General features: G+C 45.2%; 1 protein-coding gene across 1 annotated transcript; it reads right to left on the bottom strand.

The window, feature by feature from the left end:
- Positions 1–366: 366 nt before the first annotated feature.
- On the bottom strand, positions 367–174,965 carry PAPPA (pappalysin 1). Its single transcript, XM_066563008.1, has 22 exons — positions 174,569–174,965; positions 147,369–148,437; positions 123,523–123,668; positions 118,572–118,865; positions 114,076–114,268; positions 107,937–108,058; positions 101,956–102,463; positions 83,835–83,963; positions 82,164–82,255; positions 69,695–69,891; positions 52,351–52,464; positions 51,813–51,948; positions 48,092–48,305; positions 38,787–38,958; positions 32,141–32,324; positions 29,259–29,469; positions 28,507–28,678; positions 24,954–25,101; positions 22,297–22,406; positions 15,653–15,724; positions 11,351–11,449; positions 367–474 (listed from the first exon to the last, which is right to left on the bottom strand). Exons 1-22 carry the CDS (start codon positions 174,963–174,965, stop codon positions 367–369), a joined length of 4,887 nt encoding a protein of 1,628 aa, XP_066419105.1.
- Between the last annotated feature and the right edge of the window lie 68,828 nt (positions 174,966–243,793).

Genomic DNA, 243,793 nt, shown 5'->3' with positions numbered 1-243,793 from the left:
CTCTTTCTCTACTTATTTCTATAAATATGTGTACATAAATAGTTTGTTTCTCGCCTTGAATCTAGATATGAACTGTTCAAATTAGGTGGGCATAACATGCTGTTTTGATACATGAAAGTCATCTTGACTTGATTCTTGGTTGTTTTTTTTCATGATCACTATTTAAGATATAATTAATACATAAACCCCTACTTTGAGTTCTCCTTGGACAAAAATTAAAGGCAGACTGGTTGAATTCTAAGGGTCCCTGGTGCAGAAATGCCATCCAGTTGAGCAGCTAAATGTTAAAAACGATACCAAAAGGGATGTGGTGTCTCTCCTAGCCTGCCTTGAGCAGTGTGGTCCTCCTTTCCATGTCACTTGGCTTTACCCAAGACTGAAGCCACGCAGGTCTTTCTGGTTGTGCTCTTGGGCGTTGGGGTCCCGGCAAGCACACTCTCCTTGTAGGTCACAGGACATAGGAAACGGTGTCACCTGGGAAAGAAGCCAAAAACACAAAGGCATGAAGGAAGGAACACGCCTACAGCAACCTGGAGAACAAAAAATATCTCTGGGGTGAAATCTTCAGAGATCAGCTGCAATCTTCACTATGTTATTTTTTACAGTGATTTCTGTTAGTGCTGAGCTGGTGCTGCACGGAGGTTCCTAAGGGCCTATGGTTTGGGTGCTGCTGCTTTATTTGAGTCCATTTGTGCACTTAACTATGAATGTTCTTGGGTTCAGTTCCTCAGGAGCAGAACCAAGCACTGTCTCACAGATCAGTGCAGCTGGAGTCCAGCAGAGACTTCTCGGAGCACCTCTCGTGTCTGAGGTCAGGAGATGCAGCTAACAGGCACTGAGGCACAGCAGAGGAATGCAGTGGGAGACTGCTGCGTTCACCATCTGTCATCTCTCTGTGACCCCTCTGGAGAAGAGTGGGAAGGAGCTGAAACAATAGCCTGCAATGCTTACCCACGGAAAGCTGATTTGGGCCTCTTGCATCACAGTATCTACCTGCAGAAAAGGCAGTGGGACAAGTGTCTCACTTGCCCTGAAGTGAATTCCCAAGAATTTCTCCCATCTGCACAGACTGAACAGATGACCTCATTCCCCTCCTTTACACTGCTTCCAAGGCAGTGCCACAACCTGTTCCAATGTTCCCAGCGAGGGCTGCACAGGCTCTGTCTGCTCCCCCTGGCTCTGCTGCCACACGTTCACTCTCCCTTTCACAAACACTTTTCTCCAGGCTACAATGCCTGAGTCTGCCTGTTCCCTATGCGTCACCCGCAGCCCATCTAGGAATGTGGACCCGGCGTTGTGCTGTCATCTCCAGCTAGACCTTCCTCACGAGTCCCTGCCTGTGCCTCTCCAGGATGCCTTTCTCCTGACACACACAACTTGGGAAGGAGGGGTGTGGAGCTTAATTTCACAACTGGGTAGCCTAAGGCAGGGACATGCTGACAGAGACACTAAATAGCCAACGTTCATCACCAAATCAGGGCTTAGAGAGCCTCCTCCCCTTGCTTTTGATTCCATTCACAGCAGACCCGACCCTCCAGGTGGAGTGGAATAGGGTGATGACTCTTCATCAAGCCATGGCCTTGGTGACTTATGAACTAAATAACCAGTGAATAATCTGAATCTACAATTGCACAAATGTGGAGAATGCAAAGAGAAGAAAGAGTCCAAAAAGTTAGAAGCTAATGAATCCAAATAACTGGCAACTGAATAAGTTTATAAACTGCAGAAAACAATAGGAGCTTAAGGGTCACTTGATCCAACAGAAGCCAGCCCGAGCAGGACTGTCTCATATCACAGTGTTATGAATATTCTTAGATAGGAAAACAGAGAAGTCTGTAAACAATGGGGTTTGGGGAGGAGGCTGAGGAGGGATTGTTTTATGACTGAGTTAAAATACTGGAAAGGAAAAAGAAAAGATACATGCAAAATAAAAATTTAGTTTTTTCTGTTCAGTGTAGAAGGAAACATTTTGGTTTAGATTATCTGCTACATTTCAGGTTTGACCTTTCCCTTCAAGACAAACAAATAAAAAAGACTATTTCACAGCAAAAGTTATGTCTTGAAACAAAAACTTGTTTCACTTAGAAAATGCTCAAACAAAACATTTAAGTACGCCTGGAGTTTTCCTCTATTTTCATTTTTTTTATCCTGAATCATTCAGTTCAATCTGGATTTGGCAATGATTTTGACTTAAAAAATCCTCCCTGATGTACAATGAAGCTACTAGTTGGAGGCAAGACCTAGGAACCTGATTCTTTCATTTGTCTTGATCAAGCTTTTTTCCTCTCCCTGGCCTGGATTCCCTGTGTTTGCCTGTAACAACCTGACAAAGGAGATTAAGTAGCCCCTTCATTCAGAGGAGAGACAGGGAAGATGGATCCACACTCTGCACTGAACACAGGTCAGCCACACACCCAATTCAGGCATTTCAGTAAAGTGTCTGAAATTAGTGGTGACAGCCCACTGCACTTTGTCTCTGCTGCTGTCCAGGCTTAAGCAGGATGTGCTGCAGACACAGAGATCCCAAACATGCTCCCATTTCACCTGCAGGAACATCAGAGCCAGGAGAGAAAGCCCTGCATGGCTCTGTCTCCAAACCACCAGCTCACATTCCCCTCACCTACTTTCTGCTGAAACAGCAGCTTCAGACACCCAAACTGGCATGAGTTTGATGTTGCCTGAAGTGCTCTACCTCCTTCATTTCTCTCCTCCCATTTCTCCTCGTGAATCCCTTGTTTTCCTCTTTGCTTTCTCACAGGATGTGCTCAGCCCTGGAGCGACCTGAAGAGGTGCACGTACGAGTGTGGATTGTTGCTGCATTACAGCCAATTTCTGGGGAGATGGAGCAACCAGAGAAAAAATGTCTGGCTGTTTATTGTCTCCCAATAGTGGTCATGGCTAGAAGAGCAGAAGCTTTCTCTGAGGCAGAGCTGTGGCCCCCAGAGCAGACAGCTTTGTCGCTCAGCAGCAGTTCCCAGCAGTGGGTAGCCTGATGGAGAAAGGTTTCTTCCTGATCAGATCAGTCTTATTCACTTTATGTCCCTTATGAAGGCTTTTTATGCAATTTGATTTTTACAGTGCTATTGTCCAGATAGATGAATTGTTTTGTCTTATGGCAGTGAGCTCCAGAGATCAGTTTTCTATTATGTGAAAAGGCAGAGATTTCTATGGGTAATAAGCACAGTCACAGTCACATTAGACATGACAAAATTCTCCAAAAACTTAGCAGTAATATAGGGTTTTCCACTTTAAACAACATTTACAACAAATACACATTTGAGTTCCCCAAGGACCTGATTTCCATCGGTATTTAGGGAATTTAATCCACACACAGAATCTGCTGGGACTGTCTGAAGTACCCAGCTCAGGGAAACTGTGAAAACCCTTAAAAGAAGAACTGTCTGTTGCCTTGGGCTCACACAGTGACAGCCTCTGGAGTACACAGCCATGAAATAGAGCTGCTGGATGTGCTAGAAATAATAAATGCTGATCCTTTCACTGAATGATAGCCCATTTAGGTGTGGAGCCCAGATATACATACTCCAAGATTAACTACCTCTTTTCTTTTTAAATAGGTCTGTGAAAGCCCAACTCATTACCAGAATACACGACCTGCATTGAAATTTCCAGATAGACCCATTGTAGAGCCAGGAGTAAGGAGTCAGCTCCTCTTCCTTCAAAACACCAAGCCCTGCATTTCACCTATGACCATCTCCCCATGTAGAAAACCCAGAAAATGTCTAGGAGGGTAGGAAGAAAAAGCTAAAATTAAACTTAGGGCCTGTCTTGGACATTTGATAAAGTAATGTAAAATACTGTATTCTCAGACCAGCTAAAGTAGATTGAAAAAGACATAAGTGAAGAACACAGCTCCACACACCTACACACACAGCTCTTGGAGATGATCCAGAACAGTCATGGCACTGGATCAACAATGCTCCAGGGAATGTGAGTCACACCACAAGCACACTGGACCACAGACTATCCATCATCAAGAGAAAAGAGACACAATCCATCACTCCTGTCACCTGGAGTGTGCAGGACATGACACATCCTGCTCTGAACCTGGAGGAGCAAGGGCAGCAGGTGTGGGCTCACAGGTTGGGCAGGAGGCTGGCACAGACACCCAGGTGTAACTCATGGGGCATCCAAAACACCTCGACCAACTCACCACCATTGCTGCACAGTGCATGACCTCAGACTTCCTTCTCCAGCAAGGCATGGGAGCCCTGAGCATCCTCTCCCACACTGAGTGAAGAGACTTTGGATAAACTCAAGCTGCCTCTAGAAACAGCTGCTGGATGCTGCGCTCCCAACTGTGGGAACAAGGGCAACAATGCGACAGAGCCATGCAGAACTGGGATGTAGGTCATGGAATGAGTGAGAGGTCATAACTCCTCGCTACATGCACCTATCTGAAGAGGCTGGTGACATCCCAAGGCTGATCCCTGCTGAGAAAGGCCAGTCTGTAGGGAACTGGTGGGAATGTTGACAGCAGAAATCCCAGACAGGTAGAGGGAGGGATGGAAAACAGCTCTGCAAAGGCTGCAAGCTTGTCCCTCGCAGAGTCTGGTATCAGGCTGACCTGGCTGTGCCTTCTGCCCGAGCCTGGGGTTGGCTCACAGCAGCACCAGGGCAGGCAGGATTGGGCCCAGGGAGGGGGAAGCAGGGGAGGAAGGCTGCAAAGTGTTGGGAAACAGGCTGTTGTGAGATTTCAGCCCTGAAGTGTTTGCGAAATCTCCCAGACAGGCTCACTGGGGCTGAGGAGGCCCTGCTGCAGGCAGAGCCTTGGCGGGCAGTGTGGCCTGGGAGATAAGTGTGGCAGCCTGTGCTGAGTGTCACAGCCCTGTGCCTCCCCAGAGCCTCCCAGCTCAAACACCAGCAACTATTCTGTTCCCTGACAAGGCCCTTGTGGGATAAAAATGCATCCTGGAAGGGTCTTCCCAGTGTTTTTCAGCATTGAGGTCACCAGTTTGAGATAATGGAGCAAGAGCGAGCCCCCTTTTAGCTCTGAGCGCTGGTATGTGGGTTCACACCTAGGGCACTGCTCCAGAGGGCCTGGGAAGACAAAGCTGGCAGGAAACCTCCTCTCCATGCAGCACATGCACTTCTAAAATTTTCGTTAACTACTTCTTACTTTCATTAACACTTCTGAATTTTCGTTAACTACCCCACCATAAAGTGAGCTTTCCCCCGGTGAAACCAGCAGCCGTGGTGCATCCAGTCGTAGCTCAGCTGAACCCAACAGATGCTCTGCTCTCTCCATCGTGTGCAAACTGGGAGCTGCCTCACCAGAAGCCGTGGGAGCAGGATGGCCCAAAGCCAGCAGGGATTCCCGGGGAAGCCCAGCCCGCATGGATCCCGCATCCATCCCCGCCTGCCCGCGGAGCAGAGCGAGGGAGCCCTGCTTGCCAAACCACACGGAGCTCAGTCGCTCAGCAATCAGCTGTGCTTCCTACTCTCGTGCTACTGATTGTGCAAACATGAATGTAATTAGTCTAAATAATCACCAAAGATTTAATAGGAGCCAGACCACCCAGAGGCCAAATAGCTGGCGGTGGAGCAGGGAAGGTTTGTTCGCTGTTTTTTGTAACACTTGCTAATGAAGTGAGGTCGGATAGCAAAGCAAACACCCTCCACCAGCACATCCCCTGGGAACGCCGTATGTTGTGGGAAGCCCCACGTCCCTTGAAGCCAAGAACAGTTCTCTCAGGATAGGCAACATGTGCTGCTACCATCACTGCTTTTAATTTATTGACGCCTGGAAAGCCTCCCTGAAGGATTATGAAACCAAGCTCTGAGCCCCAAAATAAGCTCCCATCCCAACCAACCCTGACTGGAAACGCTCCTCTCACATGGCAAACAGCTACAGCCACTGAGCCTGTGACTGAGGGCTGGTGGGGAAGTGAGTTCACCCGCGCTTTGGGGAGAACCCGCGTGCTTGGAGCGCTCAGCCGCTTCCAGAAGCATGAAGCAACACTCAGAATTGGATCCTGCCTTCCTCCCTACTCACCCACCATTCATTCTATCTCTCTGGCTAATTATAGAGCTACAAACACACCCAGCTGGGGACAGGCCAGTAGTTAGGAGCAGTATCATGGCAGGAGCATCAGTTCTTCTGGATAAACAGGATTTCCTCAACTGGGGTGGTCACTTAAGCTTCTAATGGCACCAAACTGCCTCAGAAACATGTTGTGGCAATGGAGAAGGATCTGAGATTGCCTAAGACAGGTCTGTGTTGCAGTCAGAGAGCTGGGAGAAGGTGCTTATTTCTCCAAAATACCAAGAAGTGGTTATTTCTGTTGGCTTAGGGGTAGGAGTGCAGACTCATTCCCCTCCCTTCCCAGGGCGACAGGGACAGCCTTTGGAAATCCCTACTGGAGCCTGCAGCAGCCCCTCAGTTCAAAGCTCCTTTCTTTAGGCCTTGAATTCTCAGCCATAAAGTCTCTGAAGAGGTTTTGATAACTGGCCTATCTTTTAGATAAGCAAAGCTTTGGATGAATCCCACACAGCCCTCTATCTACCACAAGTCCTCATTTGTTTTCCGCCAGGGCACTTGCTGGTTTTCCTCTCCAAGGTGTTGGACAGAAATGTCAAGAGGCTGAAGGGACAGGACAATTTTTCTCTTTTTTTACCAAGTGCTATGGGGCAAAGCAGTTGAAGGAAAACCTGAGTGATAATTGAGCGAGGCAGGTTTTTCTCATGGGAGCTGTAGGTTTATCCCTTGTGCGACAAAAAGGAAAGGCAGAGAGGAAAGACAGATGAAAGTTCATCCTTACAAATGGTTGAAGTAGAGGGAATTTTAAAACAGCAAATTCAGTGTATTTAAATCTACAGGGATCAGACTGCAGGACCTTCAACCAGGCAAATCTGCGATCCCAGTCTGGAACAAAGTAGGTAAGCAGAGCCTAAAGAAAGAATTTCTGATTTCTGCGAGGCCTTTCTAGACAGTCTTGTCTAGGGAAAACTTATAAAAGGGAAAGGGAAGAAAAGAAGTGGAGGAGACAGTTACTGGAGAGAAGATTTCCTGAAATGAATCAGAGGAAACAGCCAGAGCCTCTCCCAGCAATGCTACGCACCCCACAAGCTCCTCACCAGTGGCCAAGAGCCCAGAGACAGCCAGTTATGCCCAGGTTATTTATTTCCCTCACTCTGGCAGTGTCACGTAGGTAATGTTTTAGAAAATAGTGTCTTCTTTTATCTGCAGCAGGATACAAAGCAAGAAGCAGCTTCCTAGAGCAGCCAGGCAGAAGGGAGCTGGCAACCTGTGCTGGGTCAGGAGGGGAGGAAGATTAAAAGGAGATGGGATTTTGCTTTGTCCTTCACGGAAGACTTTATCCCCTCCAGATACACAACAGAAGCTTTCTCTCCCTTGGAGGTTGGCCAGCAATGGCCTTCCTGTCTCTCAGAGCTGCTCCTGGGTCACAAACAGGGCAAGCTGTGAGCAGCAGGGCCCTGTCCCCTGCCCCAGCAACAGATCTGCCATCAGCCCCCTGCTCCCAGACTGCCTGCCCGTGTCCCTGCTTCCTTGGGTGGCACTCGTCCCCGTGCCAGCCCTGGCTTCTCGCCCACTGCAGGGCGACGCTCATCAATTAGCGCACAACAAATAATTAAGCTGATGAATGTCTCTTTTTTTCTCCTGCTTTCTGACTGCACTTGCCTCGAATTTATGCCCAGATTATGACTGAATTTATTCGTTGCCACTTGCAGCATTCAAAAGAGGCCGTTAATGATTTCTTTTAAGCTCTCCAGCCTGATTGTGAGCAGTGCAGGGCAAATACTCATTATTTCCTATCTAAGCAGCAGTGCTGATTAGTTGGTGCTCGGTCAGATAAGTCACACTGCTCCATTCCCCACTCGCTGACGGAATCCACAAGGTCATTCCCTGCTAATGCTCAAATGCAAAGGGAAAACATGGGATAAGCATGGAAGTCCCTTGTGCATTTTCAGGGCAACAAAACAGGAGTGTGCAAAGTCTCACATTAAGTAAGAGGGCTTGGTTTTAAAGTGAACTTGGCTTGAAGTATTTTGCTTTCAGGCAGCCTGTTCACAGCACTGAGTGCAGCCCAAAGTGTGTTTGGGAGGGCAGTGGGACTGCAGTGAAACTTAAGTCTTGACAGTTTGCGGACACTAAAGATCTGAAGCCAGCTCTTACTCGACTGTTAACTCCTGAATCTTCACATGGTGCAATGTTAATCTTCAGCCCTTTCCCAAAATAATGTGTGGAGTTGCTATGTTCTCTTAAATGTGAACCATGTGTCACCTCAGCAATGGCTGCTGTGGGGAAAAGATGATAAATCTAAAGCTTTTAAAATGTCCTGTGACATTTTGGGAGAAAAACAGGTGTTGCATAAATGTTGGACATTTATGGGCAAACTTGCTGGGGCTTTAAAAGACTGACACATCTGCCACATAGTATGTAACCCTGAAAGAAAAGGAGCAAAGCAGTCTCTTTCATGTGTCTCACTCTCTCTACAACCGTATGAAAATACATCCTCATCTGGTATTGGAATTAACAGAGCTGGACTCGCCCCTCCCTATGTCTCCTCCAGGTTTTTGGCTTTTACACCCAATGTGTATTTTAAAACTGTGCCTTTTTAAGTAGGTGGCAAACTGTGCTGGAAGGATTTGGTATGCGGAGTATTTTTATTCAGCTCCTTTTTCTCTCACCTTTCATTGTTTTTCCCTTTGGAATATCTCCTGTAATGCTCCACTCATAAACCTCTTCAAAGGGAGGGCTGTATTTGAACAGCCTGGCTTGAAATCTGGTCTCAGTCAAAGGCCTTAGATGGGAAAATAACTGGGAGAGCCAAGCCCCACGGCCCCATGGCTGCTGCTGCAGGTGTCGGCAGCCGCTTTGCAGGAGCGAGGTTCTCCTGCTGCCTCCTTGACTCTGACCCCACAGCCCCCCTGGCTGGGTTATTATTCCCCCTTTTACCCAATAAATGTAATAAACTGGGACTTAGCATCTTGCTTTTAGTGTGGAAGGAGAAGGTGGTTTTCCTCACTTCTCCCAGGCGTCTCATTCGGCTCCTGGGATGTTGTTGGCGTTCTGGGAGACTTTGGATGCTGAATGCATGCCATGGGCTCCATGGCTCAGCCCTCCACCTGTGTGATCTTGAGGATGGGGGATTATAAACTGCCAGCTAGGGCAAGTCTAATTCCCCAGTCACAACGATCCAGCTCCCAGGGAAGTCTGTGAAAGCGGACTTATCTCCAAAAAGCTACAAAACCTCCCCCTCCATGGAGAAAATCCATCAGACGTGTGACCAGCTGCCTGTCTCTGACCATTTGCCCTCTGCATCAGGCACTTTTAGCACAGAGAACAGCAACCCACTGGGCTACAAAGTGCTTCCCCTCCTTGGGAGGCCACTTGGTTTCTGGGTGGCAGGGAAGCAGCAGATATTTTGAGCGTGAGTCGCCTGGCTGGTTAAGTGTTCACAACTCTGTGCAGATCCCACTTCGTCTCAACTCCCTGCCCAGCAATAAATTCTGCTCCCAAACTTTAATCCTGTCCCTCCCCACCCCCCCTCATCTCAGCTCTCACATCCCCCTTGTTTCAGTTGTGCCCTCAGCTCCTGTCTTGATGAGGCTGGTTTGGGTCGGTCCCCTCCCAGGCACCTCGCTTTTGTTCTTCTGACACTGTTTGGGGTTTTTCGTCGCCTGCTCTCCAGCCTGCAGGCAGTGAGATAAAGTTTCCCAGGCAGGCTGTTTTGGGAGGAGAAGACCTGCACCATGCTGAGCTACCGGGCACTTCCAGCTCTGCCCTCCCGGCTGGTGGGAGGTCAGCGAGCAAGCTGTGCTGCTGCGGGGCTGCTCCTCCCAAGGAGGTGGAAAATCAGCCAGAGATAGGAATCTCTTCTTGGAGACGACTGATGAGCCACTGTCTGTCATCCTGCTCATCTCTTCAGAGGTTGTTTCACCAGGGAGCCCCTTTTGGGGTCTCCATGCCCTACTCCACCCGTGGGGAACTGAGGAGCTGCCCTGCCTGGGCTTCCCTGCATGTGGCTCCCAGGAATTTTTTCAAAAGGAACACCACAATAGAGGGGAATATTTGTCCAAAAAGAGCACAGCTAGGGAAACGACCTCTTCCCCTGCATTTTCCTCAGAGGAGAAATTAACTCCTTACACTTGCCAGGGCATGCCCATCTCCCTTCCCCTTCCTCTTTGGTCCCCCCAGATGGACCAGAGACAGCCCACAATGCTGAACCAAGGAAAAGAAGTCTCCAGCCAAAGCTGGAGAGAGGACCTCCTTCCTCAGCTGGGTGACATGGATGGTGTCATATGCTGAGCCCAAGCACCCTCAGGTTTTGTTATTTATTAATATGTATCAGATACTCAATGCAGTTGGATTTTTCATTCTGTTCTATACACAAATCCGGAAGATAAGGTAAAATATTCACCTGGCAGAGTCTAAAATTTGCATTATTTTTTTGAGAGGAACCTAGTTCCAAATCCCTGCTGGTTAGAAACCTATAAAATGTTCTACTGCTCCAAGCCACAAGCTCTATCACCCCAGTCACTGACTCTGACAGTGCTCAGAAATTTGTGTTAAAGAAGCAGAAAAAGACGGGGTGTGTGTGGAGGGACTCTTCCCCAGGCTCAAACAGCCAAGGGTTCAAATATTCCTCAGCCAGAAGCTGCATCCAGATCACAGTGTCTAATAGCCACTGAAGGAGGAAAGCTCCACCAATGGGCCTGTTCTTTTTTTGACTTCGAATATATTTTTGTTCTTAATAATGCTCTGTGGCAGCTCATCCTATTACTCAAACACACACTGTGCCAATAAGGATGTTCTTTCGTCTGTTTGGATCCTGCTTCAAGGAAATTACCACTTCACCCCCTCATTCCTGAGTGATAAAAAACAGTGGATTTTACTTTCCTAAGCATCATTCCTACCTTAAGTAATGATTTTATAGATCTGTGTCACTAGATTTCTCCTTATGCAAGGCTCTGGTCTATGTGGTCTCTGTGCAAAAAATATTTGACATGTCCACCCAGCCCTGCTGCCCTGCTCCACATTCTTCTCTGTCCCACTCTTGGATGGGACAGTCAGCAGCAAGCCAAGCACATGTGGGTACATATGGATCAAAGAATAGATCCACAATGATGCTTTCTTTTTACTCTCTCCCGTTTTCCTAATGACTTCTACATTTTAGTTTCCCTTTGGAGCCTTGAGGATGGATGATAAATGAACCAGCAAGAACTCAGTGCCTATGGTGAGCTGAAGCTTGGGCTGAAGATCCTTCTGAGACCTTGGACCTTCCTTTTTTGAGCAAAAATAATTTTTCCAGGCACAAAGCAGCACTCAGCAAGGAATTCCCATGGGAAGAGAAAGAGGCATCCCTACCTTTTTGGTCTTGACTGTTGAGGCGCAGCAGTCCCCACCATCATAGTTGCAGAAGGCTCTGTTGTTGATGGAGTCACAGTAGTTGTCCCCCATGAAAGGCTGAAAAAGAAAAAAGCAGGAAAAGGCTGAGAGTGTGAATATGGATAAAATTAGCTCGTTCCTTATGGACACAGAGTGAGAAAGTCGTGGCTGGAGAAGAGACGGTTGTGTGGAGACCTCACAGCACCTTCCAGTGCCTGCAAGGGGCTACAGGGACTATGTACAGACACTGTTCATCAGGAACTGTGGGGCAGGACCAGGGGAAATGGCTTCACATTGAAAGAATGGAAATTTAGGTTAGATGTCCAGAAGAAATCCTTCCCTGTGAGGGCAGTGGGACCCTGGCACAGAGAAGCTGTGGCTGCCCCTGGCTCCCTGGAAGTGTCCAAGGCCAGCTTGGACACTGGTGCTTGGAGCACCCTGGGACAGTGGAAGGTGTCCCTGCCCATGGCAGGGATTTGAAAGTGGATGACCTCAAGGCCCCTTCCAACCCAAACCAGTCTATGATTCTATAATCCTGAAACCTGTAACAGTATTTCAGAAGAAAACCACAAAAATTTGAAGGAGTCATATAGTTTGTAACACACCAGCTGCCCTGAAAAGCAAGAGATAATTATTCCCCTTTCCCTTCTAAACAGACAGGAAAAAAAGGACAGTAGATGGAAGGGAAATAAGCCCTTGTTGCCTCTTCACATCCCACATAAGAGGATGCTTCAGGAATATTAATTTGACTAGGCCTACAGACAGCATCCAGGCATCTAAAATTGTGGCACCTTTGATAATTTTAAGCTAACCTCCCTAAACTGTGTGGGATAAGAAGAAGGTTATGTATTGCAGCAAAATGGGCTTGCTTTTAATAGCTGAACTTTTCACCAGAGTTCTCCTGACTCCGCAACACGTGTCAGCAACGAGGGCACAAAACAAATCACCAGGAGGAATGGAAGGGTCTGAGCTCAGCACAGGGACCATGTTCTCTCTGAACAGCAGTGGCTGCGTGGGACCCTGGCCATGGCATGTGATCTTCCTCCACTCCACAGCTCAGAGCTGGGATAATGGCAATTATTCAGAGGGACATTGTGGAGAGCTGTTAAGGGAAATTCATAAATCACCTTGAAAAAGAAAATGTGCTCATTAGGCTGGGCAATGTGATCACCAGTCCATGTGCTGCACAGGGCCTGAATAATAACCATGATTCTGAAGGAAAGGCCTGAATTCTTTCATTGAACATTGGAGCCCTTTTGGTCTGCAAGTACAGAAGTCTTCCTTGGAAGTCTAAGCTGTGTCTAACATTAAAAAAGGTCCATACCACATGTGAGAATCCCAGGCAGCAATGAAAGCTCAGAAAAATGGATGATCAGCAGAGAGCACAGTCATATCTCTGTAACTCTCCACACACAGGCTCATGAGGCCATTCCCATTTTATCCGCTCATTGAAAAATTCACTTATTTTGCACTGAGAAAAACACACCAGGGACTCTCCTGCAAGAAGACATCATTGCAGAGCAGGCAGGATGTCTTGGGGAGGTTTCCTGGGAGGATTTTTCATCAGTTGCAGGCCCAGAGTGTCCCAGATGATGGATACCTGAAGAAGCAGCCATGAGAGCTCACCGTGCTCTCCCCAGAGCTCACCATGGCCACACTCATCAGAATTTGAATGAACTCAATGGAGCGGGGCAAATGCACACTTTTACTGCTGATGTGCTGCAAATTTAAATATTTCTATCAGGTAGAGGAAACTCAGGCAATGATGGGAATATCAGACCACAGCAGGACTACCAGGAGGGAACAGACTCCCTTAGTGTCACTTGTTTAATTACGTGCAGATACTGCAAATTTTGACAAGGAAATCAGAGTTACAGCGTGAGGCTCCTGTCTCTCTAAACTGTCTTAACTCCACTGATTTCCACAGATATTGATTTATTTATACAGGCTAAGGCTTTGACTTGAAAGCCCCCTTCCAATTTAATTAATATTCCAAGAGTTAAAAGGGAATGATTTATAAATACATGAACAGATATTTTGAGGCCAAGCTGGTCATATTTAAAACTGTGAACTTTGCTCAACCTCACAGGAAATTCTGCAGGCTTCTCCATGTTTCTCTTGCGTTGCCTGGCTGTGCCTGCTTGATGGGAAATCTTGACTTTAAATTTCCATCCCTATGCCTGTAGCCTACACCTATGAATGCTGGAAAATCCATAAAGAAACTCGTGGAAGAATTTGCTCTGGCACAGAGTAGACAAGCCAGTCCTTTGGAGGAGGAGAAGAATGGGACAAAAAGCATCTATTCTGATTTGGGAGCAAAATCCTTGCTTGGGAGACCCTGGAGGGTGACGTCTCTGTTGCTCTTCATGCAAGTTGTAGTGCTCAGACATTTTTGGAGGACGATACATGAAGTCCAGAGGGACTCGTTTGCTACTGAAACACCCAAAGTTAGGTGCAGACAAGTACGAGGCTGACTCATAAGCCTCTGTTCCTGCCACTAGGGAGCGACAAAAAATCACATTGCAGCAGCTGCAGGGCTTCCCACTGCGGTCACCAAGAGCCAAATAATGCCCCACTTACAGCCTCCTGTTCGGGGAAGCCTCCCTAATGCTAAGGATGCTCATACATTAGGGGTTCTATCAGCTTAATGGCCCAGCATTATTGGCTTATTAGTCTCTGTTTCCATAGTCATGGGAAAAAAAAAAAAAAAAAAAAAGGCTTGGTGAAGATGGCATTTCTTCTGAAATCTTAATGCCAAGCTCTGGCCCATCCGTGAATCCTGTTCTGAAAATGATGCTAGAGGCCATTATCAATTGTCTAGGCAAAGCCTTCCCAGATGATGGATTAGGATGCAGTGACACTGCTGAATGAATGTTGAAAAGAAGAAAGTTCCTGTTGATGCAGAGGGCTCTGGCAATTAGCAGTGATGGAGAGGAAGAAAATGCTGAAGAGAAGCATGTCAGTAATAATGGCTTCTGGTAAATTATTACATCATTGCAAAGTTTGTCTCAGTAACAACTATCCTTAAACAGCAGGAGGATGGACACCCAGTGGTGCATCAGCACCTGAATGGCATTTTTTAATGGTGGCTGGATGTTATTTCAGCTCTCTTTGGAGAATGGGGGCACCCAGCCAGCCTGCATGAATGCGATGCGTGAGACAGCTTATGACATTCAGAGCACTGACAGCAGAATGCTTTTCATTTAGGGAACAGCTAGACAGAAACTATTACATTGTTGGAGAGTTATTACCCTCCTGGGCCCGACATTCGTATGCGAAGGAAACCTGTCTTTCACTTCAAGAAAAATCACATCCCACAGCAGTGTGGTCTGGAGCTTTGTGTCATATTCAGGAATTCAGTCCCATGTTCTGACAGTTTGGGCAAATAACTTCAGAGTGCTTGGGTTACGAAGGTGCTGAGAGCCTGGTCAGCATGGCAGAAAGTCAGGGCACGTGGAGGGAAGACACAGCTCTGCCTCTGCCCTGAGCCAGCTCATTTCCAAAATGGGCATGGAGCTTCCCAACCTTCCAGAGGTGCCACAGGGATTGTCTTCTTGCTATGGGTGAGATACTCAAGGGCAGGCATGATGGAAACCCCATGAGTGCCATGTCACAGACTGAGGTGCTCCAGCCCTGTTTAACCATCAGAAGCATCTTCAGTCTTCTCAGACATTTCAAAAATTGCTGCTGGCAGAAGCAACATCCTTCAAAATAATGACTTTTTTCTCAAGTAACTTGCAAGACTCTCAAAGTCTATCACAGCTGAATTGTAACTGCATTTTTCTGATTATTTCTTTTCTGGTTTAGACAGAGGTGGCCAGTGGAGGGAGGTGTGATTTGCTCCATGTCCAGCTGTGCTGTCCACCCAGTGGTATCATCTCTGGCTTTCCTAAACTTTCTCTGCCCACACCAATGCCCAAAGCTTAGCTGGCCTTGGAAAGAATTGTCCCTCAAATAAGTCAAGATCAAGGAAAAACAAGAGAAGGCTTTTGCAACTTCCCAGAAACTCCCAGATTCTGGGAAATTCTTTTGGTCAACCAATGTTTTTGAGCTGTTTGATCATCTAACTCCTGTGAGATTCACCAACCATCATCTCTGGGAAAACCACCAATTTCCCTACCGAGTGCCAGAACCAATGCAGGAAATCAGCCTGTGTGATAGGGTGGTCAGGGCAAAATCCTACTTGCCCCACTTGACAACCAGAATTTACAGCCTGCAGTGATTGTTTCTGTAAGATTTAGGAGAGTCACCATGGACCACCTGAGCTAAAGCCAAACTCACCTCACAGCCTTTAACACAATGAATCAGGGAAGGGTGAGGGTACCACTTGAGTCCTGCTGTGCAGACAACACTCTGGAGGGAAGAAATAAAAAAAAAAAAGCAACAGGTTAAGACAAAGAAATCAGTGTACAGAAAGTCAGTGTGCTGGCTCCTGTGGCTCTCCAGTACTTAACCAATGAAGTTCAGTTCCTAACACCTCTTGTGTTCTCAGGACCTGGCTGTCCTCCAGGTATTTACAAGAAGTGTTGGACTTGACACTTGCAATAACAGAGCATTTGAGATTAAAATAATATTTGAGGTTCTCCTAAAATGTCATGCCCAATATTTCACTCATGGTGGGGGAACGTGGCAGGGAAAGGCAAAGGCACAGGTCCACTTTTGCTCTTGGGTAGGGGGGAGGCATTCTAGGAATTAATTTAGGGATTTCTTTGGTGCTGCCAAGAATTGCTTTCTTTCACTGCCCATCATACCTTTGATTCCTGAAGATGGAAGCAGCTAAAGGTGGATTTTCAGACACATTTTAGCACCATCTTAAATAAAAGCACCTCCCACCACACACCTTCAGAATAACCCCCAGACCAGACAGCATCATTGGCTACATTTTATGAACTGTATAATCATTTCTATTCCAACCTTGTCTATAGAAGAAAGGTTGCACATTCAGTTTTGGGCAAAAATGATGACCAGCCTCCTAGATAATGACACAGAGAGGGACACCTAGATTTAAAGAGTGGATGAAAACTTTGCCTGGTCAGTGGAGATGGTGGTTCCACACCACGGGCATCCTGGAGATAGGGCTCCCAACAGGAGTCCATCCAGCAGGACATCAGGCACAATGTTCCTTTGGGGTTGTTGCCCATGGATGAAGCCCTACAGTGTCCAGTTGAGCAAGATGAACACACAGGGACTCACCTACAGTGTGGGGTTGGGGTTGGATGGAGGCCTGGGGAAGGAAGGGATTAACGTTTGGGAAGACCCAACGCACAAGCCATCCCTTCCCCTGTTCATCTGAGGGCTAATTTATTCCATCTGCAGGGGGAACCTCAGCTTGTTTTTACAGTTCCTGTCATTGGAGGCTTACCTGGCGTGTGCTAGAAAAAAGGACTTTTATACTATCTGACTCGGGCTGTTTATCTTTCCGATGCTCTTGGATTTTCCACTATTAGTCAAGCCCAGCTTGCCCCACCTGCCTCTCAACAGGGCCTGTCTGTGTGAGCAGAGAAGTGGCAGGGCAGGGGAGGATGTTGTTTATCCCCGGGAGGGAAGGAGGGAGGGAGGCTGCAAGGTGCGGGGGCCCTGCGGTGTCACACATTCCCCTGGCCCTCTCTTGACAGACAGCTGGAGATTTCCAGGCTGCTGCCTGCCACAAATGGTGAGGGCTTTTCTCTCCCCCCACCCCCTTCTGTTTGTTGCACTTCAGAGGGGAAAGAGAGGAAACTTTTCTAGGTTTGAAAATAAACAAGGCCAATCAACAGAGAGGGAGTGGGGAGAGTAAAGGAAGAGGTTCAAGAGCATTTGAACCCAAGAATTAGAACAAAGTGGAAAAAATTCAGGGGTCTGTCTCCTGTATCCAAGGCCAGCAGACAATAAGTGGAAGAAGTGCACTTCCAAAGAGCACCTCACATTCCCCTGGTAAGGAGCATCAATATTTACAAAACCTCACACTCTGTGAGTGTGTGAGCACGCAGAATGAACAAAAGAAAACAAATAGCCCTGAACCAGGCTCTTCAGAGAGGAGCTTTCCACATGAGAGCAGTCCCTCACAGAGGATGCACTGACTGTTTTCCTGACCCTTCGAGTATTAAAATATCAGCACCTCCCTTAAAGGAATGGATGGGAGGTGGAGTTTCTGAGACAGTTCTCTCTGAGTGTTCACTCAAGGTCATCTTCAATCCCAAACACAGCCTTGGGCTGAGCATCCTCAGGGGATGGGAATGAGCCCCATGTTCTCCACAGCACAGGAAAGCCAGGAGCCAGGTGAATCACTGGGTCCTTTGGACATTCCCATTCCTCTGGAGTGGCACCGACCAACAGCTTCATACCAGTCACATTGCCCTCCCCTTGGACCATCCTTTGCTAGCAGAGACCACTAGAGCTGAATTCAATCCTGCTAACATTCCTGGAACTGGAAGCAGAGGGAAAAACCCCAGGCCATAGTCCTGACTCCTTTTTCTGGTTTTCCAAGCCCTCAGTTCCTACCACCCAGCCTGTCTGTACCCTCAGGCTGCTGCTGTGCTGTGCACAGTGCACTGGGAGAGAGGATGTGAGTAGAGGGAGAGAGACTGGGCTAGAAAACCAAGAAATTGGGAATGATTTGGACTGCTGGGCATTGTTTCTGCCTCCTGCAATTCAAACAGGCATACAGGTGCCACAGGGTGCTGCATGGGGCACCTAAAATGAACAAATGTATGGAAAGCAAGCAAGGATGGGTGAAGGTGGTACATGAGGACAATCTGATGGAGTTGGTGTGCACAGACAAGTAGACTCAGAATGCCAGCAAAGGATGGCATGGTGGATGGAAGCACCATATCCACCACATGCCAGGTGGTGCCTGGGGAATAAAACCCATCTGGCCACTGTCCCCTGGGAGCCCTGTCCCTTCCTCGTGCTGCCCTGTGCTCCAGGCCCCCATGGTCATGGTGACATCAGCTCCCCTCGTGCAGCACCGCTGTGCAGCCAGGTGGGGTGACTGGGGTCCTGTCCCCAGCCCAGGAACAACACCCTGCCACGTCAGAGTGGGGGCCTGGGACTCATCTGCTGTGAAGGGAGAGGGAGCCGGGCTGTGCTCCCACAGTAGGTGACAAAGAGCCAAGGAAGCAAATCAAGCTGTCATTTTCTCCTTGTGAAGGAAGACCCAGTGCCTCTGGTGCCGGCTTCCCTCCCATGGTGGGACTAACACAATGATGTCAACCCTTTGTGGGCTGCAAGGGGATCAGGTTTCCCCCAGAGAGGCTGGTGGAGAGCTTTCCTCCACCTTAGATGGGTCAAGTGTCCCCCCAGGCTGGAGCCCAGGGACTGGCATCTCCTGCTCTCAGCTAACTCACTCCTCAGGCACTAAAGGAACAGGACAATTAACTGTGGGCTTTATGAGTGAGGGGACCAGCCACTGCTGCCAGGAAAGGGGACTCCTCCTATAGCTACAGATGGAATGGGATCTCCTGCCTTCCCAGCAGTGGAGCTGCTGCACCACAGTTGCTCACATCATTGTTCTGTGACTCAGTTTCCCTGACACATAATGAGCATGAAATTCTCAAAAAACCAAAAAAAAACCCCAAAAAATCAAAAAAACCCCAAAAAACAAACCAACCAACCAACCAACCAAGCAATAACCTACCAACCAAACAAACAAAAAAACCCAAAAAAACCCAAACCCATAAAGCCCCCACAAACAAACAAAACCAAACACAAAATACTGGGAGGGGAAGGAAGAAGGAAAAGTGCAAAGCTTTAGTGATTATGGGAATATTTAAGGAGCACTCCCACTAATGAGTTCTGGACATTTTTAATCGCAGGGCTTGCAGTCTGCATGGGAAGAGGGCCCATGGTCACGCTCAGCCCAGCAGAGCTGGGACATGCAGACCCTTTGAAGGCTCCCCCAGGCATGCACATGCCTGCACACTATTTAGCCTGCCCCTACTCAGCACTAAGGCAGGAACCCAAGTTCAGACAACCTAAGAAACGAGGTGTCTGCTCTGTTTCTCTGCAGTCAATGGGAAAGAGCTGTCAAGCTGTCTCTTGGAGATATTTCCCTTTTTTCTCCTCACTGCCTGCACAGTCAGTCTTGGCAGCTCTATCCATCGGTGTCTTCAGCAGCTCCTTGTGCCACATACAGTGAAGGGAAAATTGTGGGGACAGCATTGGCTGCTCTGAACACATCCCACATCAGAACAGAGGCACAGAACATTTCAGGTGATTTTTTTTTTTTCTTGCTGAAAATACTGATTTGGAAGACACTGCCAGCTTGTACTGATTTCAGCAAACTGTTTCAGACCCAATAAAGCAAATCAACCTAAATGAATTCTGAAAAATACAAAAATATTTAGACATTTTGTGAAATGAAATATCTGTTGTTGTTTATTGTTTGAAAGGACATTTAATTTCTAAGTCTTTGCTGTGTTTTTGTTTTTTTCTTTCGTTTTCACTAAACAAAAAGTTTACAAAATCTCCTTGGAAATGAAATGCTACGTTATGTTCAAACCAACATGTTTTTTCTTCCAATTTTTTGGTTCACCAAAAATCACAATAACAAAAGGGTCCCTTTGATTAGGGATTTTTTTTTTTTTTTTCAATTCAGGAGAACTTTGAGTGAACCGAAAAATCAAGTGATTTGCACAGCTCTGCTCTAAACAACGCTCAGAGAAGGGATAGTTCCTTCTTTCCATTTTGCTTCCATAACAGATGTTGCTTGAGCTGCTACAGACAAATTATTTATTTTTCCTTGTCAGCTCTCCCTGTGTTTTCTCTGTCCCCATCCCCTCAAAGGTAAGCACCACAGATCAGTCCTGCCTTTATCTTCTTCCCATCCTGCCCTCATTTGTACTTTACTTGTGCCTGAAATTAAAGCAACAAAAAAGTGTTTCCTTTGCGTCATTCAAGTGCTCTGAGGTGCACAAAGACTCGTCGTGTAAATGCAACCAGCTGCTCCCTGTGCTCATATGGCACAACAGCAGAGCTGTCACTGGCCATAAACAGAGACACGGCTTATTAATGATATATAACACATTGCCATGGGGATCTTCCCCCAAGGCATCCCAGCCCCATCTCTCCAGGATGTCCCCACTCCCACCAGAGGCAGCGTTTCTCTTGGTGGTGCCCCAAGAGGTGTCGCTCCCCATGGGTGACATCCCATTATCTGCAGAGTTGGAGAAGATGGATGTTTTACAGCTACCATTTTTTTCATTAAGGATTTTTTTAATCCCTTTCAGCATGTCTTCCCTCCCAACACGAGTTCTCCAGCCCAAATCTCACTCTCTAGTCACAAAGCATTTGTGGAACTTGTATCTGCTCAGGACCTAAAGCTCTTGCAAGATCTTCACTATCAGGGGGGAAAAAAAGGGCTTATTTACTGCTGTGCTCTTGGAAACCATGATTTCTCCTCCATCCCTCACTCCCCTTGTCTCCCCCTTTACTACTCTATGTTTTCCCTGCTGCCTAATGAGCCCTCCAGAGACCTGCAGGTATAAAACTCGTTACAGCTCCCTCCACGTACCCGCATCAATAAGTGAAGGAGTGCAGAGAGAACAGGAGGGAAGCTGTCACTTTATTTCCCCATGAATTACAAACCACTTTAAAGTCTGGCACTCAGGAAAGGGCCAGTGAGAAATTGCCCCTCATACAGAGATAGGGGTTTTCTTTATGTTTCATGCCAGAAACTTGGCAAAGCCTTGGCTTAAGGCAGTCACAGAACATCAGCGTCTGGAGCGAATGGGAAGCTGGGAAGGACATTATGAGCTTGTCATATTATCTGGACTTAGGTTTCCCACTCCTTTCCCAGATTTATTCTCTTGCTCTGCATGAAACAGTGAAGTTCAAAGTGGTGGAGAGTTCTGGAGCCACTTGCTACCCACAGCCAAGGCCAGATTTCAAAAATCCCAAACCCTAGGTGTACATTTAGGCATGTAGAGAAGCAAATAGACTGTCAAAGCTGCTCAAGACATGCTGGGGCTGTGTTGGCTGCTTGTTCTCCTTCTTAATGAAGTTCAGGTGTGTAAAACAGACTCCTGCAAAGCCAGGACCAAGTATGTAAAAGCCAGAGGTGTTTGCTCAAGCACCATCAGTAACTTGCACCCTGGTGACACCTGATGTGCCACCGTCTTCCACCACATGCTCGAGCGTGTCCAGTTAGACTTCCACACCTGCAGAAATGCCATAAAGCCACAAACACCTGGTTTGTTTGTAGGAACATGAGGGTTTCCAGGAAGAGTTAGGTGACTGTGCCTCCCACTGACACCAAAGGGTGGGCATGACACCCAGCAGCTGTTTGCTGCCAGCAGGGCTGAGTGTGTGTGTGCGTGCAAGGCACTGCACGTGGTGTGCACGTCCCCATCGGGGCACGCTGCCACTGCTGTGTGCTGGAGGACACTCAGGACTGTGAGCAGCTAATGCTGGCTCTGCGTTTGCAGCAGGCAGGAGGGAGAAGTGGTGACCTCTGGAAGGGGCTGTGCTGAGCAGGCAGCTCTCGCATGCGGGCGGAGGGGCGGGGGGAGCACTCAGCCAGCTCCGCGGGGTCGGGAAATGAAAAACCCTCTGTATCAGCTTCTTTTGTCATCCAGAAGCGGCACAGAAAAATCCAGCCCTGCCACCCAAAGAATGCAAAATACGGAACAGGAGGAAGGAAATAAAGCCTGGCCAGTGCCCTTTCTCTGGCTGTCCATCACATCTTCCTGTTGGATTTCCAGATCCAACCCCACTGATGTGAGGCCTCTACCTTGAACTGACTTTCACTTGGCAAACACAGGGAGAAAGCAACTTGGAGAGAAAGCCACTTGCAGAGAAAGCCACTATGTTACTGGAACAGACACGAGAAAAATCAGGAATTCTTTCCTAAAGGTCCAAATTCCCCATTTTCCACAGGTAACACTGATCACTCACTGCTCATAAACATGCAACAAAGGATGTGGTTCGTGCAGTCGCCAGGCACTGACCTTCACTCTCTGAGGGTTCATCCAGTGCTGGATGTCTTGCACGGTCTCATTCACGCGCAGGAGGATGGGCTCGTGACTGTGATCCAGACAGGAGGTGGTACACTCTGTGCCTGCTCAAAACACAAAGGGGATAAAGCTAAAGGATAAAACAGGCAGCTTCTGACCCTTCCAGCATCCTTCCAGCTGAAGGACAGGATTACAGCTCGTTTTTCCTAAATTGCAATTAGCAGTCAACCATAACTATCACATATCTCCTAGCCACACGTGAAGTGCTGAGTACAACCCTGTACCGAGCAGGGGAGCGTGGGGGTGGCAGGTCTTCCAGGGCCTTTTTGAACAAGCTGCAAATCTAAGTGTATGTCTGACAATTAACTCCAAGAAGGGGGTCAGGTTTTGCGCTTTCAGATCATCAAGACAATGTGAAGGTTTTTCCATTTCAACTGCTCTTTCAAGCAGTGGGGCTGATTAGGGAGAGGCTGTCGAACTCATCTCACCTGTGACATGGCAGAAACCTATTGTTTGATGGGTCAGATTTACAAACATCCAATAATAATCTTCCAAAGGGTGACCAGACCTAATGGTATTGGAGACCAGCTATCACCCAAGTCCCACAGTCAATAAGAAGTATGCAGAAAGGTAATGATGGCTTTGTTCACACATAAACCTGCTTTTTCTCTGATTAACTGTCATGCCCAGTGGGAATCCTGTCCTTTCTTTATTAAAACATGCTGTGATACTCTGCAGCAATATCCCAGAGCCCTGTGGTGACACAACCATAAGCCCTTGTGTGTTGGACCATTACCATTTCCCCCCTGGAAAATCACTCTTGAATGGCACAGCTGCTGCAAACATGTCATTAGGATTTCTGCACTCCAATCAGCGCTGGGGGAGGAATTAATCTCTGCACTGGTTTGGAGAGCTGAACCTTTGGCTCAACACACGCCTCAGCCTGGAAGGGCAGATTAGGTGTCTGAGGAATTACTGAAGGTGTGTGGGATTCATAGTGACCACGACTGGTTGATATTATTTTTCCCACCTGCTTCTGCCTTCTCACATTCTCCACTTGGAGGAGTCAGTGGGAGCAGCCAGATCTAGACTGGAAAGATGGGGAGCACTTTAGGTTTGTTTTGCTTTCCCAGGACACCTGGAAGTGGCTCCAAGGACCTACTGGATGAGGCCTATTGACACTACCCCCAGAGTGAATGACTGGCTCCTCTCCATGAGCGTGGTGAATGCTTTTTCAAAAGGACATTGATCAGGCTTTCAAAAATGCAAAGAGAGGAAAACCCCAACATCTGATCCCAAAAGTTGGTGCTGGGTGAGCCTACAAAGTGTGTGGTATGTCTCCATCTGCTGAGAATGAGAGCCAGCGGCCACTGTGCCCTCTCTGAGCTCTAAATCCCTCTCCAGAGAGAGCCACACTCCTGTGGGGGGTCTGCCCCATGCATCTCTCACCTCCATGATGCTGTGTGGTCCCATCCTAGGGTCAGACCCACCAGTCCCTGGGATTGGCACCTGCTGACAGTCACTGTGACAGGAGCCAGAGCTGGCAGGCACCCAGCACTGAGATGCTGCCCTCCAAACCAGGAACTGGGGTTTCTCTCCTTGCAAAAGCCTGTCTGGCCCTGGAGGCAACCTCGTCTCAAGGGTAAAACGCCTCTCCACATTAAGAGTCGCCGCAGCCGCTCGCTCTCCGGGGCTCCACCACGCTGGTGGAGAGCGGGTCGGAATTGTTTTGATATATGATCTGTAATTGGCATCATTACAGAGCGGTGATCTCATCCAGGTCGTGTTCTCCTCCCCGGGGAGGGAACACAAGGAGGCTCGTAGTCCTGCGCATGGCTGCGATATAATGAGGGAGCCGCGCAAGGAGGAAATTTCTCCAAGTTCAAAGGGACAGGCGGAGGCAGGAGGGGGATGGCTGGGAGGGGGGCTGCAGGAAGGGGCCTCGCAAACCTGTGTGGGCTGCAGGCAGTGCAGCTCCTGTTGCAGCCCTTACAGCAGGGAGACCCCCAAAATGGGGGCTGAAAGTACAACATAGTGTGTACAGCTCAGAGTGCCTGTCCCTCCCTGTGCCTGGGTGACACAAAGCCATGCTGAGCACAGCAGTCATCACCCTTTGCACGGGGAACAGGTATCCCAGAAAGAAGGAGGAAAACAGACCCTAAAACCAGCTCCTACACAACTGTCATACCAAAGGGAATGCTCAGCTGGTCTCATTATGTTTCTGGGGAGACCTGAATTATCTAGTGCTGCATTCTCCTGTCAACTCTCTGTCTTTCAGCTTCTGGAGTGCGGGTTTGTGCATGTGGCTGGAGGAGTGGGGCATTACAAAACTGTAAGACCAAAAGCAGGTACAACCCCTCCCTGGCACAGTCTGGCATGCTGCTGCCCCTGAAAACCAGCTGGCCAAAAAGGGACACCATGAAACTGGAAGGCCTGCAAGGAGCCTGCAGTCAGAGCATGTTACATGATGCCTGGCCTCTCAGAGCTTCACATTTCCTAAAAGCATTTCCCTGAAAAGCCTCCCACAGCAGGCTCTCACTCGGGCAAACAGGTTACTTGAAGGACTCCTTCCTCCCTCCCTGCCATCCCCATCCTCTCCCTGGTCTCTTGCTGCCTGCTCCCACCTGGGGGCAGGTGTGGGTGTCACCCACCTATGCCGTAGCCGCCGGCGCACTGCAGCTTCAGGTGGCTGTTGAGCTGGGTGGGCAGAGCACACTGCCCCTGCATCTCCCTGCACAGGTGGAAGGACCCGCTCCAGGTGCCATCCTTACGGCAGTGGATCACGTTGCTCCCACGGCCCTGGGAACGAGGGAAGGAGATAATGAGGATTGACACAAAACATAGCAAGGAGAGGCTGAGAGGTGAGGAGCGAGCAGAGATGTGGTGTTTGGAGCAAAGTTCTGTTGGAGCTGGAAAAGCCCCTGGTTGGGACTGCCAATCCTAGGAGGGGCAATGAGTTTTCTTCCAAAAAATAAAGAAAAGGAAACCTACGGTGTTGACACACAAATACAAACACACAGAAACACACACATCTCTTCTCTTCTGTACAATTCTTCTGTACAATTCTGTACAAGGTCTTTACAAGCCCCTTGCAAGGTCTACACCTTAGAACAGCCCCACTCCTGCTGCAATAAAAGTGCCTTCACCCCGTTTGCCTTCCTCCTTGTTACAGAGAGGTTGGTGTCGAATGCAGACATCTTTTTTCCTCTTCTCATTTTCAAACCAGTTACATCATCTCTCTTGAAAAAGAAAGAATCCCCAATGGCCATCTGAAGGAGGAAGGGAGAGTGGGACATGAGCTTAGCAGGGCAGAACGTGCTCTTTAGAGCTTGGCTGCCTTGAGTGACAGCAGGCGAAGGGGCTGAGACAGACACGCACAGAGGCAGGTGGGAAGGACGAAAAGATCCTCTGGTGTGGGAATGGGCAAGGAATAGAATATGGCATTTCTCTTACAGAAGAGATTCTTCATAAGATACTGAAGAATGAATACCAAAGTCCGAGGGGAAATATCATGCCCTTTAAAGACAACAAAGGAGTGCACAGGCAATCTTTTGTCAGATCTATACACACGGCGTTGGGGATTTCTGTGCAAACAAGCTGTTCTGTGGGATCTTCAGGCCCAGCTGCCATGGGGCAATGTGGGACATTCAACAGGAGGATGTCTGGAGTGGTTGGGCTCCAAAACTCCTGTGGGGGCCTTACTGGGTGGGAGAATCATGCAGGATCTCTGCTTCTCCTCACTCATTTTTTGTGCCAGACACGTTGCCTGCAATCTACTCACCCTGTTCTTGGACACTGTGCTGGATATCTTTGGGGATTCTTTAATGTGCTGTCCATGCTGGGATCCCTGCAGGACTGCTGAACTTTTTGGAGGAGCTCTGCCCCACAACTCACAGCCATTGCTGCACAGGGACCTGCACAAGCCCCCAGTACTGGCATGGAAGAGGGCTCAGCCTTCAGTGGTAGTCTTGTCCTTAATATACTTATGTTTCCCTTTTTTTTGCTCAGCTTTGTTAATGAACACAGTGTTTAGTGAGATGCAAAGTGGTATTAGCAGCAGACTACGGTGTGGGACCTGCTTCCCCTTCTCTAGACATCTGGCCATTGCCAGAAGTAATAAGGAAATCATATGAAAGGAATAATGGAGCAGATGGACTCAGGGTGAGATCCTGCTTGGTGATTCTCACCTAAGGGCCAGTTTGGCAGAGATTGATTAATTTAGATCTGACTGTTTATATGATTTGTGTACAATATGCAGAAATGGAAAACCCTTGCTCTGGTGCCAGGGGAGGTACCTGCTTAAATGACCATTACATTCCTGGTGATTAAGAGATGCTGTATGTGCAGCCAAGTAATGGTCTTCCAGCATGGTGACAAAGTCAGGGATAAATTGCTAAATTATAATTGAGCACAATTTGCTGTTTTAGCAAGTGTGGTGCACTTCCCTTGCAATTTCCGTGCCAGGGTTCAAATGTGATTCTCAAAGATGAGCCATGAAACCTGATTTATGTTCCTGGAGCTGGCTGTTCTTGCGGGTACTCTTGTATAGTTTCAGCAACATACTCAGAGATCCCTGGATATCCATTGCTATAGTAACATCCTGTCCATCATTCCCTGACCTGCAAAATCTCTTGTGAAAACCCCTGCTGGGTTTCTTGCTTGGATGCAACGTGTATTATCACCTTATATAGCTGAGAGAGTCTTAGTGGGGTTTAATCCTTAAATAATTAACACCTCTCAAGTGGTTCTGGTTTGTGCCAGGAGCTCTTGCTCTTCTTCTGTAGCCTATTTTCTGAGATATCTGAAAATACTTTTCACTGTAAATACCTTTCTCAAGATTTTATCTGCTCCTTTGCCCAAGGTGCTTTTGCAGCTGAGCAGTCACTCCTCTCCCTCCCAGTGAATAGACAGAGTTATATCTCTCCCTTTCCAGAGCTTACTTCATTACTGCTATAATCCTGACTCCACTGCTTGCTCCTCTTCATGTTCACCTCGTTTAAAAGCAAACACAAGCCCGTTCCACCAGCTGTCATTGCCCTGGATGTCCCAGTTTCCCCACACTGGCAGTGCTGGAACACAGCACAGACCATGCTGCCCCTCTGAGCAAGTGGTGGATGCACAAAGACACAGCTGCTGTGTCCCAGAGCTCCCACCTCCTCTGCACCCATGCCTGCAAGTTCTCATTTCACACTGCTCAAAACCTCACTCCAAGTCTTAAACAAAGAAAACTTTCCCAGGTGCCCTGATGTGAAACGCTGGGGCTCTGTCTGTTGTCACCATGCAGAAGGCAGGCCAGAGGACAAGGAACAGGGGCTTTTAACATGTGGAGCAGGTACCAGAGGTGTCTCTCACATAGCTGCTCCTAGAGCAGGGTTGGTACCTTTTTAAGCATTCTCAGATGCTGATCTGATGGTCTGATGATCTGAATTCTGATGATATGAAACAGCCCTTGTCAAAGCATACTCTGCTCCAAGCAGTGCCTGCAGTTGCTGCAGCTTCCACATCCCCACTTTCTCTTCCCAAGCAGAGGGAGCAGCAGCAGCAGCACTTCTGGGAGAACTTACTTATCTCACAAACTATAATTACCTCTGGTGAGGAAAACTAGGCATTTCAAATAAGATAGTAGAGGCCAGACCTTCTCATATCAGTGAACACAGCTCCCAGGAACCCAAAGGCAACACACTGATTTGTGCCAGATGGGGATCTGACCTCTGATGCCAAATGACACCTTCACAGCCAGAAAAACATGGAAGTTTAGAGAGAATTCACCTGAATAGTGGTAATCCCTATGGTGCTAAATTATCACACGACACACAGACATAAAATGGTAAGAACTGGAGAGAAAAGTGAGGTAAAACAGAATGAATACATGGGATAAGTGTAGATAACTCACATTCTACTTACTTTGATTTGTTGCTCCTGATTTTCTAGCCAGATAAAGACACTGTGACAGATTTTTCTGCCATTTACTGTCTAGAAACAGTAAGTCAGCCACTTCTAAACCTCTACAGGTAATAGTTAATACTGCTACTCCTGTCACAAAAATAATATTTTCAGGCTCTCCCTCAACTTTAAATATGATTTTCCCTTCTGCATTTCCCTGGTTTTGGAAGAGCTCAATGTTCCTCAGCCTCCCCAAGACAGGGAAGATATGAAAAAGCCAGACATGTGTGGGCTGGGGTGGTTTGGGTAAGGCAGACTCACCGACTGGCTGTCATCATCCTCGCACTTGATTCGGCACTCGCTGTTGAACTGGAAGCCGTTGGAGCACTGGTAGAGCCCGTGGAACTTGGAAGGTGGAGGGTCACAGGTGACAGGCACGCAGGCGCCTGGCAGCCACGTGCCATCTTGTGTGCACTGGATCTTAAAGGCTCGCCTTTTTGTGCAGAAAAAAGCAACATTTAGTGAGTGGCTGAGTCAGCTGGGAGCCTCTAAAGCCCCCGAGCTCTGCTAGCAGGTTGCAGGAGATGGGTGTGCTCGAGCTTTTAACACTCGGGGAACAAGTTGTGAATCTGCGTCATGAGGTCTCTGAGCAAAAATAACAATTATTTGGAAAACCAACCTAAACTCCTCTTTTGGCCTTGGACACATCTCCCAAGAACTCAGTTTCCCAGGCTTGTGGGCTGTGGTTGGTTTGAAGTGGGTTTGTGCAGAGTCAGAAGTATATGACAGCACTAACCCTTTTCTGCAGGGTTTCAAAGGGGACTCCCCAGGCTGCATATCAAAGGGGCATTTCTAAGGTAAAGTCTGTTTTTTGAGCTCTGGTCAGGATTTTTAAAGAAGCCTAAGTGAGCTGGGTGCCTAAACTGGCCCTCCACAGCTATCTGCATGAAGGAATTGCTCCATGCTATTCCCTATGGCACACGGAGTCTGCGACAAACAACCCCTTCCCAAAATCATTGTAACTCATGGCTTTCTGAACCAGGCTGATGGCATAGCTTTAGTCTTTCACGTACTTTCTTGATTTTCTGGAGGATCCAGGGACATGGTAACCTGGTTTGCATTTGTACTTGCAGAACGAGCCCACTTTGTGCTTGTCTTCTCGGCAGCGCGAGGTCTGGAGATCCGCGTTGGGGACGATGGAGGGTGCTCGACACATCAGCTCACACAGGGCCTCAGGAAAGGACCACAGCCCATCCTCCATGCAGGTCAAGTTGCTGTTGTTTCCTGAGAAGAACAGTGAGCAAAGTTAACGATGTTCAGCAGGACTATTTTCTTTTGAAATGTTGCTACACCCATAAGATATCAAAAGCCCCCTCAGCCGATTTGACGAATTCAGCTGCATTGAACATTCATATGTCCTGTGTGTTCTCTCGCTCTAGATGATGTCATTAAATCATTTAGGACTCTGCTTTCAGGTGACAGGCAGGCAGTGCTTATTTCAGGAAATGCTATAGCATAGGGGAAGCCACACGGGCTTTGTCATCTTTTGTATTTCTCTTCCTTATTTTGTTCCTCTCTGAAAGGAAGCTTGCTTCATACACCAACCCCCTCCTCTCCAAAGCCATGGCTTTAACAGAGGGTTTGGTGCCATCACATTCTTCATTCTGCTTCTGTGTTATATCTTTTCCCTGAATCTGTCCCTTTTATTTCAATTTGGAACCTTTTGGAGCAGCATCTGTTAGTATTAGAGTCACTACTCCAACACAATGAGGAGCCATTCTCAGCTGGGGACTCTCAGTCCTTGGGGACTACTGTGATAAATATGATTCATAATACTCATTAGAGACTCATTTTCCTCAGGAAGCTTTCTTGGCCAACACCTCAAAGGTAAAAGGTACAATAGATCTATTTGCCTCTGCTATGACCTACTTGACTTCAGAAGGTTAAGCTAAAAGTAGCCCAGTCTCAGTGTATTTTACATTCTTTGTTATTTTATACCATATGTTGAAAAGGAATAAGCTTTTCCTAAGAAACAAAGCACAGCTATGAGCCACTAACCCTTCAAAAATCCCTAATATTCCATTGAAATCCCTGAGCATTGCTGCAGGAACTCTTCTCAACCCACAAGGCATATTTTCAACAGTGAGCCAACTTCGGAGTTATCCGAAATAATACTGACAAACTGCTTACCCCGGAGCAATGCCATCTCTCTGCAAGGGGAGGAAGAGAGCTGGGGCATGAGGCTGGAATTCAAAGAAGAAGAAAACAAAAGGCTTTGGAGGGCTCAGGAAGGTATGTGGAGGAGCCCTCCTGCCCTGGCCTCAAAGATAAGAGAAGCCACATTAAATCAGCCCCGGATTTCTCTCTCCCCTCCCCAACTGCAGATGATTGCAGAGGTATTTTGTGCAGAAGGGAGCTCTTTTCTGGAGCACCAGCATGTTCCTCTGCTCTGACTCATGCAGCAGCTCCCAGCCCAGCCATGGTGATATCATACTTGCCACTGCAAAGCGATAAGCTGTGACATTACCAACAGTGGCTGTCATGACGTCAGTGATTGAATTAGGCATGAGTCATTCCAATGCTGTTCTCCAGAAGCTTAGTGACAACATTTATTAGTCATCAGTGATGGCTCTACACCAAACGGAGCCTTTACCTCACAGCTCAGTGTTCCTGGACAAAAGTGAAGTGATGCTACACACCAGAGCTGCAGCCCCTGATCTGGGGTTGGTTGTCATCCCTCCAGCTAACCCCTGCCTGAGTCATCAGCTCTTGTTGGTCATGATGACTAGAATTATTTTCACCGCCCGCTCAAAAATATTTAAAGCACTTAAAATGAAATAACACCTTTTGTTGAAGATAGCCTTGTGAGTGTATAAATGTATAAACAGAAAAAGGGAGGTTTTTGCTAAAAAGTAGTCTTAATTTTCTCTTAACCATCCTTTGAGTAGTCATAGTTTTGACTGTGAATTTTCTCTTAACTATCCTTTGAGTAGTCATAACTTTGACTATGTGTTGGCTGGTTTTGGTTATCTCCCATCAGAATTAAAAACAATTAAGTAATTTGCTTATATATGAAGAAATCAACATAGCCTTTCCCTGAAATGAAGAATACTTCCCATGCCTTCCTTTTTGGGGTTTGCAATGAATCCAGCAGAGTAGGAGATATCATGAGTACAAAAATATTTTATACAGTGTTTGTACCTGAGTTGACAACAGCAGTTAAGTTTATTTACAAGATGGACAAGTTCCTTCAAATTAACAATTTTCTTGTTTCCTGAGGACCAGGTCAAAAAGGGAAATGTGCCAGTGAGCAGAAGAGTTGATGGTGATGAGAAGAGGATGGGGATGTTAGCAGAAAAGTAGCAGGGAAGAAGATCGAGGAGGAGAGGACAGAGAGTGGCAAGCTGTGTAATTTCTAGGGGAAAAAAATAAAAGAAAAAAGGAAAATGTAATGAGTGCCAAACAAGAAGAGGACAAGAAGGTCAGAGTAGAGCAAAATGAGTGTGGAAAAGGAGAAGGGTGATGTTGAATTAGGAAAAACAGTGATGGGGTCTGTATCGTTTGGACATGGGGCTTTTCAGTCTTCTCTTGGCTTTCCAAATACATGGAGGAGGCATAGAAGGGAGACAGACATTGGAAATTGACAAAGCATGGGAAAGAAGATGAGAGAGTTCAATCTGATTTATCCCCATGACTTTTCCATGTTTTGGTTGTATGGAAGCAATATTCCCTGTCATTACTGCCTGGCCAGCCACGATCAAGGAAAGGTCAAAGCAAGGTAATAGAAAGATGCAAAGGAACTTAACTTCTAATATAAATAAACCTTCCATAGAGTCCCATAATTCTTCCTACTTAAAATATCATGAATAACTCTAAACCAACAGCAAGAATTACATGTATTCTTGGGAGCAGTCTGTGTTAGCTGTGTCTCTCAGGTCACTGCACCCCCCAATACCTTTCAGAAGCGCAGGAGGCCGGCAAGTGAAGGAGCATTTCTTGCCAAAGGTGGTCCCCTCGCTGCAGTTGAAGGTGGCTGGGTAGACATGGTACTGGTCTGGGACACCACAGTCCACGGGCTCACATGTCACCTGCTTGTTCCACTTCCCATCCATGCACGTCATGGTGACGCTGGGCTCAGTCTGGAAAAAGACACACAGCTACAGCCACCACAGGCAGCAAGGGAGACACCAAAACCATTTCAAGCCTAACAGCCATAATTTTGGCTCACAGGTTAAGTACAGCCATGTCTGGTCCCTACCATCATCATTTAGACAGCAGCTACCAAACCCACCAAGGCTCATAAGGAACAGTGTCAGAGAAAGGATTTTCTGCCACCTCTGGGGTGAGACACCAAAGCACTTCCATAGAAAGAGTGCAGCTCTACAAATAATCCAAACTCTTGTCTGGCCTCCTGAGTCAAGGGGGGAACCTGCTGCTCTGCCCTGCCATCAGAAAGGAGCACAAGCCGGAGCTGTTAGGAGCTGACAGCTGTCCCCCATCCCTGTCACCTCTGCGGTGACAAAGCCACTCCAAGAGGATCCCCCTGTGCTTCTGAGTAGTCAAACTTGTTTTTGGGTTTGATGTAAAAGCCAAGCTGACATGAAGCCATTTGGGACTCTCATCCAGGCTCTCCCGAGAGGTGTCAGTCACCCTTGGATGGGGATCTCGGGGGAAGTGCCTGGGGCCACAACAGCATTGTGTGCAGACACTGACAGCTGCTGCTGTGGCTTCTCTGGCAGAGTGCCCCAAGGCTCCACACAGAACCAGGGCCCTGCTGTCCTGACACCATGGACATGAATGCCTGAGGGAGAGAACTCTTCCAGGAGGAATTTACCATGAGTGTCCAGAGTGTCCTGGCCATAACTGGCACTTGAGAGGTTGTACACAGAGTCAGGGCCTGTGCTCTGACTTCCTCAAAGTCACTCTACAATCACAGCTACACAGAAATTAAACTTCTGTGGATCTGAGGAATAATCCAAACTGCACAGCACGCTGGAATCCTGGAGTGCTAGGAGGCAAAGAAGAAAAATAGGGGGGGGAGTAAAGAAGCCACACATCTAAAGCTAAGATGAATTTACTGAGTGACTGAAGGACAAACAGATGTTGGCAGAGAGAACTGAGTAAACAACATATCCACTTTCTAATTAAAAATGGAAAAATATTAAAAGCTAGAAGAATCTAACTCTTCCCTTCACACCAGAATAAAGAGAGGGACAGAGGTTAAGAAATGTGAGAAACCCAAACATGAGAAGGGGAAGATGCTGGCGAGGAATCTGACCAAGCCATACAGCAGCACTCCTCTGCCTCCAGGGAATATTTTATTCAGGGCTGGTATGCTCACAGGAGATTTGCACCGCCGGCCATTGATCTGGGTTTATAAAAGGAAAGGGAATTTTTCTAGCACACATCAAAGGGACCTGGATTCCCTTTTTGCAAAAACACCCTAATGGTTTCAACAGAAGTTCAGACCTGTCTCCCTTTGATATATGGTTGCATTCAGAATGGAAAAAGCAGTCCCTGAGCTGGGAAACTGGACACTTCCCAAGTGGGCACAAAACCCCTTTTCTAGACCGTGGAGTTTATTTAAACAGGGAGCACTGCTGATGGAAAAAAATGTCTTTTCTACAAACTCAGAGTAGCACATTCTGGGATACTCAGAGCCATCAGGTGAAGTGATACTGTGTGTTCACATTCCCAATAATTTCACTCCCCAGTGGCTGTTAATTCTGCCTTTGTTGTTTATCAGAATATCTGTACCATTAAAAACTGTATATAAACTGTAGGCAGTTGATGTCCTGAAGATTCCAGGGTGTTGTAGTGTGATGGCCACAGGAGAAGGGATAATACAGCATATTCCCATGTCTTGCAAACCACCAGCATTCCAGGATGAGCTGCTCCAGCATCCACCAAAGCCATCCATCCATTTCCCATTAACAGATGCCATTATCAAATAACACAGCAGCAACGTGGCTGCTGGAACTTAAAACATAAACCCAAGCTATTGATGTCAATAAACTCGAGCTAATGATGTCAGGGGCTATCCAAATGTTATGGAAAAGACATGGGTCTTGCATAGTTTCATGTTGGACACTGGATCCATGATGATCAGAGGGAAGCTGTATCAATGATAAGAGATTCAGCTCCAGGAATTAAGTTATTGGTGTTGCTGTTATCTAGTTTAGGAATAAATGAGTGTTCCCACTAGAACTGCTGAAACAAAGTGTGGTGCATGAGGAAGTTTCTCTAAGGACAGGGTTGCAAATCAGATGTACATCTGCAGAGCACCAAAGAAACAGAAACCAGAATATAACACAAACATTTAAACAGAAGCAATATCTGTGCATGACAGTCACACCTTACAAGAGGATTGCTTTGCCCAAGCTACCACTTGTGAGAGTATTTCAGCTGCAGCCCATGTCCTTTATTAGCAGAGAGCAGCATGACACCAGAGCCTGCTGGAAGTGCCACAGACCTGGGATCCCCTCTCTTTGGGAGGGATCCCTCTCCAGAGCCACACTCTCACTGTCCTTTGTCTGTGTCCCTGTTCTAGACCCTGATATCAAAATGTTAATAATTAGAGTCTCCACATTTTCATCTCTGGGTTTTTGCCCATGGTACTTTCCCCACAAAGCCCCTAGCCTAATCTGTAAGAGTCCTCTCAGACCCCTATGGATTTTCCTCTTCCTGGCACACTGGAAAGGCCATTCACCGGCAGAGAAGCTGTGCCCTTGGAGGCAAGACCCTGGCCACTCAGCTTTTCCCAGTAATTTGTTCCATGTTTGGTATGATGGAAGCTGAGGTTTTCAAGGTCAGACATAATAATGGCATATTTTAGAGCATGTCTATCATGTCATCACTTGAAGCACATGTAATTCTGCAGCAGGACACAGCAGAGAGCATTCCCTGCAATGGACACAAAGACCAGTGGCTCTGATTGGAAGCACAGAGGACAAACCCACCACAGAAATTATTGCTGATGGAACCCACCAGCTTTTGATTTTCCCCTCTTTCAGCATCACACCTGAGGGTGGGATCCCTGCAGCACCCAGGGACAGCACCCCTGGCTGCTGAGCAGGATCCTGTCTGTCCCTCCCCAGCTCCATGCCACACCCAGAAGGTATTTCTGATAGACTCAGCCTTGGATCTGGTGCTGGGTCCTAGTGGCAGCATCTGCCTGTGCCTGTGCAGCTCTCCCACCCGGAGCAGAGCAGGCACGTGCCTGTTTCGCCTGTCTGATCTGACAAGGTCACCCAGCTCACAGCAGCCCACATGAAGCACTTGGCTTTCTCAGCTGGTTTATTAGCTGTCACTTTGGGCACTTTGTGCTGCTTTGACTGGCATCACAGCAACTGCTTCCCTTCATGTCCTGCCTTCCAAAAGAGCACGGAGGGAGGGTGGGCAAGGAGGAAAGAGGGGGGAGAGAAAAGGGGCCTCCAAAGATACAGTGAAGAGGATGCAAACTTAAACAAATCTGGTGCCAGAAAGATTTGTTTCTCGGGACTTTTAACAGCCTGGGAGAATTCATGTCTCCTTCCTGCTGCCCAAGATCCTAGCCAGCCCCTTCTTCAAGCGATGCTTCACGTGTGAAGTTTCCTCTCCTTAAAAATGAACAGCTGTGCCCTCCCCTCTAAGTATTCTTCCACTTCTGCCCACTACTGTGCCTCTAATTGAACCCACATGAGCCGTGCTTTCTTTTCCTGGCATGATTGATGATGCCTTTGCACAACATTAGGGAGCTGCTGGGTTTTAAATAACACCTCTTGACCAGAGCAGCAGTGGTGGTAGCTTCAAGGAGAGATGACAACAAGTCACTGAATGAGCAGGGCTTTCAGTGAAGGACAAGGGGGAGGGAAGCAGTGAAAGACAAAGGGGGGAAGGAGGAAGAAGACAAGAAAGAGCGATGGAGTTGTCAAGGGGGGAGGTGGGAAGAAATCAGGGAGGGAGAATGAAAACATCCCCAAGATCTTCTTTGTGAGAAAGATACATGAAGGATTTTGCTCCATCACTATGCAAACCCCTTTGTTGTTGTTGTTGAAGTCCCTAAATGAGGATGAGAGAGAGCCCAAGAGTCTGTAAACAGCTCAGCTTTCTTTTTCTTTTCAAGCAGCAAAGAGTTTCTGCTGCATAGAGTGCTGATGAGTTTTAGGGTTTGGTGATTTTACAGGGTTTTAACAGAATTTGGAATGGGAGTTTCTCAGAGAGGGAATGAATGAATGTTTTGCACTAAAACTGATTAAAATGGTGGCTTAGAAGACACAGAGTCTAGAAAGTGCAGAAACTGTTAAGAAGATTTTTCAAAGACCCTTTAGATGTAAAAGATTGATTTGAAATGTGACTTGTGCCCCTACATCACCGAGGTGCTTTTGAAAATGTCACTTTTTGTTGCTCTCTTTGCCCTTTTTTTCTGTCTTTCAATGAAATAGGGAAGACAAACACGGTTCAGATGCCAAATGAAGGTGTTTCCACTTGTCTGTGGATCACCTTCACCAGATTGCAGCGGTCATGGGCCACTGATGGTCAGTTTGCTCTTTGAGACATTGCACCTCAGCCCAGCCTCCTTCCTACCCATGAGTGTGAAACATCAACGTGTGCAAAGCTGCTTCCTTCCTCCTCTTCCTCAGGCAGCCCCACACACTGACAGTTAAATGAGAAAAAGTGCATCTCTAAACCCTCCAATTAGTCAAACAAGTGAAATAACCAATTAAGTAACAAAACTGAAGCAAGGAACAGCTTCATGCAAGCCATGACAGAAAGTCCCTCTGGCCATGGACAACCATGTGCCCTTTCTCACCCCCAAATGCTTGTGACTGGAAGAGGAATTGAAGCTGGGAAGCAAATATGGAAGAAGTAAAATGCCTTTTGATATGAGAAATCCAGACCATGGATCCTGGACTTTCTCAGATAATTCATTTCTTGCCTACACGTTCCACAAGTTCTGGTTAGAAGCACCTGACACAAAGAAATAAAACAGGATGATAGAGAAAGAAACTGTCTGTTCCTTTCCAGAGGATCTCTGAAGCATACTAAGAAAACTTTAAAAGCACGTGTTTAATGTGCTTAGCTGGTCATGGGTATCTTTAAGATGCTCCACCCCTTCCCTGATTTGAACAGTGAATGCACAGCACTGAGGAAAACAAAGCCACTGGCCTCAGGGGGTTTTATTAGTGGAAAAGACAACGAAGTGCAATAGCAGAGCAGGGTGAGAGGAAGCATGTTGTAATAGGCAGTGAATCACATTAGTGAGGGGTGCTAAAATCCTCTGCTCCTGTCATATGAGTCTGATCAAGGCTCTGAAACCAAACTTCTCCCAGCAAAACCATGCCCAGCTGGCTGAGCCTCCCAAAAAGGTAATGCTTGCATTTAAATAACACAGGGCTGGTGAAGCATGCTCAGGCTGTTTTGTTTGGTTTGTGATCCTTCATGTACAGATCCCTTCCAACAATTTCCTGGTTCAGCCACTCAGGCTCGTTTTGAGAACTGGTTTTCTGTTCTGTAAAAATGCTCAGCTGGAGCTGGGGTTCTGGTGCTGATGCCAATTAGGATGGAAGAGGCCCCAGCTCGTGGGGTCCTGTATTTGTTTTGTAATTGAGTTGAAAGGGTTGACTCATTCCCCTCCACTCTGTCTCCCCCCTCTGTGAGCTTATGAAGAACACAGTATTTCACAAGTACAGACAGGCTGCTAAGTGTGGCTGCCCCAGCCCTTGGCCCAGATGTGAGGCTGCCCCAGATGTGAGTGCTGCCCCCACCACCAGGGAGAGGAGGTGCTGATGGGGGAAACCACCCCCCTGTCTCACTCAGAGGATGTGGCAGTGGTAGAGATGGGAGCACAAAGTGGGGTGTCAGCCCTACATCCCCCTGTCCCCAGCATCCTGTTCCCAGGGCCATGCTGCACATGCACCTCATCCACCTCCCCAGCACAAAGCACTTGCATTTTTTCTTTTTAATGTTTAAACAAATTGCTAGTTTTCCTCAATACCCCCCTCACTGCATGAAGATGTGCTGCTTTTGTAGGACTGGATTATTAATGCATGGATTAGAGAGGATGGGGAGCATTTCCTGCTCCACTGGGGGAGGGTTTTGGTGATTTGTCTGGAAGCAAAAACGTTTGGGTGCTTCTTCTGTGCCCTCCAGGCTGTACATGTCAGGGTGTGGCTGGGAGCAGATGGACTGAAATGCCGCAAAGGAGTTAATATGTTGTTAGCCTCAATCCAGGGACTCAAAATTAGGTATTTTACCCAGAAATTGGTTGTGAAAAAACACAAGCACCCTATTCCCAAAACACCAACCCCTCTACTCCCTCTACTCAACCAAACCAAATGGTTTGGCTGAGTAGAGCCAGTGAGATCAAACAAGGACTGAACACAAACCTTTTGATTTGAAAATTTCTAAATTCAGGGAACATCTGAGCTTTGCTCATTGCCAGTAACTCTTCCAACAGAGTCAAAGGGCTCCTGTTCTCATGACAAGCATTTGGACAAGACCTTATCCCAAGGCCGGGCTGAGATTTTAGCACCTACCCTGAGTTATCCCTCAATTTCTCCGCAGCTGTTTGCTCATCCTGGCCTTGTGCATCACAAAAAAGCCACCGTGGCAGGACAAACCTGGCTCTTGACGAGATCATCGTCCCTGTGGGTGTGCAGGATGTAGCCAGCCCTGCAGCTGACGTTGCACTGGGCGCCGCTGTCCCAGCCGCTGCCGCCGGTGCAGTTCAGCAGCGCGTTCTCGATCTCCAGCCGCTGGCAGTCGGTGGCTTCACAGGAGTGGTGGACACAGCTGGGAGGGAGACAAGGAGTGGTGGTGCTGTTATTTGATTATTTCAACCCATTCCACAAGAGCAGTGACTGACTCTCAGGTCAGAGGGTTCTGAGCCCAGCTCAGGAAAGGGTCCTGAAGGACAGAGGCAGTGGGCACAGTGGTGACAAAGACAGCAAATTAAAGGTTTTGTAGCAAAAGGGAAGAGTCTGCCAATTCTGCAGAAGTACCTTCTGTTCTGCAATATTCAACTGCACTATGACCTCCCTACTCCTGTATGAATGTCCATTTCTCCATCCATCCATCCATCCATCCGTCCGTCCGTCCGTCCATCCATCCATCCATCCCTCCTGTGAAAACACTCCCTCCAAGAGCAGTCCTCATGCCCCATCCAATTTTAAATCTGCTCAATCCATGAGTGCTGATATTGGCAGTGATAAGTGGGCATGTGAGGGGGGGTTTCTGTGATAGACACTCTTATCTTTGAGAAGCTCGATTGAAATCATCATATTCATTTTATTCCACTTCACGAGGAACACCAAACATCAACTGTGTAGCTGTGTTGATAAGCTCTTATCAAGCTCAGCAGCATGCTGTCATTTCAGATCTCTCCAGTTGCTTTCCTGCCATCCATAAAATCTTTCCCCCATGGAAACTGTCCGTTCTCCCTCTGGAAAATTATTGTAACATTTAGCACTACTTGCAAAAAAGAGATTTTTGTTTAATTTTTATATACACAGAGATGTCTGATTGACACAAAATCTTTCCCCATCTCTGATCACCTGAGTCATTATAGCACATCTTCAAATGTGAGTATGGGGTAGTCCCTCAACAAAACAGCAATGAAAATGTTGAGGATCATAAAGCATGAGGGAAGATTTAGCCTAGAGAGATGGAAGAAATATTTTTACAATGAGGCTGGTAAAACACTGACACAGGTTGCCCAGAGATGCACCATCTCTGGAAAAATTCATGGCCAGGTTGGACAGGGCTCTGAGCAATCAGATCTAAAGACATCTCTGTTTACTGCAGATGACTTTTAAAGTTCCCTTCAACACAAACCATTCCATTATTCTATGTGCAAAGCGTTTCTGGAATAGAGATGAAATTTCTGGGATAAGGACCCCTACAAGGTGATATTTCTCTGATGAAATTAGTAATTAATTTAATTTTAATATAGTTAAATTAGTTCTGGGGAGGGAAAACGTTAACTTATTTCACCATCTGGTTGTTTAGGGAAGAACCTGAAAGAGAAAATTATAGAAAGAAGGGAAAGCAATGTATCAATATATATATTTTGAAATAGATGACAAGCAGTCATTTCTGTCTACTAGAAAAAAGGGTTAACAGCCACTAAAGCCGTGCTCAGCTTAGTAAGCCCTGACTTATCATGTACGTGGTGTTTTGCTGTGTTCAAAGCACCATGCAGACATTATCTAATTAATTTTTGTGACACCCCTGCGAGACACCTGGGCTGGTATTGTTATCTCCATGTTACTGATAGAGAAGCACATCTGCACATGTGTCTACTGAGCTCTAGATCAGATTAAATGACAGTATTTATGTACCTGTACAACTCATTTCTCTGTCCTCCACTAGTGCTATATGGGAAATGCCCACTGCTTGTAATTTAAGGTTGCTTGTTCAGTGTTGGCCCTTCCCTGGAGTGTGATGAGCCATAAACAATTTCCACATTCAGAAATATTTTATTTCCTCGTGGTGCACAGAGCACTCCTGCTGACAGAGTTGAGGAAGGAGAATTCCACCTCTGTGTTGGCCAACTCCATACCCTTGCATGCAACAAACCCCTGGCTATCAGCACAGCTGTGATGCTCATCACCTCTGCAGGATGGATGATCCTGTGCCAGAGCTGACCTATCCAGGGTGATCCTGCTGTCAGGAGGATCCCCACCCACTAACCAAGGACTTCACACGTTTTCCAGTCACTGCATCTCACAGCCTGAGGTACAGATTTAAACTGCCATGGATTTCAGTCTGTAAGGATTGACAGGGCTGTGGATGGAGCAGCAGCAGAACAAGTGAGCAGCACATCCTTGTGCCCAGGTGCCATCACCTGAGAAACAAGGTGAGGAGAACAGCCAGGTGCTATTGCTTTCCAAATGCTCAACATGAATGATGCAGAGGTGTGAACTACACGCTTTACACACTCCTTACACACCATGAGCCTCACACCCTGCAGGTCCCCAAGCAGAGCAGGACCTTACCAACCTCTTCCTAACCCTACCAACCTCATGTCCTGCTGTTTGAGTAAGTCCTCAGCTGACATCAGTGATAGCATCTGATGCTGGATGTTGAGTGAGTGTAAATGATGCTTTGTGGAACCCTCCATGTTACACATCCCAGTTAAACTGGCCCTTGAGAGCCAACTCTCGCTTTGCTCCCCTCCATTTCTCAGATGGTGAGGCAGCAGCACGAGTGTCTCCTGTGCCAGGGCTGCAGTGCTGAGGAAGTTGACTCACTGGGGGAAAAAAAAAGAGCACTACTGCCAAGCCACTCTCAGAAGCACATACTGCAAACCTCGACTGCCCATTGCAAAACTGCCTTAGAATCTGAAAGCCTTCTTCAAAGTTGGAAAAATAATAAAAAAAAAAAAAAAAGCAGACTTATTTAATCTAATACTTATGTGAATTAGTGGAGCACTGAATTCAGACTTGAATGGCTTCAGAGGGAAGGATGAGCCCAAGAAAACCCTTGTAATTTGCACAGAGGGAAATCTGAAGCAACGTCACCGCAGCCAGTGGCATCGCTTTTCATTTCCATCAATGTAAAGGAGAAAAATAATCTGGTTTCTGGAGTTCAGATCAGGACACCAGATGAGCAAGCCTGGGCTTAGAAGTCCTACAGAACTGAAACACCACAGACAAAAGCATTAAGAAACACTTATTGTGATGTTCTTCTTTCTGTTTACAAGTCCCCTTGTGGTCTTCTGAAATGGCCAGGGAACATTTTTAGCCACCCCCTCCAGGCTCCAGATTATGCCTTGGTTAGCAGATCATCTGGGCAGCTCTCTCTGTCTGTAACTCTATATGAATGACTTCAGTGACAAACAATACAACCATTCACTTTTTGTAAGAAAACAACCACTGCCACCAAATGTTTCTAATTTAAATATTTCTGGTTCTCTAGCTACTGGTTCCAATTTGGTATCAGCTACTGTCAGCCATAAATCCCAATGAATTTTGAAGTCATGATCCTGAGTTGAGTTCTGCAAATGCAGAATTAGGAAGGAGAAATTAATATCTCCAAGTAGGAAGTTTAGACAAAGAACCCATCACATCCATTTGTGGATTACAGAAGCTCTTGCATGGGTACTGCCATTTAGCAGTGGTCAATCATCAATGTTCCAGAAAATGTGCATTCCTCAGGAAAGAAACAATATAATGGCATCTGAGAATAAAATTGCTTCAGCTTTAACTCCTGTTGACTCCTGGTATAGGACAGTTTATCCCATTTTCTTCCAGTCAAAATCATGTGACTTCATCAAAACTGCCAATTTCAAATCATCCCTGGTCTATCCTAACTCCCAAAAATCCTTACCAAAGCACAAAGTAGTCTGGAGCAAAGCTACACAGAGCACCCAAGGACCATGCTGAGGATTTACTTGCACAAGTGTTGGTGCTTGGGACATTCCCTGACAAGTGTTTATTTTACCAGGTCCCCTTCAGGATTCATGTGGTCCTCTTCTTGCCCTGGCAGTGTACAATTTCCTAAAACAACATCTTCACACTGAGGTGAGTGCAAGGAGCAGAGGATTTCTTGCACACATTCCATTGCATGTTCAAAACAGATCAAGGAAGGCTGTTTCAATGATGCAAAAAGCCCTGGACTGAGTTAGCTTCCACAAGTTAGCTGAAGTTCTGAGCCAGTTCTTACTTGATTCAAATCCATTCTGCCCATCCCAAATCTAAACGAGCTCAGTCATTAGGCTCTAAATCTGTATTTCTCTGTGCCAATATTGGCCCCAGTTCAGCAAGGCACTTAAATATGTGCTTAACTTCAAAAGCACAGTTAAGTCCCACTGATAGATTTGACTACAGGGGGATGTAAGCAAATAGCTTAGGGCTTTGCTAAATTGGAGCTTTAGTGACACAATCCTCGAAACATTTGTATTTTAACATGTTTATAGAAAATTATAACAATTAAGTGGGGCTTCCTTCCTCACATAAAAACAATCCAGGACTTCCTCTTCTGAAAAGCTTGCAGCAGCCAAACTTTCTTTTCCTAACCCCGAGGTCAAGCACTTTTCCAAGAACTCATCTTATCATGGTGCCTTAATTATTTGTTTCCCTCGTGATGGTTCTGACATGGATCTAAGCTCAGGTGAGCCTAAAAGCTCCTGGTGGGCACATTTTAGGAGAAGGGCTACAACATTATCTCTTGGACAGAGCAAATAACTCCCCTTTCCACACTTTGGACCAGCCTGGGCTGCAGATCTGAAGTGCAATTTGGTTTTGTCCTATGCCACCATACACACAGCTTGAACACATGTAGCCTTCTGAGGGCTTTTCTAACATATTTATCCTTACAATGGGTTTGTGTTCTCCTCTCTAGAGGTTACTCTAAAGGCAAGAGCAGGTTCTTTCTCTCTACATATATGCAGAAGCTGCTAGCCATATTTCTTGTTACAGAAATTAAAAAAAAAAAAAAGAAAATTGAAAAGGTGACAATGACTTTGTCTTCTTCAGTCTTCAGCTAAATCACATTGTCTTCTTGTATTAACACAAAATCTTTAATATCTGCCCAAATCCATGGGGCTGGATGGGGACTGGTGAACCTGTGCTGACTGGAAGAAGGATCAAGCTGTTTCTTAAGAAGGTGTTTGCCTTCAAACCTGATCCATGAGAGCAACAACAGGAGTGGTGTCACCCATGTTCCCTTCAGTGATATCTCCTCGGTACTGCTGGGTTTGACTCTGACAGCAATCCCAGCAAGCCCCTTTTTCAGACTAAAAGGGTCAAAATGAAGCTAAACCAAGAGGTTTGCAGAAAACCCTTGCTCCAGCCTAAGGTAAGCCCAAGAGAAAGGAGAGGCATGAGCCAGCACGTCCCCCCTCACTGTCTCCATCACTGGCAGGGCAAATTCTCCTTGGGCTGGGCTCTGCCTCCAGCCTGCCTGCACCCCGTGGTGTGAGCTGCTCCTGCCAGGGGGGTCCATATTGAACTGATAAAGCTCTCAAAGCCCCATCACCCTGCCAGCTTGGAAGTGGGACCGTGTCCCTGGGCGTCAGCAGCCCCACAGGTCTCCCTGCCAGAGTCTGTCCAGGCAAACAAAGAAAATGCATTGCCTTCCACTTTAATAAAAGCCAAATGATGCCGTTTGCCAATTACCAAAACGGGGCGAAGGTTAAAAACCCATTGAATTATAACACATGTCACGGACCAAAGCTTCTATGATTAACAGTTCTGTGAGAAATTCATTAATTTCACCCAAAGCAAGCTGACAGAGATTGTGCTTAATGACAGAATGCAGGGCAGGGGAAAGGCAGCCGAACCGGGAAAGAGAAAGCTGCATTAATTCACAACAAAAAGAGACGAGGAAACCCTTTTTTCCCCCTTATGAAAAGGGGAAAAAAAAATAAAAATAACCAGAGTTGTAAGGAGCGGTTGCATTTGTTCTGCTGCTGAAGATTTATCTTCATCATTTCTTGTTGGGGAAGCTGACAGCAGGCGAGAACAAGACAAAGAGAAGAGCTGGAGTGGGCTACAAATCCCTGGGGCTTGTTTGGGGCAGCAAAGGGTGCAGCTCCAAGGGAACCTCTCCAAGGAGGCCAGAGCAGGTGATGGTGTGGTGGCCAGGGTTGGATCTTGGTCTACAGTGTCAAACACCCAGATATGCACACTTTCAGAGGGAGGAAAACCCAAAATCTCCCCTGCAGAAGTAATTTTGAAGCCATAGCAGTGAGGCTGTGCCAAGGTTTAACCAGAGAAAGCAAAGGAAAATCTTTTTGCTACACGCATTAGAAAGCACAAGGTGGTGGCAATGTGAGGCAAGAAGACTGGAGAGCTGTGGGCAGCCAGGGGGGGCCTGTATGCAGTATGAACACAGAGGTAATGGTGGATTAGAACTATGGAAACTCCAGAAATGCACAGTTCTGACAGCATTCCCCCAGTTCTGGATTGGGTGAATTGGGCTTTCCTGCCTGCAGTTTGTAGGAGGAGTGGTGGAAGGGACAGGTCTGGTGACCACGGCAGGGAAGTGCCACCAAGGAAAAGCAGCACTTCCCACAAACTGCTTTGTCAGGGATGGGTGACCCACAGCTGATGTTTCCTACCCAGTGACAAAGACAAAAACCTGATTTTTGAGGAACCACTGCCAAAGGCAGCCACAGCACATCAGGCCTTCTTGCTGCTCAAGTGACTGCAGGGTGGGAAATTACACCTCTGCTTCTGCACACCCAATTTCACCGTCCACTGCATGAGGCTACACAGGAAATAGTAAAAGTATAATAATTCCAGCTATAAAGCACAAGAGAAGAACTAACCAGGCCATTATATCTGCTCTAAGGATGCAATGTGGAAATAAAGAGTGTCATTTTTACAGCACATCTCCAGCAGTGAGGTAAACTTCTGCTGAAAACAAAAAAAGAGTCTGTAGTCACTGGCAGCAGAAAAAACAACAACTGGAAGAATTAAACTGGAAAGGACAGAGTAGGAATTTTCAAACTATAAATGTCTTCAGGAGGATGGAATGGATTTTCAAAACAACTAATGATGACTGAGGACAAGTACCTATAAAGTTCAATTGGACTTTTAGATTTAAGCCCATTTTTCTTTAAAATATTAACTATAATACATATTTTAAGAAAGAGGACTAAGTGAATGTTTTACTTTCAGTCGTAAAGTTGCTGCTAACCCATGGGAGGGATCCATTTACCCTCAAAATAAAAACTGTGTTAATTTTTAAGGGACAATATATTTCTTTTCCCTCGCAATTTTAAAATCTGCACCTTTGCCTAGAAATATCTGTATCTGGCTATAAATCCTCTCCAAGCAAAATAATTCTCCTTGAAAGAGAGAAATAATTCCTCTTATAGAGAGAAGCCAAAAAGCAGGCAAAAATATCTATGTTGACCTAAGGAAAATGAAAGGGGGAAAATTGATGATCACACATAGAAAGGCAAGTTCCTTTAAAAATTCAATAAATACCTTAAAAATCATATTAGGCAAATGCAACCAGTGGGGAAAGGGAGAAGGGAAAGATGGGCAGTGTGGAACTGGCACCTCAAGGGAATCTGATGGGCAGACTGTGAGCAGGGGGGGCAGAAAACCCATGTCCAGCCTCTGAGCTGGTTAAGAAATAATTTTTAAAATCTAACTTTCTCTGTTCTTCCTGGATTGGGTAAAATAACCAAAGAAAAAGACAGCAGTGACAGTTAAGGTGTCACTTATTTCCTGGCTGCACAGCTTAAAGCACAACTTTTTCTACACCTTGGGTACCTGAACTGCTTGGAGTTTTTTGTACAGAAGAAAACAGATCTGGCCAGCCCAAATGGTCCCAGCACAAGGGAAATAATTGGAAATAATTCCACTGATTTCAATTGCCTTTGGACCAGGGCTTTGCTTTGGAAAGTTTCTGGTTCCCTGTCAGACATGGGAAGCTCTATGATCAATCCAGTGCTGGAACCTGCAAGACCTAAAACATTACTTTGAAAGAGTGAGGCTCAGATGGGAGAGCAGGGGGCTGGGAGGGTTCAGTGCATCCCCAAAACAAAATGAGGCCAAAAAATCAAGAAGAAACATAAGAGGCAAAAGGCAGGTGATTCTTCCTCAAGGGATTTCTAAAGGTTGGGCTGCTGGGCTGCAGAGGCTCACTGAAGCTTTGCCTAAGGGGGATGCATTTTTTATTAAGGAAATAACTTTCTAAACACAGAGCACTCCTAGTTCAATAAGTGAACAAATGGTTCAATTCCTACTGAAAACTTGAGAGGGCAGTGGAATGTGGCCCTGTGTCTCAGTCCCCCTGAGCTCCCTGTTGCTTCTCACCATCTCCTTCCAGTGGGGCTTTCTTGCCCTTTTTCTGTCCTGCTTCAGCGCTGGGATTTGGCCACACTTTCACCACCAGACTTCTCATCTGAAACTTGATCCTGCTGTCTTTGGGCCTCTGAATTTATACAACCTATTGCACACAACGATCAGACGCTTTGAATCTAGGTCAGAACACACTGACTGGATTTATTTAGCTATAGATATACTCCTTTTTTTTAATTTTATTTTCCCTTCTCTCTCCCCCTTCTCACTCTCCTGCCTTTCCTGGAATAAAAGCAGGTCTTAAAAACAAGCCAGAACATTATCAAAAAACCTGACAGCTTGCTTAGGAGGCTGAGCAGACGTTTGCTGGGATATGCAACTTGTTTTACTATTGCTGCTGCTATGGTATGACAACTGCTCACAACTTTGAATTCACAAAGGAAGAGAAAAAAAAATTCTTTCAGGGGTTTTGCTAAATTCTCTCCTCTTCTTTTCAGTGCCTCGCTGAAAGGATCCATGAAGCTGCTGCACCAGAGGCCATGAAAGGTCACAATCTCTGTGGGATGCTGTAAAGCAGAGACTGAGAGGGGTTGGTGGTGATCTATTGATGTGTCTGTAATAACAACAAGAATAAAACGGTAGCCATAAACCTTTCATCCTGGGGGGTCCCACAGAGCTTTTCAGAATGGGGGCCGGATCCAGAGAGGTGCTGAGGGCTTCACCCAGCCATAAAAGCACAGCAGATGCTGATGGCCAGGGCTGAGCACCCGGCAGGATCCGGCCCCTCCAGGGCACAGGCGTCACTCTGCGTCCTCGTGGTGCCTTCCCTGGGAGGTCCCTGGCACTGGGGCAGCACAAGGGGGTTCAGATTGAACTGCTGAACACAACACCAGGCTGGGGAACGTGTGCAGAGTGGACTGGCCCCAATTCCAGGCTTGGCATAAAGGAGGGAGGAGAAAGGAAGAGGAAATAATTCACTAACAGCATCCCATGCGGGTTAAATGTCCCATCCATCCTGATCAATGAGAACACTGCTGGTTTTTTACCCGTGACACAAAGGGGTCAGCAGGGTTCAGCTGCTGTGCCCCTCCTGCCTCCTCCCCGGGCCTGGCCCACGCTGGGGGTGGTGGGTGTGAGGCAGGGGGAAGCAGGGCTGACAGGCTCACCTCTGCTCCGCAGGGCTGTAGGTCTGTCCTTGCTGGCAGCTGCTGATGGTGATGGGGTCGAAGTTGTGGAAGGAACGCAGGGCCACCCCGGAGATGGCCACAAACTGGGAGCTGAAGCTAATGAGGACAGCCTGGGTGTGATAAAAAGGGTGACTGAGGTCATGGATGACGGGGATAATCAGGGGATTGTTCCTGCAGCTCAGGACGTGGACACCTGCCAGAGGAGAGACAAGATCAGAGGAAGGGTCAGGCTTAACACAATTGCTTCCCGAAGCCGTGGGCACTTCAGAGGCATTTCACCCAGAGGAATGGCCCTATAGAGCTGAAAAGTTATGGTAAGCTGCCTGGAGGGGCTTCCCAAATGGCTGCAGAGAGCTTAGCAGAGAAGCAGATCCCTCCAGAGAGCTGAAGAAAGGCTGCCATTCTCTGTGCTCCTTTAGACCACAGCTACGTTCCTATTGTGCTCTGGTAAATCAGGAGCAACCAGCACAGGGGAAGCAGAGTCACACCATTGTAAAATGGGTCCTGGAGGACACTTGGAGCCTTTATATGCAGGATCAAACGGTGCCGGCAGGCTGGGGGGCTTTGTGACCAGCAGCTTGTTTGGAGCTGTGCATGTCATTCGCACTCAGGGTAAAACTTTCTTTTTTTTTTGCATGAGTTTTCCACTAAATTTGCCCAGATTTGATTTTTTCTTCGATAGTTTTGAGCCTCAGGGTATCTTGTTCTTTGCAAGAAAAGGCAGATTTGGTCCTGGAGATAGAAATGAGGGTGATGGAGCCACTGAGGATTTTACAGGTGATGTCACTCAAGAAGAGAAGAAAAGAATTGTGTTCTGGGGAAATAAAAACATCTCGAGGTAGTGGTGCACTGAGACACCAGAGAGGTGGCAAGGAGACTCCTGAGTCCCTTTTGTCCAGTGGATAAGGCACTCACTGACAGCTGGGAAGAAATTCCCGCCTTCAGGTAGAAGCAACCTGAATTCAAATGGGCCAAACCCGTCTCAGGGGGAAGGCAGAGGACAGACAGCTGTTGGCTGCCCTCAAAATTCATTAATTGAGATTCATGGCCTGCTGGCTGCCTGCAAGGCTCTGCCTCCATAGCTCCATGGCATCACTCTGAGGATCAGCTTGGCTCCAGATCCATTTGCTTCACTGGAGCTCCCCCAGCAATGGCTTTGGCCCAGGCCCTTTGGCTACCCTGATACACTTACAAATTTGAAAATAAAATAAATTCTATTTGCATGTTTAACTGGCTCAGGGATTTCTGTTATTATTTTTTTTCCCCAGTTCAGATTTCTTGACTCAAAAGGGAAGGAATAAAAAGGCTTTCATTTTTCTCCTTAGAAAGTGATTTCCTGTGAATTAAGACATGCTTTTTAAACATCTATCTCCCACCCTCTACTTAAAAAAAAAATCTTCCTGTAATAAAAAAAATAATATAAAAAAGCAAACCTCTTTTTGTTTTGGTCTTCACCTGACCCTGAAATAACCTCCCTGTCTACTTGCCTCCCAGAAGTTTTTTGATATCAGCTCCTTGTGGAACGGTGCACGTTTCTCACTTACAAACAGGTGCAGTTAATACTCAAAATCCCGGGTTCCCAAATTCCTTGGAAGTTTCTGCCTTCTCTGATGGAAAGCCAAGACCTTATGGTATGAGGCTGTTTATTCACTTCTATTTCATTCCTTGCACTCAGGTGGTGTCCACAACAGAGCAGACCCTCAGAGCTGTGCTGCACTGCTGGTCACTTCTGACCTGACCAGGAAAACAGTGGCTGGACAGGTGAAGGTTTCTTAATTCCCCTGAAATACCCAAGACGATGGTACAGGTGCCTATGGGGGCAGTCAGAGCTGTCTCAGGGTCCCCCCTGTTTCTGTGTTTCTGCCCCCATCTCTTCTGAACCCTGGTGTCTCTGATGGCTCTGAACCAACAGCACTGAGCTGTTTGGCATCCCAACCTCTCCATCTCCTACCAGCACTTAGAAGAAGCTTCACGTTAATTTCTGGGAGTCCACTTGCTCTGATCAAGGCAGGAAACTGCATGTCTGGATAGGCAATTCCTTGCTCGTGGCATTGTCTTCAGCACACTGGGGACTGATAGAGATTTAAATTATTGCTACTTCCCTTTGGCTGTACTTTCAGTTTGCCACGAGCTTCTGCTTAAGGCTCATTGAGTGTCTCAGTCAGTCCTGCCCTCAGTGCATGCCAACTTTTGCATCTCAGCTGCAGTTTCCAGCTTGCCATGGTGATAATTCAAACACATGAAACACAATATCCAGGAAAAGGACTTCATGTCCCTGTCAGAAGTCAGACAGAACAGCAATGGGGAGCTCTGCTTGAGTGAGAGCTGCTGGGTAGCCCACCTACACCTCTCCTCTGCTCCAGGCAGCCTCTTCTGAAAGGTCAAAGGGGCTTTTCCATGATGAAAGCAGCATTTCAGCTGGGAGGACATCCAGACATCAGGCTGAGCCATGCCAAACTCATGTTGCAACTTCATTGAAGATTTCAAAACCTAACCCTCAGTTTCCTCTTTGCTCCTCTTTCTTGTTCTCTTTCTCTCCCAGCCTGCCTGTCTGTCCCTATAAAATGTCACATTAAGTACTGCTGGCATGCTCGTGTCTCTATCATTTATTTCTCAGAGGGACAGAGCTATGTGCCACTGTTTTGCAAAAGGAGGGTAAGATTAATCCAAGGGCTCTGGCAAACTGGGAGCCATCCTGACTCAACCTGCGCAACTTGCTGCAAATTTCAGTTTGTTCTTGGACAACAGACACCACACGTATTTCCTTTGTTCTCCTCCACACTCCACCAAATTCTGTATTATCCTGGATGCTCATCCAACACCTGTCACTCTGTGCCCCTTCTTCTCATCACTAGTGGGAAGCTCATTTGAGTTTCAGCTTGTTAAAACTTAAATGCTATGGTAAAACAGAAATCTGAGGGATGGGAGCTTTGTTTCCTTAAAAATTGCTCTCAAGGTGACCTGGCCAGCTTTCTCCTCAGTGAAAAAAAAAATAAAGGCAGAGAACATCTGGAAAGGGATTATGCAAGTCCTACCCTGACACAGGGTTGGGAGCTAGGGAGAGCTCCTGGGTTCTGGAGCTTAAATGCAGCCTGGATCAATTCCCCAGACACAGCTTCCCCAGTTTAGGGCCCTGTGCCAAGGGCAGAGGCAAAACCTGTCTATGGCAGCACTTCAGAGCTGGCAGGTCCTGCCTCTGTCAGGCACAGCTGCTGGAGGCCACGCCAGGAGCCTGGCAGGGCCCTGGGGCTGGACCTTCACCGCCTGAAACACTTCACCTGGGGAATGTTGGCCATTCAATGGCTCTGGAGACCTCCCTGCAGGCAGGACTGGAGATCACCCAGCACTCCCTGAGAAACCTTTGGTGCAGGGCCCTCACTCCCTGCTCCCAGGGGCTCACCTGTAGCACCATCAGTGTCTCTCCAGGGCAGTGCTGGTGTGAAGCATTGAGATAGTGCTGATTTTAGTGACTGAAGATGAGCTAATCACCTCTGAATGGATAGTGAACAGCTACGGAGTAATGTCTGTATAAAATAACACATCATTTTCAACAAACTCCAGTGAGACTCAGGGCTTAGAGCGTTGAGCAGGCACCTTTTTTGTCTAATTCTGAAAAAAAACTGAGCAGGAGTACTGGTGAATGGGGCATCACCAGATTAAACAGGCAGTAAAGAGGGAGTTTAACACAACAGAGTCTTACCAAGGTCATGGCTTTGCTCCTTGGTGTCAAACAGCTGCACACCAATGGTCTCCTGCTTCTGGTCCAGGTAGTAGGTGCCATCTGTGACCAAGTGAACAAGGACTGCTGCAGCCACCATAGGCTGGGAAAAATAAGCCTGGGAAAACACAAACCCCACAAAGCCTGAGGTGGAGAACTGTGGTGGGCTTTTAAAAATCCCCAGGAGCCAGTCCAGGACTTTTAAAAGAAGAATTCCCATCTCAGGTCACACAGAAATCTTCTCTTCCAATCTCTCCTACACAAACTACATAAACTCAAGTCAAAGAGCCCTGAAGCTGAACCCTCTCAGAAATTCAATAGCCTTGTCACACACAAGGGGACTTCACTACTGACTCTCTAGGCAGTGCTCAAAAACATTGTTTTGCTCTTTTGCTCTAAACATGCTTCAGAAAGGAGCAGCTTGGCCCTGGGAAAGCTGGCCCACGATATTTTGCCTGCTGGGGAATCTTTGTAGAGGCAGGCAAAGAGGAAACTTCTGAGTGGTGTGTGCACTTCCTACCTTGAGCCAGAAAATGGTCTGTGTCATGTGGGAGTACTGGAAGTTGGCTGTGCAGGGATACCAGGCATACTGGGACACACCATCGTTCAAGTCGATCACCTTGGTACGACACATCTGCAGCAGGAAAAAAAGAAACACCAAAACTGACCTAGAGGACAGCAAGGAAGGGTTCTGACTGCTTTAAGTGGGGAAACAAAGCCCAGGTGCACTCCTAGGATAAAGTAATGCACAATAACTGTGCTTCTAAATAGCATGAGATATTCAAAATTAAGTTTCCAGGTCTTCCACCCCAGTAAGAAAAACTGAACCATGAACAGGAGCTAAAGACTCACAGCAGCAGGATGGCAGCCAACAATCTCCTCTGAATTTGGTGCCAGGTCTTTGACAGCATTTAGAACAACTTTGCTCCCACCCAAATGGACCAGGGCTCTTCCCACTGGAGTCCAGGTGAGGATCACTTCTGAGCACCCCAACTCCCAGCACAGGCAGTGTGGAGGTGCCTCCACTGTGGCTCAGCACTGCCCTATTTAAACCTGATATTACTGTAACCCCAGAGGAGCCACACATGGCCCTGTAAACTTGAAACCAGGTGTAGCCTGGAAAGTCCGGCCTCTAGAACCCCATTTAAGCAAATTGATTTCCTCTTTCTCCAATCAGTTCTGCAAGTGGAATCACCTTTTTCCTACACCTGCAGCCTTTCCATGGCAGGCAGCAGTGAGACTGGAGGCAAACTGCTCTTTCCAATAAAGTACACGATTCCCAAGTCCTGCTACGGATGAAAAGCTAAAAAAAAAATGCCAGACTCTGTACACCAGAGAGCCTTGCAGTGCCACCAGTATGTCAGATGTGAAAATGAAGCTGCAAGAAATGGTCAGAATTACCCTGAAAGCACACTGCTCAGTGAAGCTGCTTCAAAAATGAAGCATGAATGACCATAGTCTTCACCTCCACAGCAAGCAGAAAAAAGGGAATGTCCACTATGGAAAAGTTTACTATTGCATTAGAAGGATACTTACAGCTGAGGCTCCCGGAGCACCTGAAAGGTACCTGTTGGATTCACAACCCTTTGGTGAACTCACTAACTCTCATTACCATAGGAATAGATGGAATTCCTTGTGCTGATGTGCTGTCAGTAAAGCTGTTTCTGTCAGCAATTTAATTATTAAATCAAAAAGAGAACCCTGAAGGGAAAAAAGAAAGTTAGCAGCCATCCAAAGTCCTATGCCCACTCAATAATTCTGCATAGAAATGCCCTCTTGGTCCCGGCAGGCAAAGTCTGGGCACTGTAAAGAGAGCCTGGGATGCCTGGGAATGAGAAACCAGATTGGCTACAAGTGAGGTAATCCCCTTTAAAATCTGAGTCCTTCAAGATCCAGCACAGAGGAATCTTACAGGCAAAACATAAATCAGCTTTAATGGGCTGGAAGAAGATTTTTAGTTTATTTATTTTTTGAAACAACTGGGACCAAGCTTCATTGAGGCTAGCCAGTGGATAGTGTTACATTTAACAGCAGAGCAAAGCTTTACATAAACTATCTTTGGCATTTGAAATCCAGGCCAGCAATTCGACATGTAGTGTTTCGCAACTCTCCCTCCTTGCGTTTTCAGCAGCCTGTCTCGTGTTGGGAGCATGGTTTTTATTTTAATACCTCTCCAGCCAGGGAATTTATCTTACCCACATCTGCAGTATATATGGTCAGAGAGCTCTTTGACATGAACAAAGGTCTCATTACTTTTATATGATTTTGTTCTTATTCTTACTTCTCCTCCTGCTCTGTTGGTCCAAAAAGGTGGCTGAGAGAAACACAGCACTGACTTTAGGTGCTTTTAAAGTGCCACTTAATGGATAAGTGAAAACTTGTATTAAGAAATCACCCAGACCTCCACTAAAAGTTTGATTCTAACCCAAAATAAACCCCTGCTGAGGTGGGCTGGAAATCTCTGATAACTTTTAAATGCCTTGTTTGATTTGTGTGCGTGTGTGAACCATAGCACTTTCTGCTTCTGCTGGAGAATATTAGCAAAAATCTGAGCATTGCATAAAGAGCCTGTGTTCAGGCCACGTGGGCTGTCAGACTGGCCTGGTTTGAGCAGGTTAGATAAGCTTCCCCCTGCTGAGGCTGATCCATCGCTACCCAGACAAGTGTTTCAAAGTGCTCCTGGGGTAAAAGCCTCCTTTGGAACAGTCTAATTGAGAAGTGTGGGAAAAGGCTGAGAGAGATGAATGGCTACAAGGGCCTCTTCTCCACTCGCTGCTGGCCAGTAAACTTAGCTAATGGCAAAAAAAAGTTCTTTAGGTTACTCTGGAAGCAATTGGGTTGGATAAACAGTTCCTGTCATCTACAGACTCCACCATCTCACCAGGCTCCAACACACGTGGTAAATCCATCCCTGTTTCAGTTCTGCCCAGGCACTGAATGTCACATCACACCTGCCAAGCCTGAGAATCATCTGCTGGAAGAGTCTTTCACACCTCTGCTTTTAAGGCATCCCTAGACTGTGGCAGCAGCCAGAAGGCCCCTATTAATTAGTTAGGTTAATGGTTGGACTCAAATGACCTTAGAGATCTTTTCTAAATGTGATTACTTCAGAACCAACACTTCTAGAACTACAAGTTCCAATGGCCTGGACGACAGAATAGCATCTCTCATCATTGCTATTCACAGGAATTCACACTTATGAGAAACAGACTATACCCTAACGTCCTCCAGTTTGCTACAGTGATGCAAAGCAGCAGCTAAAGCACCTGACAGCTGCAGAGGGAAGAACACATCGATAGCCTTTCTCATTTCAGGGTGTTACCAAACGCTGAAGTATTTGCTTTGAAGAATGACAGCATCGCACAGTGCTCCAAACTTTACTCACTGGGGCTTATCCAGATTCTCAGCCCCACACAGCAAGCAGGATATCCACAGGAGCTTAGTGTGTGCTCCAAAGTATGCGGCGACTATTTGTGTCTAGTTACTGGAAGCCCATGTCATCCCCCTCCCGAGGAAGCTGCTTTCAATTAGAAGAGCTGATGTCTGTTCCTCTCAGAGGTTCAGATCCAGCTCGTCTCCCACCCACACATTTTGTACACAAACATCGGCAGACAGAACGATCAAGGCCAGGGAGCACTGTGGGATCTTCCCACAAGAGGGAATGCCTGGAGGATTCCCTTTGACTGATTTATACAACCTCTTGTCAATCAAAGGCACAACATGTTCTTCAAACCGCCTCTCCTGTTTTCCTTCCCTTACTCAGGGGGACCGAGGAATGTGTCAGCAGAAAGGGAAAAGTGATATATTGGGAGCACTTAGCTTTTTGCCACATCAAAAACACATTTACTATTGCAATCAACTCCATTTCCTTCAAAGTAATATGGGAAAATTTGCTGAAGAGCAAATTTTGGAAGGCGCCCTCGTGAATGGTTCCCAGCCATCCCGTGATTGCAGGCAATGTGAATTTGTGTTGATGGGTTCCTGTTGCAGCTGAACTACATGTTAAAGATCAAAAATCCCCTGGACTGGGCACTGGACTAAATCCCAGCCCAACTGTGGCAGTGCATGGCCCCACTACAACCTTCTGGGCATCACTTGGCTTCTCCAGGCCTGGGCTCCCTGTCTGGAAGATGAGGATGATGTTCCCCCACACCACACAGGTGTGCTGAGGATGAAAGCTATGAGCTATGAGCCACACAAAGATGTCAGATATCACTGAGAGTACACACAGGTGTGAGGATACAGCTCCCCACAGGAGTGGGCTAAACACAACTCCCATCCCACTCTGACTTTCCCACCAAGCAAGCACAGTCAGACACCACAGGCTTTGCACACACTGCTGGTTCTCAGCACTGTAACATCAAAAAAATTCTCAATGCAGACAGAAAAGCTGCTATTTAAGCTCAGATGCTGCCCTACTCAGCCCTGGCACCGTGGTTGGAGCGGACGCGCCTGTCTGCATGCCCAGGGGCGGCTGGAAACAGAGCAAACCTCCAGAGCACAGATCTGTCTGCTCCCAAAATCCCATCTGGTGAACCATGGCAGGGCCTCCTCCAGACCGTGTCCTCGAGCTCTGTCTGGCTGTGAGGGGCATCGTGGGCACTTGGTCAGGCAGTGGAAAGCATCCTCCTTCTGGAGAGGAGGGTGGAAGGGGACATTGGGCTCCAAAAGCTTCCTCTCCCCACTCCTTTCTACAGGGGGCTGGGCTGCTGACACTTCTGCACCCTGACGGACAACTCAGAGTGTTTCTGGGGTGAAACGGGCTGTACCCTGTCCTGTTGGCAAAACTGCAACCATGGAACAGGCAGGAACAAGATCTCTGGGTAAAACCCACAGTACCAGCTATTTACTGAGCACAAAACATCCTCTGTGAGGCTGCAGAGATGCACAGAAAAACTCACAGACTGATACAAAACCCATGGAGGCACAAACAGAACATATTCTCTTGTTTGAAGGTCCAGCTAAAGAACAGATTTCAGCTGTAATACTGAGATCTACAGTATTCTACAGTAATCTACAATATTTATCTGTTTGCTCTGCAGAATGTTATTTGTATTTAACTCAACACATGCCAGAGGATCCCAACCATGACATAAGCAGCAGTTTAACACATCCCTTACAGCTGAAAACTTTCTCCCTCCCTTGCCAGACCAGGGTGCTGGCAGTCACCCAGCCCTTTTATTCTTAAATATGTTATTGTTCTTGCTGAGCTAAGGTTAATCTCACCCAAGGATGAGAAACTATGGAGCAGTTGCTAAATATCAGAAAGGTTCCTGCTTGTTTATTGCCCAATATTGTAAGGCAGCTTGACTGCCACATGGACACCACCCAGTTTGCCGACTGCAGCACAGACCTCCAATCTGTTCTCAAAGCTGTTGCACTGCTTTTCTCATTTAGGCTGGGAATTGGGTTGGAATTAGGGAAAAATGAAGTTGCCCACAAGTGAGCACCAAACCATTAAAAGGCCTCCAACAAACACCTCAAACCCCAGCCAATTTCTCTGACCATTCCAAACCTCAGGAGCCCACAGAGCTCAAATGGAAATTGTACACACAGCAGCACAAGGAATTTTGCTCTGGGTTTTCTTCTAGATTCTGGTCAGAAGTGCTTTCAGACAAGTGCCATTATCAGATGTCTTTGTCAGTGGACTTATTTCATCAGAAATCTGAGTCCAAAGTTGCCTGCCCAGCCATGAATGTCATCCTTAGGTCATTCCAGGTTGGCCTATAAAACTTAAGGAAAACATTCAAAGATACTTTTCCCAAACCGGTACACATATTCAATTTTATGTGCACTACCAATGGGTTTCTGTTGCAGAAAATAAAATAAAAAACTAAAACCAAATCTGAGATCCAGCAGCAGAAAGTCTAAACATAAAATGAGGGAAGAAACCTGAGTCTCTCTCTTTCAGCAGCCACCTGACCTTACTGTCTACTGCTACTTCCACAGCAGCAACTTCCCCTCATGTCTGATGCTCATCACTGCATCTTCTCCCCCAAAACTCTCCTTGTCCTCTGTGTCAGATAACACAATTTTTCTGTTTCCTGTTCTTTGTCTACTTTTACTAGTTTTCATTGGGGTCCCTAAAGGTCTGGTGGCAAAAGATGAAAAACTGCAGCGTGTCCTGCCCCAGGACAAAGGCCTGTGGGCAGTTGATCCACAGCAAAGCTTTATCAGCTGGAAGCTGATGAAACTCCTGGGGTAATACACTGATGCTGTATTACTCCCAGATTCAGTTGGCTCAGAAGTCAGAGGAAACCTCATCTGTCAATTTTCCCTGTGTAATGAAGAACAGGGTTTGGCTGTGGGATTGGGAAGCAGCTTACATCTCCTGCAGGATGAAATAAAGCCCTGCTGCCCGTCCCTGTGTCCAGTCTCAGCACAGCCACGTCCACTTTGAACCTGGAGCAGCTGATGTGTCTGGACCTTGCAGACTCAGTATCCCATTAGCATGATATTACAGCTTCCTCAGCACAGAGCCACGATTTTCAGCTGAAGATTTGGCTGGATTTTTCAGTAATTGGAAAGTGACCTTTCTGTGAAAACACCACGGACAGGGCACCAATAGTTTGCCTGCAATGTGACATGATGATAAATTCCTCTACTTTACAACAATAGTGTTCATCTCCAAAGGGAAATTTCCTCAGAGTTTTGGATGTAACACAGGGCTGTGATTCAGAAATGAGTGGGAGATGCAAGGGCTATTTCATTTTGTCATATAAGTTGGTTTAGTTTGAGGCAAGGGAAAAGGAGCTACAGGGATTTCCATTAGATGATGGCCCAGATTGCATGTGTATTCAAGGTGTGTTATTAACTTTAGCTTTCTCAAAAATGCAGTTATTTCACTTCCAAAGAGCTGGTATGAACAATATATTTCCATTTTTAAATCATGCAGACCTGCATTCTTTGAGCTTCCCTTTGAATTTCTGTTATCTCCAGATTCAAAGCAAACTTCATTTAAAACCATTGAGTTCAAATCAAAATCACATCAAACCATAAACTTCACATGGCATACCTGAAAAAACTGTAAATCAGTTCTGACTGGCCCTATCCCAAACTCACATGGGCTTTGACAGCCAGCCAGGTGTAATCAAATATCTAGGATGCTTGCTGGACTCATGGAAAAAAAAACAAGATGGAGTTTTGATTTTCCAACAAAACCTTAACCAGATGATTTTTGCATGGTTCAAAGGATCACCATGAGGATGTTGGTTAAGCCAAGGCCAGACACTACAGAAAAACAGTTCAAGAAAAAGAAGAAATAATTGCACTAATGGGATTTAAAAATCAACTCATCTTTCATGGCAGCTCACAAGCAAACCCCAGCATCTGGAGCTCCTGGGTGCAATTTGCACATGCCCCTGCTTCTCTTGCCATTCAGAGATGCAAACTGAAGGGATGCAGAATCAAGAGGTAGTTCTGAGTGCACAACACAGTCTCCTGTGCAGCACATGAAAGAGCAATCCAGCGATTTGACATGTGCTCCTGCTTATTCCTGTCAATCTTCTGCTATTTCTTCAGCTTGGCAGTGGGACATAAAGATGCTGCTCTCAAAAAACAGCATCTTCCACGCCAGCACTGCTGGGATCCCACCTCAGGATCAAGCAGCAACACATCCAAACAAGTACTTATGCCTCCAGTTCTGCAAGTATCAGCCTCATTAAAACTAAAAGACATTTTCAAGCTGCAGCACAAGCTCCTGTCTACAACTTCCACATTACTGCTCACAGAAGTGTGAAGGCATTATAGACTGATAAGTGCTTTAGCAGACTGTATATCCATCCACTGGAGAGCAAGGTTAAGCAAATACAGGAGCCAGAACATTATTGTTGGCTGAGCGCTCGGGTTCCCGAGCTGCCCGTCTCTGACTCCAGCGGGCCAGGTCCACTGCAGCACAGCTTCGTGGAGCTGCAGGCCAAGGCTGGCCGTGGGGTGCTGCAGCAAAGCAAAACAATCCCATCCCATCAGCTTTCATCACTGAGGAGCAGAGCAGAAGTGAATTTTTTTGGTTTTGTTTTTCCTTCGGCTGGAGCGTTTCATTCGGGAGCAGCTGGCACCAGAAAATCAAACTGTCAAAGGCAGAATGTGTGCCACACTTTAGGAGGATCTTAAATATCTTTTTGTTATTATATTCATAGTTCTGGCTCACTGGATTCATTGTACTTTTGCAGCTACTGCAAGGCAAAGTAGTGATACAATCCACTGGGTAACATCCCCTTATTCCTTCCCAGAGCTGGTGCCATCCATTTGTTTGGATGAAGAAAACACAAAAGCAGAGAAAGAATTCTCTACCTAGAGAAAGTTTTCTCTAGGTAGAGAAAACACAAAAGCAACAATAACAAATCCCTTAAGAGCTTGAGTTCTCCATCACATAATACACTGCCTAGGTGGACAGAGATGCTCAGAAGCACATGGACAATGACACTAATAAAAACAGATACATAAGAAAGAATTCAAGCCACAAATTTTTCAGCTCTCAAGTAGGAAAAAAAAAAACAAACCACTGCTTTTGTTTCCAGTGTAGTAGGAGCAAACCCTAAATAACCTGGCCCCAGTTTCCTGCACCACCCTGAGTGCTCAGGGGGCACAGGAGCCACTTCCCAGAGATGTGAGCCAAGGCAGGTGTCACTCTGAGCCCTGCAGACCCCTCCCTAAGCTTCGCCTGTGCCTGAGGCAAACAGCCGTGCAGTGGTTAATGTCAGCCCCGACCACATGATCACACTCAGAAAAGGTCAAAAGAGTGATTTTTCATTTAAAAACATCTGTGTGTTTAAAGAACAAAACTTTCTCATGTGCAGAAAACCAGGGTTTTCCAGTACTTTTATTTCCAGAGTTAAAGCTGTGCTTTTCAGCTTTGTTTAGGGTTATGGCCCATGTAAACAGGCTGTGTAAACCACACACTACACTCAGCACACTGCGTTTCCACAGGCAGGGATAATTGGGGGTGCAAATCTAGCAAATCTCCCTCTCCCTGGCTCCTGTTCCCTCTCCAGGCTGCTCAGCTTTCCCCACTGTGCTCCCAGGGAGCCAGACAGACACCCTGTTGTCGTCCTTCCCTATATGAAGACATACACATGCCTCTAATCCTAAGGGTGTAAGTCTGCTCTGGGCTGTCAACAGGCCTTAATTGGATACATCCAGGGAGATGATGCATTGGGAAGAGGCCCTGAATTTAATAGGAAAAGGGAAGCTGCAGAGAGGCACCAGGGGAATGTGGAGGGGGGCTCAGAGGAGCTGCCCTGTGCTCCAGAGAGCAGTCACACCTCAGCTGGCAAAACCTTTCAGTTCCCACCCAGCTATCAGCCCTACATCAGTGGGTATTAATCGAGATTTAAATCCTCTGGCTTGTTTTTCAGTACCTGAAGACATGGCTTGCAGTATGCAAATCAGAAGGTTCCCCCTTGCTTCACTGGGCTTTTCCCACTGAAACTGCAGAGTAATGAAACCACCATGCTGCAAATAAATTCCTCTGAATGAGCTGGACCATCCAGGCAGATCCACAGAGCAGCAGCTGCCTCCAAACCATGCATATCTCCACCCAAAAAAAAGGTTTGTCTGGGGAAGCCTGTCACTCTCCTCTCACCTTGGAGCAATGCTGGTTGCTCTGATAAAGCCCCAACTCCAACAAATTAAGACAAAATACTTGGAGCATTTAGTCCTTGATGTCCCAGGTTTGTAGAGGAATTCAGAGGAACTCCCACCTGCTCCCAGAAGTTGTTACTGGAGGAATTAAAGTGTTGTGTGAAAGAGGAAGCTCAGCTTCTTCAGCCTCACTGCCTTCCAGGAGCAGGCTCTGAGAAGATGGACTGGCAGCAGAGGGGGTGGAGGAACACCCAGCTGCCAAGGCTCAGCCTTTCTCACCAGGAACAACCTCTGGGAAACAGGTAAATTTCCACAGAGTGAGGCTTTCCCTCTCCAGCTGCTCCAGCTCACTGGGTATGCACAGTGACAGAGCAGCTCTGCTGGAAGGCCAAATGTTTCGAAGGGATTTGGATCGAGAAAGGTGTGAGGAAGGTCATCATATCTACCCTGTGCTTCACCTTCCCCTCTCTGAAGAGTGGCTTGTCTCCTCTGAGAGTGATGATGCAAGGGCTAATCACCAAAAAAATGGAAAAATGACATTCACAGCCAGCAGTGCTAAGTGTAGGGGTTTTGGCCCAGTTACCAAAATGGCTGAGCCAAACTTGATGTTCTCCCGAGCTGAGGGCTTCTCACAGAGAGGAGGTACATGTGGGGACAGATAATAGCACTGATCCTGCAAATAACCATTTCCTGGCACATGTGAGAGCTTGGAGCCAGACCCTGAGACGACAGTGGAAACCCGGTCCCCAGGAGACTCCTGCTGATAGCACAGGGGGAGCTGGGCCACTTACCAGATGTGAATTTGAATTACCAGGGTGAATCATGTCTTCTTATCAGATTCCCCACTGAAATGACCTCAGAGGAAAGAGTAGTCCTCCAGCTTTGCAGGCAGCACTTCCAAAAGTGAGCACAGATGTGGGGTTCCTCTAGAGCTACAGCTGCAACTAAGGCAGCACAGCTCAGGAGAGAACTTGGAGCAGCTCAACAGGGCGTCCAAATGGTCCCCACTTTGTTGTTTGCTGGTTTGATTTTTTTCCCTCACATGTTTTATTATTATTATTATTATTATTATTGCTGATTTTTATTTTCAGGGTTAGGTAGGGACAGAGTGAATGAATTAAGACACTTTCAGGACAAACACCATCCTCTAAAACCATGCCTTTTAGAGCCATCTTAAGATGAACACCCTGAAATTCATTGGCATTCAAAGTACGAGGTGTCTTATGACAATGTGGGCTAAAATGCCCACGGTACTCCAAACAAGTGGTGCAGACAATCCTTCATTTTCAAGAAAAAAAGAAATTCTTTGCTCCTGGCATGAGAAAGTTTACTTTCAGCTTAAAGAAATGACCGTGTGGTTTTGGGGATGGCATTCCATTCTGCTGGAGAGCAGCACCCTGCCTGCCTGTACATCCGTGGTTTTGTAGCTACATTACAACCCTGGAGAGCTCTGTTTACATATTTGACATGTTTCCTTGTGCAGAACATGAAACCAAATTACAGTGTAAAAGCCATTATGGCTTTGCTCTTGCACCCTTTTCCATCTCCCCTTCTCCCATTGCTTGGTTTAGATCTATCTGGGCGTTTTTAACTGTGCCGGGTCTCCTGGCACTGCTTCAGACAGGTTTATTTGCTGTAGCACAGGGAAATCAAGGAAAAGCTGGTGAAGCCACATGCCAGGGAGTAGGGAGAAGATGGGGGGTGGGATGAGAAATGCCGAGAACCCTTCATGCATGAACAAAGCAGACGTGTCGATGCATTTATGCAAAATCATTCTGCTCTGAATGGAGAGGGACCCAAGACAAACAACCCGGATGGGATGCAGGGGAGCTATCCCACGCTCACGGCTGGACATGCTCTGCATCCCAAGGCTTGTGAGCAGCAGCAGCAGACGGGGAGAGTGGCAGGTTGAGGGGCAAGGGCCGAGCAGGGGGGGTCTCCTTTCAGAGCAGTGCATGTTAATGAGCAGTGCCTCTGTCGGGGGGTCCGGCTGCCCGGCTCGCCAGTGCCAGGGGGGTCCAAGCTGTTCTCTATTGATGCCTCTAATCTGGGTGGGTGGCTGGGTGTACAGCAGATATGATCATAAAATGGTAATTTACTTCCTAAAGGAGCACATAATCCCTATTGCTGCCCAGGACAATATTCCTTTCTTGCCTTTCTTCTTGCTTCTAGAAACAACAAATGGCATGGAATTCTGCTCTCGTTTCATTAGTGGTAAATCTCTCTTGGTTCTAGGAAGACGGGACCAATTTCCGGCACCTGAGGATTTTTGGTTTGACCTTCATCTCTGAAAAAGTCGGATTGAACCTCTCTGAGAGTACGGTTGGCTGCTTTGCTCTCTGCATCATTCTTTGTTTCTTTTATCTATTTTCTCTACAGTACACAAAGGGAACACAGTGTACCAGCCCCTGGTACTCACTGTTCTGTTTCCTTTAGATGACTTGCATATGTGCTCTTGAAAAATTATTCTAAAAACCAAGGGGGGGAAGGGAGTGGAAAGAAAAAAAAAATATCCCTTGAGTGTTTGTCAAAATTGCTTGGAATCTCCTCTGACATCTCATTGTGTTCTCTCCGTCCTCCCCTTACACAAATCAGCCAGAGGCTACAACATCAGCCATGGGGTCTGAGCTTTACTCCAGCCAGGAGCAGAGGAGCACTGGAAGCCATGGGGGTGGAGGGGATCCCTGTCTGTTCTGGCTGGGAGCAGGCAGCCAGGTGAGGGGCAGCATCCTCCAGCCAGCTCTGAACTGACTTTCAGGGTAACGCTCTTCCTCAGCCAACTCTCTGCAAATGAGCCTTTTCCAAGCCAGCCAACCTAGAAATCCTATTTCTCATTTCATTTAGCTCCCCAGAATGCTGAGATCATTCCTGAGTCATGGCACTGATGGCATATGACACATCCTTGTAGCATCCCTCACCTTGGACCCTTGGCATGGACCACCTCCTCCAGCGAAGCACAGCAGCAAAGCAAACGTGCAAATAAGGAGCAGTGGAGTTCCTTTGGCAGAGAAGTTGCAGAATCCAGCTTTCCCAGCAAGTCAGGTGGGAAGCAACGTTTCCAGCCATTAAAGCAAGGAGATGGTGGGACAGTTTTCCAGTCCTTTTGTGCTGGGAAAGAACAGCCAAACTGTGCTAGGATCAAGACTGATTAATTCCCAAACAGGATGATGTGAGGGGGCTGACAGTGCTAAAATGCAGATTTAATGACTTCAAACCCCTCCAGGGCTCTGCTCCCAGGCAGAAACTCTCAGCAAGACCTGAACAGTTTTCTTTCCATCCAAGATAGGAACATTTCCCTTTCAAGACATCCTGAACTTCCTAGTCCTTGGGAGGTTTAGGCTCAGTAATGCCCAGTGCCTGCAATGTTTCTGAAGGATTTTGAGGTCTAATCCTCAAACAGTAGCTTCACCTTTCCATGCTCCCATTTCCACCTCTATTAAACAGAACAGAAACCAAGCAATGTGGCTGTGATAAGGCTTAATTAATCACTGCACATGGAAAAAAAGGAAAAATATGAAAAGTATCATTACTTCATCCAAGGAAGGAGCATTCCAGCCTGATTTTGCCTGACAGTCAGGGCCAGGCTCATGACGCAGCTCTCCAGCCTCAGGCAAAAGACCAAATTGGCTGGTCTGTAGTTTCCAGGGGAAATGAAGACAAAATTTCGGACCCCTGGAACTAACTTTAGACTGGGAGACTGTGTAACCTAAGCTGAAGCCCTTTAGTGGATCAGCCAGTACTGGAAATGAGCTCAGCCATGCACAGCAAACCTACATTCCTCCTGTGACAGCCTGTGCACAGTGTCCAGTTCAGCTTTTTCCAGAACTGGTCTCTGATCACTCATGGTTCCTCCATTAATGGTTTTGCTTAGTGGGATTCTGCCCTCATCCTCCAGAGCTTAGTGGTTCAAAGTCTGGCTCGGCTATAAATAACAAAGACATTTGCAAAGCAAATCATCTTATTAAAAATGGGGATTTTTTATCCCTCCAACCACAACAAAACTCTTACCGTTGAAGAGCAACAGGACTTGGCTGTGAATTGGGAAGTTCAAAAAGGGCCACTTGCAGAGCCGACAGACAGACACCCTCCCTCTTCTCAGCAAGATCACCCCAAAGGAAAGGAATGGCTTCTCCATTAAAAGTTGCAGGTTTCCTCTTTTTCCACTCCTGTTCAAGATTACTCTATTTGCTGGCTCTGCTGGATCTTTGGGGAATTATCTTCAGCATTATATTTATTAGACAGAATAAAACTGCATGGCAGAGAACTTCATCATATTTCTTTTTAATTTTCTTATGGTATTTTCTTACCACTCTTGGAGCCCTTGCTCTACCATGTTATTTCTTTTAGTAGTCAGGATATTTTTGTGCTCCTGTCTTCTCCTTTTGTGGGCTATTCCAGACACAGTGCAATTCTAGACATCTTTGCTGCTGGTGGAAGGTTTGCTGCAGCAAGTCTGGATGAGTGCAATTGTGGGAATGGTAATGGGGCAGGAGGGGGCCTCTGTTTGTGGGAAAGATGTAATAGGAATCCTCTTCCACAACTTCTTACTCCATAGAAGCCCCTGTGGGGTACCCAGAGGAGAACAGGGTGTGTTCTTTAGTCCGGGAATGAAAACGAATCCCAGGATCTGTCTGTGCCCAGCAGCCTTGGGAAAGAGTCCCCGTTCTGTTAACTGTGCCTGAGCTGTGTGGCTTTTTCCATCATACACTGGAAAACCAAGCTCAAACAATGGCATAGGGCAAAAAAAGTTATATATATATATATGTATACATGTATGGATACTTGGTCTAAACAATTTCTGCACAGCTGGGAGGAAATGCAACAAAATGCAGTTCCTGGGGGATTGTCCCTCTAAATCACCAACAACAGCCAAGTCTTGAGCACACATGGCTGTGACAGGAGTAACAGGGTCAGGGATCAGCCACCTAAAGACCCTTCCTGTAATTCTCTGTTGTAAAGGCACAAAGGGAAGCTTCAGGTCAATCAGTTCTCCAAAAGCAGGAGTGCCACCAGCAAGAGGAAAGGAGAAATGGCACCTCCAGTGTCCTGTGATCAGCCTGCACTCATCTGCCTGTGCTCTGCTCACCCCAGCTGCAGCATCCCTCCTGGAATAGGCCTGTCAGAGGCTTCCTCCTGAGGCCTTAGCAAAATATCCAAATCCTCCCTGCTCTGATTGACTCCAGCAAGAGAGACTAACAGGAGCTAATGCACTCACCCTGTGCATAAACCTGGCAAAAGAAAACTGATGTGCATGGAGAGAGGCTGTTTGCAAACTCACAGCAGAAGAAAGAGGGGGAAAAAAGCCAGCTCAAGAGTGAGGAAAGCCATTATTGCTGAATTCCTCCTGCAGCTGACAACAGGTACTGAGCAGCATCTGCTTCTAGGTCTGTGTAAGACACGAGATCAGAAATCAAACTGCAAAACTACCCTGCACTGGTGCTTGCATTTCTGTGCTGGTGCAATGTTGCTGACTGGCCCTCTTTGGCTCTGAATATGATGCTGTCAGTACTGAGAATATTTCTTAATCAGCACTGAAGGGCGGCTGCCAGGAAAGTAGAAGTGGCTGTCTCTCAGTCCTGCTTCTGCAGAAAGGGCGATTGTTTAAAGGGGGGGCTGTTTGACCTTTCCATTTTTCAAATCTGTATCTCTTCGCCAAGACTGTGTCATTCTTTGTAAGCGTTTTATTGTTCAAAACAAATCTTATACTGAGAACTTTCTTTTTTATCTCCCTTACTATGTTGCCAGTCGGCAGCCTCACACTAACAAGTGATGTAAGAGCCATCTCAAACTAATAACTAAGTATCTAAGGCAAAGCCAGCTGCAGACATGGGCAATGTCTGCAGTGAACTGAGCAAAGGGGTCACAGAAACAGCCCTGCAATAACAAGAAAGTGCTCTCCAGCTTGTGCTTATCAGCAATCCCCCAGCAGGTAAACAAGGCACATGGGCAGATATTGCTGAGAGATACCACCACAACCAACCAACTTGGGATGCAAACTCCTCAGAAAAAGCCTTGACAGAACTATGACAGTCATGCAGAGAACCTGGCGTTGAGATATCTAAGGATGAGAAACATTTTAAGTCAGGACGTGCTTAAAATGTTTTAAAGCGCCTTGAGAACGCTGGGGCAGGGATGAGAGGCGGGGATGGCTGACAAACAGGCAGCTTATGTATTCTGTATATTGCTGGGCACTGCACTCAAACATATCTTTCATGGCATTCCTGATGGGAAGCCAACAGAAATACCACTCTGATTAATCAGGAAGCTACCCAGCAACAACACGAAAAGTTTGCACAAGACCAGCGAGCACACAACCTACTCTGAAAGGTATCTGGGTGAGGAAAGGTGCTCTTTTCATCAATACAGAAAACCCCTAAGGCTCAGTGATTGTGCAGATAATGAAGCCAAACATGTTTACACACCAGTGATGATTACATGCAGCGATTAGAGGAGATCTTAGGTTAATTTTCATCTCCACAAGCTAACAGACTGGTGACCTGCTGCCCCACCTAACCTCTCCGGAGTGACAAGTCAGGTGCTTTCCCAAGACAACTGTCTTGTTCCTGGGGGGAAACAAAAACTTTCCCATCATCCATATGATTAAAAAGGTCAATGAACCCCATGCACTCAAACTGGTGTAATAGGACCAGCTGAGCTAAAGCAAAAATTCTTTTTGCTGGAAGTAAATAGCACACTGTTATCTCCCCAGGGGCCAGGCAATAACAGGAGGCATGTTCCCATTCACTCTGCCAGTGTGTGATATGCCACTGCTCTGCCTATAAATACAACAGCTTTTTTTGCCTTTTTTTTTTTTTTTTTGGCTTAAACAAGGCTGTGACAACTTCATCTCATCTGGGTACAACAAACACGCCTGAGTTGTGGCTACACAGCAGGGCTTTGTGTTGTGTGAGTGTGTGGTGGTGGTTTTTCCACCACAGGACCATATGTTACCTACTCTGTGGTGTGGCTGAGCTCCTACCAGTGCTTCAGAGAAAACCAGGGCAGCTCTGGAGCAGCTGCAGGGGGACAGAATGCCTGGGGACAGACCCAAAAAGCAGCACCTGAGCTGGAGACACTGGCCTTTGGTCTGCACAGGGAGCTTGAATGAGAAAGAAGTTGTGAAGGCACAAGCAAGGGTCCAGAGGAAAGTTCCTTTTACAGTGTGGAAATAATAAATGAGACAATGACAAAAAGTCAATACTGGGCTCAGGATTCTGTCTTGATTCTCTGCCAGCTAACCACGCTTTGTGCATTTAGAACTGACCTGGTCATTAATTTGTTACAGACTTGTGCAATGTGAGCAAGGCCAAGTCTCTTGCATAAAGATGTTTTCTCTTGCAAGCCAACTGGAAATGCTTAACATTTACTATTCACAGAGAGATCTGTTTGTCATATCTGTGACACGGCACTCCTCTCTGCACTGCCCACTCAAGACACCTCTTGGATAATTAGATTCTTAGAAAAACTTTTCTGCATCCAACCAGAAGTCAGCCAAAGTTGATTAGTGTGATAAGTTCTCTGTCTCTAGTAAGGGATAAAAGTGGGAGCTGAAGGAGGAATATACAAAGCAGCTCTTATGTATGAAGAGCCTTTCCCTCTAAAAATCATCAGCAAGCAATGTGGGCTTTCCCAAATCAGGTTGCATCTGAACTGCTGCATCTGTATCATGTACAGCTCTGTTTTCCAGACATCTATCTAAAGTTTTTTTTGAACTCATTTGGATCTAATTCACTCAAAAAGACAAAAGGTAAAGTTATGGTAACCAGAGCTATTTATGTTACAAAGGAGACATAGGAGAAGGGGGTTAAAGCTAATGAATGTCTTTGGGAATGGACAGGACCTTTCTCAGAATAGAACAATAGGGTGCTTTTATGGAACTGGGAGGCAGAAAACACAAAACTATTAAAAAAGAAAGAACACTCTTTTGTATTATTCGGCATTAGCCTTCAGAACTCATTGCCACAAGCTCGTTCCCTGTGCTTGCTGTGAAGAGCCCGTCTATCTCTGAGGTGATGATGGTTGGCAGAGGTGACTCCTGCACAGCTCATTCAATCAACCCAGCCACAACTTCAGCCAGTTCCAGTTGGGTGATTGGCACTGAATTTCAACTCATCACTACAAATCAGGCTCAGAAAGAGAGAAGCTGCTGCAAGGGGCCATCCTTGGTGAAGAAACAAGTGAGCAGGCAGGGGTAACAGCACCCCTGAACGCTGACCACTGAGCTCCACCTGAGAGCTCCTTGCTGGACTTCCAGGAGAGGAAGAGGAACATGCTGTCCTTACCTGGGTTGCTGCTGGCTGGCCAATGACCACCCACCCTGGGCACTGCTGGTCACTGTGGTGTGAGACAGAGACGTTGGAAGCCCACTGATCCAGGAAGCCTTTGGGAGTGTACACGCCGCAGTCTTTGATGCTGGTCATTTGCTCAAATTCCTCACAGACTCCATCGCCATCGTGGAAATAGCACCTGCTGGGTTCATCTGCCAGGGGAAACAGAGAAAACAAACTACACGTGTCTGCAGGGTAGTTCCTAGGTCCTGATACCATCAGTGGTCTTGTATCTGCTAGGTCAGGTCACCTTGAGTGGAAGCATTGGTCACTTCTAGGTCATACCAAGGTGATTTAAATAAAGCCAAGCAACAATAGCCAACTTTTTTATTGGGCAATTCCCTGAAGATATTTCCTAATGTTAGGGGGGTTCTGCTTATTTTCATCTATCTCCTTTTAAAAGAGATAGAAAAAAGCAGAGACAGAAAATACATAGAGAGGCAAATGTGGGTGTTGGCATAATTCCACCAGCTGGGGTGGAAAAATGCCAGTGGAGGGTTTGGTCTAAAATGTTTCCCTTTTTTTGTTTTTAAAAGATATCTGCAAATCAACAACAACAACAGCAACTGTGGCTGTAGAGATGGTGAAAACTGCCAAGTTCACAGTTGTAGTGACCAAAGGGCCAAACAGATCTGTTTATCCAAGGCAGATACAGTACACACAGTGTGAGGGTGAGTTTGCCACATAAACACACGGCTTCAACCAACATGACTCAGATTTGACCTGAAAGGATCAAAAGCAGCAGGAGACTTTATTATCCTTGCCCATTTATTCTGTGGCTTCTCTAATGAGACTGCCAACAAAGATGCCAAATTTTTGAGGTTGTTTCTGTAACACTGGCCCATTAAAAACTGAACTGAGATCCATCTACTCTTTTCAAACTGACTGCATAGCAATAATGACTTTCAGTCATTAGAGTACTCTGTGAAATGGAAACCTTTGACCTGTTGGTATCCTATTTTGTATTGTATTATCATTGCCAGTCCCCAGAGGTATCCAGTTCTGACAGCCTGTTGTATTTTTGTCTGGCAAATAAGCCTGTTGAAAAAAAGGTAGGAAATTAGCCAGAGCTGCTTGCTGGACTGATGGAAAGCATCCCTAAGGAGAATCCTGTCGGTAGCACTGGACTATCATGAGCTAGGTGTCAGAAAATCCAAGGGCTGCTCAATTTTGAGCTACTTCCAATCTACTAAATCCCCTGTTTATTTTTTCTCCTGGTTTACACAGTGAAATACCATCATGAGCCAGAAAACATCAGTTTATTGCTAGTCAATTATTTAATGACTTTCACTCCTTTTCCTCCTGTGCAAGATTCCAGGTCTTTAAGAGAGGGTGGCTTTGAAAGAATAAAGAAGTCTATCAGGGAAAAATGTCATTATGGTTTGATTTCATCACAGCCTCTGTGGACAACTTGTGTACATGGATAAACGTAGGGAACTGTGTATTTGACAGGCCAGAGCTCAGAGCTGGTGAAAAGGAGCACAAGTCTGGAAGTGTTTCAGCTGTATGAATGCAGTCCTGAATGAATTTTCCCAGGGTGGCCAAACTTCTTGCCCTTGCATGTCACATCTTAACATCTTAATTTGTCTGGGAGACACCAAACATATATCCCACCCCCCCAAAGAGCTCAGAGGAGAGCCTGGGGGAGTTTTCCCAGACAAGAGATGACAATGGCTCCTGGGGTGTCTGGGTGGATGTGCTGATGGGCCCTAAGGCAACCCAGCAGTGCTACCCCCATGGGGCTCATTCATCCCTGGGAGAGCCATGCCCTGTGTCTGGCCAGCTCAAGGAACGGGTGGAATGAGAATGTCACTGTCATGGCCATGGAGAAAAAACTCTTGGCTCCCTCACCTTATCCTTCTGCATCTCCTGTTCTGCTCCTCTCCCACATCAAGGCATAAGTCAGGTATTAGGACAGTAGGGTACAATTAATTGGCTTACCCACTATGTCCCAGTTAGAGCGAGAGGCCCAAAAGAAATCTCTGAGAAATGTTCAGCCCTAAAAAGACTGAGATCAGCGATCAAAAATCCTCAAAACCAAATGCCAAACAGACGCAAATATGTATTTTTGGGAAAAAAGCATTTCTTTGTCATTTTATGAAAAGAGGCTTATTTGTGAAAAAAGTGGTGGGGGGATGAAAGGAAAATACCTACCCTGTTAAAAAGACCTGACCTTCAGGCTATAAGCATATGCAGAGTCAGATATGCACACGTACAGTGAAACATCACCAGCCTGCTGCACACCCACGCTGACAGAAACACTGACACACAAACGCACGGGCGCTCCCTTTGCACATCCCCGACTCAGCCACCCCCCCATGCAAACACCCACAACTCACAGCCTAATTTTAGGCACATGCCTTTAGACAGTGTTTCCCGGCCTTCCCAAAGCACTGACTTCTTTTCACGACAGGCACTGAAGTAAGCACAGCATTTATAGAGCAACAAACTCCTGCACTGGCTCCAAATGCGGTGATAAACGTAATGGGCTTCTGATAAGATCATGTGTTTGGGATAAAAGAATACTCAAGGCCTACTTCAGCCCAATGACTTAATTCATACTCACATGGAGGGGAAAGCAGCCTTTGAATAGCTGTGATCCAGGACAGTGTGTGATCCTAACAGAGGCTAATTTGTTTCTGATTATGCCTAAGACCCCAATAAATCTGTCTGCTCAGAGTCTGCAAAACCCGAGGGAGGAACCGAACAGAGAGCCTGAGATGTCTGAATTAAATGGGGGCTGCCTAAATGATTAACCAAGTCCTGCTGAGCTACACTGTCATGAGCTCTGGAGCAGTGCTGGCCCTGGAGAGCCACCACATCCATGGGACAGCATAGATGTCATGCACAGAAGCTGAAAGATAAGGCATCCACTCACCTTTGTGTGCTCTGAAAAATGATGAGGGAAACTGGCTTTGCAACCCTGGTTACTTTTAAGGAAGATCTGTTGGTCTCACTATTGACTCAGTGTGCAGTGCTCTGCATTGAGGGGAGTGCTGGTGAGAGGAGGGGAAGACCTTTCCTGCCAGTGGGCTTCCTAATTCGAAGCGATGGCAAACAGGGGATTGTCATTAAATCCTCCCCAGGCATGAGGGTACCAAACTGCAGCAGCCAAATGTGGTGCATCACTGTGTGGGCTGCCAAAAACTAGCAGAGGTTCTTCCTTCAGGTGTTGAGCACCAGCTCTGACTCCAGATTCCTCTGGTGGTCTTGGATGACTGGCAGGTTACATGTTGGGTTTTACATTTTCATAAGCAAAGCACAACCAGATTGTTTATTCCTACAACTGCCCTCACAAAATAAAAACTAACAGGCTTTTTCCCTTTTTTCAGTGGTGAGAACAGAGCTCAGTTACATTCATAGAGTCCTACAGGCTCAGAGCCAGAGAGGACAGTGTCAGGAGTGGTGTATTTCTAGGAATGAGTAGCTAATGGATTTATTCCTATAATGATGCAAAATGCTTTTTCTGTTCTCTTTTTAAGTACTGTGATACTAAATGCTTCTGTGGCCTTGGCAACACGAGCTAATTTTTGTCTCCATAGAGGTCCAGAGGCTCCCAAGACCTGGTGATGGTCAAGGATTGGTCATGCACGACCTGTACCATGGACTGTGCTCATCAATGTTGTGGGCTTTGCTCTCCAAAGATGAAGCTGATTTGAAGGAAATAGGGAAGAAAGGATATCTTATTTATCCTCAAGGAAGAAATTACTTAAAAAAATTAAAAAGCAGTTGCCTGGAAATCCAGCTGAAATCTAGAACAGTAAAATGTCTGCAGGCATAGCACCTGGCAGCAGGAGAGAGCATCTCTGGGGGATTAATAACAGATGCTGGAGGATGCTGAGCTGAACTCGGGGAACACATTTTCATTCAGGCAGCCCAAGCTCCTCTTCCCTTAGAAAGCTCTTACTGAAGGCAGAAAAACATTAGGGCCAAACCAAAGTTCCTGTCTTGCCCTTGTTTTGGGAAAAGGCAGTCTCCAGTTCAGCAAAGATTTCTGTGACATCTGGGAAACCTTGAAGGAGGCTCTGTGGCAGCATCAACCTGGAGAAGTGTGACTTGAGGAAACAAATTGGCAAGACCTGTTTTGCTAACTCCTGAAGTCAAGCTTTAAGATCCAAAATAGTCTTTGGGCTCTTGTGTGCTGCACCAGAAAATTATGCAAACTCCATCTCTCCTTGCTTCCTAAGCTGCCTGAGCACAGTGCAAGAGGCAGCATTTTGTACTGAAATACAGATCCTTCCTCTGGGGTTCAGAAATGAAAGGATGCTTGAGATAACACAGGTGGTTTAGTGAGCACTGGGAAGCACCTACAAGAGCAGGCCTGGAAAAGCAGGTAGCTCCCCATCTCCTTTAGCAGATTGAGGAAAAGCTGGAAAATCATCAGCAAAATGAGTGAAGCCTTATAGAGGGCCAGCAAGCAGACATGCAGGATATACATTTATCTGTGATAGGCAGCCTTCCACTTCATGAAATAAAGAAAAAAAGAGAGATAAAGAGATATAGTTCATAGCACAGGGCACATCCTCAAATGAGGCTTTGAATGTCCGAGCAGGGTCCTCAAAGTGCTGGAGACAGACACTGGGGGTAGTTTCCTGTTTTCAGCCAGGACTCAGTGATTGGCATCGGCATAGTCTTCTTTTTGTGCAGTAACTACCATTTTTTTAAAAGGCCAGACAAAAAAAAGGAGTATTTTTAAGCTCAGCTGTTTACTTAGGGATGTTTCCAACTATAACATGCCTCATGCCACATAACTATTTGTCCAGAAAAGAAAAAAAAAAGGTGGGGGCAAAAATGCAGAAGCATTGTCTCAGAGTAACAAATTTTTGGAACAGAACAAGATTTGCATTTTAACTCCTGAAAGGTCTGTCCAGAGATGTGCAGGCTTTCAGACATAGCAAAGGCCAAACCCCAGGCTTACCAAAGTCAGCAGCTTCTGCAGAAGCAGGGTTTTACCACCACGTCACTTAATCGGCATCTCCAGCACTGGTGTTTATGTTCACACAGAGGAGGAGAAATGTATCCAGAGGTTTCTATCACAAAAAGGGAAATAATTCCACTGCAGATCACATGAACTCGGCAGCTGAGTGACCGCAGAACCTGCTCCATTTATTTCTGTGGGAGTTTCACCTTTGGCTTCAGTGGGAAGAGAGTGAATAATATGGCCTGCTTCCAGGATATCTGCTAATCTCTTCTTTAATATTGAAGAAGGCAGAGACAGAGATATTTCCTGCTACTGTAAAATATTCAAGAGTTACTTTCCTTCCTGGATGTTTTGATTGAAAGGAGGAAAACCATTACATGGAGCTTGGGCAGAACTTTCAGAATAAAGTCACATATCAATAACTGGTGACGTCTTCCTCCAATGAAATAAAACAGACACCTTGGAAATGAAGGCAATGTGGGTGTTGCAATCTACTGCGGAACATCCAGGGGCCTCGCAGGAGGCTTTCTTTCCGTGGATATGACAATCATGTCTGAGCATCTCCAGAGCAGAGCAGGCAGGGATAATGCCTTTGCAGAGTGAGGCTCCCTGGTAATTCAGCTGCTTGTGGAAATGCATTCCTGGGCGTGACTGGCTTTCTTTGTGTGGTGGGACTCGGCTCCTCGCTATGATATAGCAGTCGGAGCACCAGAATTATGCAATTGATCTGCCTGCTGCAGACAGATACAATTACAATTCCCTTGCACAGCCCAGCACTGAAATTTGATATTGCACCTCCAAGAACATGAGTCTTTGTCACTTAAGAGAAAGGATATTTCCCCTGGCTGGCAGTGGTAGCAAGACCTTGTCTGAGCTATCACTGCCAAAGTGGCCATCCCCAACCCTGGCAACGGCCAACAGGACCCAACACAGCCATCTCCAACCCTGGCAACCAGGCATGGCCAACAGGACCCAACACAGCCATCTCTACCTGGCAACCAGGAATGGCCAACAGGACCCAACACAGCCACCTCCAACCCCTGGCAACCAGGAATTGTTGTAAGAGCAATAACACATATGTTCTCTTCCTACCTCACCTTGTTTCCCTCCCTGGATGACTGGATAAAACAGTGCCAAGAAGATTTTGATATTATGCAGATTTATCAGCTTAAATTGGAAACTGTTCAACTGAAAGTCTTGAGGTGTCTGCCACACAAGGGAGTATGATGATGACCTCCATGATGACCAGGAGAAAGGTGGCCAGCATGGCCCCTTGAGACACCTGGCATACTTCTTTGGGAGGAGGAACACAAGAGTAAAAACCCAGAGGTGCCATTCCCCAGGGAAAACAAAGTGCTTGTTTGTACATGTGGTTTGATGTTCCTGCAAAGGAAGGTCTTGTGCTCAGACAGAGACAACAACTGTGCTCTGAGCACAGTTGTTGTTGAGTCACAAAAGATGCTCTCAGGATGGGAGCATGACCAGCTGTGGAAGCCTCTCAGATCCACAGAGGGTAATGTGAGGGATGCAACAAGCAGAGGAGTAGTTCTCCTGCTGGACTCTCATTGTAGCTGTGTCCTAAAAACTAAAGCTGGATTGAACTGGGTTGGAGTCACTGGCCTAGGGAAAAATGCAGGCAAATACCACTCCAGCCCACATTCTCCCCCACAAAAAAGCATCTGTCCTTTGTATTTTGCTGCCTGAGATGTCTGCTCTCTCTGCTCTGTGGCTCAGCTGGCCTTCCTAGGATTGCACTATTAATGATGACAGTCTGAAAATCACTTTAGGAGACTTTACGAGGATGCTGTGATTACTAACTTGCCAAATGAGTGCTTAGACATTTCAGAACATGCAGCCACACTTCTGCAAGCTGCAGGAAACAGTCAGCTACAAAGTATTTGCCTTAAGCTGAAGGAGTCACACAAATATCATCTGAATAACCCTGGCCAGTAAATTCATGACTATTTGCCATGAAATTCTGTTATAGAACTTCAGCTGCTTTAACAACAGCAACACTCTTTCCCAAGCTCCTTGGTCAATGCTTTCACCTTATTGATGCCCTGGGAGATGCTGAGTTTCTCTTGCAAGGTGGCTCTGTTTCTCCCATGCTGTTGTTCTACTGAAAGCCCTCGGCAGGGTCAGCCAAGGCCTATTTAATGCTGGTGAAAGAAGGCAAAATCACCATTAGCTGCTGCATGGGGCCAGGGTTTGGGCAGCCAAAGCTGTGTTCCTGTGCAGTAGTATGAGGAAGGGAGGGGGAGAGGATGGGAGAGCTCTCAAAGCATGCCCACAATGAATATGGATGGTCATCCATCAATTTATTTTAAGCACATTACTTCTCTGTCAGAAAGGGAAAAAAGGAAAAAGAAAGAAAGGAAAGAAAAGACATATAAAATTAGGTTTGTGTCACTCATTTAACACTGCAATTTCCCCAGAGGATTATGCACCAAACAGAGATAGCAAGCTCATGAATATTAATCATTTCTCTGAATTCAATGCAGCCCACCAAACAATAAGATTAGGCGAAAGTGCTATGCTTAATTTATGGATAATGGGAGAGGTAAAGGATAGAGCTCCCACAAAGGTAAGGCTCACAGCTGGAGGGAGAGGCCTCTGAGGAGGAGGAAGACAGATCCAGATTTGTAAGGTAGCAGAAAAACACTTGGGACCAAGCAGGAGCAAAAGAAAAGGTGTTTAAGGATCATTGTCAAATTAAAATCATACTTCTCCCTGAACAACCACTGGTGACTAATGTTTCAAGCATGCCAGAAATTGGTGGTAAATTCAAGAGCTAGATATATTTATTTTCTCTTTGCCTCTGCTCTGTGTCTTTTCTTTGTATTTTATATCCCTGAGGCCCTGATCCCACACACCACTGAGATGTGTGTCTAACCTGAAACATTCCCATTCTTCAGGGTGACCACTCCCATCTGGAAGTCAGTAGAAGCACTGCCCTGTTTTGCTGTAAAAAGGCTTTAGCGAAGAGTCCCTTATAAGCAAAGGAGATAAAGTATAGCAATAATAGCACCAATAAGATGTGACTGAAACCCCTATAAATTACCTGGCAAACTTAAGGGGAGATAGAAGTTCTGGAGCTACTTCTCAGCTGTGTTTCAATGTGTCTATCAGTCTTTACTCATCTCTTTTCATATTACTTTCTCTTCCCCTCCCTCCCTTTTTTATTGATCTCTGCATCTTTTTTATTATATCCTTCTCTTTCTTCAGCACTGGTGAGCTAAATCAATGCATAATGCACATCCCACTCCACAAAAGGAATGCAAATGAAAGCCGGGCTCTTTTTCAATGTCCCACATCTATCTGGGTGTGCGGCGCTGGCGTGTGGGAGAGTGCACGCCAAGGACAAGGTGCTCAGCTGCGCCTCAAACACCCATTTCTCAGCACTCCACTGGGAATGGATCAAGTGCTAAGCCCTGGGTTCCCACCACTGTGAATCATAACTCTTACAAATGGGGTCTGTTTTACACAGGACACGTCGAGTTGAACTTGGCTGAGATCCGCGGTAACCGCAAAAATCTGTTATCCCTGGAGTGATCAGGGCAAGGTGAAAGGAAAGCAGCCCAGGGGTAGGAGAGGGGTGCATCAGTCACACCGACACGGCTTGGAATCACCTGTCTCCTTCCCATCAAAAGGCAAAGTGAAACTTTCCCCGTGGGACCAAATTCTGTGTGGAAAAGATAAAAATATGCAAAATCCGCTACAGGAAGCGGCTGTGGGTGGGGGGAGAAAAGGTAGAGATGATAAATTTGACAATGGGGAAGGGCAAGAGTGCTGCAGAACTTAAAAAACGGAGCACTGCCAGATGCTTCCATTAATTAATTAATTAATCTCACTGTCGCTCTTCAGCATGTTGCAGGAAGAAAATGCTATTAATCTTTTCTGTTTTCTGTTGCTCGGCTTTGTGCTTGGAGAAGGCCAGGACAGCCTGACAGTGAGACCACACAGTTTTCTTCCCTGCCTCCCTCCTTCCTTCCCCCGCGCCCCTCCTCCCTGGCAGAGCAGATTGATCCACTGTTATCTGATTAGAGAGGAAAGAAGGAGGAAAAACAAAAGCAAGACAAAAACAATAAAAAAGAAGTGTAATTTTATTACAGGCACTAGTGCAAAGTGTCTTGAGAGCCTTGTGCCATTTAGTCAAAGGAAAGTTGGACCAATTAAAAAAGCCCATAAACCCCATGATCCTAAAAGGCAAAGGGAGTGAGAGAGGCAAAGGGACACCTGCAAACAGGCTGCCTCCATCCCTGGAAATATCCAGAACGCAGCTGAACATGACCCTGAGCAACATGCTCCAACTTTGAAGCTGGCTCTAACTTTGAAGTTGGCCCTCCTTGGACCAGAGACCTCCAGAGACTCCTCTGAAACTAAATTATTCTGTGATTCATGGCTCTGAATCTAAAGCCTGGTGGTGCTTGCAGGCTCTGTTGTATTTTTCTCCTACCAAGCGAGGTGACTTGCGTGGTCTCTGCTTTAGGAGGCAGGAGCCCACTTGGGCTTTGCTATCAAACCTCCTCCTCTGGAACCCGCCCACGACGCCCCTTCAGCCCCGTCTTTAGCAAACAAAATGTTTAGCAGTTCTTTCCAGCCACGTGGGACCCAATCCTGCAGACAATTTGTGACAAGCATTGCATTCACTGTTGTGGTTAGATTTGCTGAAGTCTAAAGAATGCCTTGTGGTAGTTCAGAAACATGCCTGGAAGAAAGCATTTGCAAGATCAAACCCTGAGGCCCCCGATTCAACAAAGCCTCTGAACATGTGTTTGAGGCTCACTGAATTCTTTGGTGAAGGGGAGTGATTCCTGGGGCTCTGAAGAGCTACATAATACAACAAGAACATCACTGAAAAAATAACACTCTCTGAAATAACTGCTTGTTGTTCTACAGGATTATAACATGTGTCAGCCTTGTAAACATGGAAATAAATTACACTTATTTTTCTGTGCTCCTGAAATGGGCACCCAAGAATTCTGTATTTTCCAGGAAAACACCCCACCAATGTCAAAGAAGACTTTTGTTCAGCTTAAGGAAGAGGAGTAGGTGTGATATTGTTAGATTGTGGAGAACGCTGAATTTCTGCTCTTTTTTTACTATTATTTATTATGTGATATGCATAGCCACTCACTTCCCCAACATCTTTATATTTTCTGGTGAGATTTTAATGCTTGATATACCAAGCAGAATATAAATCAGCAGTGTTCATTTGTCTGAGAGACAAACTGGTCGTGTCTCCTTAGCTCTTGGGGTCATAATTCATGGTGGTCCAGCTACCACAAGAGCCAGAAGGATGTATTTCACAGGTATTAGCTCCTCTGAACCTGTCTTAGAGACATGAAGGCAGTGTTTGCCTGAGAACAGCACTGGGGCTGCCCTCACAGACCCTGCAGAAACACTGAGCCCATCACCACCACAGCAGTCACCCCAGCACAACTGTAAAGTCACACAACCAAACATTTTTAAGGTCTCTGTTCCTGCACCTTCCCTTTGATTCAGCTAATTTGATTCATCTGAGTCCCTATATTCAATATTTCACAAGGAATTTGATATCATTTGTTTTGTAATCCAGGATCTGTGCAAACCACAACCTTCCAAAGCCCGTGACAAACAAACAACTATTTTTGCCCCTGGAATTCCCCTCTCCTTTCCAACACAAGCAAATCTGAAAACCCACTTCCTCTGTCATGGAGTAGAAAAATCTGTATGTTTTAGTTGCTTCATTTTCTAGTCAGACTGCTGTCAGACAGTTCTGTCCCACACTCTCAGGAAGCTCTGTTGCTGCTCCTGGAGCTGGATGGGGGGTGAATGGTTGGATGATGGTTGGGTGGATGACACAACCGGACTCTGTGATCTTAAAGGTTTTCCCAACAAAACCGATCCCATGATTTTATATAAAAAGGCATAAAGCAGAGTGTTGCATACCCCTAGAACACCACTGTGTGGTCCAAGGCTTGGGACACCCCACTCTCACTCCTGTCCATGGACTTATTTGGAGCATTTGCAGCTCCAGCCCACATCACCTGGTTTCCTGGAAAAATGATGGGCACAGGGGAGGACCTGGGTCATGTCCTAATGAAATGCTGGGATGTGGTCAAAGCGCAGACCTGGACCAAGGAATTCAGCCCTGCTGTGGAGCAGGGTGATACAGACACAACCATCCAGCACCATCCCAAAGCTTTGCTGGAACCGGCCTCACACCACGCCTGATGTCTGCGGAACCCAAAACATTTGCGTAAGTGTTTATCCCACTTTCAAAATATTATGACTAAAATCTTGCAGTGCTTGGGGCTCTAAGGCAGCAAGTTACTTGAAACACAAATGTGACTTCAAGACCACCAATTGTCGCAATTAGTCTCGGCCATAAATATCCCTGATTTCAATAGAACTATTTACATATGTAAATAAGCACATCACCAAATCAGGCCTCAAGTCTCACTCACAGTGTGGGAAGCTGAAGTTAAAATGTAGCTGTTGTGATGAGCCAAGCAGTCCCCAGTTTACCACCCAAGGGAAACATGGTGCCTGTGAGGTCCATTCTACGCTGCTCCAGGCACAAGAGATAATGGTCAAATTGCCAAAAAGAGCAAATTTCAGACTTGCAAATGTTACAGTATCTGCTGAGGACTGACGCCCTGAGCTGAAGGCATGGGATCACTACATGGGGCAGGGTGTTTGCTTGGGCAGTCCACATAAGGAATCTCATAAAATGTCTGGAGAAAAAGCGGACCCTTTATAAACATTAACTTTGGTTCCTGAAGCTTTGCATGTTTTGTTCTTTCCCAGAACTCACAAACCCCTGGGTGGAAAAAGCAACCCCACAACGTGGGGCTGCTCCACAGAAGGTGCAGTGTAAATTGGTCTCCATTTCCCTTCTCTGTCCCCAGCATTCCTAGAGAGTTTAATAAATATGTAAAGCTCGAAACTGCAGCCCCGATAGCTCGAGCATCTTCCGGCCATTGTGCTTACAGGTTTTGCTAATCAGAGCAAACCAGGCTTGCAAATGAAATCTGATTAAGTAGTTTTCACCTCTGAAAAAGGGGATTAGCCAGACCTTTGATCCTCAGATATTGATTTGCAACTCAAAGGAGGTGTGACCTCAGCTGGACTTGCTTCTGGTCTCAGTCCCTTCCCCTTTCACTCCTCCTCCTGTTTACCAGAAAAAATCAGTTCATGTCTTCTCACGTAGTCAGATCTAAAGCCTATTGAAGCCAGTGGAAAACCACCCACTGACTTCAATGGGCTTTGGATCAGTCCCACAATGGCTGACTTAGCCCTAAGTCCTGGGCTGTTTCAAAGCCAGCAGAACCAATTTCCCATCAAAATGACCAGAAGCTGGGAAGATATGTTCACCTTTCAAACCTACAAATTCCACCTTTTTCTCTCTCCCATGACAACTCTTCAGCTGGAAATGCTGAGAGCGCTGCTGGTTTTTCCCTTGCACTCTGCACTGGGTTGCTGCCCACCGTGGGTCTGAGGGCTCTGAGCCAGACTTACCGATGCAATTAAAGGACAGCTCCTGCAGGCAGAACAGGGAACAGCCATCGCCGTTTATCTTGTTCATGTCATCACATTCTTCCCCCAGTTCTCTGCAGGCAAAAAGCAGTCAGCTGGCAAAGTAGCATCAACTCGATGGTCTGTGCAACCCCTCTAAAGAACCCCAAAGCCCCACTATCTGATAGATACAGCAGCTTTGTGTGCCCACCCCTAAAACACCTCTCCCTTAAGGGAGCCTCCTGGCTTCCTCCTTTTCATCATTCCTGGTTCGCAGGCTTGCCTGGCCAGTTCCCTGCTGCACATGTGGATACCACTTGCTGTACTCTGATGAGGATATGAGCAACTTCCTTCATAGCTGGTGTGGCTGTAGCTCAGCAGGTGGGGAAAAAGAGATCAGGAATCTCTGAAACTCTTTGTATTAAATCTGGAAGGGCCAGACTGTGACCCCAGCATGGGAATGACAAGGCATAAAGCCTGGAGTGTGGCTATTCCAGGTGGCAGAACTCAGAGGAGAGCAGTGAACAGGGAGCAAGGGGTGTTGGGGACGGAGCCCTGCCTAGTGCCAACCCGCACGGCTGCGACAGCGTGTGGGGACAAGAGTGGGAACCAGATGAGAAAGGGGCTGCCACAGCTGCAAGTGGGGCCACAACCAACCAAGCTGTGACACAGTCTGGTTCCTGCTCGCTCCTGAGGCAGCTCAGCTATTGTTTGACACTTGCTGCAAAGCCACAAGTGAAGTTTGAGGAATGTGCAAACATAACAGTAGCAGAAAAGTTATGTAAAGCAAAATTAATCTGTCTTTCTCCACTTCTCTTTCCAGGATTGCCCTGGATTCATATGTTGTTTGATTGTTTTCTTTGCTTTCCTTGCCTGTTGGGCCTCTTCCTGCAAATATTTGCTGCCAGGTATATCATCTGACAGAGTTGTGCTGTGTGATTGCTGATCAGCATTATTTCAAGCAAATAATACTGGCTGGATTAAGCACTTGCTTGTTGTTACTTCCATAGTTTAAATAATTAAATTACCTAATGCCAGGAAGCTTTGAAGCATCAGCCTTAAGGGCCAACATAGTAAAGGAAAAAACTCTAACATAGTTGAGAAGGATTGTTTTACATTTTCAGTGGCCTGGGGACTGCTGAGAGAGGGGAGCTGATTGAGAACATGCAATTCCCAGCACTCTCCCTCCAAGGCCAAATCTATCACTTCCAAATGCATCCCAGCTCTGGTGGTCAGTCAAACAAGGGGTTGCACCAGGACCTTGGCCCCAGCACGTGGCAGGGTTTTACCCAGCTGCCACACACATGGGGCAGCGTGGAAGGCTGTGTGAGTTTTTCCAGCTCCAGGTCTGTGCAGGAAATGTCACATCCATGTATAAAGATACAGATACACAGGGAAACAGCATAAACAGCACAGAGTGTCCTTGCCTATCGATCCTGCTGTCTGGACTCCATTATCTGTATCTCTGTCTGTATCTCCTGGTGCCAGGAGAGAAGGGCCCACGGTACAATTAAATGTCATCATCCCGGTAATCATCAAGCATGTGAGTCATTATCTACAGATGAGAGCCAGCCTAACCTAAGGAGACACCAGAGGTCATCAATTCCTTCCTAGCCTCAGACTCTGGCTGAGGAGATGTGCCCAGATTTATCTGTTTGCTCGCTCCAGACTTACATTTGGATAATCCCATCTCCACAGTATCCACTCCCAGAGATATAAACGAGGGCAGGGGACGGCTCGCTCTCCTCCATCCCGGACACAACGACCACCTGGTATCTGTACGTGCTCCCGTCACTCAGCTCCCTGCCAGACAAAAGGAAAGGCAGTCATTTTCACACAACAAAGGCAGCAGCAGCAGCAAAGGGCAGAGAAAGAGGGACTGGAGGGGGTTTGGCTGCCAAAAAAGCAAGGTATAGCTCAATCAGCTCCTCCTGGCGTTCCTACCTTGTTTTGATGGGATTAATTTTTGGTTGGGTGTCTTCTTTTTGTGAGCACAATCAGCACTACCTTTGTCTATGCTTGATTTATGCACGACTCTGAAATAGGTGCAGCTCTTGACCAACTGATGGCTAAACCATTTCCTGATGAAAACCATTATTTTGGTGAGGTGCTGCTTACATCTCCACCTGCTGCAGAGATGGCATTGCAGTGACACGTGGCAGTGCCAACCCTCACCATGAGCAGTGGCAAACACTGAGAGCACCCCCAACAGTCAACAGTATTTCAACACCTGAGGAACCAGCCCTGTGCCTCACTGTGTTCAGCTTTGGACACTTCTGTTCCACGTCAAGGATAGCACTACCAGCAAGTCTGTTCATTTAAGGAATTTAAAATACCCTGTTATTCATTATTATTATAAATACTCATTATTTCCTGAGCAGCCTTGAGCTCAATCCAACAGCACCTGGAGCCTGGATTAGTGTAAGCTGAGGATGTTCAGTGATGGACAAATAAGTTATCCACATCAGATATGAGCATTAAAACAGAAGAGTTAAAAAGTTGGTTTCTTCCAGAGCAAAAAATAGGATCCACACCACAGCACAGGATCAGGGTATTAGCACTGAAATATTCACAAAAAGAATTAGAAAACTGTTACATATTTATGCAAAGCCATAATTACCTAAAACCTATGCATCTGTAAATGAGGAATAATATTTTTCATATGTAATATGGGAATAAAATAATCCTAATAAAAATGTTTAGCTCTTTCACAATGTCTTTTACACTATGAAGACTCAAAACCTTCCTCAAAGAAACTCATTTGTTGTCCTCATTGTGCCGATTTGTAAAGCCATGGAGTGGCCAAGGCGAAATGATTTGCTCAAAGTCATCAATCAGGTTAATTGCAGAGTAGGAAAGGCAACCCAGCTCTTCCCCAGGCCTGCCAGTCCTCTGCTCACTGTGCTCACATTGCCCCAATTACTGACAGCAATATACATGGCTTTTTGTCACAGGAACTTGGTCAAAAAGCATCTACTAATGAAGTGTGTACTACGAGGAGATAAATCTACTACGCAGAGCAGCAAAGCCATTGAAGTGGATATCAATGAGTTACTGAAATCTTCAGGTTCATGAAATAAGTATCTCCTTACAACATTCATTAAATTAACAAGCATGACTTAAACTCCAATATCCCACATTATATTTTACAACAAAGCTGTTTCTCATGGGTACTGTGCCTGCAAAAAAAAAAAAAAAAACTGGCATTGAATGAATTGCACGCCAAGAGCACTGGGATCTGACTCTTTGTTACTGCACATGGCAGTGGAATGGGAGTGCAACTTGGTGGAAGGAAAACAGAACTGGCTTTCTCATTCCTTCTGCACCTGATTCCTGTCAGCAACAGCCCGTGGCTCCTATTAGCTAAATTTGAGAGTTCGTGTAGCACAAACAGTATCTTCATTACCTACAGGCTGGGGAGATGTCTACCCAGATATTGGTAAGACTGTTTATTCAATCAAAGTGAAAAGTTTCAAACTTCTGTCCCTTGGGGCTTGTTTAAAGCAACTTTTTCTGGGGGAGAAAAAAATTATAGGAAGTGAGTAAAGTGGCCAAACACACACTGTAGTAAAATAATGAGGGTTTTCCTCTAGATTTCACTCCCAGATAAATCCACTTACTAAGATGGGAGGTTTTCATATATACTGATGAAATCAAAGCAGAGCCAAGCTTTGATTATTAAAGAGCAGTTATTTCTCAAGTTCTGTCTCAAAACCATTTGTAAAATATGTAAGATTAACAAGGACACTGGCAGAAATGTGGATTTTGTCACTGGAGATCTGCTAACCACAAAAAAAAAAAAAATCAATTTTTGAAAATGGTAACAAATGAACAGTTGAGGCAGCTGCAAAATAAATAAGGCCATGCTGCTTTCTGATGCACTGAGATTGTGGTCCTGAGTGTAAAATAGGAGTTTGCAGAGTCTGATTTTTGGTGTGATTTCCACCAATACCTCCAGGTGATGAGGCAGGCCAAGAGCAGTGAGTGTGCTTTGCACATGGGTTTTACTGGAGGGAAGAATTTGTGTGCACATGTAAGCAAAGGGACAACAGGAAAAGCTCACACCTGTTCAGAAGTTTGCAGAATACAGTGGAGGAAAACCTGGAATCAAATCAAGCACAAGAGAGAATGTGGTGGTTATGAATTATGAGGTTGCTGGAGATGAATGTGTACATGGGTGAATGAGACAGAAAATTGGAAATGAAAGTTATTAGGTGGGGAGAACTCTGGCCGATTTAATTGTATGGATTAACCATGGAAAAGTTTGTATGGAGTACACTGGCTGCTGGCTTTGGGGCACTGGGCTGTGCTCTAACCCTGTCACACGCTGCACATCAGGGAGGGGAGATATCCAACTGCAACCTGGTCAAAGATGGAATGCTCTTGGAACTTTGTGTTGTGACAGGCAAATGACCCTTCAAATTTAAAAAAAAAAAAACCTTAACCAAACCTAACCCATTTATTCTCCACAAAGAAGGTGAACAGAATCTCTTACACATTGTTTGCACAGTCCGGTTCCCCTTACTCCTCTGCAGTTTGGGTAGAAAATAAGGGCTATTAAGTTATTTATGCTCATGATACCCCAATATCCTTGTCTTAGGTTAAAATACAAAGAAAGGGAAGACAAATGCCTGGAGACATGTGGTCCCTGTAGAGCAATGGCAGGTCCCCAGAGGAGCCAATCCTCCTCATCCACATCCCAAATCCCCTTCTGAGCAACCTGAAGCTTCACAGTTTTCCCTGCCCTGGGTAACAGCAGGGGAGCCCCAGGGTGTGACACCCAGGGCAGCACCAACAAACCAGCTGTGCCCAGAGGAGCTCAGAAATGGGATGTCTGCTCCAGAGGGGCTCTTCAGCACCACACAGGCAGAGCTGGAGATGTGGCTGGACTGGAACATCAAAAAAACACCTCAGAAACTCAAAACTGAAGCCATCATGCTTTCAGCTAATCCTGGCCTGACACAAGGTGTGACAAAAAGCTGACTGAGATGCATGCGGCATTTCACGATTCAACAACTGGAACGTGAGATACTTATATCCTCCTGAACTGCTAAATGTGTCATATTGGCAGCATCGGGGAGTTTCAGCATTCCTTCACAGTGCCCACATTTTGGAGAAATATAGCTGCTAAAGGGATGATATGTGCAATACCCCAGGCAGTAATCCAGTCCCATAGTGAGGGAGGGAGGAATGCAAAAACAGGGAGAGGAAGGGCTTATTCCCTCTCTATAGCTACAGGACACCAAGGCTGATAGGTCAGACTGTATCTAGAGATGCCAGCAAGACAAGCTGTGCTCCAAGTGGTGATAAAAGTGTGATTTTTTGACCATTTATTTCCTCTCCCACCTGCCCTGGGAGCTGGTGGCACAGTGACAGCAACAAGGGACACTTTCCACTCCCCTGACGGGCAGGACCCAGCACACAGTGGCTGTGTGAGATGCAACTTAAGGAAGTGAGAGAGAAGAAAACATCTTTAACATCAAGGATGTGAACAAACACACTTCAAATGTATATCTATGGTCTTTTAATGACCTTCTCTAGAACTGAGTAAGCGTAAGCCTCATTGATCGCTGCAGCTTCCGCCTGTGGGGAGGCAGCCTTATTAAAAAGCAATGACTCAAGCCCTCTGCTTAGAGGGGGAATTAGGATGTGCCGTGTGAAATACCACCAGGGCAACTTTCCTGTCTGTTGTGGCAAGTGATCCAGGGTCAGGAATACAGAACCCTCTAATTCTTTTCCTGTTTTTACTGGGGAGGCTGGGCAGTGGAGTTAATCTTTCTCTCTCTCTCTCTCCCTGCCAGGCAAGGGACCTCTGCTCTCAGTTTGAGTGTTCCTGGAAAACTTAATGGGAAAAGTTATACCTGTGAGAAGTTGTTTTTTACTCAGACGAAGGTGGGTTTAAAGGAACACTGAATTTACTGAAGAAACACTCATCCCCTTGATTTCCAGCAGACCTGCAAGGGCTGACACTGCCCCAACCAATCTGCTCTATGTATGCTGTAGGGTTTCAGCATCTGAGGACACACCTGAGATGCAGTGAAAGCACTGAGGGAAAGCAAACATCCTATGTCTCTTTTCCTACTACCATGGCATATATGTTTTTCCTACTACAAATAACACCAGGAGTGTTTCTTATCCAGCAAAGACTCGTTTCCAACAGAATTGAAAATATCCTTAAGGCTTCTGCTGATCCCAGCTTCTGCCCTCTGAAAAGACAAATTGTCAGACAGCAATGAAAGCAGACAGTGTTCCTCTTATTTAAGGACAAGATGACACAGGTTTAAGCATCCCCAATTAAATTACGGCTGTCATAGCCAGTGTTGTGTGAAACAGGCAAATTCTATACCTGAAGTGTCCTCATGAAGGACCCATCTGTTTTTGGCCTTAAACAGCCACCAAACACTTGAGACAAAAGATGACATTTCCTTGCCATCTCTCTGCAGCCCAGAATGAGCCCTGGTCTGCTGGTGACAGCCCTGTTTCCCTCTAACACTGTCACCTTCTCTCTTCTCCTCTAGTAAAGAAGCCTTTCTGAGCAAAACAGGAAATCTGCTGGCAGCAAACATCAACCCCACATCTTCCCTCGTTGCAATGCTTTAGATCAGCTGCCAGGGTGGACTGGGTTATGACCACAAACAGAAGAGCTGAAGGTGTACACCATCCCTTGCCCTGTCAGACCAGCCTGGAGCTGTCCAGTCTGTCCCCACATGCTGCTCACAGCCTCCGTAAGTGCCAGTTCCAGAGGTCCTGAATTACCCCAAATATCCACTAACATCATGGTGTTCACAGGCTTCACTATCCTCAGGTGCTCCAAAAATGATAAAGAGTGAGCCAGGGGGACAAGGTCACTTTAGGACAAGCCAAACAGATCTGCTCCCCAACTTCCATTCTTTCCCCCTCATTGCTATTGACTGCACAAATACAACTGTTTTCTTCTTCTTCTCTCCTCTCACACATATGCTTCCCCTTGCTTGGCCTTTTTTTAATAAAAATGGCATGAGAAGCACGGCAGAACATAATGAAGAGAATTCCTGCCTGGCTCTGCAGTTGGAGAGAGGAGGGGTGGGATGCTGTAAACACAAGAAGGACGTCAAAAATCCTGAATTGCGCCGGGCTGTTATTTCAGCTGTGGTCCAAGCTCTCCCTGTTTGGATAAGCACAGCAACATGGCAGGTGCAAAGGCCTCAAAACAACTCTCTTGCCTCTCTCTCAGATACTGAGCTGACTCAGAAGACACAAATGCCAAGGAAAGAGCCTTGGAGAGGCTTTTCTCTCTCTCTCTATGAGGAGAGAAGTGCCAACAGGGGCCACGTGTTTGCTCTGTGCCCTCCAGCTTTTTTATGATTTGTTTACAAGCACAGGATTTGTTTACAAAACAGGGTAGTTGGAGTACTAAAGGAACACTCAGGGGCTGGATGGGAGACTGGGGACTGTATGTTGGATTTCTGCTCCCAAACTCAAACCTGAACTGGGTGTTTCCAAGGAAGAACCATGGAGCAGCCAACAGCCTGAACAGATAATCTCAGCTGGACACTTGGTGGGTACATTCTGTACCAGCAGAACTCTCTGATTTCTGAAGCCCAGACTCAACTTTTGCTTCTGGCTGTGTCAGAAAGTTTAACTAACACCTAAACCAGTCACCTTACCCACTTATGCAATAACCCATGGCTTTGGGACTGAAGTCAGAGGTTAAAGGATCCAATGTATTAGAAAAGGAAAATATCCTTTGATCCTTAGAATATTTCTAGGAACCAAAGCCAGCACCAACTCTCACAACCACCACAAATCCAAACTAGGCAATTAGTCTGCAGCTCTGCTCTCGTTTCCATTGGTGTAAATCTCAAGTAACTCAGCAAAACATGGCAGGTTTAAAACACTGCAGCAATTCAGCTGCTCATCTGTCCCTCTGAGGTGCATTTTCTGCTCAGAGCAGCTCCATGCCTGCACAAGATGCCCTGGGGCAGGATTACATGTTTGCCTGTAGCACCTCTGCTCTGAAACTCAGGTCCTGTTTAGAACTTTAAACACACTTGATTTTTTGAACTCTTTTTTTAAAACATACTGCTCTCCTCTGTCTTTCATGCAAGGACTGTTAAGTTTTGTAAGTAGAAAACCTGTAGATATGAATGCAACTGATTAACTCCTGCAGACTTTGATATAATCCTCCAAGCATTTGCCCTGCTATCAGTTTAAAACACAGTAGCATATTTAGTAAAAAAAACAAAGTTTGCAGCCAAGGCCTTAAAGATAGTTCTTGAAAAAAACCAAAAAAAACAAAAGAAACAATGTCAAGAGACGGTTTTCTCCTCTCATGTTTAACAACAAAAATATGATTTTTTAAGGTGGCTGATATAAATGGACAATCTCACTGAGATTAGGTTACAAATCCTGGGATAAAGTAAATCCTCGAGGCCCTGGGCCTCACATGGGTGTTTGCACCAGACAGGCAATTTCACGGCAGCACACAGGTTAAGTGTCAGAGCACCTGGTTGCTATTAGAAGCAGGGAATGAAGGAAGGAAAAAAAAAAAATCTGTTGTGTTTTCTTCTTCACTGCTGCACTCCTGAGCAAGATGGGAGCACTTCTCAGCATGAGGCTCAGATGTGGCCACTGCAGGAGGGGAGGCTGGTGTGGTTTAGCTGAGGAAGGAAAGACTGGGGACATGAAATGCAGAAAAACCTATTTCCAGGCAGAAGCTGTCTACTGTGAGATGTGACCAGGAATAGAGCAAAGCAGGCTCCAGCTTAGCAATAGAATGAAAAAAAAAAACTTTATTAACCTACAATATATAAAAGAAACACACAGAACTGAGGATGAAAACCTTCCAAACATTCCTCCTCCCCCCAACCAAGTTCCCTTCCCAATACATTACAGTAAGACAAAACCTTGGACTCTCAGTTCAGTTGCCATCTTTCAGACACCAACTCTCAGTCCTACCTTGCAGAAAACCCTATTTCCAGGCAGAAGCCAGCAGCTCTCCATTGATTTCAAGGGAATGATGCCAGTATCCTCCACCTGAGGACAGTGCTCTGGTGTCCCAGTGCAGCAGGGAGAAAACAGTAACAGAGCCAGCAGGCAGGCTGAGACAGGATACTGCTGTCAAGGCCATCACTGTCACTGACACAGCTCTGCCTGTTGCATCATGCCTCTCTGAGCACTGCCTGGCTCCTGACACCCTTACCCACATCCCACTTGTGACATGGTGTCTCTGTAACAGTGCCAGCCTGGTTGCTCACACTGCAGAAGTTCCTGATGCACACCCTGCCCACCACACCCTGGGGGCCAACTTTTGGATCACGAAAAAGGAGCCAACTTTTGGATCATGAAAAAGGAGCCAACCTTTGGATCACCAAAAAGGAGCCAACTTTTGGATCACGAAAAAGGAGCCAACCTTTGGATCACCAAAAAGAAGCCAACTTTTGGATCACGAAAAAGAAGCCAACTTTTGGATCACCCCTCAACTTTTGGATCACCACCTGGACTGGGTGGACTTCTGCCGCTGCCCTCAGCCCTGTGCCAGTCCATTGAGTTTGGGCAGAAATCTCTTCCCAGTTCAGGGTGGTCAGCTTGGCAGAATAATCTTCTTCACCTTCTCTGAATCCAGACCTGACTTCTTGGATTTCTTTACAACAGGCCTGAGCCAAGACCTGATTTTCAGAACTCAATACCCTCCTGTTTCCCTGTAATCCCACCAAAATGGTGAACAGAGCCATGGGAGCAAACACTCACAGTGTCTGATCCGGAGGCTCCTGGAGCCAGTGGAAGTTATTTTGTGCATTTTCAGTAGAGCTTAGATTGGGCCTCAAGTGAACACAGATGTTTGCAATGTTCTCTGGTTTCACATCCACCATCCCACCTCACCAGGACCTATTTTGGGGGTGCCAGGCAGGAGGGCTGTGGAGGAGGGAGGGATTACAGACAGGGATGTGCTTTCACACCAAGAGCAGAGCAGAGCACAGACATGGGTGAGGAGATGTGGCAACTCTTCCAGAGGAACATTTTGTCATTTCCCTCCTCAGGGGTTCTGTGTTTTGCCGTAAACCACTGCAGATTATGAGAAATCCTACTGGCTGGTCTCCAGTGGGATCTCTAATGGTTTAATAACTGAACATTACTGAACATACTTCCACTAGCCTCTTCCTAAAATCCCATCACGAGCTAATTTCCTCTATTGTCATTACATCTGCAACTGGTCTTACAGTTTAAAAACAATGCTGTACCACTGTGAATTAATGACCTGGTTAACTGCACTGGGCTTTCAGGGACTGGTAATTTGGGTTATCAAATTGCAGGCACCGTCTCTGAGGTACAATTTGAAAAGAAGAAGGAGATTTCTTTCCACCTTGCTCTTCTTATCACAAAAGCACCAGGAAAATGCTGGAATTAGGGTATCAGCACAGAGATGCCCAATGCCACCATTCATTTAAGGAGATCCTAACCAAAAAGACTGAGAGAAGTTTGGGTGAAACAATCACAAGATGGGTGCCTTGGGCCTGCAGTAGGATCAGCAGGTTGTACACCATGCAGTGGTAGATCTAAAATCATGGAATTCCAGAATGGTTTGGGTTGGAAGGGACCTTAAAACTCATCTTGTTTCAACCCTTCCACTAGACCAGATTGCCCAGGGTCTTGTCCAACATAGCCTGGACACACTTTTGTCTCGTGTGTCACCAGGTCCCACAAGATATAAAGGACAGCACAGGTATTTCAGTCTGACTGCAGCACTCTTTCCAAACCCTTGCCTGCTTGAGTGTAGTTTCAAATTTAACAGAGACTTGGAATGCGTTTCCTAGGAAAATATATTAAAATAAAATGCCCAGGAAATGATCAGGCCAATAGTTCAGCAAAAGTAGCTGAGAAAAGCTATATTGGCTGACTGATAAAAAGGTAGGTAACACATTTCTGCTACTTCTGCGGTATTTGAGGCTCACTCCAAGTTTTACAAGAGAGTTATTTTTAAGTTGTTGCATAACACATGTCTGTCCAATATTTATTTCCTCAATCAAGCAAAGAAAATGCATTTGTTATTCCTGGGAGATTTCTGGTGCTTCTTATCTTATTTAGAGCCCAAAATAAAGATGCACACAAGAAGCCAAACATCAGAGAGAAGTTATTATCCATGAGATAATGTACAGCCTAATTTACCACATATCTGAGACTGTTTCACCTGCAATAAATTATTTTACCCAGCAGGAAAAGTCCTGTTTGACCTTCTATTTTTTTTTTCCTCCTGCAGCTGAAAACTCTGCTACTACTTCTAGGTCATGAGTTCAAATTCCACCCTGACTGGGAGTCATTAAATATATCAATTTATAATAGTATCTATTTGGATAATAATAGGACAGCTGTTAATGTTCACTTTTTTAGGGACACTTGCACATGGCTAAGTTGTAGTCTACAGGTTGATCTCTCTACAGCCTCTGTGTATTGCCCAAGAGGTACTTTGGAGATTTGGAATTCAATGGTACTTGAATCTTTGGTACTTTGGAATTCAATGTAGCAGCAGTCCTTGGGGAGTCCCTGGCTGGAGCAGAGCTGATCCCAAAGCCAAGTGTCACTCCCCAGATGGGGCAGTCCCTCTTTCCTGAAATAATTTATTTAGGACTGGCAGCTGTGGGGCATTTAGAGCAATCCCATCCTGCAAAAATAGACCCAGCCTGAAAAATTCCTCTGGGGTTCCTTGTCTTGGGATCACAAAACCATAAAGATATCAACCTACCCTTACTACCTTTATTCTTGCATCATGTGCAGCCAAGCCAGAACAGGAGCTCCGAATTCTGTCAAGTGCCAGCTTTAGTTCCAGCGTTACATAAGAAACCGCAACAGCGAGGAACCACAAATCTATCACTACAGCTGGCACCAAACGGCCTCCCTGCACAGACTCAGCAGAAAAGCTGCCTCCTGAATGGGCAAAGAGTGTTAAATTGTTCTTTCTCCTCTCCAGGGCATGGTTAAGGCAATTTGGCAGAGGGTGGTAAGGGAAAAAATTGCTCTATCTGCTCTGTGTGTGAGGTCAGGAAGCAGGTTTTCTTCTCTTGCAAAGATAACCTGGCACCTTTAATGAAGAAAGCAGGGAAGAAGGAAAGCCATCAGAATGTGGCTTCCACCTGTCAAATCACATCAGCCAAGTGGAGATGCATCACCCCTGAGAGCAGCAGCACCATTGGCCCCCAACACTTCATTGGGAGCTCTTTGGATGGAGGCACCCTGTGAATTTCCTCTGTGAAACACCCAGCACACCACTGGTAGCTATAAATAATAACAACCACCACCTCAGGATTTAACAGCACAGCACCTGAAGGAGAGAGGCAGGAACAGGAGATGGAATAGAAGCAGTTTTCATCTTTTTCCTCTTCCTGGCTCCCTGAGCCCTCAGTGCACAGCAGGGCTGTGTGTTCCTGCCTGGCACAGGGAGCAGCATCACTCACCCCTGTGCCTCCCTGTCCAGACCCGTGCAAGCCACAGGTGAGGCCCCACTGCTGGGAAAGGAAAGAATTTCCCCAAGGGGTGTTGGCAGTGCAGTTGCTACTGCATGGAGGAGTTTCCTTCCCACAGCACGTCACCTCTGTTAGGGGCAGGTGAACCTATGAGCTGTTTCCTGGTGCTGGGAGGGAAGGTGTGGGACAGGCAATTGTCCTGCATTGTTCTGTTCTTGCATCATGGGGGATTTCCAGGTTCATTTAGCAGGAGCAGCAATCTGTACTGGCTGCTGATGACACAGCCAAGGCCAGGCATGGCCTCAGAGCAGCACAGGGACAATGCCAGCCCCTTGCTGAGCACCAAAACTGCTACACTGTCCTACACCAGCTGCATATCAAACATCACAACTTTGCCAAAACTATCATAGGCAGCTCCAACACACTCAAAACTCTTCACTGACAAGGTTTTTGTGCAGTGACAGCATGGTCACTATTCCTGCTGGGAAAGTAGGATCTGCAAGGGAAAAATGAAATATTTACTCCTTAACAAAAGGGCTCTGGATGAAGAACTAGGCAAGTTCTTGAACCTGAAACTGGAAATTACAGGGGTAAGAGAAATCTGGTGGGACAGAAAGGTGTTTGCTTCTTGGGAAAGCTCAAAATAGCTTTGTCCATGGAAAGCTAGTGTGGAAATCTAATGATAGGGAAACTCTTAGAAATGAGCAAGAAAGTGTGAATAAGGGTAAATCTGTTCCTGCTGAAGCTTGGTAAAAGTGTTTCTACCAGAGAGGAGCTGTAAAATGTCATGTGAATATAGCCAGGGATCTCTAACCTATTACTAAAGAAAAAATAATATGGAGAATTGTGCAGTTATGGGAAAGAAACCTCCTAGTTGGAGACTAGTGAAAAAATGCTTTCAATAACAGCATTTCCCTGGTAGTGTGTGATGTGAGAGTGGGAATTAAATAGTCAGTGACTCAACAACGGACACACTGTTTTGCATTTACATCTAGTAGCAGCAATAGATTGGATAGAAAGATAAATTTGAATGAAAATGGAATTTTTTCATTCAGTTATCACTTTGAGGCTGACTAACAAACATTTCCTGAAAAAAAAAAACAACTCAGAAACCCAAAAGTTCAAATATCCAGAGACATAGAGAATTGATAAATAGGCTCAGTCAATGCAGAGAAAGATGGAGTTATAATGCAGAAATTAATAATTTACAGGTTTGGATGTCTTGAAATGGTCCATATGTTGGTATAAGATAATATTACACATGTTAGGACCAGGAAAGTCAGAATAAACTGTAAACTTTTTATTACAAGTGAGAGGTGAAGCGAGAAGTTAATTGGAAAGCCAGGCTGGATGGAGCTGTGAGCAACCTGGTCTAGTGAAAGGTGTCCCTGGCCATGGCAGGGGCTGGAATGAGATGATCTTCAAGGACCCTTTCAATACAAACCATTCCATGCTTCTATCATTCTGTGATTTAATTGCAAGGCAATTATGAAGCATCAGGGGGATGAAGAAGCTTAGGAGATCATGCACACATCAAGGCAAGGCCTTTCCAGGGTACCTGGGCAGGTGTTCCTGCACAAGGATAGCTGGAATGGCATCTACAGTTCTAAAGCCAGCTGAGAATCCAGATGTGTAGCACACCAGCATCACATGGACAACCTTGCAGATAAATCTGGGCATGCAAAGTGTTTTCTTAATATTTCAGTTCCATCTTAGATACTCCCCAGTATTTCCTGGCATATTGAGAGAAGTTTGGCATAGTAACTGTGAAGGAGGGATGAGCAAAAGATGGGTGATAATATGGGCTTCAGCTTTTGGTGTAGGGAAAAAAAGCACCCAGTGATCTGTATCTTGTTTGGGTGGAAATGTGGTGTTAATTATCTTCATGACAGATAGATTTGGCAATTCATTTTAGCTGCTTTAGATCATACGTTCCTCTGGCTGGTAGACCTTCAGAAAAAGAAGAGAAATAGATCTTTGAGGTGAAGGAAGGAATGCCATAATAAGGACAGATGTTGCTGTGAAGTTTTAGTGTTGCATTCTGCAGGGACTTGGGTTTATATATCATCAGTGTGATATTCTTAATTTCCCAGTCCATTCAGCAGGGCCAGAGTCAGGTAAATGCACTCTTCTTCTTGAATTCAGGGGATAAAAGGCACACCAATAAGTGACTGTAAGGAAATTGCAGGGGTAAGAGAAACCTGGTGGGACAGAAAGGTGTTTGCTTCTTAGGAAAGCTCAAAATAGCTTTGTCCATGGAAAAGAAAATCCTTTGTCTTGCTCATTTTGAACAGCTACTGCTGATTCTCCAGCCTCTCTGCTTGGTCATATTTGTAGGAGCCTTCAGACTAAAAAATCACTTTCCATTTGTCTCCATTTTTCCTCATCTGGGATTTCTGACAAGTCACTGACCATATGCCCCTTCCAAGTGAGGACCAGTAACAAATGGTATATGCATTAATAAGGCAAATTTGGGAACAAATTGTTGTGTTGGATGAAGTAGAGGGCTAAAGCACGTGAACTGCTGAGGAACCATGAGCAATGGAACACAAAGGGCCCACAAAGAGTGCCACGGGAGCCCTCCAGCCACCTGCCATCCTGAGGGTGGCAATTCCTCTGTCATTCTGCAAACACTCCAAGAAGCCAGAGTGAGATCTTAGTCCACCACCTTGAGGTGTTAAAACAGAGTTAAAACCCAAGAAATGACATGGATTTTACAAGTTCAGCACTGAATGGAAGTCTGATTCTAACAGCATATTTTAAAATATTGTACTTATTTGAACAAGAACTGCTGTTTACACAGATGATGATCTGTCCCCTCCAACTATTATCAAGCAACAGAAAAGGTTTAGCCATAGAATGTCAGTGCAAAATAGCCAAAAATGAGAAGAAAATTGAGAAGAAAAACCTATTCCCTGTAGAAGAAAATGCAAGCTTCTCTCTCAGTGTTTCTTTTTTGAAGTCTGAATGCAGGATCTCTATGTGTCAGCTCGGTACCAAAGCTCTGGAAGGAATGGCTCAGAATAACATATCACAGGGCTGCAAACTTGCCTCTCAGAGAAGCTCAATTCTGCAAACCCAAACCTTGTACCAGGGCTTCGTGCTGAGATTCTTTCTCAGGTTATTTCAGTCAATGCCTTTGTCTTGAAAAAACCCTACTGGTTAACAACACAAAGACAACCTGATCCAGTGCTGTCCACCACACTTTGAGGCTTCTTACAAAGTTTGTGGAAGAAAACTTGGAAAAATTTCCAACTCTTTGAAAGTTTTTCAGTTAATCTGACAACTTTCCAAAACCAACCTCAGAGTGTCTTGGCTTGGTCTGCCAGAGGAGAGCACGTAGGTCTTGTAAGAGCACTCTGCTCCTCGCTGCTCACAAACTGGGATACTGGGAGTGCCATGGGGAACATGGGCTGGGGCTGACACCATCCAGAGAGCTCTGGGCACTGCCTGCTCACTGAGCTCTTAAAAAAAATTAAAAATCAAAAAAGCTCAAAAAAAAAATCACTGAGCTCTTCAAAAACTCTCCAACACAACAATGTGAGTGTAAAAAACCTCCAGCAATGGTTAAAAGCCACTACCCCAATTGCCATTGTGACCATGTCACACAGTATTTCCAGAGAACAGCCTCTGAGCATGTGCACAACCCACACATTGCATTAAATTGTGAGCTGAGACTGTGAGACTTGCAGATGAGGCTCCTTCCTTATCAGTTGCTGTGGTGTGAAGACTCAGCACTTCTCTGCTGCACCTGGCCTGACCTCTTTTTTCTCCCCACTGATTTATTTAGGTTTCTTCTCTTCTCCTAGCTCTGAGTCTAATTTTGTATCCCAGATACCAGCAATCCTGGCTGATCACACACAATGGAATTGAGTGTATCTTGCCTGGTTTCTGTAAGGTCCAAGGATAAGGTCCTGGATAAGGTCCTGTCCCTCAGAAATTAATGTTTAAGCCTCAACTTGAGCCAAGAATTGAGATTAAAATTCCGCTTGAGAACAGAAGGTCTGGCATTATTTTGCATTTCTTAATAAAATGTTTCCACTCTTGTAGTTATTTACTCTCCTCTTTGGAGCACCCACTGCTGACTAGGCAAGGGCTATCCATTAAAGGCTGTCTCTCCTCTCAGCTTAAAAGGAAGTTTCCTCTCTTTGACAGGAAGAAGGTAAAAGAAATTAATTTTTCTTTCAGCATCGCCACACCTGGGGAAAGGATCTTGCTTACAGATAACAGTGCAAGCAAATATTTTCTTTGGGAGAAAAAGAGAAAGTAAAGATCAAGGTCAGAGGAGGCAAGAGTAAAGATATGTGACTGCCTTCAAAATAGCCTTCCACAGAACATGTGGGGGTGTTGTTTTATTTAATATGGAAAACATGCAAGGGCACCAAGGAGGGGCAACTGGCTTGGGGCTCACAGGGAGATAAAGGGGCTGCAAAGTCTGGCTGCACAAATATGCTGAATTCTAGTGGTGCAGAATGAGGTAAACAGGCAGATGTGAACAGGGGAGAGAGACAGCATTTGCCTCTACACACATTCATAAATAGGAGCATGGCCCAGTGCCTCTGTCCCTGAATTCCCTTGTCCTTTCCTTCCTGCTTAGGGAGTGCAGAGACTCTGGACAGTCTTTGCACAGGGTTCCAATGGGAAATTCATATTGCTTTTGCCTCTACCAGAAAACCACAACCCCATGCAGAGTTTCAAGGAGTTTGTTATGTCTCAAGGTATGGTCCAGCAGCAGCCCCTGGATCTCCTCATCAACAGGGGTTACAGATCAGTGCTGTGCCCAGATGATACGATCAAAAATTCATCTCACTTCTCAGAAGTTCAAACACATGCAGAAGTCTTGAATCACACAATCACAGACTGGTTTAAAGACCATCTTGCTCCAAAGCCATGGGCAGGGACACCTCCCACTGTCCCAGGTGCTCCCAGCCCTGCCCAGCCTGGCCTTGGGCACTGCCAGGGATCCAGGGGCAGCCACAGCTGCTCTGGGCACCCTGTGCCAGGGCCTGCCCACCCTCATTCAGCCAAAACAGTCTCAAAGCCATCTATGAGTGCTTAAGAATCTGCATATCTCCTCACCCTGTGACTAAAACTTCCCTTCCCAAGTGTCCTGCCAGAGCTCACTGGAAGGGTTTTGCCTCTGGTCCCCAGTAAGACACAGAGGAAGTGAGCCCAGCAGCCTGCAGGGTTTGGATGGGATTTGGTTCTGAGGTTGGCTGTGCCAGCTTCCAGGAGCATCCATTTCTGTCCACTGATCACAGCTGGAGACCAGAAAGACTAAATTAAATGTTCTGTCTGATTTTTAGCTGGCTGTGTAACTACCTGAGACATAGAGACAGGGACAGTGCTGTTGCCCAATGTGATTTAATCAATGACCCTCAGGAAAACTGTCATTAATTCCTGGCTACTGATTTAATTCTTAGAGCACTCCTCCACTTGAGCTGTAAGCTAGAAATGACCCACAAAATCATAATAAAAGACAAAGAAATAGAATTCAGAATACAAGTTATGTTTTGGGTTTCTCTTTTTTCTTTCACATTGTGTTATGAAGTCAAAACTGGACCTGTTTCTGTGGGAACTTGTGCTAAGGTATGCAAATATTTCAAACCAAACCAGTCCCATTTTCCAATGAGAGTGGGCTAGGTTTCAGGCAAAGATGCTTTCACAGCAAAATCTTGGGAAAATTCACCACTTTCCACATTTCCAATATGCCAATATCCATCTCATGCTAAGTGCCAGCAATTGTTTGAACAAGGCTACAACCCAAGAAAGCACTTAAGCACATGCTTAACTTTCAGCACATGAGTAATCTTAGTGATGTCCTGGGTTTTGTTTTTAGATTCACTATTGTTAGTTACCTTAATTTTTTAAACCTGTAGGGACAATTTGCATCTTCTGAGATGCATAATTGGGCTATGAAAAGGGATGGTAGCTTGTGATTACTGAATTGTTAATTAATCATTTTTATTCTATTTAAATATGCTTTAGAAGACCATAATGATGTATGCTTCCTTGATATTAGCTGTACTAATTAGATCATCTTTTCTAAATTAGAGTGCAGTTTTCTTAGCAGGTTTCCTTTTATCTGGTGTTCATTTTTCAAAAGAGCTTCATGTTGCTCCCACAGATGAGTGAATCATTTCCAGGGAATCATGTTATGCAAAAGATGTTTTTCTTTCTGGCAAATGCTTATGGGTAGATCACGGATCTCCTTGAAATTAGTAAATATTTTGAACTTTCCTCAACAGTAATGCATCCATTTACTAGATGACTGTATCTGGGATGACACTCAGTTTCTAAAACAACCTGGAGTATTTTCCATGTTTCCCATTTCAGAACAATCTCACACCAACACAACTTGGTTTAGTGACCCATGAAAGCAGAAAATGGAAGTGGGTGAAACACATTTGTATACACATGAACATGCACATGTATTTCTTTGCATACTTTCTTGAGCAGTTAATTGGTGCTCCAGCACTGAAAGTCTTGCTCTCTCCTTCTCCACCAAAACATTACTTTCAAAAGATTGCCAAGGAAATTATGAATATGTTATTCCAGAAATCCTCATCTAGGTTAGCTTAAATTTGTCATATCTTAGGTAGACTGCATTATCCTTTCTAGTTAAAGAAAGCCTGAATGACACATCCCTGTACATCCAGCCTGAAAATTTATCAAAAACTCTCCATGAAATCTCAGGCTATTTCATTTGGGTTTAATGTTCCTGATTTCAGAGACAAGCTCTGAGGACATCCTATTTTGGTAATTCTAGGCATGTCTGTCTAGTTCAACACCTTAACAATCACTTGTAGTTTTGGACACTAGAAGGATCACAGAATCACAGAATAATGAGGTTGGAAGAGACCTCTAAGGTCATCGAGTCCAAGCTATGCCCTAACACCTCACCTAGACCATAGCACCAAGTGCCATGTCCAGTCTTTTTTTAAACACATCCAGAGATGGTGATTCTACCACCTCCCTGGGAAGAGCATTCCAGTACTTTATTATTCTTTTGGTGAAAAACTTTTTCCTAATATCCAACCTATCCCTTCCCTGACATGGCTGAGACTGTGTCCTCTGGTTCTGTCAGTGCTGCCCTGTGGAAGAGACCAACCCCACCTGTCTGCAACCTCCCTTCAGGAAGGTGTAGAGAGCAACAAGGTCACCTCTAAGCCTCCTCTTCTCCAGGCTAAACAGCTCCATCTCCCTCAAACATTCCTCACAGGGTTTGTGTTCCAAGCCCCTCACCAGCCTTGTTGCCCTCCGCTGGATGTGCTCAAGCATCTCAACATCCTTCCTAAAGATGAGAAGAACATGGCATTGCTTTGATCTATCCAGCTCTCTGGAAAGCAGCTACTTACGTGTCAACAAATCTCCTGCTGAGGTTTGAGATGACCACTGGAGATCCAGACTGGAAAGGGGGGTCCCGGACCACTTTGTACTGGATGGGTTTGCAGCCTGAGCACAGGGTGCTGTGGGGGACAGAGCTCAGCATGGCAGCGTCGATTTCCAGGTGCTCATCCAAGGTGTAGATCTGGATCCCATACACCTCCTCTCCCACTTGCCCCACATCCAGCTTTATGGTCAGTGGGATGTCACAGAAGACGTTCTGCGGCCCCAGAGAAATGTTCTTCCCGCTGACGGTGAGCAGCTTGATGTCATTCACTGCTCCACTGGAGTCCCAGTCTGGGGAGACGAAGGTCACCCAGACTGTGAGGGACTCTGGAGTCAGGGGGTAGCGAAATTCCAGCTGCAGGTAGCAGCCCTGGGGCTCGGGGCAGGCTGGGGGCACCGTGTGTTGGTTGACGGCCGAATTGGGACTCCATGTCCTGACGCTGGATTTACAGGGCTGCTCAACGTCAGGGTGCCCTAGAAAGGAAGAAGGGATCAAAGAGAGGGCACAGAAGAAGTAGAAGTTAGAAAACATGAGTTTTCATTGGCATCAGTTTAAAGGCAGATTGGTGGCAGGAGAACCAATCTGTCCAGAAAACCAATTATTTACTTCACCAGAACAAGCAGGGCCAGCACGGGGAGGAGGAACAGAACACCAGTGTCTCCTGGCCAGGTGGGAGACACAAACCCAGTATAAGTGCCCAGCTGGACTGGACACCACAAAACACACTCTGTGCCTGTGCAGCTGGGCCTGCATTTCCTATTTCTAGTGTTTTTCCCTGTGCCAAACAATGGCATTTTCTACCGCTTCCACTTGGTAATTTACCTGATTAACAGAGTCACTTTGCCTCCAGTTCACCTCCTACTTATTCCCTTGCCTCTCATTCAAAAATACAATATTTTTCCCTTTAACAAAGACAAGAAAAGAGCCTTTGTTTGTTCCAAGAAGCAGTTGTCCTGTTCAGGGGCAACTCCTGTGGCATTTACAGGTTGATCTAGCATGTTGTGCAAGGCCCCTTTTTTGGAGGCACATGGAGCACAGGTCTGAGCTGTCTCTTTGCTCTCATTGTGATGGAACAACAGGCACTTGTGCTTTTACTCTTCTCACCATTGGCTGTGTTCAACTATATGGGAGGTAGTACTAAAAAATAATGAAAGCCACAATGCTTGCTGGGTTCCCAAATACTATGGTAACATTACAACTTGGCGTGGAGTCATGGACTGCAAGATCCAGAGGGGTCAGACGGGTGGAACAGTTGGTAACAGAATCCAGTGAGAGCTATAAATTCCCTTTTCCTTCCCAAATAATCACACAAAAAGGGAGGCAAGCATGACAGGGAGAAGGCAAAGTACAGAAAAGAAGATAAAGAAAGGTAATGAGAGGAGAGAAATGCAGAAGGCAGAGGGGAAAAAAAGGACAGCACAGTTGTTTGCAACTGAGGAAAAAGCAAGATAAACTACTGGGCATACATGGACAAACAGGACATCACTACTAATTTAAAGAGAAAAGGGCAACGTGTGAAGGTTATTCTGATTGTCTGTGATTCAATGAAGTGTTAGAAATGTGTCTCTTTTGTCAAGGATAAACAGCTCAGGGAATTCTCCTGTTCATACCAAATGAACCCAGATGCAGAATAGATTTCCTGGCAGCCTTCCTGTGATTCAACATTATTGTCCTGCAGATGCCCAAATTTTCATGCTTCCCCCTCACCTCCCATATCCCAGAGCCCCTCTCTCCTCCTCACATGGCACAGAGCAGCAGGAATGCCACTAAGACCAGCATCTGGAGGGAGCACAGCAGTGATACATTTTGAAGAGAGCCAGAGGTCCATTTAACACGCTCGAGTTTCCCCCCTGGCAAGTGTGCGAGCCCTGTGGATAATCACTGTGAGCAGCAATACCCCATTCAGCTCACGTTATCTCACCCTCATTGCCAGCTGGGTGTGCTTGGCTGAGCCCTCTGACGACTTTCTCAGACCCACAGCAAACTCCTGACTGCAGCCCTGAGGTCTTTTTTAACTCCAGCATCTCATAGGGCCTTGGAAAGATGTGTGAATTTTACCACTGCCCTCTTGCAGAAAGGAAAATGGAACTAATGGCTCACAGCCCAGTGCGTCCCCACCTGGGATCCTGCAAATTCACCTCTGTCAGTTCAAGGCTCAGTAAGACTTAAATTCCAAACAAACCTGCACGTTTTGGTAGATCAGTGTGTGATCCCTGGAGGTGCATGAATTGGACTCAGCCTCCAGGGAGCTTAGCACACAGAGCACTACCCCCAGACAGGTAGATTGCAGTCATTCATAAACTAAAAACCTCAATGAAGCTGAGATAAAGGGACTCTTTTAAATAGTATCTAACACCTAGACCTGGGTAAGAAAGATTCATTTAATTATGGAAGAGGACAAAAACCTTATTTCATATAACTGGACTTCTAGAAATAGGTAAATACTCTGAAAATTACAAATATTTGTCTGTAGAAAGAAAGGGTGTAGAAGTTATTCTTCCTCCTGCATTCAGATTCTGAAAATCCTTTGCCTTACGAAACAGATCAGACACAGAACAGCATCTCATGCAACATCTCATCTTGCCTAACAGAAAACAGGAATGTGAGGTTTGTGAGGTTGAGCCAAACCCCATGTCCTGGTTGGAGAGCAGGGATGGCAGGTTAGGAGGGTGCCTTTCCCTAAAATGCTGTCCTACAGCCTGGTGTGTCAATCCTTCCTTGTGCAGTTAAGTGCAGTCCCTGGGATGAATTCCCCAGCACAGGGACAGAGTCTCAGAGGCCATCTGGCATCAGGAGTCTCAGAATATCACCCCTCCTACAACTACAACTCACCTGCCACATTTCTTAGGTGGTCAAGATAAAGGAACCACCCAATCGGATTCCAGCGTCCAGCTGGGCAGTAAGATACAGAAGGAATTGCTCTTGAGGGAAATATTAGACCCAGGAAAAGGCTGAGGTCTAGGGGCAGTGCAAGGCAGCAACATTTTTATAATAATCTCACACTTCTCTCAGTCAGGAGTGAGCCAGGCAGGAGGAACTGACTGATATATACATATATTGCACAGCAAGCAAAGGTACCCACTGGGCTTGAGCCAAAATCACCTTTCTTACATAAAACCCCCTTTTGACAGAGTTATGGAGGTGCTGTAAGGTTTGTTGACCTAGCTGGTACTGCTGGTGAGAATCCAGGTAGGTTAGAGCTTTCTGGCTCTACGGTGAAGATAAAGAGTAAATCAGAGCTGCCTGATCTCATGAGCCTTCCAACAACCCCTGCCAAGGAACAAGCAGCCCCTCGTGCAGGGGCCACAACGGGCTGAGAAAGAACCATGAGATGCCTCAGGCTCAGTGTTGGATCCCACCATGCTCAGGAACAAGCAGGGAATTAGGAAGGACACTGCCCACAGCAGGGTTTTTGCAATGGGCACAGCTCCCACATAGCCCAGACCACTGCTGGTGCAGCTGCCTGGGGTAGGAGACCTCAGGAAAATGAGATCAAACCCACCCAGAGCTGCTCCAGAGACACGTGGGGAGTGTGGTTTTCTGCTCAGAAGCTGGATGAGTCCTACAGAACATTTTCCATGAGTGTCATCTCAGATTTTAAACCAAGTTCATTTCGGCCATGCTTGTGCCTCCTTTGTCTTTGTTTTCTACGGACATTCAAAGCCGTGGAGATTTACACCCAAGAACCCCTGCAGAAAGTGAATTTAAAGCTTGATGGCTTGAGTACTCACAGATAGACAATTAAAGAAGCCAGACAATGATCTAACTGCTATTTTTAACTCAGACCAAGTGCAAATAGGCAGAGGAGTGGGGTAGTGGAGACAGAAAATCATGGAGCAACAAACACCATACACTGGGTATATTTTCTACCCTAAAGTGGCAACAACTCATTAATCCTGAGGACATGATTACCAAACTTCTGTTCCATAGAAGTGGCACAGGAGCAACTAAATGAGACAGATAAGGATCCGACTTCACCCTTCATAGTTAAGAACATGCAGGCACACACAGCAAGAAGAGGAAATTAAATGCAAAATGCTGCTGAGTAATAAATCTTAGAGTAGCTTAGTTTCTCTAGGAATGATGCCTCTGGCAAGACGTGTGAGATCTAGAAGTTTTCAAATCAAAGCTTGGTGGAGAAATTTTGATGGAACTGCATATTTCAATGGAATACATAGTCCTTTCAAAATAAAAACACTTTGCAAAATTGGGTTTATTTGGCCAAAATTTTGTCCTGGAAGAGAAAATGGCAAGAAATTTTTAACACTATGGGAACATTGTGTTTTGACATTTTTGTGAGAAACCTTTTCACTTTTGCACCTTGAAACACTTTCCATTTTGATATTCAAAGTTGCTTTTGCCCTAGATTCTATACTTAAAGTGTATATTTTCAAATGTCATAATTTAACCAAAGTTCATACGAGCTAAACAAAACATTTTGGCTGGCCTCAAACACTTTTTGTTTTTAATTTTCCTTCATGGAGAATTTCAAAAGTTTCAAGTTTTGTTCCAAATGAAAACAGGTTTCAAAGTCTTGTAATCCTTGGCTAAGTGGAAATTCCACCTTCTACCCTGAGCTACTACTGCGAGTGATCCAAACTTTGCTAATGCTGTTTACTGGGTGATCCAATCACCCTCAAACCCAGAGTGCTGCTTCCCAGGATGGAGCTTCCCCCCACAGGCCAGGTGTGCTCTGAGCTGTGCCCAGCAGCCTTGGATGCCCTAAAATCATGGGATGGTTTGCTTTGGAAGGGGCCTTAAACCTCCACCCCTGCCATGGGCAGGGACACCTTCCACTATCCCAGGTTGCTCCATCCAACCTGGACTTGGACACTTTCAAGAATGGGGAAGCCACAGCTGCTCCAGGCAACCTGTTCAGAATTTAGGGAGTGAGTTGGAGTGAAACACAACCTCTGCTGGGCTCCACCCTGGGATACAGGTGTGTGGGGCAGAGGACACTGACCACTGTCCCATCAAGCAGCAGGGGCACAGCTCATTGCACGTGTCCTGACCTTAGGACAAGGGAGAGCTCCTGGGTGCCAGATTAAATAATATTCCTTGCAGAATAACTCCCATGTGCTTTATTTGTAGGACAAATAAACCCTTAACATAAGGAGGTATTTGTATAACGAGTTTGCAAAATCCAGGATTGTCCTTGGGGCTCGGTGAGCTCACCTGTGTGCTCACAGTGAAGTGTGGCTACTCCGGAAGGAAAAGCTCATGAGGGACAGGCTGAAATAATGCTCTGCTCTTTCCAAACTGTGATTTGGGATGACTGACCTTTGCCTGGTACAATCTTAAATATGCTCCACCACACACACCCAGGGACATAACGGAAGGGACGTGTGGAGGAGTTAATGATGGAGATCTAATGGCACTGCACAAGCAGCCCTGCAGACCATTCCCCCTCCAACAGGCTCCAAGAGAATGACTTGCAAAACACCCTGAACAAGAGGGCTTGACGTGGTCACCTGCATTCCTGCTGCAGGGCACTGGCCCAAAGGGCAACCTCCTTCCAGCCTGTCTCCTGCTGCAGCCCGCTGCTATTCACCACAAGTGAAGGCAGAACAAATCAGGCCCAAATAAAAAATGACTCTTCACTTTTGGAGTTGGAGTAGAGGGAGAAAACAGCTCCCCTGAGGAATTCATCTGGCAGATGTGAAAGGTCAGCATTTCTTGGCACTCTGCTGCTTTGTGAAATTCATGTTCAGCTCCTGGAATTCACTTAATTCATGGGCAGGGGCAGGACTCAGGGGCCAAAACACAGGTGTTTGAGCCAGTGGCATTCCTTCAGGGCACAGTGCTCCTCTGCCCTGCTAGCTCTGCCCACGTTCCATGCAGGTATAACCAATCACTCCCAGATTTTCCCCCTGTCTGTGTGGCTCCCCCTTTGCTCTGTCCCACCTTCTGTCCCACCATGTGTTAGCTCCCACCCCTGTGACTCACCTTCTGCCTCCCGTGGGCTCCAGTGCCCCGAGGGATCGCAGGGCATGGGAGAAGAGGCGCTGAAGGCGTATTGCACCAGGACTCTTCCCTCTGCACACAGATCACATGCTGATCCCACTTCTCTAGGAGGCCAGGAAAACAGGAAAACACACCAACTTAGTAACAGATGAATGAGCTGCTTATTCAACTATATTAAAAGCAATAAGACTTAGAATTCAGGTCCACTTAACCCCCTTTTCTCAAGGCATTGACAAAAGTGTTTTCTGATGCTGACCTTCTGTAGATTTAAGTCAAGAGCCTGTGTAGAAAGCATTTTTGAGCCCTCTATCCAACACAAAATGACAGCAACCTGGGAAATCACATTCACCTATATTTTTTTTTCCCTGCCCTTCACTGGACCAAACCACTACAAAAGAAAACACATGTTGCTTAGGGGTTAGAGCAGAGAAAATTTCCTCAGGAGTTTTCAGATCTATTTCTGCTCTCACCATGGATTTATTTATTGCTTGAACTTGCAGTATCTTTAGGATTGTCCTACCAGCAAGATTGGCTGAGCAGGGATATCCAGTTAAACACCAATTCACAAATAATGAACTAGTTTGTGTTGGAAAGGACTTAAACCTCATCTCATTCCACCCTCTGCCACAACAGGGACACCTCCCACTGTCCCAGGTGCTCCCAGCCCTGTCCAGCTTGGCCTTGGGCACTGCCAGGGATCCAGGGGCAGCCTCAGCTGCTCTGGGCACCCTGTGCCAGGGCCTGCCCACCCTCACAGGGAGTAATTTCTTCCTAACATCTTATCCAAAACTACTCTCCATCAGTTTAAATAGTTTTGCTAATACATTCACAAGATCAGGGTTTACGTTGATGTAGACTGGAGTAACTCTAACATCCTCCATAAGGTTAAGCTGATTTTTATCAGCTGAGGATGCAATTCACACAGTTCAGCCCTATGTTCCTTGGGGTCACAAATCTGGAACTCTGTATGACCCAAAGTACATGGTTATTTACCCCAGTAAGCTGCTCACTATTCAGAATTAATTGTTCTGTGTTAAGGAACACTTTCTGCTGAAATGGAAAGTTAAAAATTAATTATCCTAATGATCAAATGCACCGGAAAGGACAGAAGTTTTAGGCAAACACTTTGTGTGTAACACAGTGTACTCGCTATGCTACTCTAGTAAGAACGGCTTGAGTCAATTATTAAATAATTTATATCAACTACTATAATCAGCTATGCAAATTTTAACCATCACAACCGCCACTGCATGATTTATTTCAGCACTGCTGTGAAGAGAGGACTGTGGGCCTCAGGCAGAGGTTATTTGGGATCCTCAGTGGCTGAGCCACTCTGAGAGGGACAGTAACTGGCTGAATTGTGCAGTGCAGGAAGGGATGCACCTGCTGAAAACACCTGAAAAATGCAACGTGGCAATGGGGCAGAATAAAGAAGAGGGAGACAAAGGTGGCCCTCTCTTCCTTTCATGGTCTGCAGCACTGGTAATGAAAAAATGTGGGCATGTTGTGAGTAACTTCTCTTCGTGTCTCACTTCACCCACTTGCACCACTGGCAGGATACTGCCTCCCTATTTCATTTCTCAGCTGCCTATTTAGCAGAGGTTTAGGTGTCTGACTCAGCTTGCCTGAATAATACATGCAAAACCAAATTAAAAAAAAAAATCAAGAAACCTGAATAAATGGTCCTGAGAAATCAAAATGTAGAATTATTGTTGTGCAGTTGTTCTTCAGACACTTCTACGACCAGTCAGGATAGAAGTCCCTGCAATAATAATCCTTCAGTTTCTCTACAAAGAGACTCCTGCATTAGCACTTGGTCCTGGATGAGGAGAGGGCTCTGGAAGCCAAGTTTCCACAATTAGGACTGCTTTTTACTCAAATTAGCAGCTATACAATTTCATCACAGGCTGCCATGGTGGAAAAAAACTGTAGGCTTATGGACAAACATTTCCTTTTACCAGTGAGGACTTGGAGGTAAGAGAGAAATCACAAGGAGCATCATGTGGGAAAGGCTATGAGCAAACTTTCTCTTTTTACTTTTCCAGTTTGGGAGCCAAACTCAACCCTGATGTAACTCCACTGGCTGAAAGGACTTACACAGGGGATGGATGACTCTTAGGTTAAAGTTTTTGGTCTGCAGACTCTTGCACACAAATCCTATAAAGAGCCATGAATGTCAAACCTAATTATGGAACTGCATTTACAGGCTTATGAAAACCTAAGCCAGGTCCTTATACCTTATGAAGCCATAGACAACAAGAAAAAAACGAGCATAAATTGGTTCAAAAAACCCTATTAATTAGGAATGATAGCTATATCTGCCACCTTATACACGGTGGCACATGACTGCCCAAAGTGCAGGCTAATGGAAAATCTAGACTTCTCTGTTTTCTAATAAGCCAAGTTCTGGGGAAATTCCAGCTCATGAAGTTCAGAGCACAGGAGGAATTCATTCCTACAGCATGATATTTCAGTGAAGTGGGTTCAAAATCTAAAGATTACTAGTGAAAAACAGACCATTTCCTTCAGGGCCAGCACCAGTTCAGTAGGCAACTCAAAACCACTAAAAATCTGTTGTTCCTTTGGGTAAAGAGTGCCTTTTTACAGACTAAATTTGAGCTGCTGTACTTGAAATTCAGGATTGGTCCTCTCCCCTCTAAGGCACTGAAACTTTCCAGCAAGGTTTAACAGAGTCATTATCAAGCCCAGCCATCTCTGGGACACCACACTGACCAAAATACTTGCTTGCTAAGAATGAGATAGAATCAGATTCATGGAAATTAATGCTGTCACCTCAATGAAAACTTGGAGAAAGATGCATTCAAAGATTTCTGCCCAAATTTGCTGCAGAGCCCCATGACAATTACCCTTCACATCTGCCCACGCATCTCAGACAGGAGGTGCATGAATGGATGTTCAGAGACAGCAGATGAACACATCCAATGGATGCAGTCAGGAAATGAAGGGACTTCTCTTTTTCTGCCTTGTTTTTCCTTGTTTCTTTTGCTTTATTGTTATTTTATTATTACATGTTATTGTGTGTGCATTTTTTCATCCTTTTTTTGAAAGGGAAGATGGAGAATGAAAAGGATTCCAATCCTGTGGACAGGAGCTAGAAGAAGAAATGCTGGTTCTTGATATATTTGGTTACTAGGGATGTCTGGGAGCCCAACCAGCTGCTGGAGCTTAGGGTCAAAGCATCTTGACAAATTTACATGCAGGTAAGTGACTCTCTAGAGTGAGAGACCAAATATCAATAGAACACTCTGAAGAGGGTCCATCAGAAAGAAGATTTTACTTCTGTGCACAACTCTTGTGTCTAGTTTTGCTAAATTGTGAGAACACAGGAGAGCCATCCCCAAATTTACAAGAACTAGGAGTTAACATTGCTCTCTGCCCCTAAATCCATGGAAGTAATCATGTAATTTGAAGACTCTATGAGGAAATCATCTAATGCACCTATGAAGGGGTTGCGTCTAAGCAGGGAACAGACGCACAGTCTTTACTTCCATGCCCCATCTCCCTTCAACCTGTCAGGACCTCCCACAGATACAGCCAGCCCAGTGGTACGTTTTTAAACAGAAGGCTAAATTTTCCCTCCCTGACTTTCATTAAGCAGAGGTCACTGCCTGTGCACAGCTCTGGAGAATAAAAGAGACATAAAAGGAACTTGAGTTACGCCGAGCACGCCCACAGCAGCATTGTAATTGGGATCAGGAGTGAGCTCTGGGAGTGAAATTCCTCCTGTTCCCTGCTTCCAGCACTCAGAACAGTCCTGGAGCAGGGAAGCTGGGCCCAGTTTTTTCTCACCCAGAGTGGAGGTGTGCTGCAGGACCACACCTGATGTGCTCCTGTGGGAGCCCCCTGACGTCAGGTCTTCATTAACAACTGTTTTGCGCTGGAGATCTCCTTCTATTGGGCCACAACACTTGCTAATGTAGCCAGAGCCATTCATCCTTTGAAGGCCCTTTTACACTGTCAAAACAGCAAGGAAGGGGCCTCTGTGCATTAGAAACCAGGCCCAAGGCACTCAGCAGCTGAGTATCAGTCTTCTGTTTTTTACATGAATAGTCCCATTGAAGTGAATGAGTTTATTCATTCAAGTGAGGCAAGTAAAATTTGGGCCAATGGTGTGCACTTTGTGTAAAAATATCTGCAAAGATTTACAGTATTCCCACACACAGATAAGATTATACTTGGCCAATTTTACCTCCTACTTGTCTTGCACAGTGACCCAATTTCACAAATTGATACAGGCATGAGTCTCTGACCGAGCAGTGCTGGACACGGCGGTTCTGGAAGTTCAGCACGTGGGCTTTTCCAGGATTAGTCACTAGAATAACACTCTCATCCTTGTTTTGATTAGCAGATCAAAAATTTGGGCATGTTTTAGACAGAATCATTTATATGTTTCAGTGACATTTTTAAATGGTCACAGCAACATTGCTGTATCTGTTAGCAGTGGGAATCTCATTTTAACAAGGAATTGGACTCAAAGTATTTGAGGCTGTCTCTTTAAATCTCTTCAGTAATACTGAGCACACAGATTTGAAAACCCAAAGGACTTTTTTTTCCTGGAAAATCACTCTTTATTTAACATATGATAACTCTGTTATGAAATTTTAGATTTAACAGGCTATCCACTGTGTGTTATTTAAGAAGCAAGTAACTAGAGGTTATTAAGAACATATTGATTGAGTTATAAGAAATATGTAATAAAGTCATATTTGGTTACATAACAATTAACTCTGCATCAATGTGTTTTTTAGAGGCACATGGCATTTATTTAACGCACAATAAGCATCTTCTGAAATCTAAATTAAATTGGAGAAACTTAATTTACCTAAAAATGATTATGGGCTGAAAAATTCTGAATTAATTTTCAGAACTATATGAGTCCTTTTTGCAGGTAGGGAATAAAAGGATTTGGTTACAAAACCATAATTAAAGCAAACACTGTTCAGAGCACAAGACCTCTCTTTATCAATTCCTAACAGGATTTGATTTCCCTCCCCATATTAATCTGCAATAAGGGTGGAAAATCTCATCTGAGCAGAAAATAACAGCTCTCTGCCTAGTGGGATAAAGCACAAGCTGGCCACTGAAATGGCCACGGTGTCCTAGCAGTGCTGGAAGGCGTTTCATCCCTGATGGAGGCAGTGGTTTCAAGGTGCTCTCCCAGCACAAAGCAGCAGTGCTGAGGCAGCTTTTTGGGTGCTAATACGCTTGTAAATTTGGCCTCCTGTGCTCTGAACTGCTGCGGTCCTGAAGGACACTCCAAGTTTGCTCTCTATAAAACAACAAAGCAAGAGGTGGAGAAGAAGTGCAAACGGGGATGTGAGTTAATGGTAATGCGAGAAGGTCACTGATTTGGGAAGTTCTCTGCCAGGACTCCCATAGCTCCTGCAGCTCATCCAAGAGCTGCATAAGAGCATTTAGATGAACTACCCAGTTACTCAGGTCATACTGGGGCAGAATTGCTCTGAATGTGGGCTGCAATGAGATGCAACTCTTGCCCAGAGCCCTCCATTTTCCATTATTGATATCACATAGCTGCATGCCTGCCAGACAGGAATACACACCCCTACACTGACCTACAGAACAATATTCACATCATATCCAGGGGTCTGGGACTTTGACTCTGCCTTGCTCAATTCCCATCTCACATCTACAGCTCAGGGCAGGAGGCAGCATTTGTCCCTGCCCCCAGTCCAGCCACCTCCCTGCCCACGAGCTCTGTGTTGTAAACACAAGATCCACTTTGTCCTTGCAAAGGGAGGAGGGGGGAACATGCAGGCACAGCTGAAGCCCACAGGTATTCGTGAGCAGCAACAACAGCAGGAATCACAGGGCCGGAATCTTTGATTGATAATTCCTCCCATAACATATGGAGAAAGATTTGCCCTTTACATGGCAAATCAATGGCCTTCAACTGAGTGCTACAGGCTGAGAAAGGAAGAGCAGACAACAGATCAATAACCTCCTCAGTATGAACCAATTTAGGAAAGAGCCTTAAGCCAGGCTGAGCACAGCACACGACCAAGCTGCACCCTGGAGCGGGGCCTCCAGCTCTCCCCTTCCCATCTTTCCAGCATGAAAGTACAGAGCAGAGCATGATCACCTTTCAAAGAAGTGGCCATCGATGGGTGGAAACCACTCGAGGGTGACAGAGGTGGAGGTGCGAGCCACAATCTGGGGGGCAATCGCCACGGGGGCCGGTTTCTTGGTGGGCTGCCAGCTCTGGTAGACCAGGTCCAGGTAGCAGTGCATCCTGGCCACCTGGTTGGGCGTGAAGGAGTCGGTGCAGTCATCGTCTGCAATTCAAACAGAAGCCTCGTCAGCCACGTGGGACAGGAGGTGGGAGCAAGGGGAAGAATTACGACCCGGTGAATGGCAGCTCCTTGGAAGGGCCGGGCTGGGATCCCACAGCACTTTGGAGTTAATGGTCTGTGAAGGAATTAGCGCAGCCATCACTTGTGGAGGCAGGTGAAAGGAAACAATGGTTAAAAAGGAAGGAAATAAATCAATAAACGTTCCCTCCCCCTGACCTGGGATACACCTGAAGCACACAGAGATCATCCCTAAATGAGGCAGAGACACAGAGGGGAAGAAACAGAAAGCTTCAGTGCAGCACCTTCTGGGCCACCAGTGGAGCTCTGGATTTAAAATAATTTCACATTTAAAATAATATCTCTGGAAGGGTAAAGAATTTCACATTTAAAATAATATCTCTGGAAGGGTAAAGGATGGTAGTGTAAGGAAGAAGCACTGACTGGGAGTGATGCAAACCATGGGCAACAGAGTGTCAGATCTCTTAGATTAAAACACAACAGAATTTAAAAATACATAACTTTTAAAGTTCTTAAATTTTCTAATGAGCAAATAAAAATGTTTTGAAAGATCACTTCAAAATTTCAAACATTGATAAAAACATTCATCATTTCAAACATTGATAAAAATGTACATTTTTTGTGCAGAAAACAACTTTAGGTCTATAGAATTCTCCCCCATTACCACTATGATTCTAACCCCTTTCCAAACTTTTCACAAACATTTCTTGATATTTCTTATTTCTTTTTTCATTCAAAATGGAGGAATAATATGCTGGGTGACTTCCCATAAATACTCATTTCTCATTTCATCTTGTTTTCCTCAAACATGATTTGGCAACAAGAACACATCCAGTGCCCTCTGAACACCATACAGCTTTACAACTACAATGCCCCAGAGAAGCAGAAAATTGCTGTTTCTCTATTGTGCAGATCCCAGAGGGAATAACTATGTTGTGCAAAGTCACCCAGCAAAGCCATGCTGAGGAACTCGATGCTAAGCACTTCAACCATTTTTCTGGTGTTCTTCCCATCAGATGAAAAGCTCTTGAAAACACAGAGTGTTTCTTCACATGTGCCTGCAGAGTTCCCAGCCCAGCAGAGCTCAGTCCCAGCTGGGATCCAAACAACAATGACAGTTCTGCACAGGTCAAGTGCTGCACTTCTCTGGGAAGATGCAGGTCACCGGAGGCTGCTCGTGTAAGTTCAATATTGTGACAGCGTTAGGAGGTGCTCTGATGTTTGCAAGTCTGTGCCCTGTGGTACTCCAGAGGAACAAGAAAATGTGAATTTCTTCTAAAGACAAATGACTATTTGCTGGCTAATTTAAAACCTGGCCACATCTTCCCAGAGATGCAGGCAAAAGGAGGCGGCTCTGGTTGGGATCCTGCCCCAACTCCAGCCCTCCCACAGTAGGGACACACCAGCAGAGATGTTTTCCTGTGTCTCTCCCAATCCCACTGAGCAGTGACACTCCTCTGATCAAACATGCACAGTAGATAGACACACACCACCCTCTTGATAATATCTACAAATCCCTGTGGGTATGCAAAAAGCTGCTTTAATGTGACATCTCTGGATTTCCTTAATAATTATCGATGGTCTACCCCTGAGCATGCTGTAAAAGCCATAAATATTCTTCACGGAAGCACAGAAGGAGACAAAGGCCCTTAATAGCCATCATAAAAGAACAATAAAATATATATAGGACAAAGCAGTGGGACAATGGCACAGGAGAAAGATGACCTGCATTCTCAATCTATTTAAACACCAGCACAGCCTGTGTCCAGGGGGAGGGGAAGGGAGGAGAGGCAAGGGAGAAAGGTGTTCCACTCAATATCAAGAAAGGTTCAAGCAATAATTAGAGAAATTCTATACTTTGCTGGGGTGGTTAGAGAAATTAGTAATTAGAGAAATTCTATACTTTGTTGGTTACTCCAACAGAATTCAGAGGAAGAATTTGTAATGATTTCATGAAAAGTCATCTAAAAGACTAACTTATCTTTTATTTGGGAACACCACAGCTATTTGGACTTGTAAAAATAATTTACAAGTCCTATTTCTCACACTACCTAATCTTTTGGCCATTGGTAACTTGTTATTCCAGGAAAAATAAAAAATTATCAGTCAAAGTCTGTGCTTTGCTCAGGGCTGGGGGTAGCTGGACAGATGGATGGGACAGGAACAGACAGACAAATACAATAGGATCAAGCTGCACACGAGCAGCAAAACAGAAATGAAAGAAAGGCAATTCCTAGAACTGCATGACCTCAACCTACATGTTTCAAAGGTATTTTGACAGCAATTTGATATCCTGCTATATTTTACTCTACTGGCAACAACAGAAAAGCAAACAGATTCATGCTTGAGCTCTAGAGATATCTATCATGTCGCTTCACTTAATTTTTCAAGGAAAAAGAAGAGGTTTCAGCTCAGAACACCAGCACACATGTAGCTCCCAGGAGCAGATGGGTATCTCTGTGGTCTGCCTCTGCCTCAGCTCCCGAGTCAGCTGGCAAGTAAGTTCTCTTAGGAAGATAAGAGCTCAGAGTTTTGAAACAGGCACGTTCCCCCCCTCACCACATCCACACGAGCAGACTTGGTGGGGGGATTTTGTCATCTGGAGTGGCCCTGTCTTATCTGAGGGATGTTACCATGGGGCTGGGCTTGGTGCTCAGGCTCCCTGCCTGACCACAGGCACCACAGCACTGAGCACACAGGAGCTGACTTGGTGTGTTTGTCCCTGAAAGCACCCTCTAAACAAATAGAAAAATAGAGAGAAAACTCGGCATTGCTTTTAGCTAGTGCCACAAAGGGCATAAAAGCATTTTGGTTATAAATCATTTCAATCCATGCCCCAGATGACATTAAACACTTTGCTTCTCTACAGTTTTATTACAGAATAAGCACTCCTGTGACCTTTTGAGTGGGAAATCTGTGTTTTTGCCTGGAGTGTAAAGGTGCCCTTCAGTGTCTGTTAGTATATTGGTTGCCTTTAAAATATTGTTGATTCTGTCAGCTCACTGTCACAGATTGTCACCACAGAGAGACCCTGCGGCTCAAAATAAGGGGAAATACAAATCAAGGTATCCCCTGCTCCTTTTGAGAAATAACAGAGGAGCTTTCAGCTCCCCTTGAGCTTCCAGAGTTGCATCAAGGACCCCACTCCAGCCTCATCCAATGGGACAGAGTCACAGGAGCAAATGCCCTCTTTAGGATATGCTCTCTTGGGAGAATGCTCATCTGGGCAGCAGAGCTGTGCCTGCAGAGTTGTAACATCAGCTTTTCCTTTGAGGGGTGGTTTTATACCACACTGATATGGAGCCTCTGTTGTTGCACTCCCAGTACAAACCAGCACAACACACTGGTAGTCCTTCAGGCAGAATCCCACTATTCACATTCTGGGATGTGATTCCAAATCAAACCCAAACATGGCATTTCAACAGACACCTGGGGGCACGGGCAGTGCCTCATTAGTTGTCCACTTGTCACAGAATTATCTGACAGCCTTGATGGTATCAATATTCATATGACATTCTATATCTCCTTGGGAGAGTATAAACAATCTCTGGATTTGAGTTTTTCAAAGACCTCATAGATCAGGCATCCAGATCTCAGAGAAATAGGGTGTCAGGTTTGCTGTAGAGCCTTTAGAAGCTGTTTTCTTAATGCTTATCTCATTTCTTCCATCCCCCAAACCTTCTGCCTGGTCTTCGCATGAAACTCTGTGAATTTGGGGAAAATTGGGATAAAAGAAAAGGAGAACTAGAAAGGATTTCTGCTCTATCAGGTCTGATCCCTCATCAAGCCAGGACCTAGACCTTTATCAGCATAAAGAAATGGACTGAGAATTCAGGGGTTGTGGTATCCACATTCTCTGAACAGAGAGAGACATAATTCCCTCTCCCAGGATTTTTCCTGGGGAAGGCAGTGAGAAAACAATTCTTACCCCTATTTGCTGCTGCTGTTGTTTGGCACACATGGAATGTCTTATGGAGATTGTTTACCACAGGTGATGGTTGTTTGGATTGATTGGCCAGTTGGGTCAAAGCTGTGTTGTGGCTGTCTCGAGACAGTCACGGGGTTTTCTTGAGTATCTCTATAGTATAGTATTAGTATAATATAGTATAGCTTAATAAAGCAATTGCTCAGCATTCTGAATCATGGAGTCAGAGCACATTATTCCCTGGCTGGGGGATCACCTGTCTCTATGATAAGGGGTAATACCACAATTCTTTGTTCCTGCTCAGCCACAGACACCCCCAGCAGCCCAAGCAAATCCCAGTACCTGCATAGCTCATGAAGTTACTGAAGGGCGTGTTCAGGAAACCGTGGAAACCACAGGTGTCATTGCCAGGCCCAGGGTCCCCACACAGCTTGTGCTTGGGAGCAGGGTTGGTGTCACTGCAGAGGTCCCCGGTCTCGAAGGAGGGCTCTGTCTCCATGCACGGGTCGCTGCAGGACAGGATCTCAGAGATGCCCCTGAAGACGTGGTAGAGCCCCAGGCTGTGCCCAATTTCGTGGATCATGGTGTGTGTGTGGCCAGGGATTCCGTAGAAGGAGGGATTCAGCACGATGCCACCTGCAAGGGCAAAGAGAACAGCTTCTAGGTTGGCCTTGTGTTCCTCAGGGCAGCAGGAGAAAGGGAGGAGAACACCTTGCTAAGTGTAGGTCCTCTGGCAGTTTGTTCAATCCTCTGTAGCAGAACCAGACACATTTCCTGCCCAGCCAAGTTTCATCTCACCCTCAATATGGGGCTCTAAGGAGAAGGAACTGTGGCACAAAGCTCAACATCCCAAACCAAAAACCGAAAACTGCAACAACCAGTCTATCAACTGAATAAACTCAGTGTAGGTTTTTTGTTAATTTAAAGGAAAATCCTGCATTTCCTGCCCAGTAAAGTTTCATCTCACTCTTAATCTGGGACCCTAAGGAGGAGGAACTGTGTGACAAAGCTCAACATCCCAAACCAAAAACGCTGCAACAATCAGTCTTTCAAATGAATAAACTCAGTGTAGATTTTCTGATAATTTAAAGGAAAATCCTGCATGAAATTACTTCTTACCATGCTCTTTTAGATAATTTCATGTGCTTAAAGAGTGTGACTCTGCCCAGAAAGGTGTAAGCAATGTATTTGACACCAAGAGTCAAACAAAACACACCTGGAACACTCTGTGTATAATATTCCCCAGGGTAAAGATGTGAGAAAAACTTATTAACTTCTGAAACACCCTGAGAATTGCAGAAGACTCCACCAATACTTGCAAATTAAGAGCTGGGCAAAACAAAGTGTGCACACCCAAGGCTGGAGCAGTTTTTTCAGGGTGTCCTGGAGGCAGCTTTGAAGTAACTGTCAGAAACACACTGCTCATGGACTCAGACAAGCCTGGCTTGATCTGAACTGCACAGTCCACTAATGAATATGCATTAAGTCTAAAGTGTCAAAAAAATATGAAATCCTGAAATGTGATAACCCTGAAAAAACTATGTGTTTATTGAATGTTTTCGCAAAGAAAACTAATGGTGTTTTCTGTTGTATGAATTAAGGGATGTGCAAAGAAGCAAATGGCAAATTAGGGAGGATTTGCAGTACATTGATAGTAATATGAACCATATTTTTATCTCAGTTAGATGTACCTTTGTATTTAAAATATGCTTGGTATTTTCATTATTTAGCTTATTGATCTCAACTTTTCCAAGCCCTTTATTTAAAACCCTTTTTGTGTCCTGCCTATCATGAGAAGAGGAGACTGCTTTGTAAAAGTTATAGTGGGAATATAAATCTTGGACATGGTACTCTAATAATTTTGTGACAATGAGGAGAGAAAAGGTTTTGGCAGCAGGAACTTTATCAGTGGCTGTAGCACAAGGAAGATGAGATCACCAGGTTCTGATGCACCATAGACCCTTCATCCTCATCTGCCTGGAGACTTGGTTGTAAAAACCATGAAATTAGAGGAAAATGAGACCATGAAGTTCTTAAGAAGTCCTCTAAATTCCACTCTCAAAGCAATTAGGTCTATACCATCCCTCACACACTCTGGCCTGTTGCCTCTTCACAACCCCTGATGACATGACTGCCCCAGCAATCAATGTCAGCACTCAGCATCCCTACAGCTGCAAGGATTTAACTCACATCTAATCTGAATTGATTTTTTGGCAATTTAAGTTCATGACTTCAAGTCCTTCCTCACACAGATATGAAGAACAGAAGATTCTCCTCCCTTTTCATCAGCTTTTATGAGATTGTCATCATCCCCACTTCAGGCTCTTTCCCTTCAGCCTGAATCACTGTAATCCCTTCAGCCTTTCCTTGGAGCTCAACCCTTTTTCTAGACCTCCCTGACTGTGGTTCTGCTTTGATTTTTCCCCATTACCTCAGGTTTTCCTCTAAGAACAATGTCCAAAACACAACATGCAGCACTTCAGTTGAAGCTGTGTCAGTGCTGAAGGAGCACTTTGGATGTCCCAAAGGGACACATGCACAAAATATCAGGAGAAAAAAGATTTTCCCTCTGAGCAGGGGCACATGTGAAAATGTGCACAGGGTGGAGAGGAGTCCCATGGGCAGGTACAAATACATAAAAACTATTTTACAAAAGAGAACAGAAAATTTAAATACGTACACAAAGAGTAAATAAAGAGTATTTACAAGAGTAAATAAAATCTGCCACACTGCAGCATCTTGTCTCCTGTGTCACACATAGCATCTGCACCTCCTTTTCACAGCACTGAACTGTTCCTCACACCAGTTCTCCACATTCCCAATTAATTATATACAGACCTACCAGCATGCAGCTCAACAATAAACCCATGATTCCTCTCTCTCCCTCTCTATACAATACAAGCTCTGATTCCTCTGGTGCTTGGTTTCTACCCAGGTGGAGACATTTATACACAGAGAGTACCCTGACATAGTTTTTGGGGTTCTCTATCCCAAAAAGAAATCCAGATTTTATTTTTTTTTCCAGTGACAGGAATATTGGTGAAATTCCTCAGCAGGATGTGCCTCCAGTAAAGGCTGGTTAAATTGTTCTGGCATTGGAGAACCCTGAGGCAGCTGGAGAGGGAGATTTTATTTTTGCCTTTGTTGAAAATTTATATTTTTTATAGCTGTCAAGAATCTAAATCAATTGCAGTTTTACAGAAAAGATAAACTCCCTCACCCAGACAATCTCTATCCCAGCCTTTAGATCTGCACCACAGGACATATTTCATATTTTTTATTAAGTACATATTGGATTTATAGAAGAGAGTAAAAAAGATTAAAGATGAATTCTTACAAACCAAGCACAGGTCTGGGAGGGCTGTTTTGACAGGAAATTATGAGCATTATTTATTTATTTTTTACTTTTTTTTCCCCCTAGCAAGTCAAATTTAATCTGCTGTCCAATGTCTATTTTTTTCTTGTGAGATCTTTTTTTGGTCAATGAACTCTGTCAATGCTCTGTAGGAGCTGAATTTAAATTGTTTTTCTCAGGCATGATGCTGACAATTAGCTTAACGAAGTGACAGAAGAACTCATCAGGGCTTTGGGCGAGCCCCAGCCCTCTTGCAGAAGGTTCTTCTTGGCACTCTGGAGCTCTCCCCTTGTTCTCTGCTCCCTCCCATGGCAACACCAAGGGAAGCTGTGAAAATCCTCATTTAGGGAAGGAGCAGCTCTATTGCAGCCATATCCCACTTGTGCAGTGACACTGAGGCTAATGTTTCACAGACTCTCTGAACCTTCTGGGCTGGGAAGAGACACACAGGAATCATCAAGTCCAACTCTTCAGCAAATGGCTCACACAGGGATCAAACCCACCACCAGCAATCCACACTGATTGTCATCCCAAAGTGATAAAATCCATCACTGTGGGTGCTGGTCAAGGCTGGGGTTAAAATCTATCTTTGTTTTTGCCAGATGCTGTCTTGGGGAATGGTCACTGGTGGGCATTTACAGAACCTTCTGGTGTGGGTGCTCCCAGTAGGAGCCTGCAGAGATGAGGCTGCAGGCAAGCCAGAGTGGCAGCGGTTTCAGCTCCAGCTGAGCTCAGCAGGAGTGTCAGTGTGTAAGTGCTGCTCCTTGGGAAGGGAAGTTTGCTCACACTCCTTCCAGAGCAGCTGCAGAGCTGGATGCTGTAATAAAACATCTCATAAAATGAAGGAGGGCAGCCAGTGCCAACTGCTTGGCCTGACCACGGAGCCTCTCTCTGCTGGGGAGACAGGTGACCGTGAAGATATGGTAACATCTCATCTTTGGGGTGTTTTTGACCTTGGAAAAGCCCCCCTGACTGATGGCTATTCCATACAGCTCAGCTTCCACTGTATGTTTTAGGATAATAAACTCTGCTTGTTCTCCTCACGTAGGTTTATAGTCACCATATCTTTTTTAGTTAGCTCAACATGAAGTTGGGTAATATAAAAACTGGCTGAAACAGTCTGTCACAAAGATTTAACTTGGCTGAAACTGGACTTCACTTCCAGCCTAGCTGGTGAAATATCTGGAAAACCTGCTCAGAGGAGATGACCAGACCAGGTTTGCAACTTGAGGGAGGTTTGTGAAGTTAGGAGAAGCTCATACTGACTCAGTCAGTGCCTTCTGAACCTTTTGAGGCTCCTCTGACGTTTTGCAGGGAGCACAGGTCCAGTGGCACTGCAGGTGGCAGTGAGTCATTTGGGAGGCTGCAGAGCTTTGTCTGGATCCCCAGGTTCCAGCAGCAACCTGGTTATGAAACACACCAGGCAAGCTGCAGGGTAGTGAACTCCTTCCAGTTCCACTCAAGTGAACATTAGAAATACAATCCCTCAGCTGTTTGCTCTTTTGCACATTGTAAGAGAAAAATAGCAGCAGATTTTAGCTACAGTCTGTGAGCTAATTGAATACTTGCTAATGAACTAAGGATCAGAATGTAACAGGCTGAGGTTAAAGATTCACCTCTCTCTCATCCCCACACCTATCCCCCAATCTTCTGCAAACTGCTCCCATGGAGTGAATGCCCTGTAGAGTAGCTTCACTGAAAAGGTGAAATACTTTCAGCTTGACATCATCTACAAATACCATAATATGCTTTGGGTTTATAACCTAATATTTTCCTGGTTGTGAGCCAGTATCTGGGAATCGTGAAATACTTTTTTTCCCCTGACTATATATTAGAGGAATGATAAGAAATCAGAACAGAGCTTAACGCATATTTGTCTTTCCTTCTTTAGTGCCTCAAAAGAATGCTTTGCAAAGAAGAAACATCTTTATCACTCACCTAGATGCATCAAGGCTTCTTTGTCCCAGGGCCAAGTTGCCACTCCAGCCAGCTCTTCCTCAGAGGAATTGGCAAAAAAGATGTTGAGGTGTGTGGATCCATCCAGTTTGAGAATGTTCTTCAGTTCATTGACATCCAAGTATGCCCTGTAGAAAAAGAAAAGCATTTTTTTTCCTAAAGGTGACACAAAAGCAACAGAACACTGAAGAAGTGCTGCAATCCAGGCAAAGGTCTTATAACACCCTGCATATCAATCACCTGAAATGTTTTAATAACCCACTCCCTAACTCTGATTACTTTGCATTCACATAGTGAATCTCATCTAAAACTTCAGACCATTGATTAACTAAGGCCACAAAATCCAAGGCAAATACATAAAGCTGTCCACATTCTCAAGATAAGTATAGGAATCTATTTATTATGAATGTAATTAATCAAGTATTATGGTCAGTAAATATTTTTATACCAGCAGTTAGCTTGCACATTTCCTCTAAGCTGTTTGTTGTTGTTACCGCTAATTTTCCTTCACAATAACAGGTTGGCACCACAACTAACACCAGCTCCCAGAGCCACTCCTTTAGCACCAGTGGCAGTCACTGGTGCTGAAATCCATGAGGCTTAACCCTGACATCCCATAGCTGGTTGGGAATTGCTGTTCCCAAAAGGAAAAGTTGTGCCAAGAGGTTTCCTTGCATGAGCTCTCCTCAGGAGTGGTACCATACCATGACATAAATTCCTAAGGCTCCTCAGGTCCTCCCAGGGTGAGCAGCATTTCTCCTTGGCTTTTGGGATGCCTGGAAATCACAGAGCAATCTGTTTGCAGGCAAGCTAAGCCAATCCCTTAAGCTTGATGGCTGTTGGAGGTACTTTTTGCTCCTTTAAAGGAGTAGATTTTCTAATACTGGAATACAGGAGCTACTTGCCAGTGCACAGACCATGGTGCCACACTGCTTGCACTGCTCCAACTCATAGTAAAGGTGGAGAAAACAAAATATAAGATTAAACCCATTGGTTCTCTGTTTCCAGCTCGCACTGGCTTTTGATATGAAGTGTTGTGATGGGAGAAAAGCTAGAAGGGGATGATGCTGTAGTATACACCCTTGACAAGTGGAGACCCTAGAGAGAGGGATCACGCTGAGGCAAGCATGGTTCAAAGGTTGTAAGGAACCAACCCCACCATGGTCATGAGCGGGCTGATTCCTGCTTCCCGGAGTCCCCCTTTGTGAGTGTGCATGGATGTGTGCAAGGCTCACATAGCTCTCCCAAACCACACACCCCCACAAGCTCTGAGAAGGGTTCCCTGCATACTTTGCAAGACTTTTGCTCCCAGAAGGGTGAAGAAAAAAGGGGGGACCTGGCTCAACACCAAGATCTTTTTGTCCTTCCCCGGAGGACTCCCAAATGGAAAACACATTCATATTTCCACAATAGCTTCCCCTGCCACTTGCTGAAGTCATTGCCTCCAAAATAGATCGTGGCTGGGTGTCCCCAGGCCCTGGCTGACTCATGGAGGAAGATGTGCTCTTTGGGGACACCAGTGGAAGGGGATGTTTCCGTTCCATACAGTGTTTATCTTCCAATCAAATGGGGATGACGTCCTGAAGGACAGGTCAGCACTCTGACCCTTTACACATTTCTCATCTCTCCAGAGTTCTCAACACATCCATGGAAAGTACACAGGCCTTCCCCTTAGCTCCTCAAGCTTGTCCTGCCTGGATCTGCCCAGTGCTCTGAGGCTCTGCTCAATCTACTCCCAGGATCTTCTTTGTGCCTTAGAAAACATCTTTTCCAAGCATGGACTCCTACATAGGCACATCCATGAGCAATAGCTTGAAATTACATGTGAGAACTGATGTGCACTTCCAAATATTCTTATTGTGAGAGGACTGGGGAAATGTGTGTCAGGGGATGTGACCACGGGGAGGGGACAGCGTGTGCCTGCACCCATGGCAGCATCACTGACGGTGAGCAAAAGTGTAAAAGACAATGTGGGAGTGATGTGATGTTTCGTGCAAGAAAAGGGGCAGAAACAGAAGCCCCTAGTCTGATTAGAACAATGTTTATGTGTTTGTATCCAGTGGGAAGGAAGGTCCTGCTGCCTGGACTGACAGTGCTGTTGGCTCTGGATGCAGATGCTTTATGCACATGCAAATCCCTGTAGGAGTAACCATAATCCAACTCCCCTCCTGAGATTACCATTTTTATCCTTCCTCCTTCCTCATGGTTTCAAAGAATCTAAACTAATATTTCTTTATTCTCAGCTGTCTCTTTACTTATCGTTTACACAATCCAATCCCCATTTATCTCCTCAGTGCATGGCCACAGTTGCTCTTTCTCTTCCATACAGCCCATGTGCTCCAACATCCAGGGCTACATGGATTATTACTGCAAAAAACATCTAGAGAAGACAGCATTTAACTAATTGGCAGTGATGGCAATGCTTCACAGAGACTGAACTCATGCCTTATGTAAATCCATCCTACTAAGTCCTTTGGACTTGAGTTTCTGATATTTCTCTGACCACTTTGCTGGCCAGGGGAAGGCTGTGAGTGAACAGAATGCATTCAGTGGTGGAAGATCAGAATGCCAAGAGGATTTTTAGCAAAGGATCTGCCCGGGTGTAGGTGTAAGTAGATCATGCTTGGAAGGCAATAAATGCAAACTCCTTCATGGAAGCAGCCAACAACCCCCAGCACGTAAACACGCCCGAGCCCTGAGCTCAGTGAGCCCTGGAAGTGTGTGAGTGTGTGCCTGTGTGAGCGTGCAGGAGCAGAGGTGTGAGCGTGGCAGTGAGGGCTTGGACCCTGCACACACGTGAGGCAGACAGGAGAATGTGGGGAACCAGTGTGTGCGTGTGTAAGAGATAAAAACACAAGCTGGAATTCCTTCCTCTCCTTCCTCCCCATGTTTCTAATAACCTCCCATCCCTATCCATCATCGCCACATTCCTACACTCAAGGAGGCATAAATTAACTACTTTTGCAGTTCATGTCCAACTCCGTAGCCGCAGGCAGCAGATCCAACAGTTACCAGGTCAAAACAGCTTTCAGTTATTGCTTTGGACTAGGCTGACTCCCCCCTGCTTCCTTATCAGCCCAGACTATCTGACCCAGAGCAATCTGTGAGCGCTGCTTACACTTCTCAAGGTTATGTGGGTCCCCTGACAGAGGACATTATGTCTGTCACATGGGCTCATGCCAGAGAGAGCCAAAGAGCCCAGCCTTTCCAGCACTGCCAAACTCGCATTTCAAAGACATGAGTGCAGTCCTGGAAAGGGATCAAAGCCTTCCCAACTGTCATTAGAATATTTCCTTTATGCATCTCTCTGTGAGTGCCAGCAACATATTTAATAAAATTCATTGGCTCGAGATGGTACCTCCAATATAAACCTGAATGGGGGAACTGTCAGGGCAAGTCTATGTGGAAAACAAAACAAAACCCAAAGCACAACAAAACACGTGTAATTCCTGTAATGGAAAAAACATACGATGCTGTGAGCATGCCTTGCTGCAGAAAGCCTAATGAGCCTATTAGTGCATCATAAAAGGTCTCCTTTGCTGGAATCTGTTTTAGACATAGGAATTCTATGGGCTGTTTAAGGCCATTTGGGACACCAAATCATATCAGGCAATGCTCACATTCCCACCCAGATCTTTTCATCGACTTATTTGTTCAATGCACAGTTGTTTTTTTCTTTTTCCCTCTGCTGCAGTGCAAAGAGCCCTCTGAAACTGTTCTGTGCAGCAGCTCAGTGTTATCCAGTGAACCCCAGCCCTCAGTCAGGGATATGGATCCCATGCAGTGCTCCAGTTTCAGTCTAATGGAGGCTTTAGCTCACCCAGCAGTGTCTCTAGGCAGCCCTACCCATCACCCAGCCCAGCCCATCAGTCACCCAGGCATTATCCCCGTGCCTGTCTCATCTGTCAAACCCATTTCCTGTCCATTTGGGCTGTGACTCGTCCCCAGGCGATGATGAGGTGAAGCCCTTGGCCACCAGCCCCACCTGCCTGTGGGAGCCACTGTGAGGAGCTCCCTTTGCTGGACCTGGGCTCCACATCCAAACCCAGCCACAAACCCCTGTGCTGAGCCACAAACACTTTGGCAATGGCTCTTAAACTCAGCTGATACCAGGTTTAACAATATTAAATCTGGGTTTGGTGACTAGAATTGAGCAGTTTTCTTGGGGGTTGGCAACTCTTCCTCCTTTTCTTCTAGGTCAGAGTGGTTTCCTCAGGTTTCTCTGATGTGGCTGGGCTGCAGCCTCTTGCACTCCTGGTTGTTTTTGCAAGGAACACAGCGTCTTCCAGACCTTATTGTTAGGAAATTTCCTACTGTTTGCTCCCAGTTATTCTCTATTTGCCTTTGTTTTGTTTTGTTTTGTTTCCTTCAAAGACAAGTCTCACTTTACAGCAAGAAAACAAACAGGATACTTAAGCGATTATTTGTAAGATCCCATCCAAACACAGAGTAGAAACTTTGCTAACTGCTCATTGTAGAGTATGGTTTGCAACTGCCTGGTGAGTTTGTTAGGAACAGAAGGCACTACATTTCATCCTTAAAAAAAACCCAACCAACAACAGCCAAAAACCAACAGCACCTCCTGAATTGGGAAGTCAACTTCAAAATATCTCAATTTTCAATATTGGCTCACAGTGTCCCATCCTTTACCTACTGGGCTCAGCACACGGCAGGACAGGGTAAATCTGCTGGAATCACAGGCCCCCAGGGAATCACTCTTCTTCCCAAGACTCCTCAGAAGTGTCAGCCCAGCCCAAACCATGGTGCATGGTTCAGACAAAGGGAAAGCTTTTGTTTGGATGGCCCTGGAACACTCTCCATCAGCCTGTGACAGATCCTGGTGTGATTCCCAACATGGTGTGGCTGACAGGTCTCAGTGGTGTTCCCTGTGTCCCTCCAGGTCTCATCCTGGCCCCAGGTTCAGTGGAGCAGCAGTGACCACAGCAGTCAGTGTGTGCACAGGCACCCAGCTCGTGTCTGTCCTGGCTGTCCAACACACACAGAGTGCCCAAGGTTTCAGGGTGCAGTGCACACCTAGAGATTCTCAGTATCTGCAGTGAAGAGCAAGAACAGTTTTGAGATTAAGGATATTCTTCCTGAAGATAGTGGCAAGAGCCACGACTGCAACAGCACTGAAAGCTGACCTTGAAATGGGGCCATTTGGCAGATGTGCACAGCTGTAATTTATCTTTTCCTCTTGTGATTTCTCAGTCCTGGGTGGTTAGACAGCTAACTGCCCTTTTGGAGAGGCAGTGCTGATGCCAGTGTGAGAGCTGCCCTTTGCCCTCTGTTGTAGGGTCACAGACAAGTGAGTCTGGAGAGGATGTCCAGAGACCACGGCTGCCAGCCCTTCACCCCTAAGCTAAGGCATCTTCCTGTGTCACCAAGCAAATTTTTATTTAGCTCACTTAAAACCACACATGACGGGGACTATGTCACTGTCCCAGTAACCTGCAGCCCTTGTTTCAATTCCTTTATGGACAGAAAGTTGGTGTTTTATCTAAAGGTCAGGCTAAATATTTTTTGCTCTATTTAGAGGAGTATTTGTGCCATTCAACCACTGACATGGAGGTTGGATTCCCTTCTGCTTTACCAAACCTATTACTTATTTGAAAGCCTATATCTCCTGTACATCATTTCATTTTTAGGCTAAAACCATCTTATTTCCTCAGCCTTTCTCACTGCTTTTAAGACCTCTGCTTGTTTCTGATGCTCTTATCTGTACTCTCCACATCTTTCCCAAAGGCAGGTCATCAAAAGGGGACACAGCCCTCAAGCTGAGAGTTTATCAGTGCCATGTAACTGCTACGTTTGTCCTGTCTGTCACCTCCAACCTGACACAAAGACACAGGAGAGATTTCAGACCTCCAAATATTTCTAACTTCTTTTTTATTTTTTTTAAAAGCCTGAAGTGTTACAGTCTATAAAAAAACCTGTATAAAAAAAGACAATCTACAAACTCTCTTTAGCAGTGGATGTGCAATAAAATTTGTGTCTGACCTGATCTTAAAGATTTGTCTGTGCTGGCAAATTCAATTTTGCTCCTCATTTCAGACGGATTGCCATAAATCACATGCAGCAGGAAGCGTGCCTCATCTACACTGAGTTTAGTGTTAATTTAAGACACTGGTGTAAGTGTAGTAAAAGTCATGAAAATTTATTGATAAAGGTATAAATCTTTCAGTGATTGGGACAGAGCCTGAAACAGAGCAGAACCAGAATCCTACAAGTGAGAGGCTTCAGGTCCCAGTTTAGATCCAGATCACTGCCTGTGTTCACACTGAAATCCAAGTGTGCAACTGTAATTCCAGCCACATCCAACCCAGGCAGTTGCTAGGTCATGTCCACAAGCATAAATTGCAAAGCACTGTCAGCACATGCAGGCTTGGCAGCTCTGAAAGAATTCTGGTTTATCTTCTGTAGCAAAATGTCCTCTGCAGGCCCCAGATCTGATCTTCCGTTACAAGAGAGGAGAAATGTTTTGGCAAAAAAGCATAATAACGATAAGGATCCAAGAAAAGCCACTTAGGATAATTGTTCAAATGTACATCCAGCTCCTTGGGTAGGTTTGTAGCCCCTGCTGAGCTCTGTGTCACTCTCTGACACTGCTCCTGCATTCAGGTGAGCCTGCTAAACCTGGACCAGGTGTTTTTACATCACTGACAGGTTTTACAGTTAAGACCGACCCCTAAGCAAAAAATAATGCAAAATAAAAGCCAAAGTGGCTATAAAACTCTGTGTGTTCATTGATCCCAGGTTTCCCTTTTCCAAAGTGAATTAATTCTACCACTAGGATAGTGACTCAGACTTTACTCACCCAATTAAACAAATATGTAAAAAAAATTACAGCAGGAAAATAAGAAGTTTACTGTACAAAATATGAAAATCCTTTGGGTCTGGTTTTTCTTTATCCTGCAACAGAGTCTGAGAGCACCTCCTTGCTTGAAAGTAGAGAATTTTTTACAACTGTAAGGTTATCGATTTCATTGTATTTGCTTTGAAACCCAGGCTTTCCAGCAGGACAGTCCTAGAAATCCACAAATTTCTACTGTGACAACAAATCCATACGATTGAGAGGAAAAAAACCACCCAATACATAAAGGAAATTATCTCCTGTTAAGTTCTAAAATCAGGATTATCATCCTAGAACACTAAAAGTGCATCCCTGCTCAGCCCTCTCTGACCTCAGAAAAGACTTTCAAGAAATGGTACAGCTTTATTTCATACAATCACTTAACTCCTGGAGGTTGTTAATGCAGGATCTACTTAACAGGCTGAACCACAGCAACAGGCTGGAACAAATTTGGTGCCTGGACTACTCCAGACTTTGTGCTGGGTCCTCCCTTGGTTTGTTCATGTAAGCCTGCACTCTGAGCCAGCCTCTGCTCTCACTGGGCTGCACACAAATATCAGCACTGACTGTGATATATTTGCTCCAGTGTAAATCTAGAGTTAGAGCAAAATTTGATTCTCAAAGTGCAGCTTCAGGTTCAAATCCAAAATCTCAAAGGAAACATCAGTTGAAACGACCAATTTTTGCCCAATTTCTGGCCAAGGCAACTTGCTTTTTAAAGGAGGGAGGCGGGTTTCCTTAGATCTCCACACGGATTCTCTCAAAGGTTTGTAAATCCTTGCCAAATCCTTCACAAACCTGGGCTCACATTCAGAAATACAGTGAAAACAGATTTTTTTTTTTATTTTTTTTTTCCTCCCCCCGGCACTTCTGCTGCTGGTTCTGGCCAGGATAAGAAAGAGCAGAGGCTCAGGGAAAAAGATGATGCAAAAATTTTCAAATGTCTAACATGTTCTGTCTGAGCTCTGGGCAAAAACTTGGGATGGCTCTTCATGTATATAACATTATATGTTCCTTCCCTCTCTTTATCCTTCATCCTTCCAGGCTTTACTGCCCAGTTCTTACAGCCCACCTTTAGATAACCTTTACGTAAGTTTAGAAAGAGTTGCAGTGCTACAGACCATAAATATCTGATCACTGAGCCTTCAGCTTTTGCAGGGTCTACATCCAAGAGTGGAGAAACTTTTGAGTTCCCTCAAGCAGAAAGAATTGAAAAAACCCCTTTCCATTGCATGACCATAACAAATTATTAAGCTACACAGAACTCCATAATATACTACAGAGAATAACCAACTGCACAGAACTGGGAAAAGATACTCTGGCTGGCCAACTTGCAGGGAGAAAAAAAATAGAAAACAAAGGGAAAACCTTGGCAGAGAGAACTGTGATCTTACTGTACAATTAACTTCTGAGACAGTGAGTAGGATTAAAGGACGGAACATTTCATTTAAAACAGCAGAGCATTATGAAGCATATATGCACATTTCACAGGCCTTTGAAATCAGCAAAACTGGCAGGTTTATTTGTTTTGATTGTCTCTTTTTCTTTCTTTTACAACTTTGGGATTTTTTTCTCTTCTTTTCAAGACTAGAGCCAAATGACCCATGAGAAATGTACTGTAATTTGCCTCTTATCTATCCCTCATCTCCATCTGATATTCCCTCTGCCCTGGTTACCCTGATGTTTTTCCAGACTCTCCAGCCTGAACCATTGTAACAAGGAGAAAAGTCAAACCATAAAGAGAGAAGTAGCATAAGGATATTTTCAGGAACCTGTTCTGTTAAAACAGATTTCCTTTGCCACTTCATGAAAACCTCTTTTGGCTGCAGCCAACCTCATTCACGTACACAGGAGAATTTAAACCCATAGAGGAAGGTGTATAGATTTCAGGCTGGTTTAACTCTCACTTGTGCTGCTTGGCACTTGCACACTGCTTCCCCTCTGGGCCTCAGAAAGCTTCCTAAACATGAAGAGAGAAATTCCATTCTGGTCAAAGCCCTGACACCAGCCCTGCACTGCTCCAAGCCCCATCCACCCACTGAAGTGATGCTGAAGCAGGACAAAACCCCTTCTGCTGGGCCTCCCCTCAAGAAATTTTACCACGAGTGAAGAAGTCATGAAATAGGCAAACAGAATATTTTTCCTTGTCTTCTGAATGGGAAAAACTGACAGCAAGGATTAGCTCCTCTATCCCTTGAGCCTGCATTCTCTGATAATATGGACCATCTTTCTTTTAAATAAGTGGTGTCCTGTGTTGCAGATACTTGAAGTTTTCTGCTGGTGGCCACTAATCATACTTTACGAGCCTTCACTCATATTTTACAGTCTTTGGCTTGTACTTTACAATCTCCAAAAAAGTCCTGAAGGTCTGGGGCCCCCCAGATGGAACATCAGCGCTCCCTACAATGAGCTGGTCCTTCCCAAATCCCTCAATTTCACCATTCCTGAGGACAAAGCAGCACATTAACTTCATTCTTGTGGAATAAAGGCTCTGCTTTCAATGAGGGAGCAGCCACTGTTCTAATATTTGGCATCTACCACCTCTCAACCCAAAGCTTTCAAGAACAGGCAACAGATACGGGCACAACAACACTGCAAAACAGCTCAAGTAAGGGACATTTTGGTTTTGATCAACCTGATTCTTTTTATTAAAACATCAGAAATCAGGAATGCAGCCGGTCATAACTCCATTGAACAGGGTGAGAGTTAGGTAGAGCCTCTGTAAATTAGAGATCTAGAGGAACCTTGTGACTTTAACACAGAATTTTCTTTAACTATGAGACTAACTCAGAGCAACTTCTATATTAACATTTTCTAGAAATTTATAATACCAACACTCAACTCCAGGCTGCCTTCCTCATCTCCATCCTGGATCAGGCTTGAGATCAAATTTGCAGCCTGCCCAAACATCTGCCTTGCTGATGTGGGAGCCACAGTTGGAGTGATGTTGGTTTGGCACTTCTGGAACACTGGGAATGCTTTGTGTCCCCTCTGTAGAGTCCAGGAAAGCATGGAATTACCCCACAGACACAGCCCTGTCCTGGGCTCCCTGTGCCCTCTGCCCTTGCAGTAGCAGCCTTTTGTGGGTGGGACGGGTCAGGATTCTGGGTAGGCTCCGTGGGTGACATATATGGGATATTTGGGATTTTTAGGATTTTTTTTTCCACATATTTGAATATTTGGGATTTTTAGAAAGCAGCATAAAGGTCTGGGTTTGGGAGCACTGTGCCCATGGGGTGCTCACAGTGCAATTACTGCTCCTGCAGAAGGGGACAGTGGCACTGTCCCTGCCAGTGCTGCTGGCACTTTAAGGGGCTGCTCCTCCAGCATCTTCCCTAATTACCACACAGCAAAAAATGCAGGGTGAAAAAAGAACAAGATCAAATTCTTCGCTCCTTTCATACCAGTTTTTGACACTAATCCTCCCTGCACATAAACCCCGTGCCACAAAGGGAGATATACATTGAGATTGGAATGAAGAGCGACTTGGAATCAGGCCGACATCAACATAAAAAATAAAATAAAATCACATAAAATCACAAAGGACCTATCATGTTTATTGCAGATCCTTCTGGAGTTGATGGGCCAAAATAACCACTCCAAATATGCAGCTTGCAAAACATTCCTTTTGCTTTGGAGATGCCGCCTCTTTTCTGTTTTCATTTTTACAACTCATGGACTTCCAAACCTCCTTTCTTAACCTCCTGGCAGGACTGTGCATGAAGCGGGTCCTGCTGCAGTGGGAAGACCATCAATGGTTAGGATAAGCCAAATTTTCCTCTTTCGTGAGAACAAAATGAAAATCTGATTCAAATGAGGCTGGCTGAAATTTCCTCTCATTTCATCTTATGCAGAAAAGTGTAGGAGACACCCAAGTGAGATCACAAAGAACATGGTCTGGTGATGGAAACTTCAGTTCAAGGAAACCAAGTGTCCTGCAAGAGAAGCCTCACATTTTCAAGGTTCAGGAGATTTTTTATCTCTGTCACAACAAAGGAATTATATTTCTCTCTATTTGGTTTCTAGGGAGTTTTTTTCAGGGGATATTGATAGAGCATAACAATAAATCTTTATCTTCAGCTGTGAAGCCTTGAACACATTTTTTAAGGAAGAGAAAAAATGGAATAGTGAGATGCAAAGGACTACAAAATATTATGAGATTTACAAAAGCTGGTTACTCTTGTTCTTTCCCAGCCATGACGAGATTACAAGGAAATAGAAAATGTCAGTCGCTGAAACAGAAATTTTACATGAGAACATTTAGCTTTGAAGTTCCCAGAATCCACAGTTAATTGCCAGGTGATCTGGCAGAAACAACAACACACCTGCAGTGAAAATAGTTCAGAGTTGCAAAAAGAAAATATTGCGGACAGTGTACTTCCTAAAGCCAACTTTTTTTTTTTTTTTTTTAATTTCTACTCTTGCTCTCTAGGAAAACAGAAAGAAATGAATAAAAGAGCAGGAGAGAGATGTAGTAGATCATACCTTTGTCAAGGAGACTGCTGGGAAGCAAAACATGCCAACAGCGTCTGTAACAGACACCACAAGCATAATGAACTCCCTGACATTGAATTCTTGCCCCTCATTTCTCTCTGCTGAGCAGGAGGAAAGATGTAAATGAGCATTTTCCAAACACTCAAGAACTTTCAGAATTTCTGTTTTTTAAACCTGTGCAGGACCCACAGCTCCTGCACAGATCCCTGGTGTGCATTTGTTCTTCCCAGAGTGGACAGTTCCTGAACTGGAGGAAGAAGCCAGCAGAAAATCAGCAGTGGGCAGCAGCCTGAGCCAATGCTCAGGTCAGGAGTTGGATAGAAGGACGTTTGGATTTCCTCACATATGGATCTGCTAACGTGTGTACCAGAAAACAGGCACTATCAGCCCAAAACACAGGGCTGATTGTAAGCGTTCCCTGGGGGTCACATTTCCCCAGACCCTGCTAAATTGGACTGGCAGCTTATGAAACACACAGCTCTGATCCAGCATGTAACTGTAAACTATAGGAAATCATACCCATATATTTGGCCTTCAGACACGAGTGCAGGAATTGCCTGTTTTGGCACCACAAGCCTGTGGATCCACGTGAATCAAACCCAGACCTCTTGCAGAGGGCTGTGAAAATGCAGAGATCTGTTCTTCACTGCCAAATGATATCACAAGGGGGGGAAAACTCTAACTTTCCTATATGGCAAATTTCTTGAGCAACTTTTGTCCTGATCATGACTGCTATGGACAGGTCATGCAGTTTAATTTCCCAATAAATTTGCACTGTATTTGCTCATTCAGCCACACATCAGCTTTTGCTCTGGTTTGCTTCTGTAATTTATTGGTGATGTGTCACTAATCACTTCTACACCACTTAAGATCTCGATGGCTACAAAACCAACTCTTCAAAGGGTCCAGGAAAAACTGCAGATTGTCATTTTTGTCCTTGCACACAGACCCCAAATTACACAAACCCAGACTTACAAAGCCTTTGTTAGCATGAGATGTCTTGCACCTCCCTGTCATAGGCAGAGGGGACTGTTATGAATTCCCTCATTTCCACAGCTCTGTGCCAGCCCAGGCACTTTGCAAAACCTGACATCCTGCCTTATTCAGTTGTGGGGGAAGAGAAGGCATCCTGCAAGCACTATTGGACTATCTCCTCGTGTTGGTTTTATAAATCAAAAACTAGAAATTCTTCAGGTATTGTTCCCAGGAGGATATAAAAAGAACTTTGTGTCTGATCAAGATGATCATAGTTGAAGGTTTGAGCCTGAATTAAGACATAATCACAGAGCCAATTAAGTTGAAAAAGACCTCTGAGGTCTTTAAGTCCAACCTGTGACCAAACACCACTTTGACAACAACACCATGGCCCTAAATTCCACCTTCAGTCTTTCCTTAAACACCACCAGGCACGGTGACTCCACCACCTCCCTGGGCAGCCCATTCCAGTGTCTAATCACCCTTTATAAATAGACATTTTATAGCACAAAGACAAGAATAAATCTATCCCCAAAAGTAAAACTGTCAGAAGAATTCTGAGTGTATGAGGAGGGAGCCAGGAACTTGCAGCCCTTTTCTGAATCAAATTGTATGCAGGGAGGGGAATCAAACGGCACAGATTTCTCCAGGCAAACTGGGAGAAACACTCTGATGCGTCTGAAGGAAGTATTTTACTCTGTGTTTGGAAGTTTATCATGACCGATCAATTCTGGAGGAATTAGTGAGTGTGTTCTGGGTTTTGGCACTGACACAGTCATGGTAAAAATGCTGGAGGCAAAAGGGAAGTGATTTTTATAACGCTGTGAACTGTTGCCATCAATCCTTACCCAGAACATTTCTCCTGCTTACTCCAGTGCAGTTCTGTTCTGTAGGAGCTTTGCTCTGAGCTATCACCCTTCGTCTCAGGGAGGCTCCCAGCCTCTCGTGTTCTCTGGATGGGGAGATCGAAGCCAAAGACCAAGGTCTTTGGGAGTTCAATCTTTCTGTGGGCTTCAAAGAGCTTGGGATATACAGCTTAGTCCAGGCAGAAAGCAGAACATCCATTTGGAACAACATTATGTACTTAAAAATAGGAAATGTGGAATTGTTGTTAAGGAACGCAGCACGATGGGGGAGCCTGATGTGAACTGTGAATGAATTTGGATTCCTGTTTTTTGGGCTCTAAACTTGGTGCTCTAAATCCTAGTGGAAGGATCTACCTTTTCCCAGCAATTATAAAGACTTTTAAGATTTAATTCTCTCAATCATGTCTATACCTGCAGTGAACAGATGGCAGGAACAGTTCCCTAAGGAACTGAGAAACAACTACAAAGAGCCAATGCTCATCCTCAGCTCTCAGTGCAGTAGGAGTGACACCTCACAATTTGGGAGGAATCAGCATGAAGGCAAAATAAAACCCCTTAACCAGAAATGCCAAGCCCAAACTTATTCAGGTGTTTTGAACAATATAAGTTTATGCAATTATGACTATTCCTCAGGCATGCCTGCGTTTGCCTCCAGATCCATTTTCAGGGATTGAGGACAGGAATAGAGCATCATCAAGCTCATGGGAAACAGGAGATCACAGAAAAATGTTGTTTTGTAATTGTTCTCAGCCAGTTGTGCAAACATAAGCAGTTCAGATAGTTTGGAAATATTTCCATTCTCTCTCACACTCACGTGAATCAAACTAAACTCTGGCTTTTCTGGTGTCTACCCACATTCCCTAAATGAATGTAGCACTCTTTATTTACTTGAAATTAGTCACCAGTTAATCTCTCCCTGTCTCTTTTTCAATTAAAAAAATCAAATTAAGCAATTAAGGGAACACAAAGCAATTTAAAGCAAAGCTTTTCAAAGTGTAAAGGGGATTTTGATACCCAGACTGTCCCAATAGTCAGTGGATCTTTTCTTGGCCTGGGATGTAACTCCCCATTGTGCCTTTGGAAGGTGCACAAAAAATGTGCAGATGATTACAGTGATGGGTCTATTAATTGAAATCATCTGGATTTTATGATATTTAATCAATGTCTGAGTTCTGACTTCAAAAGCAGCTTTAATTGTCTCACTCCTCTCTGCTCAATGCTCCCAAACCTGTCGTCTTCGATACACAAATATAATTTGTGAGTCTGACAGGGCCACCAGTCTCATTACATTGTATCATGGAAATTAGAAATGAATCAATAAACAGAGAGGCAAAGTCCTGATCAGCTCCCTCCATCCACACATGTGGAATTCTTCACATTTTACCCCTAATCCCATGCCTGATCAAAATGAAATGTCTCCAGGGTCAGGAATGCCTCCGCTTCCTTTTGGTACTTAATCACATCTCAGAAAAGCTGATATTTCATGTCTATGTGTCTTATCTTCATCCTCAGTACACTTTGTGCTGCTTAATGCTGAAGAAATAATTCAGCAACATGTTTCATGTGATGGGGCAGATCCTTAATGGAGGAGAAATGCTGGCATGGCCCAAAGTTACAGATTAAATCCCCTTCTTGGCATATTCATTTTTACTGTGTCTTCCAGCATAATTTCAACATGGAATTTTCCTGACATAAATCCCACAGGTTTCCCTCTTCCCCTCCACACCACACTGCATAGCTCTGTGTTTTGGTAAATCTCATCTATTAATAGTTGCCCTCTGTGGCTATAAAAAAATACCTCAGTAGTCAAAAGGCAGCCCTTGGTAGGGAGCAGCTGTGGATGCCTGAACACACACAGGACCCAGCATCACACAGCAAAGCCCTTTCTTGGCTGCGTGTCAGAGCAAACCCATTAAATACAGCCATGGAAGGCTAATGGAAAAGGAGCCCCTTCCCTGCAAGAGGGAGAGAGAGACTGGTTCCAGCACTAGGCTGGAGAGCATCAGGGTATTTCCATTTTCTCACTGACATTTTCTTTTTCCTTTTTTAACTCAGCAAACCCCCTCCCGTGTCTTCCTCACTTCGCCCTTCTGCCAAGTCCCAATAAAATCCTGCACTTAAAGAAATAGGACAAAGACGTCATTGCAGCGAGTAGCAAAGGTTGCAGGGTAAATTTTAAGGTCTACTCTACCTTTTTTTTTTTTTGTTTGATTGATTTAACTGATTAAAGCATTTCTGCTCTTCCTGTGCTTTCAGCAGCATCCTGGGTAACTCAGGGGAAATTCAAACCAACCAGCTGTGATCTGTATTACTAAGTTGAGGCTGGAAATACAACACAGGGATGTTGATGGGGCCATACTGGAGAGGGTGAAAGGAGAGGAATATCATCTCCTGCTGAAGTGACAAAGTGCTTTTATGTGCTGGAATGAGAAATACTCAGCTTAGCAAAAGATACAGGGAATTGCTCCTCCTCTCTGGCGCTGCAGGGTACCAGTCCCAGCATGGAGCTGCCGGTGGGTGACAAAGGAGCCTGTGGCAGGACTTGTCCCCAGATTTCAACTTGAATTTTCATTTGCATGAACTAAAGTTGTTGAAAATCCTCAAGAACTTCTGAATTTCAGGGTTATCCATGCAAAATGTACAATGCCACAGTGATGGGATGGGAAGGGAAGGGAAGGGAAGGGAAGGGAAGGGAAGGGAAGGGAAGGGAAGGGAAGGGAAGGGAAGGGAAGGGAAGGGAAGGGAAGGGAAGGGAAGGGAAGGGAAGGGAAGGGAAGGGAAGGGAAGGGAAGGGAAGGGAAGGGAAGGGAAGGGAAGGGAAGGGAAGGGAAGGCAAGGCAATCTGGGGCCCTCCAAGTTCCCAGCACACCTGGCCTGAGGCCGAAGGAAATCACAAGCCTAATGCCACATAAATTCAGTATTTTGCCAATTTCCCTGTAGACATCTCACTAAGATAAATTCTCCTTGCAAAACTGATGGGAGTGATTTGAAAAACCAAGATAATCTTGAACTGGGAAAGCTGACTGCCACAGCTTCTCAGTGAAGCCCACAATTTATTGACACAACAAGGTTATAGAATGAGAAGCAAATTTATTCTGTATTATCTACTGGCAATGTAGCTCCAAAAATGCATTTTGAGGCAGCAGAAAGAATTTTATTCTCCAAAGCCTTGTAACTCAAGCCTGCTGAAGCTGCCCTCACACAAATCAGCGATGACACATCTTTTCAACATCTAGGGCCAAAATTATTTTTAAAAGCATTGCAGGTAATTGCCCACTGCTCTCATTCCAAACCACTGCTGTTTCCACTCTTTTACCATCACTGATGTAACCAACAAGTGTCAACAGCAAACATGGGCTGCTTCTGCAATGACTGAATTAATGGAAAGAGTGCATTTCACAACAAGCAGCTCACCCCTGTCAATGGCCATGGCCAGATCTTTAACTGCAATTTACAGGAGATGTTCTATATTTCCAAGGTTTTTTATATACTACTCAAACATCTGGGTACCTTCTAAACTAATTGGTCTGCAAGGTGTGGATTTTATTGATCTTTTTCACTGGGGTGGATTGGCCACAAGAGTCTTTAAAACAATGGTAGAAAAAAAATGCTGAAGTTGGTTCTTCTGAAGAATTTCAGAAAGATCAAATTAGACCAAACCCTCTAATTTCAGTTTCAGTGGGGTCTCTTTTTAGTAGGGGTCCTTCTAGCAGGGTCCCCCCTTTAAAAGAGAAAGGAAATTAAAAATGAAAAACAGCACTGGGGAGAAGTTAAGCATGTACTTCAAACTCACACATGCCAGGAAATTTAGAGTTAAAGGTGAAACTCCACCCTAAAGAGTTCCATATTGGAGATATTTCAGTGAACAAACGTAACATGTTCTGAAATACAAAGACCCAGTAGGGTGCACTAGGTATGGAGTTTCAGCCTTCACTCCAAATTTCCTGGCTTTTTGGAGGTTTATTAGAGTTTCATATCCCAAGCATTTAAGTACTCCAAGAAGTTTCCTCGGTGCAGCTCACCCTGATCCTTTTGGAAGCTGAGAGCAAGCACTCTGATGGTGTAGCCACCCATCCATTATTAATGAACCCAAAAACAACTTCTTGCAAATTTATGGTAATTTGGAGTGCTGAAATTACATGCAAACTAGGTAGTCTCAGTTGAGTTACCCTGAGAAACTTCAAAATTGCAAATCTACTCCGAACCAAACAAAAGGACAGGATTTCATTGACCCCAGCAGAGCACATGCTCCTAATCTTCCTCCACAGTATGTGGGTGCTGGAGCTCTGCTCCAGCTGCAATGGAGCAATCTCACAATTGCTTCTGGCAGCAGTGGTTTGTATTCCTGGTCTAAACACTCTGCTGTGTTATGGGGTGGGGATGTGTCCATCCTATTTAATGAATCTGCCTCTAAGGGGGAAAACATAAGAGCGGCTATCAGCATCACACTGACATCACACAGAGCCTGACAGGTCTGTTTGAGGCTCTGTGTCAATGCATCCCCTCAGAGCTCTACAGAAATTATGGTCAGCATCTCTCTGAAGCCCCTCCATCCTTCTCAAATCACCCACAAACAAAGTTTTAGGAGTAAATGATGATGCCAGTGGGTGTCTTGACCTACATCTAATGGAGAAGACATCAAATATGGTGTGAAATTTGCCTCACCAGTCACTCTGCACAAGCATGCCTCCATGGTGGGCAGGTACAGAAGTGATGGGGCAGCTCCACACTGTCCTGATCCTGAGGTGTTTGAGGGACAATTAATTCACTTAAGAGAAGATAAACCAAGACATCCACTCAGTTTCCCCAGCCTCTGCAAAAAAAAGCCCAGCTGAAATACTCTTTGCCCAGGTCTAGCAATCCATGAGAGGCAAAATCAAATGTGCCCTGTTTGTGGGTGCTGTAAATGGAGCACAGTGGAGGTGGCTGCTCTGCATTTCCCCAAGGGGCAGCTATTGCTTGCAAGAATTGGGCTTAAATTCCTGCCAGAAAAGAAGTCTGAAGGATAGAATGGGAATTGCAAATGTAAGAATTGCACCTGGTTAAGCTTGCCACAGAACTAAACTATGCATCTTTCTCAGTGTGAAAGGTGCATCCTCCTGAATTTACACAGGAAGATCAGCTGATGTTAATTAAAAATGCAAAGGTCACCGCATAACCAGAGCTGAAGAGAGGTTGTACACAAATGGCTATGGGAGAAAACCAGGAGGATTAATACAAGGCCCCACAGCATTGAAAGAGGCCTGTTGGACATGATCAAACTGTGGGTCTGTGTGAGAGATGGTACAGTTTGAACTGATCAGCAAAGAGAATAAACCAGCTCATACCCATGGCCACATTGCACATTGTGGATAGGCTCCACCTCATTTGCTCAACCAGAGCCTGGTAAGGTGTTGCTGGAAAGCATCCACGGGGCAGCTGATCCTAGAGGATGTGGTGTTGCCCAGCAGCAAGGGGCAAATTCAACCTCTGTCCAATCTGCAGACTCTGCACTTGCAAATCTTCCACGTGAGGTTTCAGAGACAAACGGGTCTGCATCAGCACTGGGGGTATAATAATACTTTAATCTGTTGTCTCCCACAAGGATTCTTAATGATCTCTGGTAGTTTATTCCACAGATTTTATAGGCCCCCTTCATCCCAAGCATCCTGCAGTTTGACCAGACAGTGATCTTTTTCCTTAATGTATAACATCCATGAAAGAAACCATGAGTTCTATGAGTCTTGGCGAAAAAATGTTTCTTGAAAAAAGCTGTTGGAAAAGTTGACTGTGGGTCAAGCTAAATTGAGCAAACTCCTACTGTTTCTAGGGTGTGGAATCGTATAGAAATAGTTTCTTTAGCACTGCAGTCCTGTCTGTATCAGAATTCAATACTAGACTTATAAATGTCAGTTGCTAGCATGGGAACAGATGCAACTCCTCCCAGCTGATTAACATCCCTGACATCTGGAACAGAGGACAGAATAAACAGAGAGAACAGAGGATTTCCTGTTGGGACTTGGCTTTTGGGTGACAACTACCAAGATACAGCAGCTCCGTCCTTGACAGCATTACTCTTCGCCTCCTAAACAGCCCTGGAGCTGCTAATTAAAGAACTGGGCATTTAACACTGAATCCCTAGACAAAAAATCAGGTATTTGCTATATGTCTGTCTGATACCTATGTGAATGCAGGCATCCTTGATGTCAAGAGCTGCACAATGGTCTCTTCGAGGCAGGGGATTAAGTTCTCAAGCTCCCGGAACTGAAGAGCTTTGAAGAATTTCTTCTGTTCTTTTTAGTGTTTAGGATTAAGTGGAAATTAGTGCTTTATTGGGAATCAAGGAGTGTTTCTTACAACTTCAGCTCCTGGAAAAGGGCATTCAGTGTGCCTCCCTCCTCCAGAGCAAGCTGACCATATTTTTCAAGTACGTCTCATGAAGAGATTTCCAGCAGAAGAGAAGGAAAAGAGGTTGAGCTGGTACTCCATGGAAGAGCCCTGAAGTGCAGCTCAGTCACCTGTCTGAGGCTGCCCTGGGCTATGGATTAGCCACCACCTCCTCCTCCTGATGCTACTGCTTTGGCCCACACGCCGTAGCCCAGTGCGCCCACACACAGCTCTGTCACACCCACTGCTGCTCAAAACCACTGTGGAAATTCCTACAAATGGGTCAGGCATGTATTTTAAATCTAATTTATGTATGCCTGGGATGTGGTGTGACACAATATGAACAGCGCTGAACTGTCCAATACAAGTGCTAGAAAAGGACACAGAGGCTCCAGCTCTCGGGGAGGGCTGGAACTGGATGATCTTTAAGGTTCCTTCTAACCCAAATCATTCTGTGGTTCTGTGATTCCTTGGTTTGGAGCCAACCTGAGTTTGCTGCAAATGGACCAGAGCTTGTACAGCTCGTCCTGCCCCTCTTTAAGGCAGAAATGAAGGGCTCTGAGCCTTTGGGGCACACATGTAGATGTTGAGAAAGTCTGTTCCAAGGACAGTTATTCTGGGGTGATTTCCAGCAAGTATTTGGTGGGCCATATGGATTGAGGGAGCTTGAAGAGACTCCAGTACTTTTACTGCTTCAGGAATTTCATCAACGTTTTCCTAAGAAGGCACCGAGGGGAATGCTTCCTTATCTGTCCATGGAATCCTGTGGTGAAGCCTGATGTGCAAGCCCAATATTACATAAAAGGAACGTCTCAGTTAACCATAGGATGGTGCAAGAACTCACCACATCAAATGGCATTTACCGAGCATGGTTTCCTATGATCCCTTGCTGCTTCTTTCAAGTTCTTTGAAAAGCAGCCATGGTAGGTGTCATGAGCTCAAAGTCTTCCCTGTTTTGTAACCAGCAATATACCAAATAACACAAAGAATGAGTCTTTCTGGCAAGGGTGTTTATTCTTGCTCCTTCCCTTTTGTATTGGGCCAAACTGTATGATCTTAGCATGTTCTAATTTCCCGGAATTGCAGAAAAGCAGAACAATATTTGTAAACCTTCTGCTGGGACAAAATACATTTTGTCCCACTCTCATGAAATTAATGAAAAGAAGTGAGGCAGATATTCTTGGATAAAGCCTGCTGTGTGGCTAATGATAACCAGTCCTTTGTTTTTTCCCTGCAGGCTATTAAAAAAGAGGAGAGATGATCTAGTTGGTACCACAATGTTTACAGCTCTTCTGCTGAGCAGCTCTGAGAGCAGAATTCCCATTCTTACTGCTGTCCCTCTGACAAACTTAAATCTCTGCCACATCACTATGGCATGGAACATCAGCTTTTTGGAGTTCAATATTTTTGGAGAGGTGCCACAAAGACAGGCAGGAAACAGAAAAGAAACCAACCAGCTGTGCTGCTGGGATCAGCTCTGAAGTCACCACAGTTTTACCACCACAGTGACTGAATGACACCATCAAAGTACCTGAGCCCTTTGTCCCAGGTGCCCAAAAGGATCACAAGAAAATTGTAACACAGATCAGAGGTGTCTTGGAATTGTTCCAGTGGTATCACTTAGTCACAAAGCACCCACAGTAGTTTTTGTATCAAGGCTCAGAGCAACTCTATCCCAGGATGGAGCTTCGTGGACTGGGACTCATAATCAGAAGAAGGAAAGTGGCTGGGAACAGATAAATCATCTTTTGGGGATAAAGAGGCACTGAGGAGGGTTCCTGTTTATTACAGCATTAATCAAGCATTAGCACTTTTTGGTTGGTTCCAGAGGACAGAAGTATTTCATGAATAAGCTCTGCTTGGTGAACAGCTGGCTGCAACTGCTGACTCTGAGGGTGTGAAGAAACAAAGCCCAGTACCAAGGAAGACTCTGAAAAGTCTTTATAAATAAAGTTCAGGAAAATTTTTATTGGTACCATTTCATCTTTCTTCCCTTCCTTTCCTCATCGGATTGAAGGATCTTTGCCCTTTCTTCTGCTATTGTTGGACTGAACTTCGGTGGAGGAAATACCTGAAATGAGATGTGAGGTCTCCATGGCTGCAATGGCTTCACTGCTGTGGTGCAAGGTCTGCACCAGAGGGGACTGAGGACTCTTGGCCAATGAAAGCAATGACAAGAGGGGTTGGGGATGCAAAATGGGCCCAGATGGTGCCAACCAAATTTTTACTTTGTCACTAATTGACATGGAAATCTCTCTCTCAGGGGACGATGCTGACAACAATACCAAAGCCAAACATAAGGCTTGAATCTTCACCCTTGTACTCAGTAAAGGCTTTGCTGCCAAAATCACTGCCCTAAACCTGTATTTGTTAACCTAAATTCCCAAAGCAGTGTGAGTCAGGCTTACAAACTTCAGTGATAAGTCCACAGGCCTAACTGCTCTATTTTGCCTTACTGAGTGCAAACACTGAGTTTGGGCTCAGCCAAAGCACATCAGCCACCAAATAAAGGCTCCAGAGACATGGAATTTCTCCTACTGCCCTCTGTGGTTTCATTGCCAATGGTCAATGCTGCAATACGTCTGTGCAAAGATAGATAAATTAAATCTGTTACCAAAAAAAAAAATCTTTGGAGCATCTCTAGATTTTCTGAGGCTCTAGGCTGTAGAAGAGGATCTTCAGGCTTCCCCTACTCTTTCAGGTGAAGAGGAGGTTTTTCTCAAGTCAAAATGAACCTATGGAAGATCTGTGAGATCAAGACCATGAGATCTAAGTCTTCCAGACAAGCTCAGCCAGGTGGTTGTCTCCAAATTGTATTATGCTGGTCACAGAACAAGTGATAAAAGGGTACTATCAGATTAAAAATAATGTATTTTTTCCAAAGAATTGTATTAGTTGCTACAGCTAACACCTTGAATTCTCTGAACTACAGTGTTAAAGCAATCCAATTTTCATTATGCCTTTGATGATATTTGCTTAGTTGAGTTCCTCTCCATTTGAACAGTATTAAAAATTGGTATTTTTCCTTTCAATGTTTTCAAGCATTAATATTTAAAGAATTTCCTCATTTGAGCTTTGTTCACTGGTAAGTGACTGAAGTCAAACTGAGCTAGAAGGATTTTTTAAACAACAACCTTGCTGGAGTAAAAAAAAAAAAAAAATTGCCTTTTCTTTCCAACTTAATTATGTGTATTTAAAGCTCCACTAGAGCTGATAATGTTGTTTAAAAATTTCTCTCTATTAAGGAAGCTATAAATATAGTCTGAATTGCTGCAATGGAAGGGACTCCTGAAGAGCTCGTACTTTGCTTCTTTAACTGAACTTTAGTATTGAGTATTCTGACTCTTTAGAAGATTCCCCTCTATGGCTCCATTAATTGCCCAAAAAAGCTGTAACATGGAATGCAGATAACAGAATTTCAGCCTTAATTTTCATCTTTTCTGTGCTCATACTTCTAACTTGTTCAGAATAAACATCTTATTACTTAAACATACTAACTTGTCTGAATTTGGAGTAATTGTAGGTACGTGGTATCCACCTGATGCAAGTTATTTGACCATGCCACTCCTCAAACTGCAGCCCAAGAAAGCCTGAGCTGAGGATTTTATGAGCTCACATCCACCCACAGAAAGCTGCCCTGCAATGAAGTGGCATTACCCCTGTTCTCATATATATTTAGAAAGGGACAGAGAAGAGTTTCATTACTCACACAGAGTGTGCAACAGGAACCTGGTACCCACCTCCCTCTTCACAGCCCCCAGACTCAGCTGCCCCTCCACAGCAGTGCCCACAGAGAGCTGTACACAGCAGTAAGAGTATGGAGTTACCTACCTACTTTCAAAGAAGTGCTACAGAATTACAGTCTACCTAAGAGTATTCATGTTCTGTTTCATGACTGAGGGCCTTTTCCCTCTCCAAATACTCATGAGCTTTCTGTGACATCTAATCCCCACTCCTCAGAGTCTGGAGTTAAAATAAACTGTGCTGCTCATAGCCAACAACTAATGGGTCTCTCAAAATTGGCTGCTTCAGTCTTTAGCACAGATTTTCCTTAGCCTGGCTGGAGAGTACCAATTCAGGGGTAAGACACTGCTGAGACCATTACTGAGATTGCATTTGGAGAACGGCAATGTGAGCCAAATACTGAGAAAAAAAAATAAATTCATTAAACTCCAAAGCCCATAATAGCAACAATGAAAGGCTTCAACAGCCAGCAGGATGATCAATACCTAGACAGATATTCATCAATACGATCATAAAAAGAAATTGCCTACCTGTAAGGAGAATATGGGTCAAAGCAGGTCTTGGTGACTTCTGTTATCTCTGGGTTGCAGCACTCCCCCCCATCGAAGTTGTACCTCTCATAATTACAATCCATGTCACACACCCCGTTCTGCTTCTTCTTGTTGAAGAGCGCGTGGCGGACGTGCCGGCAGTCGCCGCCGTCGTAGCCCGTCAGGGTGTGGTTGCACTCGGGGTCACAGTTCTCGTCCCCAATCTTGCTGATGTCGCAGTTGGCCAGGATGAGCCGGTGGCGAAGGGAAGAATTCTTCACCTCCAGCACCTCCAGCTCCCAGGTGATGTTGTAGCGGCTGAAAGCCTCGTTCAGGTGCTGGTGCTGGAACTCGATCTGCTGCTGGCTGACGGTGGGGTTCTGGTGTTGGTCGTCGTACAGATTCACCACGCGGTAGCGCACGGTTTTGTTGCGGCGGAACCTGGGCAGTTTGTTGTAGCTGGCGATGACGTCCGTGTTGTCACACACCGTCTGCCCGCAGAGAGGAGGCTCCAGGCTGGTGTCCAGCAAATAGCCGTGGTGGTAGCTGAACTTGGTCTGAGGGCTGCTGCCGTCCTTCATGGGAGACCAGGTGCTTTTCACATTCAGTAAACTGTCTTGAAGAACGAGCTGAGGTAGGGGCGTGTCTTGCCTGTGAACTGCCTGCTCCATGTCCAACAAGATCTCCTTTTGAGACCGGGCTGTCCTCCAGAGGCTGAAGTGCTCCACATAACCCCGATAGTTCTGGTTCAGGGCGTTTCCTCCCAGCATGAGCACCTTGCACTTCAAGGTCAGCAGACTGAAGATGCTGCCCACTTGCTCTCCGCTCGTGGCCACCTGGGCACCGTTGACGTAGAGTCTCATCAGGCGCCCGTCGTAGGTGGCAGCCAGGTGCACCCACTGGTTGGGGAGGTAGCTGCGGTGTGCTGCAATGGTGGTGACTTTGCGAGCACGGTCCGTCTTCAGAGAGAAGAAATAGCGGGGGTCTCTGTTCCCCTGGTCACTGACGGTGTTAATCCCCAGGACCCAGCCTCGGTCACGGGAGGTGTAAGAACATTTGTCATACAGTCCTATGTGCCCCCAAAAGAGAAATAGGAATAAATAAGGATGACAGAATGAAGGCGTTAGTCTTTAAATTGTGTAAATATATCTCTCTAAATGTATATACACACACTCACCTACATCTGTTAGATAGTTAGTGCACAAGGAAGACTTTAAATCATCTAGTGCACCTTTGTGGGAGGTCATATCAAGTCTTCCTATTAAAGGTAAAGATTTGTCAGTGGAGTGTACAAATGGGATTCCCTTTTCCTGACCACAGTCCAAAACTTTTCTGCAAATTCCTATCAACAAAATGTTGGACTGTGCATTTGGTTCTTCCCTTCCCTCAAGCCATTCATCAGTGGTTGAAAACAAAAACAGTCTTGAGAACCAATCCCTGCTGATGTCACTCATCCTTCATACCCCTAAACCATATGTCTAATAAGGTTCAGAAGGAAAATAAATACAAAATCTAAATTCTGCACACTTTGGGAAGCACTGAGCAGCTGCAGTCACCTTGTTAAGTTCAACCATGCAAATCCTACAGAGTGTGAATGGGATGTGTTCAGGCTGCCTTCAAAGTCATACCCAACAAAAGCCAGTAGGCATACACTGGTATACACCACACTGGGGAAGGACAAGAAATCCACACAGATGGACATCCCCAGAAAGATGGACATTCAGAAAGGTTCCTGCCCCCTCACACGCACACCTCCTAACAACTCAATGCACCATGGAAAGATTTCTCTCCCAAGGGGTAGGTCCATACTTAGAGGCCTCTCACCCAGCCCTCAGACAGCTCCAAGCAGTGGACAGAGCCCACTCCTCCCCAGTTTGGGACACAAGGCTCAGCCAGTTAAAGACAGACATTTCCATCCTTCAGTCCTCAAAGGCCAAGGGCTGCAGGGACACCCCTCACCAAAAACAAAATCATTGGAGCTTTCAGCACCAAATGGCCTTTCTACTATCAGCACATAGAAAACAATCCTTCCCCAGAGCCTCCACTTCCAAAAGCCTAAAGGAAAATCATAAATCTCTGACAGTTCAGTCCTCGTGAAAAGACTAAATATCCCCTTACCTCACCCCTGCACCCTCACCCTCCCCTCACTACAACCAAATAACATCTTCTGCTTCTGACTAAGTTGCTCAAGAGCCATCTGTTAACAATCACTCATTAACAGTGCAGTCTTGTCTAGTATCAACAGAGCAAAGGTTACAGGAGCATTCACTGTATTTTTCCTCCCCTCTCCCAGCACCCACCTTCCCCCCTTCTCCTCACACCATGCCCCTCTCCACCTCCTCCCCCTGTAAAAAAAACTCTTCTGATGGGAAAGTTAAAAACATTTAAACGGGCCTTTTTTCTGCACGCTGGTATTTTGCTAGGGATTCTGAGCTCCCCCTTTTCCTGTTTCCTTTGGAAGAGAGATCCCAGAGTTCGGAAGGTAATGTGTTTATTCATCTGTAGGGTGCACTCAGTTCAAAACCTTTTCAAGACCAGCTTCTGGTTTATACTGCTACTTCTGATCATGAGAAAGGAGAGGAGGAGAACCAGGCAAGGAAAAAACAAATGTGCTAAAAAAAATTACATTTGCTGGGATAGGTATTTACCCGAGGAACTTGTGATACGAGAGCCAAAGCGACCAATAACCTTCTGGAATCTGTTTTTGAAGCGTTTTTAAGTTTTTCTTTAGGAAATAAATGCTTTTACATAGCATTCATTTTCTGATGGATGAGAGCCCATAAAAGTCTGTATTTTTATGCATCTCAAATGAAGGTGTTGTCCAGTGATAGTGGGTGGATAATACTGCAATGAATAAGAAGACAGCTGGCAAGACAAGTCCCTCTCCCAAATAAGTCATAAAAATCTCAGCTTATTGTAATAAGACCATTAGAGCTGATCAGGCATTTTGTGAGAGAGTTTTTGCCTGCCAGGAAATGCCAGCATGGTGAGAGAAGGAAAAGTGATGCAGAAATGGTCTTGTCCCAACAAATCCCTCTGAGAATCTGCATGTCTTCAACACGGCCAGGGGAACCCCAGGGACTCCCTGGGCTGTTTTGACTGAGGAACAGAAGAACAACTCATCCCTGCCACAATCCCCACCATCTCCAGCCTCATTTGCCACCTCCAGTGACCAAATCCTCCAGGTCTGTGGATCACAGAGCAGCTGCACACACATAAGCTGCTCCACCTGTTTCTGCAGGCATCCAAGATCCCCACGGTTGGATGGACAGCTGGAAGTCCTGGAACAGGTCTCCAGTTCCAGGAAAGTCCACCATACAGTTTTTAAGGGTCAAGAGTTTTTGCTCTTTACACTGACTGGGCCTAGAAATATTCCCCAAAGAACTGAAATTATTGTGGGATGGAAATCCAGTTTCCCAGGCAGCATTTAAAGAATATCTTCCTCTCTCTGAAGTGCTGCCTGATGCTGGTGATTGACCTCAGCTAAGCATGAGGAGCTGCTGGAGGAATACTACAGAATAGTAGCAATCCTCCCTTGCCTTTGAGCCTTTAAACCCTGATGTGATGCAACATGTCTTGAGTTGGGCTCAAACAGCTGCCATCAATTCAAGATTTACAGGGAGCCAAAGAAGGACAGGAAAAGAAAAAATCCAGTGACAATAGGGACACCACTGAACACACCAGTATGAAAGCTGATGAACTAAAACACTCTACTATTCCAGTTCCTTGTATTTCCTACTTTAGGGCAAAGGTCATTACTGAATCCTTATGCCACATACAGTATTATTTTCTCAAACTTTTACTGTTGCAGACTCCAACTCTTGATGAAAAGATGGATTGAGCACAAGCCTTTCAGCAGCAAGAGTTTGTTTTATTCTTAAGAGAAATAAAAAAAAAATTAGAAAAAGGGTCAAGAAACCCACAGTCCCTTGTGCTGGGATAAGAAACCCAACTCCCTTGCAAGTTGTACCAGTTCCTTATGACCCTCTTTTGCTTGAATGCTTCACCTATTTTCCCAATCCTTCTCTTTACTTTTGGCTTTGGACTGAGGATCCTCCGGCTAAGGGAGTGTCACTTTTCCGTTTTGTCCCCAGCACAATGAAACTAATTTCAGCTGGGACACTGGATGTCATAATAAAAGAATTTATTACTTCTTCTATGACAACTAATAAGGGCAAAGCCATTGGAAGAGGGACATGTGAAATAATTGCCAGAACTTCTGAAAACTGAATAATTTGACGTTTTCACAATTTATTTCAATTTAGTAAAAGGTTCCATAGCCGTGAGTTATTTCTCAGACATAATTAAGAACATTTTAAACAAGAAGAGGCCTCTTTTACCCCAAACAAGGCTGGTTTTGAGCAAAATCACCCCACATAATGGTTGACACTCCAAATTTCAAGTCAGCTGTGACCACAACCAACATTTACATGAAAAATCTACAGAGTTTAAATTCTCATTTACACTGAGAATTCTTTACAATAATGCAGTAAAGGACATTTTTAGCTACTTAATAACTCTTTACCAACCAAAGAGGCCTCATGGTAAATGAGACACAGCCAATGACTGAAAAACCACAATTTGGCGAATATGCCCGAAGTTTCTGAGCCAAGAAATGGTGTGAAATAAAACTGATGTTTGTTTTCCCCACAGAAATTAGATTAAAAAAATATGTACAAGTTTCATACAGCAGCAAACAGTTTTCTTCACTTCTGCTTGCCTTGAGTTGCTAGAAAGGGATGGAGCTCCTGCTGAGGAGAACACTGACAGCCCTTCTTACTCCTTAGTCTGAATGATTTTTTCCTTCTAAAGCTCTTGTTCCTGAAGCCCAAGGGATTGAAATGGAATTTTGTATTTAATTAAAAAGAAAAAAAAAAAAAAAAGAAGAGGTGCTAGTTCAGCTTTCCAGCAAGAGCTCTGGAAGCCTCCCTTCCCCACAAAGGAGTGAGTCACTTCTTGGAGGACTTTGGAGAAATGCACAAACAGAGGAAGATGCCACATTCCTTTATGCTTGGCCAGAGACAGACTTCAATGGCCCACAAGGCTTCTTCCAGTCCTATGATGTTTGTCCCTTATAGGAAAAGTAAATTCCTAGGCATCAAAAGAGTGGGGAAAGCCGGATAATTCAACTCCAGCAGCTCAAAGCCAAAAGCCAAACATGGAAAATGAGAAAGACAGTCTCCCTCTTTCCTTTTACAAGCAAAATCTCAGTTCTTTGGCTACTGACCCACAATAGCTCCACCATCACTGCCCATCTGACCTCTTCCAGGACCCCCTAACCAATGCCAGCATTTATGACCCACTTTGCTTTCAGGACTTTTCTGGGGATTTAAAATGAGCCACATCCTTACATGGGCTCTGTGCACTGGGCAGGGTTTGGCAGCATGAACACAGCACAGAACATCAGCTGCTGAACTTGTGGGAGACAGTCCTGGGTGAGGACAGGAGGCATTGCTGTAACTGGGATGGGAGCAGAGGAATAGGAACTCACAGCTGGAGGCTGCTGGAGCCAGAGCAGCCCTCTGTGGGCAGAGTTTGACAGAAGAAAGGCTGGAGTAGCCCATCCAAGCTTCTGTAACCCACTACAATGCTATAAATAACATCCTCCAGGGCCTCCTTCTCTCACTTCAGTGCCATTTCTCATGTCTGGATAACAGCAATCTTTGCAGCAACCAACCCAGCCATAAAACGAAAGAAGAATTTCATTCTTCATGCAGGAAAAGTTTCCTCTCTTTGCTGAGCAATGGGAAGTGGGGGGAGAGGGAGAAGGGGAAAGGCAAAAGTAAAAGTTAAAAAAAAAACAAAAACCTTGTTATGGTTTCATTTCCAGGAGGGTGAGGTGGGGGAAGGGGAAGAGGGAGCTGAGTTTGACTTCGAACACATCAGGTGCTGCGGAGCCGTCAGAGCCACGCAAGGCAGAACAGAAAACAGTGCCCTGCACTTCTGAAAGTTGGCCGTGCCTGTTTTGCTGGGAGACTCCAACCAGAGGTGACAGGACTCAGTTATGAAAGGGGAATTTAGGTCAACAATCAAAGCTGCAGTCAGGGGGCCCAAGAACAGGGAGCTAAAGGTTGGGGCTGTTTTTTTCTTTAGCATGCTTTAATCGTTCAGTATCAAAGCGCAGAAGAACGCTTGAAAGAGCAAATATTCTACAGGAACCTATAGAAAGCTTTTATCTGTCCAGAGGAAAATAATTAAAACCGACAGATTTGGGTTAAGTATCCCCATGTTCCATGCAATTGGATAAGTCAGTGAAGATCCACTGGAGCAGTTCTTGAGTTCTGCACTGGATATTTCATGGTGTGACGTTGAACCCAATATAGTTTTACAAAGGGGAGAAATAATCTCTCCTTTCCTTTGCTGTGCTTCCCCCAGCCCCACTTCCTTCCGCAACAGTTAAATAATTCAAAGTCCAGAGTACTTAAGGCAACATCTCTGTCTGTACCATTTCCAACACAGCTAAGAGGCCTCCTGAGGTCACCCCCTGAGACAAGGAGTTGTTCAAGAAAACCACCTAAGGCTCGCTCAGGTGGCAACATACTACTTAAAGAGCAAAAAGGGGATGTTTGCTGCTGCTATCAATCTAGCTGAATTCACACCAGGCTTTATCCTTTACAAGCTATGCCAGAGGATTCAGACCTGACAGAGAAGGACGGAGTTCTTTTTGTTCTGCTGTGAAAGACAAGAACTTCACCGTGTAGAAATACAGAGTCTAATGCAGCCATGCCTAATTAACATTGAGAATTTAGCCCCAGGCTCTTTAAAATCAAAATCTTTATATCAGTGTAATTTAGCATCAAATTAAGCATACATTGTGCACTGTTTCTCAAATTCCCAGTCACTCATTTGCTCAATGAGATACCTTGAAGTCGGAAAACAGGGAGGTGAGAGCAACTACAGCAGCAAGACCTGAATTTATAGTGGCTGGTTAGTTATGAACATTACATAAATCCTTCCCTGTTGATAACAAAATCATGTGGGCTGCAAGAGAGCAGCCACTGGCATGGACAATCATATTAGTGACACTCCAGTGAGCCTATTGTGGGAATACACCCGCTAACAGTATAGAAGAGCTTACTGCAAATACATCTGGTAGGCTGGGCTTAGTGAGAAATTACAGATTGTGAGGGTTTTGAGGTGTAAGTGAACACACAGCACAGGGCAGAGAGGGAGCTGAGTCCTTGCAGTGTTATAGAAGGGCCAGCCCAGGGCTGGGAATGGCTTTTCCAAGGGCTCCTTCATCTACAGCCTCAGCGTAAACAAGGGTTAGTGGGAAGGTTTGCTGCTTATCTAGATCTCCTTAAGCATTCCACAATAAAGCTGCAGGACCAGTGGAGACTGGTGCTTGGTGAATAAACTGTTTATGATCTAATAACCAGCTTTAGGCAGCCTTTTAGATGGACAGAAAAATGCACATCCTTCACAAGGGTCAAGCTTCAGTCCCCACTAGGAAGTCTGGGATGACAGGAACATTCCAGACAAGGGTAAGGATATTGTAATACCTGCAAAACTATTTATTTCTCCCGCCTTGTTCTGAGAAACAACTGGGTATTTTTGGAAGAAGCTTGGAAAATCAGTATGTGTCCATGTTATTAGAGATGATTTTAACACACACAGGCATAGGGACAGTGAAGATAGCAGAGACAGGCTTCTCTTGGATCCTGCTTAAAGTCAAACTCTCGTGTTCCATCAGGAAATCATTGCTGTATGTCACAAATATGGGAGGCTTTGCATCCAGCTTGATTCAGACAAGAATTTGGGATTTTGGCTGCCAATTTAGACACTCTAAGGTTGCTTTATTAAAAAGTTGAGTTTAGTGTTTATGAAAACCCAGATAACCTTCAAGTATCAGAATGAAAAGCACTCAGTAAGTTTGTTAGTTTGGCTGAAAGGGATCATCACACACCTCTGAACTCCCAAGCTTATCTCTGCTCATTGCCCAGCAGAACCAGATTACAAATTAACCCTCCCATTGTGCCTGAGGCAGCTGATTCACCTCCAGAGAAATCCAGCATTAACACCGTTCCCGCTTGAAAAGCAGGTGTTGCAAAACACATGGATACACATCAGGAGGAATGCATGGAAACCATTCATCTTTCACAGACACATGCACAGCACACACAAACCTGAGAAGAAGGACATGAAGATAAAGGCACAGCAGCAGAAGGGTCACTGGACTCACACAGATTCAGGTGCCCAGGACTGTTTGGTGGAACATGAGTCACCTCTGCTTGCACATCTCCTCTTCCTCCCTGTGCTGTTTGCCAAAGAGTGATTACCTATCAAAGTTCTACAGAGAAATTTACTCTTGCTCACACTCAGTGGCTTTCCTCCCCTTTGTAAGAGTTAATGCTTGAGAGCAACCACAGAGTATCTTCTGTGGAAAGAACAGACACATAATACCATAACTTCCAGGCAATCTAAATGATAAAGAGATATTCCTGGGCTCCTTTTAGAAAACAGCAGAGAGAATTGATCATAAACTGGGTCAAGATAGGTCAGCATACCTCAGAGCAGATCAGATGGCCAGAGCATCCCAGGAGGAAATATCCTCCTGGAAGGATTATTAGGGGCACATCTGTGCCATCAGATGACCGTGCACAATACCCATCAGCTCACGGGGAGTTCAATATGGCATTTCCTTTCAAAATGTGCTTTGTGTCTGACAAGCAGTGCAAGTCAATCAGCTGTGGCAGCGCCCGAGCCCGGAGCGGGGCTGGAAACGCGCCCGACACGCTGCCCTGGATGGCCACAAACACAGGGCTGGGAGAACTGGAGCCCTGCACACGAGGTGCCTTGTGGTGCTGATCAAAACACACAGCCAGGATTAAAGGGGGGGGACAACAACATGGCTTGTTTTGCCTTTTAGAATTCCCTTGTCTCTGACCTTTACGGCAGCTTTAGGGCAGCGCTGGAACCAGCTGAGCAGTTACTGCTCCCAGCTGCAGCCAGGAGAGCTTTTACACCATTGCACAATGCGTGTGTGTTTGCAGGGGGGAGGTTAGGACTGGAGAACAAAGGAGGAAATCTAGTGGCACCTAAATCAAACATTATGATCAATGAGGGAGTGGGAAGAGAACCTGGGGAGCAGGGACAACCTTACAACCTTTCCAGGATCAGACAGATGGCCAACATCCACATTATTACAGAAACAAAACAAAAACAAAAAATTCCATGAATGCAAAACTAGGGCACCCTGCGAGGAGACTGTAAAAATCACATCATGATAGCTTAGACTTGTCTTTGTAATTGAGGGGCATTTCCACATGAAACAGTTCTAGTTATTTAATTGGATTTTGAGAACATTCTTGGGCAGACACTTTGTGAGTGCAAAACTGAGTAGTTCCAGTGCATTTACGCTGATTTATACCCTGCAAGGACTTTGCCTTGTGAAAATCAAATATCTTATTGTAAAAAATATCTTAGATCTTATCCAGACTCAAATATCTTATTGCATCTGTCTTTCCCATATGACTGCATCTTTCCTGTACTAATAGAAACAACTGAGGCATTTATCAATCTTCAAAGAACTGACTCCAAAAACAATCCACAGAGGAGGAGGCTGCAACAGCAGTGGGGAGAAGGGAGCTGATCCTGCCTGTTTTCTGCTGTCGCTTATGAAAGGGATCTGGGCCTTCACTAATCCTGACTATTTCATGCCTCAAATTCCCTGCTCCATACTTGCACACAAGTTCCAAACCCATACACAAACCACAGAGATATTTCTGCTTTCTAGGAAACATCCTACTGAAAAAAAACCCTGCCTCTCTAACATGATATAACTATTATAGTATGCATTCCAGATAGGCTGGAGTCACCACATACTAACCTAAGTATAGAATTTTAGAGCTTTATTATTCTGCTCAGTTTGAATCCAATTTCATTTGTTTTGGTATGATTTTCCTCCTGGAAATACCTGAGCCTGTATTTCTGCTCTACAAATACCAATGATCACTTGATCTGTGAGCACAAATAAATAGACATCTAAAAGCAAATTCTCACACAGATACTCATGATGTCTTAGAAGTGCACAGAAACAAATTCACACCTATTAAACCGAAGACTGTAGCTGTGAAAATTCAAACTTTAGTTCTTAAAGGACAAGATGGGACAGCGATGGGCAAACCTCCAAAAGGTCACAATTCTGCTTCGCTTTCCATAAGTGTTGCCAAAGCTAAATCCTTCTCGAAAGTAATTGACCTTCTCAAGTCTGCAGAACTGGGAGAAAAATGTAAAAGAAACAAGCTACCTTGGAAGATTTTTGGCAATTCTTGTATTTAGCTGAGCAGCAGGAAATATCATATGTCCAACCTTTCTTATGTTATTTCAGCCCTTCTACTTCTGGTTAAATTTGGAAGCAGAGCAATGAAGACTAACAAAATACCATGTACAGGCACGATTTTCTCTGTGCAGGGGCCTATATATACATGTGCACATGGCTTGGAGGGAGCAGACTGGGGCATTTGGAGCACTTAGCTTAAATTTGAGTTTTGAGGAACAGTCTCCAGCTGGGGATGGCTCAAATGAAATGAAATCCTGTCTCAGAACACTAATTAGTTTCAACAGGGTTTTGGTCAATGTTTGCAACTCAGCTAAAGCCACAGGAATAGGTCATTCCAGTATCCTGCATCCCCTGGACTGGTGTTCTGCCCTGAGAATGAGGCAGACCACCCAGCAAGGGCATGACAAGTTAAAGTCACCCCCAAGTTATTCTCTACTTTCTCATCCACTCTGTTTTTAAGGGTCTGCTGCGTTGGCTTCACATTCCTGGCATTGTCAATGGTCCCCCTTCCAGAGGGAAACTTTAATTTTTGCTCCCCCAAGTCTGTTCTGGAGGTAAACTCTTTGCATCACTGAGGTCAACAATAAAGTTCTTACAACCTTCAATGAGAAAATATTTCAGTCTTGTTTTTCAGGTGGTTTTCAGACAGTGCACTGGACTGTTTATAGGGGAGAAGTCAAGTCATTGCTCAGCACATCATCCTGGAAAAAGGTGACAAGATCTAAACAGGATTAAAAATACCATATGGAACAGAGTTTTACAATTCAACTGCAGTGATGGTGAGGAAACACTACAATCAGCTGGAATCATTGTGGTGATCAGAAATAGCCTACCAGTGTCAAGAAGAGCCCACAGAAATTAAAAAGACATAAATCAAAAGATTTGAAATTAGTATCTTAGTGCTGCTTGTGCTTTATTGTTAGCTTCAATAGTTTTTCCAGTAATAGCAAAAAAAAAAAACCTCAGAATACTCTGACATTAGAAGTTCTTAGACACAATATGGGTGATCACTGAATTAATTCCTCTTTAAAGACCTTGCAGTTTGGAAAAACAATTAGTTCTATATTGAAAGCTATGGTGACAGATATTCCACCACTGCTCAGAAAGGTTTTTCAATTACTGACTGCTCTCAAGGCTAAAACACTGCTAAAATACTCTGTTCTGAAGTTGCTTAGTCTCCACTGGATCCACTGGATTTACTTATGTCCTCTAGTATTCATTTCCAACCCACAATTATCAGTTGAATATTCCCAAAACACTCATTTAAAGATCATGGTGATCAAGTCACCTCCTAATCTTCTTGAGTCCAACACTTCAAGACTTGTTACAAATCATATAATTATTGTCATTGCTAATTGTTTTTTCTCTAAATCTTCTTCCATGCAACATTCTTCTTAAACTGTAGACACCAGAATGGGACAAAGTGCTTTGGCAACAGCCACTCCAGTGTCATTACAGGGGTAACACAACCTCCCCAGTCCTGTTCAATATCTCCTTGTTTATCCAGCCAACAATGACTCCAAACCTTTGGCTGCAGCCCCGCATTGGCAGCTCACATTTGCATGCTTTATCTATTCCAACAGGCAGTTGCTGCTCCACATTCAGCTTCCAGGTGAAAGATCCTTTCCTCCCATCCATCCTTTGTGTGTGACCTGCTGCCCCTCTCTCTATATGAATGACTTCACATTTGGCTTTACTCTAATGCATAGTTTTCATGTTCTCAGCTTTTGAAAACACCCAACTGAGAGTCCTGCTTTGGTCATTGTTTACCACTCCCTGCACTCTGCAACATCTGCAAATTTTATCAGCACTGATTTTGTTTCCTTGCAGGTTGTTGACAGAAAATATTAACTAGTAAAGAGCCAAGATTGCATTGTGCTGAATAGGAGGGAATGTGGCCAGAGTCACACTGTTCAGGCAATGGCTCTGTTTTTCAGCAGGGGAAAATAAATACCTGTGATACTCATGAATACGAGCTTACACAAGTCAAGGGAAGAAAAGATGGGACAAATAGATAAGTAGGAGATTGGCAAGATGTGCCCCCTGTCTTTCTGTCTCTTTGGCATTCCACAGCCTCAGTCTTCCCTTTACAGCAGCACAGGAACCCAGCACGACCCTGGCCAACAGGGCTTCTTGGCTGAGCATTCCAACCTGTTGGTGCAAAGGAGTGGCATTTGTCATTTACTGCTTCATTCATGAAGCATTAATGACATTTCCTCTTCCTTATAACAGCATCTTTCTGCAGGCTGCTGAGAGCCATCATCCCACCTTTGGAGATGGAAAGGACAGAGCTGAGGGCACCTCACAGCAATTGCAGAGCAGAAACTAAAACCCCAAAGCAATTCCTATGCACTTCCACTCTGCCACAGAACCAGCAGCTGGAATTAGCAGGAGAGGGAGTCTGCTTCTCTCACAGAGGAGTTGCATCACTGCTGAAACAAACACCCTTTCTTTCTCCCCAAGCATCTAATTTATCGCTGAAGGAAATCTCTGTTCTCTTTCCGAAAGCACCAGCCAAAAAGGAACCTCTACCCTTTGCAACAGCCTCTGTTTTCTCTTCTGCCAACTGGTCTCTGTCCCTCCTTCTCTTATAGAACATCTTGTTGTAATGCTCTGCTAGAATAATGTTCACATAAACCCGTGTGCCTGTTCCAGCTTGTCCTGTCACCAGTGTGTGACAAGTGTCAGAGAAACCCATAAAAGCCAGGCTGTTGGCTCGACAGGGCAAAGGACACCATGTGTTGAACACATTGACAGCTCTCAATAAATAACAGCGCTGCTGAACAGCTGGTTGGATTGCTGGGGTTTGGAAGAATGTTGGCCACATTGCCTACTTGCGTGCGTCCTCCTCGGTGAGGCACAGAAAATCCTGCATGTGGGGAGAGGAAATACATCACTCCCAGATTATACCAAAGAGGAATAAAAAAAGAAAGTATCTGAATAAAAGTTAAAATCCCTACTCAAGTTTTGTGGCCAATTTTGGACATACAGAAGTGCAATAGGTTGTTGGTTTGTTGATATAGGTGCAAAAGATGCTCCTCCTGAGGGAGTGGAGAGTTGGGTGGTGGTAGGAAGAGCTGTCCTAATCTCATTTCCTTCTTCTCTTTCTCATGGAATACATAACTTCCATTTCATTCAGGCCGAGCACTCTTAAGTCTGAGAGCACAGAAACTGTTCACAGAACAGTTTGGCCTTCACAGCGTGAGGCAAAACACAAGGTTTTGGCAAAAAGACTTTTGCTTCTCTGCCTCTACCATCAGTGTTTGAGGCTCAGAGAAGAGTTTGGACCAACATTCAGCCTCCTCCTGCTGCAAGGTCTCTTCCTCCAGGAGTGCAAGTGCTCCCACCCCACCTTTGCTGCCAAATCCCAGCCCTGCAGAAACCTCTGGAGAAGAAACACGGCCCCCTTGCTGTCTCATTTTGCCTCTGTGAGACGCAGCTGCTGTTGCTTGCCTCTCTGGCCTGCTCCATGGAGCCTGCAGGTGTTTGCAGATGGCCATTTCCCAGTAAAACTGGTGGTATGCCGATGTTTAAAACAAAATAAAATAAACCCCCCGTGCTACAGCGTCCAGTTGAAGACCACTGCTGTTTGAGCATTGCCTCTGCTGAGACACAGAATGTAAACAGTCTGTTTGATTAAACCATCCCTAGCAAGAGGACTGTGGGGAATTCCAGCCTTTCCCAGCAGAAGATCCTCTGCTCTTCAATAATTCAGGACTCCTCAAAGGGTAAGAATGAACTGCTCAACTTTCCTGCGAGGAGAAACTGTTGATAGTTATGCTGGAATTCTTGGAGGAAGCTCACCAGTATAAACCAGGTCCATTTCCACCACTGCTCCACCCTGCTCCTTTATTTAACCTGCTTGCAGGCAAAGGGATTGTGCAACAATGGAGAAACTCTGTCCATGCTGCAATGCAAAATGCTCACTTCTGATTTTCTTCCCCACACTGGGATGGGAGGTGAAGAGACCACACTGGGGTAGCCTTACAGATAAGACTTGACAGAAAATATTTGTTCAGTAAGAGAAATTATTCTTAAAAAAAAAAAAAAAATAGATAAGACTATTTAAAACCATCCCATTTTCGGGTTTGGAGATTCTGCCAGCACTGGATACCTTCTGTAGTACACTTCTAAAACTTCAAGGCTCTTAGAACTAAAAGTGGGACCACAACTTCCACATCTATTATATCTGTAAAAGCTCCCTCAGCCCCAGTTTCCAAACACCCTCCTTATGGAAGAGAGGGAGTCTGGAATGGTGACACGAGCCCTGCATTGACACCCTACCTCTGCCCAAGTGTAGAACCACGGCCCTGACCAGGCTGCTTCCCTTACTGACAGAGCCTTTCTAGATCTGATGATCTTCCTGTGCACTTTGAGTGGCCGGAAAGATTTATTAGAGGATTCAATTATCTCTTGGAAGGAAACAAACATCTAATCCACTCACCTTGTACCTGAGACCAAGGTGCAGTGCTAAAGACAAACCAGGAGCAGCCACAAGAAAATGGACTATTTATTCAGTTGCCCCTGTGCTGTCAGAGATTTTTGAGACCTCTGGAATGAGTCAAAAAACATCCTGTGTTTTCCAGCTGCTGGCACCATTAGCATGCTTTGCTCTTGCCCAGGATGACCACAGTCCCGTGTTACCCACTCCCCTGGGTCCTGCTCACTCCTACCTCCTGAAGGGGTGGTTCTGTGAGAATGGTGTGCAACACCAGATGTACCATCAGCCCTGTGCTCAGACTATAGTGGACAATTATCCTTTGGGCTATTTTAGTCCTTTTACAGCCTTTGCGCAACTCAAGAGCAACAGTTTTGCCAGGAGCCAGAATCTAGATTTTGATGTTAAAACAACAACAACAACAACAACAACAACAAAACAGACAGAATCAGTGAATTTACCAAGAAGAAAATCTACAGGGTTACTGAAGTCAACCTTCCTGCTTGAGGTTCCCAAATGCTGTCCGTGCTGATTTCAAAGTAAATTTAGACCACAATTTTTCCCCACTTCTTTTATATTTTCCACAACGATGGGAAAAGATGAGGAAGACACAGAGTTAGACAGGCAAACATCTCATCAAAGAAACTTCTACAAGCAGATGCAGGGTAGGAAACATCCAGCAACCCTGCTGGCTCTAACCCACAGCCGGGCCTGGGTGCGTGGTTGATTTTCACTAACTAACTTTTCTTCCCGTGAACTTCCTCTGAGGGTGTTTGTTTATAAACAGAGGAGGGAATATTATTGCTGGAGATGGGACAGTACGGGCGGGGGTGAAGGAGTTGAGGCCACAAGCCTGGAGAGCAGAGTTCAGGAGTGTTTGTTGCCGGAAACACAAAGGGCTCACTGTAACACTGGTACATGGCCCAGTTCCACAGCCTGCAGGGATTACGATATAGGTATATGCAGAAAATACTTCAAAAAGCAAAAACAACCCCACATTGTACGAATGTTTCCCACTGCATCACCATAACCATTACACACCCAAATAAAACCACCGACAGCGGTGACGGGGGTTGGAGGTTGTTCTCCACAACATTCTCCTCTCAGCTGGGTCAGTTTCCCCATTGCATGCCCTCTGTCTGTGTCCCAAATTCTACATATTTGCAGGTCTGGAGCAGCCCCCCTCCCTGGTTTCCTTTCCAAAGGAGTTACTCTAGGTTTACATTGGTGTGTTCAACAGCAGAATCTGGCTTGTATTGCTCGCCCTTCCCTCTGCCAAGTATGTTTCAAAACTGTGTGTGTAATCCATTTAGTTAACATTTGCTTTTTCTCCCAGTACTCCTTTTCTCCCTGAACATCTCCATTCACGAGCTACAGCACAGGAGGCTTCCAATTCTTGTCTAGTTTACGCTGAAAATAATTCTCATTAAATTATCACTGGTGAAAGGTGCTGTTTTGACCTCCGAGAGGCTGCTCTGTTTATCCACAAGACAGATGACATGTAAGACAGTAGTAATGCAAGCTCCAGATTTCAACTTTAGCACCTCAGACTTTACAAGCACAGATGCTGCTGCATTCAGAACAAACTCCCATGGATTGGATGTGCAGCCTCCCTGGTGATGCTCCTGACAGAAACACTGGCTGTGCCACGAGGGTGTGCACTGGGTGGGGATCCCTCCCCAAAAATCCCTTGGGGCCCCTTCTGCCGCCTCTCACCTGGTCTGGATTTAACTGTGGGTAAGCTTTATGGAGTTGCTTTTGTCCTTAATTTATTAACCTGAGATATACAGAGGTGGATTTTCAGCATTTCCTAAGAAGATAAGCAGTTACAACTTCAACGTTTTACAAGCCATTTCAGCGAGTCAATACAATAATCAATGTGCAGACAGATAAAAAATATCAAAGTATTCCAATTTAAATTGGAGTACTCTGAACTAAGGGGCTTTGCTGATATTTGTTTTTCTCTCCCATTGGGGGCTGCACACACTGTTCCATGTGAGAAATACAATAATTTGTGTGGATTCAACCATCACCAGTGTGTCTGGCTCAGAGATATGAATTCCAGACCATCTGATTTTCTGCTATCTCCAAAGAGCTCATGTCACAAATTCCAAGTGCCTTCTTCCCCAGCCCCTGTGTTGTCACCAGCAGAATGTGACCTGGCAGGTGACAGACTCCATCACCACCATGGGCTCAGTATTGCCATCATCCACTGAAGAGCCATCAACAGCTACAGGGAAATATCCTACAGGAGTTAGGGCATGTGACTCCACATGGAGAACAATCTCAGCTGAGGAATAACCACCATCATCCCTAAAAAGCAATAATAAAAAGTAACAAAAGGTGGGTTTGATTGCTGAATTTGTCACCAGCACACTGCCACATCCAGGACAAATCAGAGCATCCCTCTGTTCCTTAATTTCCCCGATTTTAAGGGATGTGTTTGCTCACACCTGAGATTTATCATCATCAGCATCAGAACATTTTGTGGCGAGTTCAAGACTATAAAACCATAACCTTGCTGAAAAGATAAAGAAAAACAACAGCACTAGGATACATTAGTACAGGAGAAAAAAACTCCATTCAAAACTAAGTAACACTGGTAACAGCAAAGGCCTTTCCTCTCCATTTCATTCCCTGTCTTAAATAAAACAAACAAAATAATGGTGATAAAATCTGTTTCCTCAATCCAGTGGATGATCTTTGTGAATATGTTTCCAACACTAACAGCAGAGAACAGACAAGGAAGAGAACGAAGGAGGGAAGGAGCCTGCAGCTGATGCTCGGTGTCGGGAACAGGGCTGCTCTTCTCCCAATTCCATGACGACAGAAGACTCCTGGGAATCAGATGAGGGAGGGGAAGATGGGTCAGAAGAGAGAAATCCATATGGGAAAGTGATTTAAAGCAAACAGAGAGACAATAAATTAGATAAGGAAAAGGAGGAAAAACACGACAGAGAGGAGGAAGGAGAAGAGATAAAAAAGCCTTAAATATCACCCAAAAGGAAGACTCGAGAGCCCCCCAGGCCCCAGGAGGTGCCCAGCACAGAACAGAGTGGCTTGTTTCTCTAACACAGCAATTCTTTTGCTTTCATGAGCTGGTATCATATCTCTCAGCTGCTGCTTCACCAGGCCAACTCCAGATGCTTCTCAGTTTCACTTCCCCCTCGCTCCCTCTCTGCGCGAGCGAGCGCTCGCTCCTTGTTTGCGCACGGCGAGGATGGATATTAAACAGAACAATATCAATAATTCCCAGAAAATAGGCGAGCCCGTGAGCCTGGCTGAGCACACGAGCACACTGCCTGCTTACCCTGTGTTCCCACAGCGCTTCCAACAGCAGCTGGCCAAAGCCACCAACCTGTGGCCACCCTCGGAGGGGACACCACCCTGCCGCGGCACAGGCGATGGGAGAGGAGCAGGAAAGCAGAGACAGTGCAGAGAGGGAAGGAGGGAAAGCAGGGGAATCAAGGACACCAGATAGTAGGGGAAAAACTGAGGCTTGGATGGTGATAAGAGAGGGTGGAGGGATTGGACGGGGAAGTCACACAATTACATCACCCTGCAGAACAGAAGATGGGAGAGTGGGTTTGGAATAGGGGAGATTTTAATGTTAAAAAAATAAAAAGGAAAAAAAGAGAGGGGAAGAAAAAGAAGAAAGCTTGGAAGAGAGGCCAGTTTGAGATTTGGAGTATAGCAAAACCAAATAAACACGTCTGCTTCCTCTGATGTTAGGGCTTCGCAGTTTTTCTTCTCTCATGTCTAAAGCAAAAAAAGTCTGCAAAATAAAGGATACTGAAGCAAGGACCACAGACAGGTCCAGGCTGTAGAGAAGGGCTGTGGAAAACTCTCTGAAATCACAGCCAAGCTCAGTGGTATTTTTCATGATCTAGATCAGGTTTAGGATCAAGTCCATGCTTCCTGTGCAATCCAGCCCCATTCTGCCAAGGGATAATTGACCTGTGTTCATATTTGTTCACTTTTAACTGAGATACACAATGTACCCTCACTTGGTGCTGCCAAACTTAGGGATGCTCAACAGTCCTCAAATTGTTCTGATCACTGTCAATGAGGAGAGTAGAAAGCAAATTTCTGTGGTAAGATATTTCATTCCTGTCCTCTTTTTACCTTGCCTTTTTGAGTTCTGCTCTGCTCCTGCTCAGAGTAAGAGTACTTTAACTTCATGGATGGCTTTGGGGAGAGTAAACTTTATAATAGGCACTAACATCAAATCAAAGCAGTTTACAAGATGTGCCACTTGTGTCAGGATATGTGGGGAAATAAACAAGCTGCTCCTCCTTGATCATTGGAGTTTAAATGCTCTATTGATCTGGGAAGAAAATCAAAGGGGCTTTGGAAATGGTGTGTGTGTGTGCATGCATGCTCACAGCAGAGAAAATGAAGAGAAATGTGGAGAGACAGAGAAAATAGCACAACAATCGAGTATTCCTTCTCCACAGAAAGGTGAAATAAAATCAAGAATCACATCCAGATATCAGCAACCCCCAGGTTGGGAAATGGGCACAGAGCAATTGAACGGTGAGGTCAGGGAAAAGGTACATCTTCATCTTCAGAAGCCTCTTTTTTGGGAAAACAAAGAACCAAAATGCACAGCACAGCAACTGTGCCCAGAACAATGCATGAAGCTAATGTCCAGAACCCAGGCAATAGAAGAGTTCAATATATTTTGCATTTATGAAATAGGAAGATTAATTTATACTCCCCATGTAAACAGTACTAGCTGGAAAAATTGGTAGCACTGAGAGGAGGGTAAATGAAGAAAAAGATTATATTAGACTTGCTGATGCACTTGAGAGAAAAAAACATAGAGGATTTTGATCAAACAAGTATTTTCTGATGCTTTTTCTCAATCATCTGGAATATAAGATGTGAAGGAGTAAAAACACAATCAAGCATTCATTCCTACTACAACTTTAGGGATGTAGGGACTGCCACACAGGCTAAGACCAGAGAAGGGTGGGAAATGTTTGATAAAATATTTTTCTCAGGAAAAGGGGAAATTAATAAAAACAGACTATCTGTGGGAAAGGATCGGTTTTGGCAAATATTCCAACTTAAAATTTCAATAGAAGTTTCGTAACTGTCAAAACACCTGATTCATTTTAAGTCTCTGAAAATAACAAAGCTGATACCTTTTACCAGTCAATGTTTTTCTTTCTCATACTTAACAGTTTTCTCAACCAATGTTTTGGATTTTAGGTACTTAAGATGTTGTCGATCTGTCCTTCTCTTTTCCTGTCTTACATTAAAATGGTGACTCCCAATCTTAGCTAAAGAGCTTTGGTTTATAGTAGAGCACTGGGAAATCTTCTGTGGCCTGTGCTGTATCAGAACCTACAAAGTGGATTTTCTGTGAATGTTTGGACTAATTATCTGCTGTTATAACCCTGACACTGCAGGGGACTGAATTTGGCAACCCAGGTGGTCCCTTCTCTGCCTCAGCTCCTGTAATTTCTATTGGGGAAGAGAAAAGAGGAGTTGAAAAAGCAACAGATAAAATTAGAAGCAAAACTATTATATGGGAGCATTTCAGTTGACCCCAGTCATGGAAGGGTTTATTTTTGTTTTTTCAATATGTCTTTTTGAAAAAAAACACTATACTTTGGCTCTTTTTTTTTTTTCCTGGCTCAGACCAGCATGAAAACTCAATGTGAAAGCACTTGGTTAATCCTGTGGCCTTGAGAGCACCTAAACCCTGTTCGTTCTGCAATATTTTTCCATAAAATGTTTTGGGTTGGAAGGGACCTTTAAAAGCCATCCCATCCCACCCCTGCCATGGGCAGGGACACCTCCCACTGTCCCAGGTGCTCCCAGCCCTGCCCAGCCTGGCCTTGGGCACTGCCAGGGATCCAGGGGCAGCCCCAGCTGCTCTGGGCACCTGTGCCAGGGCCTGCCCACCCTGCCAGGGGAGAATTCTTTCCTAATCTCCAATCTAAACCCACTCTGAGTGGGAAGCCGTTCCCTCTTGTCCTGGCACTCCAGGCCCTTGGAAATTGTCTCTCTCCATCTTATTGGCTCATTCAGGCTCTGCAAGGCCACAGTGAAGTTTTCTCTGAAGGTTTTCTCCTCCAGGTGAACAATCCCAGCTGTCCCAGCCTCTCCTCCCAGCAGAGCTGCTCCATCCCCTGATCCCCCTGGTGCCTCCTCTGGATCTCTGCAGCAGCTCCAGCTCCTGCCTGTGCTGGGCCAGGGCTGGGGCAGCTCTGCAGGTGGGGTCTCACCTGAGCACAGGGCACAGGGGCACAATCCCCCCTGCCCTGCTGCCCACACTCCTCCTGACACACCTCAGGGCACAACTGGCTTCCTGGGCTGCCAGGGTGTGAAACACTTTTGAGTTAAAAGTGCTCCTGGATGGATTGTGGCTTCACCTCTCTTATGACAGACCCTGTCCTGGCAGAGCCAGACCCAGGCTCCAAGGAAGGCATTTCTGCACCAAACCTCCCTGCTCCCCCCAGCTGGCTGCCCATAAGCTGAGTCAGGCCCCAGTGACCAGCGAGGTGTCCACTGGCACTTGGATCTTTGCTGGTCACTGTGCTCAGCCAAGGGTCTCTCCCACCCTTGGCAAAGCTGAGTGCACTCAAAGACCGTGGAGCTGCCTCAGCAAACACCTGGGTCAGTTGTGCAAGAAGAGACCTGCCCAGTTCAGCACTGGAAATTGGCCCCTACCTGTGTGGAGGGTCTGGGTTAGGGTTCCCAGGGAGCCAGTGGCACAGACATCTTTTATGGAAAATCCTTTCCTTAGGATTTTTCCTCCTGAGAAGCTGAGAGGCCTCAGGAACAAAATGTAACCAATGGTTATCTGCTGCTGTGGAATGCAACAGGTGCATCTGGGATTGGGCTCATGTGGTTGTTTCTATTTAATGGCCAATCAAAGTCAGCTGGCTCAGACTTTGTCCGAGACAGAGCCTTTGTTATCATTCTTTCCTATTCTATTCTTAGCCAGCCTTCTGATGAAATCCTTTCTTCTATTCTTTTAGTATAGTTTTATTATAATATATATCATAAAATAATAAATCAGCCTTCTGAAACATGGAGTCAGATCCTCATCTCTTCCCTCATCCTCAGACCCCTCTGGACACGGTCACAGAGCCAGCATCAGTGAGCCCCTCTGGGATTTGGGATTTCAGCTCATCCCTCCCCGTGCCACATGCGGCTGGGGCTGACAGGGGCCACCTGTGCTCAGTGCAGCCACAGCCTCAGCAGCCCTTGGTCACCTACAACCCCCTCCTGGCATGGTGGGGTGGGACTGGGGGCCTGGAGAGCAGCTCCAGCCCGATTCCCGGGGTGCTCCAACCCCGCCCAGGGCTGGCTGTGGCCATGGCTTCGCGTGCCAAGGCTCTCCAAGGGCTTCCCCTGGCCCTCAGCAGTGAGCCTGCCCTGCACAGCTCTGCTCTGTGCTCCTCCAGACATCCCCAGCAGTCCCTGAGGACAGCCCTGCTCCTGCTCTCTCTCCAAACACCATCCTCTCCTCTTGCTTTCTGTCTCACGCGAGTTGTTCCAACTGAAACAGCCTGGCTTGAAATAAATCAGGCTGAAACGAAGCTTGGAGAGGCAAACTCAGGCTGGGACACACTCCTGTGCCTACAGGAGGCAGCCATATGTCATTTAGGAATCTAAATTTGCCACCCTTCACACACAGAGTCAAATTGCCCTCACTGTTTTATTACCATTTAATTAATTAGAGCAGCCTATGTGTAAGTGCTTTAAGGGAAAAAAAACCCCAGTTTTCTTCTAACTGTGCTGTTCTGACTCTAGAGTGTAGCTGGTCAAAAGAATGCGACCAGATTAAATTGGAAATGTTATAGAAAGAAAAACCAGTTTCTTATTTTTGTCCCAGCTTCCACAGGCTGAAGGAAATATGCTGCTCAAATGCAAATATTTAGTAAATGACAAGCTGTGAGGGTATTTTGTTCAGTGACCTATGAGTCAAGCCATGTCCAGGTACATAGTCATGAAGTGGATAATCATTTGAACCCATCCACTGGGAAGCCAAACCCACACAGCTTCCCCCACCCTTCAGGATGGTGTTTTAGAGATTTGTCACCTTGCAGGAACATCTGTGCAGGTGTTCCAGCTCCTGTCACTCCACTCTGCCCACCATGGCCAGCACCCTGGGACCTTGCACATGCCAGCACTCATTACACAACAGAACTACAAGTTTTATATTTGACTTCTCCTTCATTGCAGTTCTTCGTTACAGAACACAACTAGAAAGTTCATACAGTTGAAAAACAGGCTGTTGAAAATGCCACATGATCTACCTGCCTATTGTTTTAACACCAGTGAAACTCTGAATAAAATCTCTTTTGAAAACATCCTCAAGTTCCCAGCACACCCAGCACAAGGATCAGCTCTGGAGATAGGATCCAGCTCACCAATTCTACCCGAAGCATATTAAAGCAATATCAGAGTCCAAAACTTCAGAAAGAAACAACTCCCCAAAGCAAACATGTATTCCTTAACTCTGCAAAGGGACTAGACCTATGCAGTGTCAATTACATATCTTTATAATTGCTTAATTATTGGACCCTGACACGGATGTTTCTCAGTCCCTTACATGCAAAAGCTGTGGCTTTAAGTGAGCTCCACCATGCTGATTTTGGCTTTTCTTTCCCTTTGGATTCTGCTGCAGTTTTATGTTCATCAAGGACTGAAGTTGGGAAAACATAGGCACTCCCTTACATATGAAGCCTTATTAAGCTGGGATCATGCTCCCTGTTGGCAGGCTGAGGAATAGAGAGACGGAAGGAATGAAACCAAGAAGTGGGGGGGAAAAAACAACAAAACAAAAACAAAACAAACAAAAAAAAAACTTTCACTCTTCAGAGCAGGCACGCCTTCTTACTCCGATCATTCATCCCGCTCCTCTCAGCTCCCAGCCAGCAAAGAGTCAACATCTCTCTCCTGTGAAAACAGGAACCCCCCCAGAGCCCAGAGAACACCCTGACAGGGACTGGGGAGCATCCCCTTTCTCAGGCTGGGCTTGAGTTTTCACAGTGCAACCCAAACACCTTTGATTCCAACAGCAGCAAGGTCAGCAGAGCTTTGAGCCTCTCATTCCGCATGGTGTGTGTGTGCATTACCTAACCCAGCACAGCCCCTCCTTAACCCTTTCCTGCCCCAGCGGGGAAAGGTGCCCGGAGCGGCTGAGCGACTCCGTGCGCACATGTGCGTGTTTACAGAGGGATGTGCTGAGCTGCGGGCTGGGTGCGCACATCCCAGCGGGGTTCGTGCGAGAACTCTGCGGCCCGGGAGGGATGGAGAGAGGCATGGAGGGATGGAGGGAGGGAGGGTGAGTGCGCAGGAGCCGGGAGCTGCTCCGGGAGCCGCTCCGAGGAGCGCAGCCCAGCCCCGACAGGGCTCCTGAGCTTTTGCGTAACGCAGATCAATGGGTCAGACTTGCAGTTTCCCAACAGCTTTCCCTCTGACAAATGCCAGAGCAGATAGCAGCGGAGTCAAACAGGGCGGCAATAACATCGCTGCCAAGCAGCGTGAAAATTGGCAGAGCCTGGCACCAGGACTGCCTCTCATCAGACACAGGGCATGGCCCGGCACAATGACGAACCCACTTAACAGCGCTGTAAAATTAGCCATTTATGAAAACAAATTGAATACTGCAGCAGAGGGTGACGTAAGGAGAGTTGGCTCCAGACAGAAACTCCTGTAGCCTGGATTAGCAGAAGAACTCCGTTATGTCAGGGCTCAGGCACAGGAGCTGATAACAACTTGGGTCCTACATGAGATTTTTAACAGGCACAACAGGTTGCCCCTATAGGCACACATGGGGCTGCTCCTGTACCATTTGCAGTAATTTCTTATATGCCAGCAGAGAGTGGTGCAAGAGGAGCAGAGCAGAAAGTGGGGGGCAGAAAGTAGTGGAAGACACAGGAGCAACTCTGAAAAAGAGGTGTATTCCAGTCAATCCCACCCCTTCCCTCAGATCTGTACAGCCACACAGCTTCCCACTTTGCCACTGGGATGAAAGTTGGGGAGAAATTCACTTCTGGTACTGCCAGCAAATGTGCCCCGGTCCCTTCCCCTCCAAACACCCAGATGGGCTCTCGATTTCAGTGGGGTCCTACAGATGCAAATGCAACAGCAGAACTGAGCTCCTCAGTCTGTCACATCCCAAAACAGTGAGAATGTGAAAGCCAAGAGTTTTGGCAGCCAGAACCCTTGATTTCCTCATTGAGGGAAGCGTAATCTCTCCCTAAGCTTGCTGCAGGTCTGGGAGGCTGTGGTGTGCAGAGGATACTCCAAGTGAGTTCCTCTTGGACCTCTTCCAGGTGTTTACACACAGAGCCAAACCTGGCTCCTCTTCAAGAGTGCGTGTGAGGGGGGCAGGGGGAGCTTAAAAATAAAATAAAAATCACAAAGTCCTCCCGAGCTGAGCTGAAGCTCTACAGTGCAAAACTGGGGCATTTCTCTTCATTTTTCACAGTGGAATGTTATTTCCATGCATAAAATGGGTCAAGTGTTTTATACAGGCAACAACCTAACCTCCCCCATCCAATTAAAGTATTTTACTACAAATGATCTTTGTGTGTGTTTGTCTAGGTTCCCTGTCGTGACAATTAGAGATACTTGCACCAAAGATTGACATGGGGTCCTAGGTGTTGGATTAAGCACGTTAAAAAATACCCTGACCCTGTTTTGGGACTGATGAGATCTGTGTAAACCCCAATTCTGCCTTTCCCAACTTGAAAGGGAAGCACTTCGAGCCCTAGGGTTTAAGTTAGGGTTGGGAACCAGAAGAGCAGAGTGTGAGAAAGCCAGGGGGAATAAATCAAGGAATAACGTGGTTCACCTATGAAATCACTGCTCTGAAGGCACACGGGACCAGCCCATGCCCGGCACCTCCTGCCCACCCCGGCAGCTCCGCACAAACGGCGTCTCCCTCCTCACAAGCGAGCGCAGCAGCTGCGATTAAGGAAAGTTAAGGAAAAGCACGGCTGACTTCATCTCGGGTTGTTTTTTTTTTGTTTGTTTTTGTTTTTGTTTTTGTTTTGCTTTCTTTAGGACAAAGCAACTTTCTTGCGAGGCAGCAGCGGCGGCGGTCGGGGATGGGGCAGCGGAGCGGGGATGTGGCAGCAGGGAGGGCGGCAGGGGACAGCGGGGACAGCGGGGACAGCGAGCGGGGCTGGCGGGGCAGCGGCGCCGCCGGCACAGGCAGCGCTGCCTCCTGCGAGGAAGCGACTCCGCTTAAAGGGAAAGGGGAAATCCTCCCTGTCTCTTTAAGGCATCCTAGGACATGGAAACCTTGTACTTTCAGGGAATCTCCTTGCCAAAAGAACTGTAAAACATGTCTTCCCCCCGCCCCCCCAGTACCCGTTTCTCTTTCTGACTGGTTTCCTTTTTTTTATTTTTTTTATTTTTTTTAAGGGCATTTCCATTTTCTATGACTTCCTTCAGAGCAAAGATGGATGTGGCGACATTTATAAGGGTTTGTAACCCTCCGAAAAGTATCCGATTTCACGACAACTTCGCTGCACTTTATCACTAAAGCGAGGAAAGGGCGGGAGGTAGAGGGAGGGAGGGGGAGAGGGAGCGAACGCGAGGAGAGGGACCCAAATTCAGGATGGGCTCATAAAATTTAAATAAGAAAAGTGCAATGCTCCTTGTTATTGTCCAGCTCAGACTGCTTAGACTGGTAGCTGCTTTGAGTACTAAATGATTTTATAGGGCTGTTTGACCTTAGAATCATTGATGTTACACTTGCCATTTCTAAGGGGAGACAAAAATACTCCACACATCCTCTAGCTGCAGTGCGAGTCCCAGCCGTAGCTGAGTGTCGAGGGGTTGGGAACTTTATAAACTCATTTGATTCATTTGAGGTTTCACAATAGCCAAAAAGTTCCTTTATAGCTTTTTGGAAACCACATGCTAACACTGCATCTAAAGAGCGAACAGTGGAGTACACTAAAAAGCCAATAAAACCAAGGAAATCGTAGGGGGACCTTAGATATGCGTTTCTTTGCAGCCACACACCAGTCACATACATTTCTTTCCATACATACAAACAAGCCACTTTCAAACGCTCTACTTACAGTTTTCCAACCTGAAAACCAGACAAAACCCCACCGTAAGAGCTGCCTCTTCTACCTGCACCTCACTCCGCGCACCCAGCAAGACAGAAACCACCCCAGGGCACTGCCATTTCCCCTATGCAAAAGTTTACATAACTTTTCCTGCGAGCCTATACTTCCAGCCGGTCCGCAGAGCTCCGGGATCTCCCGGAATATCTGGCGGGGCGAAGGCGAGCCCGGCGTGCTGGCAGAGGCGCTGCCATCCATCCATGCATCCATCCATCCATCCATGCATCCATGCATCCATCCCCCGTGTGCCGCGGGGCACTCCCGCGGGGCTGGGTGTGCACAGCCCCGCTCCCGGACACACGCACGCCTCCAGCCGGCTCCCGGCACGGAGCGGGGATGCTGCAGCCACAGGCACGGCCAGACCTACCTGCAATGACAGCCGGAGATCTCTGTCCGCCTTCGGCTTTCAGCCACACTTGCAAAGTGAAGGCATCTCGGGGCAGCTCAACGTCTGCCTTCAGCCGCAGCTGATCACCTTGGCCACTGAAATAGAGCGCCCTGCTCGGGGTAAGGGACTCCTCTTCGTCCTTTACCTCCCGCTGTTGCCTCCTGCGGGGGACATGCCCAGGCTCCAGCCCAGCAGTGGAGCGCCTTCCTCGGGCTAACCTGGTGGCACAGGTGCCCGGGGCAGTGTGGAGGAGCTGGCGGCTGTGCCTGGTGTCCCTTCGTGCCCTGCGGGAGCGCTCGTCCATCCCACATTCGGGTCCACTGGCTAGGGCTGTACAGAGAAGCGCAAGAGGCAGCAGCAAACTCCAGAGCTGCATTTCCAATCTTCCCCCCCCTTCTCCCCTGCAAATCCTCCCGATCTGCCAGCTTTGGGCTCCTCCTTGCCTTGACTTTCTTCTCTTGTTCACCCTTCTTGGTATTTGCTCTTTTTATAACCCTTCTCAGTTGCTTTTTCTTTTCTTTTTTTCTTTTTCTTTCTTTCTTTTTCCTGCTTATAGATTTTTTTTCTCCTTAAAACAAATAAAAATCAAATAAATCAAAACTCCTTCTTGGTTGAAATGTATTTCTCTGTTCTTCCTTCTCTATCTGTCTTCTTCTCCTCTATTCCTCCACAGCTGGAACTCCTCTCTCTCTTCTTTTCTCTGCTGAATTTTCTTCCCTTTATTTTTTTTTTCTTCTTAAAAAAAACACACACACACACACTCACACACACTCAAAACAAAACAAAAAACCAAAACAACCCCCCAGCTTTCTCCAAGACTCAGACCCACTGATTTCCCTCCCCCCAAAAGATGCTCTAATCTATTTATTTTTTTGGCCTCCTTTATAACATAAGCCACAACCCCCTCCTTTCCCCCAACCTCCCCCCCTCCCTTCTTCTCCACAAAATGAAAGAAAAGAGAAAAAGCCCCTCAGAAGATGAGTAAACAAGAATATGCTAATCTACTCTAGGGTGCTCCACCTTCCCAATTGAATGATTCCCATTAAAACTGCAGGGATCATGACTAATCAATCAGCTTGAAGGAGCAGATAGCTCCAGAGGTTCAAACACTTTTGCTGTTTTCCTTTTCCCCCTTTCTTTTCCTCTCTTCCTCTTTTTCCCCCTATCACTTCCCCCCCCTTATTTATTTTTTAAAGAAGACAATCAAGATGAATGGATCAATGTGACAAAAATCCTGCACCCCCCTTTTTGCAATCTCCCCAGCTTTCTTTCTCAGTCCAGTCCAAAACACACATTCCTATTTTTTTTTTCTTGGCAAAAGAGAAAGCTATTTCTCCTCTCAGACTCCCCGTTGCACTTTGCTGGTAAACCTTATGCTCCTCTGCAGCACATAAAGAGTCTTGAAACTTGAGTCTCAGATATTTTTTTTTTTAATTGCTTTCTTTCTTTCTCTCTTTTCCACTCTCTCTCTCTCTCTTTTTCTAATTCCTTCTTTTCCTCTTATTATTTTCTCAAAGTTATGCAATCAGCCAGGCTCTCCCTTTTGTGGTCCCCCTCAGTGCAGTTGTGTGCAGCTAATCCAAATGTTGCATCAAAGGTCCCCATCGAATCATCAGGAGCTAAAAGGAGAGAAGCTTTTTGAAGAGCATTTGCCTTCCAGAAGCTGTAGCAACAGAGTAGGATTTGGCTTGTGAGTGCTCCAAAGGCTCCTGGGTTATTTTTTTGAAATAATAATTAAAAAAAAATCAATTATTCATTTTATTGGTGGATTGAATCAAAAAATCCTCTCTCAATATTGCTAATTTTCAGCCTAAGGAATTCAGCTCCCCTGGTTTCCTTGGCTTGGTTGTAGCCACAGGTAAGCTCCTGGCTGCTTGCTGGTTTGTAGATCTCTGTTTCTGAGCTGGGACGTTTCTTTTTTTTTTTCCCTCTTTTCTTTTTTTTTTTTTTTTTTTAATATTTTTTTTTCACTCTTGAAAGATCTCAAAAGCTCCCCCTGATGGCAACAAAAAGGATTTTTCTAAGTCCTTAATCAGTGGAAATGACTTGGCAGTGGCGCTCACGGAGTGTCGGGACCACTGCTCTCCTCTGAAGAAATCCAGTCAAACCAAGTTAAATCACACCAAACCTGGCCACAAACCACTCACATCTTCCTCTTCTTCCCTCTCTAAATTGATGATTGTTACATCTTTCTTTCCCCGTATATTTTCAACAGGAATCATGCACCAGAGTTTACCTGGGACTGGAATCTCTCTTCTTCTGCAGGCTCCCCTGTTAGCATCGCTTAGTTCTGACAACTTCCACTTGAAATATACATTATAACAGTAGTGAAAATCAATTTTTTCCAATGATAAAGGACTGCTGCATGTTCACAAGTCTTCCAAAACAGTTCTTTTTAAGTTTCTTGCTAATTTGAGCACTCCATGATCCACAATTGGCATTTCTAGTGGCGCTGGGTTCATCCACAAAATCCCACCAGAAGTCAACCACAAGCACAGCCTTAGAGCCCCTCTCTATTCTCCAGCCCATCCCTCCACCACAGCTCATCCTACGAAAAAGACAAAATACTGGGAGCATCTACAAAGTTTATAATACAAGACCTCCAAGCCATTAAGCCTCTCAACAGCTGAGAGGAAATGTTTAACTGGGAAATAAACGGTACAAACTCCTATAAATGTCCTGAAGAACTCTCAGGGATATGAAAAAGACACTTCTCTCTCCGTGCCTGTTTGGCAGAAACAATTTAAGATCCGAGCTAAGTGCTGCACTGCACTGTTCTAACTTAGCTCGTAGAGGACACTGCAAATCAACCAAAAAAATCCAAAAGTTTAAAGTGAACCTGTTCAACTTCAGCAAGAGCTAAAGCAGGAGGAATCCTGCTGCCAGGACACTGCTTCCTCCACATGACAGCTCCTCTGAGGGCCCTGGGAACTCTGCACATGTCGAGGCTGGAAGAGCAGGCTCTTAAAATAATGCTGGTTCCACTTTTTCCAGGAGAAAAAGCTAATTCTGTGAAATCGTGGTGTTTCTTAGGGACATCACGATTTGGCTGAAATCATCAAGGAAAATTACTGAAACACTTCAATTTGATAGCACTGCATCATTTAATTTTGGACACACTTGACCTTCTATCTCTTACAAAAGGGTTTCACTGTGACCAAATCACACTTCAATGCATCAGCCTGCAGCTCCACTGACAAATTCTGGGATATTCTTGCTGCAGAGGAAAAGCCCAGAGCTCTGCTTCCTGTACTTATGAAAGACAGAAAAAAGTATGGAAAGATGGGATTTACCTCTAGCCCACAAATTACATCTTCAATCAGTTTTATTCTGAAGACATAGTGAAAGCATAGAGAAAATGTAATATATAAACTCTAGATGTGATAGAAAATGAAGTGGAAGAGATTTGATTTTAGGAATAGTCAGTAAATCTTGGATTCCTTAAGTCTGTGGGTCACATCTAACTTCCCTGACCAGATGAAATTCTCCCCTGCACAGATGGACATTTATTCTCTGCTTAAGCCAGTACTTAAATGATGTACAGACCTGGCAGAGAGGTTCCTGCCCAAGGAGAATAATCCTACTGCTGCACTTGAGTGCAATATTCTCCTCAGGAAAGGGAGAGGGAGATTGTCTTGCATCTAGAGGTATTTTCATGAGAAAAAGGAAAAAAAAAAAAAAAAGCATCTAACCCTAGTTACACACATAGAGAGAAGTATTAGAATAGATATTTATGACACTATGCCAAAAAATAGCATTGAGCTAAATGCTGTATGCAGTCATTATAAGGAGAAATACTCAGCAGGAATCTTAGCTGAAGCTGCCAATAACTCCCAGGTTCAAGACTGGAGCTGAGTGAATAAATCATAACAAATAATGGTTTTGTCAAATTTCGACTTTTTTCCCTCCTATTTGCAAGTAGACTGCGAAACCTCTCAAATATGTTTGAAATTACATGGCCATTTCTTCCTTGTCGTTGGTATTTCTCCGAGGCCAATTAGCACACAATTTGCTGTAATGTACACATTTTCACATTTGTTCTGTGTTAATTGGGCAAGGAAGTCACACAGCATTATTTTTGGCTCCCTGGGGGGTCAGTTTTAATCACTCATGATACAGTAAAATTACTAATTTTACATACGATGGGAGTTTCCATGCTTGAAACTCTCCTTGCGAAAAGCGGCGCTGGCTCTTCAAATTACTCACATGGAGGTCAATTAAAAACAATATTTCTTGAAAGTTGAGCTGAAAAGTCTGCCAGATACAACTGAATTGAGGCCCTACTATTCTGGGTAAGTATTTGTGCATATTTGTCCTCTCCATGCACAACTCCATCAATCACAGCAGAGGTTTCACAGTCTTTACCCCTCACCGATATCCCAGTCAAGTCTCTCCCAACTTGGCTTGGGTTAAGGATGGCTGGAACACAATCCAACAGCTACTCTGCTCAGAATCAGACAGGGCCCAGACACCAGATTTTAACACAACGTGTTGGATTCAGGGCATATTTTATGCAATCAGCAATGGTATGATCGGAATCACGCTGCCTCCACAGAACAGCACGGAATGAAACCCAAAGAGCTGAGAATACCTTCAAAGAAAAGGGGATTTGGGCACCCTGGTTTGTGAATCCCATTGAAGTCCAGCACCTTTTAGGAGAAATAGAGTCATTTGTTTGGTGATAGAGTGGTGGTGCAGGGGTTGCCTTGGGTGGAGTGTGGTCACAGCTCCTCGTGAGCCTGAGGAAACACTAATGAATGAAATGCTAATAACTGAAAAAAAACCCCAACAGTGAAAACATGTGAAGCATGTTCTGTCTTGGAAAAGACTGAACAGAAGACCTAATGTGGACTCAGTGTAAATCCACCAGATTTTTCATTGTTTTCTCTATCTGTCATTCCTCCTCTTATTTTAAACAGAGTGATTAAAAGTCTGTGTTCTGCCTCCACTGTCGCACTCCGCACTGATAACAATCCTGATTTCAAGGATTTATAACTATTGCCTGCACACTCATCATTCCACACAACTCCACTCACTTGAAATCACAACACCAGCTCTGGGTTGCCTTTATTAGTGGATAAGAGACTCTTCTGCTGCTGGTCCCTCAGCTGCCCCCTTATGTAAAATACTCTCTTAATTTACATCAATAAAACAGCCCCATGTCAATTTGAAACACACCCTTTAATCCAGAAAAGTTTACTGAACAATTAAGAAGTGCAATAAATGACAATCAAGACTAAAGGCATAATTGATGACTTTATGAAGGTTTCAGTAATTTTATAAGGTAATTTGCAGTCAGTGGCTATAAATTCCTATTTAAACCTGGCATACCACTCTTTTTTGCCCTGCAGAGAGCTGTATTTCCTAACAATACTGATGCCTGTTTGCCTGGAATTCAGTTACTTTAGCCTTCAAATTTCCCTCATGAAATATTGTATTTCCAGAAAAAGTTACATACTCTTTGTATTTTTTTCACCACATTCTTGAAATACATTCTGGGGGGTGGGGCAGAAATCTCTATTTTACATTGTGGTGAGAGTGATAAGCCACAGTAGATGATGTAAGCAAAGGGGCACAATCTTCAATTAAACCATGTAAATTCTGATTAAATTAGTGGACCCATTTTGATTTGGACTGAGTCCTCTGATCCTGGGTGCTCAGGATGGGCTGTCCAGATGAAATCCAGGCACTGAAATCCTGCCCTGATTGAAATCCTTGCTCAGGCATGAAGAGAGAACAACCATGACCTCACCTGCATGGTGCCACTCCAAGGCCATATCCCTGTGACCCAAAACATGCTCATGGGGATGCTCCAGGTTTATGGGATCAGCCCCAGTGAGTCCCACAGGGTCAGTTTTGGGCCAGACCCTTCACAACCCACTTCTCCAGGGCCACATCTGGATGTGGGAGAGCACCAGGCAGGTTCAAAACCAGCAGACTGTTGGGGGCAGCAAAATCACAGCCTAAAGCAAAAGGTGCTGAGAGGAGGAAGGACCTCGTGGGTCTCAGCAAGTGCCCACAGCACCCAGCCCAGCCAGCCCCACAGCCCCCAGCCCAGGGCATCCCTGTGTGCCCTTGGCAGGGACCAGCTCTCAGCACCCTCCCCACGCCTTCCTGGCATTGCCCCTCCATCAAAAGCACTGCCTGGAGCCACCTGCCCCTCTCACACAAGTTTAAAATCCCAAGAACACAAAACCTTTTTGCTCTCCCCTCTCAGCTAAGAAGCCTAAAATGATGCCTCTTTTAAAAGTCTGCTCACCCAGAGATTTAAGTTTCCCAGATGAAATCATGATGGTGAGAGCCAGAAGTGCAGAACACTGTGTTTATCTCTTCTGCACTGTTTGCCCCATGAGGAATTCTGGAGATGCCATGAAAAAACAGGGAAAACCCTGTGGAGTGCATGAGGAGATCCCCTGGTTTTCCGTCATGCAAGATGTGCTCTGTGGTTCCCAAACCATCTCACCTAAAAGCCACACATCCTCCAGTGCTTCTGGGCTTGGATCAAAAGCTGGAAGAGAACAGGCCCTGGCTGGGATGGAATAGGGAACATGACGAGCAGTCAACTGCCCAGGAAGGAAACAACTCCTGGTGATTCCCATCTCCTGGAGATTTGCTGGTAGCTGGTTCATGGCTGGCAGGAGAGGGACAGAGCCATCTCTTTATGAGCACTGTCACTGTGTTTGGGCTCCCTTGAGAGAGCTGTGTCCATGACAGGACCCACAAGCCCACCCTGACTCTGCTGGGGCCACCTCAAATCCACCTCTGGAATGCACAGGAGCAGCCAAGCTCCCACAGCAGCCAAGACCAAATTGTGAAGATTGGTCAGAGAAAAGATTGTTTCACTGAACCAAGGATGCATCTGACAGCAGCAGACAGCCAGGCAACTCTGGAACTGAAAAAAAGTGGCTTTGCTTTTTACCCAGGGGTGCCCTGGCTCTGTAAACACAGAGTGCATCAGCAGATGTTCCACCCCTACACCCACACACAACCCACACCTCTGCAGTCACTGGGCATCAGTCACCTCCCCACAGCAAGCCTCAGCCCAGAGGTCAAGGACTGGCTGGGCTCTGGAGCCTAAACTCTTCTCCTAGAGCAGCTAATGTCCTCCTCACAAGATGAACAGCTTGCAGGGGTGCAGAGAGAGGAGGGGGCTGCCTTGGGAAGGCACAGGGGGGCTCTGCTCTCTGGGTACCTGTGCAGAAGATACATGGGAGGTCATCACTCTTCCAGGGCTCTGCTCCCACATCTTCCTCGAGCCATACATCACTTTAACAACATTACTGAGAGAGGGGTCAGCAGCAGCTCTCCTGGAGGAGGAGCCCAGGAGAGGCAATGGGGTGGCTCCCCAGCCCCTCACACAGGGTGGGCTCTCTCAGGCAGGGTGGCATCACTGGGGGAGAGCTGGAGCCAGGAGATGGGCATGGAGAAGAGAGTTCTGCTTGTGCTGTTCTCTCAGAAGAGCCACACAAGCTGCTCTGAAAGCCAGAAGGGAGGTTTGGTGCTGGCATGTGTGTACACACAGGGAGAGATGAGGAGCAGGACCCAAACAGATGGAAATGCAAGGCTCAGGAATAATCTAGACATTTCAAATATATCAGGCCATGCATGATTTGGTATTTACAGGCAACATCTTCAAGAAAGTTTAACATACCCAAATGTTTTTCCCAAACCAGATTTCTGCTTCAAAGCCAGTACTAACAGGATTAACAAAAGAGACCTGCCATGTCTTGCTATTGGAGGTGATAATCAAGCAAACGATAAACAAATTGATCAAGAGAAAGACACCATGTGTCAGTCTGCAGCAAGGAAGCCAAAAGACAGAATTCAGAGGAAAAGCTGCTCGGCATTTGAGAGCTATTCCCAGTGAACCGGGATTTCCCCTCTCTGCTTTCATTTGAATGGCATTTGAAAAACACAGCTGCAGAGTCCCATGCACACCAGGGATGGAGCCAAGAGGGGAACCCTCCCAGCCCTCAGCAGCAGATCTGAAGGGAGCAGTTTGTCCTGAATTCACAGCACCCAGAGCACGAGTCAAGCCCTTCCCTCAAACCTTGCCAGGCCTCCACAGGCACCTGATCCCCAGCAACTCCTGGCACCCTGAGATGCCCCATAAATCAGCAAAGGGCTGATCTGGGGCTTCTGCCCCAAGCTGGCCCAGGAGGCTCCTCAGACCAAACAGCCCTCCTGGCATCAGAACTGACCTCTGCCAGCTGGGGATCATCCCTGAGGCCTGGAGCTCAGAGCAAGGCAGCACCTGGCACTGCAGAGAGAGGAGGTTGCCTGCCTGCCTGCCTGCCTGCCTGGAAGGTATAGCCAGGCTCTGCAATCATGTGCTTAGCTCCAGAATTTGAAAAATCTCATAACTTTGCGTGTCATCCCCTTGCACCTGAAGCAGCCCCTCCCCAGTCCTCCCTTCCTGATCCCAGCCAAGCTTCCCCAGCCTCATTCCAGCCCTGCACCCCAGGTGCTTCATCTTCCTGTGCCCCTCAGTGCTCTGCTCCCAGAGCCCACAGATATTAATTGATTTGTCAAAAGAGAGTTCAGGAAAGGATGTATTAAATCTGAGCATTCCACTCATACCTCCCGGGCTTCCCAGTGCAACTGAGATTCCTCAAACATGGTAAAAAAACAAAACAAGACAAAACAAAACGGAGGAGGGAAGAACAGAAAGAGTTGAAACAGAAACCAGACAGATGAAAAGCAGAAGGGAAAAGAAAACCAACCACAAAACACAAATAAATTGGAGGACAGCCCTCACTAAAAGCTGCAGGTTGGGGTTTTTTTTGGCAAAAAGTTTGGCATCTGTGGCCTCCTGTGATATGTCAGGGGATGACATAAACACAATATAGCAAGCTTTATAGGAAACAATTGCCATATGTGAGGGTGGTGGCAGCCTGTGCTCTCCCCGCCACCCCCTGTTGCTTTGGTCTGCACTAAAGCTGAGTTTAAACAAGTGAAGTCCATGTCTATCTGTCTGAATGTACAAATACATTTTCAGCCAAGACTCACCACTGGCTGCACTTGCATGGCAACTCTCAATCGAGGTGTTTAAGCAGGGTTTTGACTTTATCCCCAGCTCATTGTTAATGCATTTAACAGCAGTTTCAGAAATTCCCTTTGCTCTCGGAGGTGACACCTGGGTCTCCAGCAGATCCCTCTGATGCAGCACAGCCCACCAGTGGGTGTCAGCCCCTGTTTGCCCACGAGCATAGAAAACCAGAAAGAATCACATGGACAGCTATAAAAGCTGCAAAGAACTGGATCTGAGAGAGCTACAACCTTGTTTGTGTTGGAGGAGATCTCCTGTATCCTTCTTTTAAAGCTGATGGTTATGGCCTGAGCACATCTGTGTGCAGAATTGGACACGCTGCACGGGCTCTGCTGCTGAAAAGGCAGCTCAGCTCCTCTGCTCAGGCAGGTAATTAAACCCATCAGTGAGTGAATGACCTGGTTAAGAATCTCAAGAAAATAGAAAATTCCTCAGGAGGCAAAAACTGGAATTGAAATATCAAAATTTATCCCGGAGCGAAAAATAGCCTCCTTTCATTCTTTTGCCACCAATGCTTTAAAAAAGGATGAGGAAAATGAAAAGTGCACCAAATAATACATGAAAACATTCTCCCCAACTAAATAGACATAGAGGCACAAAGCCCTGTATATATTCAGTACTATTTTTAGAAAACATTTAAACCTACAGACTTCAAAATTAATTCTCCAAAGTGCATTTCTATAGTGCAATCCAAATCTCATTAAATTCCATAGTTCATAATATTTATACAAGAAGGTACCCTTTGTTATTAAATGCTATAGGACCTGCCCAGAAAGGTTAGCAACTCTTTCTAGGATACCAAAACCTTTTCAGATCAGTTCATCTCTAAAAAGAGCTGGGGCTGATTTTAATTTGATCAGCCTTGAGTTGTTGTCGGAATAGTTTACTGAGCAGCTCCTATGAAAAACAGTGAGGCTTTTTATTGACAAATGAAATCAATTTTGTTAGGAGTATTCACAATATTTCAGCCCTTAAAATGTCATGTGCTCCAATTCAGCACAAGCTTTGTGGCAAGGAGTGCATTGCCAGCTTTTAATAGGAAAAGCTGCCTGTGGAATTTACAGCAATGACTTCATGGGGAATGTGGGGAACTTTCTCACTAAAGGTGAGTGGGGTGATGAGTCCTGCTGCACAGGTTGGGACAAATCAACCAATGTCAAGGTACGCTGGTGCCTACTTTTCCAGTTATGTCAGTGGAAGTGAAGAATGGGAGACGACATTTACATATTCTGTGCTAATTTTCCACCAGGTCACAGTGAGAGCTGGTCTTTGCTAACCATGGCTGTACTTGACAAGGGGATGGAGCTGATCTGATCCTTTTTGACTGCCTTCTGTGACCCCATTTGTTGGAAAACATCAAGGGCCTTCACCCCTCAAAACACCACCTAGTATCCTGAACATGGGAAGGAGCTGGAGCTGCTGCAGAGATCCAGAGGAGGCACCAGGGGGATCAGAGGATGGAGCAGCTCTGCTGGGAGAAGAGGCTGGGACAGCTGGGATTGTTCACCTGCACAGGAGAAGCTTTGGGGGGACCTCAGTGTGGCCTTGCAGAGCCTGGAGGAGCCAAAAAGGGACAGAGAGAGACTTGTGACAAGGGCCTGGAGTGACAGAACAAGGGGGAATGGCTTCACACTGACAGAGAACAGGGTTAGACCAGATATTAGGAAGCAATTATTTATTTAGAGAGTAATGAAGCCCTGGCACAGGGTGCCCAGAGCAGCTGTGACTGCCCCTGGATCCCTGGAAGCATCCAAGGCCAGGCTGGACAGGGTTTGGAGAAATCTGGGACAGTGGAAGGTGTCCCTGCCATGGCAGAGGGGTTGGGAGTAGAAAATCTTTAAGGTCTCTCCCCACGCAAACCATTCTACAATTCAGAGGGACCAGGGCAGGGATGCAGCAGACAAAAACCTGTGCTGACATTTATGACACAATTTCAAGCCTCCATCCCTTGTGTAGCATCTTCTGCCAACACAAAATTCACCAAGGCTTCCATCAGAGAAATGCAATTGAAAACTGAGAAAGATCAGCAGGCCCAAGAACCATTTCTTTAAACTGCATCCTGTATTGGAGTTTTGTTTCCTCATTCCACCAGCTTACTTCTACTAAAGCTGATTGTAACAACAGCATGAAATTAAGAGAGGGAGAGGGGAAAAACGAGGGAAAAGGAAGAAAAAGCACTCTGTCTGTTTAGATTGGGTCACATTGTGAATTTGGGTTTCATTTTTCTCTTAATTTTTTGCAAAGATTGGCCTTAAGAAGAAACACATTTCTGGAATTGGGAACCTACAGCATGGTACAGCTTTCAAGACACCATGCCAAAGTGTCTCTTTAATTATTTTTAGATGAATTTTCCTTGTTCTGAGCTAATGGGTAACAGACCATGTCACAAAAATATTCCACATCCCTATTTATTCAGCAGAGGAGAGCTTTTCCTAAGAGTTTTCAAGAGGTCTAAAAAATATAGGCAGAGACTCCTTGGGAGAATTGCCTACAGGCTGTAGGCACCTACTTCAGGTTCACTGGAGCCCCATTTAGCCCAGAACTTCTCATTTCAGCTGCAATTTAAGATTAAACTCAGGATGCTCATGAGGCAACAGACCTGTTTGTGTTCCTGTTCCCAGAGTAAAACCCTAAGAGAGCTCCCAGAAACTACAGGTACAGCTCCAACAGCCCTTTAAAATGTACAAAATAAACCTGCTGGAGCTATTAAGATGTTTTTGATGTAGAAGATCACTGAGAACATGAAAGTTAACAGATAGCCCTGAGTTGTCTTCAGCCAGAACAGCCATAAGAAACCCTGGAGCAAGGCATTTTTGGCTTTAAGAGGCGCCAAGGTCTATGGCAGGAGGGACTGTGAGAAGCTGCCTGAGAAAACTGGCCCTGGGAAGCTCTCAGCTCCTCCAGGATCAGCCCTACCCTTCAGGAAGCTCTGAGCAGAGCACTGTGTTGGTTTGGGGCACCCCAGACAAGAGGGATGCCCCAGTCTGGTGTGGGATGCTGGTGCTGGGGAGAGGGAGGTGCAGAGCCCCAGCCAGCCCCGCTCCGAGGGACAGGGTGGGATCCTCTTTCCACAGGAAATACAAGTTTTTCTCTAACAGAAGCCCTTCCCAAAAGGGCTGCAGAAGCCAGGCTGCTTTTTGTTCTCAGTAATCACTTTACCAATATTTCAAAGGCATTATGTAACTGAAACAGTGTAAAGTTATTGCTACCGACATTGTCAATAAATCATTAACATTTCTTAACAGGAACAGCACGACTGTTCATGTCATGGCTGTCTCATTCACTTTCAAATCAAAGCTTTCAAATTAAATATTCATTTAATATTAAAATATTAATGCAGACCCACTGTTTCTGTAATATTAATTTCTTATGGCATTTCCAGGCAAATGCATATATTATAAACTTCATCTCCCACAGGAGGTCCCTCAGCCTTCCCTTTCCTTCTTTCAGCACTATCCTGATCCTGGGCCAGGAAGGGACTTGGAGAGAAGGAGGGGCTGCCTGATGAAGGGGAAGCAAGGTGGATAATTTAACTTCAAGTATCCCATTCCTCCCCTCCCACACAAGCTCCCCACCCTTAGATCAGGATATCGAAGGCTGCCATTATATCTCCCGCCTCCAGAATGAGTCATTCATACATTCAGCAATTCCTGTTGGAAAAACAGTGAATGCCTCTGTCACCAGAGCCCATTACAGAAATGAAACTTTGCAAATCATCAGGGAGGGGCAAGATTTGAGGCATTTCAAGGCACACTCCTGGTCTCCCCGTGCTCAGTAGGAGCAGAATTGATTTGACAATAAGCTTTTACAGCCTAATGCCTATGGTAGCAGGAGGCACATACCCAGGTGGGAAGCAGGTCAAAGGAATACAGTGCTGCCCTCCTAGATAGTTTCTTCTTTTTTTTTGTTTTTTTTTTTTTTCGTTTGGTTGGTTGGTTGGGTTTTTTTGGGGTTTTTTGGTGTCGTTTTGGTTTTGTTTCTGTTTTTTGGGGGGCTTTTTTTGAGTTGTTTTTTGATTTTGTTTTGGGTTTTTTTTTTTTTGTGTTGTTGTTTTATTTGTTTTTGTGGGGTTTTGGTTGGTTGTTTGTTTTTTGTTTTGGTTTGTTTTTTTCCTTCAATTTTATTTCCCAGTGGTTCATCTCAGGCAAAATGACACTGAATGGAAATCCAGAGAGGCACTTCCATGGCTGTACCACGGCTCACCCCTCGTCCATTTGGCCCCTGCTGGGTGTCCCTGCATGAGGCTCCCCAGAGGCACCAAGCTGGAGGGAACCTGTGGCACCCCAAGGAAAGCTTGGGGCTGTCAAGGGTTTCACCCTATAATAATAATAATTCTGCCTGGCAGGAACCAAAGGAAAAGTTAAGAACATTCACCGACAATTTGTTAAAACAAAACCCCTCTCAGAACTGCTGATTTTCTGCACAGTTGTGCTGGTTTGGGCTGGGGGAGGAGTTTTCTTCATAGTAGCTGGTGTGGGGCTGTGTTTTGGATTCGTGCTGGAAACAGTGTCAATAACTAAAGAAAACTTTTATTTGGTATGGCTGAGCAGCAATTACCCAGCAAGGCCTTTTTACACTTTTACTCTTTTCCACAGAGGCCTTTTCTGCCTTTCACCCCACCAGTGGAAAGGCTGGGGGTGCCCAGGGAGTTGGGGGGGACATCCCCCAGCACAGGGCATCATGCTCAGCACACAGAGCTGGGGCAGAAAGAGGAAGAGGGGAACACTCAGAGGGATGGAGTTTGTCTTCTTTATACACACTGGGGAATGCCTGAACCCTGCTGGGATGGGAATGAATTCCTCAGTTTGCTTTGCTTGTCTGCGTGGCTTTTGCTTTTTGTATCTCAGCCCATGGGTTCGTCTCCAGGCCTGGCAGTCAAGGACACCTCACTGCCTCAGGCCCTCAGAAATGTAAACAAAAATGAGTTTGGGGGAGGGGAGCAAACTGGGGCTCAATGAGTTCATTACCAGAAGCTGTAATTGGCAGATTAACCCCCAATATGCAAATGGACCAAACTTATAAAAGTATGAAACTTGTGATCTATTTTTGAGTGTAGCCCCTGGGGGGCTTCGTCTGCCCAAAATGTACCTGAAGGCCCTTCAATAAATATACCTGCTTTTTTATTCTCTTAATTTTGCCTGGCCTCTGGTTTTAGGTAGCCTGAAAAAGGCATTGCTATCACTTTTCCTCTTGCCATTCTCCCCCTCATCCCCACATGGGGCTGGCAGGGAGTGCCTGTGTGGGGCCGAGTTGCTGGCTGGGGTTAAACCACAACAGTTTACTATAATTACTTCTGCTGCCTGGAGCTTCCTTATCCCTCCTCCTGAGACCATTAAACCTACGCTGCTCTTCTTCAGAGCAAGGAAGAAAAGCTCTTCAGCCTTTAGTCTCCTTGGTATTTTCTCTTGCTCTTTCCTTCCCCACTCATGGGACATCCTGGGGTTTGTTTGGGGATTTGGGTTGGTTGGTTGAGGGGGTTGTGTTGCTCTTTTAAACTGAGTATATAAAATTTGCATAAAATTAATTCACTTGCATTCTTCAGGGGAAGGGAAATTATTTCCTGTCTCAATTGGTCACTGGCTCCAGACCTTCCTATCTCTGCATCATCTCAAGGCCTGTGGGGTCTCCAAGACAGGGGGAGCATTATCAACACCAGCTTCTAACAAGAGTGGACACAGGTTGCAGCTGTGTCCAGTGCTGGATTTCAGATTAGTTGTTGGTTGCTGACTTTAAAATGATGGGAGATTCACAGAATCCTAAAAGTGTTTGGCTTGGAAGGGATCTTAAGGACCATCTAATTCCAACCCCTCTGCCATGGCAGGGACACCTCCCACTGTCCCAGGCTGCTCCCAGCCCTGTCCAGCCTGGCCTTGGGCACTGCCAGGGATCCAGGGGCAGCCCCAGCTGCTCTGGGCACCCTGTGCCAGGGCCTGCCCACTCCCGGAGAAAAAAATTGTTATCCAATAAAAGAGCAGGAGGTGCCAACATGGAGATGCCACATCTCTGTGTCCCTCTAATCCTGCTCCATGCCAAGACTTTGTGTCTGGATATTCCTGGCCCAAGTGCTCAGTGGGATTACAAGAGCCACTTTCTCATTTATTTTGGATACAAGAAAATTTGTTCGCTCAAAAGCATTTTTGCCTTTCTTTGAGGTTTGTCATCACAAGGCACATTGCAGAAGCCATTTCATCACTTAGGATTAAACCCACAAAGGACTATCTTTGAGAGTGCTAACTTTTGGTAGTCTTATCTCTGAGAGAAGAGTCTGGAAGCTTGGTCTACCTGAGGGTTCTTCTGCTTATCAATCTTTCTTTCCATGTAAACCCCATACAGAGATCAACTTTGGAAACTGCATTCCAGGTACAGAAACTAGTGCTATGACAAATAAACTTGATATTGGAGTTGTTCTTAAATTCCCATGAATCACATACCAGGGTACAGCTATCACCTCAGAAGAAGCAGAGAAATCCATCAGTTTTGTCAGGAAAATCCCTCTCCGAGGCACCCTCCCTTTTCTCCCAGCCCTGCCCCTCTCCCTCCCCTCTCAGCAGCCACCTCCCACTACCCCATCCTTCTCCACTACTGCCAAAAACTGTTCTTCCACATCCAACCCCAAATCTAACATTCACCTCTCCTCTTCTTTCCCATTCTCTAATTGGATCCTTCAAGTCTTGTATTGTCCAACTCCTCTACATTCAATTTCCTCCTTCCATTACTCTCACTTTCCGTTCTATCCCCCCTCATCCTTCCCACTTGTAAATGGTATCTGTCCTTCTTTTGCCCTTTTTCCCTGCAAATCAGCATCCAGCCCCTGGAAGCACTCCCTACCTATTTTACCTTTTCCCTGTAAATTTTTTTCCAAACTTTCCTTCCTTTCTTCCTTTTTTTTTTAAGGATGTTCCATAAAAATAAACTATCTTCTTTTTTGAAAGTCCCTGTGACCATTAAACCACCACACTCAGCAGTGAGTTTTTACAGCTCCTCATAAAGCCTCCTGCAGTCCCATTATAGTTGACTGAGGGAATAAAACATGGTTCAAAAATAATCCCAACTGTCTCCCATTACTGATTTCCTCCTGTGCCTCTTAACCAGTTAAAAAAAAAATAAAAATCAACATATAAGAAGCACTCTGTGCCCAAATTTCAGAGCAGTGCCCAAAGGGAGAAGAGAGTGTCCAGGGCAACTCCTGAATCCATCCTGATGGTTACCAGTCCTTGCCCAACACAGGGAACAGATAAAACGCTCCCAACCTCTCCTGCACCACAGAGGTGTCCAATCAAACCTCTGCCTCCCACCAGGACACCTTGGAGTAGCACCCATTCAGTTTTTTGGCCAGAGATCATGGAGGGGAAGGAACTCATGAAACTGAGAAAAGGAAAGAAAGAAGGAGAGAAAGAAGGAGAGAAAGAAGGAGAGAAAGAAAGAAAGAAAGAAAGAAAGAAAGAAAGAAAGAAAGAAAGAAAGAAAGAAAGAAAGAAAGAAAGAAAGAAAGAAAGAAAGAAAGAAAGAAAGAAAGAAAGAAAGAAAGAAAGAAAGAAAGAAAGAAAGAAAGAAAGAAAGAAAGAAAGAAAGAAAGAAAGAAAGAAAGAAAGAAAAAGAGAGAGAAAGAGAGAAAGGAAGTGGCAGAAGGAAGGAAGGAAAGAAGTGGTGGAAGGAAGGAAGGAAGTGGCAGAAGGAAGTGGCGGAAGGAAGGAAGGGAGGGAGGGAGGGAGGAGAGAGAGAGAGAAAGAGAGAAAGGGAGAAAGAAGGAAAGGGAGAAAGGAAGGGAGAAAGGAAGGGAGAAAGGAAGAAAGGAAGAAAAGAAGGAAGGAAGGAAGGAAGGAAGGAAGGAAGGAAGGAAGGAAGGAAGGAAGGAAGGAAGGAAGGAAGGAAGGAAGGAAGGAAGGAAGGAAGGAAGGAAGGAAGGAAGGAAGGAAGGAAGGAAGGAAGGAAGGAAGGAAGGAAGGAAGGAAGGAAGGAAGGAAGGAAGGAAGGAAGGAAGGAAGGAAGGAAGGAAGGAAGGAAGGAAGGAAGGAAGGAAGGAAGGAAGGAAGGAAGGAAGGAAGGAAGGAAGGAAGGAAGGAAGGAAGGAAGGAAGGAAGAAAGAAAGAAAGAAAGAAAGAAAGAAAGAAAGAAAGAAAGAAAGAAAGAAAGAAAGAAAGAAAGAAAGAAAGAAAGAAAGAAAGAAAGAAAGAAAGAAAGAAAGAAAGAAAGAAAGAAAGAAAGAAAGAAAGTGGCAGAAGGAAGGAAGGAAAGAAGTGGTGGAAGGAAGGAAGGAAGTGGCAGAAGGAAGGAAGGGAGGGAGGGAGGGAGAGAGAGAGAGAAAGAGAGAAAGAGAGAAAGAGAGAAAGAGAGAAAAAAAGAAAGAAAGAAAGAAAGAAAAGAAAAGAAAAGAAAAGAAAAGAAAAGAAAAGAAAAGAAAAGAAAAGAAAAGAAAAGAAAAGAAAAGAAAAGAAAAGAAAAGAAAAGAAAAGAAAAGAAAAGAAAAGAAAAGAAAAGAAAAGAAAAGAGCCCAGGAGCAGCTTCAGGCACAGAGGACAATGCTGGAAGAGGCCCCCAGCTTGCCTTCAGCATCAGGTGGCCAAAGGCACCACTCCATGGATGTGTTTTGGGATGGGGGAGCAGGAGGAAGTGACACAAACACCAAGGGTGAGTCAGAGCCACACCTCACAAAGGGTTGTCCCCAACCTCTCTGGCTGCTGTGCACCAGGCTGTGCCTTAGCAGGAGTTTTCTGGGTTGTGGCCAAGGAAGGGATTGCTGTGAAGGGTATTAGGTGTAACAGGATGTTTTCCCAGAAAGGGCTAAGGCAGAAGTTATGTCATTGCTTTGACTTCCTTTCTTCCACACCTCCACCAGGGATGAAAATGGATCCCAAGGTGGGAAAAAACTTTGAACATGCAGTTAGCAACTGACTCTCCCTCTTTTTGAATGAGTTATTTAGAAGCACTAATAATTGCATTAGGGATGAGCACATTTTCTGGCTGTCCAGCTCTCTCTCCTTCCCTCATGCTGATGTTCCAAATAGACTGTTAGACAGTTATACCATTACTAGATTAAAAGGATGTCACAGGCAGCTTCGATGATAAATTCAAGTGATCGAATTAACTGAAAAAAAACCCTCTTTAAAATAATGATGTTGGCTCTATAACATTATTCTCTGCAGTTGTGGCAGAGAGCAGGAGGGGTGATAGACCCATATCAGAAGATGGGTAACATCAGCCTAGTGTTTCTCCCAGAATCACAGAATCATTAAAGTTGGAGAAGATCTCCAAGATCAAGTCCAACCTTTGACCAAACACTCCCTTGCCCACTAAACCATATCCCAAAGTGACACATCCACTCATTGTTTGAACACTTGCAAAGATGGTGACTCCACCACTCTCTGGGCAGCCTTTTCCAATGTTTCACCATTCTTTCAGTGAAAAAAAATTTCCTAATATCCAACCTGAACCTCCCTGGTGCAACTTGAGACTCTTGTCCTATTACTAGTTGCCTGAGAGAAGATTGATTAATAGTAAGAAAAAGTGTAACCTTTAATTAATTTATCATTTCTCAGCAATTGCTCTGCAAAGGTAAAATGCAAAGTGTATTTTAATTGTAATTATGACATGCAGACATCATTTGGGGTAGGAACATTTCTTCCCAACACTTGGGAGCGAGGTGTTGCTCCCCACCTTTGTTCTCTAGTTTTCTCCAGTTTGCTTGTCCTTATATGAGAATAAGGACATTTTCCATAGATCATTTACAATCCCCCAGTTCATAATTTTGTCTGATGTCTTGTTGCCTCTGCTATAGGCTGTCCACAATTCTTCAAAATTCAATGGAGGGCAGAAACTTTTCCTAGGATTCATGCCTTGCCCCTGGTTAACTCTGACATCATCCAAAAACCCCCTGATGTTTTGACATCCCTGGTGCTAAGAATCCAGGAACTGCACTGGTTTATGGAAGCTGAAGCTTTCTGCAAAGGTAACGTGAATCTCCTCTAAAACACAAAGTAAATTAAAGCAAAGATTTGGGGGAAAAGATAAATTTCCTTTCTCCAAACTTGCGCCAGCTACCCTTAGCTGGCAGCCTGCAAGAAAGACAAGCTTAGACCTTCCTCCTGTGCTCTGTGTCAGCTCAGTGCAGGTTAATGATGATGATGATCCACATGAAGCTGCCATGGCAGAGCTGCAAGAGTTAATGGAGCAATGAGTGGCCACCACCTAAGAGAAACAAGTGAACTGTGAGCTGTCTACAAATATCAGCAGAGATTTTTACAATAATGATTAAGAGGATTTCCTCTTACAGTCAGGTAATGCCAAATGTATGTTTGCACCAGAGCCTGACACTTCCCACAGTGCATAACGTGACAGTCCCCAAGAATCTCCATTTTTTACTCTTTCAGTTTTTTTGCCTCATCATGGTTTAAAAGCCCAGCCATCTGTTGCAATTACAGCACTGAATTACACCACCACAGATGGGAGAAAATTCATAAGGCTGCAGAGTCAAGATTTCAGTGATTGGGAAATCTCTGAATTATGCTCCAGCAGAATTTGTTCCCCACGCTACGGCGACATCACCAACGCTGCAGCCACGTGCTCTGATATCACATCAGCCTCAGGGCTGCCCCTCTCCCTGCACAGATCCCTGATCCAGGAGTGCACTGCAGAGAAAATGAAGCTGCTTTTGGCACATGAACATGGACAGGAGGCTCTTCCTCTGCCATGCACTGATAATTCAGGAGCAGGGGCTCCAAAACCAGGCAACAATGCACAGTTGGAGGATTAGCTGCAGATATAAGATGAGAGAAATGCACGTCACAAGAGTGAGGCCCCCACAACCTATTAACAAATGTCAAGTATTTTTGTGTGGATGTTTGAGAGTTTCACATTCAAACAGCTGTGAGCTTGTTTGGGCTTTTTTTTTTTAATGGGTAATACAAAATAATTTCCTCTCAATTTGTTCCTGGAAAGAGAAGATGACTTTGGCTCAAATGTTTTAAGAGATGAACCAGAAGGAAAAATTTCAGCCTGCATGAGTAACTGAAAAAAAATCATAGTTTTATATTGACAGCACTAGAAAATCATAACTTTGGCCATTGTCCTGCACCTAGCCCGTGCTCAGAAGCAGCTACACCTGAAGGCATTTGTTTTAATGTAGGTTTGGGGTTTTGCTTTGGTTTTGTTGGGAGTTTTAAGTGGAATTCTGCAAGTGGAATTCTGGATCATTCACAATTCCTCTTGAAGCTATATAATATTATACTAATAGTTCTGGCCAAAAGAGATGAAAATTAAGAGAAAAAAAAAGCTTTTGATAGAGTCCAAATATTTCAGTACTAACTTTTCACAGTGATGGGAATCAGTTTTTCACTCCATATGAAGTTTGGAGACCAAATTTACCTCCATTTATGTTTATAGCGCTGAACATTCAATGTTTTATTTGGAGCTACACAAAAATTGTTTTCTAACCAGATGCTCTTCATATCTTGAGGGAGAGGAACTTCACAAGGTGGCAAAGACAAGAGGCCATTGCATCAAATATCAGCAGAACTCTTCTGCAGGCTGAAATCTTTTCAAGATCTGCAGGAGCCTCTTTCCAGGACTTTTTGCATACATCTTAGGGAGAGAGAAATATTTCCAAGACTCTGGTTATCTGAGGCTCTGCTTTCCCTCTTTGGGTGTGGCTTGGAAGATGCTTTCCAGAGGCATCCTCCTCAATCCTGCAGCCACTGCTGTCTGCATTAAGACCTCCATATTTGGCTGAATTGCTGGTCCAAGGTACTTTCTGGAAGTTAGTTTTCCACTCCTGACTTCCACAGTGGAAGGTGTCTCTGCCCATGGCAGGGGCTGGAATGAGATGATCTTTAGGGTCCCTTCCAACCTAAACCATTCCATGACTTGCAGCACTGACTGTTCTCTGCAAGGGCATTTTGGTTCATCCCTGGGAAGCTTCCAGGGGACTGTGGAAAAGATATTCATTAAAAACATGTCAATGTGGTGTTTGGCCTGTCCTTGGAGCAGCCCAGAAATCTCTTCTTTCAGGGGTAGCCTCTTGTCTTCCAAAAGCTACATCAGAAGTTATTTCATTTTTTTCTCTCTGGGAGGGGAGAAATTTCCCAAATTCATTGAATCATCCTGATTCTAATTTGAGCTATTTATTAACAAAGGCATCTGTCACCTTGCAGGAGAGAGAGGTCAGCTCCAGACTGAGGGAGGATGCTTCTTCCCTTTGCCATGCAGGAAGCACTGGCCAGATTGTGCTCCACTATCAATGCACTCAGTCTCTTTTTCAGGACAAACTATAAATTTTTCCAGCAAGTGCACTTATTATAAGTTTGTTTGCCAAGTGGAGTGGTGTTGCCTCCCTCCTTGATTATGGTGATATAAAAGTGTTTTTGTTTCAAATGAAAAACAAATGGAATAGATTCCCTGGCCTTCCAACCCTCACAGGCACCTTTGGTAGGAGGTTTATCACTCAGCAAGGGTGAGGGGGAGGAAATAACTTTTTTGGATGCCCCTTGTTATGCTACGGACAGCTGATCATGCTACAAGGTAATCCACAATGAATTATTTCTGACAATGTTTTACAAAAATGATACAATGGTATGCAAGTCAGAAAAGAGCTCTAGGCCAAAACCCTAGAAAACATAAATTGATTTATACTGGAGAAAATGCCCCTTTATCTGTAGCTCACAGAGTTATTCATGCCAAATCAGTTAATGGAGAAGTTTGGGCTTTTTTTTCACACTGCTGGACAAGCTGCTTTGGGATAGTTTTGCTGGTTCCTGCATAAGAGGAACCTCATGATCAGAGCCAGTCTCCACCCCATATCCAGCTGTGCCCAGCACAAGGACCAGAAGGTTCATCCACATGACAGGACAACAGGTGAGACCAAAGGTAAAACAAAGCTTTTTATCCCAAAGAAAAAATGAGCCAAGTACCTACAACACAGTGTGGCTTTTGGGGTGGCAGCCCCCAGGGACTGGATTCCTTGTTTCCCCACCAACTTTCCTTCAGCAGTCACACATCCATCCCTACCTGCCACCTTCTGCTAGATCCATGCCCAAAAAAATCTGTGTGTGCACCCATGGATGGGCCCTTGCCTCTGGGAGCTTAGATGGAGCAACCATATTTCACTGGCAGAGTGAAAAGAAAGCATTACCCACTCCTCTCATCTGAGACTGCAAGGAACATTCAGAGAGGGATTTCTTATCTCCTAAACATTCCGAGGCCTGGCCTGAAGGACATGGGCTCCGTCTCCTTGAAATAGCACACAGCGTATTACATCAGGCTCGCGCCTGTCCCAGGCTGAACTACAGAGTAACTGGAGAATGGAAAAATGCTGCCAGCGCCCAAGTTGCCTGTTGCCACCTCCCACTGTAAGCTCCTTATCTGGGAAAATGCCTCGTGAATCGCATGGCAGATTTTCAACTGACGAGCCACTGCCCCTTCTGGTGCCCATCCTGCCCAAAACTGCCCCCCAAGGCATCAGAGCTGATCCCAGGCAGGACAGTCCTGACCCCACAACACCACAGGAGGAGGGTTAGGGTGAAGGGACAGCTCTGTGGAGGAGGATTGCCCTTTCTGGGCTTTCGTAGCTTTACGTGTAACGCACCAGGATTCTGATAAGGAGGGAGGGGGAATGGCTATTTTGCCATCAGCTGGAATAAAATTAACTTAGGTGAGTAAGGGTGTCTGGCTGGCAGGCAGCCTATTTCAAATACAGCCCAGTGAGCTCAGCTCCACAGCCAAGAAAACAGTGGGATTTGTATTCTAAAGTGCTTCACTAGATCAAGTGCTCGTAGCCAAAGCCGAGAGAAGTCGGAGGGGGAGGAATGGGGCGGTGGCAGCTGGGAGTCTGGCAGCTGTGCGATCTCTGGGGGCTACAAATGAACATGTAAATTTCTATATTAAGCAGCAAAAGCCTCTATTAGAGTAAAATTGCTCCAGCTTAATTGTTAGATAGGCATGTTTGTTAAAATACAATTTAGGCAAGATCGTATCATTCTTCCTCACTCAGGAGCGTATTCTCGATAACGTCGTTTGTCAGCAACTGCCTATTATGTTAAATAGCTGAGGAATTGCTGGATAACTTTCTGCTTAGATAATAACATTAAAGTTTCTCGAAGCATTTTAGAAGTCTGACTAATCTCGCTGTCTCTCTATTTTATTTTTCTAAAGTGAATTTAGTGCTGGTGAAAGGTTCCAGATTGACAGCCCTGGAGACAGGAGCTGATTGGTTATCCACATAATAGGTATGGTCCAGACAGCTTCAGTGCATGCATGGCTCCCTCCCAGCCACAGGCTCTGGCTCCTGCACCTTGCAGAGTCATCTTGAACACTGGAGAGTGGCTTCTAGGCACAGCTGGATGGGTGATGGTGAAGGGTGCTCACACAGGACATCCATGGTTTTGCCAGGTTAATCTTCTTGGGTTTCCTTTACAGGCAGTTTTTTATATATGTATATATTTATATATATGTATATATTTATATATATGTATATATTTATATAATGATTCACCCTCCAGAAAAGCCAGCAGGAGCCCACCTTTGTCTTATCCATCTCCTTTTGACCCCTGAGGGAGCCTTGGGGCTTCAGGCTCACAAAGCTGCCGCCATCTACATGGCTCCCTCAGACCAACAGGGAGTCACTGTGGCTCACTGACCATCTGGGCACTGACAGCTTTTGTGCCTTTCACCACTTGCAAGCAAACAGCACAACCTCAAACCAGTCTTGAAGCCCAGGCCTTGAGAAACGCCTGCAGCTGAGAATGGGCAAAGGCATGGAAAACAGTCTTTGGTCAAAACTGCCAAAAAGTTGGAAAAGAGTCTTTGGTTAAGGCTGCCTAAAAGTGCAACAACCGCAGCCAGACAAATGACAGGGGATTTGTTTGCTTCTGACACATCCAGAGCTGAAACCACCTGGGTGCCTGGACAATCATCTGCTGGCAACAACATCCAGACAGCAACAACCCAAGATGCCTTTGAATGACAAACTGGTTACAGGAAACCTAATGGCATGTGTTGCTAAAGCTCTCCAAGTCCCTGACTCACACCCTCACTCCCCATTCAGCTCTCATTCCTGGGCATTCCCACATACTGAAAGATGGATGCATTCATGAGAACAGTATCACCCTGCAGGAGACATGACAGCTTGTGAGAAAGCACTTGGTTAAGGGTGAAAGGTGGAAAAGGCATTTCTGGAAAATGCATTGAGCTAGAAAAGTTCTCTTTACAAATTGCACCAACACATTTTCTTCTGCTGGCAGCACTGGAAGGTCTGCTTTGGCAAATCCTGCTCCAAAATGCAATCAGTTAGGTTGAATCCATGCAGAGCATGCAGCAAACAGGGTAAGAAAGCAACACATCTAAGCAAATTGGGTAGATCTGGATGATATTCCAATTAAATGAGGGGGGTTTTTCATTTTGCTGTCATTCCTGTTCTCATTTGTAGAAATGTTTTCTTTCTTTGCATACTGACATGACAAGCAAAGAGGTGATGAACTGAACCAGGCTATGGCTTCTTCACAGAGGAGAAGGCCTTTCCTCTCCAGCCAGCTACCTCCAAACATCCACATCCAAGCTCAGTGCTAGCAAGTCATTCCTGTAACTAATTAGGGCAGTTTCTGGCATCAAATCCTTGTGACAGCCAGGGTGAAAAGCAATCCTAGGGAAAGCCATGCTAGATAAATGACCTTTACTCAACAATTCTTAGGTTGCTCTTGAGAAACTGTAATTGTTGGAGGAGGGAGGAGGAAAAACCACAAGCCTCAACAAGGAGAAAGGGTTTATGCAATAGTTCCTTGTTTTCCAACATTCTCCCAAACAAACATCACAGTGTCAAAGTCTATACTTTCATTTCATACTCTTTTGGCTCTCAGAGGGGGAATATCTACATCCCCAGTCTTGCAAAGGTGTATGTAAATTCTTAATATGTACCTTATGATTGCTGCTTCTTGCAGCTACTCCCAGGGTGCAGAGCTTTGTTTACACACAAAAGCCTTTCCAGAATTGGGAGTTTGTGTTCTTCTGTGCTTATTCAAATGCAATCAGACATTATCAGTTTCATTTCCTACCACTGGAGCATTACAATTGCAAATAATTTCTCTTTCATCCCAAATATTGACTATTTCAAGCCACAGAGTGAAATTGCAAACATTGGAGTTATAGCTGTAAAGAACACACACAGCATAAGAGCTGAGCTCAATCCAGTCCCAAAATTGATTTGGCCTCCACACTTTTGCAAATTAAGTTACATATTTCCATGCTCAAGTGAAAAAACCAACATGTAACTTTAATGCTTAATATTTAAACAAAATGCTCAATGTTTACACACCAAGTTCTTTTTTTTTCTAAATTTAAGCATTTGCCTAAGTTAGACAGAAAATAGTAAGAGGTGAACCTCAAACCATTGGAAGGTTGGGTCCAATTCAGAAGCTTATCCAAACGACTTCTGTGTTTGAAAAACATTGGCTTGAAAATTTGCAAGAACATGAGTCATCTGGATGTCACTCTGACTTATTATAGACCATCAAACTTTGAGAGATGGTCCTCAAGTTCTTTCTGATCACCTGTTTGGCCATTGCTTTCAAGTTTAATGATGCTGAGTCACACCAATGATAAAATCTTCTAGAAAACCACTTTTGTCTGTCGGCAGAGCCACAGCCAAATGAGGTCTGTCTGAGCCATGCCCCGGTTTGCTCCCATCTCAGCCTGTTCCAGTCCACCCTGGAACATTCCCCAAGGCTGTGGCTGATGCAGAGGTGATACAAAATTAATAGATCTGCATTGGACTCCCCAGTCCTGCTGTCACCAGGGGTATTCCAGAAAGGCCCTAAGATTTCACCTGCAGCACCTCTCTGTCAGTTCGGTTTATGTTAAGAGCCACAGAAAAAAATATCAAATCAAACCTTGTGGCTGATGCAAGATGTAGATGTGAGAGAGTTATATAAAGTGATGAACAATGACATTCACCCCAACTACACCCCAGGGCTGGGCAGTGCACCATGAGAAGAACAGTTTTTCTCCAAACTAAATGTGTATCCACTCTGAGGAGAAACCTTCATGGTCTTATCTCTAGAGACTGTCCAAAAAACATCACGTGGATCTCTTGTTCTGTTAAAACTCACCAGTAACCCACCACATTGGGGCTCCCATTTCTCTTTATCTGTTTATTGTACAATGATGTGATCCACCACGAAAATCACAGCAGCCCTCAAAGACCAATAAACAATTGAAATATTCTTAGCTCAACAGTCCAGGAATAATAACCATTCTTATCACTGAGAGATAAAGGGAGACAAGAAAAGATAATAAGAGGATAACCAGGGTTTCTGGAGCCTAAGCAAAGCTTGATACCACTCAGAGTTTCAGTTAAGTAATGTTTTTTTCTGCTTTAGTCTAAGAGAAAATAAACCTGAGTGCCGCTGAGTTAATAAAAACCAAAACCATCGGAGCAGAGGATGTTTTGCAGAGAACAGTAAAGCCTGATTTTTAAAGAAAAAACAACCAAAACAAAAACAAAAAACCAAAACAAAAACAAGCAAAAAACAAACAAAAAAAAGATCCTGTTTATGCTCCTTAAAGACTGCATTCAAGTCCATCAATGTTAACAGAACCGTCACTGACTTTATCATCCTTTCCTTCAAAATTGCTTTTCCTTCATGGAATTACCTAATTGGCACCCAGGCCAGCCTCACCTCCTGCTGTTGTTCAATGTTAGGGCAGAAGATTCTTTCCACTGGCAGACCATTGGGTTGCTCTGCCATGGGGAATGAGCTGGGGATGAAGACCACCAGGTGGGTGGGAATTTGCCCTTGGATATTTCTGCTTGCAGTTATATCATTCCAAACAGAGACAGAAAAGACCAACAGAGAGAGCCAGAATGTCAAATAATAAATAAATAAGTGCCTTTAAGTAATGGCAGTAACTTAAACCAAAATTATCCATCACCTATGATGCTCCTCCAGGAATTTCTGGACTCATTCCTCTAACAACTTCAGAGAAGAAACCCAGGCTATGAAAGGACCAAAGCTGTGTCTTCTGATGGCGACATCATAGAGATCAAACCCAATTAAGGAAACCCAAGCCCCCCCTATTTTTATTCCTGCAACTCTGGTAAATTTTATTTCTGTGTCTTGAGGTGATTATTTTTCCCTTTTGATACCATTTTCAGTGCATGCCCTTCATCTCCCCTGCGGAGCCAGCCCAAATGTCACTGAGACTATTAATGGTGTGTACTTAACACACATACTTACAGTATGTTCATTCTCTGGGAGACTAAACATTATTGAAAGGTTACAGCATTTATTTTGATGTGTGTCTGTTTAGCCAATTCTAGCAAATGTTACACAAACACAAAATGGGTTTTCCTTCTCTGTTACTCACAAGCCACCCTCTACCAGAGGTTTTCAAATAGAGATTCTCCCTCAAATCAATGAGGAATTAGAAAAACCCGATGCCATGCTATGGCACATGGAGATATTTTGAATATACAGTAAAGAGATTTGTAAAGGAGAAAATAAACATTTCATCCTTGCTCCCTGGAGCCCTACTAAAGTCCCTTTCCAGATTCAAGTCCATCAGTTTCTATCAACTTCTGGCTGATTTCAGGGACCACCTCTCCAGCAGCCATTTGATATTAGGAAGAATCAGTAGGTTTGTTCCTCACTATCTTGATTCTCATTTAATGGAGATTTGGATGGATTTCTGGTGATTCCTCAATATTTTCTGTTTCCATTGGGACTGGACACAACAGTTAGTAAGTACCGCACTTTGTGTGGCCAAGTCCTAGCAAGGAACAAAACCATGGAGAAAACACCAAAACCACTGCAAACCACTGTTGAGAATTTAAGTTTTTGATTATCCCAGCTGCAGTTTAGAGAGGATTCAGCCATGCACCCATTCTCAACAGTTGCCACTGCTCTGCAAAAGTGGGATTAATAATCCCCACTACAGCTACCAACAGCTCTATTGACTCTTGCATGTTATTTCAAGAGAGACCTTTAGAAAGAAAAAACAAAAAAACCACAAACAAACCCAACCAAGCAGTTTCCCCCTTCTTACCTCAAACTCTGCATAAGGACACAAAGATTTAGTGCAAGGGAAACCCCACCTCACACCTCATCTGACTGCAAAGAGAGGCGAGGGCATGTGAGGCCAGAGCAGAGTCAGGTGGTTGTGTTTGTCATGTGCTTGTTCCACCTTGTTTCACTGCACCTCGGGGGCTGCTCCTGGGGAATACATCTAGTGCCATCAAAGCAGAGAGCTCACATAAACACTGCTCACACGAAACCAGAATCAGAGAGCAGCAGCAGCAGCAGCAGCTAATAGGCAGAATATTAGGGGAGCTAATGAATAGGTTCCTTCAGTGTACAACCCCAGCCCAAAAATGCGACTTTCCACTGCCAGTCATCAATTAAATTCAGCGCCTTTTCTTTATGCTGGAACGAATTGGACTGACTGGGTTCCTTAACCAAAAGGTCAAATGTGAAAATAAACTAAGGAAAATCAGGTTGTCCTTTCCTCAAGCATCCCAGTCCTCTGACACCTTCTTCTTGGACTCTAAACTGCTCTTTTTCTCAGCTACTCTTCTCCCAGCAACCCTCTGCTCAGCCCCTGGTTCTTACCTTCCTTCCAGCTGCCAGCCAGCACAGACAGCTGCCCAGGCGCTCTCAGACCTGGAGAAGCTGGAGCAGCAAGGAGATTTGCTGCTGCAGGCAACTGGGAAGGGTGTCAGAGACCTCTAATTGCTCCCAGAGAGCCCTGTAATCCTTCCTGTGCCTTCTCCAAGGGGATCCCAGCTGTGTCCTGGGTGATGATATGGGACAAAGGAGGAGCTTGGAGTAGAAGTGGTAGGAGAGAGCAGCTGGTTCTCCATCTCAGCCACTCTTCCAGCTCCTCAAAGTGTCCTTGAGCTCCCATCCATCATGTCCCAGCCCTACCAGTAAGACAAACTGGGAAGCTCTCAGTGCACTGCCTCCAGCCAAGCAGCCTTGGAGGAGGAAAGAGAAGAGACTGTCCTCATTTGAACATAGGAATCCTTGGTCCTCAGGAGATGGCCTTGGAAGAAATGCTCTTCCCAGGGCAGACAGCCTGGAGATGCTCTGGAAGGGAGCTCAGCAGCTCCTGCACAAACAGCCACTGGCATTTTCCTATCACCAGGGCTGCAGCTTGACAAATAAGTAAATAAAAGAGAAACCTGAGACTGGCCATATCTCCATTCCTTGGCCAGCCCTCAGAGTAACAGAGAAGGTTCCACACTGTAGAAGAGGGTTGCTGGGGCAGCAGTTTCCAGATGTTTTGCCATTGGCTTCACTTCTACCTGGAAGCATCATTTCATGTGAACTTGTGCAAGATTTATGAGCACTCATTGTGCCAGATCTGCTGAGAACACATCAACCTCCCCTGGGAGTTCACAGTGACCCTTTCTTATCATGGCATCCTATTCCCTGCTCACAAAGGACATAGGGGACTGGATTTCTGAGGACACCCCCAGCATAAAGAAATGCCCTTCTCTCACCTGGAAAGAGGAATGACCCAAAAAAGCACAAAAACTTCAGCCCAGCTGGGATAAACCAGGAACTATTCCCAAACACGACACCGAAACTCCCACTGAAAGTTCAAAAGCAAATATTTTCAGAATTCATTTTTCAATTTCATGCCACCTCTCCACTAATTGCTTGTGGCCAGGATCCTGCCTGCCAAGACCTTACAAAACGCTACCGACCAATGCCAGAGAGGAATCTTCAGGGGGAATTCTCACACAACAGCCCCACAGCCACAAGGAGCAATGGACACAGACACACTTTGAAGGAGCCACCCACTCCTTGGACACCTCTCCAAAGCAGGTCCCCAGCCCCTGGAGTGCCTTCCCTCTCCTGTGCCCCCGTTTGCAGCGGGATGGGCCCTGCAGAGGCTGCATTGCACGGTCTGTAGGGCCCTTGGGGTGTCAGAGCTGCTCAGGCAGAGCAATCAAACAGCTGCAGAGTTTCTGACCATCTCAGCCTAACAACCCCAAGTCAATGTGCAGGGAGGAATGCAGAGACCTCGACGGTGCCTCTCAACACCCATCTGTTTTTTAGAGTCAACTGGCCTGAACTCCTCTGCAAGCTATTAGCTCTGAATGTCCAGTCGAGGGCTGTGTTCTCTGGGTGTGCTTTAATTCCAAAGTAAACTCTTTTGCCTCGAGAAACATGCAACACAATAAACTAATTTGAGTTGAGCTTAGTGTAATCTTTCTGGGCTTTTTTGTTGTTTTGATCTGATCCCAGAAGTGGAAGTCTGGTTTAGGTATTGTGTTTTTGTTTTGTTTTGGGGTTGAGGGGTTTGGGTTTTTTTCACTCTTGCTGGGATCTGCTCTCCACAAGCCAGATTCCTGGATTTGACAAGTTCTGTTTTATTCTATTCACATTGCCACCTGCACAGCAGAGAGATTTAAAAGGCTGACTTCTCTGTTGGTAAAAGCAACAACAAACAAACACAGAGCTGTGTTCAGGACAGGCTGAAAGGAATTCCAGCTTCCTTTCTTCATATTAATTTATGCCTTGTCCTTCCCCATTTTCCTATGCCCTATCCTTGTACCTGGCCAATGCTTTTCCTCCATACACTGCACTTAAGTTGTTTTCCTGACACATGAGATTTGTTTAATAATCCTTTTTTCTGCACTTTGTAATTTTGCCACTGCCTGCAGACGACATGACAAGGAGCACACAGGTACACAGGCTGCCTCAGGGCCCCTGCTGTGCTGAGCAGTGTCACCTCCATGTCCTCTCACCAGGCCAGCAAGACCCAGACACTGCAGCAATCCCATCAAGAGCCTGGTGATGTCATCTGATGTAATTTGCCCAATATTCAGACAAAATGAGGCCAAACTTTGCTGATGGTAAAGTGACTCATGTTGTACAGAGAGTCCTGCACAGGGTCAAAGGGAGGTCCAGGAGCCCTGATTCAAGATCTCTGGTGTGGCTGACCAGACCACAGCTCAAACAGGAAGGGTGGGGAGCAGAAAAGAAGGAGTTTCACTGCAGCCCAGACCCAGCAGCACCAGCCTGGGTTTTTAGGCGATAAGCCCAAGGTACACACTTCTGCTGCAAACTTTAATTTTGGAAACCCAAAGGTCAAAGGATTGGAAGTTTTGCTCGGCTCCTGCTGAGGTCTGCCAAGCACTGCTGTAACAACGCTGCTTTCTGAGGATGTTGCAGGCACAGTAACGCAAAAGGGAAACCAAGATTAATAAAACAGAAACAAGGAATCCCTTCATATAAAAATAACAGCAAATAATGCACTGTAGAAGCTGTTTGGTGAGGTGAGATCTGATGTTATAACTCAGTGGGATCCTCCAGCCCAGTGCAGAGCTCACAAAACTTCTAAGGATAAATAGGGTTTTTCTGGACTTTTCATCAATTCACAATCATATCACTATTTAAAATAAATCCATGAAGTAAGAATCTAAAAAAGTAAAGTCCAACTGTTTCTAAACATAAGCAGGTCTTTCCCTTCAATATGTGTACCCTTCCCACTCCCTCCAGGTTCCCTCCCTCTCTATTCAGATAAACCAAAGTGAATAAGCACACCAGGATGCAAGAGCAGAACAAAATGACTAAGACTCTGATGTGTAATAATATGTCTGTACTGTAAGTAGACATAAACCTTTTAAAAATTCAAAATAGGTGACTCAAAGCTATGGAGAATTTTCCAAACACCAGATGGAACAAAGAACCTCACATTAAGATATTTTCAGTTAAGGCAATTACACTTAAATAAAGCTGCTTATTATTGTAATTGCAGAAAAGCTCTACAATGCAGCTTGGCTTTGATGAAGAGGCTCTGCCTGAGAAGCATTTAGGGCGCACTGCCATGATTTGACATCCGTCTTGCTCCCAGTCACTCATCTTCACTCACTGGAGAACAGAATCATAAAATGGTTTGGGTTAGAGATCATCCAGAGCCACCCCTGCCATGGCAGGGACACCTCCCACTGTCCCAGGTGCTCCCAGCCCTGCCCAGCCTGGCCTTGGGCACTGCCAGGGATCCAGGGGCAGCCCCAGCTGCTCTGGGCACCCTGTGCCAGGGCCTGCCCACCCTCACAGGGAACAATTCCTTCCCAATATCTAACATCAATTTCCCCTCTTCCAGTTTGAGCCCATTACTCCTTGTCCTGTCACTGCAATTCCCGATGCAGAATCCCTCTCCAGCTTCCTTGTAGCCCCTTCACAATGAGAACAAGATTGCTATTTCAATCAACTGCAAATTAGATGCTGTTGCAAAAGAGATTTGATTTTGGACAAAAATCACACCTCCTTGTGAATATTATAGTGCCCCTTGGTCTGCAGAGAGGAAGTCAGTGCCAACAGGTAGGAGGGGATAAGGACACTGTCGTGCTGCAGATACTGGGTAAACCGGGGACTAAAAGCTTGACTTGTTAGTCTGAGCTCAGTGCAGGACTGAGACTCAGAACTTAAGTGCCAGACATGAGCAGAATGCTGCACAGCTTGTACTATATACACACCAAATCCCTCAGTCCCTTAGCAAGGCAGCTTCACAAACCAAATTCTACAATTATCAACTTTCAGCTAGAGAACTCATAGGATGACCCAAATCCACAAAATGCAGAGCAGAGAATAACTGTATTCAGTATCAGTTGATCAGATAGGCCCTAAAATACCTTTTAAAAAAAGGAGTAGTGTAATTGAATATTCAGCCTACAGTTAACAAAAGATAACTCCACATCAAGGTACTTCTGGAACGCAAGAATGCCAAATATTCCGCTCCAGGCCTAATCCTGATTAGGTGCCTTGGGCTAAAAGGAAATACTTTTTATTTCTGTTACAAAACATGTGTAAACAGAAGGTCTGGGTAATGCAATGTGAAAACCCCTGAGCAGGGATTCCAAGATTTACCCCATTAATCATAAATTACTAAGAAAAACAAAATATAGAATAGCTCGCTTTGTTTCCTTTGCTTTCTGAAAGAAGCAGCAGCCACAAACACGTAGGTAGGGATGATAAACCCACAGTGATGGTGTAGAAATCACATCCAGTGTGCGCAGGGCCGATTGTTCATGAGGGTGGCTCACTTCCGAAGGGGAGGGCCGGGTTGTGCAATGATTCCTTACCCAGGCAAGAATTCCCAGCACAGCCGTGTCCCCTCGGCAGGGCTGGGGAACCCGCCAGGAGCGTGGGGAGCTCTGGGCCTGCCCCAGCTCCGGCCTCTCCTGGAGCTGGACAAGCATCCAGCTCACTTCTCAATTCCCTGCCAGCTCAGGTTTGTCTTTGAGGACATTTTCTAGGATTTTGTCCAGCTGATCTAAAGAAGTCCCAAACAATGGGATTCCACCAGTGTGCTGTGGTGATGGCTTCATAGCCCAGCACCCTTTGCTTCTAAACATTTCCCAATAAACAAAATTGGGTTTCTCCCCTATTTTGCTCCTTTCTTGACTTCCCCTTCTGCCAAGGGCATGGCACAGAATGAAAATCCTTCAGGAGTCACCTGGTTGGGATGGCAGCATTTTATCCCATGGCAAGACAAATTTTCTCTTAAGGAAATATGTACAGGATTTTGCTCCAGAAAAGCAGATATCCCCTGAACCTTTATGACATTAGGAGAGCTTGGTCATCATCTGAAAAGGTCTGGAAAAGGTTGCTGCAATTGTTTTTCTCAGTCCTACTCAACACCTTGCCCTCTTGATCTTAACAATGGCTGGGAGATTTTTCCTCTCTTCCCTATATATCCATATCCCACAGGGACATTATTCTCTCACCTTGGATTTCTTGCTGTCTTTACTTTACAAAGCCTCCTTTGGCCATGTAATTCCCAAACTATTATTTTTTTAAATTATTATTATTTTGCTCTGGATTTTGAGTTCACACCCAAAAGGCCAGTGCACAGAGTGCAGCTTCCTTGGGCACTTTATCAAGCAGTTCTCACCACAAGGCTGTATGAATCCTCAAACTCTGACTGATAAATAATGCATTCCAGCAAAATATAAATCCATTTCCTCCTATTAGCTACAATTACAGCCTAAAATAGTAATGGAGGGATCGGGTTACTAAAGCAGCCACGCTTTCATTAAGAGCATTCACCATTCACGTCGCACTTGGAGCCCAAATAGGATAATTTCACATTCACCTTTCCTTTGGTCATCATCTCCCTCCACTTATTGGCACTGAGAGGTTTTGCCCGGTTTTCTCCTGCACCGCTTCCAGATCCTTGTGGGGGCTAATGACTGAATCAAGCCTTCCTTTGCCTGGGTTATTTGATCCCACCTGGGTATAATAAATGGGAAATCCCCAGCTCTCTTTACAATATTTGTAGCACTGGGACGTTTTTACGACATTATTACAACTGGAGCATTGTTGCACCTTGAGATTTTTTTAGAGAGGTCTCACTACAAGGAATTTTCTCTTGATATTTGGCCTGAGTTTCACTTATTTTCCTTCCGCTGCCTACAGATTTGCTTCTGTTGGCTCAAATGAGACATTTCTGTTTCTCTCTAGTATTTATGTGTTTGAAGATAGTTATCATATACCTACTTAGTCATTTTAAACCAAATTTAACAATATTTAACTCTTTTTAATCTCCTACTCATAAATCATCCCTCCCTGGTCTCCTTTACCAATGTCAGGAATGTTTTCCTACAGTTCCAGGAGAGAAATATGCCCCTGTTACAAAACAGCTTATATCTGATTGCAGCAAGAAGAAAAAAAATCAATTCAGAAATTACAAGAAAAGGAAAGCCGAATATCCTCTGGCAGGTAAAATTCCCAGGAGCCCAGAGCCTCATGCCTTATGTTCCCTGCTTCAAAATCCTTAAAGAACCTCAGAACTAAGCACCGGCATCTCAAAATACCCAATAAGGCACCTAATCATTCATCTCACTTCTGACCCTTGCCACTTGAGATCAGGGCACTTCCTTCCTTGCACTTTGTTAAATGTGTTTTTAATCTGCTTAAATTGCATGAAAACATGGCACAGTGTGAATGGGCGCCCTGCCCAGGGGGTTTTTTAAAGGCCTTATTACAAAGGTGGCTCTTTCCCTCTGGGTCAGTGAGATGGATTGGGCCACATCTTGCCTCAACCTTGTTTAGGGTCTGAGTGAGGGAAGGAAAGCAAAGTCCCCAAATCTTTTGTTCACGCTGCTGACCATGCTGCCTCCACCTACCCTGAGATTTGCTGCAGGATCTGGCTCTGTCCTGCCCCTGGAATAAGGCCAGCACTGCCCCAGGACTCTGTCCCTACCATCAGTGTCCACAACACATCTGGGAGGCAGAAATGCTTCTGTATTGCTCTGCCTGATCCCAGACCCAGGGATCCACACAACCCCACGCCACACACTGCTCCCACTGCTGCTTGGGTGGGTCCCTTCCCACCCTTCATCCTCACTTCTCTCCTGGGATGGCAGGTAGGGAGCTGAGTTCCCAAGGTAATTATTCAGCAAAACAAACCATCTATCCTTCCTTTCTCCCCTACCTCCTCCCTTTTTAAAGAGTTAATTCACTGGATTTCTGTCTGCCCTCAGCCAAACATTGCAGTACAACTCTAAAGACAAAACAAGGGTTTTTTTTCTCTTAATACATTTCTCCCACTGTTCACTTGTTTATAGGATTCAGTCATTCTCATCGAGCCAAACCTGGCACGACTAACTGTGATCCCACGTTCAACAAAATCTCTGCTGTGTTTATATATCCAGGGGGACTTTTCAGAGGGGGGAGCAAAGCACCTCTAGTATGTTAATTCCCAAGGACTCAACGATTAATGAACTAATCTTATTACACGTGCCGGGGGCGGAATCCTGGTAGATGAAACCTGAGCTAATGAATTAAAGCCCAAAAACTCCTTTGGCTGCATAAACGTGCTTTTAATTTCAGCTAACCTTTCAATAATAATCCTTCAGGATTTTTTTTCCATGATGCTTATACTTTCTGAAGATATGTGACTCCTCTTGGATACAAGCTCCTTTGTTATTTTATTTCTTGGAAATATTTAGCAACGTCCCAATAACTTTCTTGTTAAAAGTGTATTTGCCTTTCCTGTCCTGAAGGTTGTAGCTGAGTTTTCCTCTCTCTATGGAAGGCCCTTGGCTTTTTACTGAATTTTTACTGCTGGGAGTAAACACAGAATAGGAGAAATGTTTGCCATATGTTGATATAATGGTCACATTGTGGGAGGGGAGCAGAGAGGAAGGCTGGGCCCCTGACATCATGGTAGAAGTGCCCTTTTTCACAGTTAAAAGTAGGTAAATAAATTATGGTAAATAAAAACCAACCTGAACTTTCACTGAGGACTTCAAAGGCAACCTAAATACCGTGTGATTACAGAGGGTGAAAAAAGCTCAGTTAACATTCCACAAGTTTAGAGACCTTGGTCAGAAAGACATTCACATTTGGAGCAACTTATGTTCACGCAAGGACACCTAAAAAAAAGTCACTTTTTCCTGTGAATACCTTAGATGCCATATTGGACAGCAGCAGAGGAAACACAGAGGGAGAGATCTTCAAATATCATTCCCATCTCTCTATTTCTGTTCAGTTTAGATCCTTAGCAATCTCCTTTGATTCATTGCCTGGTTGTTGTCCCTCAGAAAGCACACAATACTCTCTTAATCCTTCTGTATATTCCCATCATAAATCATGATTGATCTAAGAACCTGTACCAGAACATATTGATTAACCTGCTGCCTTGGTCTCTATTTGAAACAGTTTGAAAGTTTGCTCTGGGAGGATCGAAGAAATTTTATTTTCTTACTACGCAATATAAGAGGTCAGTGAATAATAAACATGAACAACTCTCTTCCTCAACTTCATCCATCAAACAGACTGCCAAAGGTTCGGTAATTTTACCTTGATTTTACCTTCCCTTGCTATTTTACAGCAAGACATCAGTTCCCATTGATGTGCCAGAAGCCAAAGCTCTGCTGCCTGTCTCGTGTAGGGCAGGGGTGGGGAGGTTCTGCATCCCTGGACACAGCAACCCCCACACAGAGCAGCACAGCTGCTCCAGGCCCAGCAGCTCCAGCAGCACTGAGGAAACCCCCTCACTCAACATTCTCTGCCCTGCCACACACACATTTCTTTTTCCAGGCACGCCACTACAAAACATCATTTCGAACAATATTCCTCTGCTATGGAAGGTTACAAATCATTCTTTCAGGTGGGACAGTGGCCACCCCAAGCTCTTCTCACAGGCACTGTGTGGGCAACAGTTGTTTTTGTTGGCAGCCCCGAGGTCTGAGCCCCTTATGCTGGGAGGAGGATGGAGGGAGAAGTCAAAAGCCAGTGCAGCCTTGGCAGGCTTGCAGCATCTGACCTTCCTTGTGAAACCTACACACACATGGGTTTATTCCACATGCTGCCATTGGCTATTTTGGCTATTTTTTTCCCCTAGACTCCCCTTCTGTCACCTCCATAAAGTAATACATGAGTATGCGATACCTCAAAATTTGGATGGGGAGATCGCAAGGCAGAAAAAACCCCGCTATTTTAAATTCTGTGGAAAAACAGGTTAGAGATTCTATGTTTAAATAAAGGTTAGAACAATAAAACGGCCGGGTTTTTCCACAGTAACTCTCACCTCAGACAGCAAATGCTGAGTAACCGCTCAGCCCTCCTCGCTTGCTCCCTCCCGCGCCCCGGCCGTGGGGCTCTGACTTCCCTCGTGTTTACTGAACGTCTGCAGCGATGGCGGGGCAAAGCCACAAGGCCTCTCTCTCTTGGAGCCCGTTCCACCTTGTCACCACCTCAGAAAAAACACAAAAAGGGGGAGGGAGGCAGGAGGGCAGGAGCAGCCAGCCAGAGCCCAGCCCTTCCACCCGCCTCCAGCCGCGATGGGGCACGGCGGCACTGCCAGCCAGGAGCGCGGCAAAGGATCCCTGTGGACACAAGAGGGGCACTGCCTATTTTTAGGCATCTGGAGTTTCCACGAGGATTCCTAAATCTCTAGTTTCATTAAGCTGTGTGGGGCTTTTTTAAGAACAGGTCATTTAAAGTTGTGGTTGCGCCGTTCTACTTCTTTCCCTTCCACGGCGCAAGGCTCGGAATAGAAATAACAAACTGATGAAATCAATGTGCAAGCCCAGCATAGAGCAGGGATCAGGCCTGGCCTAAAGGAAAAACCAGGGTGAAGAACAAGGGTGACAGTAAGGTATGGCCTGGCACAGGGACAGGGTGGCAGTGGCTGATGATGAGTGGCATGTGCAGTCCCTGGCCATGGCCAGTTGGTTCAGTGATGGACCTTTCCCTGCTCTGGCCAGTTTTTTCCAGGCCACTACAAAGTCAGATCTACCCACTCAAGCCACTCATGGTCCAAACCTGACTGTTTCCCATATGCACACGATTTCTGTACACTTTGAAATAAACAATGTACATCAGGCCCAAGCTCTCACGCCAAGAACTGCAGAGTTCTCACTGGGATCTCCCAGTTTTAAGGCTCACACAGCACTTACAACTGTGCAGTGATTTGGCTTGTCAGCTCACTGGCATAGCCACTTGTGCACATTACCCTCCCGACCCCAAAATAACAATTTCCCCCCTTTTATTTTTCATTCCCCCCTTCCTTGACGAGGCTAAACTGTCTACTTACCGTTCCCCACACAGCAGCAGCAGCTGGGAGCATCTGGCATGGGACATATGGAATTTAATTTCCCGATATTTACATAGATTGAAACAATTCCGACTCCAGACTTCAGAAGGCCCATTGCAGCAGACCTCAAGGCAAAAGCTTTCAGTTCATTTCATTTTCCTCTTCTTCTTTTGGCAAATGAGCTGGGAATACCAGTTTAAAGTCTGCACGGGCCTTAGGATGTTGAAAGATACTCAAGTCCTTGATCTATAAGGCTTATAGGGTAAATGGTGCTTTTTTGCTTCTGGGGAATCCAAAAGGACTTTTAAGAGCCCTAGCCACTTTAAAAATATCTTTTTTCGGTGACCTTGAGTAGATTTGAAACAGTCCATTTCAGAGTTTTGCACATGTGGCTACAGATAAAGGTTTCTTTAGGAAAAATAAAATAACTGAAGGCAAGTATTCGGTCATACAAAGGAGAATGAAAAGGGACACATCTAGTGCTGACTGCAGGGCCAGCGTTGCTGCTATGCTGCTGTTGAGCAGAGAGTTAAATGAGGACTTGCTCCTGAGCAAGACAGATGCTGTATGAAAATGGCAAAGCAAAAATGTGGCTGAAGCACCACACTCCTCCGAAACAGTTGGTTGTCTTTACTTTGTCTGTCAGTTGCCATCCATGACATTTCCAATAATTGCAGAAACAGAGACTTCAGAGGTGGCGGAGTCCATTATCAACAAAGAATTGCCAGGGATGGCAGCACACCAGTCCAGCCTGCAAAATCCCCCAAAATCCCTCTTGTAACAACATTTGAAGAGAATGGTTTAAAACTCCCACCTTATTTTAAGGGCGTCCACAACAGATTCAATAGTTAGAAAAGCTGAGAAGATGGCTCGCTTTCTTTATGGCTATAAGAGACCAAATTCTTCAGATGGCAGTGGTGCAAATACAAATAGCAGCAGTATCAGCCATGGAGCTCCTCCAACATGCAGCATCTGAAGACCTCACACATTGAGTCACAGTTTGCCAGTAAAATCCCAGTGGCTGAGCTAGGAAGATACTATGGTTTCCTGGGAGAGTTCATCCAACAGAAAATATGTCTTGCTGTATATGCATTTTTTAAGACCATGGCAATTTTTTGTGTGCATTAGGATGAGGCCAAAATAAGACTCAGATCTTCAGATTTAGATTCTGAATTTGGATCCCTATGCACAAAACATTTCTGCCAACCCTAAGGGCACCTTACTCAGTTCCTTTGAACTCCCCAAGTTCCTCTTGGTTTTGCTTCTTTACTTGCTCAGCTGTGCCATGGGAAATGCTTTAACAACCTTGGAATTACGGCTGGAACTCAGGTCTCCTGTCATTGGCAAAGACACTTTTCCAAGGCATCAGGTTTTGGTTTTTTCCCCTCCTCTTTATCCACTGACTCCTGCATTCTGATTCAGGGACCAGTAAAACCCACTGCCATACTGGAAAATTCACCCAGTGCAGAGGAACCAGCTCTCTGATCAAAGATATTTCTAGAAAAAAGGAGATTTAGGTTTGAATTGTCCCAGGCAGAAGAGGAAGCTGAATGGGGGTCTCCAACATCCTGGGTAAGCTCTCAGACACAAGGGTGGTATGGAAGGAAGGGTCACTCTGGGGAATCTGACACACCATGAGAATCAGGTCTTCTCTTTTTTTGTAAAAATACCAATCTCTAGTAACCCTTCAGGTATAAGTCATCACCAGTGAAAGTTTGCAAAACACAAGGCAGATTTCCACTTGTGCTGAATTAGAGCAACTGAGACGGGAAAGGAGTTTAAAATCCCCACTCCTAATTGCTTATTTAACTTGCTTGTTAAATTTGATTTTGTACTTGTGTGCCAAAGGATCTCCTTGTTATGGACTTCTAAAAAAAAATCTAATAATATATAGGGTTTTAATACTGTGTTTGTTCAACTTTTGTTGCTCTATTTAGAAGACCTTATTATACTTTTATTGCCATTAAAGAACTGTATACTCCTTATGATTATTTTACAGGGCTCAAGACAGTTGATCTGGATGCTGTCTTATTAACTGTACCAGGTGGTAGAAATACCATTTAATCCTCTTTAATATCAGTAATTCAGACTACATGGCAAGACTGACCTCAGCATCTCTCATACCCCTGGAGGAACTATATTATATGACTGCATAAGGGGTCAGAGATGAGAGTGCTTTTGGCAAGGGACTTTCACTTTGTAGATGAACCATCCTGATTAAAAATGATGCTTCCTGCATAACACTGCTGTTCTCAGCTCACAGTTTCCAAACCCACAAAAGCTGCTTTCTAAAGATGGGTAAAACGATCCCTCTATGGTTTATGTAATATATTTGCTGTGTAGTTTTAGGGTTTTCAGGATGAAAGTTGCTGGAGTAGAGTCAGCCTTTTTGGACAGGTCGTTTAGCACCCAAAAGTAGTTGGCACTGAGGAGGAATAAAAAGCTGGAGATGCCCCATGGCTGCTCTAAAGTGGATGCATGGGATTTACACTCTCTATTAGCTTCACTCCCCAACACCATTTATAGCACTCATGCATTTGCCCTCACAAATTCATTGGAGGCAAGAATTTTAGAAGGCAAACAAACACCCCAAGAAATCAGAATAAACCAAATGAGAAGTGACTGAGAAATGCCTGCGTGCCTTCACTCCCCCACCTCATTTGAGAGACACATCTAAGAGCAGAGGCAGGTCTCAAAGACATGCCCTTGCAGAGCATCTTACTTTTAGGACTCAAAAGCTGCATCTCTTCCTTTTGACCCTCAAAACATCCCTTGAGAAGCCTGAAACTCCCAGCCAAAGACCCCGGAAGCAGAGCAGGGAAGGAAATGCCCATCTCCCATACTGGAAGGCCCCTCACCACTTCCTCCCACAGCATCCCACAGGATGCCACACCAGCCCCACCACTCGCCCTGGATGGCGTCACAACGGTGGAAACCCCACAACCAACAGGCAGAACCAACCCTGAGGTATCCCCAAGCATTCCTGTTTGTCCAAGAACAAGAAATTTGAAGCCGGTTTTCTGCGAGCCCTGAGCCCCAGAGTAGACGTGAAATGTAGACTCTATTTTCACAAGTGTTCAGCACGCAATCTGTGGAGTTCTTCTGAAAATCTGGACCTTATTTAGAGGAGTAAATGAGAGCCAAGCTCTTTTTAAAAAAGAGGGTTTAATAGAAATGTCTGCCGCCTCCTATTCTTAGGCCCCTAAGTAAGTGGTGCTGGCTGTGGTGGGAGCTGCTGGTGCATGACTGGTGACTGGCTTTGTCATCCCAGGAGCTCTCCTGGGTTGCTGAAACGTTCATGAAAAAAAAAAAAACAACAAAAAATGTGCATGGACGGAGCAGACAGGGGGAAAAAATCAGCTTCACGCTACAGCAAATGCTCAGTGAAAATGTTTGCACAGGTCTAATGAGAACTGGTTAAAAGTCAAACCCAAGTACTGCTCTCCTGGCAGCTGAACACGGATTACAAAATCCCATTGCCTCAGTTCACTTCAGTATTGTCTCAGCTACTCATTCCTGTATCAGTGGGAAATTTGGAAGTGACTTTGGATTTGCAGTTTCCTTTTGATAAATGTATTAAAAATACCAATATAACAGCTTTTTATATCATAATAAAAATACATGGAGTATTAAATCCTGCCTAACTCTTGCTGACTTGGAAGCAAGTTTGCATGCTTTCCTCACATCCAGATTCGATTACACTAACTCTTAATGCACAGCTTTGCCAGAAATGTTTTTATTAGAAGAAATTGCACTTGGTCCAGAATGTGGCAGCAGGAATGATCTCTGGCATGCATGGTAACAGGCTTTTTTCACCAATCTGAGATCTCTACATGGGTTTCCAATTTCACTCAGAATTAAGTTGAAAAATTGACTTTTGGATCAGCAAGAGATTGGACATGATTATAGGTAATGCTGGACTTTGGAAGTCTTGGACAAAAAACTTTTGGCCAATAGGCTTTTTGCATTATATTCCTCAGCTCTCTGCCAGAGTGTACTCACATTCACTCTGGACTTGCCTCCTCTAGTTACTAGTGTGTATTTTATTCCTTAAAACATCTTTTTTAAACCCTTTCTTTCCCAAAATAATTTAGTTGCATCTGGAATTGTGCTATCTATTCCTAACAGCTCTTAGAAATATTGATAACTTGGTGAAGGGCTTTGAAGTAGCAGCTGTGAAAGATATTGCAGAGATGAAAAGAGATTGTATGATTGACTGTCTTGCCTTTTTTTTTTTTATTGGCCCACTTTGTACTTAATTTAGTCAATCAACCAGACATCTTTCCATAGGGCTTTTTGTCCAAACACCTTTGGCATCATCCACAGATGATATAAAGTGACCCAATGATGGCTTTGAAGAGTGAATGATGATTATTGCATTCATCTTTCCATCAGATGAATAATTTTAAATAAAAAAGTACTAGAATCATTCCCATTGCATTGCTGGAAGTGAGTGAAAGCCAAGGGAATGTATCTCCATGCATTTGGCACAGTGATTCTTCAAATCTCCCTTGGACAGCAGTCTACTACCACTAAAATGAGGCAGTTGCAATGCAAGACTGGAATTAACACAGAGCAGACTGAGCTCCATCTAAATCTGACTAAATTCTGCGTGGTTGTAGACTCTGAGGAGGTGCAAGACCTGCAAGTAACTGCAAGAATCACGATGGGAGTTAAGATTAAAATGAAGGACAGATTGAGGTTTCTGAAACCAGACAAGGAAGCCTGGGTCTCAATCTTGCTGGATTCCTGAGGTGGGCAGAAGACACTTTAATTACATGATCAATACAGTTTCAAAGTAAGCACAGAAGCCACAATGACTCTGAGGGCACAAACATTATTTGAAGGGTAAAGTGAAATCCCGTTGAAGGAAAATGAGAGATCTCTGCCTTACAGAAACCAATCAATGCCTTCTCAGTCTCCTATGTGTTAAGTTTAGAAACATTTGAAGACATCTGAAATGGAAGTGCAAAGACAATTCTGCCAAAGCTCAGCAATTTCCCAGATCCCTGAGAGACTGTGCAGTGGAACAGTCGATCAACAGCAATGAATTCATCTTCCTGAGGAAAAGCAGGTGCCTGAAACATGGCTTTGCTTGTTGAAAAATCATGGGACTCCTCTCCTATAGAACAAGGCTTTAGAGTGGCTTGTCCCCTTTCTGCACAGCCTGTTGCTTCCTTGGACAAATTTAATGAAGATTTCCTTTTTCACTGAGAAAACTCTGGAGCCAGTATCCCAAGAGAGAAATTGGACTGAGATGCAGCAGCAGTGAATTCATAACCTATCCTGTCTCTACCAATTGAGCTGATATTCCATAATTACAACATCTACAGCAGAGAAGATAAAGGAAGAATATCAATGATTCTTGTTGACATTTATTTGATTTTTAGAGAAAATCTTGATTTCTTGAAACAAACACTGTAGTGATAAGTTTCAGCTACACTATTGTTTTAAAAGAAGATCAAGATGGAATTCATAAATCTAGTCCAGAATGCCCTCTAATGTGATTAAGGTACCCACCTAGATTTGACTCAAGGCCCAGATAAAGAAAAGGAAGACTCTGAATTTGAGTCATCTCAATCCAAGCCACTGGACAGTGATGGTTTTGGATGGTTGTAATTGGATCCTTCCATCTCCCCCAACCTGAAAAATGTTGAAAGATTTAAATCTGAGAAAAAATGAAAACAAACATTAGAAAGTCAAAAAATGTTTTCTGTTGAACTGAGTTCTCATTTTCAGGCCAATTGTAACAAAAACATTGTAGAAGTACATGAGCAAAGCCCAGGCTTTTCAGGCTGGAACACAGCACTGGTCCATCAAATCCAGGCCATCAGAGTTTGGTCTCTTCTGCAACACCTGCATCATTTACTCACCTGCAGAAATCTGTCCTTCTCCAAACAACAGCCACTGTGATTGTCAGCAGCTGAGTGATGCCATCACAGTGAAATGCAGAGCAGAGGTGTCAGAAGGAATGACTGCAAAGCTCAAGAATTAGAGAAATGTAGTTGATAAGGAAAAAAAAAAGGCAAGCTGGTAAAGAAGAGCTTTTTACAATATGCAAACCCCTCTGACTTTGCATTCCCTCTTCCAATCTTTTTTGGGTTCTGCCTACTTGAGAAATAAAGTCTTTGTGTCAGGGGCAGTATCAGACCATCAGACCATATATCTGGAGCAAAGAGCTCCATCCAACTCAACACTCCAAGTCTGTCCCAAAAAGTGTTTATATGCCCAAAAAATATACACACTTCCTTGGTCATGCCCCATGAGGTTTTGCTGAGGCTTTGAACAGAGACAGTGGAACTTCCTCTAAAATTCAATAGGATCCAGGTCCCAACTTCTTTAGGCTCCTCAAAATGCCCCCTCTAAGTATTAAAAAGTCAATGTACTTTTCCCTTCACTGTTAATTTCTCTTATCCAAAACTAGTCCAGAGTTAAATTTTATGGACTACAGGTTTAAGGGCAAACACATCAACAGAATGATAAAACATGTCCCTCCCAAGGTGTCCCTAATTCCCTGCGATTACAGAATGAGGACACTGCAGGTTTTTATTGCTCATGCACTCCAAGAGCAATAAATTTTCTCTGTACTTATTGAGAATGATAAAGATGCAGGAGTGATTATTAACGTGCATCTCATGCATTTGCAATTATGCAAATACACATGCAAATGAAACACAACCTTTGGGCTCCTGTCATGTTGCCAATGCTTCCCTCTGTGGCGCAAATTTTGGATACACTCCTTGCTTTAATATCAGGAATTACACACAGGGCTCGGATGCCAAAGCATTCTGAACATCTTCAAGCCAGCCCTTAATGGCATGGGGCACCCTATGACTTCACCAGATGCTCAAGGCCCTTCATACCATCCCCAAATCTCAAAACTTCTCTTGGGCAGGTTAGGAGGACACAGAACTCCCCACCCACAGGGGGATCTGTGAGGCAAATCGCTGCTGTGTGAAGAGAGGCAGAGAGCAGTGGCCCAGTTTGCTGACTCTGACATCATTCAGATTAGTTAATGCTATGGTTCCCAGTGAAGCTGAAGCATATGCCCACCTTTCTGTTTAATTAAGGCACAAAATGTAATTGGTAATTTATTTGGGTGTTCTCCTGGGATGCTGAAGAGCAGAGCTGCTAAGGAAGCCAAGGCTTTGCAGTGCTGAGGTGAAGCTCATCAGAATGCACCTCACAGCAAACTGCCCTGGGTGTGCAGGAACAGCTCTCCTGCTTTCCCCCAGCCCAGAAACTGCTGAGGCAACATTAACCCACATCCTAAAGGAATCAATGTGTTGGATTTATCCCTCTCCAGCCACACAAAGATAGGAAATCTTGATAATTGAACATGTTGTTGTAAACTTCCTACAAGAACTGCTGCTTGCACATCAAAGTTACTGGACTTCCATCACCCCAGCGTGGGGGAGCCACTGCTGATGATCCTCTACATCCAAAAGCCAGGAGGGGCTGGAAGCAGGTCCCAAGCAGGTTTTTTCTGAGGGTGAGGGGCTGATGAAGTGACTTGGGCTGAGCCTGAAGTGGCACAATGTCCTCCCTTCCATTCTTCAGCTGAAACCACAGGTGGACTCAACACACAAATCCTGAGGTACAGTTTATTCCAAAAGCTGTGCAAAGCATAAGAAAGCAGAAGCAAAAGACTTCTTGTTACACCAAAGCGAGTCCTCTGCCTTTAAGTCACTGCTCTGGTTCAGTGATGTTACTCCTGAACAGGAGCAGAGTCCTTTGACTCAAGGAACAGTAAAAACAAAGTGAGGAACAAGCAGTGAGGAGGCACATGACGTCCTGGGATTTTTCCCTGCAATGCAGTCAGTGCCGTGCCTTCCCTCTCTTCGAGAGGTGTTGAAATCCAACCTGATTTGATTCCCATCAAGAAGTGCTAAATAGAACTCCCAGATCACAAATGTGCACAGAGAAAAGCACTGCCTGTGAGTACTTGCAAGGTGACAACTGCTAAGGCAGTCTCTGTACAAGTCTCCCACACATCCAATGCCTAAGGATCATCCCCCAGAAGGGAAATTTTCTTAAGGGACAAAGCAAATCAAAAATCAAAACAGGGGTTAAATACCAAAAAGCCTAAAGAAGTTAACTGAGAGAACATTTGGCAGAATATTTTAAAACTTTCTTTGGTGACTCTGGGACTGAAAGTGTGGGTGGAGGTGGAGAATAAGCCCTAAAGAAATCCTTTCCCAGCCAGTTATCTGAGAGGCAATGTCAGTGCACAGAGTTTTCTACTGTGCTCAGGACAGCAAGGGACTTCAAGTCCTAAGCCAGGGCCAGGAAGGATTGTGCAAGAGTCCTCTGGACCGTGCTCACTTTGTCCCTCTCATCACAGCACTGGTGGAGCAGCCCCTTATTTCTCTGGGGTCAGAATTATACTAAAAGTTTCTTTTTAAAGCGACCTGGATCTGGGAAGAGCTCTGCTCTCATAATATCCCCCACAATCATGCTTGGTTCTTAATTCCTGCATATCTGGAAATCTTCCCTTGCTTCTTTAAAGCCTGTAATGCCATTGCTTTCCCTCACAGTGCTGGGGTGACTAAGAAGGCTTCCACACTCCCCCATCCCATCAGCTCAGGTAAAAACAGATCAATAAAATCAGTGCCAAACTGAAGAAAGTAATCCACATCCTTTTCCTAACTTTCCCAACCATTCACCTTTTAATGCTATTAACAGTGAGGGCTGTTAACCACAACTCCTTTCTCTTTGCTTTCTCCTGGGACTGCCACGGTGCCTCTTGCTCTTCCAAGAGTGTCACCACCAGTGACTGCCCCATCATCCATCAGCAATGCACAAACACATGGGGGAAGGAGGGAAAAATGCAGAAAAATAAGCCAGGAGCCAAGAAACCCTTCTCACACAAAGACCAGACACGCTGCTGCCAACTGCACTTAGTCAGGATGGTGTCTTCCTCAGCTATGCAAAACAGCTGAAAGGAGAACACCGTGCACCGGCCAAAATTCCTCATGTAATGGGATGTCATCAGTAAGGCCAGAGACATCAGAAATGTGCCAGATGAAACCAGGATTTGACCTCTGAAGCACTGGCAGGCACCCGTCAAGACAGTCCCTTGGATCAGCGTGGCTCAGCGTGTGCTGAGAAAGTTGTCATAGGTTGAAATTCAGAAGAAACTGGTTCTGTCTGCAGATATCCTTTGTTGAGTCTACACTTTACAAAATATGCAGTGGCACCATTCAAAGCACGAGCAGAATAATCCATCATTAGCATATGCTCTAGTAAAGGAGATGATTTTGCCCCCACAAACCAGGTGCAGCAGTGGCACATGCTTGCCTAAAACTGTCAGAAATGTACTGCCAGCTATAAATCAGGGCTTGAAACTCTAGATAGGAAAATATCCCATTCTTACACTGAGCATCTAACATCTGTCTATTAAAACTCCTATTTGCCTGTGTCCCTCAAAAATATACCAAAATCAGAAAAGAAAAAACAGGGCACAAACCAAGATTTTCAAAACTCTTCCAGGTCTAATTTCCAGAAGTTATAACTCATTGTTTGCTTTTTTGAAAGACCTCAGAAACAACCAGACTTTTTTTTTTTTGGTCCCATGCAACCAACTCCATTAGTCAACCATTTTTCTTGTCCCAGCAAACGGTGTAGAGTGCTGAAACCATGAAAACACACAGATGGTTTCAGAACATAGAGTTGGGAAACGCCAAACTTATTTTCATCATAGCAGTTGAACTTTTATAATTTTCCCTTTAAAAAAAAAAAAAGAAATAATCAGAACTTTAAACGGAAGCCCCCCATCTTCCTTCCCTTTCAGAAGTGTTTGATCCGGTCCAAATCAGCCGGCTCAGCTCCTACCACCTCCTGTTGAGACACGACCTCACGTTCACAAAGAGCCTCAAACATGCAATGCCACACGGACTTTGCTGGGAAAAAAAAAATAAAACTTCGGGAACCAGAACAATGCCAACTTCAGCCTTGCAGCTCTTTCACGTTCACTTTCAAAAAGGAAAAGTAACAAGCCTGGGAAGCTGCATTACCGCAGGCACGGGTCCCTCAATATGCATGTGAACTCAAGTAACCTCCTATTCATCCAGGCCCTAAAATAGGAAGGCACAGTTCTGGACAAGCATATTGATCTGGATTCCTGTAACTATCCCTTTGAAACACAAATAAACTATTGTTAAAAAACCCCAACAGATCTCAGTGTGTGCTCTGGTTCCTTTGCAATGTGTACTATCTGACTACAATCCATCTTGGCAGTGGAGCAGCTACGCAGACGTTCTTCTGAGCCAGCTCTAATGTAAAGGGATGCCAAGTATGTCTTCCTTTTGTATTTACAGTAATAGTCTCAGCTTTCCCCACCGCTGGGAGTGCTGTTGGGGATCAGCTGGCAAAAGTACACTGATCTAAAAGGACCACTGTAATTCCACTTGAAGCTGAGCTGTTTTGCAGGGGTTGTCGGCAAAGACCTTCTCTCACATTAATCTACAACAAGTAACGTTGTGGTGCTGTCACTGGCATGGAGTTGACAGCAAATCCTGTTCCTGCCTCCTCCCAAGCTGGACTATCTGTTGACAGACCCCTGGCCTCAGTCTGGCTCTCCTACACTGGTCTATATTTGGAGTGAGGCTCTCTGGCATGTCTGAACTGTGCTGTCTGCTCTGGAAATGGAAAAACAAGGGTGATCTATCACAGAAATGGGTGCTTCAGAGGGGCAGGTACACAAATGTTGGAATCAAAGAATGCTAGAAAGCAGCTGGGGTATTCTGGCCTCCAGGAACCATCGAAGAGTGGAGAGGGATGCAGGATGTGCACCCCCATCACTGAGAAACCTGCAAATAGGGCTGGTTTGTGGTAGGAAAATTCACCAACTTTAGGGCTACTTCACTCAGCAAAGCCTCAAGCAGGCCTCCAGCTGCCCTGACAACACCAGCTGGCAGGTCCCCTCGAAGCAGCCAGTGCTGCCAGGGACAGCAGCACTGACAGACAGACAGACAGGCCACTGATTCATACAAGGACTTAGAATATCTGGGAATAGGAGAAAGATTTGCTGCTGATCACAGAATCCCAGGATGGGTCACTCTGAAAGGGACCCTAATGGGTCATGTGGCCCAAACACCCCATGCAGGCAGGGTCATCCCAGAGCACATGGTACAGGATTGGGCCCAGATGGCTCTGGAATATCTCCAGTAAGAGAGACTTCACACCCTGTCTGGGCAGCCTGTCCAGGGCTCTGCAGAGGGAAGTTCTGCCTCTTGTTCAGGTGGAACTTCCTGAGTATAATTTCCTGCTAGTTCCTCTTGTCCTCCTGCTGGGCCCCACAGAGCAGAGCCAGGTCCCTGCTCTGAGCCCTCCCTGCAGACACTGACAGACATTGATGAGGTCTTCTCTCAGTCATCCCTTCCTGATCATCTCCTTTAAGACCTTAACTACACTGAAAACAAGAGCTGGAGACCAGTTTTTCTTGAACTGTGGGTGGGCCCATGGGTGTCAGCACTGCCCCAAGCAAAGCACCTGAGGGGCTGCACCTGACAGACTCTGGGTTTGCCTGCAGGAGAACGAGCTGCTGGTGGAGGCTCATATTTGGCAGATTGTGGAACAGGATTAGGATTATCATTTTTCACACAACATAAATGAGACAAATCTGCTCTAAATCTTTGGGGACTTGCTGCACCTCTCTCTCCTGTGACACCTCTGTCACATCTGTCCAGCTGAGCATTGCATTCTCTCTTAATAAAACAGATGGAAGATTACTCTGCATAGAAGCCTGAAGGAGGGAGAATTTATTTTATGTTTCCAGGATATCTTCCTGGGTGCCAAAGCTCTGCCCAAGGCACTGTTGAAGACAAAGCAATCGCTCAAGTCTGTGGAAAAGAATTGCAAGTGATTTCCCACTGCTAAGAGCAAACTCAGCTTAGAGAAGTTAGAAGTACAGGAAGTCTTGAAATCATCATGGAATCACAGAATGGTTTGGGTTTGAAGGGACCTTGGAGGTCATCTCATTCCACCCCTGCCATGGCAGGGACACCTCCCACTGTCCCAGGTGCTCCCAGCCCTGTCCAGCCTGGCCTTGGGCACTGCCAGGAATCCAGGGGCAGCCCCAGCTGCTCTGGACAACCAGGGTCAGGGCCTCCCCATCCTCACAGGGAAGAATTTCTTCCTGATATCCAATCTAAACCTGCCCTCTGTCAATTTGAAGCCATTCCTCCTTGTCCCATCACTCTATGTCCTTGTTAAACATCTCTTTCAGGCTCTCCTGTAGCCCTTTTAAGTACTGAAAAGTGCTTCAAGGTATAAGAAACCAGCCTGTAACTTCTTCCTTAAAACAGGGCACAACCTCTATAAGACTGTGCTGTCTTCTCAATACTGTAGAATAATGAACAGGTTTTGCCACAAAGCTACAACTCCCACCAGGATTTCAGAAGGACTTTGTTTGTTTTTTTTAACGTGATAATTCATGTAAATAAACCACCCCTCATGACCATTTAACATTTAACTTATTATACCATTATCCTAATTTATATTTTGTTAAGCCTTAGGGGATTTAGCTGAGAGCACAGATCCATTGCAGCAAGTGCTATAAAGACACAGTAGAAAGCAGTCCTTGCTTCAATGAATTTACAGTCTGAATAGACAAAAGGCAGGAGAAAAGCAAAATTATTCTCCAGGCCCCACCAAAACAGCCAATAAACTTACCCTCACTTCCTGCTGACTTGTGCTCCAGAACGTCAGCTTTCATTAAAAAAAAGCAACAACAACAAAAGCCATTTCTGGCTCCCGTGGTTGTAAAAAGACTCATGAAGACACATTAAATCAGTGCAATCTCATTCACCCAACTATGCAAATGACTTCAGAGAGAGACACAGCCATTCATCTCTGACAGGGAGCAAATAATTACACATTTTGCTGCCCCAGAATTCTCCACTGCAATCCAGAAACTCTTAGTTTGTATCTCCCTGTCTTACTCCATCCAACCTGAAGTGGTGACTTATTCTCTAGTTTCCCCACCCCCAGTCCACAGGAACATGCATATTTTCATCACCATTGCATGCAATCAGAGACTCAAAGCTCTGTCTGTCACAGCTGGTGTTCTTCTTACCTTCTGTAGTGGAAGCACAGCACAGTTGGAAGAGGAGCTGGAAATGAACTGGAACCAAGGCCCAGTGGGAATGTGCAGAGAGGGGAAAAACACCCAAGGAAAGCCTCCACCTTCCACAGCAATATCCCCTCCTGAGAGCATGAAACTTCCAGTCTTGGAGACAAAGGGATTGCATGGAAAGGAAACAAAGCATTACCACGCTCATGGAATCACAGAATGGTTTGGGTTGGAAGGAACCTTAAAGATCATCGGGTTCCAACCCCTGCCATGGGCAGGGACTCCTTCCATCAGACCAGGTTGCTCTGGGCAACCTCTGCCAGGTCCTCACCACTCTTATTTCTTCCTAACATCCCATCTAAGCCTGCCCTCCATCAGCTGGAGGCCATTTCCCCTCATCCTTGTCCTTGTGTGTCCTTGTCCACTGCTCAGGTTTGTACCACACAACATGGGAAGCACCTCTGAGCATCCCCACGTGCAAACAGAGCTTTTGTCACTTCAAAGTCAGCTCTGGTGCCAAAACTTGATCTTCCTGAGTGAAACCAGTGGTGTCCCACTACCTCATCCTCTTCCCCAACAGCACATGTTGAGGATTATCAAATTCCCATGTAAGTACTGAGAGCACAGACAGATCTTCAAACAGAACCAAACCCCAGCCCTGTCTTCTCATCTTGAAAGGACGTGGCCAGTCAAGGTGGTGTTGGGAACACTGGAGGTTTGGGAGCAGACTGGTGCTTCCCCCACCTGCTGGCATGCTCCAGGCACATCCAGCTCTGAGAACTTCACCTCCCCTGCCAGCAGGAAATAAATCTTGTGGTTTTAGAGTTGGAGAGTGAATCCATATTCAGTTAGGAATTTATGGTGACTTTATGGATCCCACAAATGCTTCACTACCACCATTTTCTGGAAACTGTACAATTCCTGCAGTTCATTCACTGTGTTCAATTGCCTTTTTTTAAGGGAAGCACTTCTAATTGCTTTCTTACAGATATGGGTTTCTGTAACAAACAGAACATGCTCATAGTGTATAAAATGTTACCATTGCCTTTTCAACTATAAATAGCTTTAATAGCCAGTTTTAATTTGCCCATAGTATTCATCCCAAAGGGTCAAATCTGTCCCTCCTGTGACTCAAGGGATGAGCACCAAAGTGTATTTGACACAATAATCATGTTGCTACAATTCAACCAAAAATTTCCCATACAATTCCTACCATCTCACAAGGGTCATTTCCTCTCAGCTGCAGTGAAATGTAGCACTAAGCACAAATACCTGTGCAGTCTGCTCTGATTTACAGCCCTGCAAACAACTGTTACCAGCCCCTGTGTCCCCATGGCTGTTTGTTTGTTGTTGGGTGGGTATTTTTTGGCTTTAATATTGCATCAGATTGTTTCAGTCTTTCCCTGGGAAGCATTTGTACACGTTTCTGCACCACAAACACTGCAAAGCCAGTATCAATTTTCTTCCCCTCTATTAGCCCCTCTGGTACCTTTACATTAACCCAGAATGCATCACTGGCCTCCCAGTCATTTCTTGCTCTATCCAGCATTTGAGAAATGGTGTAAGTCACATTTTGGAGCAGGCCTGGTTCCTGCAGACGAGTGTGATGGCTCACACTTCCTCTGAGGATTCAGCCCCTCCACACAACCCCTGGCAGCTCCTTCCATTTTTTCTCCCAGCTCTGCATCCAGTGTGCTGCCAAAAAAATCTCCACTGCAGCCAGTGCCATGCACACAAGGAATGGTGAGGTGACTCCAGTCCTCCCAGCAGCATTATTTGTTTCCACCAAACGGGCAGCTTGGCGTGTCAGTTTTCAGGGCCAGCTTGGTGTCCTTCTTCTATAGAAATTGCTCATCTTTATCATCAGCCCACTGTCACCCTGGACAGAGGGAGACACTTGTACCCTGTGATAGGGACAAAACCAGACAAAAAGCTCAACACACACAGGCTGAGCCAAAGTTTAAAAAGCTGTCCATCCATAGCAGGCTCTGGGCAAGCTAATAACAAAAAAGAGCCTTTAAATACCTGTATTGGAGCAGTAAAATGTGAGTTTTGTTTAGATTGTAGCCCACTCAATGCCTGTTTCCCAGTGGTGGAAGGAATGTGGGAATACACAGGATGTATCAGTGACCTGAGGATTCCGATTCTGTTTGATCCTGTCCTGCCTGGCCAGCAAAAAACAAAAACCCAGCAGTGTCTGCTCTTCTTACTGGGGGTCCAGAGCAGACGAAAACCCTTGACAGCAAAGACTGAATATTTGTTGTCTTCCTCTGCATCACCACCAGGTAACTGCAGGAAGACCCATGTCATACTTCTTAAATTCAGCATCTCCTCTTGGCCCCAGAAATGTCACCCTCAACCCCCAACAAACACTGTTCCAGGTGACTTTTCCCCTCACTATGGGAACAGTAGCATCAACACAGAGAGCCACTAAACAGCCCACAAAGCTGGAGGTTGTCTGCTAGGTGTGTGCCCTTGCATACCAGAACACAACTGGAAGGAAATTCAGTCACTATTTCAGGAGCAATGAAAACAGCAAAAAGGAACAAATTCATTTAAACAAAATAACAGGGCCTAGGAGAGAAAATACAATTTTTTCCATCCTCCTGAGCAGAAGTCTCCCTATTTCATTGGCCTTACTCACTCCACTCTCAGAAATGTTGTTATCCCCACTTAACTCGTGAGAAACTGGGGTGTAATAGAAGTAAGTTGTTTTTGAAAGGCCATGCAAGGTTTGTATGGCAGAGCAAGGATAAAATATTTACGGTGTTAAACGCCCAGGTCTTTTTTCCTTCAGGCACTGGCATGCTGAGGTATTGACTTCTACAGCAAATCAGCCCTGACAACTCCAGTAAATCTGTCTCACGACAAGGGTATTAGGATCAGCCCACTACAAAATATGGCATAAATCTGTCCCTTACAGTCTGAGGAGAAGGTGTGGATTTGGGTATTAAAACCATTGAAATCTCCCATTAGAGACCCCCAAGCCTCATGAAACCCATCTGTTCCTCTCAGGGCCTGACTTTCAGATCGCTGAGGTCCACACAGAACTTAATTTGAGTTAATACATTTGGAAAATACAAGACTGGGATTCAAGAAACGCAGCTTTGGTCCACAGTTTTTGGCATGAAATGTTGTGTTGCTTTTGGCCAAGTGAGCCCCCTCTCCTGCCAGGTTGGAATAGCTGCTGTCTTGTCTCCTTAGCTCCCAAGTTCTTCATGGAGAGGTTCATCCCTACAGGAATACACAGGCACCAGAGCTCAAGCCCTGAACGGGAGGATCTGGGAGTCAGGTCACTTAAAATACAGCTTGAAATGACCTCAGACACATTCTGATATCCCACAGAATTCCAGTGTTAGCTAAGGTTTGGATCAGGGGGGTTTTTTTGGTGAAAATTCTGGCTGGAGTCTCATGGAAAATGCCTGAGGGCTCCCCATGATGAGGAGTCAGTGTGAAGTGAAAAAACATCATCCCTGAGCCCACACTGGTGCCGCAGCCCCTCCAAAGCCACCGTGCTGATGCCTCCCTGAGCCCTCTCACCTGCACAGCACACCCAGAGCCATGGGCAGCATCTTTCCAGGGGGGTCCAAGGAAAAAACCCAGCACATTTCAGATTAATGTGCTGCTAGGAATGTAAACTGCATTAAAGAGCCCAGTGAACACTCCACTGGTCACACACTGCTCACCTTTGTCATTCGAGTGGAATTCTTGTGGCCTTTTATTTAGGAGGGGAAAGTCTCCCCCATTCTCTGGGCTGAGGAGAGCCTCTGCTTTCCCTTCTAATCTCGACTGCCTATTATTAGCAACCCCATTTATAGAACACCCCTCTGCCTTATATATCCCAAGTACCCCAGTTGTCCATGGGCACGTGGCAGGGGAAGACACAGAGCACTCAATTAGTGGCATTTCACTGTGCCTTTTGCAGCACACTCCTACACTTGGGATAATCTAATTACACAGGGCAGAAGAAACCCCACACAACCATATATTTTCCTTAGACCCTGATGCCACCAGCTACTTTTACTCCTCATTGAAACAGAGTCCCCCTCTTTTTTTTTTTTTATTTCTTCCTCCTTTTTTTTTTTTTCCCACATCGTTAAAAATTTATTATTTAGACTGATGATGACATCATCTGGAAAGGGACCCAGGCTGTGGTCATCAGGGCCTTTTTCTGCATTACAGAGAAGCAGTTTCTCCTCTCTCCCTTGCAGATCATTAATTTTTAAAATAGGGTTTTGCTTTAAATATATACAGCTCATTTTGCTTTCAGCATGATGAGTCAGAGGAGCTGTCTTTCAACCAAGTCAGGTGCCCCCTGTGCCATGCTTTGTGCCCAAACCAGCAGACACAGATCCCAGTGAAGCTCTGCCTTCAGGGGCCTGCAATGAACAGGAGGGAGTTTCAGTGTAAATAAACAAATAATTGTATTTACAGGCTTCCCAGCTTTGCTCTGCCATTCATCCCAAAGTGGTTTGGAGAGCACAAGCCTGGCCCTGCAGGTGCTCCTCGGGGATGGGATCTCATCAGCTTTGCCTGCAGATATTTTGTCTATGGGAAGGCTCTGAAATACAGCTCTTCCACAAGGAATGTGAGCAGGTTTCAGCCCAGTACGGGTGTATTTCACCACAGCACACTGAATTTTCCTGGGGACTCTACCATGAATCCTGACACTGCCCTTTTCAGCACTGTGGTTTCCCTACCCCTGCAGGCACCAAGTGAGGTCCCTGCATTATCTGGAGGATTACACCAGGGGCTGACAAAGCAGATATTAATTGTGAGATGCCCTGCTGGCATCCTAAACCACATCCCTTCCAACCAGCTGGAGCAGGCAGGCAGGCAGGGCAGCCCCTCTGCTCTGCAGGCTGGCTGGGAGCAGCAGCAGCCCCTGGGGCAGCACACAGAGCCCTCCAGGAGATGATGGATAGTCTGACATGGGCACCTCACAGTGGGACCAAGGACCAAGGACGGAGCAGGGGGAGCCTGGAAATGGAGAAGCTGCGGAGAGAGGTTGGACTTGATCATGAACATTTTCTTCAACCTAAATGATCCTGTGATTCTGTGAGCTGTACGTCTGTAGTGCCCTTGTTTGCAGGGAAACACCTCTGTCCCTGCCGAACCCATCATCCAGATCTTGGCTTGATGGAAGCAGGAGCTCTGGGCAGCACAACTGCATTCATCCATCTAAACTTTAATTCAGCCCTAAATCTACAGGTGCTGGTTGTTCCTTGTATTACCTGGGGGGAATCCACAATTTTTCTCAATGTATTACCTGGGGGGAATCCACAATTTTTCTCAACTGCAGCTATTTCTTAACCTCTTATAGACACAAATCCCTACAAGCATTTCTCTTTTTAAGGCAGTATTTTCCTGGTCCTTCAGATAAACCAGATTTTATCACCCCCATGCACATCCAGGTATTCACAGAAGCACACAGAATCAGCATGGATGTGCAGCCACCTTGGAAACACTTTAACAAGGCACAGCAATTGAGGAGGGAGGTACAAGATGTATTTTATCTGAATGAGGATGCAGGACACAATTAGAGACCTGGGTGTAAACACCACTTACATTTAGACACCTAGCTTAGTCTCCATTGTGAAACTCTTGTACACTAAATGATCATTAAAAAAAAAACAAAAAAACCAAACAATTTCCAGGAGAGGAGTAAGAAAAGAAGCTTAATTTAGATGTACTCTGCCTTCATAGACTCAATGGAGAAAGAAAGTGATGGAGAGAGCCTCCTAAATAAGGTGTTATAAATATCTGCCATCAACACATAGGAGACACTCACTTGAATATGTGTCTGACCAGGGCAAGGTTTGCTCATCCAGCACAGTGAAAGCAGCCACGAGTTCTTTAATGAGTGCAAGTGGCTTCAGCTTTGGTTTTAGGTTTACTCCAAGCACAACAGCAGCCCTCAAACTGTGCTGGTGCATGGGTTCAGGACAGGTCCGTGAAGAACAGTGCTCCCCATTCAATCCTGTCCAGCTATTACCATCTTTAATGCCTTGTTTTTCACTGAATTTTCCACATCTTAGAACAGGCCCATCCCTTAACTTATGAGCACTCAGAAGCTTTGAAACCCAAGCATGGGATGCATGGGTTTTGGTTTAAGGAAAAGGGTTTGATAGTCCTTTATTACGTTATTGTATTATTTTCCATAACTCTCCAGTAGACAAGGAAGGCTGTCAGAGCACGTACATAGAAACCAGTGTCACACTCCTCTTCTGAGAAGCAAATGAAAAGGTCAGAAGCATGAACTGGCTGTTACACTGACATGTGTTGTAATATTTTCTTGGCCTCAGTGATCCAGTAACACAGTTCAACAAACTCTGTCAGAACAATCCACAATGCGTTGCTCGCTCTCCAAATCCTGCTTTCCCCTCCAGCATCTCCACCTGACTGCTTGCAGATCCTCAGCTCCCTCCCCACCCTCTGAGCTTCCCAGGGATGAGCCACAGAGCATGCAAGAGCCTTGCCACAGAGCATGCAAGAGCCTTTCCTTTTGGGCTGAACCAAAGCAAAACGGATGGGAGATGGAGATGAAACAAAGAACAAAAGGAGACAGCGCAGTCAAATGCGTTTCACTGCACTTAAAAACTACAGGAAGTGTTCTCCAAACACAATTTCTCCAGGGAATAGCTAGGGCAGTGAAGGGAGGGTAAAATGCCATATGGAAAGGAGCAGCCTGCATCAGGGTGCAGGTAGGCTCTATACTATGGACATTTAAAGGAAAAGAAAATAAAATCTCTAATTCAAATTATAGCAGTGCACCCCTTTCAAAACCCATTTTATCTATACCCCCTGGTTCTGATTCTCCTATTGACTCCTCAAACTTTGAGTCCCTCTTTCCTAGATGTCCTGCCATCTTCCACAGAGGACCTCTGCCACCTCTACCATCACCCCTCTGCCCTTGCCCAGGGCCTGCTGTTCAAACCCTCTCAGCCCCACTGTGCAGGAACCCTCCCATTTTCTGCCACAAGCCTGTGAATTGGGTCCTAATTGTGCTGCTGGACGAGAGAGGAAGGTTTTATATGCAGCAGAAAGAAGTTAAAATGAATTAGATTATGGTCATATTAATTCAGGGCACCCACCCAATCCTTTCATTAGCAGGATTCTCCTGCTGCTGTAGCAATCTATAAATGTTACAAGCTTTAAATGCTCTATGTAGTTTAAGCTTTACAGGAGACTACTACTATTAACAGTTCCACAAGTTGGGAGGAAAGGGAGATGCTATTCAGGGTTATATACGAGCCTGTCAAGGCCATGAATGTACAATCTTATGCTAAACATTCCCAGAACTTGGGATGAGCCTTCCAGATACTTCATCTCAAACAGCTCCCAAGGTGACATCTAAGGCAACATTTCCAAGAGTGGTCATGTCCCACCAGCAGTGTGTGTCACTTTCCACTTTTTTGGCCATTGCTTGCCTGGAATGAGGGCATCACATGAGTGTGACCACGTCCCAAGCACCGAGCGATTCAGCCAAGCTCTTCCGCCTGCAGCCCAGACAACCACAAGCGTGTGGTTTTCAGGAGAGCTCCTTGAACTTCTGAACTCTATTTTTTTTTTTTTCTCTTAGTGGGGGAATTAAGTGGACTTAGTCACACAGAGCTTCAGTCAGGGGTCTTTGAAGAGAGGAGCTGGCAGTGATAACACTCTGTGTGGATGTGTGGGGAGGCATTTTTTCCTCTTAGTCCTTAATGCCATGTTCAGCTTCTCAATGAGAAATAAAACAGGGATGAGGGCAGCAGCCTTCCCATGGAGATGAAATCACTTCTTCCTAATCACCATTGGAGCCTCAGCAGCAGGAGACCATCAGGTCACAACCTAATACCTTTTCCAGTCATAAATTTCTAGATATGTCTAATAAGGGGATATCTCAGTTTACTGGAGCTGGGCTTTTGTCTGTTAGTTTTTTTTCAGAACAGTCTTATGGAAAACAACTTCTTCACAGGCAGGACCAAGAATTTAGGGGAGCTTTATCTCAGCCACTGACCAACCATAAATTCCGTATTTGCACCTATAACCAGATGGGTAAACAAGTAAGTGCAGTCTTTGGAAGAGACTGCATTAAGTTTTCTGTAAGTGAAGATGAGATGGAAGCACATCAGCATCAAGTCTCAGCACGCTTTCCAGGAACACAACTCTGCTGCTTTTTGTTACCTTCCATAAACAAATCAGGACAAAGATTAATCAGCAATAGTTTCTCTCCCATGTTATAAATGGAGAGCATTTCTCCAAGCCAATGCTTTCTGTCATTACCAGTGGCTTCATTATAATCAGATGCCCATTCTCAACCTTCCACCTCAACAAGAGAAAGTCTCAAAACACCCGTTGCAGGGCAGGGTACGTTTCGTAACCAAAACACACAACTGCAATAGGGGAAAAAAACCAGAAGCACTTGCTCACAGTAATAACTATTTTCCTTTCCTCTTAAAGCAACACAATGAAGCAATTACTGTACTCTGGGCTTCCAAGGGCTTCTGCAGCCAAAGCAATTGGCCAGGAGGCTCGGAGGGGGCTGGAGCTGTGGCACAAGGAAAAGAAACAACTCCTACCAGATATGATTCACTGACAACAAAAACATCCCCATGGTACCTCTTGCTTTTCATGGGATGAGGGCAGGTTTTCCACCAGCAGGGTTTTTCAGATTAGAGGAATTTTTCTGTAATGGGAGTGATGACATAGGTGTCGGTTTGAAAATAGGAAGGACCTCAAAAGTTACAGCTAAGCTGGGAGTCTCCTTGTACCTGAACCATCACGAACCCTCAGAAAACTCCTTGTGGTCCCAGGAGGACACCCTGCATGGGAAACCCTTTAATTTACTTGGGAAAGGAGAATACAGTCATGGGTAATTATCTCTCTGGAATTACGGAGAACGTAACGGAGAATATATGAATAAACATAGACTGGTCCCTGTTAGGAGTCTATTGCTGGACACTCGGCACAGGGACCAACCCATTAGACCAAGGAACATCATATAAATTAGAAATAGATTAAAGAACATCGTGTAAATGTATTCTGTCTCCAGGCAACAAATTATGTGACTCATCAGACCCACTTTATATGTATATATTCTAAAACATGGCTTCAGTTCCGATGGCCTTTGGCACACAGCTTTGCTATGAGTGCGCCTCTAAATCTGTATTTGTTTTAAAAGTATTAAAAAGGCAGAGTTGGCAGCAACTTCTCCATTTAGCTTGCTTGGCACTTTCTTTTAGAAAAGGTTCATTAAGTCTTTTTTTTGGAAACTTCGAAAAATTATGAGACAACCGCTATAAAATTAAATTGAAGGACAGGCAGGTGGGAGAGAAATACTATTACCATTTTTCTCCATGTCAGCAGGCACTAATAGTTCAGTGTTTTATATTATAACACATGAGCTTTCGTAATTGTCTCCCAGAGATGAAAGTCTGATGAGACAGAGCCGAGGCTGGGGGTGCTTGAGGTTTCTGCCTGTCATCCTGTGGAAGTTTTCTTAATATCCAGGTTGTTGTATCTCAGTGGGGAGTCTGATTCCGCAACACTGGATGCAGTTAAAGGTTGTGTTGGTCTGACAAATTATTCAATTATTGTAGAATACATTTGAAGCAGGATTTCAACATGAGGTTACGTGTTTTTTTGTGAGTTTGACTCACACATGGTGCTCCCAGCTCACGATGAGTTCAACCAGAGATGTGAGTGGTTGATGTGTCTTGGAGCCAGACTTTTTTTTAAACCATCACTCAGTGGGTGCTATTCTTATGAACAACAGCAGATCATTTCTTCTACCCCCCAGTCATGCCAACACAATAAATGGAACGGTCATTTTATACCCAAAATGTGCTTTGCAAGAGTAAACAAAGACAAGCATGAAACTAAGATACAAAATGCTAATGTTGCCTGACTTTTTTTTTTTAAACAGACAACAGAACAATGTCAAAAAGTATAAACACTAGTTTTAACTGCCATTTCAAATTAATGAATTAATAAAACATAGTAGATTTAGATTAGGTAATAGGAAAAGAATATTCCCTGTGAGGGTGGGCAGGCCCTGGCACAGGGTGCCCAGAGCAGCTGGGGCTGCCCCTGCATCCCTGGCAGTGCCCAAGGCCAGGCTGGACAGGGCTGGGAGCAGCCTGGGACCGTGGGAGGTGTCCCTGCCATGGCAGAGAGGGGAATGAGACAAGCTTTAATGTCCCTTCCAACCCAAATCCCTCTAGGATTCAATGTTCCTATGAATCTGCCATGGAACAAAGGTCTATCGACCCCAAATTTCTAGCACTGGATAAAATCAGACCTAGACAGAACAATCCATTAAAGAGGAACCCATGGCATTGGCAGGAATAGTACAGGCTGTTGAAAAAGGGCAGGAAAATGTATATAAGCTATGTTATTGCAGCAGTTTTAAAGACAGTTATCTTATAAAAATACAAGGAAATATAAGAAATTACAACAGCATACAAAAGTTAAAGCTAAAAAATTCCATTGCACGCCAACATTTTCTATCCCATCTGACACTGCTCACAAATTTTGTACACTGAGGAGTAGGAAAGCAAAGAAAATGGAAAAATATTTCCTTACTTTTTTTCTTTTCTCCAGATCTCATCATTTTGATGGTATTTAGAAGAATGAGAAATTTCTATCACCTCAGCTCATCAGCTAAACAACAGTCAGTGTAGCCTAAACTTGACATTTTTCATCTGTGGATGTTTCCCCCTCCTAAAACAGATGTGAAAGACCTAAAAGATTCTCATCAAATGACTGGGACTTAACCCAGTCTTTCTTTTATATGCTTAATTTTGAAAATGGTACCTTGATTGAGCAGCAAGAATCCCACCTGTCTGTCACCAACACATCACCTGCTAATGCAAGACTGAAGTGGAGCAATATACAGCACTGTCTTAAAAGATTTTCTGATTCATTAATGCTTATGCTTTCCCTTCAATAGCAAATATCTCCTTTTGTCTCAAATAAACACATGGAAATAAAGCCACCCTTAATGTCAATAAATTACATTTTGTGTACTTCATTCTCATGCCGATGGGAAAGATGTTGTGAGAAGAGCAGTTTGAGAATGGTCAAAGAGAATTGCAATTAATCTGCCAGAAAGAGTTATGGTAAATATTATTATTATAGTTATTAATGAGTTGTAAAGCACTGTAAATCTCCATGACAGTAATTATGATGTTTTGTATATATAAATTTGGCATTCTGCATATACAAGCACTTGGGCTTGAACTCTTCCTAGATCATTAGGAAATTAGAGGTCATATCATCGGTCACTTGAAAAGTAATTTCCTGCAGATTTTCAGGCCATTCTCAGATTTATCCTCGCTGTAAAAAAGGTATCAATGATTTCTCCCCAGGCAAAGGAGCTCGCACAGAGGCTGTGGTTAACAGCCTTTGCAGAGCAGCCCCCCAGCCCTGCACAGGACACTGGGCTATGGATCCCCTCTGGGCCAGCCACGAAGAAAAACAGGGTGGGTACAGCCTGCCAGGGGTGAGGAAGTGGTAGGCTGAGGGGCCATGCTCATGTTGGTAGAGTTTCCCAAAACAAACTGAATCTGAGGAAAGCTTTCATTTCCAGGGGCCTGCTCTAGGCTGTGTGCCACTCGATGCATTGAGAGGAGCAGATTGCAATGATCTGCTGTTCTCATGCCAATCCTCCATGTGAGAAAACTCTCCAAAAGAGGGTTCTGCTTCTTCCCAGCTCCATTTCTCAATATCTGGACTGAGATCTCTGGAAATCTGTGGTTCCAAGTCAGGGATTCCCATAAAGCATGGCTTGCTGTCCAAAGGGGTTGCCCAGAGCAGCTGGGGCTGCCCCTGGATCCCTGGCAGTGTCCAAGGCCAGGCTGGACAGGGCTGGGAGCACCTGGGGCAGTGGGAGGTGTCCCTGCCCATGGCAGGGGGTGGCATGAGATGAGATTTAAGACCCCTTCCAACGCAAACCATTCTGTGATTCTATGAAAGCAGGTTCCTCTCTGCTCCTGCAGGGAATCAATAACCTTTCTGCTGGCAGTGCTTCAGCTCAGTTTGGTGCTCTGCCCTCTTTTTTAGTAGATTCCTCCTCTGGTGATAAGTAAAAAGGACATTACAAGTCAATTCCATTGCAGATTAAACCCAATCACCCTCAGCTCAGCTAAATCAGCAGTTTCTTCAGTCTAAATGCCAACCAGAAATAATTTCTCTATTCCATTTCTTCCACTAGAACACCCTACCTTTCATCCCAGCCAGAAGTGCTGCTCCCTGCACTCCTGGGAGCAGCCATGGGGTGTGCAGGGGGATTTAGAGTTTGCAAACACTCAACAAAATACAGCTTCTATCAAGGAATGTTCACTTGGAGGCTCAACTCCTGGCAGCAACTTAGAAGCCAAGCAATAATTCTGATGTTGTATCTCACTGTACAATGACAGGGAATGCCCGAGCAAGCTGGGATCTGACATGACATTATATTGTCTATCAAAAACTAAAAATATAATAAAATCAAAACCACTGGGAGCACTTTACCCACTCTATTATGACCGAGTTCAATAGCTCTGTGATTCCAAGCTCTGGAGTGATGGCTTTATGAGGACATCAAAAGCACTGAGCCTGACCAAGCCTCCTGGATACACACAGGCTTCTCCTACAAGGAGCCACGGGAGGCTGCAGGCAGTGTCCACTGGGAGCTTCCCAAAAGAGAACCCTTCCTGAATTATGAGGGCCCACACACACACACACACACACTCAACTTCACAGCCCATTGCTTTCCCAGGAGCGGAGTCTGTGCTGTCTGCACCAAGGCAATATATCTCTTTATGGCCTGCCAGTGACTTTACAGAGAGATAAACAAAGTTTTTAAATCAAAAGGAGACGGAGCAGAAGAAAAAGTTTGGCACCCCAGGACATAACGCCGCTGTTTGTGCTTTAACCCTTCATGAAAAACAGGGGAGCAGGGAATTTCTTATGCAGGATCTGCCAAGGGAATGACCACAGGAGAAATGGGAAACCCTAGGGTGGAAATTCAAGGAATTCTCCTAAATGGTAACAATGACTCTGTTAATATCTGTGTTCAGTGAAGGGAAGGACCTGCATTCATTTAAAATACTCTGAGAAATGGATATGGCACCAAGCTGAGCTGCAGGATGTGGCAATGGTTTGAGCTGTAGGATAAATGACCTCAGAGCAGAACAGCTGGAATTTTCTATTAACCAAGGACATGCAATAAATTTGCCTTACCTGTATTGACTGTAAGTTTGTGGAGCAAGGAGGAACATCAGCTTCATGTGCACAGCATCAAGAATGAGCCTGCCATCAAGGTAAAGTCTGTGGGGGTTCTGTGAAGTAAAAAACAGCAAAATAATATTAAATCACCACATACTGTCCTGATCTGCTTTCCAGCTGTGGAGCCTTTTGGATGGGCAATGTCACACAGATCCTCCAGTAGCTCCATCAGTGTTTAATCATTTCAGAATTGAATGGAAAGTTGAAATTTTTAAGGGAATAGAAATCCAGAGCTACTACAAGGAAAGAATCAGAAGGACCCAAAGTATTCTAGTGGCTCATTTCTTTAAAACTTTCATCATTTCCATGGCACACAACTTGTTTCATGGATCTGGGCCATAATTTGTACATTTGGTGCTTGGAGAAGGTTTAAATCCATTAAAAAACACCTCTCCCTCTTCAGCCATAGTATCTGAAAATCTCTTCCCCATTTCACTGAAAGTCAATGTGCTTGAGGTTTCCTTTCATTCCCACCTAGAAAATGTCTGCCTGTAAAGACAAAAAATTCTCCTTTTTATCCCAGGAGGAACTAGTCCAAATATTGCTCAGCAGCTTCTGCTGTACAGAAGTGTAAAGAAAGTTTGTGTGGACAGATTTCACAGGACCAGCTCACTCAGCTTCAGGAAAAAAACAAGAAAAGGAGGGTGAGAGCTTGTCACTCATATAAGCCAGAGTCTGCTTTTTTCTACCAACTAGATCATGCCAGATGCTTTGAGAGGTGTGCACAAAGTGTTTGAAAAGCCACCAACTTGTACATGAAAAATGTTATTTATGCTGTTATTTCTTCACCTTCAGCCCCTGTTAGCAGGCAAAAAACCTTCCATGTACAAGAGAGTATTTTCTAAGAAGGCAGGGGCTTTCACTAAAATTCTAACCCATGTGAACCTATCCTACATCCACCTTCCCAACTCCCAGCCCAGGCCATGCTGCTGCATTAAAAATCTTGTTTCAGACCAGGTTTCTGCATAAGATGATTTGCAAAATACAGAGCTAGAGTGGGAATGAAGCTGCAAATCCTTCCCCACCTGCTGGGATGCTCAGAGCATTCCCTCACCCCAACTGCACAGCAGCTGAACCCCATCAGCTTCAGTGGGGACAGATCCTGATTCTACCCAGGTAAAAGTCCAAGACCAGAAGCCTAAACTCAGAGCAAAGTAAAACAGACTTTCCCTTCTGGCTCTGACCACAAATCTCTCCAGAGCAATCCCATCACCTCAGCACAAAAAGCTGCCTTTCAGTATTTCTACCTGTTTTCACAAGTCTTTTCATCCCAAACTTGAAATGCATAAAAGCAATTCCATATTCTTCTGTCTTTTCTTGCTTTTTAAATTATTATTTGTAGAATTTTGGGGTGATTTCTTTCTCTGTGATCGCAGCTGAACTTCCTACTGGCCCAGGGGGACTGGAGAGCAATAACTTTAAATGGCCTCATAGATGCAGCCACGGCCTCAAGCCAGCACTAATTTCCAATCTTGTTATGCTGAAGAAAGAGGATGAAGGGAAAAAAAAAAGGAAAAAAAGATAAAGAGTAAGAATGCAAACCAGAAAAACCAGAAATATCCCATAATGTTAGTGAGAATTGGAAAGTCCTGTTGGTGGTTTCAGCGCCAGGTTTAAGTTTCTACTAAAAAAAAAAAAAAAAGAAAAGCAGAGGAATTTGGAGTGTTTAAAATGAAAGTGAATATTTTTCCTCAGACACAGAACATCCTTGTGACATTCAGGTCTTTGCGTACTGCAGGCAGGATGGAATTTTACTGACCAAATACAGCATCGTCACTACATGAGTACAACAAACATTTGTGAAAACATATTAAACATGTCATAAATTAACTGAATTTGGGAGCTGTAAACATTCACTTGAACTTACAGCTCTTTGATTTCACCAGCATATCCAGATACATGGCTACCCAAATTCACCCCTTAACTTGGAAAAGGAGAGGCTTTTTAACTCCTTTTGCAATTCCTAAATTCCACTGGGCCCGTTTAGTCTGCTCCCCAACCCCTTCCCTGACAGTGGATGAAAATTAAACACATTGGGAACAAGGAAATATTCTACAGCACTTTCCCCAAAACCTCCCACCTTCCAAACTCAGGCTTTTACAACAGCAAGGAAAAAAATGGATTTTCAGCAAGTGCCATTTAAGACTAACTAAAACTTTATATCACATGAGGAGCAGACACAAATCAAAACAAAACTCCAAGAGGAATTTAGCAAGGAAGTATGGCGTTAGCCACATGTATATTTGGCCAAGAAAATGGAGATACTCCTGTAATAAAGAGCAGCGTGACCGCAGGGCCGGGCTGGCAGCACTGTGGGCTCTGCTCTTCTCCTGCCAAAGGAGATGGGGGCTCAGGGCTGATGGTGCTCAAGGAGGAGCCACATTTCTGCCCAACTGGTCTCTACCACAGGTGGTGGGAGGATGGCTGGACTGCTCATAGCACGGGACTGGAAGGTGTTGGCACCATCTCCCCATTTGTTTTTCCCCGCTGTGCTGCCTCCCCTCCGCCTGCAGGGCACATCCAGCCCTCCCATCCAGCACCACGGCCCAGGAGGAGCCAGCACTGCTCACCTCAAGGTGCATGGGTGGACTCATGGAATCCCAGAGTCACTGAGCTTGGAAAAGCCCTCCCAGACCATCAAATCCAACCTGTGACTGATCCCCACCTTGTCACCAGCCCAGAGCACTGAGTGCCACATCCAGCCCTTCCTGGGACACCTCCAAGGATGGGGACTCCTGTCTCAATGCTTTACAGTGAAAAATAGGCAGGGCTGAAGCAAAACAAAAGTTAGAGTTCAGCTTAATGCTACAAACACAACACAGAGTTAAAGCTAAGCTGAGGAGGTCTGGCAGGTAATTCAGATTTGGTCCAAGGGGAGCTACACAAAGCAGCAAAATATGCCCAAAGGTGTGAGGAAATGCAGAGTATAAAAATTAACAACTCTTTCTATAGTATCAAGTAAAGGGCAAGGAAAAGAGATCCCCTGTTCTTGCACTTTGCTCTCTTTCTGTCCTGCCTCCAAGCTTTCCAAATTCACTAGAGAGAGACTCTGACAATAAATGATGTTTTGGTTTGAGGTTGCATGGCTTGCATCCCCTGGAAAAGGCAGCAAGCCACATTGTCTCCTTTTAATCTCAACAATTAGTCTTCCAGGCTTTTTATTGCCTTAGGTGACTCAAAGCCAGAGTCTAGATTCCTAAATCAGGGCCATCAGATCCAAAGCTTAACTGCAGATGAAACAACCCATGTTAGATCCCCCAAAGGCAGCCACTAAAGTAAAGGAAATTACTGCTACTGCATTTAGTTCAAAGTTCTTCCTGTCTGCCTTGGACAACCGTGGTCATGATTAGAAAGAGACCCAGGACAGCAAAGGAGTGAAATGTGGTTGGAAACAACCATACCAGGAGCTCCCTGGATCAGAGCTGGAGGGCTGATGGGACAATTAATGCTGAGTGACAAAGTGCTTCTGCATTGTCAGTGGCACATGAGCCACTTCAAGCCCTCAGCAGGAGAGCAATTTCCAGGCATCTCACCCCTATTGATTTCTCACTGATCTGAATTGGAATCAGAGCCCAGGGAGCAGTCAGAGTCCCTTCAGCTTCAAGTGCATAATGAACATTTCAAACATGGGGACAGGAAAATCTCAGGTGACCAGTTCCCCGCCCAAACTGCATTTTGTTTGCCTGCCTTCTTTCTTCTCGACTTATTTGACGGAGAATAACAACTAAAATCTGAGTCAGGGTACCTAAACCTCCCCTGAGACCCCTGTTAGCCCACAGAGACCCAACCCCAAATGCAGGAGGACAGTGCAGAGGCAGCATTTCTCTTCTGTGGCAGGAACATGTGGCTCTAGGACCAGATGTTGCCTCCTAATGTGCACATGCATCTTTTCCCTCCAAATGCAGATTGCTCCTGTTGGTCTGATGCCAAAAGCCCCCTCAGGAGACACACACATACCCCCCTCCCCTGCTTTTCACCTCCCTGCACTGGGGTAAGCTGGGAGTAATTTTTTAAACATCATAATTGCCCGGGTACAACTGCAAGTAAATCCAGCTTGGTATGCCAAAATGAACTGCAGGTTTAGGAAAATATATAAATAAATAAAATCAAAACACCCAAACAACAAAAATAGTCATAATTTCTCAGCATTTTATATCAGCTTTGGGCCCATGCAGCAACTAAGGCAATTTGGTCAAAAAAACAGATGTTAACTGAGGAGACTCATCCTGCACTGCAGGTCCTTGGCAGTAATGAACAAGCTGTGCTAAGAGTCTTGTGCATCTAAATTGCC

The sequence above is a fragment of the Molothrus aeneus genome, chromosome 19 (genome assembly GCF_037042795.1).
Source record: "Molothrus aeneus isolate 106 chromosome 19, BPBGC_Maene_1.0, whole genome shotgun sequence".
Classification (NCBI taxonomy): domain Eukaryota; kingdom Metazoa; phylum Chordata; class Aves; order Passeriformes; family Icteridae; genus Molothrus; species Molothrus aeneus.
Note: the sequence above shows the minus strand (reverse complement) of the source record. Positions and strands in the feature narration are given on the sequence as shown.

Excerpts from the sequence above, each read along its gene's own strand:
- PAPPA (XM_066563008.1), bottom strand. The coding sequence starts at position 174,965 with ATGCAGCTCTGGAGTTTGCTGCTGCCTCTTGCGCTTCTCTGTACAGCC. Across the intron at positions 123,669-147,368 it reads GACCCATATTCTCCTTACAG|GGCATACTTGGATGTCAATG; the intron begins GTAGGCAATTTC and ends CTTTTTCTACAG. Across the intron at positions 475-11,350 it reads CAACAGTCAAGACCAAAAAG|GTGACACCGTTTCCTATGTC; the intron begins GTAGGGATGCCT and ends CTTCTTTCCCAG.